Genomic DNA, 272674 nt, shown 5'->3' on the forward strand with positions numbered 1-272674 from the left:
GGGACGTGGTGGATTCAGTGGACGTGGTCGCGGCCGTGGCGATCGTGGTCGCGGCGGACGCGGTGGTCGGGGTGGTTTCAACAAGGGAGGACCTACATCGGACTCACCTGCTCCGTCGACATCGACGCCATCTGGTGAGAAGCCCGCCGCGGCTGGCGATGCTTGAGCATAACTGAGTCGGTGTAACGTGTTTCCTTGTTTCTTCTGTCTTGAAAAATTTTAACGCTTTTTTTTGCCGGCCATGTCTTCACATTCAACTTTTCTCCACCGTGTGTTCTGTTGAAGTCACGTCGGTCCCTCATATCCTAATTTTTATTCTTGTGATATTTTCCTTTCCCATTTCTTTGTTTTCTTCTGAGCGAGATGTACGTGAAACACTACACTTCATTTCCTTGTTCCTAGTAGACGCTCGTCACCCCCTAGGATTCTTTAGCCCGGGCTACCGGAAGGTTGTTGGTGCGGTTCAGTGCAGTGCAGGTTGAGATGAAGATGGTGCGATGATGAAAGGGAAAGAGACAAAAAGTGACGGATCAAAAGAAAAAAAATTCATAAACAAAGCGTCAACATCAACGCAAATTTTTGTATTTTAAATTTTTTTTCCTATCTTCCTGGACGCACCAATATCGATACCCTTGTAGCTTTATTGTTCCCTGGTGTTTAGTATTTTCTCATCTACTTGTAGCATCTATCTTAGGAGATTAGTTTGAACGTTTCAAATTTACATAGAAATTATAGATATTGTCAAGTCAGAGTAGAGAATGGAAGAATTAATTCAATATCAACATGGACAACTCCCTTGATGGTATTAACAGGAGGGAAAAATGCATCAGTCATGAACAAGCACAACCATCGTAACCCGTGAACTAAGAAGTATATAAAACTAGAGACCCCAGACCTCGGATATGATCATATCCAGCACAACGCAAATGCGCCTTATCCGAATTTTTTCTTTAAATAACCAGCCGTCCAGCCGGCAACTTACTGTACGCCTGTCAGGGGAAACAAAACACGCATGATCTGATCATCGGTGTACATTCTTTCCAAGCCGAGACCAGTAAAGAGTTGATAGACAAACTGTGCCTCCCGATTCGCCTTGTATGAAACCAAAAACCGAAGAGAAAAAGGAAATATAAAGTATGAAAAGACAAATATCTCACAAATACATGTCGTCGGATAATGTTGATCCCAAAATAAAAGTAGATGGTACATATACCAGAGCGAATGTGACTCAATTTTGCGAGTATAGTTCCCAGATCCTTTGCTTGTCATGACGTCAGTTACAGTGTTGTATCATAGATATGGGTATCAAAAATCTGCAGCACACGATTGCGCATTATAGTCAGATGGCGAGGATTATTATTTGACGCGACCCATGATATCCTCCACGTCCTTTTGGTTCACAACTACACCGCCCTCCGAACAGCGGGCCTTCGTACGCAGTTCGGAACAAAGGTTGTCAACGTCAATTTCGCCATTGCGGAACTTCTCCATAGACTGCAAGCGATCCCTATGGCAGATAAAGTCAGTATGCCATTGATAATCTATGAACCCACATTCAGGCCGGACATACCAAATCTTAGTGCACGACAACATCTGTGATTTGTCCTCCCCAGGCACCACCTCCTCATCCATCTTGTGGTCAATTTCAGCAATCAAATCTTTCTTCGGTGGCTGCTGGTTAGCCAGCTCATTGAAATTGTGAGATGGACTTCCCAGATCCGGCAAGGGGAAGGCATCGTCAAAGAAGGTACCGAAGTCCTGCGACAAAATTGCATCTTGGGGTTCACGCCAGTCTCCGAACAGCACTGGATCAAACTGACCCCCATTCTGCTGCGCCAGGAGGTCAAGTCCAGGTCCGGACGTTTGTTCGTAGTTGCTGTTGGGTTGGTTGGGGGTATTCGACACGCTCTCGCTTTTGCCTCTCACAGCTGGAACAGGGTTATTGATATTGCCGCACGCCATGCCGAGTTGAGCGCAGAAGGAGGCCTCACCATCAATGGTGCTATAGGTACAAGCATGATGATTTTGAACACTGTCATTAAGCTTTGTGGCAGGTGAATTTGATGTCGGCTCCGGCGATGTGCCATTCGAAGACAGTATCTGACTCTGGTGCGAGTCCGACGAGGACGACGGAGAACAAGAATTGGACGAATCATGTGACGATGCGGACTGTCTGATGTTGTACACCGATGGAACCTTAGGAGAGGGATTGTTGGAGACTCCGTTGGCGGCTTTGGCAGTTGACATTCCCCGGTTGTTTGATCCGTTGAGTGATTCCCGAGTCATAACACCTGGAACTTGGGAGTCGCTTGTCGCCGGAGAAGAACCATCCCTAGACTTGTTTTGATTTGACTTGGTCAATGGGCCATTAAAGATGTGTCCTCCGGGAAGGTCTCCGAATTTGGGGAAGTCAAACATAAAATCGTTGTTATTGAGGCCGTACAAATTCCGGGAATGAGCGCTCGGGATAGCGCTCATTGCAGAGATTCCACTGCCGGTAGTCAGCCATGAGAGACGCTTGCGGTACTCCCTGAGCTCCACCTGCAAACGCTCGACCTGAGCGCGCAGTAGTCCGTTCTCCTGGTTTGCATCGTCAGAGGCCTTCTGCAACTCATCCACTTTGGTCTCCAAGTCCTTCAAATGCCTCTCCTTGCGCTCACGGAATGCCCGCTGCGCTGCACGATTTTGCGCCTTGCGCTTCTAGAGAGCACGTTAGTAACACAAACCCCGATCAATCTACTCCACAGATTTCAATGCATACCGAAGTAGGCTCCGAAGTCAACGGCTTTCTACCTGGTTTTTTTGCTGCTTTGTCATCGCTTTCTCTGCGCTTCTTTCCCGACTCTTCGTTTTCGTTGTCCGACATATCCTTCCGTTTTTCGCCTACCTCATGTTCTTCAGACGGGAGACTTCCCGGCAGGTCACCAATTAGATTATCGGAGCCTGGAAAATCGAAGTCAAGCTCCGGATTGAAGTCTAAGAAAGGACTCTCATCATCTCCGTAACCCAGTCCACCAGAGCCAGGATGCGTCTTATTGAATCCTGGCGACATGGTAAAGCTGCCGGACGACATGTTCCCAGGAGTACTGTCTGGGTCTGTCTTCGCTTGGGATCTTTGCTTATCGTTCTGTTGTTGTTGAGGGGGTTGATTGGAGGAAAGCGCGGCAAGAAGAAGGTCTTGTTGATCGGGGGAGAGATAGAGACCTTGATGATAGAGAGTATTGAAATCGGCCATCGCGATTATCGTATCTTTCGAAGCAGAATAGATATGCGAAAATATACAGATGCCGGGGCCACTCGTATGCTGAGCTAAGACCTGCAATCAAACCCGAATCAAAACACTCGACTAGGCTGTTTGGACCGTTGTGATAGCAAGGCCGGGCTTCCCGCCCGTTCGTTCTATCGTATAAAGTCACCAGTAATGAGAAGATATCTGTGTGATGAATGATTCAAGATGAATAATCAAAGCGACAGTGATTGAAGAGACGTAGCGTCGAGAATTGGCGTTACAGCGATGGTGAGGAGAACGCGGCAAGTTTGCAAGGGTTCGGGGATATATCAACTGAGAGATACTTCCGACTACAATTTGAAATCGAAAGCAACTGGCTGAGATCCGGCAAAGGAAAGTGCAAGTGACTGGTGGGAAAAAAAAATTGGCGTAGTCGGAAGAGGTGTATACAGACACCGGGAAAGCAGCAGGATGGTCCGACAGTGGCTAAACCGCGATGCACAATAACTAGGAGCCCCAAGACACGTAGAGATGATCAAACAGAGGGTGAGGTGAAGAAAGATGCAGGTTGATCCAAAGGTAGGTTCAGGGCAAGGTGTGTGAAAGGAGGGGCTCGGAGGGAGGCGAATGAGGCTAGAAACGGAGCAGTAGGCGGAGCAGAAGTCTTGAGAATGAATCGAAATACGTCAGATCAATTGGTGCCTACTTCAGGTGGACAGGGAACCAATGGACGGGGGGGAAGCGAATGCTAGAGAAAAGACCAGGGAGGATGAAGAAAGAAGAGGACGAGTTGGCGTAAGAGGGGAAGAGATGAGCCGATGCATTGCAGTCATTCGATACGGTACAGCGATGACTAGCCTGAGGTACCACTCTTTTGGTCGCCGAAAGAGCGGCAGCCCCTTTAGCGTATGGTTATTGGTTGCCTAACCCCAGGGTTACTGATCGAAGCCAATCAGGGCGGCAGATCGTGGGCGCTAGTTCGGAACCAGAAAATCCCAGTTGCTGCTTAGAAATCAGGCCAGACCCTCTTTTTTCTTTTCGCCTTTTCTGCCACTTTCCATTCCCTCGTGTTTAAAGCCGTTTGGTTCCCGCCACTCAGCAGATCCCATCCCGAACGTCTTCTCCACATCGTGGCTTTACTATCGGATGTCTCGGTCGACTGATAAGATGGGCTCTTCTTGTTTTGTGGAGATATTATCCTCTTTTCTTTCTTTCCCCTTCGTGCTATGGCTCCTTGTCCAGCTTTCTTCCTGTTTTACCATCTCATTTGTCTTGTATGTTTTTCCACATATAAACAGTCCAGCAATGTCTGCGATTTTCCTCCTGGATAGAAGTCAGTGTGAAACATCCGTCCTTATCGCCAAATCCTCGCAGATGGGTCCAACTTGATCTACCAATTGGACCAAATCTCCTCCGAGTTCGGGTCTTGCGTGACTCATAAACAGTTTATTTTATGTAGATCGACAAAATGGGGAAATTTCAAAGAACACATTCCCTGTAAATCCAACATCTGCTACCATTCTTGGGCAATCGCTGCAATGATTTTGATAGGTGAAACACGGTAAGGACCTGGATCTTCTCAAGGTGCGCCACAAGTAACCCGTGAGCAACAGTGGCAACAGTATTTGACTCTGTTCCACAAGATGAATCTCCGTTAATCGGTCAATTCCTTGGAATCTCCGGGGTGACGTGATATTCAATTTCAACCCATCACTGTAAGATCGTCATCAGTTCCCCAATTGCCTTCTAACTATAATAAGTGTAGTTGGTAGATTCTTAAAGAAATTAAGCTAATGGGGGGAGATCCACTCCTATATCGACTGATGGTGAGGACAACTGGAGTGCATCCCACCTGCAGAAGGCACCCTCACGTGATGCACTAACCACAAGGGGAACGTGCACAGGTATCTTATCCCAACTTCTCTTTGGGTCTTATCTTTGCCATCTGCAAATAGTTTGAAGATCCAATATTGATCTCCTTGAATAGCACATTCTCTCTTTTTCCTTTTGTCTATCCAATATCAATTCACTGTTTTGTTTGATCTTGTTTGTCTCGCTTCCAAAGAGGTTTAATATTTCACGATGTCGGACGTGGCAGCTCTAGAGGCCGAGGTCAAGGAATTCAAGTTACAGGTATATCTGTCAAGTGGTTGTGGAACTTCGATCTCTAACTCAGTCGGTGCAGCTTGAAACCGTCCAATCGAGTTTGCAGGTAGATCCAGATAACACGGAACTTCAGAGTCTCAAAACTGAGCTGGAAGAACTTATTAACCTTACCGAAACCTCCATCGCCGAGCTCAAACCTCCCGCCCCGTCCACGTCGAAATCGGTAAAAGAGCAAGGACCCCGGGACAGCTACCCCACGTCTCATACAGGCTATCGAAAGCCAACAGTTGAGCAGACGGAAGAGTCCGCCCCACCGGCATCTTTCTCTATCAATGAGCATGTTCTTGCCCGTTGGACTTCGGGCGACAACTCCTTCTACCCCGCCCGCATTACCTCCATCACCGGTTCCTCCAGCAACCCTGTTTACCTGGTCTCCTTCAAGTCCTACGGCACTGTTGAATCATTAACTGCAAAAGACCTCAGGCCTATCTCTGGCAATGATTCTCGTAAACGCAAGGCTGATGGAAGCTCAGGCAATTCCGCATCCCAATCCCCAGCACCTCAGCTGCCAAACTCGAGCGTGATCTCTGCAGCTGCAGATATCAACCCCGCATTGGCGAATCAGGCGCGGAAAGAGCCAAGCAAGGTAGGCGATGGCCCAGCGCGCCCCGCAAAGGCGCCTCGGAAGGTCAAAGCCAACCGGGAGCTTGAGGAGGGTAAGATGAAGTGGAAGGATTTTGCCAGTAAGGGAAAGTTGGGACGGAAAGAGAGCATGTTCCGAACCGGAGACGGTGTCAGCGCCCGAGGTATGCTTGTCCTGACCTGGTGCCCGATAGACTATGGCTAATCTTTACATCGGCAGTGGGCTTTACGGGGTCTGGTCAAAAGATGCGCAAAGACCCCACCAGGACGCGACACGTGTATCAACAGGCCGAGGACGAAGGCTACTGATGACGTGGTTCTGGAGTTTTTGCAGGGATTTTCCATGATATGATGGGCTTGGTTTTTTCTCCTTATTGTTCATATGCTGTTTTTGCGCAAGCTATCTATTGTTCCCATTACTAACAGGCTGTTGGTGGCAGATAAGTCATCTCATGATTGTCGAGGCAAGGAGTAATCGTACATAGAACGCGGCTTCAAGATATTGGTGATTCTTTACCCCATGAGTCTCTGGCGTCCCTCCTGCACGCGATCATTTCTAATCCGCCATCCTGTTAGGTATTATGATACGTCTATCGGAAATTAGGTTCTGATTGCCCAGCGTACATATTTTCCTCGTAGTATTTAATCCGACGGGGCGACACATATTCTGGAGAATCAATGACTAGGCTCTTGCGTAAATATCACTGTATGAACTATAGTAGAGGACTCAAATGGTTGTTTATAGCGCCATGCCCATATTCCAATTAGGAAGACATCCTATACATTGACAATGGCATATACTCGTACCTTGCATATCTATTGTCTCTGATTCGTCTAGAGCTCATGGATTTATTGTCAAAAACATATTTTTAGTAGGACATCACTGTCTTCAATCAACAGATTCCAGCATTGGACAAATGATAATGCCATTCGGCATAAGTGTACTAGCAATCGTCTTGTGAATTGATACGAAAAGCTGTATTCAAGCATGATACAGTCTTTGCTTTGTGAATTGAAAAGTATTGAATATCAAGTTTGCATCAGAATGAACTAATGGCCGTGAATCGGTCTTTTGGTGTTAATATCCCCAGCGCCATGAAGGAATTATATTCATCCTCCGTACGGCCGAACGCAGGTCACGCTATACAAGAATAACATGTGTCTATGATTCTATGATTCTATCTCTCTAGGCATACATCAAGATGGTCAAAGAATGGCTATTCCAGTATAGCAGCTGTTGTCCCGAAACATCACGGTCTTCTTCCCACCACTCACTCGATATACACTTCCTCCCAAATCCGTCACATACACTTGCTTTTTCCCGTCCAGTTTAATCCCGATAGGCTCGTGGAATTGCCTAGCTAATATTTCCTTTTCACTTTGAAGCTTCCTTTTGTCGGCCTTCCCACGAACTTCCACCCGATTCAACGAACACCCAGTTGGATGTTCGCCACGATCCGTCCAGTATAGTAACTGATTCTCCACATCCAGTTCCAAGTCGATCGGTTCAGGCAATCCTTCCAACAAGAGCTCAATGTCCTGTCGCCTATCCACTGTCTGGCCCGCTGGGATATCAACGCCCGCTCGGAAAATCCGTCCCTGACCACTCTTGCTGGGCCCCTTCTGCGTCCAGTAAATGTAACCTCGATCCATGTCCAAGGTGATACCGACACACCAGCGCGTCATATCTTTCCTTTCCTCGGGCTTATCGAGAGAGCCGGTACGAACCAGAACTTCGTGCTCGGTTCCGTCAAAATTGACTCGATGCACGCCCATGCCCTCACGGTCACAGAAATACACCTTGTTATTGATATCATCAAGGACCAGTTGCTTCGGCGTATGCACCGTACCAGAGGGCAGGAGAGTCCGGACATCCGTTCCGTCAAGGTTTGCCGAGTGCACGGAGCCATCATGTGTGGCAGTCGAGCGACCCATATTCGTCCAGAAGATGCGAGATGCGGTCCGCGAGACGTCAATCCCATCCGGCAAGGACTGCCCTTCAATGATAGTGGTCGTCTTTCCCGTACCCGGATGGTACTTGAGAATCCGTCCGGCAGTTGGAACGAGCGAGATATCAGGATTGTTCGATCCCAGACCGACGTCGAGTAAATACAGAGCCTCTTCGTCCTTGGCAATACCATTTTCCTCAGGCGTGGGAGGATACAATCCACCCTTATCACTCTTGAGTCCCAGTCTCCCAGGCGAAATATATTTCTCGCGCAGCCAGTCGACAGTCGAGCGGCCGTCTATCCCCCTCTCTTGAATATAGTTATCCTCAATGAGCGCCACTGTGTCCAGACCAATCTGATCCATCAGTCGGCACGGAGGCAGACTAGACGGAAGCTGGAACATGTTCTCCCACAGGAGATCGATTTCTTCAGGGGAGCTGACATCTTCTGCAAGAATCAGCATGATCTCCCGTTTGATGGCAGCCCAGAGACGGTTGAAGATGAACCTAGCCCCAATCAGCAAAACATTTCACAGACCCTACGTACGTACTATGCAAAAGAAGAGAGGACAAGAACTTACCCAGTTGACTCCCGTCTCGCCGTCACGGGGACCATCCCACACTCTTTCAACACAACCGTCAACAGCGTGAACAACTTCTCGCTCGTTTCTCCATCCGTCATCAACTCCACCGTCCGGATAGCAGGCGGCATCGTGAAATGCATATTTAGTACCCTTTCCCTTCTCTCGGGCTTTACCTCGTCCAGCATCAGCCTCGATTTAAAAGAACTGCTGTTCGATGCAATGATGCAGTCGGCCGGTGCATTGCGGTCGACTTCTGCAAATGTGCTGATCTTCAAAGGCAGTTTCTCTGGTACGGCTTCCACAACGAGCCAGGCATCTGATACGGCAGCGGGGATTTCGGTGAAGGTCTTGTATGTACCAGCGGTACGTTGCGAAGGGGTGAGAGCTCTGAAGTCTTGGAGGTGGCTATCGATGTAGCTGGATGCGTCCGAGAGGGCCTTGGGGGAGGGATCGCGGATATGCACGTTGTATCCACCTGCGAGGAAGACGGAGGCAATGCGGCGACCCAAGACCCCGGCTCCAAGGACCACGACGGGACGTGACGATGGTTGGTGCATTATGTATATGCTTTGATGTGGATAATATGATCGTACGGAGTATAGATCGATATATGAGGGTATACTGAGTTATATTACCTCATATACAAAGCCCATTCTTTACCATCTCTAGCCCTTATATACTTTACCCACTATGCACAACAGAGCACTCAGATCCCGTATATGGATATATATGCCGTGCATGCCGATATCCGATATCCATTGTTGAGCCGGTACAGGTTCCCCTCGGGAACCCTCGGACTCGGTATGGAGATACTTCGGAACGGTGACGGAGCGGATACTTAACCCTATGGACCAAACTTTGGAGCCATTCTATGCACTTCATATCGGCATGGGCTGCTCATATTTCGGGGAACGGTAAGCGGATGCAGTAAGTGCTTTGAGATTTTATGGTGGCTGTGGGTAAGGAGCGACTTGTGCTAGTGTAGTGCCGTGAGTGGGTGTTTGGTGTATAACTACTGTTGCGGTTTTTGCGTTGGTGATCCAGAGGTGGATTTAGTGCTACTCCATGGAAGTTCGTTTTTCTCTGTTCCCTGGTGTCATGGTATAGTATACCAGATTGCCTAGTTTTGGTAGGATGAAACAATGAATTATCTACATGTAACTGTGTGGTGCTGATGCGAGGATTTCAAGTTCTGATTATGGTACCATACTGTGCATTCCACTAAGATTCATTAAACAATACTTGACATTGTGTATATCCAGTATACAGTACTTGTTGGGTTTAGTTACCCAGCATTGACCGAGTAAGGTGCCGTAGGAATAGATGAACCATAAATCCAACCCAAAATATATTCACTATCTACACTCTAGAACAAAAACACCTGGTCCCCAGCCTTAGCAACAGCGCCGGGCATTGCCCACCCCATCGCCTGCAAGGTCTTCTTCATCGCCGCCAACATCGGTGGCGGCCCACACAACAACACTCTATTGTCCAGCGCAGCAGGCGCCAAATGCTTCGCAATAACATCCCCATTCACAAACCCCCGGTAACCCTGCCACGTCTCCCCGGGATGGCTCAGCACATACTGCACCTGGAACTTCTCGGGATGACACCTCGCGAACTCATCCAGCTCCGTGCGCAACAGAATGTCCTCTTCCGTGTTATTCGCGTATACCAATGACACCTGCGTCTTGTCGGAGTCGTCTTCGCAGATGGCCCGAATGAGCTGGTACATTGGTGTAATGCCTGTTCCACCCGCGATCATCCCGATATGCTTCGCGTATTGTCGGGAATATTGCATTGCGCCCTTGGGCCCGCGGATCTCGATCGACTCACCTACTTTCATCTGCTCCAGGTGCTGGGTCATTGCTCCGTTGGGGTATACCTTGATGAGTAGCTCGATGCGACCCACGTCGCTGTTGTTTGATACGGGTGTGTACGACCTCGAGACGCTTTGTCCATTGATTATCGCTCGTAGGGCGATATGCTGACCCGTCGGCAGGCCGAGAATGTCGTCCGGGTTTGGCAATGCAAAGATGAATCGATATACATGTGGCGCGACTTCCGTTTTGCTGGTCAAGATGAATGATCGCCATTTTCGCGGATCCAAGACACTCGGTTTCTTGAGTGGTAGGTTGGTCCGGGGCAGCTTGATCATACGTGCTGTTTTGGCTGGTCGACGCGGTACGTGGTGGGTGAATTCTTGTTGCACGTCTAGCTTGGTTGAGATCCACGTGCCCAGGCCCAGGGTTAGAGAGAACTGGACTGCGCTGGCGATGCCCACGCCGGCCCAGAAGTGGGATCCGTCGTGGTCCGGGCCCTGACGGAGAGAGAGAGATGCGGTGAGGGAACGCAGAGCGTAGGCTATCTCGGTGGTGGTTATGCCGCGGTGGTAGGCTGTTATGGCGGCTTTGCCTACCAGACCGGTCATGGCGCATTTCATGATTGTTTGGATTATTGATGACCAGGAGGTGGATTTTTTGACGTTGACAGCCGCGGATTGGGAGACCTGCTCGTAGGCTGGACGGTAGATCTCGACGGATTCGGATTGTTCCTGGACTCGTGAGTATAGGGATAAACTATGGATAGAATGCGTATTTACCTCTGTCGGTAAGTCGCCTACATAGAAAGGCTCTAACTGTTCCCGGGCTTCGTCGGAGTGCCCGACTTCCTCGAAAGCCTCTGTGGCGTCGGTGCCAGCGACCTCAATAAGAACGGCGCCCCCACCGGGGTGGTCTTCAAGGTATTTGGTCACATCGTAGACTATGAGCAGTCAATATCATTCAGGCAGCATGATCGGAGAGACACACCCTTGTTGTGGAGGACAATCCAGATATCGTCTGGTTTACAGTGCATTTGGACCTGTTCAAGGGTGAAGAACGGCATTTTGATGATGAAGACAGCTTTACCCTCTGGAAGCGGACATGGACAACTTAGTCATTTATATCTTCGACTGTCTTCTGCGACTCCTGTGCCGTTCTATCCAGACGATGGTCCTCGGGCGACTTTCGTACGAACTTCGGACGAGGACTCCTCTGCAGCCGAAGATCAACATGGGGACGGTTATTCGGATGGGATGGCATCTTCACATTTGAATTCATTCAGGTATATATTAAGGTCACTTCCAGGTGAGTCTTCGATCTAGTCAGTCCGTTCGAGCATTGATGTTCGTCATGCAGTGTCAATTCCATCTCGTGGGCGACGACATCGCCACCGCGCAGTCGATAGAAGTAGACTCGCGCTGGAAGTTTGAAGACCTCCAGCGTGCTGTCGGGGGAGTTTTCCATGTCACTCTGCCAACCGGTAAGCTTTTCACCGACACTTCTTCCTTACCCAAAGTCCTAACATTGCAGGCATCTCCTTCCACACCTCCGAAAACGAAACGTTGTCGTCCGTCGCCGACATTCTCTCTGCTCCACCATCTCCCATCGGCCTCCGAATCGACGGCAATGCCGTACAAACCCCCCAGGGACCTCCAGGGCTGCCTCTGGTTGGCAGCTTCTACGAGATCTTCCCAGACCACCTGGGTAACCACTATCGACTCTTTCGCAAATACGGCCCAGTGATAAAAACCACCAACATGGGCAAAACTACCTACCTCACGGACGATCCACAGGTCGCCTCAGTCTGTTTCGCAGAATCAGCCTACATGACCAAGAAGATCAACGAGAGCCATCCCCTCTGGGGCGTCAAAGACAACACCGCCATCTTCATCGGCGACACCGAGACTGAAAACTGGCGCCTCGCCCACAAATACCTCCCACCAGCCATGGGCCCCAAAGCCGTACGACACTACACAGGCCTAATGCAAAACTGCGCAAGAAAGTCTCTACCCGTGTTCGACGAGTTGGATGCCCGCGACGAGTCCTGGAACGTCTACCAGTATATGGTCAAGCTGGCCTCGCAGACCATCGGGTCTTTCTCCCTCGGCAAAGACTTCGGCCACTTCGACTCAGTCGACAGCCCCCTCCACCCGATCGCCACGAACATCGCCAGCCTTCTCTCGCTCAATAAGAAGATCACCGCCCGCGGTGAATGGTACCGCCACCTCCCCTTTGGCGACCCGGCCCGTCTCCGTCAGGTCCAACACACCATCTACACATTGCTGCAGGAAGCCATTGACGAAGTCGCCGGCTCCGGCATTGCCGACGCTCCCATGAACGAAGCCGCGCTCAGCGCCTCCTGCGTCGTTGACTACCTCCTCCACGCGGTTGACGACAAAGGCGAGCACTTCCCACAGAGCCTCATCCTCGCAAACATGCTCATCGTCACGGGCGCCGGCTTCACCACCACCTCCGCGCTCCTCTCCTGGCTCCTCTACTGTCTGGTCACATACGAAGGCACGCAGGACCGCCTCTACGCCGAGCTTGTAGAGCACGGCATCGTCGGTCCCAATGGCGAACGCAACCAGACAACCTGGACCCCCGATCTCGCGCATAGCCTGCCGTACCTCGACAAGTTCGTCAAGGAGACGCAGCGCCTCCACAACGCCAGCTTCCAGCCGGGAAGAACCACCAAGACTGATGTCGTGCTTCCGGGCGGGTATCGTCTCCCGCCTGATAGCGTTATTGTCCCTGCGTTGTATGCTATCCATACGAATCCGAAGATCTGGCGGGACCCGTTCCGGTTTGATCCTGGCCGGTGGGATACGGAGGAGGTTAAGGGAAGGCATCGGTGCGCTTATGTTCCGTTTGCGACGGGGCCGAGGGGCTGTATCGGGTTTAACTTTGCGTTGTTGGAGGTCAAGATTTTGTTGGCGGAGTTGGTGAGTCGATATGAGTTTGTGAGGGACGGACTGGAGGCGATTGATTATGATCCCGAGTTTCAGTTGATTCGGCCGTTGAACTTTTATGTAAGGGCTAAGCGGAGGGCATAGATGGTAATGTATGACTGTTAGATTTGATAGAGTGTACACTAGATATAGAATAGATGTTTATGATTAGGGCTGGAATGTATGCTGCTGCTCCATTATAGAATAGAGGTTGAGTTAGAGCACAAATCTCTTACGGTAAAGAGTTATAGCTCTCACCTGGCTGTATGTCACACCGCGACCTCTCGATAAGTCTCTCGCAATGCTTTCAGGGCCCGAGAATACGGCCCAAAATACCGAACATTCGTATCAGCATCGCACCACTCAGAATCCTTCTCCTCTTTCTCTAGCACTGCGATTAGGCGCTGCACAAGCACGTCTGGGTTCCGCTGGTCCGCCATGGGTAGTGTCTCTAGCCCCTTGAGTGTAATTGCACAGCTAACCGCGTTATGCACAAACGCCCACGACCGACAAACGCTCGCCGAGAACCGATGAAGATCAAGAAAACTCTCGATCGCTTGCATCGCCTGGTTTACACAGTCCATCGCAGCACCATTGTAAAGGGAAGAATGAGGTTCCACCTCACTCATATATACTCGGCTCAGTCTGCAAATACCATATCCTAAATGGACTCCAAGGGCTAATCGTTCTAGATGAGCTTGGACTGAGGTGCACCGTGACTTGTCCGTGAGAAACGGGGCGGCGTCGTCCCAAACTTCTTCAAACTGTCGTTTATACCTGAGCGCGCTCTGCTGTGGGTCTTCGAGATTTCCAGCTGTCTCTTGTCGTGCTTTGTTAAGGAGGATGTTGCAAATAGTGAAAATGGATTCTTGGAATGAAAGGCCCTCGGTTTGCTGTCTATACGGGATGGGGCAACTCATTGTGATTGTACTTGGGGGACGGTCGTATGTAAATGAGAGGAATGTATCTTGCCAAACGATTGTCCACCTATCCTTTTCTTAGTTGTGCAGCCAGGGGTATATCGAGGGGGCATACCATAATCTGTTGCGCTGGAATTGCTCGGATTCTGGGAGAGACGGGGATGCCTCATGGAGACCAATACTCTGAGCTAATCGAATGGTTGAACCTGCCACAATCAATATATGTAGCTAGATGTCGAGGGCCATATGCATACCCATCAGTATCCATGCACTGTTGGTATCCAGATTATTGCGCAAACAATGCCCAATCAGTGCCATGGCCTGGATCTGATCCAGGTTGGTATGGTTGAAAAAGTTTGACATGCGAAGACATTGGAAGGATGAGCAAACTACGTTGTTAGTTTTATACTAGATTTTCCAAACGAAAGGCAGTATCAACATACTGAGGACCTTTGACCGCAAATCCCGCTCCTTGATCGGATCATCTGAAAACTGCACCCCACAAGCTAGCACAGCGAATAATAGCGCCAACCAAGACGAATCAGGTCCGAAATCTTCAGCTGTAGCTTCTTCAGATGCAGCTCGTTCGTCTAAAAATGCGAACAAAGCAGGGCCGAACTGGTCGATGGTCACCAGCGACGGGTAAAACGGGTAAACAATTGATTGGTAGACCTGCCAGTACCTACGGTAGTTAGTTAGTCTCGGGAAAGCAAATATCGAGAGTGTCTAGCTTCAGAACTAAATACTATCAAGTCAGAGATGCATACCGGATGATATCCGAATCGTCCGGCAACGTCTCACAGACGTTCTTGGCTGTTGCCTCCGCCCCCCAGAGATTAGTGAAAGGATATGCCCGTGGAACAAATTGGTCGATTAGTGCATCATGCAGCATCGCATCTCCGGTTGCCGACGCTCGACGACACCCCAGTGCAAGAGGGGTGTCTGAGTGGATTCCCAGATAGATAGTGGCGCCTGTAGCGTCTTCGACAAAGTAGCGTCCAGGCGATTTACTAGCTGGTTGGGTACGTAATTGGCCAGTATTGCGAGTTTCACTTACGGAGTGAGGACTGTGGGACGTCGCCGTAACAGTCGCGCGTAGGTCCGCCTTGAGCGAGGAGATTTGCTCCTCGATCTTCTCCAGCTTAGAGATGAGAAGGCTGGGGTCAGTTGAAGGCTGGGATTGCGCCTCTTCAATTGTACTATTTCTATCACAAAGTCAATAAGCTGCCGAAGATTGGCGAATAGAACATACAGAGCATCTAGATTTAGCTCACTCGGCCCTTGAACATCCCTCGGTGTAGGTTGTAGTGCTCTCGCCTCGCTGCCGGAAGTAGTCGGCACACGACATAACTCGCTATGGCCGCGCTTGATGCAATTGGAGCATGGTTCTCTTCCATCACAACGGACCTTACGGTGTCTGCAAGGGAAACAGGAGCGGATGCCGCGGGTCTTGCGTTTATTTTTGAGCAGTTCGCGGACGACGGCAGTGTCGTAAGGATAGGCGTTTTCCGCCATGCTGGGTGCACGACGTGATTTTACTTTATGGATGTTATCCCTCTATGATGTGTTGAATCTCTGTATATCCATTAAGCGATAGATGAGCAGCCGATGGAGAATTGAGCCTGCAGAACAGCAGCTGTAAAGTTCCTGAGCGTTGAAGTTCGTTCCAGTGGACGGAAACTTAAGTGAGCACGATGTATCGGTATTACCCGTCTGTGTCTGTATCACGCTAAACCGAGTTAAGATGATACCCATATGAAGTTCTCCCCATCTATCCATTCATTCTAAGGGATTCATCGATGATAAGTCACCCAGTGACAATAATAGGTCATCATCATGTAAATACTCAAGCAAAATTAGATCCTCAAGAGAGATCTTGTAGTAGTATCCCAGGCTCCTCTACCTTCAACCTGCCTGACTGGGTGAATAGACTGGACTAATATATCATTCGAACTAGTATATGATCAACTGGACGCGCCTCTTCCTACCAGTAGAAGTGAAGTTGCTATTTACCTGTCAGAACAGTAACTAAAAAGGCACTTACAAACCCAGCATTAGCATAGTTAATAGTCACTCACTCCGGCACCGCCACTGTGGCACCTCGTATCGCAAGTCATCTCAAAGGCGAGGCTTGAGCTTCCTGTATATTAAGTAACCTGCAAATCTAGCCCTAATTCCACATGTGATACAATCGCATCCCGACAAACAACCCTCAATAGGCCCTCTATCATATGCTGCACCATTGATTTGTTCTGTTCTCGCATATATCAATGGCCAACCCATCCTCTAAACGGAAGTTTCCCCTCTTCTAACCGACATGATCTCCGCGTCGAGTTCAAAACTCCGCAAGCCACCATGAAAATCATTCGTAATGGTCGGCCTCCGCCCATACAGATCCATCCAGACCACATGGGCTCCCATGGCTCCAACATCGAGATCATATCAAAAACAACTGAATTCCGCATGACTTGGCGATGATGGAATCGTTACAGCATGTACTAATTTCCCGTCCCCGTGCCAGCCCTACTTTTACCTCCAATGGTCCCGCCTTAGCATTCATTCAACTCATCAATTGTACAATTTTAGTAAAGAAATCATTTCAACCCAGAAACAAATACTAAAATTCCCTTAGAAAGTAAAAAAAAAAAAAAAAAAATGGCCTCACCCAAAACCAAACCCATCCCCATCCGCCTCCTAACCCACAACATCCGGACCATCCCCTGGTTCACCTTTCCCCCGGAGAAACCATGGAACATCCGCCGAAACCACATCGTCAACCAACTCGACTTCAACACAACCCACAACCCCGAGGCCATCATCTGTCTCCAGGAGGTCATGCACAGTCAGCTCACCGACATCCTGACTGGCCTGAACACCGCCCCCGACAGCGAGAGTGCGGAAGGCGAGGAGATCTGGAAACACGTGGGGAGCGGCCGCGACGGCGGCCAGAAGGGCGAGTACTCGCCCATCATTTACCGGGCTAGGGTCTGGGAGGTGGAATGGTCCACCACGCGCTGGCTGTCGGAGACGCCGGAGACGCCGTCCCGGGGGTGGGATGCGGCGTATAGGCGGATTGTGACGTATGCTGTTTTGCGGCATCGGGACACGGGGAGGAAGGTGCTGGCGATGAATACGCATCTGGATGACCGGGGGAAGGTGGCACGGTTCGAGAGTGCGAAGTTGATTCTGGAGTGGATGGAGGAGGTGCTGAAGAAGAAGGGCTCGGATCCTGTGGATGGCGTGGTCCTGTGTGGGGATTTCAATACGAATTCGAGGGAGAATAACGATGCGTTTGGGGTTCTCACTGCAGGTGCTATGGTCCATACAAGGGATTGTGTGGATGGGGAGAGGCGCTATGGCAATGTGAATTCTTGGACGGGCTTCAATGATACCCCCATTGATGATGCGCTTCTGGACTACGTCCTGGTGGGACCTCTCAAAGGTGGTCATGTCCCGTGGAATATCCGTGCGTATGGCATCCTCACCAATCGGTTTGATGATGGAATTTTCAATTCGGATCACAGGGCGGTTGCTGCGGATGTGGAGTTGGTCGGTTCTCCCAAGCGGCTTTGATGAGGATATGGTCATGATTGATGCATTGATTCACTGGACTTGTTGCTGCGTTACTACTTTTATCTGGGTTACCTAGTGATCGGCACGGATCATCCGTACTTAATAACTTTCACAATTTAGGGCTATTCACTGAACGTCATAGGTCCATTGTAGCAAAGAGGATTGCATAGATAAAATGACTGGTAGGGAGATAAAATGACGGAAAAGGAAGCCTTGTGGTGCAGTCACCCATCAAGATAATACAACAAAAACCTGGGTATGCTTTACTTTTGTAAAGTAAGTAAACAACGAAAGATATCAAACGAAAGAAATAAAAAAAAACCACAGTGCGGATTCGTCATCAGTAAAAAAAAAAAAAAAAAAAAAGTCGTTCAACAGTCATGCAAATCGCAAGGAGTCCCATCCCAGTCAAGCAATCAACCAGACGCCGCGCTCAAGGTAAAATCAATCCATCCCTAACATACGCCCAGTAAAGCAGTCAAACTCGATGTCGAGTCCCATCCTCCCGATACCCTTGAGGACCACCTTTTGACCGACCTTGTGCCCAACCCTCGTGTGATCGTGATTCCGCTGAAACGGCATACATACTCATACAGTACATGGCGCGCACAAAAATAATAGTACAGACGAAAGGATGCAAAGACAATGACCTAATATCAATCATCAAAGATAGAACGAGAAAGAAAACATCAAGGAACGTCAACGGCAAAACTCGGTCCAGACGGTGCTGAGCCAACTGCCCGACAGTCCGCCATCCGATGGCATGACCCCCGGCATTTGATCGTACTCGCATCCCTCCAGGAATGCCAGCACGTCTTCGCCACCCAGGCTAGTAGACCACGTGCTATTTGTGGTGAAGCTGTCCATGCCATCTACCGTCGCTGGAGGGGAGGCTGCCGGGTGCACTGAGCCAGGAGGCGGCAACAGCGGAAGACCATGCGATGGAGCGGCATTGATAGGGGGTAGAGACTGAGAGTATGGTGGTGGTGGCGGTTGCTGGCGGGGACCCAACCATGGGTTCAGGGGCTGAAGACGGCCAGACTGGGATGCAACTGTGCTGTATTGCGCCGACGTTGCGCCTGATGTTGTGGCGGGTGGAGCCCCGTAGGAACCGGCCGGTCCAATGGCCGGAAGCGTAGGAGATGAATTGTTATATAAGGATCCCTCGGGGTGATGCTGCAGCGATGGAAGCGAGAACGGAGATTGGGATTGCAACGACCGACCAGGAGGCAACGGGAGACTAGGGCGTCGCTCGCCATCGGGCCCAGGGAGCGGCATACCAGGACTATTAATGGGCACCCAGGACTCACGGCGTCCACCGGCGCCATCTAGCGAAACCTCCATAGATTCTCCTGGATCACTGCGAACAGCGTTGCTGCCAGCATCGCTGATGTTGGTCACCCGATCACTGACTCCAGCCGCGCCATCCTCATCGCCGCCGTTTTCTGGTAACTGGTCTTCGATAGAACCGAAGTCAAGGAACAACTTTTCGAGCATCTTAAATTCTTCAAGACCGCCACCTACTCCGCCCTCACGGACGGGCCGGATACCACTGGCTTGTATGTCCATAACCTCGGGGATCGTTTCCAGTTTACGGGAGTGCCGGCGGAAATCCTGTTTGACCTTGGAGAAATAACTATGGAGTCGGTTAAGTGTACGGAACCACCCACGCGCCATTTTAAGGCGTGTCCGCATCTCGCGGAGGATATCGAGAGCTTTCCGAGTCTGGCCTTGGCCTGGTTGATTGCCATCACCAGTCGGATTGGATTTTGAACCAAGGATCCCTTCTGGATCCATGTGTGGAAAGTGTGCTGCGTAGATACCAATGAAGGCAGCATTGTAGACAGCGAAGCCCACCAATGGGTTCTCGACGAGCACACCTCGGTCCTGGCAGGTTACGACCAAGTCCATCATCTGTCGGGCGGCACTAAAGAGCTCGCGAGCGCTCTCGCGCCAGAAACCATCGGGTGCGCCCACTTTTTCGCCAGGAAAGAGAGGCTCGTCTAGAGGACCAACGGGCTCTGCACAGCGTACAGGAAGAAATGGGATGTAGGCACGGTGAAGGACGAGGACTGAGAGAAAGTAGACCACATGCATCAGGGTGTAAGGGGAAAGATTGGTCTTGTACATGATATGAGTGTCCGTATTGCGCGTCGAGTATTGAAGGTTGCGGGACAGTCCATCCTGGAATTCACCCAAGATCGACCGAAGTTTAGAGAATTGTGAGTCAGGATGCCATGGGGGCAATTGTTCGGTTCTATGATCGTTAGTTAGCTTTATCTAAATGAGATAGAGGAATTACTAGCACACCTTCTTCCACCAGCACAAGACCACTTTGCAATACTGCCCCAGATGCGAATGATACGGATGACGCGACTCAACACGGCCTCTTCGGCACCAATTTCCCAGCGATCGATCTCATCCTCACTTGAGTCCTTTCTCCGAGAAATGGGGGACCAAGACTTTGGGTCAGGGGTGATGTTACTCGGAAGTTTGTCGTCACCGAAGCCCCCCAGACTCTGACGAATGCTAGGTATCTGGACACCCTGTGCGCCAAAGCTCTGCGGGCGGCGAACAACGGGCTCACTCAGGCGCGAGGTACGCACGCGCTCTCCAAAGGCGAATGCGTTGTCACTAGGAAGCTGAATGCCTAGTTCCTTAACCCGGATCATGCGCGGGCGATACTTGCCACTGCTCAAACACCGATCAAGGATAAAGCATGCCCAAAAGGTGCGTCGCTTGGTTTCTTGCGCAATCACATCGTCGGACGTTTGTTCCTTCAGCTCCATACCGCGTCGGGAAATACCAAAGAGTTCTGTTTCCGTTCTAAACGCGGAGGGTGATCTGGGGCCATCTCGTGAGAAGACATCATTCTCTAGTTCGTAGGGAAGACCCATCGCCTGGGACAGTCGGATGGCCATGCCCACATATAACCACGCACTCTTACCACGACACATGCCCCATTCGTGGAGCGCCAACATTAACAATGCTTGCACGCGGGTCAAGTCGGTTATGGCAAGGCTGGCACCGTCAACACCGGCCAGCCGGCTGCGCAGTGCTGTCGCATAGAACTCGGACGCGAGAGCTGGATTGGAAGGGCTTCCTTGTGATGCGGGAGAGTGGTAGGCAACGAGCTGGGGATGGAAACGAGCAGTGAGGGCAAGCACTCCGAGGGGAATCAAAGGACTTGGATCTGATTTTGCTGCTGGTGGACTCTGAGCGTTTTCTCGGGAATGTTCTTGATTTGTAGGAGCGGTCGATGATGAGGACGACTGAGGGCCGGAGAGCTGTCGAATGTGGCCCATAAAGGTAGCAGGGTGCAGGAAAGGTAAAATAGTCGCAAAATGGGACTGGAATAAGTCGAACACAGCTTCCCAGACCTTAACCGTCAATATGGACGAATCGAGCACATCGAGGGTTCCTTTGGCGGCATCCTTTGCTGCGGATGACGAGACCGCAACGGACTTGCGAGGCCGTTGCCTTTTCGGGCCATCCATGTCTCCATTGCGATCATCTCCATCTGCCAAAGCAGCGAGATCCCGCTTGGCAGCAGCTCCACCGACACCGATGGCTGGCGTAGGATATATACATTCTCGGCCGGACGATTCACAGGCGCGACAGGTGGTGTCGATGCCGGCATTGACACATTTAATCTTGCTGCGACGGCAGCGGGCGCAGGCGATGCTGGACCGCATTATGGGAAAGATTCGAGACGCGCGAGACGGGGTCTTCCGTCTCCCTCGTCGATCGGATAGAAATGAAGGGGGCGGATCAAAGGGAGGGAATCCAAGAAGGGGGAGGGACAATGCAGCCCCAACGGCTGCTGGCGACACGTTGTGGTGAGGCCTCCTCAGCGTTGTTTCCCGCGGTATTTCTCCGGTAATATTTCCCCGGGATTCCGAACCAGTGTCGTGATGCTTTGGGGAAAAGGGGTGACAGAAAGGGCCGACCTCCCTCGGCTGTAGTATTTGCGTTAGTACAACAGGCGCGGTCACGCAAAGTCCGAAAGGTTGACCGACCTTCAGCACCGTAGCGTTCTTTTTCCTTTTTTTTTTTCTTTCTTCCCTTGTCTCTCAAGTATGTTCCCGTGCGCAGCACCGGACCCCTTACAGACAGTTGGATAAGTGGTGGTAGCTAGCGTCCAAGTGACAAACAGGCGGAAGAGTAAAAATGAGGCGGAAGGGCAGGGAAGAGAGAGAGAGAGAGAGAGAGGAAATAAAAAAAGAACTAGGGTAATGTGCGACGTGGATAAAAGCACGCCCGCAAAGGTATGTGGAGTTTAGGTGACGGAGCAGGCAAAAAAGCACAGTAAATCCACCACAAGAAAGTCTCTCTCACACGCACACACTGCGGCAAGACGAGAGAAAAGCGGGAATAAGCGGAGTGTGGGGGAAACTCTCAGCCCAGGGTCGGGGCACCGGTCCGGCAAGGCGAAATGGCTGAGGAAATGGGGAAGGTCTTAACACCCGTCGGGTAGTGTGGGGGAGGAGCTAAGGGAGGGAAAGAATAAAAAAAAGAAAAAAAGAGAAAAAGGGTAATCAAAGGGGGAGACGGAGGGAAGACGAGGAATAAGAATGGTTCCTCTCGTTGTTCGCTCTCTCTTTTGTTCTCCTTCCGGCGGACGAGCATACTAACTAGGCATAAGACTAAGAGGAATCTCAGGCACATCCACTGGGGCAGGAATTGCGGAGGCCCGGCCAGCGTTAGTCCCCAGTGGGTCTAGTGTCGCTGGTGAGCAGCAAGTCGATGCAAGGACGCGACCGAGCCGCCGGAGAGTGGGAGGTGGAGCCCCAGTTTCCGAGAGCCGATGAATGTGATCATAGATGCTGAGAGACGAGTTGAGAGTGTGAGTGAATATTTCTTGAGGGGTATCATTCAAAATTCAAATCATACCATAATACTGACGTGAGTTATCCAATCCGGGAACAATTTCCATGTCCAACCGGACAAAACATACCAACGTAGACACGAGAGTAGACCACAGCAAGCAGCGTGGGGAGGCAAAAGGGAAAAAAAAAAAAAAAGAGTGGCCGAGAGTCGGGTAAATTACCATAATTTTACTGGGGTTCCGTCCGGAGAGGCTGCCGTCTGCTTGTCATGGCTCGTAATAATACGAAGTCCTTCGGGAACTACCAGTTGGCGGCCAGTAGACCCGACCCGATCGATAGGAAACTCTTATTACAGTGACTACTGCCTGACATCCACCTTCACGATTACTTAAAATCCACTAAGCCTAGTGGTCGAGTTATATGTGCAGTGTAATGAAATCATGAATCATGCAAAGAATCTACACTGGACCTAAACCTGGGCTTGTGTATTAAAAAATTGGAAGGTGCTCCCTCTATGGATTCCAATTTCATTTCCCTACCGGCCGACCGAAGAAGCCGGTTACCAGCAGCCGTGCGGAACGTCACTTGACACCGCAAATTTACTGCTCCAGCATTCAAGCTATTACATAACCATTTTTCCCTTCCCCGGCTTATTGTCGTCCAAAAAGGCAAAACGGTTATCCAGTTCTTGGGGCAACGCGCATCCACACACATTGCTAAAATAAATATCAATCATAACATTTATCCAGATCTGTCATCGCTCCTATTTTGTTAATTATTTCCCCCTTCGTCTACTTCCCCATAGCTGGGTCGCATCTATAATTCCGATCGGTTATTATCCGGGGTTGAGAAGAGGACAGCCAGAAATATCATGCCATCCACCGCTGTCTGACTGGGAGCTCGAACAACAAGCTCACGTTGAGCCCTATAAGTTCACACGGATCCCAAGCTTGACAGTACCCCAGCTGCATCCTTACTCCAAACTCTAAAAATAAGATCCCAAAATTGCAAAATGAGGGGAAACGGCAAATGAATCACACTCCTCAACTAACGAACCTCGGGTATCGACTCATGTTCATGGGATTTTATTTTCGTCCGTCGGGTATGGATTCAGCTGTAACTTCAGCCACGCAGGCTGACTTCTTTTTGATTTATTTATATTTTATTTTATTTTTTTAATCCTTAAGGCCCTTCCTGCATTGGGGCCTCCCCGCGGGGAGAGAAGCGAGATCCTAATGGACTGCTCATCCTTGTCTCGATACTGATTTGAGGACCAGACAGTATGCCAACGGAGATTGGCTGGCACTCACAGGGATAGAATCCCGATCGACACGGAAAACGCTGTCTGCACATGAGAGTTTGTCCATACAGAGAAGATCATGTTATATTATATCATGTGTTAGGTCATGTGTACGACGTTGATCCCAAATCTCATACGATATAGCATCACCTGTACAACTCATAACCCCCTTATTTTCTTTTTCTAGTTTGTTCGTTTTAGTTTCGTGTGGATTAATCCGTACGGAGTATCTTCAAGGAATGAATGAGATCTTTGTTTGCCCACGGGAGTCGTACAGTATGACCCCACGCTCTGGGAATGAATCGAACCCGACCCGACCAACATCGGAATTCCCAGACCGGCCCTCTGCGCAGTCCCATTTTAACCGGTCCCGTGTCGCTGCTCGGCCCCAGCCGCCATTCATGATTGGTCCCCAGTTACCACCCGAGGCTAGACAAGCGAACCGATCCCCGCAAATGGCCTCTTCGTTGATTCTTCGTTCATAATTAGGTTATGATTCGTTTAAGTAATAGTAGTTGGGCCGTGGGATAAATCGGGGATCCCCGGAGGAAACCCGATGTCAATGGAGGAAAAGGTGAGAAGGTGGTACGGGATGCCCTAAAAACACAAATCAAATAAAAAATAAAACGGGAAAAAAAAAAAAAGAACAGCAGCACCCTATTGAAGGGAGTATTATTTCCTACCTGCTATATAAGGAAATACTACCCGCAGCCAAGTTCTCCCGTGTCAGGTGCTCTGCAGATTTTGAAGCCTTACTCAAACTGTATCATCTGGAGATGTAACTACGGAGGTAGCAGGTACAAAGGACTTGTGTAAATCGACCCGGTCCTATACCTTGTACATCGTCCGAATTTGCTTCTTCTCTCCGGTAGGGAGTGCGACGACACGGTGCCAGTCACAGTAAGGAGATTGGATGACACGCTGTATCTCCAATGCTAGCCTGTTCGTACTACAGTAGTATGTCGCAGGTGCAGAGACTACTACTACCTCCCGAAGTACAGGGCACACGGGTGAGGTTGTACCCCCAACCTTTTGACTAACCTCACCCTTCATTATTACTCCGAGACTAAGGTTTCCCGAAAACAACCCCGTGATTCAAACATGGAAGCAATGAAATAATCGACCATAAAAGCAAGCGTAACGACCAGGATCCATCCTCCCACGCGAGATCTCCACTCCCTCACCCTGGGAACGGCATGGTCGGCCCCATCCTTTGATGTGCTCCGTCTGGACTCGGCCAGTGGCCGCACGGCTTAAGAATAGCCCCGTATATGACCGGTTTTCATTTGTCGCGACTGGCCGCCACGCCTCGTGTATCCATCTGTCCTCGGCCTAGCCCAGTGCCGTCTGGATCGAATCAAAAAGAAGATTTTCCGAAACGGAGGTCTATTACCTACATGGGATTAATCTAAGTTTTTAAACATTGGTATCGAACTTACTAACGGAACTAAGAAAATTTCCGGAGTCTGGGGTCCTGTCAGTACGTAGTTAGTACCTTTGGACCAACCGAACCTCTTTGGACGGATCACAGCGTCTTATTTTATCCAGTGTCTCGCTGCCCTTTACCCCGAAATCTTCATTGGATGGATACATACAACGCTTGGGGGGGTTATTTCTCATTCAGCTTTCAATTTTCCGGCGAACTGGCTAAATATCGGTGTGCGCGATCTACCAATGTGCTTCCCATCGGATCGCATACGGAGTGTTCCGTGCTCTAGATAGCTAGGGCTTACTCCATTTCTACGGAGCACTCAACTCCATAGTGCTCTATCCACGATCAGATTTAATAATATTACCATGAGACCAATCGGTCCGTGGCGCCGTGGCGCCACTCTGGGCGCTCCATCAGTAACATCCACTATCATAAACGGCGGTGCTCGAGTCTTTGAACGACTCTTTGAATAAAAAAAGTACGCCCGACGGGAAGGCATGCTTTGTGCTTTCTTTGTACGCCATGCCATGTGTCTACTTCTTCGGGTGCCAAATCCGGCCGTGTAGTCTTTATTTCCAAACACACAAAGACAAAAGGAAACCGTCAGACGGTACACCGCTGGACCTTGACCTGATTGCAGGTCGTTGCGAGTCTTCACGGGCCCTTGACCTTCGCCGGCCCGGGACAGGAGCTCGCCGACTCTAATGGTCAACGTGGACTCTTGGTGGTCCTGACGGGGGCCTGACACTTCAGCCCCAAAGCTAATTCATTTTATTTATTGGCGCCACAGGTACAGACCCCATGGGTCCCCTGAACAGCAGCCATTCACGTCGACCCTGCCCTTTGTCCAACCGAGCCCAGTGGCGTTATTGCGAGCCAGCGCTGGACGTGTGTACAGATTCGGGCAAACACTCCACCCCCATGTCGAGGGTCTATCAATCACGTGGAAGTTTCAATGACCAAGTAACCCACTCGCTGGAGGCCAATCGTCCATAGCAAGAGCCAGAATCCAGTATGGTTCACGAGAGAAATGAAACCAAGTCAAGCACTCGATGTAACTCGTCCACGTAGTCCAGTTATCGACGCTTGAGTCTTCTCCTGTGCTGTCACGGCCTGAAACTGCTCTGGAGCTCGGCAAACGCTTCCAATGCCATTGGATCCTTTCTGCCGATTTCATCCTCGGCTTAAACCCCGAGATCCGGGATCCTAGTCCAAGTGATATTCTCTTTCCTACGTAGTACACTCGCCAAGACCAATTGCCAAATGAGAAAATAGACAAGAGGCCAGGTATATCAGGCTGCCACAGGGCGATTCCATCCCCCAGATAGCGCACTTATACTAATGCGTCTCACTTGTGTATTGTTGGTGCACGCTCATTTCGCTTACCCCCCTACTCATCGTTCCGAGACCGTAACCTACTCTCCCTGTGCTCCGTACCTATATATACGAAATAGATGAGATTCCCTCCATCAGACAAACCCAATCATAAACCGCCAATTACAACCATAGAAACATGATCTAGCACCGATCTTCATTTATCTGGGGTGTTTTCCATTACCTAAAGATAGACCTCCCGTCCGAGTCCAGAATATTTACCCGACACCATCAGAATCCGGGGAAGGTAGTTTGCCCCGGCGAATACCGATAGCAAGTGAACGGCGGAACGGAGCTTCGTAAGCGCTAAACCCAACGGCCCCCATGTGTGAGGGCGGAAAGGTAGGAGGCGACCGAGGAGGGGGATATTTTTCCGATGCAGATTGCTTTTTAGCTCTGTAACTCTGCTGGGTAGCAGTTGGAGAAATGCAGATTTAGTGTTTTGTGGGGTAGGCAACACGTGTTGATGGGTTGGTATGATAGGCAGTTGCTGCCGAGGTATTTGGTAATAAATTGGCGCGTGTGGATTTCTTTCTTCTTTATACGAAGTACTACCTTACCCTGTCTTTGGAGAGGTGAGAAGAGATGTTCAGGAAGCTGCTGGGCAGGTGGAGGGTCTGTGTGTGTGTGTGTGTGTGTGGTGTGATGGGTATTCTCGGATGTTACTCTGTAGGTTTAGAGTCTTATGGACCGGGGGGGGAGTTGAGGTATCCACTATCGTATAACATTCTGTAGTGATTAAAAAGCGTATGGCAGAAACATAATCAACGTCGGGTCAATTCAAATTAGTGGTATCATCGTATATTGGATGGCGACATTAGAAGTCTTCGGATGTCTTCGTATCATGCTTTCATCTGTTCCTCAGTCTTGGTGGGATAGAACCTGCTCGTATTTAGCTTTGTATCATTCGGTTGTGAGGGTGGGTACCTACCAAGCTGCCACGGCAATGATTAAGTACATCATCATCAGGAGGACGCCCTCGAGCCAATGGGATTTACCGTCGGCAATGAGGTAGTTTACCTGGCTCTATTTAGTAACGTTATATTGGTGGCTAAGGAGGCTGTTGACGTACCAACAGAACGGCAACAAATAGCAGAATCACTTGGAATGCGTCAAAGTACAAAGTCTGCTAGAGTCAGTAACTGGCTATTGTCAGAATGCATTGAAGTAGCGTACCATGTCATTGTTGCCTAGACACAGAGTTAGCAACGTACAGCTTCACAAAACAATAGTCGAAGTTCACTTACCCATGCCCCATCCAATCACAATGATCAGCGGAAGCACCAGCAACGCGATTTGCATGCTGGACCCTACGGCCACGCCAATTGCCAAGTCCATCTTGTCCTTGCATGCCACCGTCACGGCCGTGGCATGTTCGGCAGCGTTACCCACAATTGGAAGGAGAATCAGTCCAACAAAGGTCTTGGAGACACCGCCACGGTCCGTAATCGCATTAATGGAATCAACCTGTACAGTCAGCTTGGCGTGACTGATGGCTTCTAGGGGTATACCATACCATATACTCAGCGCACAGTGCGACCAGGGCCGTCGAGATAGCCAAGGTTAGCACAGCTACCCAAATGCTTAGCTGAGGTTCTTCCTCTTCCTCGTCCGGGTCTTGCAGTTTCAATTGCTGTGCGTTCTGTCCCGCCAGGGTGGCAGTCATTTTGCCTATCTGCGCAATTCCCCGATGGGTGTCGCCGTCGTTCACTTTCCCACGTCTCTTCTCAACTTTGGGACTCGGGCTGTTGTACATCTCCGCGTGCGACCCCAACTGGAAAAAAAGATAGCATCCGTAAACGACCAGCATAATAATGCTGGTTCCTGTGATTTGTGAGACAACGATCCATGAGCTGCCCACGAACGTAACTTACCTCGTGAGAGCTCTGCGACACCACTGTTGCCCGCTGGAGTCGAATTAGCATTTAATATCCCACAGGGCTGCTCATTAACTTACCGCCTGACCAGTTGTGGAAGGCAGTGGGAATAATCAAGCATCCCACTGCCAACGCTAGAAGACTGGCTGCTGTTTGGGCAACGACCGGGTTGAAATGCTGCTCCAGGCGGTTGACACCTCCAAACAAGAAACACATCCCCATAACAAGGAGAAGGTTCGAGAGCATACTTCCAATTAGGGAAGTCTGTACGATCGTGACTTCATTGTCGACCAGTGCAATGATGGCCACAATTAGTTCGACGGCATTACTATTGTTTTGTTAGTCAAGATGAGAAAGAGAAGTGGCAGAAACTTAGTTAATGACTTACCCAAACTTGCGTTGAGTAGGCCACCGATTGTTTCGCCAGTGCTAGAGTCATTAGCTATCGTATACTTGAAAGAGTTCGTATATCATACCGCATGGCAATCTCTTCTGTCGCGTAACCCAACATCGCTGCAAGAGGACTACCCTGTGTTAGTTACATAATGTGAGGTCCGTTTCGAGATGGGGAGATACAGACATAATGGCAATAAAGTTCACCACGAACACAGCAACTGGATCAACATCGACATAATTCAATGCAACTCGAGCATAGTCAGCAGTGATATTAGTTGTCAGAGACATCTATACTTACTTCCAGCTGGAGCAGCAAGCAGAAGGATGTTGACCCAGGAATTGAAGAGGGTCGCTTTCAACTGTCCCATGGCGGTAAACTTCGGCTTCTCGTTGACATCTTTTGCCGAGTTCGAATCTGTGTCCCCATCTAGAGATTTATCCCCAAATCCGCTCGCGAAGGTCCTCCTCTTTCGAGGTCCTCCCAGCTGGTCTTCATCTAGCCCGGTTTGGGCTGATATGTTAATGGGTTCATTGCTGTGCATTGACGGCTCACGTCCCGCTCTATCAGGAGTAACCTGATCGGTCCCAGAGGACTCTGGTGGGAAACTATCCGAATGCTCTGGGCCTACCAAGCCGTCTGTCATATCCTTCCGCCGGCGACGCTCCTCGTCGAGGCGCACATCCCCTGCAGTGCGGATAGGAGTAAGTTTGCTCTCGAGCTGGATAGAATCCGTTCGGCGCGGCCGTTGGCGTCGAAATTTCTTGAAGGGGTTGTGAGTTGACGGCTCTCCATCATGGTCATACCATGCCAGGTTTCTGGCTTGACGTCGATATTTATCTGTATTCCGAAGCCATGTTAATTATGATCAAGAACCCGGAGTGAGGGAGTGAGAAGACATACGCATTGTTCGTATGAAGTTCTTGCCCGCTTATTATTGTGGAAAGACTAGTCAATATTTATATACTATATGAAGGTTAGAATGATAATTCGTGGGTATACTAATTATAGGCCATCGAGCCGCGTGGTGACAGGGGCGCCATGTCGAGGCACAGTCGCACAACCGCCGCAGCCAAAACACCATCAAGGCTAAGCATCAATGGGCAGCATTATGAAAAAACATACTAATGTGATGCTTGCCTGAGCGACGATATCATATAGAGGGGCCCGGTGTGGCTTGAGTTATGGGTCTGAAGAAGCTCAGCCTCAGTTGTGGCCACCAAGAAATCCAAGACCAGGACAAGACTTCTTGAGTACGACAAGCCTTCTCGGCAGAACAGCGATCGTGGTTTTGGTCTTGTGGATAAAAAAAGAGCGAATCGACTGATTCTGAAGGCAGGCGAGGGACATAAAAAAATTAAAAAGAAATAACGAATCTCAATTAAAATGATTGAACGATAATCAAGGGGGCTCCTCTTTCAGAACTCCAACAGTAGTTTCAAAGAATGCCAACGAGAGCAAAACATCACAAACAAAAAGGGTGAAAAAGAAAACAAGAAAAATTAAGACAGAGAGCCAAGACGACAAGAAAAATAAGAAAAACAAAATTAAGGGGAATTTCCCAAAGCTAGAGTGAAAACTATGATGGCCGACGTATATTGTCCCAGACAAGCAATAACTCATCTGTACACAGCCACACTGGGGGTGCGCATTTTCGGTAGTCATGGTAGATCGTCCTCTAATCTGGCGCGTGTCCTGCACTCTTTGGTGGGAATTCTGGGGCTGTCGTGCCAATGATCGGGCAGACATGCTCTCTGAAAAGTGGTCCGAACATGTCATTCGTTCTCCAACCTTATGACTACCGATTGCGCTGGTGTGATACCTCGCAAGGGATGATGCAGACAGACACGGGGGAGGACGCCAAGAGTGGTGGTTGTCTCCATACCAAGTTGAAGCTAGTATAAGACTTGGTTAGTGGCCGCGCGATCCAGAACCCAAATTTCTTGGATCACAAAAGTTCAAAGTTTTGTGTGCTGGAATCATTAAACCTAAGGGACCTCCAGTCTCACCGAGATTCAACCAAACCACTGCCATATTGTACTAGGTGGAAACAGATGAAGAATTTCCAAACCTGGGCAATACACTGAGTATGGAAAACTGATCGTGTTGGTGGGTACGAGTTAGCTTCTCAAAAAACAAACCTTCAAAGCTTTCAACCCCTGACCCATTCTGGTGCATTTAATGGTCACGGAAGCTTATCCTTCCTGCTACGACTGACAGACTAGCTTGTCTGTTGGGTAGTAGTAGACATTGTGTGGCTTGTGACGCGTTTGCTGCGCCGCATATCAGCCACAGTTGGGTGGTTTGGGCCAACACCAGCCATCATTGACCTTGGTATTTTCTTAGTTCCTAAGGGGACAGTCACAGAATCGAGGATAGAGTGTTGCCCTTGCTATACACAATGAAAAATGACAACAGCTTCGTCCGCTCTTAAAGAAACAAACCCTCCTTGTACTTGAGTTCAATGTTGGTCATAGGTTAATCAGGTAAGATGTTTCGAATACATACTTTTATTTGTTGTTGTTGAGTACTTGGACATATTCGCAACTCCTTGCTCTGGCTTCTTTCCCACTACTAGTACTGTCCACCGCGTGAGGGCGTGGCAAGCCCCCTCTTGAGTCTCCCTCTCATTTGCGGCGTGAGTTCTTTCAACTTTCGTGCCACCGCCTCATCCTTCGTTTTCCAAATGAAAATGTGTGCAGGACCAGGTTATATTCGTGCATGGCCATCGCCATGTAGCCCAGCGCGTCGCGCACATCCGTCTGGACCGCTCTGAAGCCGCATCCAGCAAATCGACTTGGCAAATCCGACAACCATGTCGATTGCAAGCGCGGGTCCTAGGCCTTGGAGTTGCTTAATATGGTCGTCAATGCTTCAGTGCTGACTTCAGGACGTGGCTTCTCCACGCGGAAGGAGGTCATTCAACACGAATATCAGAGGGCGAATATGCACATCATACTTGCCCTCTGCTTCTTTCAGAACGTTAGTTTTTGACATCCTAGTGCATGATATTCATGTTGGAAATAAGCCATTCTTGCGGAGGGTTGGCTTCCAATGAGATGTCGAAGCCGTTCCGTTACACTGGTAGTGAAAGGCGGCTAAGGTCCGTGAGGACGATAGTCTTGAAGATGGAAAAGTAAAGTGAGCCAAATAAACCCAATATCGGTTCCAACATCCGCGATCTTACAATTTGGTCCTGTGAAGGAATTGACGGGTGTAAAAGGTATCCGTAAAGCTTAAACCGATTGATCCTGTTTATTTCTGCAGTGCTTGGTATACGCCACGGAAGTTGTAGCGTCGCGTTCATCTACTGACTAGTTATCATCGATATACTTGCGGGTCATGATATACTGCCTTGTCGGCATAGTGACTAGTGTTAATAGGCCGGCAAGAACAATCTTGTTTCTTTTGTTGACCTTGTCGAGGCAACGCTACGGCAGTTATATATATATGAACGTTTGGACGCCAGCTATCCGCCCACTTCTTTTGGGGTCCCGTTAGGAATAAGTGACACAACGTATAGATGGACACGATGAGAGTTCTTAACTTCTACTCTTATGGCTCTAGCGTTGCTGTAGTTTCTTCCACTCGATAGTAGCACACCCTTTCTTCAATCTGGCTCAGACAGGCTTCTCTTCTACGGCCTAGTCGCAGCCCCGAATATGCGTTATCGTGACCATGGGATTTCATTCAGTCGTAACTTGGATTAAAATATATGCACTTAGTAAAGGCAATGTAGGTAGTTAGTCAATTCTCTTAGCCTACACTGCTCGGTCGCCAAATTACCATGTTATCACCAAATCCTCGGGACGGGGTAAGACGTGGAGGCATTGCTAACCAAATGCGCATTTGGCCACCGATTACGAGTCAATTAGTTGAAGTATCGTGCCAACGTACTACGAACAATCGGGCATGTCCACCTTGCGGGGAGGGCGGGTGAGAGGAGGAGGGCGTTATAAAAGAGAAAGTAGGTTGCGCAAGGGAAAAGAATTAGATTGGATCAATATAACTCACCTTGTAGGATTCGTAGCTTAGCTGAGCGTTGTAAAATTGTAATAAGAAGAATTCCCCAGCTACTTTCCGCTATAGTTGAAAGGCAGAATTCATTGCCCTTTAGACTGGAAACACTTATTACTATTGAATGTTGGATGGCCCCAGTAGCCGCCGCGCATAAAAAAAATTAGTTCTGACGGTAAAGATCAGTATCACATTGTGACGAACTAGGACTCAACGGAGGAACGGCTGAATTGGAACTCGGACTTATAGAGTAGGAGACATAAAATATAAATCTCTCAAAGGAGGCTTCCTCTCCTTTTCGCTTTCTCTCCTCCGTGACAGTTTTTCCTGCGTTCCATACCTTCATCCACAAAGATATGCAAATCATCACGAAACCGGAAGAGTCAATCGTTAAGTAGGAGCTATGCTCGTCGAAAAGTGACATATAATTTCCGTCTAGAAATGGTGAGAGGTTTAGTATGAGGTGGTATAGAAGACGACATAGTAAATAGTAAGAAAGATGGAAAATAGTTTAGCTTTTGCGATATACCCCTTCAGACATACATTATGTGTATATTATGTTTTGTGCACATTAATCATATAGTTAGCAATTTAACCCTTTAGGCACTTATAATATCGGTCGGTAATTCGTATATACCACGTGCATAGTTGTACTGCATATGCTGTGCTCTGTGGCAAGGTATAAGAAGATTGGGTAGGGCAGTCAGTTTCATGATTGCCATCGCCGTCATGATAAACCATGCCTCAACCTATTCTACGCACGGAGATTAGTAAGGGTTTAGACAGCTGTTTGCATCTGAATGACGGCAGAAAATACGAGGAGATATCAGGTTGCGAATGTCCCACCTCCTTGCTCAGAGGGCTGAGGTGTGATTTTTGACGTCACTCCAGTACTGGATTCGGTCCCTCACGAATGTATGCACAAAGTTATGGAGGGTTCTATCCTTTTATGCCCTTTTTCAATTATTATTTATTTTGTGTTTTTCCGAAATTTCCCTTTCTTCGGGCGCTGAGCTACTACGTAGCTGTATCCATATATTCATGGGGTAGACATTCTGGCTAACAAGTCTGAAAGACCAGGTTGTTGCATTCAAAGGAGAGGCCTTCATTTACATCAGACAAAGCAAATCTAAAATCTTTACTCCGTGCTAAGGATGCAATGCATGATGATTTTGGGCACTGATACTAACCTTTCTCAAATAATCATCAAGGTTAGTGAAAAATTTTCCCGCCACCAGTGTTTCACTCAGCTTCATTGGGTGGACCCCTTTCAGGGTCACGACCCTCGACATTGGAGAGTAAAACCCTGTCATGGAACCCTCAGGTGTCCAATGGTGTGTTCCTGGTAATCACAATGTATTGTTGGTGTTATCCGTGTTACCAACCTAATTAGGTACTGTACTGTATCATTCCCCCTGCGGCCCAGACCGACCGGAGCGTCAGAGAGGTTACCTCATCGGAAGGGAATCAATACATCCATGATTGACTTGGTATAAGAGTTTGACTACTAACTTCATCAATGTCTTGTGTTACACAAAGAAATCATCGTCCGGCCTGACCAAAGTAAAGTCCTCACAGTATGTCATGAGACGGCAAAAAAAAAAAAAAAGAGGCCAAGGGAGTTCGGCCCACCAGTCAAGAATCACAAGCAATTATTGGCAGGGAACAAGAAACAGAGCCAAGGTCGGGACCGGATGTAATACAGCGTAAGATTGGTGATACAGGGCCCAGAGAGCCACCGTGACCAATTAAGGGTCAGGCTCCAGCGGCTAGTTTCAGGGCCCACTTGTACTAGTTGGGCTACCGTGGAGGTAAAGGGTCTAGTCAATGGGCAAAGTAAAAGTATGTACCGAATCCCAGTGCCCCGAGGCCTCCGTTGGCGTTTATTCTTAGCATTCAGAGGCATGCATGAACGCGGTGGATGAATGACTACTACAGAATTTGTTCTCTTTGATCCACTGGTATTTGTGGCCTTGGTCACAGAAGTATGAAGAAGATACAGCGAGATGATGACATGGGATGGACACCAGTTGCCATGATTCATGCGGTGGGTTTTTGCTCAATATTTTGATGCTGATCATTATTGTTACGTCGTTGCCTGTGTATTACAACAAACAATGAACCAAACAGACCAAACAGGGCGATTGATTCTATTCTAAGTAAGACAGGCCAGACAGACTAACCTCAGGCTCCTCTCGGCCCCCCCCCCCTTTCCCACTCTCCTGCCCATTCTTCCTTTCTCGCCTCCTCGCCTCCTGCTATTTCTTGTTTCTTGTTCTTCCCTATCACTTCCTTCCCTCGTTACATACCTCTTTTGATTTTGATTTTATTTCCCGCAATTCCATTCCACGGCTTCGTGTGTCAGCCGTCAGTCACTCGTTGTAGTATATATACTCTTCTAGACCTTCTCAATCCACTCCCCGATTCGTTTTCCATTAATTCGACCTGATATCACTGGGCCCGCAGATCAAGTTGACCAATCCCTCGTTGTCTTCCACTGCAGATCATTAACTGTCGTCGTTGCGGCTGGTATACGTTTGAACGACTGTCAATAGACTCTCATCATGAAGGCCGCATTCGCCCTTGCCGGGGCTTCGCTCGTGGGCAGCGTCCTGGCGACCCTGCCTGCCATTGAGACGAAGGTACCGATTCAATGCTGTGGTTGTCGCGGTCGCATTCATCGCTGACTTGGGAAATTCTGCTTCAGGGTAACAAATTCTTCTATTCCAACAACGGCACTGAATTGTAAGTGGAAACTCCCATGCGCTCAAAGGATTGGTGAGATAGCGAAACTAACATGTCATTAGCTTCATCCGTGGTGTTGCCTATCAGCGTATGTTCCATGCCGGGGAAATCTCGGGTCAAGTCAATCGGACTGGGAACTAATGTTGATCTATAGAGGAATATTCTTCCAATGGCACCAGCAGCTCCAGCACAGGCTTCGGTAACGAATCCAACGGCGACTACACTGACCCTCTGTCCGACCCCAAGAAGTGCGAGCGTGATATCCCTTACCTGAAGCAACTGCGGACCAACGTCATCCGTACCTATGCCGTTGACCCCAAGGCCGACCACACTGAGTGCATGAAGATGCTTGACGACGCTGGCATCTACCTTATCACCGATTTGTCCTCCCCTTCGGAGTCAATCATCCGTAATGACCCTAAGTGGGACGTGGACTTGTACTCCCGCTACACCAGCGTTGTTGATGCCTTCGCCAACTACACCAATGTTATTGGCTTCTTTGCCGGTAACGAAGTCGCCAACGACAAGAACAACACCGACTCTATCGCATTCGTCAAGGCCGCTGTGCGTGACATGAAGAAGTACATCAAGGCCAAGAAGTACCGTGAATCCCTGCTCATCGGTTACGCCACCGATGACGACGCTAGCATCCGTGATGACCTGAAGAACTACCTTGTTTGCGGTGATAGCGACGCCATGATCGACATGTTCGGTTACAACATCTACGAATGGTGCGGCGATTCGTCCTTCGAGACCTCTGGTTACAAGGAGCGCACTGAGGAATTCAAGGATTTCCCTGTCCCAGCATTCTTCTCCGAGTATGGATGCAACAACCCTAAGCCTCGCAAGTTCACCGACACCCCTGTCCTGTACGGCCCCAAGATGAACAACGTCTGGAGCGGTGGTATCGTCTACATGTACTTCCAGGAGGCCAACGACTATGGATTGGTCAAGGTCGATGGTGACAGCGTCAAGCCTCGCGATGACTTCTCTAACCTCTCTGAACAAATCCAGAAGGCCACTGCCACTGGCGTCAACAGCGCTAGCTACACTGCCCCGTCTGCTGCTACGGCATCCTGCCCTGCGGTTGGCAAGGACTGGGAAGCTACCAGTGAGCTCCCTCCTTCTCCTAACCCGGATCTGTGCTCCTGCATGGTTGAGTCTTTGTCTTGTGCCGTTAAGGATTCCGTCAAGGAAGACGACTACGAGGACCTGTTCAACTACATCTGCGCCAAGGACGGAATGTGCGATGGAATCCACAAGGACGGCACCAAGGGCAAGTACGGAGCGTACAGTGTGTGCTCTCCCAAGCAGCAGCTCTCTTTCGTCATGAACCAGTGGTACGAGAAGAGCTCCAACAAGGACCAAGCCTGTGACTTCAACGGTTCCGGTAAAACCCAGAGCGCCTCCAAGAGCGATGGCCAGTGCTCTGAGTTGCTGAAGCAGGCCGGTACCGCTGGTACTGGCAGTGTCACCGCCTCTCCCACTGCTGGAAGTGCTGCCGCTGGTAGCACCTCTTCTTCCACTTCCACCTCCGACAGCGCTGCCGGTGCCGTGAGCCCAATGGCCGTCAAGGTTGGCAGCTGGCAGTTCGGAGCTTACGTCATGACTGCCTTTGTTGCCGGTGCTGGAATGCTCCTGCTGTAAAGTAGTAACATGTATATGGGCTCAAGAATGTTAGGAGAACATTGAAATGGGGCCTGGGGGGGGTTTTTGTTCGTTGGAGTGCATTCATCCATGTGATTTTTGGAATCTTAAGACGTACATACTTTAGCCAATCGCTCAATCGTTCATTCTTTCGAATATATATTATGTCAATTGCCTGTTTAATTAGTGTAGCTGTACTCCCATATATCATATGCTACGGAGGTATTTCGGTGCCAGCTGTAGATTGTATGTCGAGCCACGTCTGACGTCGGTTTGCTCTGCCGACTCGGTGTGGTACTCCGAGCTTCGACAGGTAGCGGTGTCCCTTGTCTCGGCCACACAAACGGCATGCCGAAACATAGCGGAAAATAATCCGGATCTATATATATTTATAGCTGTCAGCTGCCCAGTAACTCTGTTCTGTATTCGATCCATTCTTATTTGTTCTAATTGTGCTCTAAGTTTGTCCTAAGGTTGAAATTGTCGTGAGAATTTGCGTATACAGACCAACGGTTACGATCGAACCCTAATTCCATGGCCGGCCATGGGTGAACCCGACCTTGAATCTCAAACCCCCAAAACTATAGACGGGCTCACGGCAGAAAAGGAAGAGAAAGCCACCAAAGTCGAAAAGGGCTACGGTCTGCCCTTTTGGCGCAAATGTATCATTCTCTTCGTCGTCAGCTGGATGACACTTGCTGTTACCTTTTCGAGTACATCTCTTCTCCCTGCAACCCCCGAGATCGCCGAGGAGTTCAACACCACAACGGAGACGCTCAACATCACCAATGCCGGCGTTTTACTGGCCATGGGCTTCTCGTCGCTTATCTGGGGTCCCTTGAACAATTTAATAGGCAGAAGGATCTCGTATAATATCGCGATCTTCATGCTCTGTGTGTGTTCGGCGGCGACGGGGGCTGCTGTAGATATGAAGATGTTTACCGCGTTTCGAATATTGGGCGGTTTGACGGGAACGTCATTCATGGTGTCGGGCCAGACCATTCTGGCAGACATTTTCGAACCGGTACTTCCCCGCTACCTTTCCTGTGTACTATGGGGGGAATCATTGTCAGTCTAGTATTAACAATGCCTGATAGGTTGTCCGTGGCACCGCCGTGGGATTCTTTATGGCTGGATCTGTCTCCGGTCCTGCAATTGGCCCCTGTATCGGAGGCCTCATCGTCACTTTCTCCAGCTGGCGCAATATCTACTGGCTCCAAGTCGGCATGACAGGATTCGGCCTAGTTCTGTCCATCATCTTCGTTCCCGAAATCAAACAAGAATCTAAAGAGGATCCCGAAGAAAAAAGAGAAGAAGACCGTACTTTCAGCCCTGTGCCTCTTCAACCCCCTCCGAATCTTCAGACAATGGGCCTATCCCAACGTCTTCTTCTCCGTAAGCCTTGTCCACCACCCCCAGAACAGGACCAGACCTCATCAGCTAACACATCAAACCGCCCCTCCAAAAACAGGACCTCACCTGCGGCCTCCTCGCCACATTCCAATACTCCCTCCTCACCTCCGCTCGCTCAATCTTCAACCCCCGCTTCCACCTCACAACGGCCCTTATCTCCGGCCTCTTCTACCTCGCCCCAGGAGCAGGCTTCCTGATCGGCAGCATCACCGGCGGCAAACTCTCCGACCGCACCGTCCGCAAGTACATCACCCGTCGCGGCTTCCGATTACCCCAGGACCGCCTCAACTCTGGCCTCGTCACCCTGTTCGCCGTGCTTCCCGTTTCGGCGCTGATCTACGGCTGGACCCTGCAGGAGGAGAAAGGCGGGATGGCTGTGCCTATCCTGGCGGCATTTTTTGCTGGCTGGGGGCTTATGGGGAGTTTTAATACTTTGAACACCTATGTGGCTGGTGAGGCTTTTCTTCCTTCCTGTCTTTCCTTCGATCTATCCTGCCAAGCGTGCAAGGGGATTGAGTGGTTGCTAACGGTTGATATAGAGGCCTTGCCGCATAAGCGCTCCGAAGTTATTGCCGGGAAGTATATCATCCAGTATATCTTTTCGGCGGGGAGTAGTGCGCTTGTGGTGCCTATTATTAATGCGATTGGGGTTGGGTGGACTTTTACCATTTGTATGTTTTATCGTTCTCCGTCTTCTCTTCTCTTTTTATATCTATTTTCTTCCGGGGGGGGGGGGTTGAATATAAGACTGACTGGTTGTGCAGGTGTGATTTTTTCCATCATCGGTGGTCTGTTAACCATGGCTACCTCGCGATGGGGCCTTGATATGCAACAATGGGCGGAGCGGACTTTCCGCATTCACGATAGACCTGGATTTTGATTCGGGTTGACCTTATATTTACGATTATGGTTATGGTTCTGGATATAGTCATGGTTACGACATTGCCTTTTTTTTTTTGTTTTTTTTTTTAATATATAGACATTAGAGATGAGATAGATCTAAAAGATTAGAGATAAACTAATAGACTGATGATTTCTTTTTCCCTTTATAAGCCATGACATGTGTACAGATTCTCGTCGTTCATGAATGTATCTACGGGATGTAGCAATCCCAGATCAAAGTCCGATTGAGCCAGGAAGTCCTGCATCGTTGGTTCGAGGAACGCCATTGCTGTTGTGATTCCGCCTGCGGTCGTTGGGAAGGTCAGGTTGCCTGGGGGTACGGTGGGATTGCTACCTTGAGCATGGCTATACCCCGGGTTATTGCTGATCAGGTCGGCCTCCGCTGTTGTGAGTAAAGGGGGAACAGGGACGGTCGTGGCGGGGGTCACTGCGGACACCGTCGCGGGGAGGGTAGACGGGATCGTTGGGCCCGAGCCTGATGCGGTGGTGCTTGGTTGGCCGGCGATCGAAGTGGATCTGGGTTCTTTTGATTTACGTAGGTCGAGACACTGCTTCACCTGTTCTAGGTTGTGGTAGAACTCGGATGCCGCTAGGTTCCCGTTCTCGCTCATAGACCGGAGCACCTCCAGACCGGACTCGAATGCTCCCAGGTCGGATGGGCTGCCGATTGGAAGGAAGCTGGACATGGCGAGTACGAGCGCCGAGGAGAAGAGATAGTGTGCGTGGAAGTAGCCGAATACTGGGAGGGAGCCGTTGATCCATTTGGTCAGGATGAGGGTATGTGAGTGGCGGGCAGCGTGGATACAGGCTTCGCCGAGGGTTAGGACGGGCTGAGAGATACTTTCGTGGTTGGTGCTTGGGGAGTTGGCCTCGTTGAGTTTCATGAGAAGGTGTAGGAGCGTTGGCCGAGTGGTCAGTATGACGCACTGTTCTCGCTGGTTAGAAAAAAAAAAAAAAAAAAAGGCGATATGGGGACATGTAGAATAAGTAAGAACATACCTGGTTGAAAGAAAGATGTAGAGAGCTGATATGTTTCATATAGGCCCCCGGATCGTCGTCGTTAAGGCGAAGATGTTCCGGTAGCGTTTCCACCCAGTTTTTCAACGCCTTCAGCAGTTTCTGCACCCGTTGTAGAAATGTCTCGCTATATTTTCGTCGACTATATAGCTTTGCAATGGTCTCGCCCACGATTCGAGCAAGTTTGACATTAGCTGCCAGATATTCTGTATCTGTGAATTGTTCCTCATGCAGCTGTACTGGGCTGATATTGGAGGGCATGTCCAAGTGGATGTCATCGTCGGAGATCTGCGACGGATGGCCCATTTTAGATCCCCACATGCGATCGAAGATGTATATCGTCCACCATATCCGGATCCGGTGTTGACGCTCCACGGGGTCGATTAGCTGCGATTCAGGAATATTGTGGTTCAACCCAATCGACAGCCCCAGGCGCAAGGCGGTTCCTATTAACACCAGGGCCGAATGACGTCGGTTAAGGTAGTAAGAGAACAGGGACTGATTCCATCTTAGCCGGGTTTCCGCTTTCAGGAAAAGGGTTGCTTACCAGTAGCAATAGAGTCTCTAGGTGTGTGATACTTGTTCGTTCGGGCAAAACTTGCCCCAAGCTCAAGGCGCGCGCAAAATACGAGGTCCCCGGCACTCGGGACCCAGATGAGGGCTCGGCTCTCATTGAGTAAGCTTCCCCGAACGCGAACAGAGCAAAGAACTTGCATTGATTGATAGTGCAGTCGAAGTCGCCCGTTCGATATATCTCCTCGAGCTTCTCCAACGTCGATTTGCGAAGAACAAGATGATATATAGAGCCGACCTGACGTAAGGCGATCTTGACCAGCAATCGAGCCTGGTGAAAACTGGGCCATTGGACATTGGTAGCACTGGCCTCTGCGATCTGCTCTTCCTTGACATACTGCGTCCGAGGGATATGAGGCAAGGCATTGTTCCCCGTCAGAAATCGGCGAAAGCGGGTCGCAAATGCTGTACAGGCCGCTTCCCCTATGAAAAGTGGAGGTGTAGATGGATCGTAGCGGTGAAACCATGCACGGTCGCCGATCAAGGGATTGCGCACACTGGTATTGCTCTCGTCCGGCGCGTCTGCAGGTGGCACCGGCTCTGGCTCGGCATCATGGTCGGCTTCGGTCGCGTTGGCCGAGGAAGCTGACTGCTCTTTCAAGCGTTGGTTTTCCGATTCAAGAAAATTCAAATAACTTGGCATGTAAGCTGGGATGCCCAATGATGATGTCGTGTGCCCTTGAAGGTGCCAGCTGGTCATACCTTTCGCTCACTTTGACCTGTCGATCCCTTGGGGTGTACTGGCATTTGTCCGCACAGCCAACCTGCCGACATTTGGAGCACGGCTGGTCTCCAGAACATTTGATTTTATGGTCATGACAGCGTTGACAACTGTCGTTGGATTAAGGTGAGATTAGTTTCGATCGCCTCTTGGGCCAAAAGCCAGGGTGGCGGGTCACGTACGCGACAATCTTCCTTCGTTTGGACGGGCTACAGGCCTGATCGGTGGATCTGCTCCGTCTTCTGCGATTCATGGTATAGAATTGGCTGTGCTAGATAGACGAATAAGCACTTGCCTTATCTAACTATCCACCTGAGCTGTTGGCAAAACGTTGATCGGAGTTTGCTATTTTCGGCTGCATCGACCGTCGGTTGTCGGCATTCTTTTCCTTTCGCCGAAGTTAGTCGCGGTCCACTTCTGCGCCTGCAAACCCTATCAACTTCAACGGCTTGTTGTATGCATATTTATTTACACATCTACTGGCGCCACAGTACAATCTCGTCAAATTGGTTCTCTCCTCCCTGTTGTTCAATTTGAAATTCCAACAGACAATGATCTCACAGCTGCTGCCCGTTAAAAGAAATTCCAGGCGCTCACGGCGCCCATATCGAGCCCTTCAATGAACAAGTCAGTCCACGGCAAATCTACCCTGACATCAGGTAAATGTGGAGACACGCCCACAGGGTCTCCAAATGTCGCATCCCGATCCCGCGGTGAAAATATGTTCGTCTGCAGCCCAAACCACGATTGGAACTCATCGTCCACGGCAGAGATTGGTTGTTCGGTGTCATCGAACAAAGTTAAGATCGCGGCCCCCAGCCGCTCGATGATCGAAGAACACTTCTCTCCTACCGCACGGCCGTTTGAGATGCCGCGAAAGAGGGTCAGAAAGGTGGATATGTTTGTGCTGATCACGGGTTTTGTTAGGTCCTGGCGAAGAGCCGGGGATGCTCGAAGGGCGTACAGCATGGTCAACGCAGCTAAGAAGAGGGAGTGGATGGCCACAAAGGTGTATTTTATCTTGTTCCGCGCATAAAGCGAGCTATAGGAGCTGATGAGACCGATGGCTGCTTCGGTGCAGATGCGGAGGTCATCCGCGGAGAGGATTGGCGCGGTGCGAGATGGGCGGTATAATGACATGATTGCATGATTGAAAGCAATGTGGAACCACTCAAGGGACTGGAAAGTGGAATGGGTATGAGGGTATCTCGGGGCAGTGACGAGCCACATGTTCAATTCAGAATAGTAATATGATCGCAGCGCGTCTACCCCATCGCGTGCCGATGAGCTACGTACAGCGGGATGAAAGGCCTTGTAGATTTCGGCATTCATTCTGCGTAGTTTTATGATGTGGATAAATGTTGAGGTGTCTGTGACCTTGGGGATTGCCACGGATTCTGGGTCGGGAGGCTCAACTGTATCACGTAACTGATCATCGGATAGCTGGAGAGGCAAAGGAGTAGAAATATCTGTGTCTTGAATACCTAGCGGTCGTCCCATATTTACCGCAATGCTGCAGTCCATGACATACGCGCACCAGAACACCCGCTTGGACATCTCCGCGCGGAACAAGTCTAGACCCACAAGACTCTCGCGGCGATGCAAATCGATCCCAGTTGCTAGACGGAGGGCAAGCCCCGATGTGTACCATAAATTCACTGCCTGTGGCTCATTGTGGCCATACATGCAAAGGAGCAGCAGGCATTGTGCGCATTCAAAATCATCGATGCGCATAACGTAATGCAACTCCTGCACGGCGCGAGCAAAGAATTCCCGATGAATCAATCGGTTTTCTTGCTCGACCCAAGACTTCTCCGTCGCCGCAATCGCCAGGACCATGTACACAAAGAAATTGGATCCTGGGTCGGCCTCCAAATCAGTCATGAAAGGAGTAAGATATTTCGCTTCAAAGGTTGGCCGATGGAGCACGGGAAGGTAAGGCCATCGGCGCTCAAAGAAGATATTCACAAGCTCTATATAGGCGGCATTATTGAGAATACTCAGAGATATAGGCGGTTCCGTTGGCGCTGAATCATCCCCCCAGAGATTCCAGGCGCAACTCAATGTGCTCATATTTATGCCCTCAAGATTAGTACTTTTGGAGAAAGTTGGTCGGAGGATGCGACCTGAGTAAGAACAATTGACATTACGCCGTAGGTCTGAACCCCGAGGCAAAACAGTTTCAGAAGTCCCTATGGGATCGTGATAATCCAATGAAGAGTTGACCAATGTGCGGTCATCCAAGGCTCGAGGGTTGGCATCATCATGCAGATGGTCCTTATCCTTCTGTGCTAGCAACTCGTGCTGTTGGACTAGAGCTTCATAGCGACGCTCCAAGGACACCAGTTGTTCACGAAGCGACTGACATTCACAGTCGGCATCTCCTTGTCGGATTAAGAGTCTTTCAGAAGGTATACATGTTGCACCCGCCCCGGCGCACGGCCCGCATGTTGGAGTTTTACCATCACACTGGGGGTATGGTCATCAGCCGAACTTGAGGGATGCAGTTCAGCAAGACGAGAGAAATGCTTACTTTTTGTTTTCGCCGTCGACAGCGCTCACAGGCGGCAGCGCTCCGAGTGAGTCCACGACGATGCCGCCGAGGAACTGGGCTGGAAGATGGGGTTGTCATGGATTGTCGGGAGTTCATCTTTTCCCCCTGAGGAAAACCACTTTATTGGGCATGTTTTCGGTACTGGGCGCCTTCTCTCCACGTTCTGTTCCTGAGAGAAAATGCAATCGGGCTAATCGACCGTTTACATTTGGATACATGGCACGTGATCTCGACGGAGACTGCCCGTGCAGTCAGCCAATCAAATTTCGATCATTTAACAATCATTGCAAGTCTACTACTAGTACATGAGAAGAGTACTACGTCTTGGGGCAGGCTGCAGGTGCTACTATAGAAATGCATCCTGGCTCTTAAGATGCAAATCAAGCATGCTTTCTTTTGTCTACATGTCGTCTATATATCCACCAATCCCTTGTCCTGCAGTCTGTTTACATCGACTCATCCTTCCAATATATGCGTCCCTCAAAGAGACGGCGGGCTGTCCGGAAGACAGTGGCAGCTGAAAGCGCTCCAGTAGAATCAAAATCTGCTCCAACCAGTAGGTTGCCACTGGCATGTCCGATGGTGATACCCGCCTGATCCACAGGCTGTTTGCTAGCAACATCTGCCACGGTACTCCCCTGGACTCGAGCGGCAGACGCCAGAGCCAGAGCTACAGTGATTGGGATCGCCTTGTGAGGTTGCCCGACAGAGATCGACCGGGCGAGAATATCCACATCACGGGCAGTCTGTTTCTGTTGGATCGCTCGCCCATTTTCGGGCGGTGTTGACACTAGACAGATTTTGGGCACGCTCCCAGGAACGGTCTCTGGTGTTGATGCTAAGCCCATCTTCACTCCTGCTTGGCGACGGATTGAATCTAGACGTTCTAGCAGGTCTGGATGCACTTCTACCTCCTCGGGGGTTAGGTTTCCATCCACGCCAAGGTCACTGGCCCGGACAAAGGTACAGGGGTTGGCGACATCAATGCATGTTGCTGCTATCCCGTCGAATGTATCAACTACATTGCCTGTGGGAAGCAGTTTCCCGGTTCGAGACCCAGCTGGATTCAAGAAATCGAGTTGGATGCGTGCTGCTGTGCTTGCAACTCCATCAATGGCGAACGTACCGCTCGAGGCGGCCTCGCCATCAACAACGGGAAAAGTCGCACGAATGACTTTGCCCGTGTTAGTGTTATGGATTCGTACTGACGCATTGGACGCGTCAGAGGACACTTGGACAAGCTTAGAATCGACGGCAAAGGGACCGACTGCGCTGATCATGTTCCCACAGTTGCTTGAGTAATCAACATCTGGTGTCTTGACCCCCAGGGAAACGAAAGTGTAGTCGACGTCAGCCTCTGGATGTTGTGACTTGCCGACGATGCACACTTTGGAGAGACTAGAGATACCTCCACCAAGCCCATCAAGCTGACGACCGTAAGGGTCGGGACTGCCGATCACATCCAGAAAAATAGGATCCCAAGACTTTTTGTCACGAGGTAGATCTTCCTGTCGGAAAAAGACCGCCCTTGAGGTGCCTCCTCGATAGTAAGCTGCGGGAAGAGAGCGCTGTTTCTTCATTCGTAGCTGCTCAGTTTGTTGCTGGCATAGACTATAAGAATGAGAAAACCATCGTCTGAATGAAACCCCTGAGATGGACAAATGTCCTGGGAGACGCTGTGGAAAAGGTGTTGCCCGTGATAACATCCCGGTCCGGATAGGGTCAAGGTGCGGAAAGTGGGAAATAACAAATACGAGCCAACAAGGCGGGGAGTATTTTATGAGACTGCCTTTAATGCCTTTAGCAGTTCGACTTGAAGTTTCATATAAGGTGAACTCCTGTGGATGTCGGTTGACTTTCGGATAGATCCGATGCAGGGTCAGATGATCTCCACACTCTACGTGAACCATATTTGCCCTATTGAGTAGATCCCAGTGAGACGGGCCATCTGCAAGATAGATTATCATTAGGAGGTATGTCAAGGGTGTTATTGAACATGCCAGGAGTCAAGCATTGCTACTAGCCTTAGGTAGTTCTGTCATGCCAGATATTCACCTCGCATTTTAATGCCTCTGCCTAGCTACTCAGCCCAAGTTGCACTTGGGTTGCATACGGCCAATGCTAGATTCATCCAGAACCGGCTTTTTCTCTTCGGATGGTTCCGTTTCTCCAGTTGCAGCAGAATCTGGGGAATTTGACATCTGGGGTAATATCACGCTGTGGGGTCTCGGCACTTCAAATGAGCAACATAAAGGTGCAAGCATTCTCAGTCGGTCGGTTGCCATGCTCTACAATACCGAGTACGTGTGAGGCCTTGGGTGGACACGTTGCCCTTACTTCTTTGTCCTCGTGTACGGCCAATACTTCTACAATGATGGCTCGTTCTACTACCTCGCTTGCTAAGTACATTCATGCTATCCGTGACTCTCCACGGGAGATATATAACCATAACCTCGCAATTGTGGTCGTCTCATTTGCCCTCTGTGGCTGTGCGAAAGGTATGATTCTGGGCTAGGTCCTCACCGATTGTAATATGCCGGTATCTGACCGCTGGTTTACTCATAGGTTGGGACGAAGGATCGGCATCTGCTATTACACAGCTCAAGTCTTTCGAGCGCATGTATAATCTAAACAACAATACCATTTCCAATATTGTCTCCTTCGTCAATCTTGGAGCGGGAGTCGGTGCTTTGCTCTCCTTCTTACTGAATGACCGCATTGGTCGCAGATGGTCGATGCGACTTTACCAGTTGGTATACATCATTGGCTCCTTGATATCCTGTTTCTCCTACGGCAGTGTCGGCGTTCTCTACGCTGGCCGTCTGATTGCCGGCTTGGGAATTGGGGCATTGACTGTGGTAGGCCCTATGACAATTGCAGAGGTGGCGCCCAAGGCCACGAGAGGTCTCATGACTCTGCTATTTAATGTCTGCATGCTGTCTGGACAGGCGTTAGGTGTTTTCACGGTGTACGGATGCTCCATACACATATCACCGGCGAAGAACCTCCAGTATCAAGTCCCCTGGTTTACTCAGACCTTTGCTCCATCGATCAGTATCATCCTTTCCTTCTTTGCCGTGGAGTCCCCACGTTGGATCATTCTGAGCAATAAACGACAAAGCAGCCTTGCTGCCCTGCTGCGTCTTCGTGGCCTACCCGCAAACCATCCTTACGTGGACACTGAATACAGTGAAATGGTTCGCCAAGTAGAAGAAGAGGACGCCTCCCTTGGGCCAACCAGCTCTTTGAAGGTAGTCAAGGAAACATTTTTCATACGCAGCAATCTACGCCGCGTGCAGCTCTCCCTTGTGGCGTATATCCTCGCACAGATGTCTGGGGCCAATTCCGTGACTAACTATTTGCCGACAATTTTTGGTATGGTAGGTATCAAAGGGTCTGGAGTCAAGGTCTACAGCACGGGTCTCTATGCAATTACAAAGCTCATATTCTGCATGGCTGCCTCGCTATGCTTCGTTGATGTGCTGGGTCGGCGCAAGTCCCTCATGGCCGGTATTACCATTCAGATAATTTGCCACTCTTATTTGGCTGGCTATCTGAGCTTCTTCACCAAGGAGCCTTCGACTATGCCGAAAGGAGCTTCAGATGCAGCCATCGCCTTCATATACGTTCATGCCTTGGGATGGGCAATTGGACTTTACACGCTGCCTTATCTCTTTGGCGCCGAGTTGTGGCCTAGTCGGATTCGCTCTTTTGGGGGTGCTCTATCTCAATGTTTCCATTGGCTTTTCTATTTCGCCATCACAAAGGCAACGCCGTCTCTACTGACTGGTTTGCACACATGGGGCGCGTTTGTGTTGTTCGCCGGGTTCTGTCTCCTTGCATTCGTATACACCTTCTTCCTTGTTCCTGAGACTAGCGGCCTAAGTCTCGAAGAGATAAACAAGATCTTTGAGCGACCACTCTACCGACTAGGCCAGCCGTTGGCTCCTGAGAGACAGAATGATGAGGATGATGAGTAGGTGCCCAGTTTTTTTCTTTTTCTTTTTTCCCCTTTAAGCTGCTACACATTGCTAATATCAAACTGCAGCGAGAAGCAGAGTACCAGGTGCATCGAACGCGTATAGATTATAGCTAGAACCAGTTTCATGATCAGTGTCAGATTAGGTGGCATATCTTTAGTATCTAGTGTACTCAAATAGATATGAGACAATCACCGGTCATACACAAATAAAGACGCTTATTCAGTGAAGCCATGACCCGAATCATTCTGTGTTTCTGCTTCTACTGTAGTCAGCCTTCTTTCTCTTCTTCCATCTATTCCATTTAGATAGATGACGATCCGCCAAACCTAACTATACTGCTGATTATCAATGGCTATGATTGCCTTTCTAGTGTATCTTGCTCTGATTTACCATGTACTATGTGTGGATATGCCGAAAGTTTGCTTTTAATATTGTACTGGGTAAAAAACCCTTAAGTTTAGTATCGGTTTACAAATTCTTTCACCATATCTCCAAGCCCAACCATGCAGATAGTAGCCCAGCCAGCTACGCCGATTCGTGGCACAACACCTCGGAAGAGGCCCTGGACTCCTGAAGTGTGGACAATCTTCTTTAGAGTAGACATCATTGTTGGACGAGCTGCTCGGCCAGGTTCCTCTTTCATTGATTGCATTTCCACTCGAAGGACCTATTCACGTTTATCAGTATATCATGCCCAAACAAGATGGGATGCCAACTAACCTCAAAGGGCTGATTCCAGCAACTTAGAGCACCTCCAATCGTGGAGGCTAGGATCTTTTCACCAAAACCAAGCTTTTCCTCTTTGCCTTTCCCGCTCATCCAGCGAATCTGTTCCTCTGCAAATCGAGCAATCCCGATCCTCGATGACCAACCGGTGATCTGGCGTAATGCAACGGCGTTTACTCCCTTGTTCACCCCTCGTATCCCCTGTTCGCGGATAATCTTAAAGAATATCTCCAACGTCCCCGGCACCTTAGCACCGTTTACTGACATCTTCGTCCGTGTCATTTCTACAGTCTTCATACAGGTGGTCATCCCCATGGTCAGGTAGGCTTGTGCAACCCCACCTCCGATTCCTCCTAGGGCACCACAGACAGCAGGTGAAGCACCAAGCTTCATCTTAGCATGGTGTTCAATCTCAGTCGACGTGATAATGAGTATCGCCCCTTTAGTAGAGGCTTCCAGCCAAGCCTGTGGAGCCGTACTCTTGTTAGCACGCCTAGTCAAGGCTAGGATGAAAACTTATATCTTACCCAAGGTATCAAGCCTTGATAAAAGGCAAGCGGTCCCCCGCGGAGCCACGTCTTCTGTACGGCAGCCCTTAATGTGTCATGTCTGTTGGCAGCGAGCTAATGCGTTCAATGCTGTTAACGCTTTACTCCAGTCCGTGCCGTTGCGGGTTCTACATTTAACCCATTATATATCAGGTGCAACTCACATGTGTTTTTAAAACCTCCATCGGCTGACCAAGGGTGGTAACTATGCCTGCTGTTAGAAGACCAAGTATAATATCTCAACCGATAACACATACCCTGAAATATATTCATCAAGGCCCCAACCCCTAAGTTTCGGAGAGGGATCCTTCTCCTTTTCTCGCCCGCCTCTTCTAAAGGAAGAGCTACAGGGCTCTTGGGTAATGCTTTTTGCACATCCATTGTCAACTTGGTATGTTTTGTGGACACAGTCACGTCCAAATAATCCTGTTAAGGGGGAACCCGAGCACAGCTGAGAACCCTGTATATATGATCGCCCGTCTGTCTTGGAATTAGCTATTTTCAGCTTATTTCATTCTTCTACTTGCAATTGGACAGACTTATAGATAAATCAAAGTTCCTACTAGTGCTACTGTTTCTGTATCTCAATGTGGCGAGACAAGAGAAAAAAGATCGGAAGCATCCGATAGCAGCATTTTCTAAGCGATTGTCGGCAAAAACCATGTGCGCCCGAGGTATCTGTTAGTACGAGTGATTGCTGGGATTTACTTCGTGCTTAATATTCTCTTGTATATATTGACCAGCGATAAATGCAGATGCTGCCTCGGGCCAGTAGATCATCCAAGGTGTATCAGATCTCCCGCTGCACGATGGGCACCGTATCCTCCATAGCACAGACGGATGGTCCAGCGCATAGTTCTAGGTCTGTGAAAGACCACCAGACAAAGTAAGCGGTCGACGGAATATCAAAGAAAAATAAGGAACAGGGTCTGACAGTCCCAGAACACCTCTCTTACCAGCGGGCGCTTTCGACACCCATGTCCACGTCTTCGACCCCAAGCTGGGTCCATATGCCCCAGGTCGAGCATACACACCGGAAGATGCTCCTCTATCAAGTTTGATTGCTTTCAATGAACATCTAACACAAGACGGTCAGGTGGGGAATCTGGTCCTCGTACAGCCATCACCATACAAGACCGATTGCACGGTATTATTGAAATGCTTACGGGACTTACAAAGCCGTAACATCAATGGACGTGCTATTGTGGTTATTGATCTGGATAATGCGACGGATCGTGCCTTGCAGGAGATGCATCAGCTCGGTGCACGAGGGATACGCTTGAATTTCCAAGCGGACGGTCGTGAAGTCAACCTAACTGAGCTGGCGCATCTTCTATACAAAGCGGCCCGTCGCATTCAGCACCTTCCAGGTTGGATGGTTCAGCTGTACGTTCCTGTCTGGGTATGGGATGGTAAGTTCCAACGCTCGTGGATTGTCTCCGTGTGTCGATTTAGCCTATTTAAGAATAACGTGTGTCTAGCTCTATATGATTCTATCCTCGAGCTGCCTGTCCCCGTCATAGCTGACCATGTGGGAGGAGCATTGGGCCGGTCGAAGTTGCCGCCGGAATTCCAAGAATCGCCCTTATCGCAGCCTGGCTTTTCATCTCTTACATCCCTAGCGAAGCAAGGGCGTGTTATCGTGAAGATATCTGGCCTGTATCGTTGCTCCAGCGACTCCGTCTCTGCTTACAGTGACATGAAACCCATCATCGAGTCACTGGCCCGTGAGGTCCCAGATCAGTTGGTCTGGGGCAGTGACTGGCCACATACGGGAGACGGAGCGGCTCGCCTGAAGAATCCGGATATCGATATGAAAGAAGGGTTTCGTTCGATTGATAATCTTGGGATCTACGAAGTCTGAGGGGCTGGGTGGGTAGTGAACAAGCCTGGGAAAAGCTGATGAGTGATAATCCAGCTCGCTTCTATAAGTGAGATGTCCGTTAGTGATATAATATCCCTTTGAATTCTACTTATATTCGAAGTGCTGCTACTATGCGAAATTGCTTCAGGTACTACTAGGTTCCAAAGATTCTGCCAGAGTGAGTCTGGATGAATAGTAGGATTATAGTATTGGATAGACCCGGCTCTCATATTAACAGGAAGAATAAGTTCATAGGACACTTCTCAAATATAATGGGGCTTTAGAACCGCATACTCATCCTGGTATACCGAAGGCTGGGCTCCGCGGGGAATTGCTTGGTGCCCCGTTCGCTATTAGAGTTACGCCATAGATTGGGTATCCATAGCATGAAGAGACACCGATTACCGAGAAAAGCATAGAGCAAACCCTCCCTTTCTCGTTTATCACGATAAATGTGGACCCGGCTAATTGTTTGTTCACAGGTGTGGCGTGGGGGACTATGGGGTCGGAAGCACCCGACTCTATACTCGCGACGATGCATCCGAAACGACAGCAGCTTGCAAAACTTACTGGCTAATGAGAGCTCAAGAATAACTAAACACATAACACATAGCCTTGGTTAAATTTGCGAGATCTTCTCTATGTCCTGTGGGGTATTTTGAAGCTCCCTCTTTTTTTTTTTGAAAGAAAGGCGGGCGAGATGGTCTCCTTAGCAATGCGACCCAGGTTTTCCTCACAACATAGCTCGAGGCATTGGCTGAGGTCAAGGTCGCAGATTCATAGGTGGTTTGCCTCAGAGGCTTCACCTAGTACAGCGTCTTTGAGCCGATTTGAGCAACATCGGCATGTTGATTTGCAGAAGTTTACGCGCAAGGTCAACGAGATCCGCCATCGGTAGGTGCTATTCTTCCAGTTTGTCTCCACTCAAATGAGTGTCCGGAGTTCGAATGCATATTAACCACAGCCCAATGTAGTTTGGGACGACCTTTGACTTATGCAGAAAAGGTTCTCTATGCTTACCTAGATGACGCCTCAAACGACGAGAATATAGTACGGGGGAAAACACAGCTGAAATTGCGGCCCTTACGAATCGCCTGCCAAGATGCTACTGCTCAAATGGCTCTCATCCAGTTCATGTCTGCAGGGCTTGAATCTACCGCAGTTCCAACAACAGTACATTGTGATCATTTAATTGTTAGTCGGGATGGCGAGACTGAGGATCTTCCTCGGGCTCTCGAGGCCCACCAAGAGGTGTATGACTTCATGGAAAGTGCCTGCCAAAGATATAATATGGGCTTCTGGAAGCCTGGCGCAGGGATCATTCATCAGATTGTGCTCGAAAATTACGCTTTCCCCGGTGGTATCATGGTCGGGACTGATTCTCATACCCCAAATGCTGGAGGTATGGGTATGATTGCGATCGGAGTGGGTGGCGCCGATGCAGTGGACGTCATGGCTGGTTTACCGTTGGAATTAACAGCACCTCGTGTTCTTGGTGTTAAATTAACCGGAGAACTCACTGGATGGGCATCTCCCAAAGATGTGATCAATAAGCTTGCCAGTCTGATATCTGTCAAGGGAGGGACTGGATCCATTGTCGAATACTTCGGGCCAGGCACGAAGGGACTCTCGGCGACTGGAATGGCCACAATTTGTAACATGGGCGCCGAGACGGGTGCTACCACGTCTATCTTCCCTTACTCTCCCCAGATGGCAGCGTATCTTCGTGCAAACCGCAGACCGGACATGGCTCAGGCGGTCGAGTCGGTCTCCCATGAGCTGCGTGCTGACCATGGGGCAGAGTACGATCGTGTCATAGAGATTGACTTATCAACCTTGGAACCACAGATCAATGGACCCTTTACGCCAGATCTCGCCACCCCGCTGTCTAAGTTTCAGTCGGCTGTGAAGGGGAAGGAGTGGCCAATGCTCACGGCTGGCCTGATCGGATCGTGTACCAACTCCTCATTTGGAGACATGACACGCGCCGCTAGCGTGGCTCAACAAGCACTGGATGCTGGTCTCAAGCCAAAAGTACCTCTACTGGTGTCTCCCGGTAGTTTGCAGACTCGACGGACACTCGAAAACGCTGGGATTGTCGATGTCCTCGAAAAGGTTGGGGCGACGATGCTGACCAACGCCTGTGGTCCCTGCTGTGGCTCTTGGGACCGTACTGACATGCCAAAAGTATGTATATCTTGCCCTGATTTACGCTTCGTATATTGCGATCATCGCCTCCTGACAGGCGCTCACAGGGGACGCCCAACTCCATCATTACCTCGTACAATCGTAACTTTTCAGGCCGTCTAGATTCTAACCCAGCAACCCATGTGTTTCTTTCCTCCCCGGAGGTTGTCATGGGAAAGATATTCTCCAACGATCTTTCTTTCAACCCAAATGAGGACAGTCTGACGACTCCCTCAGGAGAGGAATTTCGCTTTACTCCTCCTGTTGGCCAGTCACTTCCCAGCCAGGGATATGAAGATTCAGATTCTGCCTACCTAGCCCCTCCTCCTGGCGATCGCAGTCATATACAGGTTCAGATTTCTCCCTCCTCTCAACGCCTGCAGAAGCTCGCCCCATTCAAGCCCTGGTCCGGAAATGATTTCGAGGACTGCCTCGTTCTCATCAAAACCAAGGGCAAGTGCACCACCGACCATATCACTCCCGCTGGCCCCTGGTTCCGTTTTCGGGGTCACCTTGAGAACATCTCCAACAATACCTTGATTGGGGCAGTCAACGCGGAAACTGAGCAGGTCAACCAGATCCGCAATCGCTTGACAGGTGAAGACGGTGGCGTGCCCGACACGGCCCGGGACTATCAAGCCAAAGGTCGCCCTTGGGTGGTGATTGCCGACCATAACTACGGGGAGGGATCCTCCCGTGAACACGCCGCTCTTCAGCCTCGGTACCTTGGAGGCGTTGCCATCATGCTAAAAGCTTTGCGCGTATCCATGAGGCCAATTTGAAAAAGCAAGGAATGTTGCCACTTACCTTCGCTGATGAGGCGGATTATGACCACATCTGTTCTTCGGATCTCGTCAGTATCAAGGGCCTGGCGACCCTGACTCCTGGCCAACCGCTCACACTCTTGGTAACTCCCACGGGATCCTCTAGTGAGCCCTGGCAGGCGGAGGTTTCTCATTCGTTTACCCAGGAGCAGATTGAGTACTTCAAGGCCGGCAGTGCACTTAATCTGATGTCCAAGCACCTTTCCTAGCGTATAGTTAGGGAGAAGGCTTTTACTCGTGTACCATAAACACTCAGGCAAAGGACCAGGGAATTTATTCCGGCTATGGGAAGACTCTTTTTTAGACTTGGCAGATCCGCCCGATAGATTAGACCTATATTTTCCTCGTCTTATAGATATATGCTAGCCCTAAGATATATAACTTCCAAGCTTACCAGGCGGCTCGAAATTAGACTTGCGCCAACCACTTTCTTATCTGATGAATGATAGATGCATTGTTGTATGCTGATTGGTATATCGTGAGATCCAACGGCGCTGGTCAACATGAAATCTACGGGTAACTTGGACAAGCTCTATCCTGACGAGCTATCGGTGCAATCGGCGCACATTGGAGGTGCTTTAGCCGCCTCTATGCTGCCATTCTAACCGGGGATAGTTTTGCCGTCGTGATCTTGTGCTCACTAGTATATATCAATATTTCGAACTTGCCCGCTCACAAGTTCATTTGAAAGGAGATGGGTCTTTCCGTATGGATGTGCCTATCTGGGTCTGAAGAGATGTTGGTACATGGCATAGTCTGGTTTCTCGATCAGATATGTCATTGTGTACCAGAGCTAGGTACTTCTCTGGTGCCACTTTAGAGTAGAGTGCCGTGAAGAACCAAGAGACGTTACAGTGGGTGAGAGTATTGGAGACCTTCTGTCTAGATGAGGGCCTTTCAATAACTGACTCTAATCTTAAGCTATGGTGAGGGTATCGCCTACCAATTGTACAAAAGCAAATGGTCTATGAAGCGACCATGGCGAGCTCACGGGCGACGGTCAAGTGCAAAGGCTAATAGTATTGAGACAATAACTTCGGTAGCTTGACGTTGACCAGCTGAAACTGCTACCCATTTTGCTAACCAATCCTTGTAATGTGCGCTCATCGCCTTTTCCACGAGCCTTAGTACCCTTGCAGCGTGTTATTTCAGGAGTTTCCCTCCTAGTACTCGTTCAGCTTCTTTTGGCGTGCCTATTAGTGTCATGAGAAGTCCAGAGGATGAAACCCTCCTTCCGAATGAGCATTTCTGTGGTCGCTTTATTTAACTGTATAAGGCAAACTCACGCCGGACAGCAGATAGATGTGAGATCGCACATTTTCTGTATCTTAGTCGCATTGATTTATTTGTAGGCGGTTTGCTTATTGAAAAATCCCCACGTAGGGAATGATCCCGCTAAGATGGCCTACCTCAACTCACTTCTGCATGAATATATGCCAGCCCAACGGGCCGTTGCAGTTGGTTCAAAGCCTAGCTGTTGAGCTATTTCAGGAAAGATAGGAAAGGTGATAACTAGAAACCTTCACCCTCCCCCAAGTGCTCGAACTCAATCCCCATTGCGAGCAACAAAGTAGAAAGCTCGTTTGAGCAATTACTATGTTCGGATCCAGTACAAATGGGCAGTCGCTGGTGGTACCCGGTTGTCGGTAATCGGGTCGGAGTTGGAATGGAAACGACAGCTTCTGCACCTTGGAGAAATGTACATAGTTTTGACTACTTGCAGCCCACTCTCACATGTGGTCAATCTACAAGCTGCGTTGGAGGGTGTGGACCGTTTATGCCAAAAACAAAAAAAAACTGGAGACAAGCGTGTATGGAGATCCTGGACGGGCCGTGCTTCCCTCGAGAGGTGGAACCTGCCGCGCGCGCTGTGAATCCTTCCAGGTTGTAAGGCTATGCCCCATTGGGAAAGATAGAGATTTCTCGAGCTTGAACGTCTTGTTTTGCTTCGATATGCACAACAGTCAAAAACGTATCTCGATTCTGATAAATGAAGAATCAGTGAATATTGCAGATGAAGATCGGAAAAGGGTTCATCCGGTTCGTAGGTATGAATGCTGGTGGTACCCCACAAGAGACTCGTCTCGGATATTTAATCCGCTGATCTTCAACCCGACCAGCAGAAGGGACTAACGAGGTGAGGTGGTGTGTCATGTTCAACCTGCTAGTCCGACCGAATATCCACCATGTCGCCCAGTCCCATCTCCCTTCGATAGCGTCTTGATTTATTGCGATTGATCCGCATATTACACGCCATGCAGGCCCCATTCGACAATCAAAATTGAGCCCTCTGTTGATTGTGATCAGTTCCGGATGCGGATGACAGATATAAGTTATAGGTTATTCCGTGAGCAGTCAGCGACTGACGACGTACACCCCCTACCATCCGTTATGTAGGGGGCTTTTGGTGGACGGCCGGCTGACAAGACTCTTTTGTAGCAACATGGGTAGATACTTCAGAAGCCGGGCTTTCCCTGGATATCTGTTGCTAAGAGCGTTGGTGGCCAGGGGCTAGCAAGTAGGACAAGGAGGAGATCTGGGAGTGGACATGGTGGATGCAGGTTAGTTCATGCAAATGTCAGTCCTGATGTGTGTACAAATTGTAGTTCCCTGCTTCTCGCAACGTCCGAAACGTATTGTTAGAGAGGCGAGGAACGAGTTTCCCACGCCCACTGGCCGTTCTGCAAGGCTGAGGAAAGCATTGTTCTTCTAACAACCTCCTGCGTCCAGGAACCTGCAAAGATGAGCAAGGCGGCCACTTGATTTGCAGGCAGCTTGCCTCCGAGACTACTACCATACGGTGTCGGGGTCAAGCGTGCCTGAAGGCACTCAGAGTGATAGCGACCGTAGGTGCTAGTAGGTACTACTACTAGTAGCTTAGTCGGTAAGTTGTAGAGGGGGGGGGGTCACCTGAGGAAAAACTATTGCTCCACTTTTCGAAATCAATTCCAAGTTCCAAGATTAAATTGATTCAATGCCCTTCGGAATATAATTCCTCGCCAATCAAAGGACTTTCCCAACACACAATCGCTGGGGGCAACTGCTGAACATGACCCATTTGTTCAAACATTCGGCCGAATTACAACCTAATTCGGGTTTATAATCTTTCCCATCCCCCCTGAGGTATGAAGAGAGCTTGCCGGTGTGAATTTGCTTGCACCGCTTTTCTTCTGCCATACCCTTCCTTCTCCACCCTCCCTCTCTCCAGTTTCTCTCCAACCCCCCTTTTTTGACAATGTAGTTGAGTTGTTTCTCAAAAATCTCAGCGTCGAGGACTAATCACCTCCTTCAACATACAATATGCTTTCCTCTTGAGATTTCTAAGATCTGTCACGATGTTCCTGGCATGAGTAAGCAAACGAAACATGACATTCAGAAACGCCTCGAGGACGGATCCGGGAATGGACCCGTAAATGTTACATCAAGCGTTTGACTGAGATACTGACATCGCCCGAGGAGGACGTGAGAGAATGAGTGCTGGAGGTAAGCAATAAGCAGCTATTCCATTGATCCCCATTACTAATGTCAATTTTCACTAGCCTCAGTCCTGAGCCTAACCTGGTGATGATGCATCGACTGACGATGGCATTTTCCCCATCGCGCACATCAACAAGGCATGGCTCTTCAAGGCTCTCTGTCTTGCCGCCTCAAGGCGTCGTCGGGCATCCCTAGGCATCAACGGTTGTATGTAGTTCCACGCCATAGTAGAATGACACGGGAAACTTTCCAGTGGTTCCTGCAACTCCTCAAATAAATGAACTTGTGACCACTGTCGATGAAAAGAGAACATGTCGAGTTCAAGGGGTTGTTGATATCTCTCAGGAAGTCACTTCTCTGGCAATGAACCTTCCTCTGGACTTAGGTGACCTCTGATAGACAGCGGTTCACCTTACGCCTAATCAGACCCCTGGGCTACCACCTTGATAGACAGGCACTAAAAGAGTCATCCTAAAGATGTGCCTTGAAGACTATTCATTCAGAAGAAGAAACCACAGAAATCGGGCATTGACCTACAAGACCTAGCCAAAGGAGGGTCCACCGCCGGAGCTTTCCTACATTTCATGGCCAAATCACCCGAGTATTCGGCTCTTGAGCCCAACGTCGTTCTATTTCCATATTTGCTAAGCTATAGCCATGCGCTCATTATGTTCCATGATCCTATTGCGTGAGTGAATACTTTTCTCCACCACCAGATCTAAGAAAAAATCACATGGCGAGAGCGACGCGCATATGCGGCAACATTGTTATGGGGCGCATCGTCCTTCAATTACTTCGTTCTCGTGGGTATTGGTGTCTGCTTGATGTACGGAGAAAGTCGTTATCGGAGGGCGTGAGTTATAAGCAAGAAACAATATTGTTCGCTTCTCTCACTCCATGCGGTGGCTTAAGGTTGAGCAGCGAGTGTATACAAAGCTGATATTGGGCCGATGGACTCTGACTGAACAGCACTCAAACAAACAAACATTCCGTGGACTAACTCCTGCGCCCTAGTTAATCGTGAGGTTCAGTGGGTGTCGAAGCTCCAATTGACAGCAGTGATGTGATACAGCTCTCTGGCGTGGCTTTAGAGCGTTTCCACGTTAAACGCCACACCATGATTCTAGAAGCTTCTCGTACTATCGTGCCGTTGTGCAGCTCTGCAATTGAGGGTGACATTGATGCTTCTTGCACCCTGAGAACGGCGTGAACAGGTCATTGCGAGTGACACGATAGGGTGATAGTGCTCATGCGCTAGTCTAAAGACCATCTCGGTTCATGACATAAACTCGGAGTCCGATGCTACCGAGTCATTGAACCAACCAAGTTATCGAGGGATATGCCTCTTTCTTTTCCGAGGCTATCTGGAACTTCTGGAACTTCTGGAACTTCTGCGACCATTCAGTCATTGAAGCTAGCATGCAATTATTGCCTCAGGGAAAAATCATTGGGTATAGTGAGAGCCTCCCGTGACCTCGCTGCCTTATATAATACGTGGTTCTGCCGTGAAATTTCATGTCTTCAGTTTAAAGAGCACCGGATCAAGAAAGGACCAGGGAAAAAAAGAAAAAAAAAAAAAAGGAAGCAGCATGAAGAATCCCAACCACAACAGGGTCGCAGATAGGCAGTAAAGAGGGGGTAAAAAAATTACTCATAACAAAGAGAGCAATTCAAGGGGGCAAAAACGCAAAACAGAAAAAAACACAGCAATAGCGGTGCCCAAAAATTTCCCTCTTTGCATTTTTGGATTATTAGGTACAATCGTACCCTTTGTCTTGAACCTCTGTGTTGTTTAATACAGGGTTGGTACTGGGAAGGTATGTCCACAAGTATTGATACCTTGGTTACAAACTCGGAAGCGAGCCGACTCCCGCGCCAGTGAACACGGCAGTGAGCTCCAGCCTACCACAAACCTTCCTGACACAGACTTGGGTCCCTCACTTTACCACCGCCAGTTTTTCATACTAGTAGGTATGTTTGTTCGTACGTTACCGTGGCTGACAGGAAACATCGCTGCTTCCCGTGTTTGTAAGCCACTTCTTGAGCCACTCTTAATGTTCAACACTTGCTCGGGCTTAGTGTGTTAACATCCAGGTTGTTCGCACTATCAGAGGGCCGGGACAAAGGGGGGTTGGCAAGATTTCCTGTGACAATGTCCGACCCCAACCGTCCTCCTCCCTTTCATTATCCGTCTTATACTTCTTCGTCCTCATCTGAGTATCCAGGAAATGAGGCTACTTTCAACGACTGGGCGGTGCCCCAGTATTCGCAGCCGTCCTATGCACCTTCTGTCAACTACGACATGGTAGCTGGCTTTGCGGAAACCCCCACAGGTGCTTCGTCTATGTTTTCTGGTGAGCGCGCTTTAAATTCCAAGGTAGCAATCCCCAGATCAGCAAACCCGAGCAACTGGACCAGCAGCGGACGGGTCAGCCGGGCATGCGAGAATTGTCGAGACCAGAAAGCCAAATGTAGCGGGCATCGCCCGACTTGTCAACGATGCCAAGAAGCCGGCACTCGTTGCTCGTACGGCGATCGGAAACGAGAAAAGATGGCTAAGTGCGTTGTGTGACGACTCGCGAAGATTAGTTTTAAATTTCTGACGGTGAGTAATAGGCAACTGAGTGATCTGACAAACCAAAAGCATATTTATGAAGCTCTATTGGAAGATGTTTGCTCGAAGGTGGATTCGCAAACTGCCCAACATATCGAGCAGGTTGTGAATGAGGTAGGTTCTTCTTTTTCCCTCTGTACTCCCCGAGTTTGCTCTTTAACCAATGATCCGTAGCAACGCGCCGGTAATGACCAGGCATTTGGTCGCAAGGCGTCAATCTCTCTATCCACTGTTAGAGAAGCTGATACTCCAACTGATCCGGACCCTGATCCAATTTCCTCCTTAGTGGCGCTGGATTACATCAACGAAGATTTCAACCGTGATGAGAAGATACAAGCAATGGGATTTGTCGGGGAACATTCCGAGATAACATGGCTTTATAGGTTGAGGCGAATGCTCGAGCGCTCCAGTCCTGTCACACCCAGTCCCGTCACGCCCAGTCCCAAGGAGAGTTGGGATCGCCAGTCAGTTGCTTCTGTGAGCTTTTTCCTCGATGATTCAGAAATCCCTGTCATAGATAATGTCGATCCCATGCAGCGGCCTTCACAAATGCTTGCTGACCAGCTCGTGGATAATTACTTCTCCATCATCCACCCTTTCTTTCCGATTATCGGCAAGGCGATCTTCTTGAGGCAGTACAAGTCTTTCTACTCAACTCCTTTCGTACGGCCTGGAAAAAGATGGCTAGCAATACTAAATCTAATCTTTGGTATTGCTGCGAGGTACTGTCACCAGATGCAGTCTGGCGCCCAAGATGCATCTGACGATGGGCCCTTATACTTCTCACGGGCATGGAAGCTCAGTATGAGTGACGTGGCTCTATTGGATCATCCAAATCTACAACAGGTGCAAGTGGAGGGTCTAACATCGTTCTATCTCTTGTCAGTGGGACAAGTCAATAGGTACGTCTGGTGTAGTCGTAACTCAAAGCTTAAATCTAATCTCCCTGTTCATTACGCAGGTCGTGGAGAATATGTGGTACCTCGATAAGATCCGCTGTTATTATGGGATTGAATTTACGCAATGAGAGCAGTATGGTTGTCCACACGTCTAAAGAGACTCGCTATCGCGTATGGTGGTCAATTTACATGCTCGATATCCAACTCTCTGTGATGACTGGCCGTCCACCTCACTGCAGCAGCGACTTCTGTACTACACCCCACCCAGTGCCATTCCAAGAGGAAGAATTTCTAGATGATAACGTCGCTCAAATTATCACGGATAATGAGAGCCGTAACATCTTTATGGAGGCGCTATCCTCAAGGAGCTCGACAAAATCCACCAACGAAGTTACAACTTCAGAAGGCTTCGGACCCCCAATGTCGTACCAGGGTAACCAATATGGGCAAGCTGCCTACAATGCTGTGGACTCGCTCACGCCGAATACCTCGCTTTATTTTCTTTGTCTCGTCGACCTGGGATTGATCATGCGAGAGTCCATTGACACATTATATGCTCCAGGAGCTGCTCGAAAGTCCTGGCGTGAAGTAGAGATAGCCATCTCCACACTGAACAGCAAAGTAGACGCGTGGCTCTCCCGGCTTCCGACAGCCTTCCACTTTACTCACGGCCACCAAGCGTTTGAGAGGCAGCGGTCATGTCTCGCCTTCCGTTTCTATAGTGCCAAGATCTTGATTACTCAGCCATGTCTTAGTCGTCTCACACGCAAGGCTCCAGGCGTTGAAATACCAGGAAATTTCTGCAATACAATGGCGGTTATGTGTGTTGACCTGGCGGGTCAAATGCTTGACCTCTTACCCGATTCGCCGGAACCTTCATGGGTCTACCGTGTCTCACCTTGGTGGTGTGTCCTGCACTTTCTCATGCAATCGACCGCCGTGCTCCTGACTGAGCTATTACTCCTTACAAAGGCAGGAACTGTCCAGCAAAGGACGGCTTGGGAAAAAGTTACCAAGGTGTCGCGCTGGTTAGCTGTGATGTCGACGAAAGACTTATCTTTTCGGCGGGCTCAACTCGTGTGTAGAGACCTACTTTCTCAGAATTCTTTGAAACCTGACATTGGAGTTTACGCGGACAATGACAAAAACTGACTGTTATGAAGGTCCCGAGATTTTCTACATTTAGAACGTTGGCGTACGCCTGGTTTGGGTCGCTATTGTGCCAGTGCAAGTGCCCACATTAGTGTACACCGCCAGTCAATTGTTGAATTGCCCCCTTTGTACCAAACACGACTACCCAACCGGGGGGGGGGTATTTCAAGCGAAACCATTGCCTTATCGGCCTAACGGATGCCGTTCCAGACTTGAAATCCGAAAGATCTCAAGTCTTCGACAACTTGCTACGGTCCACTATGGTTACACCTACTGTATTAGGACTGGCTTTCTGGTTTGGCAGATGTGGATTCGTTCATGGTCTACCCATCTCGGTGGTCTTTCGACCAGATATTACATACCTTATCAATTCTTTCCATCTCAATTCTTCAATCCTGATAATTTGTGCCGCCTTGTCCAAGTAACTTTCACCCCGGTGACTGGGGTAGACTGGACCCCCGCCACCTTGACTTAACCTGAACTGATCAAGCAATATCAATCATTAGATAAACTATACTACTGAATAAGTATTCTTCTGTTCCCTCCCCCTCTCCTTCTCTGGGCCTTTCTTTTCCTTGCCTTTTCTTCTTCCGTTTCTCTTTTTCTTTCACTTCCCCTATCTATCAGGTATTGGTCCTAAGAGTAAGCACAATAGGGATCTACCTATACATGAGTTAGGTGAAGTAAGACCTCCTTATTACCCTCCGCTCTTGCGACTGGGGAAAATCTTTCAGTAAGTGTTTCACTTGGCCTTACTAAGTGGGAAAGTAAGTCACCGACAATTGAGCCACTTGACGAGGATCGGGTCTCTTGAGTGAGTTAAATATGCAGAGTTCCACATCAGCTGATGATTTAAAGCAGATGTGCTCCACTAACTAGTTGTTCCCGCGCTTATATATTCTGGTGGACAGGGTACTTTAGTGTGAAAAGCACCGAGGGGCTCCCTGGTCAGGGTCGGTCGACGTGAAAAGTGGGGCTAATCTTTCCATAAGACACGCTGTCACTCGCTGGCGATCCGGCCCGTGGGAGCGGAAGGTTCCTTCTGGCCGGTACTCTCAGCGCCTTCTACTCTGTTAAGTACTACTACTACTACTGATCTACCCTCCCCTGACTTAACATTGGGTGACGGATCATACCGTACGGTCCACCCTCCAAGCAAATACCAGCCGTTCGGTGTCGGATCGTCAGAGTCTGAGACTCCTTTGCAGACATAATCACACGACCCATCTGGAGACATATCCAACCTGGCAGCTCAGCTGCCATACTGAAACAACGCAATTTATAAAATGGAACATATGCTAGGACCTCTCGTTCCAAGAATCCTTTTATCTTATTCGAGAGCTAGCCTACTACATCCATACCGTCGTGTCGAATATGCAGGCGGCTGGGTTCCTTATCGACAGTGGGGTGCCCGACCGTCTCAAGCTCCCAATGAACTATGGTTGGTACTTGACGGGTCTGGCACCACTCCGTAGTTACCGTCGATGAAGTAGATACATCCAGGCGTAATTCTGTGCCTATTTTCCGAGGTACGTACTACTTTGTATGCTGAGGGTACTTGCGTAGAAATTCGCTGTGTTCCATGGGTTCACACTGGGGACCCAGTCAGCTGGTTAGCTAGCTTGAAGTTTCAGTCCCACAGTATTCTGGTAATCCCGAAGAACCTTCTCACCAACTACGATTGTATACGGATAAATGCTCCACTTCAAAGTTGATTTGGCCGTGTCTGCTAAATTACTCCGTATGAGGGGCTATCTTAACGTATCGGCGATATCCGACCAAAATTTGGAAGCCCCTCGATCTAATGAGATAGTATGTGTGGGTTCGGTACAGGGTACAGCATACGCAGCCTGAACTTCCACTAGTGCCCGCCGTATTGAATGGCTGTACATAGTAGCTTTAGGGCCGAATCCCGACCGTTCGTTCAAACCCCGAGGCTGAGATTTTACGCCCGTCATGATCTATCTATCTTTTGGGCTATTGCTTGCGGGGTGATACAGGAGTGGGCTTGGGCCCATGGTTCGCTACCTAAAAGGGTAGGTAGTTACTGGAACTAGTATGCCCCAACAGTTCTGCAGCAGGCGTATCATCATATCAGCGTAGGGTTTTACGACGTCGATTTGTTGATCCTTACGGAGTACAGCACTAGAACACCCCACACATGTATGGGTGTATGTCATACGTACTACTAATTTACATCTCCATAAATTTGTCTCTGAGGCCAGCAACAAAGTTAGGGTTTAGCTCTTTAATGGCACGGCGGACATGCATATGACAACAAGGGGGAATCATAGAACAAGCAAGGAGGTAGTAGAACTCCGTATTGTATCGAGGTTCCACTTCTCTGGCGTGCTTTTCCATGAACACACTCAGGAATTCCTTGCGTATGTTACAGACCTGATACATACTAGGTAAGTATGTACATACTACATGAATCAGGCCGTGGTGAATATCATGCCTCAGGCGTACATACAGCACGTGATAACCAGTCTTTACCGCCTTCTTCTTCAAGACCATGTGGGGATTTGTTGGATAGGGAGCTGTAACTTGATAACCTCCGACTGAGTTGTTCAATCAATGCCGAGCCACCTATCAGGGACATCGCAGGACGACCCATATAACATGCGACGGTGAGAGGGAAAATGTCTCTACGGGGACCCATGAAGCACTCGCACCTGAGACAGGTGAGTGCTGCCAGTCTAGAGACTCTCTCCACCACTCGTTCCCTGGCACTATCTCAGACCGATGGTCAGAGTGATAAACCGTCGACTCCCGATGAAAGGACAATCCGGTTATCTTCTACTGGCTTGGATCGTCGCCAATGCTCGCTCTGGGTTCATGATGAGACTTTCTCCAAGGAGGAAATCCTGTTCAATCAGGCCGCCTTCATCGACATGGGCGTGGAAGTTGGCGATGTGATCGAGATATTGCCTGCTCGGTGCCCCGGAGATGGCACACATTCCGCTAAAACAGATCTCGGGTCGAGATCTTTGCGCGATAGCCACGTTGAATCGAGCTCCACGCTTCATTCAGACTCAATGTCCAAGTTTAAGACCCCGTTGCAAAGTCGGTGCCTCTTTGTGGTTAAACCTATGCCGCAAGAGATAAAGACACGAAATCCCAAGCTAGAGGTTTCGGTCACTACCAGTATCGCCAACATATTCGGGTTCAAGAACCGGACAACCGTCCATATCTCGATTGTAGACCGTGCTCAATGCGCCGCCTCTCATGTTGATATCTCCTTCCGTGACCAGTATATGGTCAGGTCTGACATGTGGAGGTTGGTCATGTCGGAGCTAGCAGAGAGGATCGTTTACAAAGGACAGAAAATCGTATTCACTGGTAGTATCAAGGCAACTGTAAAAAATATCTTTATTCGTGGCAAAAAGGTCCTCTCTGGTTTTTTCTCGCCCCAAACCATTCCAGTGTTCCGCAGCGAATCGGCGAAGTACGTCCTGTTCATCCAGATGTCAAGGGAAATGTGGGATTTCGATTCGGAAGGCACTGGCGACATTCTATTTAGCAGAGTTATCAATGGGTTTCTCCCTGAGTTGTTTAAACGGTGGGTCAATTCAGATGCAAGGCATCTGGTGACCATCGTATTATTCACGCGGGTTGAGTACGATGCATCGGCCATTGCTTCTTCCACTTTCAGTTCAGAGAACCTGACGAGCATGTTCGGCCCGAACCATGTTCCCACAAGGGACTTCTATCGGGTAGTGGTCAATGACATGGCGAGTGGTCATTGGACAACTATCTTGGATGAACTAAAGAAGGATTTCAGGACCTTTCTAAGGGACGTATCGATACTCAATGTACAGAATGCAGATACTCCAACAGTCAACGCAACTGGTGCACCCAAATCCCAGCCGGCAGCCATTGCAGGGCGGCCAAGCACCGCCCTCCGTGGGAACATACTCGAAGCTATCCATCTTGCATCTTCACACCTAGCATTCGACCATATTGACCGTGATATGGTTCATACAGGTACTTCAATCATAGTCATTACGCCCGGAAGTGGTGTTTTTGAAGTGTCATACGAATCGTTAGCCTCCACCACTGAAGCACTCACGAACCGCGGGATAGCCATTGATCTTGTCTGTCTTAGCCCTATGCCTCTTCACTCCGTGCCTCTGTTCAAGTATCGGGAGCCAGCTCAGAGGCCTACAACTGCCACATTCGGCGATATCCAGCATGGGAGTTACTCTCCTGAGATGCGCCATTCGTTTGCGAGCTTATCAAGTAAGACGCCGCACCTTTCCCCGAAGTCAGCTCTCCTGGATTCATTCACAGGGATGAGCTCTAAATCACATTGGTCAGGTCGGTCAAATGAATGGAATTATGGGATTCCCCACTGGCTTGATATATCATATTGGAACCCCGAAACCTACAGAGAGTCTCGACGTATCTTGAAAAAAGACCCCAATGCACCTATTCCATTCACTGTCACTAAGCAGTCCAAAGTCTTCGTTCCGCGGGTGCGGATGTATGAAATTCAAATGATGGGCGTGATGGAAAGTGAGCAATCAAATATATCAATCCCCTACCTCTCAGAAGGGCAGAGTATCTCTAGAGCCACCAGCTCCACCCTTGGTTCTAGCCCAGGTAGTCTTGTTCCCCCTAAGGCTACTTTCAGGCGCAGTTCTCCTTTTCGACATCAGCTAAGCGACAGTCTCCGACCCGAGCCGTTCCTTCATAACATAGCAAGCTCAAAGGATGCAATGCTTGCTATATCAAAGAAGACGCCAAAAACGGTGCTATCCTGGATGGACAATTATGACGAAAATGTATTCCAGCCTTTTAGAAAACGGCGACATCGCCGGAAGCCGTCCAAAATTAAAAGGCCTAGTGAACCAGAAGTGAACGCATCTAATGCACATGAAAGGATTTCTGCTAGATCTATATTGCATCTTAGGGAAAACGAGAGTACTCGTTCAGCATCGCGACAGGTCGACATCCCACTTCCAGCCCCTAAAAGCCCTGTGTCTACGAAAAGCGCGTCTCCCAAGAAACCAGCCTTAAAAAGCTCCTCCAAAGCAAGGTTGCCGCGTATATCGCGCACAATCAGTTTCGCTCTTCGTGGCCTAAGTTCCACCCCTCCTAGAGCTCAGGCGAGCACAGAAGTAAATGTTGAGCACGCCAGAGGCTTGCCAACATCAAATTCAAGGAAATTGTCGGGTGTTCTTGCAGACAATAAAAGCGTGGATTCTTTGAGTGCGTCAGATAGTGCATCGACCGTAATCGACCTGGCCCCGTCCCCAGAAACACCCCAAAAGCCAATCAAGAGCACGGCCATTACGCCATCAAGACCGATATCGATCAAAGTGCCCCCCAAACAGCCACTGCAAGACACAGAGCAGCAAGGGCGTCCAGCCATACCGGAGTCGGTCTCGACTACAACTACAGAGATTCCCCTAAACGAGGATACTCGCCTTACAGCTCAGCCAAGACGGCATGGGCCTAAATTCGAGGTAACCTTGAGTACTGGATCGCGCAATGGATCCTCGAAAAGTCCACAAAGTAAGGCGCTGGCTCCTTGGGTTCGCTCAATTAACCCCTGCAACACCCCAAGAGAAGTGTTGCGAGACACTAGCTGGTTTGGGCGCTGGCAGCATGCTTATCCAAGACCTCCTCACGTTGCAGTGGTCAAATGGAAGAGCCTGAAGTCCCCGGCTATTCTCCCGCTAACAACAGAAGAGTTCCCCACGCCAAGTGAACTTGCATCGGACTATTTGCAGACTCCATACCGTGTCTTCCCCAACGAAGACTCAGAAGGTATTGAGGCGCCTAAAACAAGAGGCTTGCTTCTCCGGGAAATGATTTCACTACGGCTTTCCCACGGGTTCCAGATCGTTGTTGGGAAAAATGTAGTTGAAGCTTCCGGACAATATTCCCTCCAGTCACCGAACGTATTCGACACTCACAGTTTGGAAAGGGCCGGGGCTACCGTCTTTTTGTCCAAAGGCAACTCGATCCATCGACTTATTTGTGTTGAGGGTGCGGAGATTGAAGTCACGCGATACACGCATCGAACTTCCTCGCTTTTAGCATCAGATCAGAAAAGAAAATTCACTCTGTATTCTCCGGCAATGAGAACTATTTTAAGTCCTGAATATGTGGTAAAGGATATAAAATTAGACTCGACGTACGAGGAATACAACTGGAACTACGCTGATAATTATGTGGCCGGCCACCGAGACTATTTGTTCAATCCAGCCCAACAACTCCACTTCTGGCGTGTGCGTTACGTCCTGATCCCGATGCGTTTGCACTTCAAATCTCGGCGCCTTCATGGATTCAATGAGGACAATGAAGAAGAAATTCATCTGCTTGGCATCAATCAGCTCACACATATATGGCAGCGTCACAAGTATATCCCTCCGGAGGAAAAGCGGTTCGAAAGCTCCAACAAAAAGAGGGACCAGAACCCCCTCAACATCATGTACCAGACACGGAATCCATCCGAGGTCATTGCGGCTGAATTAGACCGTATCATACTTGTGGATCCCGGGCTAGACTCATCCCCTGCACAGCTTCTTCCAGAGTCAGAACTACTCGAGCGCTCTGGTATCAGTCTATCATCATTGGCGCAGATAATCCAGGGTGAAAAGGGAGTTAGGATGATGGATCGAAGGTGGCACTGGCGGCTGCACTACAATTGTTTCATTGGTTTCGAATTTACGACTTGGCTGCTCCAAAACTTCCGCGACATTGACAGCCGGGAAGAGGCAGTCGAATTTGGTAATGAGTTGATGAAACACGGGCTCTTCCAGCACGTAGAAAAGCGGCACAACTTTCGGGATGGCAATTATTTCTACCAGATCTCCAGCGAGTATCGTGTCTCGCGACCTGAATCCCGCGGTAGCTGGTTCCCCCAAATACGACCGGATAAGTCAGTTCCTTCAACCCCAGCGGGTGAGGCCTCAAAAGGCTCACCTATAAGTGGACATACTCGCTCCGATAGCATGGAGGATATACAACCGCAGACTCCTAGTACGCCGTCAAAATTTAAGAATAAGGCTTCTATCACGTTGTCTAAGACTATGAAATACGACGTCGACCCTCGCAAACGCTCAAATCGCCCTGAGGTCATTGATCTTCATTATGATCGGCTGCATAATCCCGAGAATTGCTTCCACATAGAGCTCAGCTGGATGAATACCACTCCCAAACTCATTGAGGATACGGTGCTGTCATGGGCTTCGACGGCCGAGAAATTTGGATTGAAGCTCGTCCAAGTTCCCATTGCCGAAGCCTGCGCTATTGACAAAACCCAGCCATTCCGGAAGCCATACCGCATCCAACTCAAGGTTTCTCCCCCTAAGGGCCCCATTCCACTCCAGTGCAACTCAGAGTCATTCTCCCAGCCGGTTACATTGGACCATCAGTACTTCCATAAGGCCCTCTTGCGGAAGTTCGACTTTGTCCTTGACTTTGAGGCCAGGTCCTCTTATCCTGCGGATGTCGAAGTGTCATATTCCTGGGGCATGCCTGACTATCAATACCCTCAGTATATTCATCGATCTGGCAGTCTTCTAGCTCAGATCACTGGCGAAGGAGACTTTTTACTTCTTGCCAACCGGCTTGTCAGCACACGCAGTGCTGCCAGCCGTGACATGCCGAGACATGAGCGGTTAGATCGGCCTGATCAATATCGAGCACGTGCAGGGACCTACGATCCTGTGGACCGTATCTCTCCACGCCTTTCACCTATGGCTCGGCCTGTCCATGAGGTCCATAGCCCCCTGAGCCCTCAGGGACACGCGAGCATTGATTCCGCAAATCTGTACCGAGCCCCCGAACATATCCTTACTGGGTTTGCAGATTTCTGCAATGATCCGGCTAGACTCGAGCAATTCTACAGTGAGGCACAAGTGCGCGCGACTTCAACCAAAGTCGGCCCGGCGCCCACCACACTTACGGATGCGTCCATACCTTCTCTTGAACTACCCGCCAGTGTTGTCAGCCATCACATATCACCCCCACCTGGTCTAGCATCAAGATCCTCACAAAACATCGCTGCGCCATTGTCTGAGATGAGGCGTCTGTCGCGAGATGATAGTAATATGCCTAAAGGCAGTCCAAGAAGCGGCAGCTTGAGGCCACTTTCTCTAACATAGAGCGTTAGTCCTATACCCCGGCCCATGAAAGGCAGTTTCGGTCATGGAAATACAGTTATGAAGGTTGATGAAAAGTCCCCCTTGAGGATTTGGGAAAACTTGAATACATAATAGTTAGCTACGGATATGTGCAGACGTATTTAGCGCCTAGACATAATATATACTATTGTTCCATGCACTACTTGTCTTATAGCACCATACCGTGATGTACATCGGCTTGGTTGCCCCAGGCTCGAGGCTAGCACGTGTGACCTTCCTGTTACAATAAACACGCAAAGGATTTATTCGGTTTTCCACCCGCTCCGCCAAGAGAGGATGCACCAAGACTACTTCGTATGCTCGGTTCAATTCATTTACCCGGCCAGGCAGAATGAGGTTAATTAATACCCCCCAGCCCGTTTCGCAGCTAGTTTAGCGGTCCATTACGTCCCAGTATGATTGGCGCAATCAGTCTGAAGCACTATCAATCCCAAACCCCTCGAAGACAAGGTCCGATTCTATTTAGGCGACGGCCAGAGCTACCCCGCCTCAGTATGTCACCATCAGACGACTGGGGAGTGTCAATCGACTAAGCGGACGTGTTCTTATTAAAGCCAGATGTTCCCTTTCTCTGAAATGAAGAGCTCGAACGTCCTACAAGCAAATGCGCTAATACGAGATACCTCCACTGGGTTTAATACATCGAGCGGATTCTGTCTCTTTGCGCAGCGCGACTCGTTAATTACGCATTGGCCATTGACCAGTGGACTTTCTAGATTCAGCCGACAATTATTCGGTCCTAATCCCCCCTCAGAACCGCAAAAATGAAGTTCACCGAGGGGATGTGGCGCCTGCGCGTAAGTATACTTGCAATTACCTCCTAATCAATGTGGTTTAACGATCTCGCAGGAAGGCATTCGAATTGATTGGATGAACAATGTCGAGAGATTGCACATTAACAATGAGAAAGTCGACTTATTATTGAATAAATTCCAGAGGCACCGTGGTGACACGCTTAATTCAGGTTGGTTTCTTTCCGGGTTGATTTGGGTTGAACAAAAACTAACAAAAGTGTCGGAATTAGCCACCGTCACTGCAAGCGTAACGTCTCCTTTGGAAGGAATTATCGGCGTCAAACTTGTTCACTGGTAGGTTCATTCAAGTGCGGATTGTTTCAGAAACAAGCAGCATTGGCTCTTCCACTCCTCGCTCAGTCACTGACACGTCGCATCCAGGGCAGGACAAGTCGATAACGGCCCCCACTATCAGTTGAGCTCGTCAACTGGTCATACCAAGATTGACCATGAGAAGAGCGTGAAGCTGAACTACGGCAGTGGCCCCTTGAACTTGGCCATCAATACAGCACCCAACGAATTGGATTTCGTGTTCTCCGGCGCTAAAGGGAAGCTCACTGGTCACTCCTGGAGATCCATCGGTTATGTTGGCGATCAAACTACAGAGAAGTCTCGTTGGGACGATGGGATCTTCTTTGAGCGTCAGGGATATATGCTTGCTGCGTTAGATCTCGGGGTTGGCGAGAAACTATATGGCCTTGGAGAGAGGTTCGGTCCATTCGTCAAGAACGGGCAAAGTGTCGACATTTGGAACGAAGATGGAGGTACATCGTCTGAGTTGACATACAAGAACATCCCATTCTATATTAGCTCCAAAGGGTATGGGGTCTTTGTTAACAACCCTGGCAAAGTCAGCCTGGAGCTGCAGTCAGAGCGAACTACCCGAGCCAACATCTCGATTGCCGGTGAAGAGTTGGAATATTTTGTGGTTTATGGAAATACCCCCAAGGAGATCATCAGACGGTATACGGCCTTGACTGGCCGTCCTAGTCTGGTTCCATCCTGGAGTTACAATTTGTGGCTTACTACCAGTACGTAGACTCCCTTCTATTAACATTGGCCTCTAAACGCTGAACATCTTCATTTTAACAGGCTTCACCACAAACTACGACGAGCAAACCGTCACCGGCTTTCTCGATGGCTTCCGGGACCGGGATATCCCATTGGGCGTTTTCCACTTCGATTGCTTCTGGATGAAGTCCTATCAATGGTGCGATTTCGAGTTCGACTCCGATATGTTCCCTGACGCCGGAGGCTACCTTCAGCGACTCAAGGAGCGCGACCTCCGGATCAGTGTATGGATCAACCCATACGTTGGACAGGCATCGCCATTGTTTGAAGAGGGCAAAAAGAACGGTTACTTCATCAAGGTATGACCCCACTACGTTCACTCAAAATGGAGATATATTGAAAACGCATACTGACAAAGACACAGCGTACCGATGGCTCGGTCTGGCAATGGGACTACTGGCAAGCAGGTATGGCCGTTGTAGATTTCACAAATCCTGCCGCCTGCACATGGTTCTCGAACCACCTCAAACGCCTCATGGACATGGGCGTCGACTCGTTCAAAACCGACTTCGCCGAACGCATCCCCTATAGAAACGTCCAGTATCACGACGGATCCAACCCAACCCGCATGCACAACTACTACACCCTCCTCTTTAACAAAGTCGTCTACGAGACTATGACCGACCGTTACGGAAAGTCCAACAGCCTCCTCTTCGCTCGCAGCACCAGCCCTGGAGGCCAAATCTACCCTGTCCACTGGGGTGGCGACTGCGAAAGCACCTACGAAGCCATGGCCGAGTCCCTCCGTGGTGGTCTCAGTCTCATGCTCTCGGGCTACATCTTCTGGGCCTCAGACATCGGCGGCTTCGAGGGCACCCCGCCACCAGCCCTCTACAAACGCTGGGTCCAATTCGGACTCCTCTCCTCACACTCCCGTCTCCACGGATCCTCCTCCTTCCGAGTCCCCTGGATTTACGGTGAGGATTGCTCGGACGTCCTCCGTGACTGCGTAAAACGCAAGATCCTCCTCACCCCTTACCTCCTCGCTGAAGCCCTCACAGGCCATGACCAGGGTACCCCGCTCATGAGACCCATGTTTCTCGAGTTCCCGGATGATCTGAATACGTACCCGCTCGATACACAGTACATGTTCGGCAGTAATCTGCTCGTTGCTCCCGTTTTCACGGACGAGGGTACCGTCACTTTCTATGTGCCTCGAACTCCCGAGGATTCTCAAGGAAAGTGGATCTCATGGTTCGATCACAGCAAAACCTACGAGCCGGGCCAGTGGTACACAGAAACGCATGGATTCGATACTCTTCCAATCCTCATTAGGCCGGGCTCGGTCACTCCGATTAACCCGAAACTGAAGGCGCCACAAGATGATGCGCTGAATGGCCTCGAGGTGCTAGTTAATGGATCGCCGTCGGACGAAGTGGCGGTACAGGTCGTTGATCCAAGCAAGACTCATGAGGTGTTAAAGACTGTGAAGATTACCCTGAAAGACGGCGAGGTAGTTGCCGATGATGCCGAAGTGAAGGTGGTTCTGGTGAGACATTAGTCTCTATACTATAGACCTTTAGATTTATTATTGCCATGAACGTAGAATGTGCTCATTTTGACTAGTATGATATGCCAGTGCCTTGACAATATGTAGTCCCATGTTCAAAAGAAGCAAAGTCTATAGTATCATGGATAGGTAAGCCACTACTATCACCAAGCAGCCTTGTGTGTAATATAACAAGGCGCAAGGGACTTGGCCTGCGAAGGAGCCCGTTATCCAGAGTTTCCACCAAACAGATATATATATATATAAAGAAAAAGAATAATAGAAATAAACCGGAATAAATGATAGCCGGGATTCGCAGGTGTTCACCCACCCAATTACTGAATTGAACGTGACCAGAAATCAGGTGGCGGGCAATACATAATAATAAATGGGGTGAGTCGCTGGCCATAGAGAATCGTTCATCGTCTAGGGTTCTGTATCTCGGCCGATAATGCAATAGCATTCTTTCTACCAGCAATCCCGACAGAAGTTGGAAAGAAAGGCAGGAAGACCTTTAGAACAATGCGCGCTGAATAGACAATATGTTTATAATACTCAGTATAATATGATCAGGTGCCTGTTAGGCTAAATTCATCTTCCCCCATCCATCCACATCGATTCATTGAGCTGCTTTCCTCCGCACATCAAATGGCAAGATATATTCCTCTCGCAGGCCAAGAGGCCTTTGAGACAAACGGACGTTTACGTCTGATATACCTGGGTACTGAGCGCAACGTTGTCCGGGAGACACGGGTTAATGCGGATGGACAGACCATCACAGATAATATCATCGCCTGGTTTGAAATGATTGGCCCTCCTGAACTGGAGGGGGGGGGCATCATTGGTGATACAGGGTTATGGGTGATTTAGGTAGAGAGTTATATCAACTGGCTGAATCCGATTTGGCAGATCCTTAAGATCCGTGCTCTGATAGTGTATTGAATGAATTGAGACAGATCGAGACATGTTTTCAATAGATTCCTCTGGATGTGGCACAGTGAGGATAGGACATGTAGGATGGATCGCATCCAAGATGGTCTGGGAAAAGCTGTACAAGCAGCAATCTCTTGCTGACTTCAGTATGTATTAGGTTGAAAGTTGACGCAGAATAATCATAAAAGCTAGCTAGAAGACTTTCACAGCTTCACTCATGGCAATGGTGAATCATGAGTCGTAAATACAAGACTGGCAAGAAAAACAAACACAACACATGGGTATCATGATGTTCAGAAAACAATAACAAAGTTGGCCACAGACTAACTCCGGCTCTGATGTTGATGAACCAGGAAGCTCCGCCCGTGTTTGAAGTAAAGGAGAGATAAGTCTGTGAATATGGAAATTGCCGAAAGCAAAACACTAGCATCCATCTTATAACAGACCTAGGGATGTGAAGAATGTTTGAAAAGTAAGAAGAAAAAAAAGACTAGGCTAGAAGGAAAATCAGATAGAAAAGAGAAGAAAAAAGAATCACCAAGCCTCTTCAACGTCAAGAAGCCACCTGCGCACACCTTCTCTCAACGTATTGTCAGGTCCAGCTAATGAACGCTTGCGTTCCCTATCTGCCATAGCAAGCTCCCCGTCAACATCATCCCGACAATGCTCAGTGGTCACACTGCGAACAACTTCTTCAAGTGCCCCCAGGACGAGCTTGCGACATTCAGTGCGAGGAACCTCAAGAGAAGGAACCTGGGCCTCATCCCGATTCGCTGCGTCTGATGTGCCCTTATCATCGCCCCTGCGAGCCCGCGACGGAGACGGTGCCCGAGAGTGAGCCAAAGACGATGGGCCGCTTTGAGCAAGAACACGTTCAAGTGCATCAACCAGCGTGCCGTCCAGATCCATGACTGGTTCTTCGACGAAACGCTCCTCGAATTCGTCGGGCTCGTAACCTTCTATGGGAGAGATAGTAGATGTTTTGCTGGAAGACGAAATAGAACCTCCAGGGATGTGACGAGGGGTACCAGGCTGAGAAATGGGAGGTGGAGTAGGGCTTCGCCAAAAGACATTGTTGATAGCTTTCCGTCTGAGGCGCAGTCGCTTAACCGTGAAAGTTCTTGCGTCAGCGATTAGCGTCGTAGCCACATCTACCCATCTCTCCGACCCATCCGCTTCAGAGGAAAAAGCATGGCTTGGGGTAGGCTCAGCTTGCATTGCGCGTTTCACATCGGCTTCCAAGCTTGAATAAGGCCGTACTGCTTGAAGCAGAAAGTCTTCATGAAAGCTCCTCAGCCAGCCAGCAACATTGATATTAGGCCCATCGTTTTCTCTAGGCGCATAAGGGAAGCCTGAGCCACTGCTGTGCGTAGATGCTACGGCATCCACACTAGTTACTGAGGTCCGCGTCTTCTTCGGCGATGTCATGGTAGAGTCACCTGATGAAGAAAGCGAGACAAAGCCAGGCAACGGAAGGTCAACGTCGACAATTCCGTCATCGCCCCGTACGGATAATTTCAAAGAAGACTCTCTGTTATGACCAACCGGTAATGAAAGATCCGGCACATCTTCCTCGAGATGTTGAGTATTGGAGTGAGGGATGGAAATATTGCCACTTGTGGCTACTTTAGGCACTTCTTCAGGTATTTCAGTCGAAACCTCTTTTACCATTTGACTTAAGGTAGGAGGACCTCGTTTCGGCAGCGGTGTATATCCAGAGACAGAGCGCCTGCGGATCTCAACTGGCGAAACGGCTTCGCTGCTTCCGGCGGATGACTCCTGGCGTGAGCTCCATAATCCAGAGAACAGGCTACCCCATCGGCCAGTAGTTGAAGGTACACTACTGTTAGTACTCAACACCGAACTTTCACTCCTCTTCAAATTCTTCAGCAGGTTCTCAGATGCCAGGCTATCAACCCCTTCATGCATTGAGTGGTCCGGCCTATCCCGTTCTAACCGACTCTGTGAAGCAAAATGCGGGACAGGAACAGTGCTACCAGGGGTTGCAGTGGATGTTGTTGCGGTGCTGGTGTTCTTGCTGCGCGCATCCTTCGCGTGTATAGGGACCCCTAATGTTCTAATGGAACGTGCATCGGACCCTCTCCTGGTTGCTGCGAACTCCATTGGTACAGCGGTCTCGGTATCATCTGTTGAGCGGTGTGCGGTTTCACTTGATGACACGCTCACAGATCGCTGGTGTTGATCTCTATCAGCGAGATTCAAACGTTGTGCACGAGACCGTCTTTCGATGGCTCTGCGCAGAGACTCCTGCCGTAGGACGGGGACATTGGGCGGACTTTGTGAGACAGCACGCATTGAGGAAGAGGTGCCAGGTCGAATGGGTGACGGAAGAGGCTCAAAGCGCTGCTTGGGGGGAAGAAACGCAGAGAGCAAAAATATAAGCCGACGAGCAGTCATCTTGTCGGGGGAAATAATTACAGTACGGTTCGCTAGGATTGGATCAGAGTCCTGTTGTTGGGCCTTCTGCTGTATGTAGTGCCGGCGTCGCCACCATTCTGGGCCTAGTGCGTTGAGCCACTCTGTGTGATTCCCTAAGAACGCGGTAATGAGCACCAGGAAGAAGAAACTGTGGTCTTTGTCCCCAAGACTGCGAACAATCGAACGGCCTTCCTCGCGCCATACGCCCCACCGACTTTGTCCTGTTACCACATATGGAGTTTGAAGAGCGGTGCTGATACGGCGGGTACTGCGAATAGCCTCTTCCCGAAGCTTTGAATTCACCGCTAAGATGTTCGCGGGCAAGTGAATTATAGTTTGATTTGTTCGTTGCATATTCGGAGGTTTAGCTGGCTTCGGGTGTATTCCAGACGATGAATCCACCTTTTTCAGGAGGAATAAGATCTCTTTCCGCGAGAGTCTCTCCAGATGCGACAAGGTGCGGTTAACGACATCCCAGTGGTCCACTAGCAAATCAATTCTTTCGTCCAGGCTTGCTGGAGGGGAAGCAAGTGACAAACTGTCGTCTAAGAACCCAGTGCGCCAGCGGTAGTCTGAATCTAACGAGCACGACATCCCTGGCTTGGGCGAGTCAGAGCCTTGGCTGCTGAACCGAGAAACAGGACGACCGACATTGCGACCCAGAAGAGGGATTTGGATCGTGATCGCCACGGCGTACATTGGGGTTTTCTTCTCTTTGATCTTTTTGCGCTTAGTGAGGTCGGGGAACGGGAAGCCGGATTCTGGAAGTGATTCTTGATACAAGGAAGCAGCAAGGTCTTGTCTGTCTGGAGAGGTTTCACCCGCCTCCGGCAGATTGACGCTAAACATCCGCGTTACAAGAATGGTCACTTTTGACGGTGGTTTTCCGTCATTCCCGCGGTTCGAATTCACGAAGGCCGATGAACTCCCGGTAGTGTAGGCTCGAGTAAAAGAATTGCGGGAGGCGGGAGAGGCGCTCGCAGTCCTACCAGGCTCGTCATCGGCAGTAATAATGTGCATCTTGGTAGAGGATCCTCGATAGCTGAATGCACTGCTGCCAAAGATACAGTTCAATAGACCAGCATCGTTCGAATCCGTCGAATGACGCGAATAACCAGGATCGTGAGGGCCGCCAGCGGGTGATAACGTGGAGCTGCGACCACGGGCGCGCATAAAAGCACCAGACGACATTGGTGGAGATCTGCGGGCTTCTGCAGCAAAGGAAAGCGGACTTGGTTCCACTGTCGATGACTGAGACAAGTAGCCTCGTCGAGGTCCCCGGGTCAGATTCGAGACCGTACGAGCATGCCGTATGCCCGAGCTTTCAAATGCCTGAGGTTCCAGTCCAAGGCCATAGGTGGCAGGCTCCGAACTAGCACGAGTATCCAGTAGCACGCAAGCATCCCTATCTCCAAGCGCATTCTGAGCGATGATTACACGAAAGTCCTTAGTAGGATCCAAGTCAACCCCTCCCCGATCATCATAGGCACCGGCGGTAGAAGCATTCGGGGAATTGAAAGCCGTATGAAGAGGATAAGCGTGTGTATTCGAGCGACGGAGAAGGCTTGCATCAGGGAATAGAAGGCCAGAGGTATGCTCTTCCTCGGTGACGGACTCGAGTTGATGAGGATTTTTTGCAGAATAAGCCGCCGGGTTCAATGTGGAAGCTGCAGTACTTAGTAACCGGCCCAGCATGGTGACAGGCAAGGATCCGTATGCAGGGAAAGAAACAGAGAAGTCAGTCAAAGAGAAGAAGGGCCGTCCCCGCAAAGGACAATGTTGTTGACAATGATGAAAGTAGAAAACAGGCAACCAACAGCCAGACAGTTAAACTATCTTGAACTGCAGTTCCCCATGATTCAATCACACCAGAAAGCAATCATGATCGAATGAGCAGATCGACAAACATGCAATGGTTGAACAGAAGGCTGGTGTTACTTTGGGTGGGTAGAATGAAAGAATGAATGAAAGAAGAGGGTAGTGAAGTCACTTTGCAATGGAAGGAGGGGGGAAATTTGTTTGATTTGGCTAATGATAAGAAAAGGAAAGGGAGAGAAAAAAAAAGCAATTGAGGGGTAGCGTGGGATCAGAGGCAGGGAATTGGAGGGGGATGTGACAGGCTCCACCAGACACAAGAAAACACCCACGAGGGAGAAGAACAAGAGGGAAAGAAAAGAATGGGGAAAGGGAGAGAAAGAGAAGCTAAAGTGAGGGTAAATCGAGGATGAAAGGGCGGTGAGGGCACACATGATCCTCAGCCTCATCGCCGATCACGGGCATGGGGCATTCGTTGGCCCAACCCGTTACACTACACCTCATCCTGCATAAATGCGTCCCGCTTCCCTGCCATTTTCCTAATCTGGGGAGAGGGGGGGAAACAACGTCCAGACAGGCTTGCAGCCATCACGTACAGCGTAGAGAGGAGGGGCTGAGGTGAGATTATCTCCTTGGTTCGTTTCTGCATCTCATACTATGACCAAACTAAACCCCCCGACCAAGGCAAAATATGTCTGAACTGAATATCAATTCCACATTCTCTACAACACAGAGAGGAGGAAAGTAAAACGAAGGAAATTAATTTATGCTTATTCTATCCGAATCTAGTAGACTGTTTGCCCTAAATTTTGGTGATCTTCGCCTTAATCATACAACCAATCAACTCTTCTGTGTCTTCCGCTTCACTTTGTCCACCAACTTTTTCAGATCCTCTGATCCACCTTCAGTGGATTCGCTCTTCTTCTGCTTTTTTGTCTTCTTCTGATCGTTGCGGCTGACCTCTTCCTCGTCCGCACGGTCGTCCCGGTTCCTACGTCGCTTGCGTCCTTCGTCCAGCAATTGCTTCATACCAGATGTCGCCTTGAAGCGAGGGTTGGTAGGATCAATAGCAAATTCATGGCTCTCGAACAAACGAGCGAAACGCGGGTCGCTGACATCCATTTGGAAGTCGTCCACCACTTGTGCCGCCTGCTTGCCTTTGCCCTTACCCTTGCCCTTTTTACGGGCTTGTTTCTCTGCCTTTTCGATCTCATTCATGTCGAAGTGCTTGATGTTCTTGTTTTCATCATCCATCATCAACAGCTCGAGCTCGGCTCGCTTAGCGGCGGCTGCAGCTTCCTCCGCAGCACGCTCCTCCCGCTTCTTCCGTTTCTCCTCTTTGCGGCGAGCTGCAGCAGATTCCTTACCAGAGGGGTCGTCAAAGAATGGATCATTGAAGCCCAGATCTTCCTCCTGAGGTTTCTCTTCCGGCTCAGGTGCATCAACCTGTTCATCGGCCTCAGTGTCACCCTTCTTGGTCGCCTTCAACTTCTCCTTTCTCCGCTTCTTCCTCTCACGCTCCTTGCGAATATATTTCTCGATCGTAGTCTCGTCTTTCTCGGGTTCATTCTCAAAAATGCTGTCTTTGTTGGAGCCGCCGGCCAGGCCCGAGGTAAACGTGACTTCCATTTCGCCAACAGGGCCGTCGGACTTAGAGGAAGGTGCTGGCTCCGTACCCAGTCCTAAGAGAGCGCGCATACGCTGTCTCTCATCTTCTTTCTTTGAGATTTTCTTAGAACTTCCGCCGTCATCTTTTGTAGTATCCACAACTTCCACTCCGCCATCCTCATCCTCGTCCTCAGAGGAGCTATCACTGGCGAGATAAGCCTTCAAGTCATTCTCATCAATTTCTTTTCGGCTACCTCGGAACGCCCGTGCTTGAGCCTCCTTTCGTGATTTATCTTCCATGTCCCAGGTCAGCTTAACTTTGCTATGCTGCAGCGCATCGGTCACGAATTCATTAGGCTGATAACCATCTGGAATCCGTTTGCATTCGTCACGAGGCTTATCATCGGAAAAGTCGGTGTCGTCGGGGACGAAACGAAGGTCAAAGAAGTTTGCGCTCGACAGATACTCGGCGCCATCGACCAAATCGTAGACATGCTTCGCCACATCCTTGCTCGAGAAAGTCAAAATAGCATAGTAGTAGCGTAGTCGCTCCAATTGATACTTGCGTAATTCCGTAGAGTTGAACTCCTCGCCCTTGTCTTCTTTCAACATTGACTTTTTAATCTCCTCCTCTTCCTCATCTGAGTCGACATCTGAGTCGTCATCTTCGAAACCTTCAAAGTCGTCATCGTCTTTCGCAGTAAAAATCTCTCTTGGAGGGCCCTCCGTCTCCTCCCTCTCCATGCGCTCTTTTCCAAATTCACTCGGATAGACAGAAACCTTCAGTACCCGCCCACCAGCAGGAACAAAGCTAGAGAATACGGCCATCAAATCCTCTGCCCGTATATTATCCCAGTCCAGATTCACAACCGCAATCCGTTCCGTCACATCACCTGTGGGGACGCCGCTCTGTTGTTTATCCGGAAACTCAAGCTCCTCGCCCGGGCCAAATTCATCGTCCTCGTCCTCCTCTTCGTCAGAGCTCTCCTCTTCCGAGGACGAAGACGAAAAGCCCCCATCACGCGCAGGATCGTAAGTGCCACTAGCCTTATCCGCCTTCTTCAGCTCTTTAAGGACCTCATCGTCATCAGCCACGCTCATGTCTTCCTCGTCTTCCTCGTCCCCCTCAAGTCGGTAGAATCTCTCCAGTTGCTTCTTCGTATCATCGCGGGCGAGCTTCCGTCCGTATCGGTCGACTGCGGCATTCCGAGAAAAGTCTTTGTCGTGCAGCATGTGCGCGAAACGTTTGTCGAGTTTCACATGTGTCTGCCGTTTGCTAGGTAGACGGTAACGAGGATCTGTTTGGATATTGGCGAAACGAGGATCGGCTATTATACCCAGGCAGAATTGTTAGTTATGGCCGTTTCAGCGTAGAAGAGACGAGGAGCGCATACTGATGACAGAGTCGGCTTGTCTTTTGGCGCCGCCGCTCTTTTTGCTTTTCTTTTGGTCTGGCATTGTGATGGGACGTTATAAGGAAAGAACAAATAAAATATTTTATCAGGAGAATAAAAACACAGTCAAAGGCTGTTTGTTTGTAGCCTTGACTTTTTCTTGCGGTTGATAGAAAGTGATAAGGGTAATTTTCTTTTGCGGCGGCGGAACCAAAGATTCTTCGGCGGTCTTGGATGTGGTCCGTGCACACGCACATACTAGTACTACTCGTACTGGCTCTAGTATGGTAGATCTTAACTCAAAACAATCACGTTCGCCGAAACACAGCTATAGTTATAGTGGTATTTATTCATTTGACGTTATATATATTGTCATGACTCTCTAGAGCGATGCTTCCCAGCTCGCACAGTTTGATGATAGGTACAGCCAAATCATTTCAACAGCCAAAATACCTCCTCTCCATCCATCTTGGCTCTTGCTCCTCTTCAATCCGCCCTACGATGACTCTAACCTTCGGGTATACTGTCGAGAGACGCTTTAACCCGATCTTTCCTGCGGCACATGTCACAAAGACAATCTTGTGCTCTTCCACGCCATGGTCAACTAACACCCGAACAGCCATCAAGGCAGCTCCTCCGGTGGACATCTGGGGGTCAAGTAGCATAACTGTGGTATGCTTCTGGATGTTTTCAGGCAACTTCAAATAGTGTAGCTCTGGTACTTCATTTTGTGCATTGGTTTGAATGAGCACGCGGCCGGTAATGCAGTCGGGGATAGTGCGTTTCAACGCGGTCTCAAGGCAAGAGCCTCCTCGCAAAATTGCAACAGCAGATATTATACCTTCCGGATTCAAGCCCTGGTAGATAGTCTTCTGTGGTGTTTCTACTCCGGCTGGAACATACGAGGTACAGTCCAAGGCCCTGTTTCGGTTATACGTCAGTCATCCGTATCGATTCTGCCATGCCTTAATGGAGGGGATCAAGGGGTGATTGGGGATGTGGTTCTGTGTCGCGTGCGCAATTGACTCACTTCTCTATGAGCAAGGAAGCGAGTCGATCAAAGTAGAATACGAAGTCGACTTGCTCCGTTTTTGGGTCTTGAAGGATTGTGTTCATGCCAACAAACTGAGATGTCGAAGGCATTACCATGACGTTAGGCGACAGCTGCAGTTCCGACGCAATTTTGCGTAGTTGGTCTAGCTCTGCTCTATGCTTCTCAGACTTCTCATCGAGTTTCCGTTGAATGTGTTTCACAACCATGTCTAAAAAAAATTAGTATCGTCGTAGATAAGCCCATAGAAGTTACCTACCAATAGCTGTGATATTCTGAATGCCACGGGGAATGATAAGGTCTGAAGGTTGAGGTCAGAGAGAGTTTCTCGAGAGGTGGGCGTATTCGACTTACCCGATATAGACCGTTGTGGTTCAACAAATCTCGTATACGACGGCTTAACAAAAGTAAACCACTGCTTGATGATGCCTTCAATATCTCTTCCCCGCTCTTTAACGTCTCGCATGACTAACTCCTCTTGCGTTAGAGAAGGGCCGTTTTGAATGTCAGAGAGATTACCCACTTCTGCGTCCCAAGCAGATATCCATATCCGCCTCAACAAATATCTAGTAGAAGAAAAGTGAGCTTTCTGAGACACCGTTGACAAATTACAAAGGCATACCTTGACATCCAAAAGTTCCAGCACCCTCGGGTCATGTAATGCAAGGATACCCTCCAAAATAATCACATGGGGGGAGTAAAGCGTAGTTGTTTGCAGTTGGCGCTGATGGTCGGCAAACGAGTAAACGGGGATATCTGCCTTCTTTCTTTTATGGCATACTCGTTAGCCTTGGGCCGCATTTCCCTAGCTTGATGTGACAGTTTATGACAAGTGGGTCACTGTACCCTTGCTTTAGATCCTTCAAGGTCTGCACAAGGGCATCGAAATCGTAGGCATCTGGACAGTCGAAGTCAAATTCGTTATTGTGCGCTTTGGCGTGTTGCTCTGGTGTCAAGCTCTTGTAGAATGAATCCTATACAAGTAGCGTTAGAGGCACAGGCTCATTTGATATTGTATTAAACTCTAATGTTGAACAGAAGAAGTGTATTGTTACCATTACGAGAATCACAACCCACGGCAGGTTGAGTGACTTCACAATTTCCATTGCCACAGAAGTCTTGCCCGAGCCCGAGCTACCAGCGATACCGATGATACTCAAGTCCTCCCATGGTGGAGAGTACCGCTGCTCCGTGCCCGACGAGAATACGGGTGAGATCGACTCCATGATTAGGACCTCACCGAAAATTTAGGTTGCTGGCACGGAGTAGTGTAATACTTTCAGATCATACACATAAAATACTGAGAGTACCAAGCAAGCACCCAGCGTCGTTTTGGCGCTTGGGGACTGATAAGAAGAATAATCAGTTGTCGGTCACTCGCACCAATACCCTAAAAGGCTAAACGTCCTAGTCTGTTGGGTCTTAACCCTATTAGGCTTAGGGTGGTCCGTGACCTTCGCTTGCGGCTAACACTAGTCTTAGCTAGCTATCAACGTGACCTAAAACCCGCCGCTTCCCTCCTCTTTTTTTCTCCTCTTCTTTCTTCACTTCTCTTTCCTCCCAACATGCTCCATGGCTCCCGTCTGCGAAGCTCCCCATCTTCACAGGCGGCCAATCCAGCAACACTACAGCAATTGAGTGTTGCCATATCCCAGTACTTCTAAAACCATGGCTTCTGCTAATTACGTATGCCTCCCGACGTGTTGTGCGTGCGTGGTCGCTTGGTTTTAACGGAAGCAGATGTCTCCCACTTCCTCGACAACAACGCCAACATGGCACCAGTTTGAGCGGAAGGTCGATGAGGTCAAGCCATCCAAGACGTGAGTCTCCCATTGTTTTTTTTTTCCACCCTTTCCGACACCGTCGGTCCAAATGATGCACCTTGAATCAAGTTGGGAATCTCTCTGAAATCACTTGAGGAGAACATATTTAACTTGTCTTTCTGAAATGGTCGCCTTTGCTACATGCCTTTGGTCTATCGACTCGATCACAGATTTGACTAACATCTCGTCTGTAGTGACATTAACTATCTTGTGATGGACTACCTTATCACCAATGGATATCCGGCTGCTGCGAAGAAGTTCGCATTGGAGGCCAACATCCAACCCAGGGCAGATGTAGAGGCTATTCAAGAAAGAGTAGAAATTCGCACTGCCATTCACTCGGGGGATATCAAAGCTGCCATCGAAAAGATCAACGAGCTCAATCCACAGGTAAGAATTTTCTCGCTCCACTATCTCCACCTCCCATGGGCCTTTGCTATGATTAGACCAAGTTTCATGCACCACTCGTAAAACCTCTTTTGGGGTTTGACGAAAAACAAACATCTTCAGTCCTCAGTATGATCAGCATAACATTATTGTCATTGTTATTGTCACCACTCACGTTTCGAGAATTTGTGCTGACTTTACTGGCATAGATTTTGGATGAAAACCCACCCCTGCATTTTGCATTGCTACGCTTGCAACTTGTGGAGTTGATTCGCTCGTGCACATCTAAACCCGATGGAGATATCACTCCTGCCCTTGAGTTCGCGACATCGCAACTTGCACCCCGGGCACCCACAAACCCTCAGTTCTTGGAGGATCTTGAGAGGACGCTGGCGCTCCTCATCTTCCCCACTGAGAACCTTACACCTGCTCTAGCTCCTCTTCTACACCCTGACTTGCGTAAAGATATAGCCACTAGCGTGAACGAAGCCATTCTGCAGAATCAGGGCGCTCGTAAAGAAGCCCGATTGCGCAACCTTGTCAAGTTGCGTGCCTGGGCGGAACAAAAGGCCCGTGAGGCTAAGAAGGATGTCCCAGAAAAACTAGACTTGGGCCTCAACGATAATAACACCAAGGGTCATAACGGCGCCACTAACGATACTCTCATGGCCAATAACGGAGACGTTGATCCAATGATCTCCTGATAGATTTGGCCAGCGGGCTCGGCTAATCATACTGTAGTGCGATATCACGACCCTTTCTTATGACTGTTACCTCCGGCGTTGTCAGCGATAGCAAGGTGTTTGGCGCAGATACACATTGGCCAAGACAATTGCCTCTATATACTTTTGTAGCAACCTCATCTTAATACCACATCTTTATCCTTCGATTCCAGACTCACATGCTTGTCAGTATCAGTTCGATCTTTCTACTTGCATCCAACAACCTAGTCATGTAGTATGGAGGGAATGTGCGTGTCTATTGGCGTTGAACACGACTCATTCCACCCAGCCACGATGTGCGACAATGATACAATTTGTTTGTCGATGTCAGGCAGAGGTCGATTACTAGTAGCTCGGTATACTCTCAATACATGCAATGCACATCATTATGGCATTCTAAGTTTCCAAGTCAGAGGCAAAGCTTTTGGCTCTCAACAGCATTGGGCCATGGTGACTATAGGATCGTCGTCGAAGGAGCTTTAAAGTATCACAGGGTGAATACTACCCGCCTGTGTTCAATTTTCTTTTTCTTTCCCTTTTTCCTTCCCTCATATATTATCTCGTCGAAATGTTGTACTTCTAAGTGGCTACGGTGCAACAAGGAGATCCCTTTATATATATCTTACAGTGGTATGCGGGACGACATGAGAAACAGATACCGAGGCTATATATCTTAAATGAATTGGGATAAGATGAGCTTTAAGGAGTACACTGGCAAGATACACATGTGATATCATTACTTATACCACAATACGAGAAGAACTTTCTTTATGCTAAAATAGGTCCACAGATATTCCTGAAGAGATAAATACAGCAATATAATATCCTCGAAGTATAGGACAAAGCATACAAAGAGGATCCAGCCAATACCAGTGACCATCACGAAATGGTATCTATTGGAAATGTAAAGAGATCACGAAACAGGTATATCCTAAGCAAATTCCAAGAAACAAAAAAGAAGAACAGCCACCGTATAGTTTATAGCAGATACCGCCGCTAGGGCGGTTTACTGTAGCTAAAAAATCAGAAACTCATGAGGTCTGGGACAACAAGCGCATTAGTATCGGAATGTATCATAGCTCAAATATTCAGGAAAGGGAAATGGAAACTAACCTCTTCCAAACAAGGCTCTCTTAGCCCAGTCCATAGCAAGCATACAACGGGTACGCAGGCTGACACTCTCAGCAAAGTACACACTACGCCACAAATACATGGCGAGAACACCACCACTGAAGTTCATTCCTCCAAAGTCGAAGACAGCGGCGTTACTGATGTAGGCTAGACTACCAAGGTGCTTGTACTTAAACGCCTTGTAGACGGCTTCGTCGAGGTCCCCGTGATCGATTTCGTTGGCCCTCAGGCCGGGAAGCGCGGCAGCAATCTTGGTAAGTTTGCGACCTAGATACTCGCCTTGCTGGTTGGCCCGCTGGGCAGTGGCAGGCAGGGATGTGAGTTTATTGTCAATTTGGTGCAGAAGTTCAGAGAGTTCACCGAACTCGAGAGTGCCAGAATGATCTTTATCGTACTGTTCAAAGAGCCTGTCTAGCCGGCGAAGATGGTTGGATGCTTGAGGGAAACGCTTCTTGACCCTGTTGGCGACGTCTCTCCATTCGCGGAACGTAAGATGAAGCTTCTCTGGGTCCTTGCCTTTCTCCCAGGCGATTGTACGCAAGAAGGATACGATATGGTCGGCCACATTGTTCTGAACAGTGGAGCAGTCGCCAATAGCATACACATCACCCAGTGGGGCCCCGATGATACGGAGGTGTGAGTCAGTTTCCAAAGCGTGCTTGTTGTTCTGCGCATCAAGCTTGGCTGAGAGCTTCCGGCAAATTTCGGCTGGGGCTAGGGCAACGATCAGCTTTTAAATAAAGCATACAAGAAGGGCTTGGATCCACTTACCGACACCCGTCGACCACAAGCAGAAACCCATAGGGATTTCCTTCAGTACAGGTTTGCCATTCTCCATTTGGGTAAACACAACCTTGTCATCGCGAACTTCTTTCACTCGGGAATTAGTTAAGACATCAACATGATCACGAGCGAAACGAGCCTGCATGAGTTAATAAGGATAGACATGACCGTGCGCATGGGGACAAAATCGACTCACCTCAGCATACTTAGAAAGGGCTTCATCGTAAGTGTTCAGAATGTGAGTACGACTTTGGATGATGTGGACAGAGATCTCATTTCTCAAGATCTTGGGGAAGGAGTAGAGCAGGTCCTCATTGAGCAAATCAAACAGCTCAGCTGCAAATTCAACACCAGTTGGGCCGCCGCCACAAACGACGAAAGAAAGTAGACGTTTGCGTTCCTCGTCACTGGTCGTCGGTAGACAGGCCAATTCCATGTTATCCAACACCTGATTCTTGATCTGGCGAGCGTCATCGATTGTCTTTAGGAAGTGGCAGTTCTCAAGCCCTTTGACACCATGTGGATTCGTTGTACAGCCTGAATTACCAAGATGTTAGTGAACAAGTTGTTTGGTGGAAAAGGCCACCGGAACTCCACACATACCAACACCAATCACAAGTTTGTCGTACGGAACATAGAAGTTTTGCCTGTGCCCATTGGCATCGACCTGGGACACCTCAACTAATTTCTCGGAGAATTCAACGTCTACCGCCTCGCCTTTCAGGAAGTGACCATTGACTCGCTGAACGATCCGTCGAACTGGTTCAACGAGCGACCTTAAACCAAGAGTGCCGACAGTCGCAGAGGGCAACATAGGGGTGAACAAAAAATAGTTGGTAGGCGAAACGACCGTGACATGGTAGTCACCGGGATTCAGTTGTTTGAGAAGAGCGATACTGCCCCAACCTGTGCCTAGGATCACTAGTCTCGGTTTGTCCTTCTGTTCCGTCATGATCTCTGAGTCATAATCTCCAACAAGCACATCTGCAACAGGCAAGTTCTTAGGGCCACCACGCCGAGGATTCAGAGCCAATTCCGAGACCGGAATATCCTCAGCACTTGAGTGTTCACGGTACGTGGTCGCATCGTAGATAAAGAATGCTACCACTGCGGCACCGCTCATGACAATAAAGAATCCACAATAGGCAAAAGTCTTGACGAAGGCATTTCGGAGAGAGGATTTCCGTGGAGATTCAGTTGATTCCGGTGCTGTTGATTGGTGTCGGATCGAGTGGTGACTGTTGAAGAACGCACGCGACGCTAGACATTGCGGGACTGAATTTTGACGAAGGGGAAGAGCTCGAGATGTAGGAAGCCTAGTTGATCCCAAGGGGTTTGAGGAATATAGCCGACTCGATAAAAGCCCAATTCTCCTCAGCGCCGTTTGGTCCGGTCGACTCCGGAGCAACACCGCGCTCATGGCGTGCAGGGTGACGGTTGGTGGCTACAAATTGCTCAGCACAGGGGAAGCAGGAATTGTAAGACGGCCAGGTTAAGCGATTGAGATATAAGACGAATAGCGAGTGAACTAGAAATCGGTCAACAACAGAGAGGGGGGGAGAGAGAAATCTGGGGGAAGGCCCAAGGGGAAAATAATGAAAGACGGAAGCCAGAATAGTTTTGGGTGTTGTCGTTCACCGACGCTACGTCATGCTTTAGACTAAGCCTTTTTATTTAGGTCCTGGACCCGCTCGGATCCTTTGCCGGCTTGGTCTTTCGATCTGCTACCTAGTAGTAATTACAGGTCTGTTTACCTAACACAACGACCTCAAATTACGCGACAATTTGCGAACTACCTCGTCAGGGACATGAATCATGTATCATTCGGGAGAAGAATATACTAGAAAAAAAATATTACATGCAAGTTTTGCAGACAGCAACTAGTACCACCCAAGACTGCGATTTAGGTAGTACATTATAGTGGTAACAACGCATAATGATAACCTTTGACCTTATATGACGTGCGCCGCCACCATATGGATAACCACCCCAATAACATGGTAGAAGAGATCAGAAGGGAAAGATGGAATACAAAGACGCCCAGTCACGCCTTTCAAAAGAATAAGAAATATCATGTCACTGGGAATTAGAAAAACAAACCGTGTATTCCCCAACGCCAGCCCAATCCCATATGCGAGGTCTATGCAATAAACAACCAAAGTATAAGTGTTGACTACGCCGGGCAGCCAACAAAAGCACGCGATTCCTTCAGTTCCAATCAGATTCAGCATCAGACTCTGTGCTGGCTCTTTTCTTGTTTGATCCAGGCTTTCTACCCCGGGGCCTCTTTGTGGGGTTGTGCCCTGACATGGAGCTCTTTCGTTTCATAGGACGCGGCCCACTGGGATTTCCAAGAGCTGCTGGATCGTCCATATCAGTAACACCGTCGTCACCCTCCACATCCATGTCATCGTCGACTTTGAATTCATCGTCAATGGCAAGCAATGTCGCAAACTCTCGACACTTGCTAACCATGTTCTCCTCACTATCCAATGACATCATGTTACGATTGATGGCGTCCCAGCATTTATCGCCAGTCACGCCGTGCACCTTTGTGGCCGACTTGTTCAGTTCTTTAGATGCAGCTTTAGCCTCCTTGTTGCGAACGTGGGCAGTCACGCCGTAAACGCGGCGGAGGTACGTGCGAGCCTCCCAGAGCATCGAAAGCGCTGCAGCTGCTGTAGCCAACTGCCGCAGAACTTGTGGGTTGATCTGCTGCAGGGGCACCAGACGGGCTGGAGGGTCTGCGGTGGGGATAGCGACTTCATTCCCTTGCGGCAGTTCTAGCTTAGTGGAAAAGAGTTCCGTTTCAATGGCATGGGCTACAGCCGTCCCAGTAGAAGCCACAATTCGCTCCATACAGCCAATGGTCGGTACAAGCTCAGAAAGTTGAGCATACTCGAAGAAAGCGAGATTATGAGCCACAAAACGGGCTAGCAAAAGATGCTCTGGTAGATTTCCAGTGGTATCAAGCTTCTTAAGCTCGAAATTAACTTTTGCGCAGAGGTTTGAAAGAAATTTCTTTTGATAGCGGCTGTTACTGATTTTGATTATCTCAAACAGTGGTGCCAACTTGGCAACATATGGACGGTTCAGCGCACCGGTCGAATCTCCGACAACGTCGCGTTGGTAATAGAAAGCCTCCTGAACGGCTCGCATGTATTCTCTTTCAAACATAGATTCATACTGCTGATGGAGCATTTTATGTGTCTCAAACGCAACTTTAGCGATGGAGGGAACAGTGGAAGTCTCCAGTGACACTAATACACCTGCACACTCTTTTGGATGGACAAGCCCCTGACGGTTAATACTAGCGATCAATTCGATAGCAGTTAGAGCATAAGAGTCTTGTCGTGATTGTGCAACTCGAAGCATATTCTGAAGGAAATGCTGAGCAATCAATGCAGCTGCCCCATCATTATCGCTGGCCTTCAGCGAGCCGCCTAACCTCGTAGTACTTTCTTGGTCCAAAGCTTCGGCTGAGGGCAACACAGACTTTTCAGCTTTGCCTTCGTGCATTGCAAAGAAATCTGCAAATGCCCGCAAGACAATGTTCTGAAGACTCGGGTTTTCCTCCTTGAAAACCATGGACAATATCCGTCTCGATTCATCTCGACTGAATTGAGCAGGCCAGGACTGGCAGATAGACCCAAGGCTCTCTAGAGCCATTACTCTTAGCTCGAGTGGCTGTTTCGAAAGGGTAAATGGGATGATCGAATCGACCATTAAACCAGCTACTGACCCGCCGTTCCAAGACGGGAAAGCGTTTTTGAAATGTGGTTCATATTTTTCGAGATCACAATGTCGTCCGACACAACCCGCGATCCGGATATAACTTTTAGCTCGAGCTAGGATAGCCATGTTGGCATTGTCAGAAAGATCAATGTTCTTGTAGTGTTGTATTGGCTTGAGCACAGAAATGGTAAGCTTCACGAGCCTGTCAGTATTCTGCAGAACCCCGTTGATAGTCCAAAGACAGGCCATCACTTCATTCAGTTCTGAGCGAGCAAGTTTGGCAACGCTCTTGAACAGATCGTTTTGTACTTCTTTCAAGAGAGTGTTATGAGCAGAGGAAAGGTATGGTAGAACGCATCGATAAATCACAACCACAGATCGGAAGAGGAAGAGATCTTCCGCAGTGGCAAGATGTCCAATATAAGGGTGAAGAGTCTCTAACTGGTCGGGGCGGAATAGCTTCGCGTTTGCCTTTGCGAACACAGTTATCGTCTGCAGGAGAGCTTGCTGTGATTCTTTGCCTGCATCGCTATCCTCCACCAACTTTTCAAACATAGTTGAGACCATTGCCTTACATACTTTGAAGTTTGAAGACGAGGATTTAGAGCTGTCGGACAGAATTTTTCTGAGACATCCACCGAGTGTTTCGAGAGCTGTCTCGCTGCGCTGCACCAAGCTAACAAATAGTGTCACTCGTTCCCCCAAGCCAACCTTTAATTTAGGGCCATCTTGAGCCGAGTCAACAAGCTCGTAGAAAGGGGCCAACCAGATCTCCTCGAAAGTCTGACGCGCCAAAGTGGAGACACTCTCTTCAAGGTCTCCTGTTCGTTGGAGAAAGCTGTCCAGAATCGCTAGTTTAAGCTCAGTACGTGAGGTCTTGAGATATATGTCTTTAAGTAAACCAATGCACCGTTTCCTTACACCAGCGGTTGGATCAGCAGCACAAGTCAATATACTTCGACAGCCATCCTCTTCAAGTTTCGGCTTCAGGGAAATGCATTTCGCAATCAGAGAGAGCGCAGAGTCACGCACCATAGGGGATGCATCGGTGGCACATCGAAGAATAACACGCATCACTGATGTGTCCCTATCAAGAAGGCTCGGGTCCTTCTCAAGCATGTAGATAACGCTTTTCAGACTGCGACTGCGAACCTTGGCTTGGTCACTGGCAATAGAATTGAGTAGAACTTTCAAAATCGTATCGAAAGCTTTACAAAAGCTTGAGTTCAGAACGGTCATTATGTATGAGAATCTTCCATGTGCAGCAGATACATTGTTAAAATGCCTATTTAATGTATTAGGATCGAATCAGCGACAAGCACTTCACCCGGTCACTTACTTGTGGGTTTCCAGCCACAGTGGGTCAGAAAACAACTTTGCAAATAGATCGACAAGGTTTTCAGTCATATCATCATAAGTGACATCTTCTCTCTCGTCTGCATTATAATAGACTGAACAGAAAGACTTTGCCCACTGTGCCAGATAGTAACCCCGAGCACTAGTGAGCTGCCAATCGTCCAGGTGACGGACTTGAAGAAAATATTCCAGAGTCATCCGGTAGGGGCCTTCTGCGACAACGAGATCTTGAGGATGGATGGCCCGGCCAGAGTAATCTTCAAATAACTGTTTTAGATAGTCAGTCAGCTCACTGTCAGATTCTTCCATGGTTGGAAGTAAATGCTGGGCAGTCACAATAAGATCTGATATCGCAGATCCCATCCAGCCGAGGAGCTCAAGCGCCATGCTCTTCGCAGTAGCAGGACTCTTATCTAGGTCGGCAATACCAACCATATGAGAGGCCATTATGCGGAGAAGTAACTCTGCGGCAGGCCAGTCTGTTGATCCTAGGACGCCGATCAAATCCTCGGTAAACAAATCAAGGATGTTCCGGTACGGCTGGTCACCTGTTTTGGTGGATGTCATTGCTCGTTGAACAATAAACTTCACTATATACTGAGCACTGCGGACGGCATTATCGTAGAGGCGATTAACCTTGGTAGCTAATTGTTCCATAGTCAATTCGGACCCATCATCATCATCCTTCCTGTGTACATCATCCAGCTGTTCTTCCTCTGCTTCTTCGTCACCTGAAGGTGGAAGTTTAGATTTCGTTCTTGATGAACGTGACATCGGTACATCTAAAGCAGTTGTTTGAACCAGTTGCATGACCAATGCCGTTAGAAGCTGGATATTTTTGCCATCAGCGAGCTTGAACTGTCTTGCACTTTGCCGGGTTGACGGTAGCTTTTCCAGTGAAACTAAAATCTCATCCAAGATAAATGGGCGCTGAGCGGGGTATTTGGAGAATACTTTGGCAAGGACATCCATAGCTCCCCGTCGAACGGACTCATATTTCTGGAAACCCACTGCAGAATCCTTCTCCGTGTGAGAATTTTCTACAAATATAAGTTTGCAAGCAAAAAATTCAGCCGCTGTGACTGTCCCTTCAGACACATCTATCCGTGCAAGGAACTCGGCGAAAAGCGCAAGGGCCTTTTTGCTTTGCTGAATCAATCCCCCGATAACACGTTTCTGGGCAGAGAAGAACTCAAAATGATGGGCCTCTTTCCCACCGGGCCGAGCTTCTACAGCAGGGATGACACAGTGGTCGAATGTTTGATTGAGAACGTTTGGAATGGCTTCAATCAGGTCCTCAGGGCAAAGGTCCCGTTCCGTCTGAGAGCCCGACATAGTCAGTAATAGGGTACCTACTGCAAGAAGAGCATTTTGTATATCGTCTATCTTCTTCAGCCATTCTTGGGCTTCGGAGTCGTTGGATGGATCCTCTAATCTCAAATCAGGTGATTGTGCTGCGATGACGGGCTTTTCACAAAGCTTCTGAATCCTGTTCAAATAGTCCGATGGGATATCCTGAAGTCTATTGAATCCCACTACCTTCCTGATAGCCTTCTGGAGACGACTGTGGATATCCGAAGACAAAAGCGATCCGCTGATGTCAAGCGCCCGGGCGACCGAAAATACCGCATTAGAGTGCTCAGCCGTTGTAGCAGACGTCATGCCTGGTTCTAGTTGATCCTCAGCTTCGAATATCTCATGAAGTAAGTCCTGAAGCTTCACTAGAGCAGCGTCTGCCTCCTCTTTCTGGTCCTTGAGTCGGATTGCCGCAAGGTTATCGTCCCCATCAGTATTGAGCTTCCTCCGCTTTGAAATAACACGATTATCAGTATCGGGAGGTATCGGTTTGACTGGAATTACTACGGATAAGTTGCTCGACATATGATTCGGTTGATTGTAGGATGCAGGTGTCGACTTGATTGCCGCATAAGCTTTCGGATTCCAGGAACTAGCCTTTTGAGAACGTTTCTCACCCTCAGCTTGCGATGGCGTAGGATCTGTGACATGTAAGTCTAGCATCGAAGTGGTTGGAATAGTCTAAACTTACAGCGAAATGCTATATCTGTCGATTCCAACATCATCCTCGCGAATGAGCCCAGATTGCTGCTACTGGAAGTATGTTCGCTGGAAGTAGTGGGGAGGGAATGTTGATCATTACGGGAGGCTATAGGAATTTTGAATTTGCTGAGGGATTATGAGTTTTATGTCGTAATTGTGAGGTATGGGAGACGCTTACAACTCGGTTAACTGGTCACCATCCAGCAACTGTTGCAGATACTCTCGAGATGTCTCTAACCGGCTCGACTCATCGCGCCCAGATGAAACTTCGCCATTGAGTTGGGTCAAAGTAGTACGGCCGGATTGTAGGATATGGTTGATAGAGGTAGTATTAGGGGGTCGGCCAACATCAGGACGCAGTATGCAATCTACAAAGAATCGTGTATCAGCTAGCGGTTACCATGTCCCATTAGGTTCCATATCAAATCACCTAGACCAAATATCGGAGAACTGGACATGGGTGAGTACTGCAAAGCCTCTTCCACAGATAATGGCTTGTCCCGGCGCTGTGGTAGCCCACTAGAAGTGTGAGCCTGCGCTTGAGGATGGCCATTGATGACGACCTGAACGGCCGGATGCCAGTTGCGGTCCATGATGAACTGGGGTTTTCGTTAAGGGAGGATTGGAGTTGAGGACCCAGGCGATTTGAAAAGAAGGAAATGACATGCTCCTACTGGAGACATGGCTTTCAAGCAAAAGATTCAAATTCCATCCCCGTCCGATATCTTGTCTTCTTGAGATACTTCACGATAAAAACAATGTAATAATTATTATCATGCCAGGCACGGGTCTCTTGCCGCTACCGTTTCTGACCGCCCGGCACTAATCATGTATGTCCATTTCGAAGTGGCCCGTGCTCTGGGAATTCTTTCCGACAGCCAACCAGCCAAAGAAAAAAAAAGTAGTACTAACTAATTACTCCAGATACCTCTTCCAACTACAGGTTTACTCAAGTCACCACTTGACAAAATGTCTGCAATTGGGTCCTTGATCTTCTGCAATGACTGCGGAAATTTATTAGATGAGTCGTCTGGTGACCCTACGAAACTCATCGTCTGCAGCATCTGCGGAGCTCGTAATCGAGGTAAGTTAGTTTCATTCGGAGAAGTCTCTGCCTGGCTCATATTAACCTCACTTTCCTTTCAGACATTGTCCCTAAAACCATCGTCTCTGAATCCAAAGCGAGTGCTTTCCCTTCGACACTGAGGGCAAAACGATCGGCAGTCCAGAACTTGACAGCTGCAGATAAAAGGACAGAAGCTCTTACACAACATACTTGCGCGAGATGTGGCAGGAAAGAGATGTACTTCACAACCGTGCAATTGCGCAGTGCAGACGAAGGAAGTACGGTCTTTTACACTTGCGTTTGTGGTTACAAGTATGTGCCTCTACTTCCATTTGCCGTCGATAGTCATTCACGCATGATGCTAATATTCGATTTACAGGGAGACACAAAACAACTAAACATCAGAAAAGACTTCTATTTTGGGTTCACGGCTGTACATCTATGAAGCGAGTATCAATTAAGCCACTGTAATCTTTCTTAGTTTGCCGAAAATTTATCAAGCAGCAGATACAGCAGCCGGGGCTGCTGAATCCGGCACCAACGCATACTCCATCTCCCCGTTCTTCTCATACTCCGCCATATCTAGAGCCACAATAATGCTGTCTCTCACCACCTGCTCTGGGTCGTTCAGGAACTTCTTTAGGGTGGCCTCCACACCTTCAACATCACCCAGGCTACCAAGTGCCTCAGCAGCCTCGTGTCTTACCATACCCATTTCGTTCTGGTCGCTGAGTGTTTCTGTGAGACTAGGGACAGACGCCGGGTGGCAGAGCTGACCGAACACAAAGGCAACTTCATGGCGGAAGAGAGCAGACGGATCCTTGAGTCCTTTAGCCAATGCTTCAACAGCTTCGACAGCTGTAGGAAGATCGGGGGGCGAGGCAAGGTCGCGCAGGGCAAACATAGCGCGGTATCTTTGGAACAAAGGGAGCTTTGTGTCGAGCAATGTTTTTTCCAAGTCGGAAATGGAAGGCTGGCTGGATGCCATTGGGAGTGGTGGAGCTGGGTCAATCGAGGTAAAATCACTGCATTGAAGAAAAGAATACAATTAGAAGAATTTCCCCAAAAAAGGTTTGCGGAGATAGGGGCATTGAAACGGTTGTAGTACCTAGGCTTCAGTTTCTCACTCTTCCTCTCTTCCGAATTCTCCCAGAGAATTCTGTCAACGGCGATATCACATGTCTCTCTAATGACATCCTCTTCTTTCTCATCATCCCGCAAAGCTTTCAAGACATCCAGGCTGGTGTCAAACCCCAGAGCACCGAGACCCTCTGCGGCTTCATGGCGACACATTGCATCTTGTTCAGTGTTCTTAACCACTTCCAGCAAGTACGAGACTGCATCTGGATTACGAGTCTGACCCAAGCAGTATGCGAGCTCATGCTTCAGCAAAGCCGAGGACGATGTAAATCCCGCTGCGATGGCCTGGATCGCAGGCAGCGTCTTCTCGGTCGTCGGTTGCAAACAAGCAATGTACTTCAGGGAGAACAGGGCACGGAATCGGCGAGCAAGCGGCTCAGATTCATTGACAAGAACTTTGCGAAGAGTCAGGATGGTCTCATCCACTCCCTCAGGGTGGTCAACTGCAGTAGAAGCCATTATATATGTAGTCTGTGTGTTTTTGAGGTAGTCCGGGAGCAGAGGAAAGTATTAAATCACTGAGTGAGTATATGTAAATTTTCGATCTTATCTTCACCAGATAATAAATTTTAGGTGGGGTGGCGGGGTTGTCCGGCCGCAACTAGACCTGAAAAAAAAAAAGGGAAAGGTTACTTCGAGATCGTTTCTATCTTGACGCTTAGTACCGGAACTTGCAAGAGTTTCATTGTTTCCCGGAATTCTAAGCAAATACTTTTTGCAGCCTAGGGTTTGTAGATCATCGATATGGAACTTGAAAACTTACCCTAGCTTTGTATAGTTTCTAAGAGAAGACTACTATATAAATAATGTGTGCCCTTCCTTTGACTCGGTCATTATGGACTTGTAAACATACAACTTGAGATAATTATAGTCACAAGGGACTAAATTTTTTTAGTTCACGAGAATGATCATAGTTCACATGTTTGATATAGTTAAATGCCGCCTGTTGTAATGCTTACGAGGAGAGTGTAATTTGTACATAAGTATTTCGGACATTCTTGTAAGAGGCTTGCATTGGGTAAATCAATATAGTCTACCTTATGAGGCAGTTATATGCACACATACTACGACATTCGCAGATCTTCACGGAAGAACATAAAAAAAGAAACACCCAAAAATAACGAGGTGCTGAAGACTCGCTTGACGCTAACGAGCTTCCTTGCTATGTTTATAGGTAAAGCGAATGGCGTTCTTCAATCGAGCTAGTACGAAACGCCAGCAGCCATGAAATTCTTGGGCAGACCTGGCTAGATAGCTTTCTCGATCATTGGGAGCACTGACCGAAATCGACCCAGGAAGAATTATAAGTACGTGCTCCCCTGCCCAGTGAACCGTAATGCCTGGATCGTGGGGAACCAAGCTTTCGGTATATGGGCCTTGGAGGCATGGTAAAGAGTCATAGAACACCTGAAAAACAATTCCGAAAGAGTAAAAAATCCGGAGTTATGTACAAGATACACTTGATGTAATGGATTATTTGGTCCTGATGTGCTTGATCTTCTTCGGTTCGTGAACGAAGTTGTTCGCATAAGCTTTAGGAACGAATCTGCGCTCATTTGGCTCCTGAACAAAATACTCATAGCCTTGCTTCTGCGCGAACATAATGGCATCTTCCTTGGACTTGAAGTTCAGATGAGTACCCTGCATATTATCAGCAGACGATTGCCAGCCCATCAGAGGGTTTTCCCAGCGGTGGCCCTTCTGTAACACATCCCAATCCATTCTCCAGTTGTGCTGGTGCCAGGTACCAGATTGCGTGGCGGGCTTCGAGGGGCGGTAGATCCTGAATGACCTAAATTAGCGTTTGAAATGGGTGTTAGAAGTTTGCATCTATACCTGACAGTACGAGCCTGGAGATCAGTAGGAGCACCAGAAAGAACAGCAGCTGGGACGGTGTCACCGGGCTCGCTTCCATCCATGACACGCTTGGGCACTGGGGAGAATTTCCTACGTCTGTCAGCCAAAACGCTCCTGGCGTTATATAGAGTCCCTTACGAGGTGCCGTGATCAATTGTGGCCTCGTAATCCGGTTGGTGGCGAGCCATTGCCTCAGCAGGACCCTCCTGGCGGATTAATGAGCTGTCCTTGGGAGGCACAGCTGGGGCATCAGCAGGGCTGGTTTTCACGGAAGGGTCGCCTCGACCGGCGTTGGTGGAAAGGAAACGAGCATTGATAGGCGCAGCAAGCCTGCCAGCTCGGAAGCAGGCGAGATTTCCTGCTCTGAAAAGTGACATTATGGCAATTGTGTCCCTCGTTGGCTGGACAGAACAAGACGCTGAGGAAGTGCAATCGTCAAGTGAGGTATGCGGCAAGTTGCCAGTCGTTAAAGACGATTCCAAATCCGGTTAGCGCAGCATGAGGCTCCCTGCGTTAGGAACCGCTCATCCGACAACCCGCTTTCTGTTGGCACTTCCCTTCTCTCTGCCATTAGCCATCATCTCAGTCCACTTGCTCGTATCAAGGTAAGAGAGATGCCCATAGGATAGGACACTGTCTATCTTAATCTTTATTGGCGTGAATTTGAAAGCTTTCTAACCCGACTTAGTCACACAAGATGAGCTACATCACTCGCCGAGGTCTTTCGACCCTGATCCCTCCCAAGGTAAGAAGAACCCGCGAGGAGAACAGAACCGACGGAAATCTTTTGAACAATGGATACTGACTCGTCTCTAGATCGCTTCTCCTAATGTGAGATCCCCTTCCCCCACCGTCATGCTCCCCGACAGCCACTGAAGTCGCTCCGCTCGGGACAAATTCTTTTTTCAATGCGGCTCGGGGCACCGTAGCATACGGTTTCTCCCTCTCGTTACTGTATTATACTGACACTTAGAAAGGCGATTGGTGCTGCCAAGGATGCTGCCCGTATGGACCGCGTTGTGAACTTCTATGCCCGCCTTCCCCGTGGCTCGGCCCCTGAAGTTAAGCCTACTGGTCTCATTGGCCGCTACCAGGCTCGTTACTTCGGCAAGAACCCCTCTGCTGCTCGTAAGTAGACACTCTTGCTCCTAAAAGTTTACATGACATGCGCTGATAATCATATAGCCCTCGCTCACGCCATCGGTGGCATTCTCCTCCTCGGCTACAGCATGGAGTACTACTTCCACCTCCGTATGTTTTCCTTTCTATACCATACTATAGACCTCGAGAATCTAACACACTTCTAGGTCACCACAAGAACCACCCCCACTAAATTTTCTCGCTATGACTTGAGGGGGCGCGGAAGATTTGTGTATATACCGCTGACCTAGATTGAAGGCAATGTAGAACACATTCAAGCTTATTATGTTTCACAGATTCCTAGTTAGTAGTGACTCATCATTGTCTCCAGATCATTTAAATGGCGTCATACATAGGATGACTCAAATAACATTGAATAATATCTTGCGCTACTTCATGGAACGATCGTTAGTCATGCTATAAAATGGGATTAGTGACAGAAGTATAATAAACTAAGATTGAAAAGGAAGAAAGTAAATATAACCCGGAAGAAGAAGAAGGCAAAGAATATAAAAATAAAAAAAAATAACATATCCACTATTTCAATAGTTCACAATATCACTAGTACCTGTAATAAGAAAACAACGGCATACTAACGAAGTGAATGTGAGTGAACATCGGCCGCAACAGGTCCAGCCACAAAGGTTTGCTTTACGGAGTACTTCACTTGTACCACGCTAACCGAAAACAGCCACCCTTAGTCTCAACCTGAACCGCCCATCCGTCCATGACTGCTGCCATCACCCGATCACATCAACCTGAGAAGCACCACTTTACTGTTGAACCTCCCTTTGGGGAATAACTGGGCTGCTGGCTCTCACTCTTCCACTAGAATTTCCCACCCGCCCGACCTTGTTTCGCCGAGCTTTATCTCTTGTTCTCTACCTAGGACATTCTCCGCTGTCCACCTGGTCGTTTGGAGCTTTTCACGGCTCAGGCAGTTGAGCTAATAGTTCGACCGTGGCGATTCTCGATACCTGACAATAGGTACTTCTCAGACCGTTCCTTCAAGTTTAGCCATGAGTTCAACCTTATAGTCGCCACTTGTTTCAGTGTTTACAGTTTCAGAACGCTTGTCTAACAGATGTCGCAACCTGTTGGCCTCACAGACTCGAGAATTGTTATGGCAGAGCAGAGCAGCCACGATGTGGTAAATCAAACCCTGTCGGGCGGCGAGCCTTCGCCTTCCGACGTTCCTGCGAGCACCAACGACAAGAAACCTGCCGGAGGGGACGTGGGGGAGATCAAACATACCGCAACAACTACACATCTCGAAGCAATCACGAACGCCGAACAAGGCACACATGATACCAGTTTATCTGAGACGTACAGCGAAAAGAATGCTACTGGGAGGGATACGGACCAATCGACGACCGTGAGTCTTGGTTACCCGGGCATTATAAGGTCCCTACTGAATCAGACATAGGATAATTCAAGGCAAGGGCCTGGGCCAGTGGCGACAAGGGCGCTTGAATTAAATGGAGTAGCATCTGGTTCCGATATTGGAGAGGATACGGCTTCCCAAGGCGGCTCAGAATCCGACGCCAGTCGAACAGAGAGCAGACTTAACTCACGTGCAAGTTCAACAAAGAGGCCGACATCATTCAAGCCAGTCTCCTTCGCAAAGTTTTCAGTACCTAAAGCTCCAGGAACGCCTCCGACAGCTAAGATTGCTGAGAAAGGTATTTATCCTTACAAGGTGTCACGCCAAATCGAAGTCTAACCGGTCTTAGCTCCGTTGTCTTCAACTACCCCGCTGGGTGTACCGTTGCAAAGCTCACGACCACGCTTGGTCGCGAAAACCACTAGCAGTCTACGCGATTCATTATCGAAAACAGGGACGAGTGCGGCGAGGCTAGCTGGAAGTGGGCCTGACCCAAATCAAGTCTGGAATAAGAATCGACGTAAGACAGTATTGATTGACTCTCGAAGTCTCTGCTAACTTTGAATCGTGTCCAGCGATCCAGCAGACTCCACCGAAACACTTGACAGACGAAGAGCTTAAGCAGCAGTATGGGATCCACATGACGTCGCGTATTCAAGAGGATGGCGGTGGAACAGAAGCAAAGTGGGCCGATATTGATGATGATGAAGATGACTGGGCACCGGAAACAATTGAATGGACTGATGGAACGAAGACAAATCTGTCCCAAGTGGAACACACTGCAGCAACAAAGCAAGAGAACAAGCCGTCGATGGAACCCAAGAACGATTATCCGCCTCCACGCCCCGAGCAAGTTCCCGCTATTAAGGAGACTACCAAATTTGTCTCAAAGCCTACGACTTCGGTTGGACCGAACCCCACTGTTCTTAGGCTGGGAGCAAATGCGGAAAGACAGGCAAAGAGCGCAAGTATTTCTTCTAAAGGTACTAACGAGAAGTCGCCGTCACTATCTACAAGTCCGGCGCCACCCCCAGCCAAGTCACCATGGGCTCCTCTGCCCCCAGTTGAGAAAATGTCTCCTGTTATACCTCCTGTGCAAGTTCAACCTCAGGTACATACTTCGTCGAGAGAACCACCTCCGGTCGACCGTTATAGCGGTGTTACTCATCCGAAGGAGATAGCCGCGGACGATTTCAATCGGTCATGGAAAGACTCGCAATCTGGTACCCGTGAGCTATACAACTCCCGGTCGGGTCGTTATGAGCCAGTATCTGAAACCAGGAAAGGATCCTGGCGCACTGAACAGAGCTTTCGCACCCCATCCGTGTTGCAGCGGCCAGCGCCGGGCGAACAGGCAGGGCCTGCGGAGCCTTCGCCCGCGTTTCAGACACATAGGTCAAGTGGACAGGATGGCATTCATTGGACACGTCGGCGAACTTCATCTAATGTCAGCGGCGGAAGTGGCAGCTTTGCACGTCGGATGTCGATTGGCCGGACCGACGCAACCCAACGGTCATTTGAAACTAGAAGAGGGTCGCAGGCGAACGGTATGGTGGAGCCGCCGTTGCCAGGCTTGGTACCTCAACAAGAGACACCTTTGCGAGAGCCCTCTCCTTCTCGACGTGGCCCCGGTCATTCCTGGACTCCACGAGGTGCAGCCGGCGTACATGAAAGGGCTCCTGGTGCACCTGATGGCACGAGTCAGCCATATGTTGCTCATGCTGTTAACCAAGCTGCGACCCCGCAAGCGCCCCAGGAAGATCCAGTTGTCATGCAAGAACGTATTATGAAAGAAAAGCGAATGGAAGCTCGGCAGCGAAGAATAGAGCAAGAAGAAAAGGAGGAAGCTGCCAAACGTGAAAGGATCCGGCAAAAGCTCGAAGCCCTTGGTCCACCTCCCGAAAAACCCAAGCCACAGCGCAAGGACACTTTGGAAGGTAGTAGGCCTGACACTATTCCCTCACCCGGTGTTACTCACACGTCGTTGTCCCCTCCCAAACCCCCGGTTCCGGAACAACGGGAGAGCCAAAGCAATATGGAATGATGAAGGTTCATCATCCCGACACTGTGAGAAAGTTAGTGGAGAGGGAAAGAGCTGCCGAAAAGTCCTCACCAACGGCCAATGCTCGGCGCGCCCCTTCACCTCCCCGGGAATCTAAACCTGATACTACCGCGACGAATGGACTCCAACAGCCTGGTGACCCTCAAACACAAGCGCCTGAAAAACTGTCAGAGAACAAGCTCGATGAGCAATCAGCCCAGTGGAGGGGTGGCCTCAATGCCTCTAGTTCGTACCCACCATGGACTCCCAATGCCAAATTAGTTGGGACCTCTCCTTCCATGGCGAACCCTTGGAAACCTCTTAGCAGTGACAAAACTTTAGGTAATGGCATATTTGAACAGAGTCTTCCAGGGTTTCCGCCAGGAAGAGATGTTCCTCTGCGCAACCCTCTCGTTTTGGATCAGCCGCCTGTCGCTCCAGGATCACAGTCGTTCTCTACACCTTCGCGCTCGCCTCAAGAAAGTACTCCGATATCCCCCATAGCGTCCCCTAAAGCTAGACAAGCCCCATACGAGTCTTTAAACCCCATCGCCCGCCCTGGTCCTATCGGGCCTCCCAGTTCGCAACATCAATGGCAACATGACAACCGTGTCGCTGGGACCGTTGCTTGGAACAATTTCCATACAGTTGCTGCCAAGCGTGAAGCAGAAGAAAATGATAAACTTCGCAATGAGATGAACGCCGCACGCGAGGGGCCATCTTTACAAGTAACTTTCAACGAGACTTGGCGACAGGTACGGACTGGAGACCAAGCCGGGCAAAGACAGGTCGTTGGCATATCTAGAACAGCAGATACTAACGCACCGATTCCACCCAATCCTCTCCCAGGGTTGGATCATCCTGTTGGTCCTCTTCCATTTACAGAGCCCAATTCACGCCCTCTCGGCAGCGTTCCAGCTCGAAGTTCACGATTCTTCCCGCAGGCATCCGAGCACTACAAGAAGCCACCTTGTGCGGAAGGCGATTTTATTCGCAGCCCCTCACCACCTCCACCAGAAGAAATGTCAACCCATCCGGTGTTCACAGGCAATACCAGCAAACCTTTGGTACACCTGCCTGCACCAAGGCCCATTGTCAAACTTCCCCCGAAAGTCATCGCTCCTCCACAGCCTCCTCCCACCTTCGCATCTATGGCTGCTGCGCCGCCCCGCCCTCCTGTCTCTACTGCTACTTCATGGCAGGAGAAGATTAACACCCTATTTGGCAAGAAGACAGTGCCTGAGAGGAAGACCGCCTTGGCCGTGACGTCTGCGTCCAAAGAACCCCTGGACGTATTGCATATCGCCGCAGTTTCAGTCTCACTTCCCCAACATGGTGAGCAAGCAATTGGAGACGGCGAGATAACTGCTAAGCAGGTTGAAGAAACTGAAGAAATTTTTGAGGACCGTGAAGTAGGGTCTCTACCTGTTGTTCGAGTACCTACTAGGGCTCCCCCTGCAGCTTGGCAGGCGGCGCCGCCACCTTCGCAGTCGAGACTACGAGCTAAGCACCTGAAGCTAATGCAGGTTCATAGCGTTGAACCTTATTCATTTGGTTTCCATGATAAAGATGGCTCGGGAAATTTACGGGTTTCAATCCGTTTCCCAGGTACAATTATTGCGAAAACGGTGGCCCTCCCGAGGAAGGCAGGAAGCCAGAACCCCCGGCCGCGTCCAACTTCGAGCTATAAGCCTCGAAAGAGCACAAAGCCCCGCGAAGGATCTGTGGCTTCGAATTCCAAGAAATCATCTTCCCAACAAAGCAATGAAACAAGCTCCCCGCGGCACCAGTCGCGCAATGCTTCCTGGGGCCCACGTACATATAGCGGGTCTCGTTGAGCGCAGTGATAAAGTATCCTTGCGGAATAATGTCCCGTTCTTTGAGTTACGTTTCAACCTTGAATTGGCTTTTGCCAGGTTTCCGATATTCGTTGAGCGTCTTTTTTCGGTATTGATGAGCTACGCCTGTAGGGGATTGACGGGTCTGGTCTTGCCTTGAATTTCTAGTGCTCTTCTTAATGTCCTTATCTTTTCTAACCGTACATTTTTTTCCTCCTACCTTATCAACACTGGCCCCGAGTAACATCGCCATATTGAGTGGGATGGGAATTCCTTTCCTTCCGCATACAAAACGCCAGTCCTGTGACTTATCCCACTGTCCGTATGAGAGAAATTCAGATGTTTGAGTCTGTCATACTTTCTTCTCATTCCACTTCCCCTTAGCCACCTTTCTTTACTCCCTCGTGTCCCATGACCAGGCTCTGTGCGGTTTGACATGTACTGACTCCCGTTTTGCTCCTCCGCTTGTCTTCGATATCCTGTTTCGGGCTCTACTATACCTACCTATACATCTCATACAGGAGACTTTGGCACTTGAAGCAAAGCCCGTGTATTCCTTGCTCTCGTGGTTAGAAGCCAAGGACAGGCTAGGGACAGAAGTACGAAGCTCTGCCTTGAGACTCGATATGCATGTATCTAGCATCGTGCCAGGCTATTAAATTTTTCGTTTACATCTCTAGGAATTTTTTTCGGCATTGTAGACGGTATAAGATACGCTCTTTTGTTCATCGGCTCTTTTCTCGTTGCTTGATATAGAAAGAGGTATTCGAGCGAACTCCGCATATGGTTGATCGCTTAGGTAGATTTATAATATCATCTAGTCCTCGACATTATTAAATGACCTCCAATCCATACCAGCCATCTCCCCAAAAACAGACAGTGACCAAACCCACGCTAATGATATCATACAAATGCCCGACACCAGGGAGGTGAATTATGTACAAATTTAGGGCTAAAGAAAGAAAGAGAAAAAAGAAAAAAAGCTTCGTTATGTATAGATATTTTTCAATCGGGCTTTTTTGCGCCTCACCAATTCCATGTTCGGCTTGAAGCTGTGAAGACTGGAGGCTTCCATTGTAAACGAGCAGGGTCGATTTTGCGCGACCCTTTGATTTTCTCTTTCTCAAGACGCTTATTGTGTTGTTCAACGACTTGGTCCGTGAGGACAATAACCCAGTTTCCTTTCTGTAACAACTAGTTAGCTATTTCTTCCGAGCATACGGGGTGAAGGATAGGACCTAGTAACGTACGTGGTATCTAAGCATGTTGAACACAACCAGTGTCTCATGTACATCCTTCTCGGTCATCGATGTTAGCACAGCAAGCTCGTTCTCACTCATGGACTCTCGATCCGGCTCTATGAGTAATTCCACGAGTGTTTCTCGCCAGTATTGCCGGTAACTTAGCAAACCCAGGTCACTGAGGGGCTTTTCTGGAGAACCGAGCTTTCCTTCTCGCTTGCTGAGCTCATAGCTAAAGGAGATAAGCAGTCGTCCGTAGCCGAGACGCTGGTATTGTGGCAAAGTCAAGATGCAAGCAAGGTTATAGCCTTCTGCGGAATCTTTTTCTTTGGAGAAATAGCCCACCAGATGGCAACCGGTTTCATCTCGAGTGGCCATGCAGTAGAATAGGAAAGGGTCGACGTCGTAGTAAAGTGTTTTATGGTCAAGGAAGAGCTTGCTAAGAAGGCAAAGATTGCGGCACCAGGTGCGCTGGCGTCGACCGTCCACTTCAAAAAATGATATATGGTCATCACGGTAGATCTCGTTTCCAGGTGGGTGCACAAGGGTGCATTTCGCACGGTGACGCTCGAAAGCGCGTTTGTTGTCGAAATAACTCAAGCAAAATTCATCAATGTAGACCATATCGACATCTGAAAACGAGGCAGGATAAGGAGAGAAGTACCAGGGCTCAATATCAAACTTGCCCATTTGTAGACGATTCAGGTTACGCACGCGATGAATTTCCGTAGGATTTTGGGTCATACTCCCGCTTGTACGCAGCCGTTCGATTTCCTCTTCGCGTGACATTTTACCTTGCTCATGCTCCTCCTTGGTATCCGTGAAGCTGACGCCAATCATATCAACATCTTCGGATTCGGGCTTAGGGGTCACATCTGCAGAAATAGCTTCTGAATCTAGGACTGACAAATTTGCAGGCGTCTCATCACGGTTTTCCTTCCCGCCAGCCTTAGACGGACGCTGTGCTTTGCCAACATTGGTATTCTTGCCCGTCAAAAGATCTGGGGTTGCCGAAACCTCGCGGCTTCCAGCTCTTGCACGCTTCTGAGCATTCTTGCTTGGCACTTTGTTACCAGGACCTGCTTTCTTCTTCTCTGGTTTCTCAGGCTGTGGCCATTCAACCTCGTGGGATAAATCAATCCTTGCGGAATCAATCCACTCTATAATCGTGTCAGCATGATTTTGCAATATAGATATTGATGCCAAACTTACCGTCGAGACGCTTGTTGAAATCGACGTAATGGACACTGAAGTTTAATTAGTACTTTGGTGTAGATATATTTCATGCCTATCTGAAACGTACTAAAAGCTTGGGCCATCTTTGCGCTGTCTAATGGACAAAATCTCGGCTTTTCTCAATTCTCCATCCTACCAAGATACGTCAGTATATAGTTCAATATATGGTTTGATCACGTGATTATATAAAAATCGAAGGAGTTGAATAGCTACTAACCTTCTGAACCATAGCCTTAACACCGATCCTATCGTTCTGATTAGTTGATGCGACCGATTAAATAGATATCAAAGACACTATAACTAATATCTTCAGGTGTATTCAGCGACATACCGAACGGTGTTGAGGGTGGCGAACCCCTTCTCAACGGGGTCCGGTGTCGCGGTTGCCTCCCCATGGGAATCTCTGACGCCCATCGTGTCGGGGGAGTAATTTCTGATCGGTCTAACGGGTTTCTATAGATGGAAATACGATGGTGGAGGGAATATGCGATGCAGACGAAGGGGAACGATATTGGAGGGGATGGAGGATTGTCCGTTGCGATGCTCGGAAGAGACCGCCTTTCAGGCTGTTTGCCTTAGGTTCCCAATCCATGGTCATCTTGTTATCCGTTTTTGGTAGCTTTTACAACGCGACAGTGACAGTCACACTATAGTCCTCGTTCTCAGTTGAGCATGCAAACGCTGCCTTTACATTTCATTTCGTTTGTGTTGAGTATCCCCTTAGTAAATAGGCTTGCATCAACAATAGAGCTACCGCAAAAAAAGACAGTATGAAAGCACATTCCAGTAAAACCCGATAGACACGCCATGTATGAAGACTCGCAGCAAACGTGTAAGAAGGCATAATTGGATTACATTTTGAAGTACAGGATTCGGGTACTAACCTCTTAGTTTCAGCGTCAATGCCATCCGTTAACCATTCCCCCTGTCCCTGCAACGAGCTCATCAAGCTCCTCTTTTCGGGTCCGGTATACTTCTTGAGCTTCACGCTCTCTTCTCATGACAAAAGCCACATCGTCCCGCAGCTTCTCTAGCCTCGTGGAAATGGCCGCCTCCTCGGAAATCTGTAGGTTACGGAATGCATCTAGCTCATCCTTTGACGTCTCCAAAGCAGCGCTGGCTTCAAGTATCTTAGTCCGTAGCATCTTCGCCCGGTTTTGATATCCACCGTAATGTAGCGCAAGCTTCTTCTCAAGTTTGTTTCCTCTCTCGGCCGTGGCAAGAAGAGAGGCTTGCACATTGTCAAAAACACCAATCATACGTTGCTCTTGTTGGTAATCGTCCTCTCCGTCGTCGGCATAACTGGAGAGACCTGGAAGAGCCTTCGAATGTGCAGTTGTCCACTGAGCATCGAAGTCTTCTGTCCACTCTGGTTTCTTTTCACTAGAATTGGCTTCGGTGGCAATAGCAGTACGGGCTGCTTCTATCAACGCGTCATCAAACCGTTCCACTTTCCGTGATTTGCCCTCTACCTTAGCACTAGGAACGGGGAACTTTCGGGCATCGTGAGCAATCAGCAAAGCAGCCTCTTTGGAGATCATGCCGGCAATCGGATCCGTCACTTGCGACGCACGTTCAACCAGCACGTCTATATCTAGAACACTTGGACGGGGGAGTGATCGCTGATAGACTTGTGATTGACGCTTTAATTCAGCCTGGGCTGCCTTCTCTCGCGCCTCTCTTTCCCTCCTATCACGCTCTGCCATGTCCTCTTCCACATATTCCTCACTGGCGGTTGGCTCTGTAGACTCTGAAGGAAGTTCTTCCAGTTCCCATTCGGTTTCTTTTGGTTTTGGCAGCGCGGAAAGCTTGCTGCGGATGCTTTGGCGTATAAAATTCTCGTGCATCTTGATCTCCTTTGGAGTGCTCCCGACAAGCTGTCCCCCTTCCATCTGATTCAAGGAGAAATGGTCACGGGGGGTTCGCAGAGGAGTCGCCCCCGGGCCAACACCTCCTCGCATAGGTGTCGCACCGACACCACCATTCGCCTGTCGGAAAGGCGTAGCCATAGGGTTCGGTGTGACAATCTCCTGGCGCCGTGGTGCAATACCATCAAAACCAGTAGAAGATCCTCCCTCGTGCAAAGGTGTGTTCTCTCCTCCCAGCAATGACGATTGGGTTTCAGTAAGGGCTCTGATGTTCTTAATCTCATTGGCGATATGATCTTCCTCCGGCGCAGCGCGAGGGGTCCTGATCGGTGTCCCGCCAACAATTGCCGAATAATTTCCAAGCAAGCCTCGTGTCATTTCTTCATCCCCAGCCATTTTGCTGGCCTTATCACCTGCCATACCCATCTTGATGATATCCTCCATTTCACTTTCACTAACCTGAGGGCTTGGTAAGACAAGGGCTCTTCTTTTGCTACTCTGCTCCGCCTCGCGGATCTTCTGCATTTGACCAGCTCTTGCTGCTGCTGCCGAAGCAGCAGAGTTGCTGTTCTTATCATTTTTCCTCTTCTTGCGCTCCGCCTCCTCGTCTTGGTCTCCTTTGCGCTTGTTGGCAAGCTGTTGCTTACGGGGGTCGAACATTTCGCGCTGCCTCTCATTCCTAGCTTCTTCCTCCATTGTATCGTAGAAACCAGGGGCTGCCGGCTTTTCGAAAGGGATATCGGCATTGTAATCCATCTCACCCTTCTTTCGGGTGACAACCTTGATGTTGATACCAGCATTTTTGAGTTCACGACGCTTCTGAAGCACTGCAAGTCTCCGAGATTCTTCCAGTTGTCGTTCTCTAGCCTTTCGCTTTGCTTTCTTTCCTTGTGTGTTCGCCAAACGAGCTCTGGCTTCACTCAGCATCTCCTTCTCATCTTCGTCAAGGTCAATTGTATCTGGGCGAGCGGGCTTCGATTCAGGGTCGGGATCTAATTCGCCGGGGCTAGTTAAAGTTAGCGAGAAGAAACCCACAGCATAAGTATATATTAGCATACCGTAACCGTCTCACATCGTCCGCACTTGGTGCAGCGGTCTCCCCACCCTCGGGACCGCCTAGGCCAAGCTCATCGTTTTCACGAGCTTCCGCCTCGTCCAACAATTTCTGGTAGCGCTCGAGGCATTGAGTAGCTGTGCGTCCAACAATCGGTGCAATAGTACGCCACTGAGTGGGCATCAACTTGGCCAAATGCAGTAGTTTCTCATCCTCCTCCCTTGACCACTCGACCTTCCGGATGCCGGGATCCAACCACTCCACCCATCGAGCCTTGCATTGCTTTGGGGTTTTTCTAGCTAGCAGTGAGGATACTCGCGCCCACTGGTTGAGACCATACTTGGACACCTGTAGTATGGCAATTATTAGTGACCGTCCGGTCGCAACACGACATGCCTCCTTGTACTCGTCTCGCGCGCATATTAACTTACCGCCGCTCGAAGCACCTCATCTTCGATATTTGTCCTAAATAAATGTGAGCCTTTGGTCAATAAACATATTGCAAGTCGCAAGAGCTCTTACCAGACACCTCCTTTGACCACCGGCATGGCTGTTGAGTTTCAGCAGCCGTCTTCAGACCAATCAGGCCCGAGAAGTATCGGTATGCAAGATTAGAGATAATGGCTTGAACTGAGCCCCCAGGGCTAGTGGCTAGAGTAATCAGTGCCGATGATAAATTGACGCGGGCGAAAAGCACGTCGCTGAGAAGTCAGTCTTGAATAGCGTTCAACTCGCCCGCGATAGCCGCGAAGAGCTTTAACGCGGCAGACGCACTAGCATGTAATTTAATCGCCCCGCGATACTGCATTAGGTAAGCGGGTCCAGATTTTTGGTCGCAGATTATCTACTAGCGCTAAAGAAAAAAGGAAAAGAAAAAGACTCCCACCTTACAGTTCAATATTGCAATCTAGCTGGTAAGGTTTACAAAATGTCTCCTTCCACAGATGCCCCCAAACAATTTAGCCAACCTTCCCGTAAGGGCAAAAAGGCGTGGCGTAAGAATGTGGATGTGACGGAGGTCCAGGAAGGTCTCCGGTTGTTGAAAGATGAAGAGATCAAAGGGTAAATATGGCCTTAGTCTCTTTCCCTCAATGTCCCTAAAGCTGATTCCATATTACAGCGGTGTCCTAGCAGAGAAGCCGTCCGAAGAGCTATTCACCGTCGATACCACTGGTTCAACAGAAATTCGCAAAGCATTCGAGAAACAGCACAAGCCGCTGAAATCTGAAGAAATCATTGCTCAGCGGTCGGTCATCCCAGCGGTAGACACTCGCAAACGCAACAACTCCAAAGTGACAGACGGTGTTCTGGAACCGAAGACTAAGAAACACAAGAGCGACTGGGTTACCCGCAAGGATTGGCTACGCTTAAAGCAGGTCGCTAAAGAGGGAAAGCCCACCAAGAAGGTTGCGGGAGGTGAATTCTATGATCCTTGGGCGGATGCTGAAGACCCAACACCTGTGGAGGATCCGCAATTTGATTTCCTAGAGAAACCGAAGCCGAAGGTTGCGCCTGTAACGATAAAGGAAGCCCCGATTTCACTTGCTGCAAATGGAAAAGCGATCCCCGCTGTCCGCACACCGAACGCTGGCACAAGTTATAATCCAACCTTTGAGGACTGGGATAGTCTTCTACAGGAACAAGGAGCCAAGGAGGTAGAGGCAGAGAAAAAGCGCCTGGAGGACGAACGTAAAGAAGAAGAAAGACAGCGTCTGGTTGCCGAGGCCAAGGATGACGACGGCGAGGTTAAGTCGGACGATGAAAGTGCCTGGGAAGGGTTCGAAAGCGAGTACGAGACCCCAGATTGGCTGAAGAAGAAGCGTCCAGAGAGAAAGACGAAAGCGCAAAGAAACAAGATCAACCGACGTAAGGAGGCTGAGAGGCAAGCAAAATGGGAGGCTCAGATGAAGAAGAAGGAAGACCAGGTTGAGCAGGCAGAATCTATTGCTGAGAAAATGAAGCAGCAGGAGCTTGAGCGAGCTGAGTCTTCCGACTCTGAGGGAGAAGGTGATGATACTGTTTTGCGGCGAAAGCCCTTGGGTGGAAGGACATAGTATGTTTCCCCAGTCCTACTTGTATCTTATTCATTTACTGACCTCACACCAGCGCACCCGACCAAAAATTGGAGGTTGTTCTACCAGATGAACTGCAGGACTCGCTGCGCTTGCTTAAGCCAGAAGGAAATCTGCTCGATGACCGATTCCGGACGTTAATCGTTCAAGGAAAGTTGGAATCTCGAAAGCCGGTTTCACAACCCAAGAAGGCAAAGAGAAAGCTGACGGAGAAATGGGGTTACAAGGATTTCAAGGTTCCAGGCCTGTAAATAGATTCCCCTTGTGTTGTCATCGTGATTTCTTTTCACATAGGCTTCTATTGTATAATGAGGCGTTGTTGGATACAAAAAGTTCTTATGTTTTCTGATACCCTGCATCGGACAGTAAAGCTCCTTATATGGTATAAACTGAAGCTTTTATGTAGTTATTGAAATGGTCCATCTCCCTGTAATCCGTGTCACAAGGGGGTAAATAAAGGCCTACTCCGCGTAAGCTCAGCAGATGTACATTGTGGCCAGCTAAAAGCATAGAGGAACGGAAAGTGTTCGAGACCCCCGAGTGGGCCGTCCGAAATTTTAACTTTAGCGCAATTTATCGGTGGAAAGCTGCTCCTCCGCATCAAATATCTTTCTTGTCTCCTCACATCGCATATCCAGAATCAGAGCACAATGCAATAAGATCCACCCGGCCATTGGAATGGACGCCAGAAACCTTTCCAGCAATTGGAAGAAACTCCAGGAGACGCTGAAAAAGAATCCCGCCTCCAGCTCTACAAAACGCAAGATATCTGATCGGGAAGGCCAAAATGGTTTGTTAAAGAAGCGAAAAACGGAGACAGTCGAAGGGAAAACCAAACTTGAACAATCTCGTGTATCGAAAAAGAGGAAGAGGATGGCCGACAGCGCTGCTGATGGAGGCAAGGATGTCGTCCAGGAAACCGTTGTGAAATCCATCTCTCGGAAGAATTCTACTACCTCGATTGCGCCGCGACCTGAAGTGAAGATTGCAAAGGTCAATGAGGGCCGGTCACCGACGTCAGTATCTCTGCTGTCTTCCTGCCATATCTTATGTTTCAAGTCTTTGCTAATCCTGTGCTAGTGCTGAACTAGGTAAATATGTTGCGATGGACTGCGAGATGGTGGGAGTCGGCCCTAATCCCGACAACGACTCGGCTCTTGCGCGTGTCAGTATTGTCAACTTCAATGGCGAACAAGTGTATGACTCCTTTGTACGGCCGAAAGAAATGGTCACGGATTGGCGAACGCATGTGAGCGGCATACTCCCGAAGCATATGGTGGAGGCCCGGTCCCTTGAACAAGTTCAAAAAGATGTTGCCGAGATTATAGATGGGCGAATACTCGTTGGGCATGCCTTGCGGAATGACCTGGATGCACTTCTTCTAAGCCATCCCAAGCGCGACATTAGAGACACTAGCAAACACCCACCGTATCGGAAGATTGCTGGAGGCGGTTCTCCCCGTTTGAAAATGTTGGCTTCAGAATTTCTAGGTCTGGATATTCAGAGCGGCGCTCATTCTAGTGTGGAGGATGCAAAAGCTACAATGCTTTTATACCGGCGAGATAAAGATGAATTCGAGAAGGAACACCTGAAGAAATGGCCGGTACGAGTAGTGGTTGAGAAGGAGAATGGAGACGACCAGAAGAAAAAGAAGAAGAAGAAGAAGAAGACGCGCAAGAGGTGATTAAGTTATATCCAAGCTTGTCTATTATACCCAAATTCCATGGCGTTTGAAATCAACCAGTCCGACTACTTTGATCATAGATTTCCGGGTTGCATACTGTATCTCGAGCAGGCATATAGAATTTAAATCATTATATTACAGATATTTGGACTTTAACCTTTATCAGTGTTTTCTAAGATTGAGATCTAAAAGAACGCAATGCTCATATTGCCGATCCGTCGATGCTCTGAGGTCGGAAATTTCCGCTCTCTCAACGGCATTTAAATCACTTTACGCGACGCGTGCTCCAATTTATTCCCACACATCACTCAGCTCATAGAACAACATCCTGACCTGATAAGATACTAGCTAACTTCCTTTTATTCGGCTCAATTACTTTGTTTTTGCACTAGTCAATTGAAATTTACATCCAAACTCAACATGTTCGCTATACAACCCCCGCAACAGTCCTCTGGATCAGAAGACGCGAATAAAACAGAGAACGTTACTCCCAATATCCTTCCTTGTCGAATTCATCATGATGGTCCCGTTGGATCCCTGGGCCGCTATTGGAAGCCCGAATCCAATGGAAAAGGTCAGCGCTCCCAATAGTATTCAGGTCCCAAAATACTCATTGGCGCAGATTCAAATATACAGACTGCCTACTTCCGCGGCCGTAAGCTACGAGGCCGGCGTGTTCAGATTCCAAAGGGTTATGAAGGTGAGTAATCACTTATGACTATTGCAAATTCTGCAGACTTTAACAATCCAACCCAGGGGTTGTTGCGCTGCCAACAGAGCTTGTGATGCCATCAACCCAAAGCAACGCAAACTCTACGATAAGCGAGGAAGCAGAACAGGAAGAACCAGTCAAGATCCTAGAGAAAAAAGCTACTTTCAATGAATACGTGGTATGGGGTCATGAACTGACACCTGCGGCGGATGATTCCTTCGTCAAGGGGATTGAAGAGTGGCTGAAATTAGCCGAAGCGGTGCGTTAATACCTTCTTCTCTCTCTCTCTCTCTTGTTCAGTTTGTTTTGTGTGTGTTCGAGAACTGATCTTGAGTAGATTCATTGCCAGCCTAGTGACGAAAAGAAATCCTCATGAACTTGACCCCTGGTTTATCTGTAGACATCCTACGCGACGAAACCATCTTGGTACATAAGCGCTTCCCTGTTGAGCACGATTCATGTGTTCACAGGATACACTCCCCTAGGGAAATTGCAGCACGTCTGACAAGATGCGGCCGCACTTCGATATGTTGGTCAGCTGCCGTACATTGACATACTCATTTCATCACGGTGAACTATGGTGAATGATGTTCGATGCATCTATTAGTGGTGGAAAACCCGCGATATTGCTTATGAGGTCCATAAGGACTTCGTTTTGACTAGAAGTATATGCCTCCACCCAATTTTTACGCATATAAGCACACACCGGCGGCTGAGTTCCTTGCTTTGCTTCATTTTATTATGGCGTGCTGCCTAGGAGCTACATGCATTGTCCAAAGCGATTGTACTACTTTACCATATAGACAAATCATAAACTATGCTTCTTAAGATCAAAGCTTGCATTACCCGGTTCAATCCTAAGTATGCGCCCTTCTGCTTGAAGAGTTATATAAAGAAGTCAACAACAGTATCGATAACACCGATAAGAATTGACCGCCCAACCATTCTGCCGAGTACATAGTAAAGATACGGGGTAAATTTAGTCGAGGTCAACCTTCAACTTTTGGATACCCCACACAATAATGCAAGCCAGCAACGACACTAAAGTGGCGCCCGAGGCACTGATCTCAAAATTTGAGATTAGCAGGCTGCTCAGACAAGGTTTGAACCCCCTGAACTATTATACCAGGCGCTTCGCCCAAACCGCTGTCGTCAAGACCTTAGTAACTCAGAAAGTTATACCTAGACCAAAGTGGCCGTCGTATCGCTCTCCTGGGAACAATCGAAGGGAAACAAGGCATTCTTATAGCTGAACGAGCGGCCTTTGCTACCGAATCCCTCGAGGTATTGAGAGCGTTCCACTCAGCAATCACCCGTGTAAACAACCTGGGTGATAATGATATCTACCGCTGGTACCTGGCGTCATCAGGTGTTGACAGTGAGGGTCATCAATCCGCCGATCTCAAATTGAACCTGATCTGGCCATGCACCGAGCAGCATATCAAGAAGTACTCCGATCAGGTGCTACGCATGGTGACCGAAACACCTGAAATTTATCGGGACTATATCCGGCCGTATATGAGTGCCAAGCGGGAAGAGGGCCGATTGAACTGGGTATTTAACATCCTTGAGGGTCGAACAGAACAGGAAGATGTTATTCTTCGGGACCAGGGCCACGGTCCCGAGGATGGGTTCCTGATGCTTCCCGATCTTAATTGGGATCGGAAAACGATGGGCTCGTTGCATTTACTAGCTCTCGTCCAGCGGAGGGATATCTGGAGCTTACGTGATTTGAAAAAGAAACATATCCCTTGGTTGAAGTATCTGCGTCAGCGGTTGCTAGAGGGTACGGTGAATATGTATCCGGATTTAGACCAGGATCAGCTCAAACTTTATGTGCACTGTAAGTGGCCTCGTGTAGGCATCTTGAGGGGACAATAATTGACAGTCATCAGATCAACCAACATATTATCACTTCCACGTTCACATTGTTAATGTCATGCTGGAAGCTGGCGCTACGCAGGCTACGGGCAAAGCTTTTGGGCTGGAGAACCTTATTTCCCAGTTGGAGACTATCTCTGGCGACGAGGAAGCTAGTATGGCTGATGTCAGCTTGTCTTATTTCCTTGGAGAGGCCAGTGAGCTGTGGACCAATACTTACGAACCGTTGAAACGGGGGGTGAAGCCATTGCAGAACTAGGACAGCGATTAGTTATAGACAGGTAGACCATAGACGTGGCTATGAACGAGATGAACTTATGACAGAGGCCTACTCCTATGAAATTATCCGCATGACAATTTTACAAAGTTAACTATATTAACAAAAATTTGACTGCCTGGGCCCATATGGCCCTTACATTGACAGGGCCAAAGTAAAGCCATCACATGTCATTGATTGGAAGGCGGGAACCCCGATTAGTATATTTAACTGAGTTGACCCCGCAGATCAATTCCAACCCCTCACTAACATCATTTCACCGAACCCATCCCTCCACTTTGACCTCAGAACCGACTATTTCACACCAAACCCCCGTGTTAATATATTTAAGGAAAGCACCAATAAGCAAGATGACAGATCATGTCGATGCCCCAGAAACTAACAAGGCCTTCGTGCCCCTCGGTATACAATACCCCAATCCAAACCAGCGGAGAAGGGAAGAGGACACCAACTGACTCAATGGACGAAGAAAACAACCCAGAAGTGATGTCGCACTTAGTCCACCAACTCGGTCTCCCACCGACCCTAGGCTTCACAGACGTATACTCTATCGACGAGCCAGACCTCCTAGCCTTCGTCCCCCGTCCCTCGCACGCCCTCCTCCTCGTCTTCCCCGTCTCGAAAACCTATGAGTCATCCCGCGTATCCGAAGATAGCAAACTCACCGACTACACTGGATCCGGACCCTCGGAGCCGGTCATGTGGTTCAAACAGACGATCCGGAACGCTTGTGGGTTGATCGGATTGCTGCACGCGGTGTCCAATGGAGAGGCTCGGAAACAGGTTCTTCCTGGATCGGATCTGGATGGTCTTTTGCGGGAAGCGGAACCACTTGGTCCTGTTGACAGGGCGAACCTCTTATATGAGAGCAAGGCGCTGGAGAGTGCGCATGCCGATGCGGCGAAGTTGGGTGATACCACGGCGCCCCAGGCAGAGGATTCCGTTGACTTGCACTTTGTGGCGTTTGTGAAGGGAGTTGATGGAAGGTTGTGGGAGCTGGATGGGAGGAGGAAGGGCCCATTGGAAAGAGGAAAGTTGGAGGAGGACGAGGATGCATTGAGCGAGAAGGCGCTTAACTTGGGTGTTAGGAGGTTCTTGAAGACTGAGGCTCAGGGTGGTAACCCAGACTTGAGGTTCAGCTTGGTCAGCTTGGGACCTGTTTTTGATTAAGAGGCATGTTATGTTACTTTATCTTTTCGTTTGTGTATACATATTCGAATAGGTGTTTGGGAGTTTGCATATGCCGGGTTTGCTCAGGCCCTAGTGGCTCATGTGAAGATATTGGCCAGGTATCTACGGTGGATGTAGTATCAACGTATGTAATGATAGGAGTCACGGCTCTATAATATCTTATGTATAACAGAGATGTCAAGGAATGAGCTTCGGTATCTAAATATACATTATAAACCAATACAGATCAACTCAAGCTCATACCATTTCCGTGAACCCACCATTCCTCCGAGTTGAACTTCAGAGCTTCATCTCCACAGGCCCACCAACCGGCAGTCAAATTGCGTGCAAATACCTCCAAAGCGGAATAAGCCGTATGATATTCTGACCTAGGAGAAGGAGAAGGAGAAGCATCGGCAAAGAAAACCTTCTCAAAAACCTCCTTTAAATTCGGCTTCCGGGAATGCACGTCTGGAACACCGGCAATGAACCTCCTAGTGATGACACCATCCCCTCCTTTCTCCGGTGAATTAGCTTGTTGTTGGAAGTGTTTCCTCATTCCGATCACCAGAACTTCATAGGGTTTCCGCCAGAGGCCATCTAGCGGCGTGATAGGATCCCCCTTTGTAGTGGTCTTGACCCAAATCCATTCTTCGCAGACGGAAAGACCCGCGCCTTGGATAGCATCAAAGGCTATTTTCCGCGCTTTTGCAGAGTTGGTAATCCATATGGCTGCTATAGAGCTCTGGGCCTGTTTCTCGGTCGGCTTTGGGATCAATGTATGATCATTAGATGTGTCACAACGGAAGATGCGATGGCTGTCTTGCAAGTGCACCTTGAGTATATCTCGAATAAGCTGGGTCAGTAAATTACCCTCGAGGTAGTTCTGTGTATGGTAATGTCCGCTGCGTCGAACAGATCTATTCACCCATGGCGGATCCAGGAGGATTAGGTCGAATCTGTGGTCTCGAGGGAGACCCGGTATAGGGCCTCTGTATCTGTCGGGCTTTGTAGCTGGCTGTGATATAGGCAGTTTGCAAAGTAAGAAACTCGATAGGGTGGTATATAGAACGTATGATTATGGTGCTCGGTGCGCCTGGTCTCAGTCGAGTCGTTGTGTCTTTCCAATACGCAACCAGCTCTCACAGTTGCATGGTCAGAGGACGTATTTTTGACGACAAGATTGCACAGGCCAGACATGGAATCGAGCAAATTCAACCCAGGCGAGAGGATTAAAGGCGGATTGTCCAGCTCTAAGCTTGGAGACATACCTTGTAGCTTGGTTGACTTTCCGGGAACGGTTAAATTTGTGTAGTCCTTGACAGGGAATCGGCAGTCATCATTGCTACTAGACTCTTTACTTTTTCGACTTCTTTTCCCAAGAGACACGTTTCCTTCGGGACGACGAGCAGTGTACTCCCGTCCAAAGTCATGCGCTAAGGTCCTTCTTTCAAGGCACCACTCATCACCCTTGAGATCCTCCCGAATTTCATGCAACGCCTCTCTCACCAAAGGTGAAATGGTATCATGGATTTCTCGCTCCGTAACAGGAATCCTTTGCAAGACCTTTGCCCTTGCGGTATCCGTTTTTGGTTCTGTATATCCAGGGTAGGGGTCTCTTAGGGGTGTTGAAGATAGGAGATGCCTTGCACAGACGTGTTTGTGTGAGATGAGCTTTGAAGATTCTGATGATGGTTCTTGTTGGGTTAGGGGAAATTCCTGTGCGAGAGCAATGGATGTGGGAATGTCAAGAAGAAATACAGTGTTCTGGAAGTTTTGATAGAGAATTGAAGATCGAGTCATAACTGATTGCTGATTGTTTTGTGGTTTGGCAACTGCCACTGTTCTTGGGGAACATCGGAAGAGAAGTAGAAATGGGGATTGGAATTTACACGGATTATCCCAGGAAAATGTCTGACACCTCAAATATATATTCTCCACAGGATTAGGCACAGACAAGAAAAATGGCTAAACGCGTATAAGACTACAGCCACGACAGATAAAATATGAATATGTTGTCTATTTCAGAAAATGTGGATTCCTAACGAGATACAGGTACCGCTGGTCAAACAATTCACAAAAGCTTCGTATCGAGACTATCAAGGAAATTCGTCACATCACCAGCAGTCTAAACCCACTGCAAGATCGAGACCACAAGAAATACAGGACTTTGAGTGATAGAAAAACAAGAGTAAAAATAACAAGAACAACGACAATTCTCCCTGTATCCAACACAACCATGGTTGAAGAAACATGGCTTGAAACTCGGTGGTTCGCACCACTTGATGCTATATTGACAACTGTGACACCACCATGCTCTTTAAAGATGAGATAAAAATGAAATGAAAGAAAATAAAATTCAACAGCACTTTTGCCTCTGTCGTCTCTCCTTTCCCCCTCTTCCAAGACGATCCAGCGTCAGTCTAGGTGAGATAAGGGTCATTTCATACATATAACCATACTACTCTGTATCCGGAAAGTAGCGAAAGATGGAATGAAAAAAATGTTAACTTTATACATAAAGTTGAAACAAAATTGGATTAAAAGGTCATATGTGAACCTCAGCACTGATAACAGACGATGTTAGCTTCTGTACGGGGGGGCAATCACTGCTCACTTAGAGACCTGGAACCACTTACACGTCCACGTCGTCCCCCAGCGGACTGTCCTTGGGCAGGCTGCTGGAAATTAAATTGAGGAGGATACTGATACATCTGAGCCGTGTTCATAACAGGGCTAAATTGCTGGGGACCAAAGCCAGACTGGTTAAGCATAGAGCCTGGAGGGCTCATCTGCGTAGTTCCAGACAAGGGGGTAGCCTGAGCCTGCATGCCCCGAAGGTTGTCCACCGAAGGAGATCCGCCCGGATATCCAAAATTAGCGTTACCCAGATTCGGATAAATTCCAGCAGGTGAGACACCGCGAGATTGCGCAGCCAAATAAGCCTGGTACTGCGCCTGTTGGAGTGGCAACAAAGGATCTTGACCGAAGCTAGAACTATTTATTCCTGAGGCACCATTCAAAGAATTGATAGCACCTGCAGAGCCCAGACCATTCACCCCATTGATAGCATAGGGATCAAAAGATGCAACGTTCGACTGCTGATCGGCCCGGGCATTATCCAAGTTTTGTGAAAGCATAGCGGGAACGAACTGTCCATTGTACTGCCTGTCCACGGATGACTGAGAAGGATAATTCGAAGGTGCAGGCCGAGAGGCGGGACGCTGCTGTTGTTTCTCTGAGTTATCCCTTCCATGATTATCCCGGCCACCGCCACGGGATGAAAGGCCAACCTCATCCATCAGTCGCTTATATCCCTGGCTTGGTGTAGCTTTCAGCTTGGTGAGAACCTTCGACACGTTCTTCACAACCTCTGCACGCATGGATTCATCGAAAAATGGCGTTGTCAGAACCTTAAAGATCAAGGTCGCCCCCGATGTTTGATCGCTCAGAATCTTCTCCAAGACCTCATCACCAGGGCTGAAGAAAAGCGCCTTCAACACTATTTCACGGGCATCGGGCTCGTTGCGTTGGTTAATAACTTTAAGAACCGTTAGATAGGCAACTTTATGGGTGCAGAGATGCACCAAATGCGGCACAAGTCTTGGAGCAAGCACAGTTCGCCGGCGAGGGAAAGTGCAAGTGTCGAGGAACCATGTGAGCAACAGCGCACCGTTTGCATTTGTCGCGAGCTGCACGCTGTGAAGGGAGATTGCGGCCGCAAGCATGCGCTGCTGATCCTTGGTGGCGTGGTGACTTTCAAGGCAAGCTCTCATCGCGCGAGCTCCGAACCGTCCTTGGGCGACCTCCCACATACGACTCAGCATAGTCTCGAAAATGAAGTCATTAAACGAAGAGCCAAAGCGAAGACAACATTGTAAAACGTAGTTCCGTATTGATCAAGGAAAAGTGGGACGGTGTACGGGCGGAGTGCCTCCACAATCATGCTCTTCTGATTTGGACTCTGAGCGACGTCAATGATTTTCTGCGCAGCCCAGGTACCATTCTTGTGAACACCAATCTCAGCAAGGTGTGGTGCAATTTGAACAAGCATTTGCTCTTTGATCGGTTCAGAGCAGAACTCAAAAAGCTTTTGCACCACGGTGTTACCCAAATAGTCAGAGGCAAGCTCTGCAATCTCCGGTAGCATCGAGATCGCAGTCTCTTCGATTTCCTGGACCGAGCATGCGCCGTTATCAATTCTCTTGCGAATATCGCGAAGACGTGGGGCATCAAACATCCTGGCCTGGCTAGGCTCAGGGATTGGAGGGATCTCGTCTTCAAATGCCTGAAAAGTAATGGCCTGCTGGATACTGGCAGTTATATTGAGCGTGTCTTCATCACTAGCGCCAAATTCCTTGACGATCTGCACCATCTCTGGCTGGAGCTCATGAAGGGGAGGGATCTGCGGAACAGCGGCCCCTGCATCAGAGCTTTCCACGCCATCAGCAGCGCTGGACTTGGCGTTGGGATCAGGGGTGGGGGAGGACTGGATGCCGTTAACCCCAGGAGTCCCGGATGCAGAGGTGCCAGGGACTTTGGCATATCCAATCCGGACCGGGCCTGCGCCAGGGAAGATTTCCGTGCCATTGAGTATCGATTTGGCCTGGACGGCGCTTTCTACACGCTCGAAATTGACGAATCCACAGTTCTTGTGCGTCAGCACCCGGGTGGATTCGATTTTGCCGTATCTGCTAAAGATGGCTGCCAAAGAAGTGATTGTGGTGGAAACTGGAATGCTGCCAATCCATAAGGCACGTGTCGGACCATCCTGATTATTCTCATCAACCACATCACCTTGTCGCATGCCCAGATTAGGAGCACCACTTCCGCCCAGATGCATCATCTGCACAGCCTCTGACAATTCATCATACTCTCCACTCTCCGCAATATTCAAATCAGCAGCGCTAAAACTGTTCTCAAGGCGCGAAGGAGTGGCTAGATAGTTACGAATCGAGGACCGCTGAGGAGGAGCCTCTAAAATACCGGCAGTCCTAGCCCGCGGCCGGTTAACGGAAGCATGGTTAGCAAATGCTTGGACAGCCAAATTGTGTTGATGGATCTGAGCCTGGGTAGCAGCCAGCTGGGCAGCAGTTGCTGCGGCTGAGGGTGTAACAGTACCCGAGGGAATCTGCGAGTAACGGCTCTCGTACTCGAGGTCTTCATCGTCCGCATACTTTTCCTTGGCGTTCACAGAATATGACCGAAACCTATTGTTGTTTTTCATCATAGCTAATTCCGCCAACAACGGTGGCAGAGAAGACGCTTGCTGCTGTTGATGTTGCTGTTGTTGCTGTTGTTGGAGGAGCATGTCCACCGAGGGTCGCACAAGGCTGGCTCGTGCTTGTTGCGGGGTCTCAGCAAGACCCAGGTAGTCCAGCGTCTTAACATCGGTGTCCGTGAGTCCATCTCTTGAAAAGGACGAATGACTAGGAGAAGTAGGCCCTTCAGAGGACCGGATACTCGTGAGGGTGGTCGCCCGGTCGCGCCCGGTCGCCCAACTAGTAGAGAACAAGGATGGTCCAAACGGGCTAGACGAGCCGAGGAAGTTTGCCCTCTGTGGCATCGAACCAGCTCGGAGACGTGACAGAGAGCCTGTACCCCTAGCAGGAGCAACAGGAGCAACGGGAGCAACAGTCGCACCTGTGTCGATTCCTGAAACTCCAGAGGGGCGAAAAGGACTAGTCGACGGCGTGGGCCGAGAAGTTTGAGACATAAAAGATTGTTGAAGGCTTGCCTCATTTAGCGCACCAACCGGTGAAAATCTCGAGGGAACCGTGCCAGCTCTAGCTCTTCGTGCAGGGCTATTGATCGAACCGCTCGAAGTAGGCACCAGGTCAGGGAAACCCTCTTGGCTTGGGGACTCGGGGATGTTTTCGCGAAGCGGGGTAGAATGGCCACTGGTAGGGGGGCCCCAAATACTTGGGGAGACGCCTTCCTCCGCCTGGATTTCTCGAGCTCTAGCAAAGCGGAAAGAGTGAGTTAACGGTAATATTACGGGGAAGCAATCTCAGGATGGGTATGCTACCAACCTTTTCGAGTATAGGCGAGCTCCAAGGTCATGAGAGGGGGATCCAGCCCCTAGCCTCGCATTTCCAATTGACCCTGCAGCGCCATTTAAACCGCTTGGTCCAAATGGCGACTTGACGGCGGCGGCAGTGGACAAATCGCTTGGGGAGCTGCGCCCCGTAGATGTCCCAGACATCGGTTGAGTGGTGGGAATATAATTGAGGTTCATATGACCCTCAGGTCGTGAAACAGGCAGCATTATAGATTATTTCCCTCCGCCTTGGAAAAGGCAGGCACCAGAATTCCCAGATTATACCTTTCTTATGGATCGATAGATGATGTCGAAGGATGAAATCCGGTTCACTCGGAGACGTTCCCGAAAAGAACCATGTGTTGATCGTACAATTTTTCGGCAGCTAGAAAATACCTTGTGGAAGATAAGCACCAATTGACACCCCCGGAGATGTTCATGAACTCACTTCTAGATCTGAGCGCACTCCAGTTACCAGCGTTCAGTGTGCTGGATCGGTGTGTGAAAGGTGTTCGTAGCGGGGTCACCGGAGGACTTGGTCAAAATAATACGTAAGCTAGAACAGATGCAATTAACACCCAGAAAGCGGAAAGAGTCAATATCAATTCTGCGCAGAAATCTGTCTGTTATGCATCGACGCCGACCACCGATAGATGATGATAATCTTGGCTAGTATTCAGATCAAACTGCCACGATCCACCTAGTAATAAGATCTCCGTGATAATAATTATCGCTAGGCGACCAAGGCCCACCCGAAAAGGCCGTAAGGGACACGAGCAAGACGACTAGAATGAAGGATCGGGAGAGGGCAAAGGTGGAGGAAAGCAACGGTTTGCAGATGTGCGGATCGAAAGGGCCAAGTTGAGTTGAACGGGTGGCTGGAAAATAAACTGCGCGGCTTCCGGCCAGATGCGTCAAAAAAGATATAGTGACAGTAAAGAAAAGGACCGAAGAGTGCAAAACAAATAGAATAAAAGTGAATAATATTCTAATTGAAATAGGAGGGGAAACGAAGAAGAATTATTTTTTTGGGGGGAAGAAAGGAAAACAAGATCGTAAGAAAAATGGTGAGGATGGAAAATAAAGACGCAGGCAAAGTCGTGGTAAGCGTAAGGTACGGTCTCGAAGAGCTGATGGGAAGGGGAAAAGAGTGGGAAAGAGACTTCGACAGTGCGAAAGGGAAGGCGGTTGGTTCTTTTGCCGGATCCCGGGGCAAGGAAATGTCATATTACTGTTACTATGGTTGGTCACCGGTTTACCGCTAGGAAGATAGTATCCAAAAGGGAACCGGCATGACTACTAGACTTGACTAGAATGTCATTCATACTTTGCTTATAATAGTTTCTTTCTCTTCTAGCATCGAATTACAGCCTCTGAGAGTCTTGCTACCAAATGGGATATATCGATGCTACTCTCGTCAGGTATCCATTCTGTAATTCTCTTCGTCAAGCAGACGAACGAGTCTACGTCCCCAACGGCTCCATTGATCCCATCCATAGATCTTGCCGAACCAATTTTTGGAAAAGACGACAAAATAACGCATTCGTTGCAGTCTGTCATACTCCATGTCTCCCCTTTCCCTTTACAATTTTTTTTGTCTCAACTTTATCTTGGGGTGTCGTTTTAAGGAGCAACCATTTATGCCTTTGGACACAGTACCTGTGATTTCAAGAGTATTCTGTAAATCGATGGCTGCCAGATTACCTACATGCTTCGGAAATGTTTCAGACATAAATATTTGTCCGGTCATGTGGTGCCTGAGCTCCAAAACATTACCCTCACTGGGCTAACTATGGGAACAAAATCTCAAGTCCTCATTAGCTTAAATGAGGGCTTCCATTCATACCCCTGATGACTGGGGTTTTCCATGATGCCATAGTGGATATACATATTCTGACCATATAATGTGAACTCCATGATAAGATTCATAGGTTGAACCTTGCGAACTGTAACGATGTTAATTTTCAACCTTGGGAGGGCTGAGTAAAGTGTGAGCTAGTTTGTATTAGTCCCATCTGATTGACAGTCCTGAAACATGCTAAACCCCGCGTTCCACTGAACCGTCTCCTGTTTGGCATGGAGTCTTGCTTGCTGACATGATGCAGGTGGTATGGGTGCTGTAAGTACAGGTGATAAGAACCATCTATTGGTCCCCTGTGGCATGGGACAGTTTGTGAGAAGGGGAGTGATGAGTATTTAGTGGGTTCCTTGGAGACTAGTAGCTGATCTTTCACATCCCTGATACACGCCCACACACATATACTTTGTGACAAGTTCCCCCCCGGGTCCCCTCTCATTGTCACTAACCCACAAGTGAGTGTGAACCACAGTATGTGAAGCCAAAAAATATGAGCCAGTGACACAGCTGGGAAGATTCAGATAATTACTCCGTAGAATATCAATGAGGGCGAGCCCAGGATAGGGCGGCCGTTGTTGACATGGGCAGGGATCAGGAACAGCTGAAGCAGGAAATGTCCACGCCAAAATATATTGAAGTACGCCATGGATTTTTGCGTAGAATGTAAATTCCTACTGGCACCCTCAAGGAGCATTGGATAAAAGCAAAATGAAAGGGGATAAACCAAGGGGCGACAAAAAAAGGAACAACAGGACTGAGATTCGAACTCTGGCCCCCGAAGGGATTATATAACTATCCTGTAAGGAACTAGCGGTTAACCATTAGGCTATCTTGCCTCCTCATTGGTCAAATTTGTCAAACTTGTTAGCCAGTTTTGTCAAAGTTGACTATAGAAACAATTGAGCATAAGGTGCCTTCGCGCCGAAGCTTCTTTCAACTCCGATCCAGGCTTATCAGCGAGATCCTAGGATTCATATATTCTCTCATTTGCGCCAACCGACCCATGAACCCTTAAGCATCTCACCAAGGCGGTCCCCGCTTCTTTGAAGCAGATCTTTAGCCACACTGTACGTCGGTCCCCTACCGCACCTCATGGCACATTAGCCCATTGAGCTTACCCTCCTTCACTTTTAGTTACTTCACGCGCCTTTTTTCGTTTTCCTTTTTGGCGTTTGCAGCGCCCGCCCTCCCATAAGTTCGCAGACCCAACAAGCCTCCGACCTTTATGTTAACAAGCCCTGCGGATTATCTGAATCAAGTAGAACGAAACGCCACGCCGGATCCCGTCCCCCTCGTTCTGTCCGGACGTGTTTCCATGACCAGCTTTGATACAGTCCATCGCGCCCCCCACTTGATTCCTAAGCTACACAGAAAATGGCAGATGATAATGTCGGCCAATCTTCCGCAGAAGAGGAGATGCCAGTGGTATCCCTCATTCAAGGACGGTCAAAACGAAGCACAGCAGGACGCCACATGTCTGCCCTTCTCAATGCCGAAGCCGATGATGACCTTGCTCTTCTATTTGAGGAGGTTGATGATGATAACGAGTTCTCTGTCAATGCAGAAGAGGAAGGGGGCGAGGAAGACGATATGGGTTTAGACTCATCTTCGGACGAGGATGACCAAGGGCCCAATGCTCGGTCTGATGACTACGAAGGGGAAACGCAACTACAGAAGGAAGAGAAGGCAGAAAAGAAAAAAAGAAGGGCCCAGCAAGATCTTCGATTTAAAATAACCAGCAAGAAGGTTAAGATAGATCCAACCGCTGTGTCCGCAGTACCCGCACCCCCTCGACCAAAGAAGAAGTCGGAGCGTATCTCATGGATTCCTACGCTCGAGGAGGGACCGACGCGATCATCCTCACGTCGCCAAACTATGCAGAACAAGGAGCTCACACACGCACGACTTAAGGATAGTGAGGAGAAGCGAATTCGGCTCATAGCGACTATGGAGGAAGCAGCGAAAAGAAAGGCGCATTTGAAGCCCAAAGAGATGACACAGGCCGAGCGTCTTGCCGAAGCCGAAAGGGTTGAAAGGCAGAATAGCAAGAGTCTCAATCGATGGGAAGAGATGGAAAGGAGAAAAGCAGAAGAACGAAAAGCCAAAATCGAGGCCCTTCAAAACCGCCGTCTCGAAGGTCCTGTTATGTCTTACTGGAGTGGCGTAGCTACCTGGGTTGATGGTCGCTTGACACGCCTCGGTAAGGTCGACATTACACCGAAGGTTGAAAAGGAGGATAGTATGCGTAAGAAAAGTAAGAAGCCGGACAAGGAGGGAAAGTCTGCGACAGAGCAAAAGCCTGCAGATGTCTCTACTACCAGCTCTGCCACGACACAACCTGTACCCCCAGCTGTATCTGAAAGTGCTGCAGGACCAGTCACACCTGGTGGGGATAATACGCCAAAAGAGGCACAAGACCCTACACCAACCGAGAAAACGGAGCCTCTTCCCGTGCAGGGGAGTGATACGAAACTCAAGAGTACAACTGTTACTGCCACAGATGACTCTACAGTCTTGACACCTTCACTTGTTCGATCTCCTAAACTCGTGTCCGATGATACACAGACCACCGAACCAGCTGCAGATGCAGGGTCACAAACGGAAGGAACGGAACTACCCAAGAAGACACCCGAGGACAAAGCTATAGAAAAAGCTCCCGAAAGCGAACAAGAGTCAAAAAGTCGCGTCGAGTTGAAGCCCGAAGAAGCCCCGAAAGACCCAGTTCCAGGTCCAGAAGATGTACAGATGTCAGATGATGTCCCGACTTCGAATCTTGAGGCACCGGGGCAGGTAAATCAAGACCCAGAAGGCAACGACATCGCTATACCAAAGGAACCAGCTGCCGAATCCGCGACTCAGCCTGCGCCTGACACAGTTACAGCCCCTCAGGTTGTGCCGCCCCCTCCCCCTCCTGCTACTGTTGCTGCTGCCCCGGATATCCCTGCTGTGCCTGTGCTACCCAACAATCAAGAAGGAGAGATGCCTGCGGCGATGCAACAGGAACAGGTGGCTCCGGAGGTACAACTGGTTCAACCAGCTGCTGCAGGCGAGGAGGCGCCACAGTCCCAAATTCCACAGCATCCGTCAGTCATTGAACACGCTGGGAGATGTCTCACTGTGCTGGAGAATTTCGACGATAAGACTGCCCAGAGCCGTGAGTTCAGCATCTATTTCAATGCGAAGAAGCCGCCAAGGCTTGCCAGTATGTAGCGGGCCCGTTTTCTATACCTCTCGTTCCCCAAGTTTGCTAACATCCTGAATAGAGATCTCTTCGTCACTCTGCGTCATTACATCCCTTCCGTCGCGATATCGGGACCCCGAAACGGCTCTTCCTTTTGCGAATGCATACGCATACAATGAAATCCGAAATACTGTCGCTCAGAAGTACGCCTGGAGCACTATGCTCGGATGCTACGTGGGCCCCGCCGGTGTTGCTGCACGGGGAGTTCCCGACCGCTTTCTAGACCCGAAGGCTCCGCCGCCGGAAAAAGCGAGTGAGAAGAAGGACAGCAATGGTGATGGTGAGCCTGCTGATGAAAACAAGGATAAAGTAGGCGAGACAACAAAAGCTTCCCAGGATACTACCAACGCGTCTACTCCAGCCGCAGCAGCAGCTACTACACCCACGCCTACACCTGCACCTGCACCTACAGCAGCTACGGAAACTGGAGCGGGCGATCCTATGGAAGTTGATAAATCATAAACAAGCAACAGGAACCCGGGAGGCTGTGTTGCTTGGATACTTGTACTATATTGTGATACCCTAGATGGAATAATGAATTTCTACTACAATACTCTTGTCGAAGTACATACGTTGTTCAGTAAAGTTATAGTGATGGTCTGCTTTGCTCTACCAGGCCAGTTCCTTATATTGTTCAATGGGCCTGCCTCGTCTACATTGAGCTAGGTCTAAGGGCCAAGCTATTCTTGCCAGACAAGGCATTAAAAAAATGTGACCTAAGCGTCAAAAAACAACAAGACTGAGATGAGATCATGCCCCCGAAGGGATTGCATAACTATCCTTGCAATTTTAATCACTCTGCCGTCTTGCCGGAGGTTATACCAAAGCTTATCCTTAAAAAAGTTGATAAAAATGGGCTACTGAATGATCAATCCACACCTCATAGCCTTGTTCATTTGCCTCTCTATTGTTCTAGTGGAACTATACATCTTATACCTACTCTCATTTGATATACACTTATCTATGTGGCATCTGTCCTTATCCCGAATGTTACATACTGTCAATAAGTCCAGGAAACCAAAGCTTAGACTCTAGTACTATATGCTCCCCAAGCAGTCCCCTTGCCGCTGAAATGGTCTTCTATCCTCATGAAGCAAGTGTCCTTTGTTTAGATCTCGCTGGGCTAGTATCTTGGACACTCTTCCATTGTGGCAGTCGGTTACCACACCCTGCGTCTCTCTCTACTTGCGAATTACCCTGATATTGATATTGATAAACTAGTCCGATGCATACTTATTTGTGGCACATATATCACTTTTGGCAATGAGTGAGATAAGATTTCACAAGGGGATAGAATGAAGAGACACATTGCCGTTGTGACATGGTATGACAAGACCAACACATGTTATTAACCAGCACCTCACCAAGCAGGAATTTGGCATTAAATTTATCAGTAACGCTAAGGCCAGGGGTATATCGAAATATCAAATTAGATGTTTGGTGGCCCTCGACTTTGATCGTTGCATCGCGTCCTAAGTCCATGCGCTTCTGACCATCAAGAAGCGAAGTCAAGAGTCAATATGACTGCTCACAGCGATGGGGGAGAACAAATTTGGTAGAATGTTAATCCTAAGATGGTCCTATTTTCTGTGTTTAGTTCTATCTCGCCATACGTCCTCGACACAGCAATGGACAATAGTTGATATCCTTTGCTCGTCTGTCGATAGGTGGGAATGGCAATTGTTAGAAGATAAAGTTGAAATGAAGAATAAAAACATAAAGGCAGAGTTTGTCTTTGCAGACCGTAATGACAACCACCTAGTCTCGACGAAATTTCGCAGCCTGCTACTGAGATTGTGTCAAACCTACTAATGCACGTGCATGATGACGAGATATTCAAACCAGCTAAGGATCAACTGTGGTGTGTACCAGTTTAAGGGCTTTGGGCTTCTCCCTCTACACGCGATTAAACCTTGAACCATGTAATTCACACACTTCTCAAGTGTAGTATCGGGTTGTATCAGCCGTTGTTTCCTTTATTTACATTATTATTATCGAATGCTGCCATACGGAAGAACCTCGTACGAGCGAAATATCCAGAAATGAGGTGTCAGATCAAAGCTGCCTAGTAAGCTATCCTCGTTTACATACAGGGTCCTTGCTCGTCTAGGAACAGAAGGCGAATAAATGAAAAGTGAAGGAGTTTTCCCCATACAATCCCTCATCTGTTCCGGAATGGTTATAGTAGGGTTGACTCAGGTTATGCTTCGTTCGTGTAAGTTTATTTTAAGATTATGTGGAAAACAGAATTAATTCCGTGCTATTGCGATATTAAACTGCGGTATGATGACTGTGCCAGAAGGGCCGCATGCAGATGCAGAATGAACCCTGGGGAACACGTATAGTATGATTCAGCCTACCTGCAGATTCAAGAAGGATTGACTACGCAGTAGTAGTTAAGTGTCAGACTCTGTTGTTAGAATTTAGCACGAAAGAGCTTCGGTTGACAATCCCATGATTGTCCGAATCGAGTAATACGGCATGTGAACCCTCACTCGTGATGCTCCCCCGCCGCCATTCTGTATCAGGGGACCAACACTAGAGAGGTTGGTATTTGCTTTTTTCACCTCTCTTTCTTTCTTTCTTTCTTTCTTTCCTTCCCTCCAACATACCTTTCTTAGCGAATGTTTACTTTTGCTGAATGACTCAATGCGCGCATGGCCAAATCAGGTACCTGCAACATTTCTGCAACCACCCTCCAGCTGCAGGAAACACCGCATCGGCGGTTTTATTTCATTGTAGTGGTCTCCTGCCCCATGCGGCTACCTACAGTATGAACTAGTTCGGATTGGAATGAATAAGTCGCGCAGCGCAAAGTGAGGCTGCCGGAGACCAAGCTGAACAGTCGAGAATATTGTCATACTACACGCCAGACACTATGAAGATCAATCTTGAAGTGCGGACAAGAACGGACTTGGTTGATGAATAAATGACGGCTCACAGTGGGCTGTTTTGGAAACGCTGGTCTGGAATAGGGTCTAGAAGTCAATCTTGTTTTGGGAAACATTTTCGTAAGGCAGGAATGAAGACGATCCCTGGGACGGGGAGTGGGAATTCGTCTCCACTATTAATCGAAACCGATGTGATTGAATATCGAAGATGGATCGTCCGCAACAGCGGAACAATGTTGATTCGTCAACACGACAGTCCACAGCTGGATCCAGGACATGTCATATTATTATGCAGAGTCTAGGACCTAATGGGTTTCCTGTCTGAGTACTATGAGTTATTCGTATACGTTTCTTGTTCATCATCGACTTCGTCTTATTCCCCGCTATGCTGCCCCGCCTTTTATTGTGTTACTTTTCGATTGCTACGATTTACCCTTTTTGAGGACCGTTGAGGGGGGGAAGAGCCATTTATCGGAATAGTGGGTACAAGTGGGAATATACTGCTAGTCCTTTCTATTCCGTTTGGATATTGGAAAATCCAATAAAGTGTTGCCTATATGTTTGAAATGTCCAATAAGACGAAGATCCGTGTGCGATACGGAGAAATTGCCTCAAAAGTCAGGAGACATATGGTTCTTTTCTTTCACTCTCTCTTTTCCCCCTACCTAGTAGTTATAGCGTCATACGAAACGAGTGAAAGAAAAATAAAAGAGAAAAGGTACAAGAGAAGACAAGAGGTAAGAAATCGTCATAGCCCACCCTTCCTTGTTTGAACAGGGATGAATAGTTCGATATGCGAGTACCTGAGCGAAACCATGTGCCATATGGTGCAATCATTGGACCTGAAAGGCTGTTGATCCTAGCGCACGGGTTCTCAGATACTGCAGACACCGCTTACTGGAGTGTTCTGGATGCAGTCCACATGGAATGCATGTACGTAAAGCCAATGCCTTTTTTGCCTCAGCCTGTCTGACTTGGCTAGAACAGGTGGAGTGGGCCCGACTGAGCGTTGTTCATAGCTGAGGGTCAAGAGACAGACCTTTATCGCTATGGAATCATTCATGGATGCCCGAAGTCCAGAGTGGTAGCCCCGCGTCAAATACGCATCAAGGCCAAGCACCAGGCCATCCGAGCGCAAGTGACATGATTGGAGCTTGATGTCCTGCTTGATCCGATAAGCGTGCTTCGGTCGGTTAAATAAAAAAGAAGAATACCAGTATATCCCTATTGGAATGGTGAACAAAATGACGGTGACGGTTTAGTTGTGATGTAGCAAGAATGGGAGGGGAGGGGATTATCAAGCTTGTACATAGGCCATTTAATTCTTTTCCTGGTTTCATTTGGATCCAACCCTCCACTGGGTCATATAAAACTAGGCAGAAAGGACCACAGAATTGCATGGGCATACTTTACTACGTAGAGTGTCACTTTCCTCATACGTTCAACTTTTCAGGTTTCTTCTCCACCCAATTCAGAGACACTCCACCTATTTATAGGAGACCAGACGCAGTGGGCATTCCCCTTCCTCCTACCTACTATACATAGTACTGCAGTCTTGTGTCAATGAGTTAAGGTGGAACATCAGTGGTGAGGTAAGCAGTGGTTGTCGTTACATTTATGTTCGTTTTCATGGAATGATTGCGCGTTTGGATACCATGCCTCAGGCACGCCAGGCAGTCTAGACCTTTCCCCAAATGGCGTGACTCTTTCCTTTTCGCTGTGACGTGCTCGGGTCACGTCAGCTCCTCTCCGGGGTCCCCTTCCAATTTGTACTGAGCCTACTCCACTGTTTCAATGAATGGCAGATCGTTCCAATGGATCCCAATGATTCAGCGCTAATTCTGGCTTTTCTTCACAGGTGGAAACCCCAAATTCTAGAATTCCGCCGCTTCCCTTTTCCAATTATATCCATGTCTCTCTTTTTCTGGTCTCCTCTCGTGCTCTGGGTATTTGAACGGAGTACATAACCGCCATCGCCGGATATTGGGTCTTATTTTTATCTCTGATCCATACACACACACATCCGCATCACTACATACTTATTATACCCGTGGTCTACTATATCTACCTTCGGCATCCCTTTTTCATACCAGCCCTGTCGGTGCTAATCCCCCGAGTGATTTTCCTCGGCTGCAGCTTGACATATCTCGATTAATGCCGCATAGTCGTACTACAGGTCCTTAGTACTCCCAAAAAATTATCCATTTGCACGTGCCTTTCGCCAAAAACACTCGATCAAAAGAAAGAATAAAAAAACATTGCAGAGATACCGGAAACAAAACAAAAAGAAACCAAAAAGAAAAGGAAACAAAATTCCCAAGAAAAGAGATTCCGAGGTATGTTACCTATCGCTGTTACGACTTATCTATCTATTCGCTTTCATTCTTTTCCTTATCTCTCCCCACTCAGCGACCCATGATAACAACCATTAAGCCCCGTGTATTACCGTTTATTCGGGTTATGACCTATCTGACTAAGTAGTATTTAATGCGCCACTGCAGATACAAGTCCCAGGAAAGCTTATCGCAGATTATACGGACCGAAGTATTTTGGAGAAGATTTGCCTCATTGCTGACTGGGCTGGTCGCAATATTAATCGCTCAGATCTTGTCCTCCCTCAGCATTCCTCCTGATTGATTGACTCGCCATCGCACATCATTTTCCTGAAGAGAAAAAAAGGGAAATAAAAAAAGAAGAATAATTGGGGAAATAATACTTTAGCAATACAACGGCGGTCTGAGACAATTGTTCCAACGAGTTACTCAATCGCCCCTGCTAGCCGCAAATCCCTCATACTTTGTTGCCCTCAGGGGAGATTTAGTGCTCCACCGCTGGACCCGGCGTCCTTTGGCGCAAGGTTACCCATCATCGAACTATCCCAGATATATCTGTGGTCGATATTATATTTATACGCAAATCTCTCACCGCCATCCATGACTCAAGGCAACTTTTCTTTTCACCATCGACGCTCTCCTTCCGGTTCGTATGCCCCGAAGCTGAGAACAGCCCGGCCGGCACTACATCGGAAAGGCACATCCTTTGTGAATCACTCCATCTCGAAGCTGGGTGCAGGACACACCAGGCATAGTGAATCCGATAACGAGGGTCAGTTCGAGATGGCGGCCAGTTTTCTCAATTTTTGGTATGTCTAATTGATCTCTGATCGGTCGATGAACTCATGATTTCTTTTTCCTTGGCCTTCCCACCAGCTCTCCCCTTGCATTCTGGAAGCTTTGGCTTATCTGGAACCGAAGCTAACCCATTTCTGCAGTGCCATGTGCGAGAGACAGATTACCATACCGGACAATTCTCGCCTTTATTGTAGCGAAAGGTATGTTGCTCGCCTTATCATGACAGTATCATCTTCTACCCTGGCACAGCCCCCTTGTCTTCTGTTTATATCCCGAAGCACCCCCCTTTAACCTGTCTTCTCCAATTTACTCAAATGAACTTTCTACTCATACTTCTTCTTTAGTTGCCGTCGCAAGGACTCCCATAAGCCACTCTCAGCTTCCTTCACATCGAATCACACCATGTCATCTTCCTCCACTCCCCCATCCTCTCCTCCTATGTCTCCCCGAACCATTGTACCACCTATGACTCCCACCAAAGCTCCTATCACATCGACTTATGCCACCCGGATACAGGGTGAGTTCCACGACTCCAAGACGGATCAGGACCCGTCCGAATGGAAGCCGGTAATACCCATGGGTACCAATGGTTCAGCCTCGCTGCCTTCATCGGAAGCCTGGCAGTATCTGTCTCAATTTCACAGCGGCTCTGCGCCCGTGCCGATGCGCCGTCCCAGGGTCGAACACCGGAGCTCGGCCAGTTTGTTCACGCTGTTGGGTAGTACGGGTGTTCCTCCATCGCTGACGCATTCCCCATCTACCGCGGCGTCTTCTTTCAGCAGCAATGCTTCTGAGAGCTACCTGAACGAGCCGGCCCATCGCCCGCTGCCTCCCCGCCGCAAATCATACTTCTCGGGTAGTGCTAATGGCGCGAAGGGTGTTGAGCTAGTTGTTCCTCACATGGAGGTTCGTGTGGAGGACTCTACTGTCAACATGAATAGGGGATCCATTTTTCCAGCAAGCAGTGGGCTTTGGGGGGACCACAATGACAAGTGCCCCGCAACCGTCAGGATTTCGGGTACCGTGCCCCTCCACACACCTGTGCGCCCGCAGTAAGAAGCTCTGTGGGTTGCCGGATTGCTGCTGTCTTCAATGGGGCTTAAGTGACATCATTGTCACTGTGAGGCGCGTGGATCTGGTGTTACGGGACTAGTTGGATTATAGTTATCTGTCTTTTGGGTTTGAAACTTGCGTATGGTTTTCAAGGAGTGAGCGGATCTCCAAACAAGCGAGGGAATATGACGTTACGGACGATGGACATGGTAGTTCTATCTTTGCATTCAGAATTCAGCGAATCGCACCGAATAGATGTTAATAGCGCAGGCTCAGACAAGCACTTGGCTAATAGGTTACATAGATCGGATAAGGTATAGCAAAAATGGGTTTTCATGCGGTGTCCATGTGACGATGTGCCGATTGTAGCTCTAGGGCTGACCAGCATGTACTAAAATTTCCGCTTTGTTTTGGCATCATTGCATACACTTCGCCCAGTAGAAAAATTTTTTAAAAAAAATATGACAATAAGAGAGGGAGGCAAATAGACTATAATTAGACCCGCTAGGGTGATTCTTCGCAAATCATGCGCTCAATCTTGGGGTACTAAAAATAAAGGCCGAGCCTCGTCCCATTCAAGATCCATCTAGCGTACGCTATCAATGCCTCTTAGTATCGGCTGCTGGTCTGATAAGGCTTGGGCTGGGACCAATAAAGAGAGCCCTCTCAAGTATTGTTAGCAATGAGTTCTTTAGTACTCATTTTTGTATCCATGAACTTACTGTACATATACTTACCCTACGGAGCGCCTACACGTAGGTAGACTTATGTTAGGGCTACCAAGTCCTGACAAGCAGTACTACATACATTGCAGTATATGTACTGTACTACGTACCACACGAATGCAAGGGATTGGACTTTCAAATTAACATACATTCTCTCGACCCAACTGTACATTAGAACGCCGTATCGCATAGGGTACATGTAAGAGATGTCTCTCATGTACGATGGTCAGCGTATGTAAACCTCGAGTAACATTCAATATACCTTCTGGACAAACAGAGCAAGACTAGACATCCTCTAATCCTTGAATACCCCCCCAGCATGCCAAGTCTAACATGTAACAATATTCATAGTGATCATACCCTGAATGACAGTCCCTCGAAATCCCGACTCTGATATCATCAATTGCTCCAATAACCAGGAGAACAAAAAAAAGGGGTAACAAATTGTTGAAGCCCATTCAATCACACTATCATGCGGTCTCTTCCAAAACCAATTGAATCAATACCTGGTCACTGCTCCTCCTCCTCCTTTGGATGTTTCTCCTCATCTCCCCAGTTAATGTGATCCGCCCAGTCACCCGCATTGTCATCCGAAATACAGCAAGCGAAGCACTCCTTCACTGGTCGGAACTATATACAATGGCACTGATTAGCCTCTACGTCTACCATCTCCAGTAGGAGGGGGAAAAAGTGTATAGAAAATGACAGAGAGAAGTGGGGGCCGGGGGGAAGCCGTGTTCACATACAACTGGCACGGTAGGAGTCTCGCATCTCAATTCATGCACGCTCGTCACGCAAGCTCCTAGACAGACTGTGTTCCCCGTATCGATCCCATTGGATCTTTCGAGCATTTGGCCGCAGATCGCCGTGGCAAAGAGGCAGAGGGTGGAGATGTAACGCGCAGGGAGATGGCCGCGGAAATTCATATTGTGATTTATGATTGATTGATTGATCTGGGCAGATATTTTCTATTTCTTTCTTTGGTTGTTTTGTTGGGCATTCGCGCCTTCTTCCTCTTCTTCTTCTTCTTCTTCTTCGTCTCTGGGGTGAGTGTGGATAAGGTTGTATGTTCGACCAAGGCTTTATAGATATGGGAAGTAGGTATTGTACATGAGTGAGGATGTGTAGGATTCTTTAACTCCTGGCAGGTAAGTGCCATGCATGCTTTGAAAGACGCACGCATGTCCCATTTCAGGCGATATGCAAGGGGGGCCTTGCTAGGTTGACCTTGGATGGGGAGGGAATGGGGAGGAAGTGGACGAGAACATAGTTGTTTATGGGTTGATGGACTTTTCATTGGTGTGTCATCAACAGGGTTGGTGTGAGGAATGTTTGAGACAGCGCGTTAACGGGGTATGTGTCAGGAATTTTGGCGTGCATGGGGCATGTAGAAAACAAACAAACATGTTCTTTGGTTATTTTAATGGTTTTCTTTCGCTCTTCGGAGTCTTGAATAAAAGGACTATGATTTGGACCTGCCTACTCCTTGGAGGAATACGCCGTTGTATGTAGAGTTTACACGGTGGGTGACGATGTCTATTAATCTCTGCCTGCAGATTGAGGCATGTATGATTAGTATTTTCAGGCTGTAACAAATGTCTATTGAGGGATTCTAAGTAGGGATTGACAGGAATAAGGGGAACAATTGTTTATATAAACCGGGCCCAGTTTATTGGTTTAGATGGACTTGACATGAATCCAAGGGAGCCCCCCTTTCAAGGGCGTGTCATCGATTTTTGGCAGACGCGACGGTTATCTATGTGTAAGCAAGCCCACGCCTTGAGAGACTGCCACAGGGGACTTTATATTGGAAATAATATCGGTGGTCGGTTTAGTTCTGCCTTTTTATCGCTCCTTGCTTGCCAACCCCAGCATTTGATGTAGGGTTCTCTTATCTATACCGAACAGATTAGAGTTTACCAGGACAGGTACTGGTGTTTGTCCATAGTTGAACGTCCAGTTGGAAAAATATCGCGGCCCATGAGTTGCTTTGAAGCCGTTCCCTTTTGCTTTCCTATCTCTGCCAGATTCATATACCTTGAATTAACTTCAGCATCGTAACGGCAGATCGTATACCCCTTGGAAATATTGTTAGCCGTCTTGAAAATGAATGTATTTCATAACAGAGCCTCGTGTTTGGGTTGATAAATTAACCAGGTTACTTTTGGTGATTCAATTCTTCCCCGGGTTTACACCTCAACGAGTGCGATGTGTGATCTATGTAGGGAGACCTTGACGTAAATTTGTAACGCTATGTTCGACAGGTGTCAAATCTGACCGTAGCGTTCCCGTTGAGTGCCGAGGGAGTCGGGTAGTTAAGGCAGTTGCATTTAGTAAACATCACACCCACTGCAGTACGCTGAGTGCTTCCAAAGAGCCGCCTATTAATCACAGACGAAGACGAGAGAGTGATACTCTCTGTCATCCTTGAGAAGTGATGGCCATCGCAATCAAAACCAAGCAGTGGCAGATGCCGGCTGAATGCTACTCAGAAACTCCACTACGGCCGGATATAATTTCCAAGCGAGCGGATAGCTGACACCTTTCAGAACTGCTTGAAAGGATATGCTCCCGAACGAACTTTGGCATATAGATATGCTGCCATCATAACGTCGCTGGACAGTAGATGTAAGCAGGTATAACAGATGTCACCTGGGCTCTTGTAAGTCACAGACGGCAACCCACTGTTACCCTGCCCCATTCGATGCTTAAACCTTATATAAGAGCAGTACTGCACTTTTGGTCGACTATGATGAGTGTTGCGTTCATTGTCCCATGATGTTATATCAGCTGACTGCGGGGAAGAAAGGCGTCCTTTGAATGAATTGCAAAATCCCCCGAAAGCTGGATATCGAATACCCCATCTCGCCACTGATGCTGAAACTTCGTCACGTTTTCTATACCCAGGGGTCGTACTGCCCGGCCGCTGACTCCATGCTGCAGTTCTGCGGGCGCCAGCCACAGGAGTTGATAGTTATCAAATCAACTGATTAGGTTTCCCAGAATTTTGACCTGCGATAAGTTTTCAAGTAGGTGGTTTTGAGTTACATAACCCAAGGTTTCGCTGAATGAGCACCTGGACAAGCGTTAAGTGGAGTTCCAATAGGATTACTGGGATAATCTTTCCTTCCTAGGGAAGACTCCGATTCGTGCCAATCGGCACCGCGTTACTGGGTGCTTCTGTCCTGGTTTTTTCATGCGTACTTCCCTTTCCCTCCAAGCGGAGGGGGAAAGAAAAGTACCTTGTTCACAAACATCGCCACCTGCTTATTGTCCATGTGCCGGCATCTTGTGAGGCCGGCTTGCCGGTACTCTGCGGTGCGATTTGAGTCGGTGAGAACGCTACTCTTAACAAGGGTATGGTGACACAGAGGAACTCCACACCGGCATACAATTATCAGAAAGCCTATGCTGACCTTCTCACACTCCAAGCCCAGCGCGTGGTATCGTCATTATGATGACTAGCTTTAAAGTGGTTGAGACAGGTTTGTATTTATACGAGACCATCATGCGTTTTGGAAGTGAAACGTGGCGGTCACTGAATTTATGCAATCGTAGTCTCTGCGATCTGAAGCTTTGCAATTTTCTCGAAACAAGAAACGGGAAACATGTCGGGCAAGATACGAGGTGGCTCTTCTTTTCAACAAGGCTGCGTTGGGTTCGGACATGGCTCTGACTTTGGCTTCTCTGACGAGCAAGCTATATGGGATCCTTCAAGCGGAATGATGTTGGCCAGTATGGCACGATCTCGATGGTTTGTTTCCATGGAACGTGTGGGCTGTTCGTCATCGAGCAAGCAAAAGGGAGTGCTTGCAAATTCACGCCAAGGCATCACTAGGGGAGATAATGAAGAAAGAAGCACCATCTTCATGTAGAACCGTCTATCCTGTAGACGTTCAGGGCATCTGATTAGCTTGGACCATGTTTGACTGTTGCCTATCCGTGGTTACGACAAGTGGGTGACAGGAGGTCATGCGCGAGTTGTCGATCCCGGAAGTCTTTTCCTGACACTACCCTTACTATGCAACTCGAACATGATTCGGTGAATCAGAAGGAAAACACACAAACTGACCAAAAGGCAAATAAGGCGGGCTCAAGCTTTTAAGCCATAGATCCGTCATGATGTGCCGGGAGGTTAGCAAAAGGCTCCCGAAAATCGGTGGCGGAGACGAAAAACAAGTCATGAGATTGGCTGGCAGTTTTCTCCGAGGCCCCTATAGCCCCAACTAATCACCGGTTGAAGTTACTACTCCGTCTTTTCTCATTGTCTGCCCCAAGTGCTGCCGAGGGCATTCCAGACTACTGGCCCTGTTCTAACCTTTTATCCCGTCCTTCCTGGTAAGGGGTGCTGCGGAAGCTTGGAGTGGCATGCAGGGTGAGTTGGCCGTCAAACCGAAACAAATCGTTGGAGCACCCGCGTCTGTTCAACTGGATGGACCACAGGCAATGGCCGTATTTTTTAGCCACCTAAACAGAGAGGAGACCCAACTGGCCCTTATCGCCGTGCTGAGTTCTCGGAGGCTTATGGTGCTTCAAAGGTGTCGAGCAAACCACTTAAATGATGCTGTGGCGTGATTCAATCTGAAATATTTCTTTTTCCCTTCCACATTTTGGTTGCTTTTCCTTTGAGTTACCATTGCCTACCTTTATACCCATAAAGCCTTAGGAGTGGATAACGATTTTATCCTTGTCAACCACCTTGTGATACCTCTGGGACGTATAAGATTCGCTTGCGTCCACCAGCGACGTCTGCACGCCAGACGTACTGACATAACTGCAGCCACGACCCTCGCTTAAACACGTCCACCAACCAACCCTCGCCCCGTACACCACTATTTCGCTTCAAATTAAAGGCCATACCCTATCGCCTTCCCTTTCAGTCTGATTCTGTATTAGAGCTTGCCACGCCTTTGTATCAGCCGAGTGCCTGCCGAGTGAGCACTTAGTGATTTCCAATTTAGCAAGCAACCGCGACTGCGAACCGCATGGTATGATGAATAGTCGGAATATTCACAACTCGGAGCAGAGGTAATCGGCTTGCAGTATAGAGACTGTGATAGCACATATTTATGTGGTTAACCTCATATCGCAGTTCCAATAATCGAAATTCCAATAACGACAACTCGAACAACCACAGCTCGAACAATCACAACTCGAACAACCAAAGCAGTGATAGTTACGAAGTCTCTAGTTACGAGACTCCAAACACAGATCCCCTACTCCATACTAGCTATGCCGAGGATTCGGATTACTACAGAACCTTCCTCGAACAACTTCTGGATTTGGTTTGCAACGAGGATCAAGAGACGGTAGCCCGATTAGTCTCTATCATCCGTTCCGGTGCTTCCCAACGAGAGATCCTCGCGGTGATCTCTCAAATGCAGAATGGAAACAACCACTTCGGGGATAATGCGGGTGCCACGGGATCCTAATGGCCAAGACAAGCATGGTGAAAGCTAATATGCTGCAATGACTCTATACCTCGCTCGTCTCTGTCCTCACCATCTTGTGACGTCGTCGCCTTGGCCGTTGAGAACAAAAGGCTGCCTTAGATGAGTACACGGTGGTATGGTGCTGAAGTCAACATCCGAATAGCGTCATGCAGATAAACCAGAGGCGGATATGCCGCTTAGTTGACTTGTTTGCTTCTTCATTCCCTAGTCCCGTATTAGGTATCCAGTTGGAGGTAGAGATTGGCCCAAGTACTTCCCATTTCCTGATTCAGCTGACCGTTTGCCATGTTAAATTGGTAGTTTCCCTACTACTATGCGTATTGTTTCACCATTGTATAGTAGTCAGCCTAAAGTGGCTTCATTGCATTGAAATAATATGCCTGAACACGAATGGTTCCATCGTCCTGCTCTCTTCCATGGCTGGCCGTCTTGTGGGTGCATGACGCAGACATCGGTGGATATACTAACTAAGTGGACGTAGCCGCAGCATGCCAGCTACAAAGAGTGATTAACCCCACTCAGATTATGGTGTATATCTGCTGCCGAGTATCATATCCGAGTCAGATATGAGAGATTTTCTGCCAAGCCAAGAGGAAGTCCTCCATAGACAATCCAGAGCTAATCAAGCTTATTATGAGTTTGTTTTCGAAGGTCCCTTGGAATTCAGTTTCGGCACGAAGCTCCGAATCTCATTTGGCCCATCGTTCAAAAGTCGGGTGGCGGGTTGGACGACTGGTCATATAAAGGCATGTTCAAATGATGGCTGGTGTTATGTTATCATGATATCAACTGGTCATTGAACGTAAGAGGGGGCTTGATGTAGTTGTAGCAGCAACCTTAGGTGGCTAGAGGGATGACCATCGCTACTGTCGTCAATTCGCTGAGGTTTGTCGCTGGAAGGGGAAGGGACGCCACACCCGTATGAGGCTGATGGCTTGAGCAATATCAAAACAGTAGGTCCTTACCCTTGCACATTTACTTGCATCTACTGTTTTCCTTGTTGCCTTCTGTCCGACATGACAAGCAAGAACCACTACTGTCTAGTATCGGACGCTTCTGTAGTCTTTATCCCTTGGATGTGTAGAGTCACTCAAGCTTTGATCGATGCTTCATCCTGGAAAGAGATGGAGGCACTCAACCTAATACCGCTACTACGGCCAGAATCATGCTTGCACAGTTGGTGTGAGCCACGCAAGAGCGCATTGCAGCCATTTAGATGACAAGGTATTCCCCCCCCCTACGGCTTTCGAAAACAAATAACGAATATATCAACACGGGTTTGCCTCTGAGAGAGTATGTGACTGGCCGGGGCTTCAAGTTCCTCCCAGTCTTAGGCTGAAACGGAATCGAGGATCGTCATCACCCAAATTAAGCAATATATCTTTATCCAGTTGCAATCTGTCATCATGCTTTCCCTGGGCCTTCTTGTTATTCTTGATCAACAGACCGGCGGCGCAACTACTAATAATCCCACAAAGCACCATCATGGCTAGTGAGACCGCATATGCAACAGCGCATAGAGATACGTCATCCCTGTTGAAGATGTCGCTCTTCATAATGCCACCAATGTTTCCAAATCCGACTCGGGTGGCAAGATCAACAGCGCGCTTATAATGCCCACTGATGTTTGTTCGCCATCTGCACAATCAGCCATGGGTTGAACAATATAGCATCCTGCGGTCACGAAGAACACTGCCATGTAATGGAAATCCACATTCAAACCCCCAGATAGAGAGCCCTGGCACAATAATATGGTGCATCCAATGCCCACAGTGACGACACCGAACATCACAAAGGCGTAGCGATGTCATCGGAATCTGTAAGGAAAGATACCACTATATCCCAGCGAATTCACAATGGATGGCACGAATAGAGCTGTTGCGTATCCGGAAACTATGATACCCAGCTATATAATACTGCCCACATAGATCTTCTAATCAAGCACAATGTCTGCACGCAGCGGCAGTAAGTAGGTCCATTCTTGCTCCTTCACCGAGATCACGAGTATCGAGTTCTTTTAGAAGCTTTTTCTCTTCACTGCTCAGGAACTTCGCCTGCCCAGGCCAGTCTGAAGTGAGAAACTTGGCGAGCCGATACAATTGACAGAAGTCCCTCAATGATAAAGACCCAGTGCCATCCTTATGATAAAGAGCGTACGCTAAAAAAGCCGGCAACCCACAAGAGGGCGAATTGTTTTTTAACATCGTGCCGCTTATAATACATGAACATGAGATATGCAAAGACCCATAAAAAATGGCATGCAATCAGACCTGAGGTGTTTTCGACAATCACTTGGCACATGCATGCACTGCCTGACCAATTGATCGTTGGAGCTGAAGCACGACAGGCACGGCACGACCTACCTCAGAAGAAGTCAACATGCTAACCTATATCACGTCTAGATTAACTAAACACGAGCAATGCTGTTAAATTACGCCTCGTGCCTCCCGCCATAGACAGCGCCGTACTATATAGACTTTGTTGCATGTGCTTGTTTATCTTTCACTTACTACGACGCCTGCAAGGATCTTTCAGATAATGATAATGTATATATAATTGGAGTTCTAGACGGATCGGAGCAGACGATTGGCCTATATTGGCATCTTGTGCATATACCAGGAACGATGCTTTGAGTCAAGCTGTGATATTATTATTTCCCCACTGTGCGTTTGGGGAAGGGTTTTGCAGATATCGTACCCGTTCAGATGATTGCTGGTAAGGCCTGCAGCCTGCGTTGAATCACGGATCAAATTGTGTACCATTCCCTAAGAAGTGCAGATGGGCATTCGGAAAATATGAGGATGAGCAACACATGCTGGGCCTGCATAACCATCATCCTCGCATTTGCACTCGGCACCGTGTTCGCCAGTATATTCCAATGTTCACTAGTTCAATATACCTTCAGCAAATCCAACCCTGGATGAGCTGCATGTATATATCTGACCGCCTCCTGCCAGCGCGATGTTCAATCTTCTAGGTGATCTAGTCACCATCGTCCTTCCAGTCCCTATCGTTAGCAAATTATACCTTCCCGCAAAGTCCAAGATCGCTCTGTGTGCCATGCTTGCCGTGGGGATATTATAAGTACCACATATAGCTGTTGGCCAAAGTGTCTTCCTACCTCTCTCTCAAACATTATACAGTACTAAACCTCTATACCCCGCATCACAACCCTAGACATCGCAACCTCCTTACCACCTAGAAATAGCCTGGGATAGCATCGAGGTCTTCAATTTGAACCGGCATCGAATTAAGCCTGGGCATCATCTGCGCCTGTCCCTCACCTGGTCTTCATCTTCCAAGGTTTCGGTGTCTCTTCAATAGATTGAACAGAAGTTGAGCCTATAGGGTTACAATTCAGTTTCGCGAGAGTAAAGTGCTGTTGGTGCCGTCTCGGCGCCCAGGAAAAATGATTGGATGGAGTGTGCTCGATGGATTGGTGGTCGCTCCGGAGGAGATACTCTACTGGGTCAGAATCAGGGATAGAGGAAGGAAGGGGAGAATTGCATTGGCTCAGGCGAAGAGTGAGAGGGAATGATGCAGGTGGTTGTTCATGTTGAGGGAAGGAAAGGAGAGGGAATAGAGATTGATAAAATTGAGAGCTATAAGCGTTGAGTAGTAGTTATAATGCGTGTGATATGGTAGAATAACTAAGGTGGTGGCCATGGACTATGCGGAATTATGATAGTCTAGTGTTAATCACACAGTCTTACCTCTTGGCACCATCCAGTTATAATTATATAAAATCAACTGCTGGTGATCTTTATCCTCACCGAACTATTGCTCTCATTTCGAGTTGCTGGTACGGCCTTTACATCGCATCATAAGATTTCTTACCTAGGAACTACTGGATATCGAGTAAGTAGAGGAACTTCGGTCTGCATTGAGACGTTGGCATATCTATGGGAGTCATCTAATATATAGGATATTTTAAGGCGTGCAACGGCCAGTGAAGCGAGGATACAAGCTGCAGTCCCTGACAGTGTAACGGGCGCACAGCCAGGCGAGGAATCGCTCGAGACCGAGACCATATCCACCGTGAGGGGAGGTACCGTACCTTTAGCGAAGAAGTTAGTATTTGTTCTGTGAGGGTTTGCCTCGTGGAAGGGAACATACTTGCGCTGGTCAGTGTACCAGTAGTAGGGGGAGGGGTCCATGCCCTCATGTTTATAGGCGTTCATGAGCTCGTCCCAGTCGTCCATTCTCATACTGCCACCGACAATCTCACCGACACCGGGCATGAGGACATCGACACTCTCGGTGACACGGCGGTCTTCGGGGTCCTTCTTCATGTAGAAGGCCTTGATTTCAGCGGGGAAGTGGGTGAGGAAGATGGGCTGGTTGATGATGTCGGTCATCTTGCGCTCGGCGGCCTCAGCGATGTCATCGCCGAACTGGTGGGGCTTGCCTTCTTCGTTGGGGATTTCGTGCTCGATGAGCCATTGGATGGCATCAGAGTACTTCATGCGGCGGAAGGGACGGCTGGGGGGCTTGAAGTCGGGGTTGAGTTGCTTGATATGGGCTGCCGCCTCAGGTTCGGCCAGGATCAATTCAATAACACGGCAAATCATAGCCTCTAAATGGTCCAGGAGGTCGGTGAAAGTGATGAAGTCAAGCTCGGCTTCGATGTGAGTATACTCTGACAAGTGCCGACGAGTAAGGGACTTCTCGGCACGGAATGACGGGCAAACACAGAAGACATCACCCAAGGATGGGAGACAGGTTTCCAGGTACAGCTGGGAAGACTGAGTGAGATAGGCGTTCTCGCCGTAGTAGTCGAACTTAAACAGGGTACTGCCACCCTCCACCTGTGTTTGCACCATTGCAGGTGGGGTCACTTCCAGCATGCGGTTCTCCTCGAAAGATTTGCGGAATGCCCGAAGGGCTGCTGCTCGCACCTTCATGACAGCGGAAGCGGTCTCGCCACGTAGGACAAGATGACGGTTGTCGTAGAGAGTCTGGGGGTCCGCATCAGGGGCAACTCGTGTGGTGATGGCCTCCTTGTCACCTGCGGCACGACCAATTATAGTAAAGAAGTCTGCGTGAAGTTCACGGTTGTTGGGGGCATGCTGCTTAGGTGGGACGGCACGCATTTCACCATGGATGGACATGGAGGTTCCGAGGGTAAGAGTCATGATATCGTAGGTCTTGACCATGTCTCCCGTCAGGATACATTGGAGGTAGCCGTAGCCATCTGTCAAGGTAAGGAAAACGACATCCTTCTGGGCACGAAGGCGATGGACTCTGCCCAGCACGCGAACACGGGTACCAGGGCCCTCCGACTCCGGACTTCCAAGCTTGACAACGGCTGGGTCAGTCACATCAAGGCGGATTCTGACCGGCTTGGGGAGTGAGGAGTCCTCCTTGATAACGATCTTCTTCGCTTCCTCCAGGACGAGGCGGCGCTTCTCTGCCTCCTGCTTCTCACGAATGGCCAATTCCTGTTCCTTTGCGGCCTTCTTTTTCCGTTGCTCATAGAGGTTGGTGGCCTTCTTCATCGCCGACTTGGTGGCCGACTTCCACTCCAGCTTGTCGACATCCTTCTCAGCGGGCTCAGTTTGGGACTTGCGTGTCAGATATTGAAAACCCTCGCTAGGAGCGTGCTGCAAGAAAGCGTGCACGAGCGTCTTGTAGGGAGCGGATTCGGATCCGGTCGCGGTAGAGTCGTCCTTACCGACGTCTTCGTCAATGTAGATGGTAGTCATGGTCACCGGCTGTCTACCTGACTAGTTGTCCAAGGAATGAGTGTGGGTGAGGACCGTACTGCGGGGAGAATATCAAATTAGTTTTTATTTCGGCATGTGAGTCACACTACTATAGATAAGGTCGACCATGATAAGAAGCAGAAAACAAATTGGAGAGGAGAATAAAAGACTCACAGGTGTCAATTACTTAGTCTAGCCAATGAAGACTATGTAACAATTACCCCAAAGTGAGAAGTGAAGACGCCGAGTCGCACAGTGCTTGGGGAAAATCGCCTGGAGGGGTAAATTTCTGGACCCAATCTGAATGCGACCTGCCGCGGGAAAGTCTCCCCCACGTATGCCTGAGGCATAAATCATGCCTAATCTATCAGGCTTTTATTCGGATACATCAAGTACAAACCACAATTGTTGCTCAGCTTGATTTGCATTAACTAAGTTATCTACATGAGTCGTACTAATCGTGACTGATCTACAAAGCGCCGCCCAGAAGAGATATCCGTGTATCTGGCCAAACCGTACTCAAGTACTCCGTACTCCGTACATCAATAATACTTGATCTCCCCTTACCGGTTTAAAATACATGACAGGGCAATACAAGTTTTACTCCCATGAAACACAGGTGGATGTCCGTCAAAACTGACAAGGCATTTCCATAATCATTAAAAACAAGATAGACGTCTATTCGCCACTCTATCGTTTTTATCCAAGATATGAGCTATTGACGGCAGTGATCTAATTCCATAAGTGGTTAGTAAGGCTAGACATGTAAAGTTAGGCCCGAACAACAAATTGCCATCCGGGGAAATGCGGGCCGTGGTAAATATTCCTTAAACGATTGACTGATGGATTGAAAACGCCGGACAGATGATGAAACGGACTAGATAGATCGAAACTTAGACGTTGAGTGCAGATCAATAGTCCATTGTCTCCTTAATATCATGTGGCATCAAGATATGGTATCCACAAGAGTCACCACAAAGTAGTAAGTACGCAAGGAAGAACAAGAGATGTGGGTGCCAAGTCGCAATGGTTTCTGCAGGCGAGGCGGATCATTAGTTCTTCCATGTGGCAAGAGCCTCCTTTCTTCATCCAGGAAACCCCACTCAATCATCCAGATCCGTGATGGATGGAGATATGGGAGATGTTTCTACATACAGTACTACGGATTTCTCAGTACTTTCTCTCTGGTAATACAACTGGATCGGTAATTATGCACGGCAGTATTTCATTTAAGGAATCGATTGGACAGACACTACTCCGTATACAATTCAACGTCTGGACCGCATGTGGCTGATAACACTATCGTACTGCTAGCCATATGAGCGACACTGTTCTCTTCTTTTAGGCTGTGTCAGCCACAGCCTTGTGACAACCGCACGGATAGCCTTGAGGGATATTTGACGAAACATCAAAGACATTTCGCTTGGACACGATGATCTGGTATTATTGGCAGAGAGGATCTTTGTACAAGATGAATTGCAGCTTATGGTCTGACTAGCAGAATGACATGGAGATGGAGATTGTGGTTTTCCCCATCGGCTCTGGGGACGCTTTACTCAACCAGTCAGGTACGAATGTCAATCTTCACTCCACAGGGACATTAATTTCTATTATTATTCCAGCCTCTTGTCTGATGTTTGGTTCACTGTTCACTTTCCCCTTTTTACCCCTTCATCCACTCTTCAGCATTTTGCTGAGTCTTCTTTCTGGTTAATGCTGGTCTTACGTGAATTATTATTGAATCATACTTCTTTTTCTTCTCCACGTTCGTTACTACACACTAGTAATTTGCAGTGAATTTCTTTTTTCTTGGTTTTCATTTAATTTCCTTCCCATTGAGTCGAATGTCTTTTGAGTGCATTTTTGTTCTTTCCTGTTGTGGGTAAGATTCATTTTGCCAGGTGTACAGTGCATGCTGTATACACATTGGGGAGAAGAGGAAAAGCAAGAATAAAAAAAATAAGAAAAGAAAAAGAAACATAAAACAAAGAGAGAGAGAGAGAGAGACAGAGAGAGAGCAAGAGCAAGAAAGTGTGCGCTGTCACTCATATAGTCTCTTATCAAGCTCATCTCACGCTACGAACAGCCCCTTTTTTCGGGGGCCCGTAGTTTTTCCTCTCCTCCACTGTCTTTTCTCTCCTCCGCCTCTGCGAGACTATTAACAATTATTATTTTCTCTCATTCATTTCTCTTTGTCAGTTCCACTTTTCCCTTTTCAGCTTTCTGAGTGGATGTCCCCCATCGGTCCTTTTTTGGCCTTTCCCTTTGTCAACAACAATTCTTGGGTTCTGCAATTGGGGGTTCATCCTTATTCTTTCAATTAACTAGACCATATTCTTAATTACCATCTTCTGTGTTTTTCTATTTCCCTTTTGATTGCTTGATCAATTTCTCTTTTAATTTCGATTGACTACTTATTTATCGTATTATTATTTTTTTATTATCAAATCCCTTTCTTTTTTAGTTTTTTTTTTCTGCCCTCAAATCTTCAATTGACAAGTTGGTCTTGTTTACGGGGATTGTTCACCCGGAGCCCCTAAAACACCAACTAAGAGGTTTGTCACCGTTCCACCGAACATTGTCCAATGCACATTCCAATTGACCGCTGGACCTCTTTCTAGACACGTCTCAATTGGCCTACCCTTGTCCAGGCTTCTTTGCTGTTATTCTTTCTCCGTCCTCCTTTTCGTTTCGACTTCATTTGGCCATCTTTTCGGCCGCTATTTTCCTTCACTTATTCCCTTCCTCCTTTCTCCTTTCGGGGGTGATCTTCACGCCGGTTGGCTTTTTGCTCTCCCGACCATTCCTACCACGTCTTTGTAACTCGCACTTCCCTTTCCCCCCTGGCCGGTGATATCGATCATTTCACATTAGCCCCAATTTGCTTTGTCCCCTCTTAGCTAGGGGGCTATCGCGTCCGGACCGTTCGTGTTCCTCGCCATGCAAACCTCCGATGCCTCAAGCATTCCGAGTCGTTTGATCCCTTCCAAGTTTTCCCACCTCAACGCGGACGATACCGGTTTCTCCCACGGAGCGTACAACTCCAATAGCCTCCCTCTGCAGGGTCTGACGGATCGGAACGCTCGTCGAGCTAATATTCCTGCCATCAATACCGCCGCCAGTCAAAACAACATCGACACTATGGCAGCCTCGGGCACCGCGTTTGACATGAACTTCACTCCTCTGTTGCCATCCCAACTACTGCTCGGAAGCCCCTTCCAACCGGGAACCCCTTCGGCCTTTGCCTCGCCCCAGTTCACCAACTTCGGTGGTTTCTCTCAGGCCAATGCTTCGGTGCACGCGCAAAACCACCAGAATCCGCTGGGAAGCCCAACACAGGCTTCGCAGAATGCCAGTCTGTACTCGGGTATGATGTCTGCGGATAGCATGGGAAACTCCCAGTTGCTGGGGGGCCCTCAATCACCAGTTGGTGGTATGGGTGGCTTGGGTAATGTGGCGTACGGAAGTCCCGCCGCGTCGGTAACTCCGGGCCTTCTCTCGGGTACAAGTCGAACCGTGTATTTGGGCAATATTCCGGCGGAAACTTCTGCCGAAGAAATCTTAAATCATGTCCGTAGCGGGCAGATTGAATCGGTACGCTTGCTCCCCGACAAGAATTGCGCTTTCATCTCCTTCCTGGACAGCAACTCGGCAACGCACTTCCACTCAGATGCTATCTTGAAAAAGCTCGCCATCAAAGGCAATGACATCAAGGTTGGCTGGGGCAAACCCTCGCAGGTGCCCACTTCAGTGGCCCTGGCGGTGCAACAGTCGGGGGCGTCACGGAACGTGTACCTAGGCAACTTGCCGGAGGAGATGACAGAAGATGAGTTACGCGAAGAGCTTGGGAAGTTTGGCCCGATTGATACCGTGAAGATTGTGAAGGAAAAGGCAATTGGCTTTGTACATTTCCTGTCAATCAGCAACGCGATGAAAGCCGTCTCTCAATTGCCCCAAGAGGCTAAATGGCAGGCACCTAGGCGTGTCTTCTACGGTAAGGATCGGTGTGCATATGTCTCCAAAACACAGCAACAGAATGCAGCTCAGTTCCTGGGCATCGCGCCAGGATACGCGCACATCTTGAACTCGGCAGATCGGGACCTAATCACGAACGCACTCGCCCAACAGTCCGTTGCAGCTGCAGCCGTCGCTACATCCGCTGGTGGCGTTAACAACCTGGGCAACCGGACGATCTATCTGGGTAACATCCATCCAGAAACTACTATTGAAGAGATTTGTAACGTAGTTCGCGGTGGCCTTCTGCATCATATCCGTTACATCCCCGATAAGCATATCTGCTTCGTTACCTTCATTGACCCGACCTCGGCCGCCTCCTTCTATGCCTTGAGTAACCTCCAGGGTCTAATGATTCACAACCGTCGCTTGAAGATCGGCTGGGGCAAGCACTCTGGTCCCCTACCCCCAGCCATTGCTCTGGCTGTAAGCGGCGGTGCCTCGCGAAACGTCTATGTTGGCAACCTCGATGAGTCTTGGTCGGAGGAACGTCTTCGCCAAGACTTCTCTGAATACGGAGAGATCGAGCTGGTGAACACATTGCGCGAGAAAAGCTGTGCTTTCGTGAACTTTACCAATATTGCCAATGCCATCAAGGCAATTGAGGGGATGCGGAACAGGGAGGAGTACAAGCGGTTCAAGATTAACTTTGGCAAGGATCGTTGCGGCAACCCGCCTCGCCAGACGGGTAACGGTGGACAGCAAAATCGCAACGGTGGACTGGAAGGCCCGCAGTCGCCCTCACCGGCACTCAATGGCTTCCAGCAGAACCTGAGCCATTCTGGCTCAGGGTCCAGCCCAACCCGTTCAGCCCTCTCTCCTGCCCCAGGCTCGACAGGCTCTCAGAATGGCCAGCAGGGCCGGCACCCGCTGCAGACGGTTACATCGCCGTCTGGGATGTTGAACGTGGGGGCCAACAACCCGCTAACCATGTATCTTAACCAAATGTCCGCCCAGCAAGCTCAAGAACAAGAGAACCGCTTGAACGATTCTATCTCCCTCGCTGCTCTTCAGTCCCAGTCCCAGCCGGCCCCTCAGCAACAGCCCCTCTACAGCAGTACAACTACCAGCGAGCTCACTAACGGAAGCATCGAAGCACCGCTGCATCAACACAAGCCGTCTACCAACGGCTTTTTGAACGTCACTAATGGCTCTAGCGGCCCCGGGCATCACACTACTGCTAGCACCAGCAGCTTAAGCGTGCCACGCGCGCAGCACTCTCGTGCCGTCAGCTTGCCGTCCTTCTCTCAGGAGCCATTCGGTCCTATTTCGGGCCAGGCTGGACATAGCCGTGCAGGTGTAGCTCACCAACCGCAGAGTAGCTTCTCCAGCTTTACATCTGCCTTGGGCGGTCTCAACCATGCCGGGTTTGGACTGGCCATCCAGAACGAAAATTCGCTACCCGGCTGGGCTGAGGAAGAGATCGGAGCCAAATAATTTCATCTTAATATTTTGAAAGAATTTCCTCTTCCATTCTTGTGGGTGCATCATCTTTTTAACTATTAAACTCTTTTACTTTACGTTTTCTCTTCATCATGTTCATCTATTGTTTTGAAAACACCACCCGTTGATTACTTTCTTTGTATTGGTTTGATCGACAGTTTTTCTCTCTTTTCCTCCTTATCATTTTTTTTATTATTATTATTGTGCAAATTTCGTTCTCAGCCAACCCATCTTACACCCTTTAATTATCTTTTTTATACCATCCTTGTATTGCTAGCTGGGTATGATCCCCTTTCCCCTTCCATTCTTCTTTTGGTTGTTTCCATTTCGATTTCCAGTTGGCTACGAAGGCGGGTGAGATCTCGGCTATACCCTAGACTGGTTGGCTCTGGTCTGTTCTTTGATGTTTATTCTGCTCAGTTGCATATGCGATGCCATTTTGACGGAATTAATCCAGAGCAAACAGCTCCTTTTGCATATTGGATGACGGACAGGGGTTATATAGCTGTGCGGAGGTAATAGGTTCGGGATGGCGATGGCAGTAGCCATCGAGAAATATAGCATAAGAGAAGAAATATGAAAAGCAATGATCTACACTTGTCATTATCGCATCGTGTCCATGAGTAGTATCTCAAGTAGCTTTGGGTGTCTGTTGGCAAACGGTTGAATGCTGCCCATCCGAACCGAGTAAAGAGTCAACAATGGATCACGTGATCTTATACATGGCCGTGGTCACGCTAAGCCCCTTCTAGCCCAACCATGGAACTTGAAGAAATGTTGGAGATCATCCCAAACTGTCGTTGTCGCCATTTTCTCCTTCGCCATCAATGCTAATCTATACCAAGCAAAGCTAAGTTCTTATAAACTTTCAAAATGTCTTTACCTCCGGAACAGATCAGTATCAAACGCCGTCGAGAGGAGGAACCAGTGGATACGTTATGTAAGTAGCTTCCCTGATCCTTTGCTAGCTATCAAGCCTGTACCGATCAAACTAAGCCCCCGATCCCCCGCTTTGTATATCCGCATAGAAATGCCCCGTTTTGTAATGGCCACCAAAAGCTAATAGGAAATTACAGATATCCAGTCTGATCTACATCAGACGAAACGCCGTTTCACAGACTTCGTGTTCCAGCGAGTCCAGGTTAGTGCTAAGGATCTGAAAGGCGGCTCCCCGAGTGCTTCACCCATATCAGCGGCGCAGAGGTCAATTCTCACTCCGCGCTCTGTGAGTGCCTCTCTATCCCCAAATGTGCTGAACCGTGCTACCGGGGGGGTTCCCTTGGTCAGAGCCACATCCCCCGGGGCAGAACTTCGTGAAGAAAAACGTCTTGCGGCCCTTCGGAAGGAAGCCGAGGAGAAGGTGAAGAGGGCTTTGGATTCTTTACCGGGACCCGCTCAACGCGGCACTCACAATGAAAGCCCAAGTCGAGATTCCGTTGCTGAAACCCCCGCGGCTGGGGTGTCATCCACCTCAAGTGCGCGAAACAGTTCGGCATCTTCTCCATCACGGGCGCAGTCGCTGCGACGGTTCCAGATTTCGAGATCAAGTACGCCGATGAGTCCCCTCCGAAGCAGTGGTGGAGGGGTACAGAAACGTAAAGCAGACAAGGTTGCAGTGCTCGTGGAGAAGCTTCAGCGCAAACCGCATTCACGGCAGGCGTCTTTGGTGGCTGATGCGGCCGTGCGAGCGGATGATGTTGGCTCTCGTGACAGTTCCGATGTGGCTGATGAACAGCCTGTCCGTCTACGGAAGAGACCGGTGGTGAACCAAGCTGAAAGAAAATGGAGGGAGGAGCGTAAGGGGGCGATCTTGGCTGCCAAAAAGCATATCTCGCAGGTGCTCGAACAAGGGGCCCAAGCGCGCCACAGCAACTGGGAAGACGAGTCAGAGAGGCTGGCTCGGGACTTCGAGCAAATCGCATTGGAGCTCGAGGGGGAATTGGAATTGGAAACAGAGGTGTCGCCCGTGGAGACGAAACATAATCGTCAATCTGTTGCCGAGCGGACTCGTTCGGTGATGCCCAAGCCTCCATTGAAATATCCTCCTCGCACACCCAACAAGCTTCGAGCCGCGAGTTCTGCAGAACGCACGCAAGGGGCGGCGAGTCCTGAAGGATCCATCAAGCCTGCCACACCAGCACCGCACCATTTACCCTCCGCTGCAGGGCAGGATGATGATAGTGACGGGGAGTATGTCTACGATACATACATCAGGCGTCCTCTGCCGGATGGAGGACAGCTTATGAACCCACTAGCGGATTTGGAACTGAACCAAGACGAGTGGTTCCGTCAAAAGGGGATCGATACGAGTCGCCAGGACATCGGTGTGATCGTCATCACACCGGAGGATGAAGAATACTGGGAGCATTTTGCAGAAGAGGATGACGATGAAGATCAGTGGGACAGTGAAGACGGCGATTCCAACGGTAAGCAAGTCCGTCGCATAGATTCAACCCGAGATCCACGCTTCTCAAAAGCAAAGGAAAGGCAAAGAGAAATCTGACTAACAAATTACTATAGCTGAAAATAACCCTGCGAATGACTATCCAGACGAAGAACTTTCCTGGGACGACGAAGAGGACGATCCCAGAGCCGTCTACAGCAAGTATCGACGCCACCAGTCGGATGACGAAGAGTTCAACTTCGACGATTCATCCAGTGAGCGCTTTGGGTATGGTTACGGATACGGACTTGGACAACGGACGCACGTGGACTCTGATGACGAGAGCTGGTGATGAGCACAACGACGGATGGCTACATTGATTATTCTATTGGACCTGGGTGCTTGTTCTGCACGGTACTTTGGCAAAGAGAAACCTTCGGCAGGGGTGGGAGGCAACACACCATCCGACACCGTTTCCCTTGTCCTCCTGCCCATTTCCCTTCACTCACCGCAATTCTGCAGATGTAGACGAGGACAGATAGATGATGAGACCGAATCTGATTCTGCAGAGTAACCTTCATTTCTGCATGCGGACTTGATCACACAGCATGTGCAGTACAGTTCGTATGATTATTGCACCCTTCATGTCTCGGACGGGGGATCAACCCTGGTCCAGGCATGCATTAAATGCAACATCGTAAGGGTACTGGTACAAAGTACGAAATGAAATGAGGTCCAGATGGCCTTCTAGCTATGCTATATGTTCTCTCTCACTCTAGATGAAACTTCAATCCAAATCTACATATCTAGGCGATCTACGGAAAAGGGCCAGGATATTCGAATCGGAACCTCCACAGTAGATCATTTCCTTCACGAACAAGAAAAAGTAAAAACATAAAAAGAAGAAAGAAAAAAAAGAAAAGAAAAGAAAAGGTAGTCTACACGAGTAGACACCAACCCAATCTACACACTAAGAAACGTAGACCATCGACTAAGCCAACAAAAAGCCCATCTGCAGTCTCACCATGCAGACGAGGAAAGGTAAAACAAAACTAAATGCCAAGTGAGGGATATCCCTACCCAACTTAACCCTACAATCTCCGCATCCCTATAAGTCCAACATACCAAGCATCACATTCCAATGAACGTGAATTAGGTACCCAACCTATCCATGTCGATGTGCAAAAGTGGAGCATTTTTTCCATCACGGATGCATAGAAGGGCGATTTCTGGATTCGGCAAGAGGGGCGACTTGCACTGGTCTGCATGATTGGAGACGTGTTATCAGCGACCGAGTACTCTGTAGATCCTGACTATTTGCATGTATTCCAAATGATTGAATGGACGGGCGTCCTCGTCAAATGTATATTGAGTATTATGCAGCGGTCGCTGCAGAAGATTGGATATATACAGAGTACACTGTACAGGAGTTACATGTAGAGTTGAGATTAAGTAGGGGGGTTTCGGTTCGGGTTTCGTCAATGGACAACCATGGTATTTGCGATAAGCTATGTAGTGCGACAATATTGTCATGAATATTTCACGTCTTTCCATCATTTTTCATTTTTTGTTTTCCCCTGGAGCATTTGTTACAGGCAGGGAACAGCCAAGCAGGGAACAAATAGTCTCCTCCTTGCTCTCTGTTGTGCCTCTTCGCGGGTTGTAAGATGATATCATGTGTTACCTGTGATCCCTGGGAATGAGAGATGTAGGGGTTTCGAACTAGAGGTTCGTCTTCGCCTATTCGCTTACTTGCTGACATACTTGTCCTATGATATGATATTATTCTTTCCTACCTTTATTATTCTGCTGGGTTTTTTGATGTTGTGCTGCATACCTATTGGTGGTTTTTTTTTTGGTGTGTGTGCCATGCACTGTACTGTATGCTGTGGTGTTGGGTATTGATGCCATGTATGGTATTGTACGGTACGCTCTGACTACGTGATTAATCGAAGGATGTGTCTTGTCGGTTCAAAGAAGTAAATTCGGTCGAGATGAAGAATCTCATCCACTCCAATACAAATGACAGTCTCCATGGATTTCCTTTCAATCCAGAATAAAAACAATGGTGATTTGATGTATGCATGCTAAAAATCAGATGGCCCCCCAGTGAGAATCATAAACCGATGTAAATGAGAGAAAAGAACGCAGTAACGTGTCAGAATGATAGCCCTGTCGGTAAAAGAACATAAGGTTGAAAGAAGTAAATAAAGTAGATGAGAAACTTCAGAGGTATCTTGACGGCCGTAAAGAAGGGGATTTTTCAAAGGTGGGAGGAGGATCTGTAGAGAGTCGAGGAATGAAGGAGGTAGGAATTTTTGGGGGAAAGAAGAGGAGAAATTTTAATGTGATATGCGTCGACTGAGGACTTGTTCTTTGGTTTCTCGCATCCAAGGATACCACGCTCCCATCCATTCCACGACACCGAATCGTGGTGCGGCCGACTCAACTAGCCCTGACCCCTCTCGTAGGAACTCGCCATCGCGCATGCGTCTCTGCTCTCGCAGCGTTGGGCACTTCTTCTCCTTGATGAATCGGTAGAATTTGCATTGGATTCCTTGGAATCCGCGTCGTTGCCGGCTAGGGAATTGTCGGTTAAAGCTCTCGCGCACTTCCTTCCACTCTTGGCACAGATCCACGCGGTGATACCAAATGAAGTACATTTCCTCTTCCTCGTACTTAGGTCGAGGGGGCCGTCGCCGCTCTGGGGCATTGCTAGAACTGCTTGAGACCGAGTCGTACCGGTCCCGAGAGTACGCCCCTGGCGAGGACTCCGTCGACCGTGGTCGATATGGCAAGAACGCCTGGTCTTGCGAGGAGCCAGAACTTTCCCGGTAAGGATGGTGGTGGTGATGGTGGCTATCTGTGTATGGGTGATAGAAGTAGTGATGACTAGGACTGGGAGGGTAGATAGGTGAATACTGCGATCCTGGATGGGCGTAATGCAGTTGAGGAGAATTTTCAGACTCTGCTGACGGGTTCAGCAGGGCATCGATGGCCATGCGGCTTTTTCGTGATGATGGCATATAACTAGCAGGAGATTGCGAATGAAGATGTTCCATTGTGTTCTGTTGGGAAGGTGGTTTACGACCTTCGTGATCCAACTGCTTTAGTGTGGTGATCGATAGGGTAGTAGGTTGGATGGTAAGGGAAGCTTTTCTTCTAGAGCGAGTGCTCAAGTAGGCTTGGTCAAAGCAAGGTGCAAGGCGATAAACACAGCCGAAGGCACTTTTTCCACACTGGTCAGACGCAAATGCACAGCGGCAGTGGCAGATAGGGAGATGAGTAGTAGGCAAGACACGCCGAATAAAAAGAGCGGTGGTCTAGTTTGGCGACGAGCCAAGAATATTCCTCAGCCACTACAACAACGCTTCCAGAAGGAGTGTTGGTCTGAAGGATTTTATGTAAAAGTCCCAATTAGACGATGGAAGGCTGGAAAAGAAAAAAAAACCTTGGAATTTCCAACACCGCACGAGACACCGGGTTGGATTCTTAAATGAGAGCAATGGCCGCCAAGGGTTCCGTTAGTTGTGCTTAACCCATGCAGCGTACCGAATCCTTGGGACACGCCGGCCTGTAAGAGACCCCGAAGATGACTGCGCCCCCTGTCCAGTCGGGAGACAATCACTGCTACAGCGGGTACAGGATGATTCCGAAGTGATGCGTAGCGCCTGCAGTAGCAGGGTAGTGATTCAAGATGTTGGAGAAGGAGGAGTAATATGCGTTGGGGGGGTGGTGGGTGGTGTATGTCGGAGTGGTTTCCCTCCTGGTAATGCCTGTATGCCTTTTCCAAGTCCTTGACCTTAGTACCACGACAGTAACCTTGCAAGCATCTGCCTATAGAAGCAATTAAAGATTTGAAAAGGGGGGGTTAAAATATAGATAATAGAAAGGACAGCCGAAAATCGGCTTTTAACCATAAATAAAATAAAACAATGAAATAAGGTATGAGAAGAAAAGAAAAGAGTGAATAGGATGTCAAATAGAAATTCGATGAGGCGTAGGTATCCTCTTCTGTTCTATATGCAAGAAATATCGCATCAACATTGGTTGAGAATTCATAGAAACTTCGCCAATTTTCTTTTTCCTGTTAATCTTTAGGTCTCTGTGATATTTTTGGTTTTTCCACGAAAGAGAGAGAAGGGTATTCGGACACTGAATCGTGTACTGTGTATGAAGCAAGTGGAGATGTTGAAAGAAAGGGTCACGTTGGCAGACAACTTGCAGGATGTACGTGCAGGACAGCCACCGACCTTTGAACCGGGTATTTTATGTATTTCCAATTCTTTGATATACTTTTGCAGTTTCTTTCTCAAAAAAAAAATTTAAAAAAAAAAATATCGTTTGTTTCCAAAGATGGATCCACTAGTAGGAGGGGAAAAGAAACACAAGTCTAGTTCATGCAATCTGCGGCAAGGATATATCAGAACCAGAGGGTCTGAAGGAGCCGCAAGAGTCAAAGAACAATTGGTATTTCGGTTTGGCCCATCAGAGGTGACGATATCCTTCAACGGATGATCATTAAGGTGGAGGGTCGAACAGGCAATCGTCGGACCGGTAAAATTGACCAGTTCAAAGTCAATGGGGACCCAACTTTTGCCTTCGGTCGAATGACTATCAGGTAAAGATCCAACTGTTTAAACCAATGATACAATAGCCACGATGTGGTCTTTTGGCCACGCGGGGATTTCCCAGAAAGGGGTCCAAACAAGTGTGATATGAAAAATAATAATAATAATAATAATAAATAAATAAAATAAAAACAAAAAACCATGGAAACGAAATGAAATTATTAATCATAACAGGACAAAGACAAAGAACGTCTCTGGGGTACCTTAATCAGGAAATGCCGTTCTACTACTAGCACCTAGGTATAGATAGTCCTTTGGAACTGTTAGGGATTAACGAACCCCCTCCGAAAATGAAAAAAGGTACGATGAAGAAAGATTGTCCAAAACTCGGAATTACAAATCATCACAGAAGAATGCAAGATATAGCTGTAAGTACTTCTCTACCCGACAGCAGACCATTGTCGTAAGTATACATGACGACGTGCGATTGGACCAGAGGTCCATCCAGTAAGGAGACGTTTTTTTCTCTCAAGCAGTAATTACTACTAGGTACAGTGACCCATACTCCGTATCTAATCGGGGGTATATCCAAATAACCTCCGATAAATATGGGTCCAAGAATGGATTAAAGAAAGAAAAAAAATGTGTCAAAGGATTGCCTTCCAAGCATATGGGAGATTTCATTCGTTTCTAGATGAATGAAATAAATCTATGGAGGTGGATGTTCTCCATCAAGAGAGAGAATCATTTCGAATTCAGGAAAGAGCCTTGAGGTAGGTAAGTAACGAAAAATAATAAAATGGAATGGAATGAAGAATTTAAAAAGGCATTATTAAAAATAAATGAGAAAAACGTAAAATTGAAAAGAAAGAAATAAAACAGAAAAAGAAAATTGCACGTAATACACGCTATGCTGCAGCCCTGCCACTGCATAAGAAGAGTTCGGTTTCCCGGAGCTGATAGGCCCTTGCGGGAAGACCGAAACGAAGCATTTGCAGGGTTCAGTTCGGCCGCTGGCGGGAACATCAGACGACGCCCCTGCTCAAGGACATCCTCATCTAGAGCTGTGGAGCTGTGGGATACTAGTCCGATGGCCGCTCCGACACCTAAATTAAATCATTATCTCGCCTGGGGGTTCTTGAGGTCTCGACCGTGAGTATGGAAGGGAAGATATCTTCCCCCCGTCCGTGACTCGATATACAAAGTAATTTCAACGCCCAAATTAATTTTATCCAAAAAACAAAAGTCAATTTAGTAAAGTTTGACCTCGACTGCGAAGAGCACGCAATCTATCATTAACCGGTGGGATGTAAGGGAAGGTCAAACGTCGGACCCGCTGGCAACGATGAAGAGACACTCCTATTCCCACCAACCTCGACCTGATCCAATCACTCTCATCGGAGAAAGGGTCACTGCAGGAGCACTACGCCGCAGAGGCTAACACTACCCTGCTACTACTTACCTGCTACGTAGGTAGGTAGACAGGATGGGAAAACAGAATGGAAGGAGGGGGATGGGAAAGATTCGAAAGAGCAAAAAAAAAAAGAGAAAAGAAAAAACCAACAAGCGCTAGCCATAGAAAACCGCGTCTATTGGGCGCGGGAGGGCAAGTCAGCGACAGCCAACCTACGGTGGCTTGGTTAGTGAACCGTGGTACTGGGACGCATTCACGAATGGGAGTGAGGCTCTAACGCTGTCTAGCTCTTAATGGTCTCAGAACTTGCACAGGGCTTTTTCTGAAGGATATACGTGACAGCCAAACGGGAGACATGATGCAGTCTGTGGGTCTTTCTTGGCATATAACTGGGGCATGGGGGTGGCTAGCTCCATGGAATTTTTCTATTGGCTACCTCGGTCTATAATTCTTATGAGAATTTATGACTGTTGCGTTTTTTTCCCCCAATATCTCTCCTCTTTCCTAAAATCTTCATTTTCCCCTTTGGGACACCAATCCACCTCCCAACGCCTATCAACTACATGAGAAGTATGTACACCTAAACTACTACCTGCGTCTGTATCTACAGGTGCAAGAGTCATTCATTCACAACACGCAGTCCAGATACTAATCTGCAGAATCTGCCAACACATCTCTGCATTGCATTGTAAGTCGATCTCCTTCTTGTTATTGCCTGTGGGGATTGGCGTTATGACTTGATCTGGCTGGACGGAGGTTCTCCATGGTATCTCGCCGGCCCTTTTCCCTTTTCCCTGTCCTTTCCCATATGAATCTTGTGGACCTACCTAAATAGTCATATTCCATCTAACCCCCGTTTCGCTAATCCGACGAATACAATATCAAATTCTTTAACCAATGCCGCTGGATATGGGCTGATGGCCCCCAATTGCATGTACCCCCAAATCCTTCTTTTATGGTTCTAGGATAATAGAAACAACTCAATTAAATTAATGAATGTATGGGTGATCTGGAGTCATTTGTCAGTGCAGAAGACGAGCAGGATGAATCGTCAGGCCACTAGCGTTGTCGATTAACCTGTCAAAGTACACAATAAGCAAAGTAAATCCTGATGGAGTTGGCGTTTTGGGACTAAATTTGTGTTGGATACGTCATAGAGAACAGTGGTGTACTACTTAAGGCAGATTAGCAACAGCAGAAAATGCATCGGGTCTCGGCGACGAAGATCCGGAGGATGAGTGAGCATGGAGCAGATGGACACAACTGTACATAAATACGTAGTCGGTAATTTGGGTACCATGCCCGCTTCACATGACAGGTATTGAAGACCTTGCAGGAAGTATAGCGGACAAGTTATTAGCTACCTGTGAGCTGGGCTATCTTCCTTTCCTCCCTCTAGGTTGATTGTATGATCACTCTAGTATACCTTCTATCTAGGATCAGTATCACATCACTTGTCCAGATCTTAAATTCGGCATGAGATGAGGTGTGTGGGCGGCCACCTCGTATTGGTATGTAGCCAAGTGTCCTGCAAAACAGGCCAATCTCTGTACGGAACGAAACAAAGCAGACCCCCACACCAGGCCAGCCCTTCGCCAGAGTAGATTTTAACGAAGAAACACTAACGAAGTTTTTAACAAAAAAAAAAAAAAAAAAAAAAAAGAGAAAGAGGATGATTGACATATAATACTTCACCGACTACTCTGTACATAAACTCCATAATATGGTATTTGTCACACTGATACCTCCAATCCTATTGAAAGGAAAACCAACAGTCGATTATACTTACCATCATCAGTAGTAGTTTCTTCACAGTGAATATCCTTCAACGTTATGGAGTAGCCCATGGCAGCGTGATTGGGTTGTGCCCAGGAAGGAGGGGGAAAAGGAACGTCAGCTGTTCTCCTATTGATCTTTGGGCTGCATCGTCTGTCATCTGCGACACTTCCTTTTTCCCTCATCTTGGCATGATGACGACAAGCTAAACTGTGTTTCTATGTGGGACGGCAAAATTCATATTGAAGAATGACTATCGGGCTGTGGTTCTTGGGGTGGCCGAACAAAGGACGGACCGTACAGAAAATTGAAGATAGCAAGAAGTAACCTCGGCCAGAATTTCTCATTGGAAAGATACACTTAGTACCACTGGTAGACTATAGGGCACCGCTCTGGCTCCCAAGCAAGGATGAATTACCTACTGGGTTACTACGTCGGATGCTAGTATGGGGGGGGTGTGGAGGCAAAGGCCATGGTGTCAATAATAACACATCAAATCGAGATTGCGGCACAGTGAAGTTGCGCAAGTTTGAAACCAAGTTCATTATCCGCCGTATATGGGGCGATAGCTTCCTGCTCACATGCCGACATACAGGTACAGGTCCATATCGCTCTAACTAGAGAAGGGGCATCGTGCCACCAGAAATACTCTATCGGTACCTATCACCAGTGTTGGAAAAAGGTTCAGACTGGGTGGGCAGTGATGATGATGATGACGAAGAGCCATGACAATGATCGGCCACTTGCGTCTTCTGTAGCAGGACTCTGTAGATCCCCATCATGCGGGAAGCGTTATGGATTTCTTCATGCTTGTCCGCTTTATCTGTGCCCTCTTGTCCTAATCCTGGGCTAACGAGTAGTGTTCCAACTAACCAGGCGCTTAGTCTCCTCCATCGGCATCCACCCAAGCAAAGACAAAGCGATCCGTACCTTCATCCGCTCTGCCGCTCAAGGCCAATCCTTGACGTTCACAATCCCCTGCTAGGGCCGTCACTCCTAACCGGCCCCCTGTCCAATTCCCGTGCTAACTTGCTCTATCTTCCCTCATCACACGCGTACCCGCAGGCAGTTTCGGTCACGTGGGCATGTAACGCGGTTCAGAGTGACTCGATTAGGTTATAGTCCGAGTCTACGAAAGGACATCCTGGTGGTGATTGGCAACCAAGACCTCCTCCACGGTGGATACTTAATTGAAGGAAACAAAGACACCAGACAGGGGGTTGGATATCTAACCAGTCACTGACGTCGAGGCGGGTTGGACACTGACTCGTACGCTGTAGTTTTACACAGTCCAGACTCGACCAGCATATTACCATGGGACTTGTGTGTTCTGTAGCTGCCGGTTGGATTCGGCAGGGCTCTGTTTAGTCGCACCGCCCTTAAGCGGTGTGGCAATTGATGCGAGCCTAACAAAGAACATCTTCAGAAAGCGAGCCGGAATTTCTGGGGTAAAAGTAGAGAATCATCAAGTACGCATATGTCCTCAAATTCAACAGGCAAATGCTGGGGAAAGACAATCCGACATGAGCGGCACGCACACCATTCAAGTTGAGGCTCAAGTGAAACAGCTGTTCATTCGACATTGCCGCTGCACCTGGTGGCTCCATAGCGTGCGACAGTACTTTTCGCCATTCGCCCACCGGTCCAACTCCACCATCATAATAACCGACATGCAAGCGAGCTCAAGCGTGTAACCAGCCTAGAGCTACTCTACGAGTGGAATAATTCCAACGCGGATATGTCCTCCTATCTTACCATGTACAGCTGTTCTCCGCCCAAGACTTATTCGTCTACTAGTCAGGGTGTTACATCGTTCAACGTCCGGGATTCGAAGCCATTTGACACCGTCATACTAGTAGTCAACAATTAAGGAGTTGATTTCATTTGTACTATCCCCATTCTATCCCGTACCCTTCTTTGTTCTTTTTCTAGTTCTTGTTTCTTCTATATATATGTGTGTGTGTATATACTGAGTCACCTGTCGGCTTTTTCTTCTTTTGGCAAAAGGCATTCATTATACAAGTATTGAATTTAGTTGAGACAGACTATGTTTATATCAAGATCAATTTACTTGTTTGAGTCGTGGCTGAAGCCACCATATTAAGCAGATTCTTTCATTGCTCCAGAACATTATGAAACCGGTATAGTTAGTTAATGGCGAACTGTCAGGATCCGGTTGAGCCCCTTTGGGGATGGTCGAAAGTCAAACATAGTACTGTTAGTCAAATTGTTACTTCATACTTCCTCGACATATTCGAGAAATGAAATCAAACAAAAAAGGGGCACGAAAGGGAAGAGGAGAAGCTCGGGGATGAGCGGGATCTCCCCGTCCGTCCGTCAACTACTACTCCGTACTGCTGCAGTGCTGCTACCATTACTCCTGTAGGCACAAGATAGTCACAACGCACGGGAAATGATACTACTGCTGGTTCGTTACTATTGCCTATCAATCCGCTCTCCACTCATTTGAGATCGCCGTGCACTTGTGACGGCTCAACGGCGATGCAACCGCTGTTACTATGACACAGGTCTCACATGTTGCATTTCCGACTGCTGCCCCTCAGGGCATCCTCGTCTATCACCTTATTTGTCAGTAAGGGGATATGACAACAGATGAGCGCTGCAGGTAAAGATATGCGTTGTCTCTTCCTGGTAATCATATCCTGCAAGCGAGAGTTGTCGGTGAGCTCTTCGATGCAATGCCTTTAGCCGAGCTCAAGATACACCAAGTAACCTTACGTGCCATGAGATCGGAAGTCTGCAGTGCCCAATGAGGGATCCCCAGCTCATGTCGAAATTTTCATTGGCTGATGTATCGAATGTCATGTTGTACCGCACTCTAGATCAGATTATTTCTAGTAAAACTTTAACTGTGCCTTTTCTTTGTTCTATGTCAGTTCTTAAGTTACACATTACCCTGCATAGCCTGGAAAAGATTAGATAATATACAGCACACAAAACAAGAGAGGGGGTAAGAGCAAAAACAATGAGAACAAATAGTGTGAATGAAGGGATAAACCGGCACTTCTCAGCCTTTCAGGGATTATCTTCCAACTCCTTGCGATTGGGATCATATATGATTGGCGAAGGGCTGCTTGACATGGTGGCAATCGACATGATACTCGTCATTTCTTTGTGACATGACTCAGTCATAACGCATATCACCTCGGACTGGTCCTGGCGACGACATTTACAGGTGTCCCTAGCCGCCCAACTCTGTTGTATCACTATTTGCCTCAATACTGACCAACAATTCTTCATGTAAATATCACCTGGACCACAGTGCAACCTCCACAGAGTCTGTCTTCAGTCTCGTGCCAACTAATGACCATTTCGCATTATCCAACATCGGCTGATTTGCCAGACCATTTGTCCCCACTTGGGTGTGGAGGCTACTATTCTTCCTCGAGTTCGCGAGCTTCATTTAGTTTTAATGATCACTTTTGGCAGCGCCACCGTAAGAACAGCCTGCTAAAAGACGGCCATAAAACCGTCGAACGGAAGATCTACAAACACCACGAACCTATCCTTTGATTGCGATGAACGGCCAAACGGATCAGTTAGCTGATCCTTTACTTATTCTGCGCCACAGTATTAACGATCTGGCCCTTTTGCCCCCTTCTGTAGGGAGTACGGCCGGCCGAGTTCTAGGTGTCAAGCTTTCTATTATGACAGACAGTAGCCAAACTAACCACTGAACAATTAGGTTTTAAGCGGTCCGGCCGAATTAATTAATATTTATGTGATTCATGATATTTTTTTTTTCACCTCAAATGGCCTTTGTGCTATACTGCCCTTCGTACTCCGTCGCTAGATGCCAATTGAGTGTCTCTTTCCTAAAGGGACAAGGAGAAGGTGCGAACCGTGGTACCTGAAGCTTCAGCGGATTACTCAATCAGGTATATTGAGAATCTTTTAGTTGAACCAGTGTGGGTCACTCGACTCTTTTGGATTTTGGCCTACGCCGCATGCCGAATTTCCATGGTACGGAGTAGAAGGAAGTGGAAAAAGGAGCATGGTCATAGTCTCTATATTTGAATTTAATATGACCATGGTAAGTAGCTTCGAACCTTATCCCCTCCGGACCTATCGGATGGATTGCATCCAAACTATCGCATCATCTCATTCAATGATTGGCGATTCATTTAATATTAGCAAGCAATAAGGAGAAATAACTATTGGGAATACTAATAGTAGCTCTAGGCCACCATTTTTGACATTTTGCGTCAATACATGGTTTCTTTTTTGTTCGCCTCTGTACCTTTTGTATATCCAATGAGTCCTGTCAAGATGGAACCATCCATGTTGGTCAGGTTAAATTGCTTTTTGCTTTTTTTCCTGTCATTCCGTTTGTGACCCCTGCGCCCAACACGTGGGGCGAAGTCGCCTCAAAACTCAGTCATCATCTGTACCTTTTCCCGGTAGAAGTCTACCCGAATAGTACTACTAGACGCCAGCGGCTCACCTCCTGTCTCAAACAAAACAAGGACCTCTCGGAAAAGGAAACGCGGCCTCCTGCCTTACAGTTCGGGTGCATGTCAAAAGATGCAAGTTTCGATGCAACGCTGCACAGCATTCTCGATATCAGAAATAGAATTGGCTAACAATGATATTCATAATTTCCTATCATATAGATAGGATGCGTTGAGACCCCTAGCCACGTTGGATCCAATCAGTCTTCCTGACTTGATATTGATTGGCATCTAGTATACCTCGTTGGGGTGCGGCACAGTCTTTGTACATAAGGACGGCGCGCCGGTTGCTTCTGGCCCCTCTTTCAGGACCACAATATCTATTCTGCCTAGGGAATGAATTAATGAAAGTCCACTAGTGTCACTATTGTTCGCCTTTTTTCTGTTTTGAACTATTTCGCAGTCGTTTCTCTTGTTCAATGACTATGCCAGTCTAGTTTTTTGAAGGTTAGCTAGGGTTACTATTATTGTCGTGGTGATAAAAAAAATCCGAAAAAGTTTTGGAAAAGTAAAAATAACTGTTCAATAAAAAAAATGGGACATTTTACCGACAACCCCATGACAGAAGCTTTGACTTTGACGGCTCCCGTTCTCGCATGAATGGACAACCTAATACAAGGGTCGTACGGTACTGTAATGCGATATTTCAAATTCTGGAAGATTTGTTTTAAATAAACGAAAGATAAAAAAAAGAGTAAAACAAAAATTAAAAGTTCAGTGGGGTTAGGGGTAAAAAATCAAAACGAAAAAAAAAAAAAAAAAATTAAAAGAACTGGTGTCTTCAGACCGTTTCGATCGACAAGGCTCGGCAGAAAGAGAATGTGAGATTCGATTCTGCTGTCTCACTTACCTAAGTAATGTCACTTGATGTTTTACTTTAATTATCGAATAGATAGAAAGGATCTTCGTACTTTGTCACTGTACTTGCGTTATGGGGAAAGAGGAGGGGAAAGTGGGGGATTATCCTATGTTTACCTATATTGCTCGCACTTATTTCCTCGTGAGAGAAACTGAATTAGAAATGGGACGCGTACCCATGGAGCCGGCAAGGTTACCCTAAGGATACATGTACAGCGCCAACCCTGGACAGGTTACGACCTCAGCTGGACGGAACATGCTGAGAGTTGCCGACTAATGCCCAACTACGACACCCTCAACCAGACTGTCGGGTCCATGGTGGTATTCAACGCGAGAATCAGCCGGTGGGCGCATCACCAGAACTAATGTCCCTGCCGGTGGACTGGGACTGAGGCAATGAATGGGAGGGCTAAATAGAGAGTGCTAGACCATTTTAAGTCATTGCCTGTTTGGGAATTCCGGATCTTGATGTTCCTTCTTCTGCCTTGTATCGTTACTGCGTAGTTGTTTTTCTAGAAAATAATAAGATTGCATTCTACAGGGGGGTGAATTTCGGTAAGAACAGCGAGTATCTTTCCCTCGTGCCTCTCCTTTGTTATATGTATTTGTGTTTTGTATTATTCCTTTTTTACTCCGCACATTGATTTAATTTTTACTTATTTGTTTGGCCTTAGTAGAATATGATTGTTGGCGTTGGGTGAGTAATATTATGCTCTGATATCACTTCAGCCGTACCACTCATTCTGCTTGGAAAACTAAACTGGAACCCGCCTCGATATCCATGGATTTCCTCAAGAATTATGGGTTGATGTTCTACCATCAAATAGTACGAAGCGTTTTCCTTCTCGAACTCCACTACGTCAAACTCTTTGTTTCTTCACACCCATCGGCGATCTCCGTATCTAAATCCCATAGCAGTAATTTATTGAACATTGAAGTTGTATTCACGGATCACCATGGTCTCCACGGGACAAGGACAAATCTTGTGAGTTGTGTACGAGGGTGTTACCTCCGACTTCCATCCGTCATGATTGGAAATTTCTAGATTTCTTTTGGGTAACTCAGGTAGGCAAATGGATACTGATGATAGCAAAAAAATTAAAAAATTAAACTTCCACATGCTCGCCCCTCCTCGGGGTGGAGTTCAACACAAAAAGCTCAAGCCTTGGGCTTGGCGCGTTTTTACGATCTTCAAATGGTCTGTTCGTTTATTCTGACATGGTACTAATATGGTAGTGTCCATTTTGCATCGGAATTGGCCCCCACCACAACCATTTCGGTCGCCTTCCTTTTGCCTTCGTCCGTTTTACTCACAGAGGAGATGCTAGCCGAGATGGATCCATCTTCAGTTCCTGTCGAAACTTTAGACTTCCTCAACAGCCAACTCTGCAGACTCGAGCGATTTCCGTACAGGGAATGTGTGAAACGTAACTCGTATAGGTACCTACCTCCTCTGGCGTGGTGCTTAGTGTAGCATGTACAGGTACCTGGAGGCTCCATGAAGTTTACTTGACGATTTCTCCACGCTAACCAGGGTAGATCGGGAATTGCGGATGAATTCCCCGCTCCCACTCTCACCTTTGCTCCGTATGTCGGGGTTACTCGGACCTTCCGGCTTTTATTTTGTTCTCCCGTTTCGCCTCTGACGGGGCAAGTATCAAGCTCGAATTCTTGTATCTTGTTTGGGGCTTGGTTCACCGCGTATATGTGCGAGCTTGGAGTGGGTCGTTTGTCCATTCTAGACTGTGATTTTTGGATTTCTTTGTAGGAAACTGGGCATTATGCTATCATTATGAGATCAGGTTTAATCTCGGCCGGCGAGCTTTTTTAAGGCCGATCTTATTAATCTCGGCTTGTATTTTGTCATGGTCATGTCATGTTCTGTATGTTACTACCGTACATACATGAGCATACCCTGGAGGTATAGTAGTATGTACCTTAGGTACCAAGACGTTGTTGAATAGAGACATGCACATTCAAGGCTCCTGTGCCCTTTGGGGACGTACTGGAACCCTAGTGCGAGACAACATGAGATACACCAATTGCATCATCCCAACACCCCAATCACCAATGCTGGCCAAGCGCAAGCATATGATACATAGCAGAGATCTATATATGGACATGCATACATATCTTTCTGCAGCTCAACAAGCCACTAACTAACGAAGATCACACAATACTATTCATTCGATTTCCTCACGGAATATGCGAATCCTCCATTTCTCCACCCAACTCACCATCGTCGATGGAGGCATTCGACATGTTGATCTCTGAGGGATCGACTAAATCCTAACGCAAGTCTAGTGTCGTTTTCGTGGTATACAACCTATCTCGGGATAGTGTCTACGGATAGTGCTTTAGCCCCAACGGCTTTTTCGTCTCAGCTCTTTTTTCACTTGCCGAAATGAAGCTGAACTTGAACCTATTTTCATTTTTTTTATCCATATTTTTTTTACGTTTTCTTTTTTTTTTCCTGCATTAGGGTTGGGCAACTTGTACCTTAATGTGAATGTTTACACGTGCACATGTAGTCAGTATTATATGGAGATCATTCATCTATTGTATATTTCTGTTCAGTACTCCGTATGCTTTTTCTTTTTCTTCTTCTTCTTTTTTTTTTTTCTATTTTCTATTGTGTCGGGGGTTGGGCGGTTACCGCCGGCAGTCGGTCACTGCTACAGGTGTATTCGAGGTAGTATATGTTTTGCGATATTGAATCTCTGATGATGGTAGTATGTGGTTCACGTTATGTTGCCATCGTGGAGTATTGTCCTACGAGTAGTTTCTCCATTGTCTATTTTGCTCGTCAGCATAGAGTCTTAATATACTCTGATTCTCTCGATAAGAAATATTGCTCGCCCGACTGAAATAATAATATGCCCTACGCCTACGTCTCCGTGGCCATTGGATATAGTAGAATATTCGAGTAGCTGACATTCAGACTTGAGACGTAAGAACCTTGAGCCAGGTTTACCTCTAGCACGTAAGGGGAGCAGGGGTCGCACCGTTCATAGCAAGTTATGACCATAGATAGCTCAAGGGCCTATGTATCTATTATCTCCTATGATGATGATGATGATGCTTTTTTGCGGTCGACTATGTATTCTCCTCCAAAAGTAAATGTTTTGATGAGGCGTTGAGGTGGAAGCCTCCGTAACGGAGTACAAACAATTTATATAGATCCGCGTCCACGGTGAGGATCTCAAGCACGACTTTCTATGTTCGATATAACATTTCTTGCAGTACACGTTATTGGCCCAACATTCGAGCGGCTTAGGCTGTCGACAATGGGTGGATGAAGAGCCGAACGGTCAGAGTTCTGCGTTGGGCTTTACTGACTGACCGGCTTACATTAGTACATGACCATCGTGGATCAGGCTCAGGGTTTCCTGGTAGGGTAAATATTGTGGCAGGGAGCTGGCTAATGGTATGAAATAGCGGCGCCAAACTAACAGTATCATTGAATAGGGGTTTACATTATTGTCAAAAAAGTAGGAATCACCTCCAAGGTACTTACTGAATCCCCAGGGCGGACCATGATCATAGCCGGACACTATATGTAGACACCTTTTTTCTCAGTATGAGCTGCGGAGGAATGAAATCTCTTATTCTGTATGTTATTTGCAGATGAGCTAGAATACATGAAATCCGTCATTCAACTCGAAATTCCCTATGATTTTTTCTTATCTTTTATCAATTTGACCTTTTTTGGTTTTCCTAAATACCACATCCCCCGAACACATTGTGGGATGATCATGCCATGCCGCCTTCCATAGTTGCTATGTGATAGTCCTGTCCAGCCATGCCATAGATTAAAAGACTCAGTTGGTGTGATAGCCGGTAGCAAGTTCGCATCTAATTGGACAATCAGCCGCGGCTCAACATTAGATATGACAAGATACTTACGGATCAGCAGCATACTGAATGTTGCACTGTTCCCAGGACTCGTTGCGGATAAGCACGGCACGGAAGCGAACTGCATCATCGATGCTACAGAAACGGAATATGACGTTGCGTGCCTACATGGATTAATACCAAATACAACATCGTTTCTCGGTAATGAGTACTTACCTCGCCGGGAACGTAGTTGTCCAGGATCTTTTCAACCTTACGATGGTTGCCGGTAGCCAATTCAGAAAGCTGGCACATGGTAACATCAAGGTCAACGCCAACAGCACGGACAGCACGAGTGGCGCCTGTGGACAGGCTGAAAGACAGCTGAGAGCTGACAACGTCGACTTCTTTTCCCATTTCCACGAAGACAGTGACCTTTCTTTCTTTATCAAGATCGATACCGTTGGGGTACTTATTGTAGAAAGCTTTGCACGCTTCGTGTTCACAGAAGAGAACTTGGGCAGTGCCAGAAGGAGTCACAGAAATGCTCTCAATAGTACCGCCGTGAATCAAGGATAGGACCCTTGCAGGAGTCTTCCAGGTGGAGGGCAAGCCCCTGATGATAACTCGTCTGACGCGAGCAGCTTGAGGAAACGAGCCTGTTAGTAAAGATTGTCAGTGCAGGATGGAGATCATGGTCATACCGGGCTTGTCACGGATCTCCGGAGTACCCCAGGTCTCAAAGGTAGTCTGGTGCTCACGGCCCTCTTCTCTTTCGACAGACGCATGAGAAGTGTTGACGAAAGTGTCAGCCGAGACGAACTTGGGTGTGCTGGACTGTTCAGCGACCTCTAGAGGCACAGTCTGTCCAACAAAGCTGGTGAGCGTGCTGTCATTTCCCAGACCAGCAAAATCGGCATCGCTCTTCACCTGAGACTCGGCTGCAGGAAGGAGTGTGAGCAGTGTTTCAAATACATAGCATGTTCAGAGACTTACCAGGAGTATTGGGCTCGTTGGGAGTAGAGGTGAGCACAAAATCATCAGTAGAGGTAGGATTCTTGGCGACGTCATCATGAGACTTGGAGAGGCTGCTATGCTCACTGGACGCGTCTTCCGAAATAGCAACAATAGAGGATGCCTTCCTATACGCGTTTGGGTCGAGTTTCAAAGCCCTAGCAGCGGCCATAAACCCTGCCGTGTCATCGACATCGGCGATAGGATACATCTTTGTGGGAGGCTTTCCACCAGATGAAATGTGTGAGTCGTTAATATTAGAAGGGTAGGAGGATGGGAGTGAGGGAGAGGGACTTGGAGTGTGAAAGACAGGAGGGGTCTTGTAGCCTGCAGCAGATGACTGTTTTTGTGTTATCGATCCACACGTCAGCTCAGGCAAAAGGAAAACTAGTACCGTTACGTTGGGGTATGAGGTGGCGGTTGCTGGGGGAAGAAAGAGAAGGAAAGATGTAAGAGGGAAGGAGTGTGAGTGAGTGGTTCAGAGAGAGAAGGGGAGAGAAAAAGAAAACAAACCGTGGAGGGGCTATTTGCAGAGATCACAATCTCCTGATCCTCTGATGAGGGAGCGTGGCGGCTCTCATCTAAGGTAGGAGCAGCGTTTCTCTCCAAGAAGGACTCGAATACACTATGGATGACGCCGGTGACATTCGAGCTGAACTCAAACGGCCTTGCCATCATGATTTTGAGCTTAAGTGTATCTAAAATTTTGCACAGGACGCTGACCACAGGACTGAATTGGCGCAAGGTGTGATGGATATGTGATAAGAAATTGTACAGCATGATGATGATGCTATGTACGGTAAGGAGCAAAGGGGAAAGGCGCATATAACTAGTGCCTGTAACCTGGAAAGGGGCAATGACGAAGAAGAGGGGGGAAATGGGAGGACGGAGGCCGGGGGAGGTTTATAGGAGTAGTCCAAGGCAAGCATCTGCTACTGACCTGCAAACGATGGCATCAATCTGCAAATGTTTAAGCCACACGGTGAATGAAGAGATGACTGATAAATACTAGTAACTACCGAAGGTCTCCCCGTCAACATCGATCAATGACAATATCAAAGGAAGTAACGCAATATTTGTGATTTAACAAACACACGAATGGCTTTCAAGCTCACCTGTTGTGACAATCTAATTCAGCTTTACATCAGACATTCAATAAAACTTCAGGCTATTATGAGGGAAACTGCTGGATTCTAGTAGTTTCTGACCATTCGTTATGTACGTCTTTTGATATCATTAATGTGTTTCACAAGAATAGTTCGTCATTGTAACCCCATATTCCAGAAAGAGGATTTGCATGTCACTCTCTTCGACAGTGGATCATGTCGAAGGTTCACGTTGGTACCGGTATACTTTCGAACCCGTCCTGGCCCTCTTTGCGGTGTTCGACGATGACCTGGAGCCCTCGTCTTCCACAATAACCGTCATTCCCAGAAATTCGCGTAACTGACTGAAAAGATCCGCCTCCATCGGTTTTGCCATTCGGTACCCAGACCGTCTCCTCAACAGCCTGACCACGAACTTCTGATCGACGAGGGTTGAACCAAGGCATACCCACAAGATGGCTACCAATGCCATGGATCAAAGAGTAGAGTTTTTCAAACCGTCGAGTTGTCCGCAACCAAGACAGAGTGCGGCCGTCGTATGCCACGCGTACGAAGGGGTTCATGTAGATCCCGGTGTCCACGATCTCATCCCCGTTCGATGGCGGCCTTCCGAGGTCGGCATGGATGAGACAGCATTCAGAAGCTTCCCAGAACAAGTCAGGCGCAGAACGAAAACGAACAGGGAATTGTTCTCCTCCCATTTCAACCGCGGGCTTCGCACTGCCTTGAAAGAATCGTGCATCGAATGCCACCATTCCTCCCCAGCAACTGCGGACTCGCACCGCATCCTTTCCTGCTAACACATCCCGTCGACTCTGCCCTCCTCCAGCGGTTGTAAACCAAGGGAAAAACGGAAGGCCCATGCCATAGCCCTGCACATCGCGCGTTGCATATGTATCGTAGAACTTGAACGGGTTGGAAAAGTCAACAGCGCACGCTGCTCGGTATTGAGCGATACCGTCGTCATCCACATTAGTAGAGAACAAGAGATGAAGAGCATCGACAGGATCGAACAAAACGTCGTTGATGTATAGAAGTTTGTCGTATTGCGTTTTAGACTCCTCCAGCGGCCGTAAGGCTCGGTTACGGACCTCAGCCAAATAATCGATACGCTTAGTGCGCTTAGAGCCCCCGGGAATGGTCACCCTAGGCAGGGTGCTCAAGTCGAAATGCTCTTCAATTATAATAGACTTATTGCTTGCGACCTGATTTTCTAGGGCTCGTAGCGCACTCTCCCCCTCTGGTCCGCTGTTATTCTCGTAGATACTTAGGAAGACATTATCCTCTCCAAGCAAGTCGATAAGTTGAAGAACAGTAGAGCCCCATTGTCCTTGCGCTAACTTCCCGCCACGATCATATAAGCTAACAGCTATGAAAACCTTTTCATTGCCAGGGTTCCCTCGGCCAGAGGCGCTTGAATGTGAGACGGCCGATCGAAGTGCTGTATAATGGGGCGGAGGCCGGGTATACGAGGGCCGCAAGATTGCAGTGAGGATAAGAAGAGCAATAACGATACCGATGACGGCATGTAGGTAGAAACAGGCCCGACGAAACAGGATGCGCCGGAAACAGCTGGGTCGCGCCGAAGCCGAGATCAAGGGCCGCGAGGTTTTGAGACGACGGTATCCAGAGTAAGTCGAAGCAAAAAGCCGTGATAGGAAGGGCACCCGGCGCAAGAGTCGCCGGGGTCGAGGTGGAACTTGCGACTCAAAGTCGGCCTCGTCTAAGTTGAAGCTCCCCTGAGAGTCAACGGAGGAGCGAGTTTCCAGTTCATACTCATCGGGATGAAGTAGTCGGGAAGAAGACATGACGAACGATCGTCACATGAAGAATGGAATCATTCACCTAGCCCATATCTGTGGTAGTTGGGCCGAACAAGGACAGAATCACGCTTCTATGGCCAGGTATCAAAAGAAAACTTGACAGTCTAGGCTGAAGCTATTATCTTCCCAAACAGGATGGTTGGCTTATGTCAGCCAATCTGGACCGCCAAGACATTTGCTTAAATCGGTGGTGCGGAGAACAACCAATGGATCACATCATCGACAATTGACTTCGGCGTTCGTTCGGACCTCCCATCCACGAGATACGAATTTAGACAACGCCCCCCCCAAAAGATTGTTTCACTTATATCTATAGACGAAGAAAACATAAAAAAGGAAAAGCCCACATGTCACCGACATGTTCCGTATTCCCACTTCCTATTCCTGCCGAACGCGAGTACGTCGGAAACCCCACCGGCCATAGAGTCATGACTGTCATGATCAAGTACTGTCTTTACTGGGGGAATTGTGGAGCACCACTGTCTAGTGACGTATGCGGAGGTTTATATTCCCTCTTCCTCCTCTTTACCTTTCCCCTTGCTTCTCTTCTCATCTTCGAAAGTTTCATATTCGGGTAAACGTCTTCTGGGTCACGTTCCCATCATCTTTTCTTGTTACCCCCTGCACCTAAACGTTATTTGGGAGACAAAAAAAGAAAGTATCACAGCCACTATGTCAACATTTGCCTTTGCCAACTCTAGCGAAAAGGTCCCTGGTAGTGGGACCCTTCCTGCCGAATTCACAATAAAAGCCTCTCCGGGAACGGATGTATGGTCGAAACCTCCATCCACGGAACGATTCAACGCTCCGATCCTATACCAGAGCGTCCCATTGAACTCATTCAAGCGGGCTAGGGTTGCCTTCAATGCCTTCTGGAAAGACAAATACGACCAGGGTGGACTCATCCTTGTTTTGAACAGCGCAAATGGCCCTCGGAGATGGGTTAAGACGGGTATTGAGCTCACTCATGGTAGACCCCATTTGAGCACCGTTACGAAGGATAGATTTGCGGACTGGAGTTTACAACCGGTCCCATCAGGTGGTGGAGCAGCAACGCTGGAGATCGTTAGAGAGTCAGACAACAGTCTGTGGATCTACTTAGTTGAAGGCGTGCAGAAGAATCCTCTCCGTGAGGTCACCTGGTTTTTCGAGGAGCAGGACGTCCAAGACCTCTGGGTGGGACTATACGCGGCGAAGCCTTCTAACGAAGGTCAGGATCTGGTGGTCAATTTCGGCCATCTAATTGTTGACACGGTTTGATCTGGCGGGCAGATAGGCAAGCCTGGATATAACCATTATATTTATTAGACTCCGTGTGGAGGTAATTTGCTTATTGGACGATCAATTTGTCAACACTTGGGCATACTGGCAGTGCTATGGACATAGAAGCATGCTAGTGTGGCGATATATCTGCAACTGTTACCGTCAACTTGTACCAACGTACTAAGATCAATGATAGTGAGAATAGAGCATGCATTTATAGCCAAAGATACTTCTGTAAGTGAATTGATAGTTGTAGCAGAACAGTTCAAAATTTCTAGAGTCATTTCCAGAGACCCAAGTTACCCTCAAACTAGTCGAGCTGCGATTGATGCTGTGCTTCATATCTGATAGACAATCTTATATGCTGAGATTTTCCCATCCCTATATCTCTGGAAACCATCAGAAACAGCGTCCAATCCAGGAAGCACCTTTGTAACATTTGGCTTGATCGTGCCCTCCTCGAGCCACGGACCGAGTTTTTCAAACAGTTCGCTCGCTAGTTCGTGATCCTTTTCAGATGCCTATAGAAAGAAATTCAGTTTTGGCTATCACAGCAATGACTGCCGACTACCTACCGGCCAATGGAACTTTCCATATCTATGTTCCTTGAGAAATGCCGTCCACACCAGCACGTCTGTAATATGGACTTTCTCGGAGACATCCTCAGTATTTGCTTTGCCAGGTCGCACCGTGCAGATGTTGCTTTGATGACCACCGAACACTTGTGAAGCCGTCAGGGATGAACCTCGATCTCCAACAGTGTCAAAAACATGGTAGATTTTGGGGGCGGCTTTTCGAATCTCCTCCGCCACCTTCTCATCCTTATAATCGAAAACATATTTCGCACCATATGATCGCACTAGTTCTGCATTATGTGGACTGCAGGTAGTGATCACATCGAATCCATAGAGAGACGCGATTTGAATAGAATACAGACCGACACTGGCTGTTTCACACCAGATAACGTTAGAGGATCGGGAATCTCTGAAGTGATAATGGAAACCTTACTGCTACCTCCCCATACCAGCACACTTGTACCCTGTGCTTTGGCACGGTCGAGACTGAGACAATCTGGGGAGAATAATGCGAGCCACGCAGTGGCTGCCGCGAGGGGAACTGTACTAGCATCTTCACGAGAGAGAGTTCTAGGCACTTTAAAGGCAATTCGCTGGTCGGCCAAGCAGTACTCGCTGTATGCGCCAAGTCCCTTGGTCTCGCCTCCCCAGATCAATGCCGCTACGATGTCGCCTTTAGTTAGTCGCGTTACTCCCGCGCCAATTTGAACCACTTCCCCGACAAAATCACAGCCCAGCACGGTTCCGTCGCCGAAAGTATTGCTGTCAAAAGATTGAACTAGGGGTGGATCAGCCTATGCCTTACGTAGAATGGAGATAAAAGAGTAGGTGAAGTGAAGGGCTCCTACCATCTGTTGGGTTTTGAGCTACATGAGACACCTTAACGAGCACCTGTCCAGGGTCTGGTGACGGAATAGGAATTGGTTCTCTAACCAATTTCGGTGATTTGCCTTCGGATACGCGGACGACCAGAGATGAGCTGTATTGAGTGCTCATTATACAATTTGTTGCTGCGATGAATATGTAGAGCGTCGGATTAAGACTAGCAGGAATGGCTTTTCAATTTGGGTTGAATCGGTACACCTTGTTGAGGCGCACGGAGGGCCGAGGGTAAGCATGGTTGAAATACTTATGCAGCAGCACTGACACTTGAGATCTTTGGTAAATTATGCCCTGAAGACAGTTTGACCATTACATACAAGTGGAAGCGCCGCTAAGACTTGGTCATGAGAGTACTAGTATATTGAAGGCACTAGTAGTAGTGGAGGGGCAACCCCACAGATAACGTCAGGATCTATCTTGGTTGCTCCAACGATGTTTGAATTTGAGCATTTGATCCTGGGGATAAAGCTAAACAGTAGTAGTAGTTGACATAGCCCCACGGAACAATTGGTATATGTGGAGCCTCTTGGAGGCGGCTGGACTTAACCGATTTATGAATGGGAGTAACTGTAACCGCCAGTATCGTCTGGTGGACTTGATCTTAACATTGAGACAATGCCTGAATAACTCCAAGATATACTACAGTGCTTAGAAAGAAAGATAGTCATTAATTCTTTCCACTCTCCTCTACTATCATGTTAGAGCGACCAGTATGCTAGTGTAAAAAAAGGTCACGCTCAGGCTGGTTTGCACACCTCATCCTATTACATTTCTTGTTTTGCTCATTTTCCTATCGCCTTTGTGTTTGGGGCTAATCATGTATACATGTATATTCTAGCCTTCGTTGCCGCAGTCGTCGTAGGAAGTGTAGGAAGTGTAGGCGTACCTACTAGTTACTCTGTTTCTGCACTATATGATACCAGGAAAGGTTACTCACTACCAGCTTACGTTTCCTACTGCTACCAGGTGATGGAGCACGCCCCCAGTGTAAGAACTGCGAATCCCGTGGCCACACCTGCCAATGGGGCATCAAGGCCTCGTTCCACAACTCGTAGGTTATCACGTCAGGAAGCGGCTACCTTGACGGCCATTGAGAAGCGATGGCACAGTTTTTTACAATGTCTACAGCGGCCCATACAAGTACATGATCTTGTGATTTTAATTAGTATGTAGTTTAGCCAGCTGTTCAAAATAGGTTGATGCATAACATCTGTCTTTCGATGCGATCGACAAGCGCTGGAGATTATTGATGAGACCGACGATAGTATCCGGGATTATCACCGTCGTCAATAACACACCCTGGCGTTCACCCTCAACTCAAACTCGCAGTTGGGATAATGATGGAAATGTAGAGATTACTGGTGAGGTGCAGGATGAGAGAAACTGCTCTACATCTTCCCAGGATCACACGCTCCCCAGGCCTGAGTCAAACTATATTAGCCTGTCCGAAATCATCCGGCGTCATCATGGCGTTAATTCAAGGCTAACCGGCGGCATCTCTAGTGTTGAGGACCTTTTGTCTCAAAGACAGGAGCTTGAAGTCGCTGTACACCCCATCGTTGAAGATTCTGCTTCGTCTGCTTCGTTGGGTTCCAGGTAGTGTTACTCGTCGACAAATTCCGCAAACCCGACATATATCCTACTATTGCAAGCAGGGTTTATTACAACAACAGTGCAGGCCCGCATGGCTCAGACGGTAAGTACACGAAGCTGCTTGCTACTAAGTTTCTTCTCGCCCTCTTCAATACTATGTATACGAACGCTGGTGCACCTCCTAAGGGGAAGAGCCGTTTGCTCATTTGGAGGTACTAAGGGTGGTAGCTGACTATTTGTTTCAAGATCGACCCCATTTGGCACTCTTGAGAACTGATGGGAATATCCATTTCAAATGTATCACAATAAGCCGCGGCCCGTTTCGACTTCTCCAAGCCTTTTACTTCCCTTCCATCCCCCCACTTCCTTGTCGCCCTAAGCCTTGCTTGCCTAGCGGAGTATAAGGAGGATCACACCCTGGCTAGAGAGAAGAATAGTAACTGAAGATATAAAGGTAACACCAAGGTCAACTAGTGCGAATTGGGTCAACCAACTACAATCTTTATACATCGCAGGCACCGTTCTCGCAGGTTCCCAAAGTTGTTATACGCAGCAGTCAAGGTGGTCATATGTTTGGTCAGAGGTACGTCCTGGACTGTCCTCATTCAATTCCCCTGGCGACCAGAATAGTCACAGTGCATGTTCAGTGGAAGAGTTCGCCGCCGAGAAGATATTGCTTCTCAAGCACGTGGCTCGCATTGAGCGTGAAACGGGATGGAAGACTTCTGACCGTGCGGCCAACCTGAGAAAATCAAGGGGTTTCAAGTAAGAAATGATATCTTGCATTTACAAGATCTGTTGATATATGTTGGCTTGCTAGCCTGGATCTGATGTGGCGCACTACTTTTGCTAGTAAGGTATATGTACCTGCAGAGTCCAAGGTTGAAGTAAGATGCTGTGATCAGTCATTTGTTTAAATTGAAGGTCCAGCCACATGGTTCCACCAAAAACCCGGATATGTGGGACATCCAAGGATATACAACTGAGTTTTATTATGCAGGACGTACCAGAATTTCCATGTGCACTAAGGAGTAGCTCTACTTAAAATCAAGATATTGGGTATGTATGTAATAGCTTCTATCCAACCCAAATAATTGCCTAGCTAATTTTATAAGACTTCTCCGTACTCAGGCTAAAGACACTTTGAGTCTGCGCCCAGGCGAATACCTAGTAGCACTCAAACGTTTGCAGTAAGCTCACATGGTATACGAGCACTGATAACTGGTAGCTCTACTCACTCCATAGAACTTGTACACCATGGCTTGCTTGGATTATACCTGACTACTGTCAACTAAGTTCCACTGTTAGGCACGTAACTTACGTGGAAGCACAAACAATCTACCAACTAATTCAGCAAACCCACTGAGTTGTTCGGACGAGCTGAGTGGCTCTTTGGTATTTTTTTTTTTTTTTTTGCTTTTTCTTTTTTCTACTCCATTTTCTCTTTTCTTTTTGTCCTTTCTTTTATTTGTTTAACTCCCTCCCTCCCTACCTAGAGACCTCAAAATCCGTGTTGACTGGGTGGTCAAGACATTAGTTGTAGGAGTAAGTGGAGATTTTATTTTAACTTCGGCAGAAGGGAACGGAAAAAGAAAACAAGTTCCGTTCAGCTCGCGGTAGTCGCGGCTTCTGGTGGAAATCGGAACATAATTCAATACGTATCCTGACATGACAACGAGGATATTCCTGGTCTACCTCGAGTAGTTATTACTCAGACTGACTCATACCAAGAACCGGTTCTTCAGATGGAGGAGAAGTCGAAAGAGTGAGGGGGAGAAACACGAAAAGCAAAGGAGGGGTTTAAAAAATAAAAATAAAGATAAAAATAAATAAACAAAGAATAATACACAGGAGTAATAATAATAATTAAATAAATAAATAAAAGAGAGAGAGAGAGAAGGCAAAAGACATGACATGAGCTGTTTAGTTGGATGATCCTTTAGCGGTATGACCCGAATGTCATCTCCCCAATCATGAGACTGGGCCGTGTGGGTTTTTGGTCGTTCTCTGCTCTGAGAGATCATTATAATACGTCCAATATAGTTGAATAGGGGCTCCGTATAATATTGCTAACATTCCTAGTTCTTCTCGGCTGTTTTGACTCACTGGACCTAGTCATGCGAACTATTCCAGAAAGACCAATGAAGTCCGACTCAGTACTTCTCGAGTGCTGCAAGGGGGAGGAATGGTGGAGGAGCTTTCATTCCAGTGTGATACGTCAGCTGACTCTCTCTTCCGAGAGGAAGAGACGGCCCAAACACAGACAGAATGGTATTTTTATCTGTTTATATTCCTCCATCCAGGAAACCTTTCATGGGGAAATTAAATGTCACTGCAATCATTCATCCGACTGATGTCCCGATGTAGGGTAAGGAGCCAACCTATAGGAATCCGTAGCTTCCGTTCGGTCCGAACCAGGTGATCTTATCATATCTGATTCTCAAAAGTCTTATCCACCTGCGTAACATCCCTCATCCTGGTCGCTTTGCCACTTCCTCCCCACTTCACCATTTTCGGCTGCAATCCAGTTTTCTTCCCCTGATCAGTCTTGAACTTACTTTGATCCTCTGCGCTTGAGTACACAGACAGGGGACAACTGCGCGATACGCCTGTCCTATACTGCCCCGTGCGCTCACATGTATGACTGAGGGGTCAATGTGCGCTCGAGTCCGAGGGATAAGCTCTGCCACGACTCCGCCGTCTCGGGTGAGGCTTTCCAAGCTGATTCAATTATATCGAGTGGAATAATATAGGCATCACTCTACCAACCCTTCAGCACACCGGAAACCGCCCTACCATTTTGGGCCTCGGGCGTTCGGCCCATAGGCTAAACCTGTGGCCCATCCCACGTCGGCGTGCATAAGTCTTCCTTGTCGGTCGAGTCGATTGGTCTGAAGCACGCCGGGTTTAGAGTCCTGCTTAGAGCTCTGCCCCTTTGTACGATAGATCTGACGATCCGCGTGCCGTCATCCGTATCAGTTACCTAACGAACTTGCGAACCCAATACCCAACCTGACGTCTCACTTAAGTGTTCTTCAATTCGCTCCGGGGTTTTTGTTCTTCGATTTTCTTTTTCCAATAATCCTTCCCCTGTTACATTCTCCATTCATCCCTGAGATACCCTCATTTGATTAGTCGCGTGTTACATTTTCTGTGTCTGGCTGGTTCAGATCGTCCATATCTTCCTTCGTCAACTCAAGTATCTCGGCCTATACACCAAACCTTTCAAACTCGGTTACTTCGATTGTGAGACTTTCAGTGTCGTTCCAACTTTCGTGCCTTCACCGGACGTCACTACCGCTTCGGCAGTCGTATCCGATAAATGGACATTACCCGCGGTGCTGTTGTCAAAGATTCTTCATTGACGTTCTCGGCTCAGCCGCGATGCCCTTACTTGACGCCCACTCAGGTCCCTCATATGGCACACTCGATCAAATGGAGAGGCGCGATCAGCATGAAGGAGAGCAACTCCTTCCCGCGGGATATGAAAGCGACGACCACGGTAGTGAGATAACATCGGATGACTCGATGCAAGAAGGGGTTCGGAAGATTGAAGCTATCAACTTGACCTGGACAACAAAGTCTTTGGTTGTGGCTTATGTCAGGTATGCCTGACATGTACAGCATGGTTGTATTATTGATGAAAGTGGTCTGGGCGCACTGACTCGCTATAGTATCTTCCTTATGGCGTTTTGTACTTCTTTAGAGGGCCAGACCACCATGTCCCTCTCTGCTTATGCCACCAGCGCATTTAGCAAGCACTCATTGATTTCAACTGTTCTTGTTGTCCAGAATGTCGTCAATGGTGGGTAGTTTTCCATTATGCGGTCTGGTCTCCGTCAGCTGACAAGTATGCAGCTGTGATCAAGCCTCCCATGGCTAAGATAGCTGATGTCTTCGGTCGCTTCGAAGCGTTCTGTGTGTGCATTTTTGATATATGTTCTCGGCTATATACAAATGGCTGCTTCGACCAATGTCCAAACCTATGCATCGGCTCAGATATTCTATTCCGCCGGTTCGACGGGTTTGCAGATCCTCCAACAAGTGTTCATTGCGGACAGCAGTAGCCTTCTCAACAGGGCATTTCTTGCACTCTTGCCAGAGTTTCCATTTTTGGTTACAGTTTGGATTGGACCAGCAATAGCTGATGCAGTGATACACCACTCGTCATGGCGTTGGGGTTACGGGATGTGGTCAATCATTTTGCCTGCTTCATTTCTCCCTTTAGCGCTGACATTATTGTTGAACCAACGCAAGGCTAAAAGACTAAACCTCATTAAACAAAAACACATTCCTCGGGGTGGCTTCATTGCTGTCGTCCGCCGCACCTGGTACGATCTGGACATGTTTGGTTTGATACTTCTTTCGGCGGCAGTTACATTGATTTTGGTGCCTCTCACTCTTGCCGCCAATGCTAAAGACGGCTGGAAGAACGACAGTATCCTCGCAATGATTACGGTTGGTATAGTTTGTTTACTGGCGTTGCCACTGTGGGAGACTTCGAAAAGATTTGCCCCTAAACCACTTCTCTCCCTACATCTTCTTAGACAACGCACAGCACTCGCTGGCTGTGCTTTAGCTTTTTGGTACTTCAGTAGGTTACCCCCCGCTACAGCACTCGTGCGTTGCTCTTCTCCTAACATCATCCAGTGGCATTCTATTTTTCGGTTCAACCGTATCTTTACTCTTATCTTCAAGTGGTCCAAGGATATGATGTCGCTACGGCTGGCCGTGTGACGCAGACTTTTGCGTTTACGTCGACCATTGCTGCTTTCTCAGTGTCCTTATTGATCAAATACACACGACGCTATCGAATTTATGTGACCATCGGAAGCGGGATTTACATGATTGGTCTTCTTTTGATGATGCTTTACCGCAAAGAAGGCAGCTCATCAACACTGATTCTTGGGACACAGGTTGTGGTGGGTATGGGAGGCGGTCTCCTCAACGTGCCTGTCCAGCTGGGAGTTCAGGCATCTGCTAGCCATCAGGAGGTTGCGGCTGCTACGGCAATGTTTTTGACATCTATGGAGATGGGTGGTGCAGTTGGCGCTGCGATCTCGGGGGCCGTCTGGACGCACAACATTCCGCGGAAGTTGCGGCGTTACCTCCCTGATGAGAATAAGGGGGATGCTAAGGAGATATTTGGGAGATTGGACAAGGCCCTATCTTTCCCTATAGGATCCCCGGCTAGAATTGCCATTAATCGGTCTTATCAAGAGACCATGAATAAGCTGTTGGTGTTGGCGCTGATCGCGACGATACCGTTAATCCCCTTGAGTCTTTCGATGAAGAATTATAGGCTGGACAAAGTCAACTCCGAACCAGTGGACGGGCCTAACGGGGGCCATCTAGTTCCAGACAATGGACAAGGCCTATTGGAAGACGAATCCGAATCAGAAGGACACTCGAAACAACCGTGAAGTGGTCCCGAATACTTCCAGTCTCTCCAACGCCCTTCGATACGTGTTCAGGGAGACCTCTAATAAATTTGGCATATGGAACAGCCTACCATGATTGTTGCCTGCCATGTTGTACAGGGCATCCGAGCCCCTACATACTGCAACCGGAGGATACCAGTCTACGCGGATGTCCCATCCGGCCCGATCCCGAATCAAGCACTATATGACGTGTCCATACAAGGTTATGCGCATATGCGTCTGCCGCATCTCCGGCTAGAAGCGCCGGGGCACTGTTATATGTTATTGGATATGTGGGTCGACTAGCATTATGCTCCCTCATCCTGAGGGTAAGCGGATTTCAGTATATTAAGTCTCTATATGTTTTCCACAGAGCCGTACATATTTCGAGTCAGCGACTACCTAGAAGTCTCTTTAGGAGTTTATATAGATGTTATGAGATTATGACTAGACTTGGATGAAATATTGCAATGCACGTGCTTTCTTTTGATGTTTTTCTTTGTAAATCCCTCGCCAAACGGATGCGGGTGGCAGTATATCTATACTAGTAGTTCAAAGAGGGAGAGAGGGAGGGGAACAATAAGGTGATTTAGAGGGGACCTATGGATGGGGGCATCAAACAGCCATATTTCTGATACATGAAAGCAATTAGCAAAAGGTGATATCATCGAGTCATGTAATACAGTGCTTGAAGAATGGAGTAGGATCCCCTCATACGTGGTACCGTTCATTTACCTTAATGAACAGCGGTATGTGATGGTTACTAACTGGACTGGTGCATTTACCGCCAGTCGATGATTGGACTGTGACAGTGACACTGCCATGCCTAAGGTTTGAATCCCATTATACCTCGAGGTGGTTGTTCTCCTCTTCTTCCCACTTCTACCATCCCCTTCATTCCTGATAGAGTTGAGCCTGTAGTCCCTCGATTGGATCTCATCTTCTGGGACTTTAACCCTCCTCGGTGGTGGCGTGTTGCGTCCATCAGATCATTACGAAGTAGAAGTACTTCCTACCCTCCCAGGTTGTTTTGCCGCGGCCCCTCTATTTCTCCCCCTCCTTTCGCCGTTCCAAAATAAATTTCGTCTCTTTTTCTCGAGTTTTCCGAGAGCAGAGAATAGAGAAACTGGGAGGGGAAAAGGACTACAAAGTGCTCCAGCGATATCAAGGGCTTTCCCCGGAATTGATCCGTGCGATTTCTCCGTTGGTTTCCCCCCCTCAGGTATATAACTAGAAGGGGAAAAAGAAAAAAGAAAAAAAAAAGAAGGGAATTACAAGGTTTGTGAATCTACTGTTTATATTTCTCATCATTTGTCTCTTTAATTTTTGTGGTCATTTTGCTTTTCTTCTTGTCTTTTCCTTTTTATTTTATTTTATTGTATTATTTCTCGATTCATGTCCCCAGAATGATTTCTGCCTGTCTGGCGGTGCAGTCCCCAATGAAAACGTGCTAGTCGCAGTGTCTAGACAAATAGGCCGACGTGAGCTAACGGTGCGGGTTGCCCCATCCATGGCAGCTTTCTTTCTCTCTACCTAAAGGTACTCTCCGAACTAGTGCTACGGTCCTATCGTCCTCCACCTCTGCCTCCCACATTGGCTACGTCCACCAACCCTTCACCGTCGACATTCACCGCACACCAACCGCCGTAACTTCTGGCTGCTGCCATTCTCATCCAGCGCCTCCTGTAATCCCCCATCTCTCCCTTTTCTATATTCTCTCCCCACAACCATTCAGCAATCGGCTCCTCACACCTCTCCCTATTCTCTTCACCGCATCTTCATCCTTTCATTTCCTCGTCACCTCGGGTCTAGACACCCTTGGAAGATTATCTGCACAGTCACTTTGCAGAGCCTCAGGTAGTTCCAGGTATACAATATGGTTGTCGCCACTATCAAGTACGTTTACTGGCTCCTTTTTAACCACCATTCTCATTGCATCCCTCCCCCCTCCTCCGACTTGCCCCCCTTTCTGATGCCACACATCGGGTCCCTTCTTACCGAGATTGGTTCTATTATCAATCAGCGGTTTGCTAACCATGGTTATTGCTCTTCGTCAGGTGTGTTGTCGTCGGTGACGGTGCTGTGGGCAAAACATGTCTCCTGATTTCCTACACAACAAACAAGTTCCCTTCGGAATATGTTCCTACCGTTTTTGATAACTATGCTGTCACTGTCATGTAAGTGAACCCGATTGCTTCGAGCCGTGACAGGCGCAACGAGTTCCCTGGACAGTTCGCTCCTGTGATATGTTCCGACAGACAGTAGCCTTGATAACGCGTTGGACCCATCGACCCGATTTGTCAATCTCGCAATCAATTGACTAACCCGACGCCTCTATAGGATTGGCGATGAACCGTACACTCTGGGACTTTTCGATACTGCTGGTCAGGAGGATTATGACCGTCTTCGTCCCCTTTCATACCCCCAGACCGACGTTTTCTTGGTCTGCTTCTCCGTGACATCCCCCGCTTCCTTCGAGAACGTGCGCGAAAAATGGTTCCCGGAAGTTCACCACCATTGCCCTGGTGTCCCCTGCCTGATCGTGGGCACCCAGACTGATTTGCGCGACGATCCCGCTGTCCGCGAAAAGCTCTCCCGCCAGAAGATGCAGCCCATTCGTAAGGAAGATGGAGACCGGATGGCCAAGGAATTGGGCGCCGTGAAATATGTCGAATGCTCCGCTCTAACTCAATATAAACTCAAGGATGTTTTTGACGAGGTGAGTCGGGCTAACGCTGTTGACTCTGCTGCTTGCATTATATGCTGACGGAATGAACCAGGCAATTGTTGCCGCCCTCGAGCCTGCTCCTAAGAAGTCGAAGAAGTGCGTTTTGCTGTAACCGAACACACATCTTTCTAGAGCAGGGTTAGTTTGTTCCAACTGTTACCCAGGCCACATCGCTGATGCATACTAGCTACATCGCATATTTCGGGAAGATCGAGGTTTTGAAGCGCATAAAACCAAACTGTTATGGATATCAAGGGTCACAGCTCATGAGTCGATTGCCATCTGTTACCCAATCTCGAGACGATATTTCTAATGATTGCCATCCTCGTATTCTTTCGTTGCCCAATTATGGCATTCATTGATCCGATATACCCTGGGATATTTTGACCTCCCAACTCTGCCGCGGAGACTATCGACGAACCGAACCGCTTTACCTTCATCTTTCAGCCGGCTTGCCTTTGCCATATTCCCATTACCCTCTCCTCCTCCTTCCTTATTTTCTGTCCCTTCCTTCTCTTCCTTTGTCCATCTTCGATTCTCTATTACCACTCATCGTCTCTATTGGCGTTGGAAGTCGAGGCGTCTTGTTTTGGCTGGCTGATGGTATTGATCTGTTTCTTTATATTCGCGATTTGTTGTCACGTCCGCACCTTCTGTCACATTGCTGTGCCATTTTATCATTGTCATGTTACAGTCTTGAACTAGATAGCACAGATACATCAGTGACCACCAAGGCTTTGGTACTCACAGACCATGGCGTAATCAGGTCCAATGTAATGAAGATTGTCCTTATTTGTCGCACACTCCAGCCGCCAGTATCCACTAATGTCAGCTTGGAAAAGAGAACGTGGATGCTATCCAATTGGGATTTTACGATCGGTTCAATGCTTTGACATGTTATGACTGGCTCGTAAAATTGTTCGAGATCATTTCAACCATGTCCATGCAAGCTTTCATAAGACATGATGCTCTCCACCTACTGCCACCGATAACTTTCCAGACTACTGGTGCCTAGCTCAGCATATAGGTCTCTAGACAAGTTCTAGTCAATCCAAGCCGACTCTATTCCATCCGGTAACATGGTTGACTCCGTATCTGTCTAGAAACAATTTCTCGGTCAAGACCTGAAAGAGGTCAGAAAGCTCAGTCATTTACCCTGAGCTCGGAATGCGCTCATCGTCATCTGTCAGACGGTGGTGAATGGGGAGGGAATTTGTTTCTGGCTGAATATACAGAATTAAGGGGTATCAAGATGTAGCTGAGGAACATGTTGTGTTGTGGGGGTGAATCTGTAATTGCAATCATCAGTGAATGCGATATTCTTGTCTATATCTTGCTGACCCCTTTCCCTAGGTGATGACTACTTGTAATACTTGTAATGCTTAATAGGCACATGTGACAATTTCTCTAGTATGGTCGATCAGACATTTAGTATATTCTTTATTACTAACTACACCTGTTTGCACATCAAACATAACTCATTCATAGTGTCATAGTGTCTGGTTTACAGCTCGTCTTTGCCTTCGCTCTTCGCTTCTCCCTTATTGGAAGACGCCTCGATCTTCTCTTCCTTGCGTCCATACCATCCCCCCAATTCTTCGCCAGCACCCGCCTTGACCATGCTAGTGATGATCTCAAAGGCCACCTGGGCAGCCGCGAGAGCGGTGGTTTCTCCTTTATTGTCGTAGCTTGGCGACACCTCGACGATGTCCGCGCCGACAATGTTCAACTTCTCAATACCACGCAGGATCCGAATGAATTCACGGGTGGTCCAGCCGCCAGGCTCAGGGGTACCGGTTCCGGGGGCAGTCGCGGGGTCAAGCACGTCGATATCCACAGACAGATACACGGGTTGCTCCGAATCCAGACCAATGCGCTCGATGATCTTATCCACGACGCCCATGGGGCCTAGGTCGTCAATGTCGTCAGCATGGATGCGCATGAATCCCTGCTCGGGACCCGGGTTAGTGTAGTCGCTATCAGTGACACCCGTCAAACGGGTGCGCAGACCGGCATGAGCAGAGGTTGAGTTGCAAATGAGGCCCTCACGGCTCGCCTTGTGGAAGAAACTGCCGTGGTTAAACGCTGACTGTTCTGATGTCCAATATGCTGAGTAGCGAACGGGGTTCCAGGTGTCCAGGTGCGCATCGAAGTGCAGCACTGTGATGGGCTTCTGGTAGATCTGGTACAGGGCACGGAGAGCCGGTAGTGCAACACTGTGATCTCCTCCTAGGGTGACCAGCTTCGCCTTTCCGGCGGAGATACCCTTAGTGCCGTACTTTGAGTCGACAGGAGTAATGGGAGGTCGTGAGCCTAGCTCAAGGAAGGCTTCGTACATTTGACGCTCCGCTACGCCATTGTCGAAAGGAATAATAGGGATATCCCCACAGTCCTTGACGGTGGCCCACGAGCTGTAGGGATTGATGCCCGCACGGGTGTTGTAGGCTGTGCCGGCCATCTGGCGAGCACTGGCAGCGCGAATGGCACGGGGACCAAAACGAGCTCCTGGGGGCCAGGGTTACCCTCTGCGTTTAGTGGAGGCAAGTTGGATTGCATACCTGGTCTGTAACTGACAGCAGTATCGAAGGGGGCTCCGATGACGGCGATATCATATCGCTCATCTGGTTCGATTAAACATTTGACTGGGTTTAGGTGCGCAAAGCTAGCAATGCCAGAAAATGTCCACTGGGATTTCTCAGTCAGGTTTGCCACCGTATAAGGTAGAGCCACATGCGTACCTCTTGATCCCATTTCTTCAACAGCTCCTCACGCAAGTGCTCGGGAACCACTTCAGTGTCGTCGTGATGGGCGTGAGATAAGGCAGTGCCTGCCAGAGCCAGCAACCCCAAGGTATATTTCATTATGAATTGCAAGGTGTCACGGGCAAGACAAAATAGTTGAGGGGGTTACTTGAAAAGTACAGAGAAGAGGAATTTAATCTGGGGAAGGTTGTTTAGTAGTTATAGGCGCATAGATAGTATGGAGATTGTGAAAGCGTTATCGATAGGAACAACCACCGACCATTCATTCGGCGCCAAAAAGTGGGCTTTGGGGCCTCAGGCGCGCGGAGTATCGTGCGGACTTTCCCTTCTCGTCACTTTTCTTTTAGTTCCAACGTCCGTCGCTCGCTCTTCCTCTTTTCGTCCTCCGCATTTATATTGGTCCGATCTTCGATAGCTGCTTGATTCAGAGCTTGTAGAATCCAACCGAAGCCGATCATATTCGAATCTCGTCTTTAGAACCTCAGGATGCCATGCGGCGTGTTGTCGTGACGGGTTTAGGAGCTGTTACTCCCTTGGGAGTAGGTACGTTGTTCTATATCTTTGCTATACAGTTGTCCAAGTACACTGTTCTGCCCAGATTTCCTTTGGTCCGTGGTTATAAGCTTGTTCTTCTGTCGTGATTCTTCAGTGTTTACTTGAAAGTCTCGCTCGCATTAGTCTCCACTTCCGATATTCCGAAAGGGGAAAGTCTTGGATACCGGGTCCAATCGTCATGGACATTCCTAGTTAGGAAGTTGGATGGAGACCCCTACAGTCCACACGATGATTCCAATCCTCGGGCTTATTATACGCGGATCGCTAAAGTACAGTCACTCTAGGTATCCGTCGCACATGGAAACGTCTGTTGGATGGTCACTGCGGCATTGTTAATGTCAACCATCGCGATTCCAGATTTGCCGACTTACCATGTCAGATTGCCGCCCCAGTGCCGAATGGTAAGAGGCAGAACGGTGGCTGGACTGCCTCAGAATGGCTAAGTAAGGATGTATGTGCAGCGTCTCTTGTTTATCTATATTTGCAGGCTCTTCGAGAGAAGGGCAGATCTGATGCCATTAACAGGAAGAGCGTAAGATGGCGCGTTTCGCCCAGTATGCTTTGGCTGCTTCGGAAGAGGCTCTTGAAGATGCAGGTTGGAAGCCCACTTCGTTTGAGCAGAGGGAATCTACGGTAAACGTCTACAAGACATCATGTATCTCGAAAGTACTGATGGCCGTGTAGGGCATCTGTCTCGGATCCGGAATTGGCAACTTCGATGAGATCTACGACACAGTCGTGGCATATGAAAAAGGGGTATGTCGCAAACGAGTTTTGTATCGCCATTACATCTGTACTAACTCCTTCCAGGGCTACAGAAAGGTGTCTCCTTTATTTGTCCCGAAGCTCCTTATTAACCTCGGCGCTGGCCATATTTCCATGAAGTATGGATTGATGGTATGGCTAACCGTAGCCAGCGTCTTTACCACTGCTAATGGTTCGACAGGGTCCAAACCATGCGGCTACAACTGCATGCACTACTGGAGCACATTCCATCGGTGATGCTGCTCGCTTTATCGCATGCGGTGATGCGAACGTGATGTTAGCCGGCGGCGCTGAATCTTGCATCCATCCGCTAGCTGTTGGAGGCTTTGCCCGGGCACGAAGCCTTGCAACAAGCTATAATGATAATCCTGAAAAGGCGTCCAGGCCTTTCGATGCAGATCGCGAAGGGTTTGTGGTTGGTGAGGGCGCGGCAATAGTTATTTTAGAGGTATTGGTATCACATCTTATATTAATTCACAGTACTAACTTCTAGCTAGGAGCTAGAGCATGCAAAGGCAAGAGGCGCACGTATCTACGCCGAGTTAAGAGGCTATGGCTGTTCAGGTGATGCACATCATATAACAGCGCCCAAGGAAAACGGTGAAGGGGCATTCATGGCAATGAGAAAGGCTCTGAAGAATGCCGGTCTTTCACCATCCGTGGTTGACTACGTTAATGCACACGCCACTTCGACTGTAGTCGGAGATGCAGCAGAAAATGCCGCGATCAAGGCACTCCTTCTTGGCCCGGAAGGAAAGCGCAATGCAGGGGATATAAACATCAGCAGCACCAAAGGTGCTGTGGGTCACTTATTGGGTGGTGCTGGCGCCGTGGAGGCCCTGTTCACCATCCTTGCTATCAATGAGGTAAGTGTCACTATCTGTGCTATGAAATATTCTAATATGCTGTATCAGAACAAAATGCCTCCTACAATTAACCTGGAGCGTCTCGCCATCGGATTCGACTGCAACTACGCCCCAAATCAGACTCAAGAGCGCCAGATAGATGTGGCACTGACTAACAGTTTCGGCTTTGGAGGAACCAACAGTAGTCTCTGCTTTTCCAAACTATAGAGAGTACTCGGTGACATTCGATTGGATAGTTGCGAGCTATGTAACACAACACATACCTGTACACTAAAATAATAACCAGATCAGCCTGTGAAAGTTATAAGCAACTTACTCCCTGATGCTAGAGTAAACTTGCACTGGTTTTTAGAATCGACTGTGACACAGCCTCTCCAGGGGTCAGATTGTAGTCTAGTATGATTTGATATCAAGAATGGGCTTCATTGTCTTATTAGTGGCTGCAAGAACATCAATAACAATGAAGAAGTAGTCGAAGATTATTCTTTACTGAAATACGCGGTTACTAAACCAAAACTCTGTATAATCACTGTCCTCTTGAGTTATTATAATTTACATCGCCGAAAACTGGCCCTTATCCTGGCAACCCGCACGTGACATCTCAATGCGGAGCAGCCCCGGACTCACCTCGACCATATCACACGCACCTCAAACTTCATGACAAAGCAGCGCTCTGCCGTTCGATATCTTATTAAACCATTTCACTCGTTTACAGTCACTATATCTTTCTTTAGTACCAGAGTTGAGTCACTTTCTCCGTCGTTGGTTGGTTGGCCATGGCGACCAACGGTGAGACCAAAGGTAAGATACCACTAAACCCTCCTCGGGCCGAACTGGAGTGGTTACAACATCATATAGAATGAGTTATGCTGATATTGTGCTATGTAATGATAGCTCCGTCGTCCGGCAGCTTAGTTGATGCGTCCGGGTACAAGTTCTCCGAGACAGACACCAAGCTTGGCAAGATTAAGTTGAAGAAGTCGGTTAAGTTGGGCAAGAAGAAAGGTGATGGTATGTTACCCCCTTTCTACTTGGCTTTCATCTTAATTTGTGGGGTGTGGGAGCAGGAGCTGCGGATTATGTATTTGCTAATAGTTTGACGGTGTGAAGATGCGCCCGACTCCCCCGGTTCATCACCTATTCTCCCTGAGATCGACGAGAAGACTATGGTCGCTTTCCCTACGGGCAAACCACGAGAAGAGGATCACTTAGAAACTGTCATATGTAAGACTTGCAAGAGGCCGGTCCTCAAGCAGAATGCCGTGGAGCATATTCGGGGTTGTATTCGAGCGAAGCAGGAGAAGGCGAGGCGAAAGAAGGAGGCGCGTGATGCGGCTAACCGGGCTAAGGCGGGTGATAAGGATGGTGACGAGGATGCCGCGGGCGGCGATGGTGATGATTCCATGAAGGGCCAGAAGAGTGCTAAGAAGAGCGCCGTTAAGGGAATGGCGGAGGATGGAACGAAGAAGGGGAAGAAGCGCAAGACGGAGGGAGAAGACGATAAGGATAAGGAGCCTAAGAAGAAGAAGAAAAAGGAGGAGCCCAAGCCCAAGGTTCCGAAGCCGAAAGGGCCCGTCGATGTCGAGAAGCAGTGCGGTGTTACTCTACCGAATGGTGCTCAGTGTGCGAGGTCTTTGACTTGTAAGAGTCATTCCATGGGCGCGAAGCGAGCAGTCCCTGGTCGTTCATTGCCGTACGATATGTTGCTTCAGGCTTATCAGAAGAAGAATCAGGCTCGCCAGCAAAGTGAGTATTGCCCGTATAGCTGGAGGATACGTTTCCAAACAGAGCTGATCGGTCTTGCTTTTCAGAGGCGGCAATTGATGCCAATGCTCCTCTGCAGGACGATATGGATAACAATGGTCCTGTCGACTCGGATGAAGAGAAAGATGCTGTTATGGCAGCTATCACTCGCTCTCACCCGCAGCCCATCATCACTCATACTCTGATCTCGACTAAGAAAAAATATCAATATGTCCGCATTAAAGAGATGCTATCCCACGCTCTGGGCGGTGCGCGCGGTGGCGGACTCTTTTCAACCGGCGATAGCAATACCATCTCCAATGACGGAAACCTCTTCGCTCCTATGGACGACGTGGTCATGACATCTCCGGTCATTACCAGTGCAGATAACACAGCAGATGTGGACAGTACGACTCCAGCACCAGCTGCGAAGAAACTTTCAATATCGGCGAGCTCCTAGGTAAACATGCTTGTTGGCGTTTTGTGTTGATCTGAGGAGCAGCGATGAGTGATGATCCTTGCTTTCCACTATTTGGGTATGACTACCACATCGTGGAGTCTCAAACGGCGTTCAGGAAACCTACGGAATGGGTCTAATTCGGATTTTTTGTGATGATATGATACCCCGGAGTCCATTGCATGTACCGGCGAGGCTGAGTGTAAATTAGTCGGATGTTTTTATGTTTCGCTATATCTTGATAGACACTGTTCAAGAATTTAACCGTTTGTATATCGACGGTGTCTGAACATTTGTCAATAGTACTGGACCCATTTTGACTCAAAGATATCAAACACGGCTGTACATCTTGTAGATTGTCATATTACCAGGTACGCCCTATAGCTACCCCAAAAAAGGACTGCTTATGCCTGAGGCCACAACAAGCTATCTCCAACCGCGGCGGGATAAAGGCGGGTTTAGCTCCATGTGCGCCCACCGATCTTTTGAAGGCGGAACACATGCAGCTCGCCTTTCACAGCACCCCACCGTTGCTGCAACATTCAGGTCTATTGGGGAAGCTATAGCTTCTGCGCCTACGGGCGGAGGTCTTGATCTGCTCGCACTGAGCTGCAAACAGCTAGACATTTTCACCGATACGCTCCATCTGCGCCACGCACTCCCTAAATTCAGTCAAACCCTTTCGCGATGTCCAACTCTGTTCCCGATCTCGACGCTGTCGGGATCAAGGCAGATCCTGAGCTAGCCGACCAATTTCGCCGTGAAGTCGCGACTCTCCTCGGCCGCAACAACCTCAACTTTCCCGGCGCACAGCCCGTCAGTTTCTCCAGCAAGCATCTCCTCGAGCTCCAACGGCAAGACTACTATGTCTGCGAGAAAACAGATGGCATCCGCTGTCTGATGTACTTTGCCCGTGGCGACCCAGACTCAGAGACACCCGAAATCCACTACCTAATTGACCGCAAGAACGACTACCGCTACGTGCCGGGCTTGCATTTCCCGCTCCCCAATGATGAAAGTTTCCAGTCTTACCACGTCGACACCCTGGTTGACGGCGAGTTGGTGAATGATACATATGAAGATGGAACGCAACAGCTCAAATATCTCGTTTTCGACTGTCTGGTTCTGGACGGACAGAGCCTGATGCATCGCACGCTGGATAAGCGACTTGCGTATTTCAAGGAGAAGGTCCTCAAGCCATATAATGCTCTCTACCACCGCTTTCCCGAGGAGAAAAAACATCGCGTCTTCGCGGTCGAAGACAAATCTACCCAGTTCAGCTACGGTATCGAGATGATGTTCCGAGAGATCATTCCCAAGGTCAAGAAAATTCACGGTAATGACGGTCTCATCTTTACCTGTCGCAGTACACCCTACCGCATCGGGACGGACGAACACATTCTCAAATGGAAGCCTCCGGCCGAGAATACTATTGATTTCCGCATGCGCTTGGAGTTTCCTGTCCTGGAACCTGACACAGATGACGAGGCTGATGGCATTTCCGAGCCGTATACGGATTACGATGCTATGCCTATCTTTCATCTATTTGCGATGCTTAATTCCAACGAGTACCGGCACTTCGCGGAGATGTTTGTCACCCCATCCGAATGGGAAGAGCTTAAGACTCTGGGGCTGCCCCTCGATGATACCATCGTTGAATGTTTTAAGGATGAGCACAATCGCTGGCGCTATCATCGTCTCCGAGACGATAAGGCTGACGCGAATCATATCTCTACCGTTGAGAAGGTCCTTGAGAGCATCCAGGACCGTGTGACGGAGGAAGATCTCATCCAGGCTGCGCCGGCGATCAAGGCAGCATGGAAGAAGCGCCAGGCTCAGATGTCCTCGGAGGACGAAGAGCGGAAACGAAGGGCAAGACAGGCTCCGCCACATGCAAACGGAAACGGAGTAAAAAGGAAGTTCGAGGATTCATAGTTTCCTTCTGATTTTTTTTTAATGTTGAACAAACCTACTTGTTGAGTAGTATTTTACTTGGCTTCGGTTCGGGATTGCAAGGAGTCTGGCGTTGATCTCTGCTTCATGCATATGAACTGGAGAGGGGCTGTCTGTTGGCAAGTTTAAAATGGAGGCTGGCCTGGGGATTATCGTACAAGTGTACTTTCTATAATGCTATGCGCTCCTGCTATTCCAATGACTATTCGCTAGATGGGTTATATCGCACAATATCCAGCTTGATCTTGATAATTCATATGCGATAGAGCACACTCTCTGGTATCGACCAAGCTCCTTTTTCACGTAAAAGAATCCGAAGTCTGATACGTTCAAAGCTCAAAGTTTGATTTTCATTTGGGGCAACAGGTACATTGCTCAGGTATAAAAAACAGGACACAAAAATGTTACATCATATACTCTATCGTTTCTTGATGCTCACGTCAATGTTTCCAATCGCCCATACGGCAGCGAACACAGTCAGCAATCCAGTGGTAATGGTCACGGGCTTGCGCATTCCATCCCAGAAGGAATAATCATAGGTAACCTGTCAAATATTAGCATTCCATCTAGTGAAGCTTAATATAGCGTTGAATGCTTACCACCAACTGAGCATCACGAGCCTCATCGGACAAATTCTCCACCGTCAGGGTCAACGCAGTACGGCCCAATGTGTCCATGAAGGTCTTGTGGGGAGACACATGGGACTTGATCTGATCGGCGGGGGGGAGACCATTGTTGGAGGCAGTCTCAATCGTTTCGTACCGGACGTTACGGGCTCCCTCGGGAAGAATGACCCGAACAACTACTTTCTCATACTGCACACCTTCGGGCATCTTGGGTCCCTCGATGAAAGGAACCTTGAGAACATACGAATTGGCACCGGCCACCCGGCGAAGGAAGGTAGAGAGCTCGCTGTTCCAACCAATACGGAAGCTGTAGTTCCAGCCACCGAAGACGGGATACCGGGGGCGAAGTTCTAAAGATGCATCACGCTTGGGAGGCTTGCCAGGGCGATAGCGGCTCGTGGAGACATTACCGATGTCATCAATGAAGTAGGGGTCCACCGAGCCAGGCTTCAGCGGATACTTAAGTTCACGGATGGCGGAAGAAGGCAGTTGCTGGAAGTTAGTAAGTGTCCACTCAACGCGTGAGAATTGATTGACGAGGCTGGAGCCGTTGTTGCGAAGCCAGTAGCGCTCTTCTGTCGCCAAGTTTCCACCCCAGTGAGATACCTCCAAGTCTCTCTCCAGCAGCGAAGCTGCGATTACCGGCTTGGTAAACTCATAACGAATGGTAATCGGGTAGGCAGTACCGGGTGTGACCTCGGTCGTGTCATAAGGGCCATAAGTGTAAGTTGTGCCTTGACGCTCAGGATCCGAGCCTGACTTGAGGCCGGTGGTAGTGGTATAGTCAGGAATATTGGTGCTAGGAAGCTTCAGTTTCGTCTTTTGGGTCACGGTTGGGTAGGCTGAGTGGATATAGGCAGAAAACGAGTAAGTGAGGTACTGTTTATCAGCCTGGTTGATAGCGGCAGGGCGCGGGCTCAGGGAGGAGAGGAGGTAATAAGAAATTCCCAAGGTAACCTGCGACTTGGGCGCAAGAGGCTCGGGGAGGTCAATGGCAAAGTATTTGGTGTCACTGCTGGATGCGGGAAAAGCAATCCATAGATATTAACTTATATGCTGCAAATAGTGTAGCCAGATTAAGAAACCGTGGCTTCGTCATCACGATTGTAACCAGCCACTGGTAGCCACAATAGCGTACTCACCTGGGTGAATCGACAGACAATACATCCACTACGAAAGGTCCCTTCTCCGGCGCCTTTCTATCTCTCACTTCCAATCCTCCGACCTTGTCGAATATCTCCGATGGGAAGGCCAAGTAGTAGGTGCTCTGGGGCTCATTACCCACGTTCTCCACCACCACGTTGACAGTCTCCCGAGCATAACCTTTCTCCAGGTTGGTATTCCGGACCAAGTTTACATTCTTGAACGTCTGCGGAGGCTGGAAGGAGGAATGGGTCCTCGCGGAGGATTCGGCGCATACGAAGCTGCTGCTTGACAGGAGGAACCCGCAGAGCGCGGCAAATGCTGTAATCGGCCTCATTGTGACGATGGGCGGGCGTGCAACTGACCGCGCCTAGGACACAATGTCTCTCACCAGGAGATGGTCCTATTAAATAAGAAGGAATGAAAAGAAATGGGATGGATTGAACGGGGGGAAAGGGAAGGTAGCGCGGCGAGATTCGGCGTGATGCTGATGTGTCCCGATGCTCTGCTTAGATTCCGGTGACCGCTGCGGCCAAAGACGCTATCCTCTCTTATCGCCGATAAGTCCTACTCCTTCTCCTCCACATTTTCCAGCTACTTCGTTCTCCACTCTTCCTGTCAAGTTACCCTCACAGCATAGCGCCTACCTGATCACTATGCTTGCTTCGCGAGCTGCAGCTCGTCATTGCCGAAGGATAGCAAGGGTACCAGCATTGGCCCCTCCCGCACGACACCTTCATGGCTTCGCGCAAAGCAAGTTTCTTCAGGTCTCGGAGGAAGTTCGCGACGCCGTAGCCACAGGAAAGCCCGTGGTAGCTCTAGAGTCCACAATCTACACTCACGGTATACATCCGCACTTTTATTTTTATCCGTAAGTGGAGAATTGCTCGCTGATCTGCAAACAGGATTCCCGTATCCTGAGAGTGTTGCTCTTGCATCGTTGCTGGAAACCGTCGTACGGGCAAATGGCGGAGTTCCCGCTACAATTGGAATTTTGAATGGAGTGGCCAAGGTGGGCCTTAACGCCGAAGAGCTTATCGAGCTGGCCTCTACCGCAGAGAGCAAGTGTGCACTGAAGGTTTCCCGCAGAGATTTGGGTTATATATGCGGCCTGGTCGGTTAATTTGTGCGCCGCTATGAAGAACGTCTCTAATAATACTAGGGCTTGGCTGGGAAACGACTGCACGGTGGTACAACAGTTTCGGGCACAATGATCCTTGCCCATCTGGCTGGTATTAAGGTCTTCGGGACTGGGGGTCTTGGTGCGTCTCTGCACCGTCCTACGTCTCTTTCTAGAAGCTAATCAATCTTAGGTGGTGTCCACCGTGGTGGAGAGAATTCTATGGATATATCTGGTATGTTCTGCTGGCAAGCTCTAGCGGCCAACATCTAACCGCTTGGTAGCCGATCTCACCGAACTGGGACGTACCCCGGTTGCTGTTGTCAGCTCTGGATGCAAAAGCTTCCTGGACATCCCACGAACTCTGGAATATCTTGAAACCGAAGGTGTTTGTGTTGGGACGTTCGCGGATGGCCGTACGGGCCAGATAGATTTCCCTGCGTTCTTTACGCGTGACAGTGGCATCAAGAGTCCAAAGGTTATTCAAGATGAGGCTGAGGCAGCTGCCATAATATGTGAGTTGGCTGTGCATCTCGTGCTTAGTACTAGTGGCTGACGTTTCAATAGATGCGCAATCAAAACTCCCCGTTTCATCGGGAATGCATTTCGCCAACCCGGTGCCTGTGCAGCAGTCCATTCCCAAAAACGAAATGGATGATATTATTGAGGAAGCAATCCGCCTTGCTGAGGTGGAGGGCCATCAGGGCAGCGACAACACTCCATTCGTACTCTCTAAAATCAAGCAACTCAGTGGCGGCAAGAGTGTTACTGCCAATCGTGCTCTGGTTGAGGCGAATGTGCAGCGTGCAACTCGCGTCGCTGTAGAACTTTCAAAGCTGGAACAGTCCAATGGAACGCTTAATGAACGGTGAGTTACCCTGTGTTAGATGCGACTCGGAATGACCCTAATTTCGAGGTGTCTTCAGGCATATGCCAGCAATTTCCGAGGACGTCAAAGCTGACCAAGCAACTTCAGAGGCAGAGCTTAAGCTCAACCCAACTACTGAAGGACCTATTGAGGCATTGGACAAGGTAGACGTTCTCGTTGCTGGCTCTCTCGCGGTTGATCTTTCCTGTGACTATGCTCCTCCTGCGGGAGAAAAAGACATCAAACCTGTTTCTGATACTTCCAATCCAGCTACCATCACGCAGAGCCTTGGCGGCGTGGGTCACAATGTTGCCATTGCTACCAAGTATCTTGGCAGCTCCGTTCTTTTCTGTAGTGTCGTCGGGGACGATCTAAGTGGCCGTGCAGCCCTAACGGCTCTTCGAAAAGAGGGGCTATCCACTGCTGGCGTACAGGTGCTGCCCGCGTCAAACAGCGCCAGGACCGCACAGTATGTAGCTGTTAATAATGCGAAGAAAGACCTCGTTGTGGCCATGGCGGACATGGGCATTATGGAACTACCAGAGCAGAAGTTGGACTTCGGGGGCTTTTGGGAGACTCTGCTCTCCCGCACGAAGCCTCAATGGGTTGTCGTTGATTCGAACTGGAGCCCTGAAGTCCTTTCCAAGTGGGTCGCTGTAGCCAAGAAACATGGCGCACGGGTTGCGTTCGAGCCCGTATCCAATGCCAAAAGCTGCCGCCTGTTCAGCAAAAGCACCGAGGTAAATGCGGCAATTAGCCCGTCGGCATCTGTCCCCAACAATGCGATCAGCCTGGCGACCCCGAACCAGTTTGAACTCACTACCATGTACATGGCAGCACGTGACAGCGGGCTGTTTGACTCCGAGGGCTGGTGGCACATCATAGATGCGATGGGCATGTCGTCAGCAGGTGCTCGAGACCGACTCGTTGCAATGACATCAAACCAGCTTGTGGATCAAGGCATACCCCAGCAGAGTATCCAACTCCTTCCTTACATCCCCTGTCTCATTACCAAATTAGGGTCACAGGGTGTCCTCGTTACTCAACTTCTTCGCCCCGGTGACCCGCGTCTCACTTCGCCCGATTCTGCCCCTTATATCTTGTCGCGTGCTACACTGGTTGATGAGTTAGTTGGTGGTGTGTATATGAGATTGTTCCCACCCGCGGCCGTACTGGCCGACGAGGAGATTGTCAGTGTCAACGGAGCCGGAGATACGCTTTTGGGGGCGGTAATCTCGGGTCTCGCGAAGGGAGCAAAGACCGTAGAAGATGTCATTCCTTTTGCACAGGAGGCTAGCCTTAGGACGTTGAGGAGTCCGGGGGGTGTTAGCAGTGATATTGTCAGCTTAGTGCGCTCCTGAATCAATATAGAATCACTGTGGATGCGTATAAGTACTATTTGGGATGCACTATATAACGTGGATATAGTTACCACCTAATTGACCATGTTCCGCTCAAAACAAAGCCCTATCGACTCCCTCCCCTCCAACAACAGGAAGTCTCTCCACAATATCCCGTCCCTCTCTGTTCTTCCCAGTAGCCTTAAAACCGTCCGGCACCAAACTCGGGTCCAACAGTCCTATCTGCACCAACACGCTCGCCTGATCCCAATAGATGTTGTGCCGAGCGAGTTTCCCCGCAATGAAGCTAGCCGTCATGATAATCACAACGCGCACTTGTTTACCCGTAGGTGGCACACGGGGCAGCAGCCACGGGATCTCTTCTGTATGCGTGAACGTGAGCAGAAGCTCATCAACTATCCGGTCTGTGCCGGTCGTGCGAGACAAGAGACGAATACTCTGCGACGGTGGTCCAGTAGGGAAGAATTGCGAGGCGTAAAAATTAGTGATTTGAGCCGGGTGTTCTCCTAAAGATCCACACCATCAGCCACGGTCCTCCCAGTACGCAGATCACCAGACCACAGAGGAAAGGGGGGAAAAAAAAGAAAGAAAGAAAGAAAGAAAGAAATAAAAGAAAAGGACGGAAATGTCCGACGAAAAGGAAGTGAAAAGAAAGCACGTACCACCAATTAAGGTAGGAACACAATTGACTATCGCTACCTCATTCAACTCCACCGTCGGGTCGGATTTCTCCCCGTCACTACTATCGCCATTCCCGTTCAAGGGTATACCACCACCACTCCCTACCATCATGTTCACTGTATTGGCCGCATGATGCTCCACCACGTCTCGCCCCGCCTCCTGCCCATTGTAAAACAGATTCCGCCAGTACTCCTCCCACACTGTCTCCACGGCGGGTACCTGCCAGCTCCCTCCGGGCCAACCAAACCCGCGCTTCAGACAATCCAGCGCTCGACTCCAGGCTAGGCGCGAACTGATCACGTCGTGGGTTCTGGCTGTCAACTCCGCGAACCCGGGTTCCGATTCTGGGTAAAAGAAGAGGTGACATCTGTGGCGCTTTTTGCTTGGGTGGCTGTTGTAGTCGTCCCAGAGGGTAGTGGGTTGGTGGCCGGCAAGATGGACTTGAATGGGAAGGATGGAGAGAGTATCATAGCAGGAGGCAGTTGAAGAAGAAGTTGTGGAAGGGGGCACAATGCAGGGGTTGGTCGTTGTGTTGGGGCAGTCATCGAGGCTACTATGGGTATCTGTTCCAGAGATCTGGGGGTAGTATGTTACTAGGGCACAGAGGAGAGGGAAAGGGTTGGTAGCTGTTGTTGGGTGATGGTGGGATGTAAGGAGGAGGTAGGCCGGTTTATTGTATGCTTGGAATGGTTTTATTAGCTGCTAGTATTTGATCGTGGATTCAATGAATAACAAAAAAAAAAAAAAAAGACAACAACATCATAGGGTATCTTCGAGGCTTATGTACGTACCAACAATCGCATATCTCTCCCCCGGCTCGAGATCGTCCTCTCGCTCGTGAATCAAATTATCCAGGTCTTTCCTGTCTCTCTCGAAATCTCCGCTGGACCCTTGGAAAGGAATGTATTCGACGGTGAAACCCTCCGCTTCAAATCGACGGAGAATGTTCGCGTCGAAGTCTGCCGTGTCTGAAGTGACGTACAATCGGCGCAGGATAGGGTTGGCTTTCTTACGTCTATCGCTGCTGAGGCTAGGAGACTGAGAACCTTGGGGAGGTGGTCTGCTAGGGGTGCTGCTGCGACGACGACGATGAATGTGCTGTCGAAGTCGTTCCATTTTCGGGGTGACTTGGAGTTAGGGTTACAGGTCGGTGTATGAGTAGTAAGAAGGGGACCCTTCCTGCGAGTTACCGCAATACTACAAGGTCGGGACAATAGCAACTGCGATCGCAGCCTTTTTCAACGTGTAGATACGGGTGGACAACTACTTTAACACAACGAGTAACTAACAGGTCAGGCAACGTCTCTCACCAACGCTGGGCTGACGTCGACGAGTATTGGCAGAGTATTGGCAGTCTCCATCGTGGCTCCAGCCGAACCCAAGGATGCAACGCAAGGGGAACCGATGTTTCCGTTGCCAAGATAGGGCTGATCTTATTCACATTCAATGTTCATGCATCATTACGCTATGAATATGCGGATTTCCCAGTATGTTGAGGTCGAAAGTTTGTCTATCCACCACGCCACCAATGCCAGTCTATTCAAAATAATAAGAAAAACTATGTACTGATACAATCACCCCCTCATCAGATGGGAAAAAGAAAAAAAAAAAAAAAAAAAAAAGAGCAAGCTCTAAAAACTAGCCAACCATTTTCGTTGCTCCTGCACCGCTTCTGAACAATCCTGACCAGTAAGGTAGCCGACATATGCCTTTCGCAGGAGACTCTGGCGCGCAACCTCACAGTCAATCCGAATATCTTCAACCAAGGCTTCCAGCGACACGTAGTCGTATTCTGGGCGGATATACCCCAGAATCAAAAGGTTAAGCTTGGTGCCGTAGAAGTCGGGCAATTTGTTGAATTTGACTTGACCTGCCTCACCGTTCGCTGTCGGTGATGGCGATGAAAGAGGAGGCATGATATGGATTTCCTATGATCATCAGATCCATACATGATGTCATGTTGGTGAGACTCTAGGCAAGGGATAACATACCACGGATCGAGTGGTGTTCTTGTAGAAGGGATTGTATCCGATACTCAGCACAGCTGGAAGAATCGTCGCCTCCGATGTGAATCTGGACGGATCCAATGCGACTACTCCGTAGTACACCCCGACTTGAAGATCGGGATAGTCTGATAAGCCATCTGGGGGAATATTGGCCGTGGGGATTCCCAGCTGCCTTGGTGAGTTTCCTTGGCATTGAAAAGAAGATGTAGCTATCGAGAGGTGGCGATCGGTAGAGCATAGAATGAAACTACATGAACATACCTCTTTGCTTCCCCGCCCAAACCCTTTGATCACCGGCCCGGATAACTTGATCGGAAACGGAGGCTCTGGGCCACTGTCTAGCCCGGTAACGGGATCCCGAGGACCGTCTGGACGCATTCTCCGTTGATTAACTAGGAAAACAAGTCTATGGACTAACTCCAGCGTTTGCCTGGCGACGAGCAGCAATTGAAAGTGAGCAAAATGGTGGAATGTGGAAGAAGCCCGCGGTATCGATAAGGCGGCGATGCGGGGGTATCGGTTGTGACGGAATCGGTGCATACTGATTGGTGGCATTGGTATGGTATTACGACTAGGTACTACTAGTACTAGTGCTAATACTACTAGTACTACTACTAGTACTAACCTGTAATATCTTCACTATTTGATGCCTGAGGCGGACAGGCCGACACAGCTATGTTATCAAACGATGGAATCGTTATCAAACCCCTGTACTACTTCCTACATACATACCTCTACCTAAGTATGTGGGACATTGCAACTAATTGATTATCCTCCTGCCCCGCGATCATTTTGTTTCCGATCTCTCTCAGGACACCCTTCCTAATCTTTCCACTCCCCGTCACAGGATACTGTCCAACCCAGATGACATGGGCTGGGGCCTTGTGTCGACCCCAGACCTACCATATCCAGTTTTTCACGTCACCCAAAGAAGGCCTGTAACGCTGTGGGGGTTATTGAAGAAATGCAGTAACAATCTCGCCGTATTTATCATCCTTTTAAGTCCGACAATGGTAGCCTGGTCAATGTCAGGGTGCTCTATAAGCCTTTCTTCGATTTCCGTTGGATAAATATTTTCCCCTCCTACTTAACATTAGTCTATCTCCAATACTGACAATACTCAAGCAAGCTGACCCCGGATAATGATGTCTTTGACTCTTCCCTTAATGCGACAGTAGCCTTCTTCATCAACCGATACTTCGTCGCCCGTCTGGATCCATACCACGCCCTTCTCATCACGTACCAGAGCTTCGGCTGTCTTTTCCTCGTTCTTGTAGTATCCCTTCTGTAGAAGATACCCTGATATGCAAAGCTCGCCCCGAGATCCCCTAGGGAGTATGTAGTTCTGGCTGTCGACGATCTTGGCCCGGACGTGAGGGAGTGCTTTGCCCGTGGCTGCTGTCATGAAGCTTCCGGTGGAAGTTTCCGTCATTCCTAGGCCAAAGGTCAGTATAATTTGAAAAAATAAAAACTTAAAGGGCCCAGGTTATAGAAGCAAACCGTAAATGATTCTCACATCCATGAGACTGAAAGTCGCCTGTATTTCCTCCATTAGACTTGGTGCTACCTTCATCCCTCCTACCATACTGGCTCGGACAGTTTTAACTTTCGCCTTTCTTTGCTGGAGCTGCTGTAATATAGCCACGAACGTAATTGGAACACCATGCAATCCGGCACATCCATGGCGTACCAAAGCATCCACCACGGCAGAGGTGTCAAATCTCGAGTGAGAAAAACAATCGTAGCGCCACACGCAAGTGAGCATATTAGACCACAGACGAGACCGAAGGCATGAAACAAAGGTGGCGGGCAACAGACGATATCATCAGGGCTTAGATTCAGACGGGCACCGCACATGCGTCCATTATTGATGATACCACTGCTTGGTCAATGAAACCAAACCGCTTCAACATGCCAACTTGGAGACCTTACAAATGGCTAAGTATAGCAGCTTTGGGGACCCCGGCTGTTCCGCTGGTGAACTGGACATAAGCGGTATCATGACAATGTACCGAGTGCTGCGCGTGTTGTAGGTCTTGCAGTGACACCGAGTTCCCTAAGCGTAGAATATCATCCCAGGTGAGTAACTCAATAGTATCAATATAATTTATTCAGATCAAGACAGTCTGCTTTAGGCCAGGGACTGGGTGGGTCTGTATATGTTGGATGAGAGACCTAGTTGATTTGAAGTTCACCATGTCCCCTATGAAGAGCAAAGAAGCCTCTATTTTAATTAACAATGGAACATCGTGTTGCCATGAGCTCAACTTACCTGTATGTCTGACGGCCCGATCGCACTCCACGGGTATCTTTAGACCCAAATAACTCAGATTATTGGTCCATAAGTTCTTTCAATGTGAGATGACGGAGGGGGCGGCTCTCTAGGTCCTTGGATCATAGATAAAGAAAGGGGTGCCATCTTTGTAGATCAAGATTACAGATTGACTTCAAGTGTAGTTATGGAGTGGAACTGCCTGATCTAGTCAAGCATTTGAAGCCCCTGTGTAGTAGTAAAGCAGTCAAACTGCAATTATGATTGTTTTGCTGGGCCGCACAAGCAACGCTTTACTAAATGGATTTGCCAGGGGGGCTGAAACCCTGCTGCTAATTCGCCTTCCGAAACAGTGTGTAGGTGTGTGGAGTGGGAATGGCCAATTTCTTCAATGCTATGCTTAATGCAGCGGCACATCTACATTCATTCCTTGTATCCAAGTTAATTCACCTTCCTTTGATGGTGGTGAGACTGTCAGTCTCCTTGTTTCACTATAGATACGCTCTCCAGTAATCAGGGGCTAGGGTCGCCTACTTCGCTCGTTCAAGAATATACCACCCTTAATATGTGCAGCCACATATATACAATAGAAAAATCAGAAACAGAGGAGCCCTATAAACAGCTCCTTGGGAATCATACAAACACTTATGTACCAGTGCCAGGATACAAGGGCATAACAATAGAGCCAAGAGAAGCAACAAGACAACAGAGAATACAACATTTTTTGATCCTCCCAGAAGTTGACCGTACATGTGGATTATAGTATCAATCCTTGCATTACCCATAATACAATAAATAAAATCAAATGCATGGCAAAAACTATTGATGGGTCAGTGTCCTCCTATCAGGGGAAACAGAAGAAGGGTTGCTCACATTCATCACAATAAGCATAGGAATGTCAAATACGTCTCGTTTTACTGTCCAGCAGTATGCGCATTCAACTTTGCCGTCTTTAAAGCCCAGCTGGTTCATTCCCGCCTCGCTGGCGATCCCTCCTTTGCGCAGATGGCTGTTCCACCGCTGATTGTCATCTGGCTGATTCTCCATGTCCTCCTTCGTTTTGTATTTCAACAGTTTGCATGTCGTCATGACACTACCACGTGAGTCCCCAAAGGCGAGTCGGGCGAAATCTTCGTAGAATTCCACCACGCTGTCGTCATCAAGCAGCTCAGCCAAGAACACTGGCTGCGGGCGACCAGGAGTGCTTTCCACTACGGAGCCTCGTGGAGTAAAGCTCCGTGATGATGTTCCCGAGCCTGGAACAGAGCCACCTGTATTGACATTCAGGTTGGGCTCCTTACCTAAGAGGACGTCTTTCTTCCACCCGGTAAGGATGCTAAATTCCTTTCCTACAGCCGCAATTTCCCCCGTGCGTCGACAAACGATGGTCGGGGTGCCACACGCATTGATAAAGTCTTCGTATTCGAATAAAGTCCGCTGGAAACATTTCTCCATGAATATTAGGTCGTCCCGGTTCAGAGTCTTGGTCGTCGCAATGAAAGACGGGCGGATCGACGCCAGTGCCTTGGCGATCTGCAAAGTCTTCTGTGGCGAAAAGCGTCGCTGAATGAACGCGGTCAGATTATGGAAACGATTGGTGTAGGCATACGGCTCCTTAACGTTCTCATATATGGATGAGGGGTTCCGTTGGCGTCGTCTAACCCCGACCTGCAAGTTTTGGTGTTTTAAACTCGGTGTCGTGATCGTAGGTCGTGGTCCGTTCGCAGAGAGGCCATTTGCCTTTGCTGTCACAGCACTATTGAACGTATGGTCGTCAAAGCCTGATGTCATTTGAGGACTGGTCGTTGCATTGGGGCTAGCAAAGCTGCCAGGGCCGCTTTCGATCGCAAACGCATGTGGTGCATCTGCTTTAGTCAAGTGTCCGGGTATTACACTTCCTTGGCCGGACTGTGGGTAAACACCCCCAACATTAACATGAGTTTGGCCCGTGGGTTGCCCACTGGACCATTCGTTCAGAAGAGGGTCGCCAAAAATGAACGGCTGCTGACCTCCAGGGCTCTCGCCAAAAGTTGCAGCGCCAGTGATCGGCGTGCCGGAGAATTGAGCCGAGCCACTACGTCCCATCGAGCCTCGCTGGGTAGCGGAATCACTGGGTGAGTCACCAGCTCCAGTAGCCATATGCCCAAGCATGCCAAACTCCAACGCGCCATAGCGATTCTCAAAGTTCATACTGGACAGGTCAAAGTTAAAAAGGGCCGGGTCACTGGGGTCAAAGAAGGGCCCGGCAAATGGGTTTTGGCCTGGGTTTGTCGTGCCGGACACGCCGGTGCTGGGCGGCTGCTGACCAACTTGTGATGAAAGGCTGTTGTTTCGAGCGGCTGGGTTAGTTTTCAAGGTAAAGGTCGGTGAAACAGGGGACTGGGAGGTGAAAGAATTTTGGTTTATAGTATTTTCCTGATAGACACTATAGGAGTTCGACTGCGGCGTGGGGTAGAAATTGGGACTGGAGTTCGGCTGGGTAGTGGCATTAACTGCATTGGCGCCATTTCTAGACAAGGGCAAGTTATTCCGCATCGTGTTATTATAGAAATTCCCGCCAATTCCAGGCATCAACGCTCCATCTGGCGCATCATGAAGATATTTGGCTTTTTTGCGAACCCCATCGTGACACGCATCTTGGAGACCACGTTTGATACACCTTTGACACGGCCTTTCGTCACCTATGCGCAACTCAGTATTAGTATTGACTCGGCCCTCAAACTACTAATCACATGCAGGAATACATCGGTTAGGCCTCTCTGTGCCGCGCATGAGAGCTATGGCAAATGAGAGGAAGGAGGGAGAGGGATGAAAACCATGCGAACAAAACTGAAAAGAGGTCATTCTAGCATACCGCAAGTCAGATGCGCCCGTTGACAAGCAAAGCAAGCCCTCCGTGCTTTCTTCCGTCGCGGTCTTGATGGATCCTTCGGGTTCGGTTTCTGACCAGTTTCCGCAGGTGCATTGCCATCACCATTGCTCTTGTTCTTGGGCTGCTCTGGCTGTTCCCCGACACCTCCGGCCTCCAGTTCAGCTCCTCTGCGATCGGCTGGGGGCGCTGAGGTGTTATCCTGTGCATCCACCGTCATTGTGACATGAAATATCGAAGGCAAGTTGTGCGACCCTTAAAGCCTAGTGCGCGTGCTATTCCGCGGTGTAGCCGATGACAGAAAGGTCTGACCTTGAAAGCCGAAGCGACAACCACCGCTTGCCACACCTATGCTATTCTAAATAAGATCGCGTCGTCGCGCCGCGAGCCAGCGCGCCGGTAGGTATCCAGATTGCCGGCTCGGTATTAATGAAAGTTGTTCCTAATCCGGGAGTAATAGAAAAGCCCTTTTTTGGCGATCTGGGCGCATAGATCCTCGATCTAACGGTTCGTAGAGGCTCGAGAGAAACGGGGCGACGGCGGACCGGTAACTGGGAGCGGAGGACCTTGCGTGCTCGGTTATTGTGGATCAGAACGCAACTCTGAAGTGTTCCACTAATCAACCCGGATCGATAATTAGACAATGAGTCCACGATACAAGTTAGTTTGAATTTCACCCTTTTCGCTTGTACAACTATCACAATCAATCAAGCGTTTAAGTCTTTTTAATTGAGGTAGCGCGGGTGGAGCGAAAGTTTTCTCGGGGCTGCGGGGGGAAGCTCTAGAGCGTCGCCGAGATAGGATTCCGGGGGGTGTATTAACGAAAGAAATAATGCGGGAAATGGCCTGAGATAAGTGGCGTATTAAAATGGGAAAAGACAAGGAGGGGAGAGTTCAACGGTGAGGGGAGAGAGAAAGATGCAAAGATGTTAAGTCTGTGGAAACGCGGGGAAAGATAGGTAGTTAGTAAGGCTAACTTAAGTAGTGGTTGAAAATTTAAAGGGAAAAAAAATTCAAAATAAAGATTAGAAAAAGGATGGACAGGAACTTCTACTTAGTAAAAAAAGAAAAGGGAAAAAAAAAAAAAAAAAAAGAATAGGCGGAAAAGCCACCAACACGAGCAGGTAAAGAGTCGCGTGTCCAGTCTGGACAAATCGAAGACAAGGCGTGTTTCCCTGGTTGAGTCTTTTTAGATGTCGAAAATAACTCCAATCTACAATCATCAGAGGAAGAATCATCACCCTTCATTGAGTTCCTTTGACGATCTGAATTAACTCCCCACGCGAGGTTTCGTTTGATTTCCCATGTTCTGTTTTTCAACCTTCCTTACAACGGAAAAGAAAATGACGGGGGAAAAAAAATAATAATAAAATTTAAATTGGTAATTTTGGTGTCAGCTTACAGGAATAAATAAGTGAGAGTTTTTAGTCTCGCAAAACGAGGGGAAAAAAATGAGAGTCAGAAAGAGGAGCCTAATGATTGTGTTTATCATTCATCAACGTGTGCTATTAGTCTACTACTAGCCGTAGTATCTGCCATGCCCATGCATATATGCAGAACTTAGCAGGATCGGTACTGAAGGAGGTATACAATGACAGCTTCTTTCCCTTGAAGATCTCTCACATGATAGTAAGTTGAGCCCATACATCCTTACAAGGTAGAAGAAGCTCGTGAAAATAATGAAAATGTTAATACCAGCTATCGGTAATTGCGCGGTATTTAGAGATCCCACGTGTTGGTAGTCTTAATTACCGAGTACTAGTCCATACACCATGTTTCTCCTCTAGTCCGAACTACTAGTATTGCTATGGACATACCACTAACTAAACTATGGCGAATTCACACGAAACCCTCATCATCGCAAGGCAACGACTAATTTTAACCTAACCAGGTAACCAAAAGCCCTCGTAAGGATTGCCAGCCAACAAAATGCGCTGAATACTTTCAGTATGAGCCATTTTTACCTACATCCCCCGGGTCTTTCCGGCATGTTCCCCTAGTCATTCGTCCGTCGTTCCCCGACATCCAAACCCAGTATTTGCCTCGGTTCCTGAGTAACCCTAACAGTACTTACTCCGGAGTACTTCTCCTAGGCAAGTAGCAATGCCTCGACCGATCAATTCGGTGAAAATGGTTGACAGCTGAAATAAATTGGTCCTCTCGAGGTGATCTGCCATGTCCTACCCTCATTGTAGGGCCTCGTGCTTTCCCCGTGTTCCGTTACGATTTGATTGGACTGTCATCATTCGGTCTACGGGTGGCACTGGCTCTAGAAGGGTTCAAGGGGTTTCAATTACGCTACCTAGCAAGCTGGACATTTCGACATATGTTTGTTGGTCGGCCCGCACTCGTTCCCGTCATATAAGCTGTACGGGATTGCAGGTATATGTTTTATCCCCTGCAGAGTGGCCGCATCAGGTCTACTCGAGAAGCACGAGGCTTCCATCTATACTTTACAAAACCATCATCTATTACATTTTTCTATGCGCGTACACAACGTGTGTATGTATGTATGTACATACATACATGTACTCCGTACATGCTTGAATCCATTGCCCATCTAAGCAATAGTCGTCCCACTTCCCGCTGTACTATAAGCAAGCCGATTCACCAAATTCTTACCATATTAGTCCGGGCCCTAGGGACTCGACGTCCAGGGTAAATGAACTCATCCCGGGGCCGAGATAAGAGACACAGATCCTTCATCCGGACCGAGAAGAAGTGGATATCTATCGGGCAGCAAATCGGCTCTTTTGCCGAATGCGACTACCGTACCGGAAAAAGATATACCTGCCGTCCCGATTACCGTTAGCTCTCAATTAACCATTGCTTGACCAGATCTACAGCTGCATCAAAATGCTCATGGATCCCAGTACCGGCAGGAAATTTGCCCAGAGGTCAAGGGAAACCCCTAAAGCCAAGGGCGTTGGATATACCATGCCATTGTAGCTGCAGCGTTGGTATGCAAGGGCCACCAATTCCAAGCTATATAGCAGACAACACGATGTAGGCAAGCAATGAATTTGATGACAAAAGTTTGGGGGACTTACGGGAATGGCGCCATAACAAGCGTCAGAAAAGCGAGCAGCGAAGAAGCCCAGTGGTATCCCAGGTTTTTGTACACTAAGTCCATTTGTCAGTACCTAGCGGTCTAAAGTCGGTGCGTCTAACAATAGCAGCAATGCAGGAAGCTCCGTGACATTGATGACAGTGTGGTTTCTTAGAATAAGCTAAATCGTATAGTGGAGTGTGTTATCAGGTTATAGTGCTTCTGGTCCGTTTTTGCCTGGACCCTTTGGTGTGTAACGAACAGACATAAGGGCTATGCAACATGGTATTGGGGGGGGGGGGATTGAAAAAAAAAGAGGAAAAAAAAGATCACTTACTTTGGATTCCAAAAAGGGGGAAAACACCACCGAACGTTGAGCGAGCGAAGCTGTTCGCTGCTAAGGAACTTGCAGCAAAGACTGGATACGCATCCACCAAGAACGTAAAAATGCCCGAGTATACAAGAATGGTCCTATCCAAGACAGAATTCATTAGCATTTATGATCTACGTGGCCAGGGTTGCAGCAGGAATCAAAACTTCAGGGAAGCTATATTGCCAGCCTTGTGTTAAACTCACCCGGCTCCAAAGAATGCGCTGCCAATTATGGGTACAATCCAATGCACATAAGGATAAATTGTCCAAGCAAATATAAACAACCCTATGGTAACAAGAGGACCACCGAGAATCGCTGCACCGTGTGATTAGCAGTTCTGGTTCACCTGAAAGATACTGGGCAAGAGCATACGCACCTGGAGGTAGTCGCCACTCTGGTTGAAAGTCTTCTGTTGTTCCCTCCGTGTTCTTGTGTTTCTCTTCCAAGCGTTGGTAGACGCGACGCCAGAAGGGATCAGATACAATAGCAAAAATCATTCCCACAAACAGGCCGAGGAAGCAAAGACCGCGCTGCCACAGTTCAAGGCCATACACGTTGCCAAATACCAGCTGGAAAGCACCAAAAAATAGATATATTATACCCAGTAAGATAGCTGAGAACACACAGAGGCACAAGCACATAGGTTCCAGTGTCAGGAGAAGCACTGGCCTGTAGATCGAGCGTAAGACGGTTCGTGCCACCGAGCGATTTAATCTTTCAATCGGTGCTTTCCACCGGTCATCCCCTGTCTCTTTGCGAAGTTTCTCTGCCTTTTGCCGCAAAATTCTAGTGGGATTAGTGTTAAGAAACGAGTGTCTAGAAAATAAGCTTTGGCAATTTCACTTACACAGGGTGATAAGTTTCCGGGACGAAGAGAACGATTGAAATCAGCAATATGCCTGTCCAGATAAGAAGCACATAGAAGGTCCAGCGCCTGAGAACATGTCGTACAAGCGTCAGCCACAGTTATTTCCAGATAGACGGCTAGGTAGATATACCATGTGGTGAATTGATTTATGAACCCACCAACCCTGAGTCTTGTCAATCATCGCAACGCAAACCCAACTGACAACTGTTCAGCAATCGGGGCTAGTAGCAAAACTCACAATGGTCCGACTTCAGGTCCAACAAAAGGTGATGCCGTGTACAGCATCATAGGCGCGCTTAGTTCATGGCGAGCAAATAAATCTCCTACCGTACCACCTGCAACGCTGAGAAATGCGCTCCCAGCGATACCATTAAAAAAGCGGCACACGATCATAGTCTCAATATTCTTAGCCACAGCGCAAGGAATGAGCCAGATCAAGAATAAGGTGAATGAGGTAATATAGATGTATCTTCGGCCATAAAACTAAGGAGAATTAGCTAGGGTGGTGATGTTTGGTGTTGGGTATGCAGACCTCTGATAGGGGTCCCAGAAAAAGCGGGCCAATACCTAGGATGAGTAGAGGTCAGAACCTATACATAAAAGCCAAGCAAATTCCTGATGGCTGTGAGACCTACCAAGGCCCCATATAAAGAACGATAGCCCGAGCGTTGCGATTAATCGAGAACACTTGAATTCATCCATTATCTGGTCGTAGGTAGCGGTATACATTGACGAGGTGCAAGTCCTTTCGACAAGGCATCAGCACAGCGAAAGCAACGATACAACACCCACTACTCACACGCAAAGAGAGCCCAGCGAGCAAATGATAACAATCAACCACCGTCTCATGGTATTGAAGTTCCGAGGGTTCATCGGGTCATTCTCGTCCCAGCTAACAATAAAGGTAGACGATTCATCTGCCTCGCCCCCATCATCACCAAGAGCAATTTCTGCGGCTTCTTCATCCGCGGTATGGCAGCTGTATCCATCATTCAAAGACCAGCTGCGTTCGATGGGACGTGAGCTGGTGGAGTGCAACTTCTGCATCCGCTCTTCGTCGGCTGGGGGGTTTTGGATTGGCGCAAATGTGCCGCTCATATATTCATCTGATCTCACCTTCTCCAACTCATCTGCCTCGCTTCTTTCCTCGCTTGTGGAGCGCCTGGTTGAGTCCGCATCGGCACTCTGAACTTGCCTGAGGGGCGATACCGCCCGCTGTGACGCAGTCATGATCGAGCAGTGAGGTAGAGCCCTACTCTCTTGTAGTTTTTCGCTAATGCTATCGGAGATTTTGAAAATATGAAAGCTATGTCTCGACTGTGTAGCAAATGATAGCCCCAAATACTAAAGTATCTCAATGACGATAGCTTGAAATAAATGAATGCTGGCAATAATCACTCTGGTGAGGGCAAAGTCGAGTCACACCCCCTAAGCATACTTGCTTTTGAAGACCTCTGGGGAGATTGACCGAAAAATGGGGTTCGGGGAGGAACCGAGGGTTTCAATAAATATCCAGTGTCTGATAATCGAGCGAGCAAGATAAAGCCTGCAAAGTCAAGCAATTATTAGTCACATTGAGGAGGATTGTGCTAACTACATAAACCGGTTAGTCTGGTTCTTGCTGATCAATCTGGATTGAATCTTTTTAATAGCCACTGGCACTAGTCTAGTCGGCTTTTTCCTCGGCCGATTGCCACAGCATTATCAGTGGAGACGGATCACACAGCTATACTACATATATCCTTTTTCGTCGTTGCAGGGGTAGATCGTATGTATGAACTGTTAAACGGCAACTTGATCTTTCCCAGTTTTTTCTTTGCTCCTAAATTCCCCTTTTCATTTTATTTTCATATCAGAGTCATCTGGCTCTATCTCAACATGTTCCCCCAGGACGTTGGATATCATTTAAGTTTTGATAGAGAACTACTGCGTATGTACATACATCAAGTGCGGGAAATTCCCCGGGCCACATGTGTCCCACCCCCACGTGAACACAGCTGTTACAAGTCTCGTAATGGATCATACAAAGTTCAATTGTTCGCTTCTATACCTAGACCTATGTGAAGAAAGAAATTAGAAAACCCCCCTTTAAGTATCGTCCCTAGAAGCTCGCCCACAACAATAAGAAAGGCCAACTTTCTAGCGTTGGAACGAGGACCCAAACAGTCATTCAATAGCTACCTTTTCAACCCAAACAGACAACTCCATGACACCAGTGTTTCATTACATGAATAATTTCCCGCATCCAGATAACAAGCCCTCATGGGAACCCGGCCAAAAAATAAAAAAAAGTTAAAGGAGAGCAGTAAAAAGAAGAGGGTAGAAGCAACGATGAGTAATAATTGGCCACTCGAACACAACGTCCTGTACAGAAATACACCTGACACCTCCATAGGCCCAGATCTCTGCAGTTGGTGCATCGCTCTAAGCTGCCACCTGGGAAGGTTGAGTGCCTACTTCCCCATTGGCGCTCTCTTCAGCCCATGAACCCCAGAGAGCACGCTTGCCACGGATTTTGAGAGGGCCACCAACGGTATCAGGGCGTTGTTCAACCTGGACGGCGTCCTTTGTGGCCAAAACCAAAACCTCAAAAAACATCTTCGTCGCATCCGCCTTGGACGCCTTGCGTTCGGGTAGAAGATCCTGGAACTTCACACTCCTCTTCTGTTCCACTGCAGATTCACCTAGACAGTCGCGGAGAATGTGAACAGCATGCTTGGTACCAACGGAAACAGGGCCACTGTCCGCAGGTTGGATAGTGTCATCGAGCTCTTCCAGGGAATGATTCATTCCCTCATCGTCACTCACATGCAAACCTTGATCGTCGTCGTCGCCGGGGAATTCGATATCAGACCGCTGATGAAGCGTTGAGTCAAGACCAACACCTTCATCGATCGGTACGATGGCATCTTCTTCGCCAAATTCCAAAGCAGGGGCAGTAGCTGTCTCGATTTCCATGTCTGCAATTCCGCTATCACGCTTCCTCTTGAGCTCACCAGCCTTCTTAATAGCATCGAAGGAGAGCAAGTCACGAAGTTCTGGAGCCCACCCACGTCCGCGACCTCCTCCTAGCACATTCGTCACAAAGTCGCCATTCTTTTGCATGTCCATGAGAGTGAGCAAAACAGGATCACGAGGCAGGAAGGACGTCGGCTTCAAGATAGTAGAGCGATCCGCTTGCAAACCCTTTATAATATGGGCCTTGTAATCAGTTTCCTTGTCAAGCTCCACGGTCATAACCTTTCGTCGCTTCGTGCGCTGCGAGTGTCGGGCAGTCACATCATCCTCTGCCTCTCCCTCTACCTCATCCTGATCTTCACCTTGCTCTTGTTGGAGTCTTTCCATGTCTGCGTCTGGCATCTCTGAGAGGACGCTCATGGAGTCGCGATCGAGCCTGCGCTCTTCGGCTTCGAATGCCAGTTCTCCATCATCACCAAGATCCATGGCTGTATCATCCGCCTGCAGAAGAGAGTCTTGTGGGCCCTCGTTGGCCAGGTCCATCTTGTCTAAGGGAGAATCATCCTCGCCAAGGTCCAAAGGCAGATCAACATCGTTGAACTTGCCAGCATCGCTAAAAAGATCCTCTTCAACGGGACGAGGTGCGGGCGCATCTCGACCAACTTCCATACTGAAGTCATGGCCCAAGGGTGTATCATCCTCTCCCAAGTCAAGGTCAACCAAAGTATGGTCTTCAAGGCGCGCGGCTCCTGTGACACAGAGCGCCGAAGACTACTGTCTGGGAAGAGCTGGCTCCCAAAGTCCATTGATGTTCCTGGGCGCTTCCCCTCCGGCTCAAAACTGAGCGGCTGGGGTAAGAGCAAAGAAGAATCCAGGTTCATGAAAAGGTCCGACTCTGTAAGCACATCTGGCAAAGTAATACCTCCTGGGGCAACAACAGTGGTTGTCAAGTCATTGTTATTAGTCAAGCGGAAAGCCTAGGCGTTATTGCTTTAGTGTCATGTGTGGAAACAGCATCATTCACCCAAACATACCATTTTGATTTTCATGAGAGCCTCATTGCAGTCATCCAATAGGTAGCGTGCCTTTCGGCTATAGATCCGGACCACACCCAACAACAACTGACCGCTCAATCGCAAAGCCATTGGAGCTTGTCCTTGGTCGACAATAGCACTGACACTGCTCTCGATATCCGACTGTAGAATATGCGATTTGGAAAGCTTGCGCTCCAAGTTAGCCGATAACCAAACGCGGGCCAGCGGCCCGGTTTTTGACAGGAGGGTCTCCGAATAGAACATGGTGTCACGACGTTGTGTATCAAGCGATATTAGAAATGGTTATTCCAAGGGGTATAAGCCCGCCTAATGCGGGGTGGTTCGCGAGAAGTCCCTAGCAACCCAAATGCGATGACGCGCTGTATCCAGAAAACAAAAAGATCGGCAACTGATGCTTCCTCCCCCTAAGGCCTAAAGGGGTTATAAACCCGTAGACAGCAAGATAGATCCTATATCTGACGATATGGATTATCGCAATGTAAAGAAATCCACCGAGTCCGAAGGTTAAAGAGGGGTGCAGGAAAGGAGGGGTGGTTGGGTGGATTGCGATTACTCTGGTGTGGTTTTCGCAAGGGAAAGGAAACAAGAGAAAGAGAGGAAGGGCGCGTCTGACGGGCGGGTTGATGGGCAGCCTCCACTGGCAACGGGTTGCGGCGGGCAGCACTGGGATAATACGCGATGCTGATTGGGTGTTTAGTTGCGTGGCTGGGGTCACGTGGGATTAGGTCACTTGCTGGTTAGACATATTGTCAATACGGTGCAAACATTCTGTCTATTTGTATTTTATGGTTTGATTGGCAGTCAATCAGCCTCGCCTTAACTCCCTACGGAGTAAGGTTCATCCATTAGAGAAAGGAATAAACCAAGGATGTCTTGAAAGATTTCAACAAAAAAATTCTCCCCGACTGGGAGTCGAACCCAGGTCTCCCGCGCTTGTTCCTCATAAGGGATGACAAGCGGAAATCATGACCGTTAGACCATCGAGGAATGATTGATAAGTCTTACGAGCAAAAGATTTAAATCTTATTTACAAAAGCTGCCTTTTAACCTCTCGGATATCATGAGCGGTGAACAAAAGCAGTATATTCTCAACCAAGTTGTCTAGACGATTTTATAGACAATGATGACTAGGTCCTGTCTCTCCTTCAATAGCTAAAGGACCGCGTAGGATCCACAGATTTAGGGTGATCGAGTCACTTCAAGGTTGCAGTATCAATCCAAAGAGCTTACGTGTGGGCGACTTTTGGAGGCAGTCACATAGCATACCTAGGTACTACTAGTACTGCTGAGTAGTAGTACATAGGCTATGGTGCACCCACGCTAAAGCGCGTGACCGCCAAGAGTAACCCCTTCGCTAGGAACAATGACAATCGCCTGCATACAACATGTTCTCTCCGCAATTAAGGATGACAGTTGGTTTTTAATTTAACATCCAAACATTGATCGACGCGGCCCTCCCCTAAGAGCGTCGTCTTTGGTGGGACTTGGAGGTCTAGCCTTGTCTCTTCTTCAACCGGCTGCACGGTCCTTGTCTGGTTTCCACTTAGTCCCCCCATATTATTCGATACACCTGCGGCCGAAATCGCGTCCGAGAACGTGGCTTCTACGTAACTTTTTTATCTTTGCCTTCGCAAAATCTTGTCCACCTCGACATTCTCCTTGATCCCGACGGGATGATAAGCATTGTGAGCCCGATCTAGCAGGACGTCTTTGGACAGAAAAAGTATGAGAGATGTCAAGGTCCGCAACGCCTGCGCTACCTTTGCATAATGCTCAGGCCCCCGACTTGAGGCCTCCGTCGTCTACGCCGACAGGTGTACCCTCCAACACGTCTACTTCAGTAAGTCTCGCTGTAAGGCAGATATAGTTGATACGCGCTGCGCTCGCACTTTCAATTAGCTTCCTTTGGGTGTCCGGCCGCTAATTTTTTTTAACTTCATTAACTAGACATCCACGTCGACTTACTCTCTATTAGACCCACAGGAAACCTCTGAGCGCTTACAGACATCCCTTACCCACGGACTCACTCCTGCAGAAGCTGAGATTCGTTTAATACAAAATGGACCCAACGAACTGCCGCACGAAGACCCCGAGCCTCTGTGGCTCCGGTTTCTCAAACAATTCCGGGAGACATTAATTCTACTGCTTCTGGCATCAGCGGCAGTCTCTTTTTTATGGGCAATCTTGATGATGCGGTAAGCATCACGCTCGCGGTAACCATCGTTGTCACCGTCGGATTTATTCAGGAGTATCGATCGGAAAAATCCTTGGAGGCCTTGAGCCGCCTGGTGCCACATCACGCGCATTTGATACGCGACGTTCCTCTCTCAAATACCCCTCCTATCGGAAACTCGATCCCTGCAGCTACCAGTGGAGAGTTCGAGCTGCAAGATCTCCGAAGCAAGAGCCCGGGCTCAGTTTCTGCCGCTGTCAAGGCTTCCACTACTGTTCCAGCGAATGAGCTAGTACCTGGTGACCTGGTTTTATTTACAGTTGGAGACCGTATTCCGGCGGACATACGCATTACCGCAGCCACTGATTTGACCATCGATGAATCAAACCTGACTGGTGAGAATGAGCCGGTTGCTAAATCGCCTGACGCAATTCGGGGCCCGAAGGCTCTAGCCACACACTCGCCCAAGATTGTCACTCCCCCCCGATCTCCATTCTACGACGCCCCAGCCAGTGGCGCTGTGGGCGCTGATATCCGCTTGAATGAGCAACACAACATCGCATTTATGGGAACTTTGGTTCGGTCGGGGTATGGACAGGGTATTGTCATAGGAACAGGTGCGAAGACTGAATTTGGCAGTATTTCAGCTTCTTTGCAGGAGATTGAGAGTCCACGCACACCGCTTCAATTGTCAATGGACCGTCTTGGTCAAGAATTAAGCTATATCTCCTTTGGCGTCATTGGGTTGATTGTAGTGATAGGTTTGATACAAGGCCGAAAGCTCCTTGATATGTTCACAATTGGTGTCTCGCTTGCAGTCGCTGCGATTCCAGAAGGTCTTCCCATTATTGTGACAGTTACTCTTGCTTTGGGCGTGCTGCGCATGGCCAAGAGGGGGGCTATCATGCGAAGACTTCCCAGCGTCGAGACTCTCGGCTCTGTGAATGTTGTATGCAGTGATAAAACGGGGACACTAACGCTCAACCATATGACAGTCACGAAGATGTGGCATTTTGACTGTCCGGAGCCATTCGAGGTGCACAACGATATAAGTTCACTAACGCCTGGGCCTGCAGCTCGGACCGTTCTTCGTGTCGGTAATATCGCTAATAACGCTAGACTTTCGCGCGTGCATGCAAATTCACCTGCCAGCGCATCTTCTGCTGCAGTGTTGTCTTCCACCGATGATAGGGCTCCGGGAACCATTAGAGTAGGTGGGTTGGTCGCAACCCACCGATGTTGCCATCCTGGATTTGTTGGACACTTTCGGGGAGGATGATGTGCGCGACCGCATCAGCGCCCGCGTCGCCGAGACTCCCTTCAGCTCTGAGCGCAAGTGGATGGGTGTAATTATTGGCAATGGCACTGGCGAGTCAAGTAACACGGCATACATTAAAGGTGCCCTTGAGCAAGTTTTAAAGCGTTGCGATACGTATCTTACAAAAGATGGACGCGAAGTTATACTGGATGAGCCCCGACGTCAAACAGTAAGGCAGGCTGCTGAGCATATGGCATCAGAGGGTCTCAGGGTGCTCGCTTTCGCCAGTGGAGCAGTGCGAGATACATCAAAAGGGCGACCTTTTGGCAGCAGGACAGGCACTCCTGTTTCCAGAGCTACCCCGGGCGAAGATGATGACCGATATACCGGGCTGGTCTTTGCAGGACTTGTGGGGATGAACGACCCTCCCCGCAAGGATGTTCACAAATCCATAAGACGCCTTATGGCTGGAGGAGTACGCATCATCATGATCACAGGAGATGCTGATACCACGGCAGTTGCTATTGCAAAGAAACTGGGAATGCCAATCAGTGATATAGCCGGTTCGCGACCTGTCATCACTGGTGAGGAGATCGATCGTATGAGTACCGCGGAGTTGGCGCAGGCCATATCGTCAACTTCCATTTTCGCCCGCACGAGCCCTGACCACAAGATGAAGATTGTACGTGCCTTGCAATCCCGAGGAGATGTGGTGGCCATGACGGGTGATGGTGTGAATGATGCACCAGCCCTCAAGAAAGCAGATATTGGTATCTCGATGGGTAAATTGGGCACAGACGTTGCCAAGGAGGCGGCAGATATGATCTTGACGGACGATGATTTCTCCACAATCCTGCGAGCCATTGAACAGGGCAAAGGGATCTTCTACAATATCCAGAACTTCATTACGTTCCAGCTAAGCACCAGCGTTGCTGCATTGAGTCTTGTACTGTTGAGCACTACTCTTGGCTTCAAAAATCCGCTGAATCCGATGCAGATCCTATGGATCAGTAAGTTAATGTCAACTGTGAGCACTGGATAGCTGATATAGTAGCTGACATTCATCAAAAGATATTCTTATGGATGGCCCTCCTGCACAGTCCTTGGGTGTAGAGCCCGTTGATCCGTCAATCATGGGACGACCCCCACGACCCAGAACGGCCCGGGTACTCACGAAGCCTCTCATTCAACGGGTGCTTACTTCCGCATTTATGATTATGCTGGGCACGCTTGCCATTTACGTCTACGAAATGGGCGATGTCGACGATGAGCTGAACCCAGGCAAACGCTCGCGCGTTGTAACAGCCCACGACACAACCATGACATTCACCTGCTTTGTGCTCTTCGACATGTTCAACGCCTTGACTTGCCGCAGCGAGGGCAAGTCGGTGCTTCGTGGAGAGATCTCCCTATTCGGGAACAAGATGTTCAATTATGCCGTACTCGGATCACTTGCCGGACAGGCCTGTGTGATTTATCTGCCTTTCCTGCAGCGAGTCTTCCAGACGGAGCCGCTCAACCTGGCACATTTGTTCAAACTATTGTGTATTTCGAGCTCAGTCTTTTGGGTAGACGAGGCCCGGAAATATTACCAATCGGTGAAGCGGCGGCAGGCCGTTGGGGTGGGATACAGCGTAAATGTTTAATTAAGGCCGGGTTGATATACGCTTTGCACTGGTTGTACAGAGGATGCATTATAGAGAATTATTATTCTTGGGCGACAACTGAAAAGAGCTTATATTGTACGGAATAACATTGTGTTTGTCGATGACGTTGTTAGATGAACGAGAGATATATACAAACAAACACAGTACCAAGGAGGATTAAAAAAATATATGTTAAAAACATAAATTGACCGACGCAGGGATCGAACCTGCAATCTCTTGATTCGTAGTCAAGCGCCTTGCCATTGGGCCAGCCGGCCAGCTGCTAGAGTTATATACTCTACTTTCTTATACAATATAGCACATATGTATTTCTCATTGGTAAACACCCTCTTTTACCTCCGTAGCCTATGATCAAGTCCATCATCAATGTTTTAGCCGGCAGAAGAACACTGTACGTATAAATAGTAATCAATATCTTGGAGCCTACAGTCGGGTGTATAGTGAGCTCTTAATCCTATCGTATTGCGCTCTGTACCCGACCCGGCACAGTCGCCCTGTGGCGCATATATATATTCCCAGTAAGTGTGAGCACAATGGTAAAGGTGATGATGCAAGACAATGCATAAGCTATACTATATCATAGACCCCACACCCGAGTCTCGGACACTGGATGACGATAAATGTTAAATCTGGATATGCTAAGATGAAAGTTTCCACGGAACCCCCTGGCTTCTTACAGGGACACTGCAATATACAGGTAGCTAGTGCATATATCCCTCAGGCAAAGCGCTTCCTTAGCTGCATTGTAACTTCGACACACGGGTCATGCAAGGGGTGGAACAAAATAGCCACTCCGTAGCTATCTCTAGTTCCCACGGGCATCCATAGGGCAAATCACTGACTACAGGTGAAATACAGGTGCATCCTATCGAGACTGCATAGTGGGACACACTAAGCCTAGCCTGCAGAAAGGGGTATAAGCAGCTGATACAACTTGGAAATAGTAATGACTATGCCATTGCCCGTTCTGATCATATGCATGTAATATATGTAGTCCATATAGTGTAGCCCCACCGTTCTCAACTATTTTCTGGCCTGCTAACCCCCACGGGGTACACCGGATTTTTAAGCGACAACTATCCGAACACGGGCCCCAGTAGTATGAATTTAAGTGCTGAAGAGAGACTCATGAGCGAGTTCGTGAGAACGATGGGCAGATAGAGTGTTTGGTTTGGCCGTTAGTCACTGGAAAATGGGGTAGTTAGTGCTAATTATTTAAGCTACCTAGATAGTGGGAAAGCTAAGGCTAGCTGACCGGAGCCCACAGGGTGATAGACCTATCACCGGATTTAGATTGAGCTGGGAGGCTGAACCCCACACACATAAGCAAACGCGCCGCAATATCGGTATTCGTTGCTGCCACGAAGGGAGCGAGTAGACCTTGGGAATACACTAATGTATATACATACCATCTCTCCATCATATATAGTGACAAATCTCTTTAATTCAAGACTTGCAGACATAACATAACATAAACAGAAAGTTAGCTAAGAAGCCCTACAAAGTATTTACTAGTAAGGAAAAATCCGAGCCCGGTGGACTTCTTTTCCCGAGGACCATTGGGGAGACACCTCCCATGTCTCCTCCCACTGCCAAGCCTCAGATAGATAACGATTCCTCCGGAAGTTCTTATCGGTTCGGGATGGTAGTGCTTAGTCGGCGAAGCATCGCTCCTGAAATTCCCGAGTGAATTCGGGTGATTGAGGGAGCCTGTCGAGGAACCGACCGAACGGTCATTGGCCGAAAGTGGACGTTATCAGTACGGTGGAGACTGAAGAGCCAAGACTAGGCCGGAACCGGATGCAGAGGCCCCACATGGCGGGAGGGTGGCGTCCAGGGCCTTATCGGGACCTCATAGCCAATCATTCGGGAGATAACTATGAGTTGAGAGAAATGGGGATGATAAGGGCCACTGTTTTTTTTTTTTTTTTATTTTTTTTTTTTGCCTTTCCTGAGGCTCCGCTCATGACTGGCGGATGGATCCCTTCGTCAGATACCAACCAGAGGATTGGGCGTCAAGGCATTCCAGGACGAATGGATATAACCCAGACCCTTAAAGGCCTGGTCTTTATCAGTGATAACTGGAGGTACGGAGAAAGACAGAATCGGATAGATAGATATATGCAGCATTTCGTAGTGTACAGACCATCCGGTCTACAAGTATAAATAAATCACCCAGAGCCCATTCATTTTCTGAGCAGGAGTTTGGAATTGCTCCGCCTCTCTCCGGAGTGTTCAGCTCCGCATCGCTTGGTTTCATCTCAGCATCATCACATCTACGTCGCAATGCCTATTTCGGTCTCGGCCAAACTCTATAGAGGACCAATGCCAAGTCCCCCGATAGAGACTCACTGAGAAGTTTAGGCTGAAGAGGGGAACTCCATTGATCAGGAGATGCAGCTCATCTTGGATGCGATATGAGCTGTGGATCATGATAAAAGAAGTTGTCAGCGACCCTGACGATTTACCCGTGGGGGAGGAAGAGAAAGGACATTAAGATGCCACTCCGTACTTCTACTAGTACTACGACGTACCACCTAGGGTACCAAAGGAACTAATCAACTAACTAGTAGTTAGCCGGTACTATGTTTATACATTTCGCCACGTTTTACCAGGAGGGCAAATAAGAGAGAAGAAAAAAAGAGAGACAGCCCCATTTGCCACCGAGAGATCAACGGTTCATGAAGTGATGTTGAGTTTGTATCAGAAGATGCAATGGAACAAGGTGAAGATGGACAGCTTTAAAAAAGAAAGAAAGAAAAGGGATTGAAACGAGACTGGTGCTTAAGGTCTGATTCTCAAACTCATGAAAGGGGACGATTTGATTGGACATTTTTGAGGATCCGTTGATGACTGTAAGCTTGAGTTTATTTTATTCCATTCGATTTCTCACATCTTGTTATCTCTGACTATTTGGCATTTTTATTTTTATTTTATTATTATTTTTTTTCCCACCCAATTTATCGTTTACCTTGCTTTTTCCCTTTATCCGCGCCTCCCTCGCTAGGTTGCTCGATGATCCTTTTTCTTTCTTTCTTTTCTTTCTCTTTTCTTTTGTCCTGTCCTATCTCTTCTGATTGACCGCGTTCTCATATAAACACTACGATCTATCTACATCCTCCAACTTATCAACGCCGTCTCAACAGAGTTTCCAACAAAGTCTTATGTAAATGACTGACTGATGGATTGATTGGGCATAACTAATAAAAGGTCCATTTTCTTTTTCCAACTGTCCCCACTTACCCTTGGCCTTGGAATCCGTGCCGATCAATTATCGCGCCCTAGTGTTGACCTGCTCACTGTAGGCCTGGACTTATCTTTCATTTGACTCGTTCAGATTTGCAAACGCAAATTCGTTCCGTCCACTTGCCGACCCACCGGCCGTATCTTTTCCAGAACTCTCGGCCTGCTTTTATATACTACAACATCTCCGCCCCCGTGGCGGTTTTTTTCTCCACACACATACACAACCTGGCGGAGTTCCTCTCTCTCTTTTCCATTCTGTCCTGCATTCCTCCCGAGAGAGAAGGGTGAGACACTCGACTGACGGACACAACAAAAGAGCCCCCCTGCTTCTTCCCTCGTCCTCACACAACCGAAGCTTTTTAGTATTACTGTCTCTTTCCCATCACCACCAACCATCCGCCGTCTTTCAGCTCCCAGGCGGTGGTGCTGCTACGAGAAATAATAGGCACCGCGTGCCTGAACCCGAGATTTCATACAGAACTGCAAATACTTTGTATATAACATGTCGGACATCAAGGCGCCTTTCGCCCCTGACTATGCGTCTTACAACTGGACTGGAGCCCCATCTAACTATGACTCGCTGGCGACCAATGAGCTGGGTGGCGACTCCAGTATGTTCTAAACAACGACTATCCGGCTTTTTTCTTGTTCGTTGAGACTAACTATCTTGCCAGGGGTGGAGAATGTAAACAAGTGGTTTCAATCCGGTGATCAAGCGTACATTATCGTGGCTTCGGCCATGGTCATGGTCATGATTCCCGGTCTCGGTTTCCTCTATTCCGGTCTTGCTCGCCGTAAATCAGCCCTGAGTATGATTTGGGCCTGCATGGCTTCTTTCTCTGTCGTCACGTTCCAGTGGTATTTCTGGGGCTATTCGCTTGCATTCTCGCCTACGGCCACCAACGGATACATCGGGAATCTTCGTAACTTCGGCTTGATGAAGACGTTGGCCGATCCAAGTCCCGGTTCCGTTCTTGTGCCCAATCTCCTCTATGCCTTTTATCAGGTTGGTTTCTGGGCCTACACACATAGGTGAAGATGACTAACTTCGAGTGTTTATTAGATGCAATTCTGTGGTGTCACTGCTGCGATTATCATGGGAGCTGTTGCCGAACGTGGACGCTTGCTCCCGGCTATGGTGTTTGTGTTCGTCTGGGCTACAATTGTGTACTGTCCCTTGGCTTGCTGGGTGTGGAATGTGAATGGCTGGGCAATGAACTATGGTGTGTTGGATTACGCTGGTGGTGGTCCAGTCGAGATTGGCTCCGGTTTTTCCGCACTCGCCTATTCAATGGTGCTTGGCCGTCGCCAGGAGCGTATGATGTTGAACTTCCGCCCTCACAATGTTTCTCTCATTCTCCTCGGAACCGTTTTCTTGTGGTTTGGATGGCTTGGATTCAATGGTGGTTCAGCCTTTGGAGCTAATCTTCGTGCCACCATGGCGTGCTGGAATACCAACCTGACTGCGGCTTTTGGGGCCATTAGCTGGGTACTTCTCGATTGGCGCTTAGCGAGGAAATGGTCTATGGTTGGTTGGTGTTCTGGTACCATCTCCGGTCTGGTTGCAGCTACCCCGGCATCAGGCTTCATTACCCCTTGGGCTAGTGTGATTCTGGGTATAGTCACTGGTATTGTTTGCAACTACTCTACAAAGGGTAAGTTCCGTTTGTGATGCTTCAACCAAACAACAATAAACTGACTGGATCTATAGTGAAATACTGGATTCGTATCGACGATTCCATGGATGTGTTAGCCGAGCACGGTATCGCGGGTATTGTCGGTCTTATCTTCAACGCGCTTTTCGCCGACGATGCGATCGTAGGGCTGGACGGAGTCAATACTGGTAGCCGAATGGGTGGATGGCTGATCCACAACTACAAGCAGCTCTACATTCAAATCGCTTTCATTGTCGCCTCAGCCGCCTATTCTTTCGTCGTATCTGCCATCATTGCCTACGCCATCAACGCAATCCCCGGCCTGAAGCTGCGCGCTTCTGAGGAAGCCGAATTGCTCGGTATGGACGACGACCAGCTGGGCGAGTTCGCCTATGACTACGTCGAAGTCCGTCGTGACTATCTTGCATGGACCCCTCAGAAACATGACCAGCTCGAAGATGGCCACCATATCCCCGCTGCCGCTCGATACGGCATTGGGGAACACAGTGAAATGATGCTTGATGGCCATACTCCCATTGGCATTGACAGTCGCGGTTGCAGCGAAGGCGACTCCGGCATCCAGGAAATCAAGATTGCACCGGCGCCTGCGCCAGCAATGGCACCTGCCCCACGTCAAGTTGCCGAACGACATCCCGCTCATGAGGGATCAATACCGCCTAGTGTCGAGGACGATGAGAAAGCACAATAATGTGCCAAGACTCTGGATCTGTTCCATTCTATGATTTTGTGTTTTCCGTGATATCCAGCGTGCGTTTCTTTGCTTTAACCATTCTGGCTGAGCCAGAATTCTCTCTTGTATTTGATACCTGTGGTTTGGGGTTGGTTGGAACTGGCGTTTAGGGTTGATATGAGCGTGTGACTCCATCTGTATATAATTAGAGCTTGCTTGGGGAATTTTTATCTTTCCGGATACCACATGCATAAATTTGTCAGTAAAATGTTATTTAATGACATTAATTATCTATCTATTCAACCCTTAAATTAAGTTAGTACGTCGATCGACAATCTTTATCTCTTACCCGTGATAAGCCCCTAACCCTAATCTAATGGGTTGACTGTCTGTTCATGAACAACCGTCCAGTACTACTACTGCTGTTGAACATAGCTGCCCAATTATTCACTCTATTGCTTCTTTGGAAAGCGTGTCCGGTTTGGTCTAGCAGACAAAGAAATGATGAACAAAGAAGTAGGTGAATAGGGAAGCCTAGATGGGGTTTTCGGCAGAGATAATCCTTGGATGGTTCGATAGCATTCTTCCTTATATTTTTTCAACTACTATGCATCAATATATGATAATGTAGCAGAATACCAGAAGATATAAGAAAAGGAAGAGGGAAAAAGAAGAACAAATATTTTCTTGCTCCATAACAGTGTGAAAGTTATTTGTGGTGCTTAAACATGTTTGAGAAATATACAATATTAATATACTCGTTGGTAAAGTGACGCCAGTTAGCTTACCACTAAACTAGTATTGAGTGCCCTGTCGTCTCACCATTCCTCGAATCCTTGCCTGTTCTTCTCGGGTCAGCTTCTCGACTACTTCGGCTGTCTCGCCTCCACGTAATATATCCTCCCATTCGTCGTCATCCATGCCCATTATTAACGTCATTTGCATGCAGCGAGCAAATGCCTCCCGGTGGCGGTATCTTCCTGGTGCCCCGTGCGTGCCGCCGACATCCACTGCTGCGCTAGCAATTCCCGAGATGTCTCGTTCGAGTCGTGTGGCGCCTAGTGCGTTGACACGACCTTGATACGACCAGAGTCGCTTCTCCAAAAGTCGGGAGAGATAAGCCACCGTGATAGTTAATAGGCGGTCAAAGGCAGACGCGGTAAGTATACGAGATATTGGGACAAGGAGTTCAGCCCAACTAACCGCAAAACGCGGACGGACAAGTTCCGCACGGCTGGCTTTATCATCCGCATCCTCGTCGCGGTCGTACTCATGGTACGAAGTGCTGGTGGGGTCATTGTCATCTCCGGGTTGATAATCAATATCTCGGAATGCGTCTGCTAAAATGGGCCGCAGACGATGCTTGATGACGTTGTTGAACACGACTTGAATGCCATCGGACAGAAGGTCGTTGACCTTAGACTCAAAAGTTGATGATAGGGCTTGCAACGTCTGCGCTGCGAGCTTGGCATCTGCAGTCATAGGAAAGAGGGAATGTAATTGGTCCGTCTCTTCAGTGTGCCCGTCGGGACCAGTTATAGTCTTCCTGGTTTCGGTATGCGTCTGGACGATGCGTCGGATGTAATCAACGGCTACATCCAGATTATTGACCAAGACTAGAAAAGAGACTATGAGATGCTCTGGAGGTTGAGCTCCTTGTACTGATGCTCTCGGATAGCATTCGTCCCGCATTTTCCGTTGTGTCATTCCAATGAAATCTGACCCTAGCACTCGAGACAGAGTCGGCACTACATTAGTAACTACCGTGATTTGCGACGTTGCAAGTGATTGCTGTAGGACCTTGTTGACTATGTACATGATGTCATCGACGGCCGAGGTGATATATGGCGGGTCAGCCTTCAGTGGCCTCTGCGGGTTTAATGTCAGACCAGTGGGCTGTTCATCCAGCTGGAATGCCTTCTCAACTGTCCGACGGAAGAAGAAGGTGGTCATGGCGTTAAATGGAGAAATAAGTCGGTCATTGACCTTTTTCGATAACGTGGATTGCTGCAGGAATTGAGGCGGCGTATACAACTTGTCGCCTTCACCCGGAGTCTATGAACATTAGCTGGCAAAAACTATGAAGGCTTACTTATGACCCACATTGCATGTTTCCGCCAAGAATCGGCAATATAGTGACCAACGGCCTAGCATAACTGCCATCTCATTCAGTATTCCGTCGATCTCTTTCATGTCAACACCCTCATCCTCAGCCGTTGAAGCCCCATCCCGATTTGCAGGGGAGTTCGACCGCGGTGTGGCACTGCGCTGAGGGGGTAGAAAGCTTTGTACTAGGAAAGTAAACGCATATGATTTGATGTCAGTCAGCTTGCGGTCTACATGTCTCTCATCACCCCAGGTATCGAGAATAATACCGCCTTGGACGTCTGCCTCAAGCTGTAGTCGCTCAATAACTCGGTTCATCTTTCTCGGACCGTAATGTCGCTCCACGAGTCCCCCATGTCCATCAACAATTTGAGCGATATGTTCAAACAATTTGGTCAGAACATTTGCGTAGAAGAAGCCATCCTTGCTTTGAGTTCCTGCCCCAGCATTGAGGTTGGATCGCGCTCGTGACGCCACACCCTGGCATACGTAACGCCCGTAAACGTCAAGGCCAACATCCGAGCGGCCGATAAGAGGAAATAGCTTGAAAAACCGCGTGATCTTGGCACCGTTGTTCTCCTTGACGGCCCTGTCGAATTCGCGCAAAAACAAGCCACAGAGGGATTCAGCAGCATTATCCAAGGTTACATTTGGCGGGTCCGGAACTTCCGCCGTAGGTACCATCTCAGCCGCGAAAGCTCCATGAACAACTTCTGGTGGGACTTTGGATGCCCGACTCAGATAACTGGCTGCTGTTTCCCAATCCTGTGGGGCACCCATGGAACCCGCGACTCCCAGCACACAGGCCTTAAGTTCAGAAACCTGTTCCACCACTTCTAAAGTAGATTTTACCCGAGATTGTTCCAAATCCAGGCGGCGGACTGCGCTTGAGATTCTCTCTGCGGTGGCCGCGGCCTCTGAGAGCATGCCATGGCTGATGGATCGAGTGGTGGTTGTTTGGGAGCCGAGATGCGCACGGAGCAAATCCAATCGACCTAGTTCACGTGAAAAATCCTTCTGAGAGGCGACGAGGGCATCTAGTCGGGCTGTGACTGACGTCTCCTGTTCGTGAAGGTGCGATAAAGTAGCCTTAATTTCTGCGAGAGAGCTGGCATTGAAGATGTCGGACGAGGAGCCCGCATGAGGTTTGCTAGAGTCTAGAGAAGGAGGCGTGGCCACCGCATGTCCATTGACCTCGCCGACATTAGCTTCAGGCATTGTCCACTACGACAGTTGTGAGCGAGCGATTGACCAAAGGGAACAGGGGAATTGGGAGTGAAATGGGGGTTAACCTGGCATGTTGTTGAAATGATGGGAGAGGAAGGCGGTGAATGAAAGGAGCTTGGTTGCATTAAGACCAAACAGTCAAAGTCAGTGAAAGGTTCTTCATGCCTCAGGCATAAATAGAGAAGACCCGATCGGGTAAACCGTCGATTCGACGTCATTCATGATTATTTCCCCATACAATTTTCTTTCCGCCAGGTTAAATGGAAATCATCAACCTTGGCCATTAGTGATTTCACAAAGCCCCGGCTTTACTCAGCCTCTTCTGACTTGTCCACTTCTCTACAGAATTTCTTCGTCACCATTGGGCGCCATCGCAGACCTCGACATCAACCCGCCAGGCCCAAATCCGGCCGATTGCCTCGCACCATGGGCAACGAACCATCGACCTTGGTAGATGAAGATACCCCTCCGTCCGCGCTAGAAGCTCGGACCCTTGAGGCGGTTGCTAAATATATCAAAGCAAAGGATGACTGCCAAATTGTGGTGATGGTATCCCTCCCCGAATTTTCCCTTCCCCCCACTATTCCGACTGACAAGGTCTACTATAGGTGGGCGCTGGGATTAGCACCTCGGCGGGCATTCCCGATTTTCGTTCCCCAGAAACGGGAATCTATGCTAATCTGGCCCATCTTGACCTGACGGATCCTGAAGATGTGTTTGACATTAGCTTTTTCAGGGAGAATCCGCGGCCATTCTACGCATTGGCGCGGGAGCTGGCCCCCGGCCGATATCGACCCACTATTGCGCACTCCTTTGTCAAATTGCTCTACGACAAGGGTCTTTTGATGAAGCATTTCACACAGAATATTGACTGTCTCGAGCGCCTGGCAGGTGTGCCTGGAGAAATGATCGTTGAGGCACATGGAAGCTTTGCAAACCAGCACTGCATCGACTGCAAGGCTGAATATCCCGAACAACTGATGAAGCGGTCCATTAATGAGGGTGAGGTACCTCGGTGCTCCCAATGCAATGGGCTTGTGAAACCGGATATTGTTTTCTTCGGCGAAGCATTACCGGAGGAATTCTTCCTTAACCGGACGCTTCCAGAGCAGGCGGACCTTTGCATTGTAATGGGCACTAGTCTCTCCGTGCAGCCTTTCGCTAGCCTACCAGCATTTTGTCGGGATGGGGCACCCCGCGTGCTCATTAACATGGAGCGCGTTGGTGGAATGGGCTCTCGACCGGACGACGTCCTTCTTCTAGGTGACTGTGATGCTGGGGTGAGGAAATTCGCCCGAGCGTTGGGATGGGAACAGGAACTGGAATTGCTCTGGGAGAGTACGAATCCAGGGAAGGAAGCCCGAAATACGGAAGTGACTCCTTCGCAGACAAGAGATGAGCGTCTGCGAGATGAAATAGAGCGCCTTACCAAAGAGGTTGACCGCACTTTAGGTATCTCGGATGCCTACCAACAACGAGTGCGGCAGAATCTAGACCAGCATAGTAATGGCTTAGAGAAGAAGGCTCTAACCGAGGAGCGGCGACGGAGTTACGAAGGCCTGGCACATGTATTTCCCCATTTAGCGCGAGAGAAGAAGAAGCCATCTGCCATTTAGACGTAGAATCATATGACCATATGCATTGGTGGCTCGAGTGGGATGGCGTTGTGGTAATATTTATTTATTTTGTGGCTTGGGGGTTTAAACTTTCTGACGGGTCCTTTTTGTTTTGATTTGATCTTGTAGTTTTCTACCTTTTCCTGAGAAAAGAAAAAAAGGATAAAGGAAGGAAAGAAGAGAGAGAGAGAGAGAGAGAGAGAGAGAGAGAGATTCATTGACCCGTGGTTCCTTTATTATTCATGTCATTGTTATTATTATTGCCATTACTATCATTATTATTATTTTTAGGGTGAAAATGAAGGGAATTAATTTAACAGAGGTATTAAATTGGACTTATTTTCTCTACTATGAGAACATGTTCTTCGTACCCAATAACCTCTTGTAGCCCTAACCTGTCAAATGATACGTCACGGAATTGGACTTCACCGATCTTTGGAGGTGAAATGCGGAGAGTTTGAATACCCGCGGGGTATCTACCATGGTGCAGGACGTTGTGTGGCATTGGGTTTCTCCCTTTACACCATGAATGAGAAGGTCAACGCGAATAAAAAGGGGACCGGGGGGTTAGAATAAAACTAAATTTATCTTAGTCAAATTGGAGAGAAACAATACCCAAACAAGGACCGGTGAGTTGATGGCCCGGCCGTGATTTCATCTCTTGCGGGGCTCTGGTCTTAAATTTTCTTGGTGATGCGTATTTTAGGGTCAACTGCTGCCCCACGCCCAGCGCTGATATCATTCAACTCTTTAACCTTCCCGAACAACTCCCTCTCTCACTTCTCTCCCCCATTAACCTTCCATTTATCTCGCGCTTCCCTTTTACCAACCACATTTTATTAGCTTCCCCTTGATCTCTCAACGAACATCATCACAATGGTCGGAATTGGCCCCAAACGTCCCCCATCCCGCAAGGGTGAGTTTGTTATCAGCAATGCCCCGCCACGGGTTTACCGATTCGGCTTCTAATCGGCATCCCGTCTATAGGATCGATGCATGAGCTCCCCCAGAACTTGTTGGAACAGATTAAGCAATTCGAGGACGTTTTTACCGTTGACGGCGCCAAACTTAAGCAGATTGCGGACCATTTTGTGAAGGAGCTCGAAAAGGGTGGGTTTCAACTGGTCCGTTCGGCTGATGGAGGTTGAAGGCTGATCGATAGCGGATTAGGTCTAAGCGTCGAGGGGGGTAACATTGTAAGTTCTTATCTGGATATTTCACCTTACCCTTCATAACTCAAAGACTAACTCATTTCTGCAGCCCATGAATGTGACTTGGGTCATGGGATTCCCTGATGGCGACGAGCAGGGAACCTTCCTCGCTTTGGACATGGGTGGCACCAACCTGCGTGTTTGTGAGATCACCTTGACAGAAGAGAAGGGTGCTTTCGACATAACCCAGTCCAAGTACCGTATGCCGGAGGAGTTGAAGACGGGTACCGCGGAGGAGCTGTGGGAATACATCGCCGACTGTTTGCAGCAGTTCATTGAATCCCACCACGAGAATGAGAAATTATCTAAACTGCCATTGGGCTTCACCTTCTCCTATCCTGCCACACAGGAATACATTGATCATGGTGTTCTCCAGCGGTGGACCAAGGGATTCGACATTGACGGAGTAGAGGGCCATGATGTTGTGCCCCCATTGGAGGCAATTCTCAAGAAAAGAGTACGTTTCTAGAAATTGAGCCAGAACTGGAAGACTAACTCTAGTCCAGGGCCTTCCTATTAAGGTTGCTGCTTTGATTAATGACACTACTGGCACCCTGATCGCTTCTTCTTACACCGACTCAGACATGAAGATTGGCTGTATTTTCGGCACTGGTGTCAACGCCGCCTATATGGAAAACTGCGGCTCGGTTCCCAAGCTTGCACACAAGAATCTGCCCCCAGACATGCCTGTGGCCATCAACTGCGAGTACGGTGCTTTTGACAATGAGCACGTTGTTCTGCCCCTCACCAAGTACGACATCATCATCGACCGCGACTCTCCTCGCCCAGGACAGCAAGCTTTCGAGAAGATGACTGCAGGTCTTTATCTGGGAGAGATATTCCGTCTGGCTCTCCTGGATCTGTTGGAGACGAGGCCTGGTCTGATTTTCCAGGGTCAAGACACCTCCCAGCTCCGGAAACCTTATCTGCTGGACGCGTCCTTCCTTGCAGCCATTGAGGAGGATCCGTACGAGAACTTGCAGGAAACCGAGGAGCTGATGGAACGCAAGCTGAACATCAAGGCCACCCAGCAGGAGCTGGAAATGATCCGTCGCTTGGCGGAGTTGATCGGCACTCGTGCAGCTCGCCTGTCGGCATGTGGTGTGGCCGCCATCTGCAAGAAGAAGAACATTGAGTCTTGCCATGTAGGCGCAGATGGCTCTGTCTTTACGAAATATCCCCACTTCAAGGCCCGTGGAGCACAGGCTCTGCGCGAGATCTTGGACTGGGCACCTAATGAGAAGGACAAGGTGGTCATCATGGCTGCTGAAGACGGCTCTGGTGTTGGAGCAGCTCTTATTGCTGCATTGACTTTGAAGCGGGTCAAGGCAGGCATCAGCTGCGGTATCCGGGATATGGCTGATATGCAGAGTCTGATCTAATATGTGAGTGTTGTCGACTTGATCTAACTTCGGGCGTTAATCATTGAAGATGCATCTTCACTTTCTTGTTCTTATTTCTTTTTTCTCTCCGAGGGGATGTCATATAAACACGAGGACATGACTCGGTTTACAACATAGACCGATGGGGGTTTTATACGGGAAAGGCGAGTATAATAAAAAAGGCAAAAGATAGCTATTTGATTATACACATTTGCATATGGGAATTAACTTACGTTCAACAAACTACGGTTCTGGGACGAAAACAGTCTTGTGCTTGGACATCGAATCCATCAAACTTAGCTGGAATACTTCCAAGACTCAGCAAGAATCTAGCCACGCTTGAGTTAGCGTTGGGATTCACATATTGGGCGCTAAGACGTGCAATAGCGTCCGCTATTAGCACGGAGGCATTTCCACTAGAAACGGCCAGTGGTCCTGCTCACCATCAGGATAGTATAACGCCCTTGAACAGCTGCAATGCCCCCCCTCAAATATGCCTTGGTTTACTCGGTTACCCTACCTGGAAAACATTTTGGCATCTGGGGCTCAGTGGTTGGGTCAAGATTGAATTGAATGACTAAATCACTCTCATCTGGCATCGCCCCATTGTAACGAGAGAAGCTAGCAGTACTTCTGATCATAATACTAGTCAATTTATGTCCAGGAGGCAGCAGAGTCTCCCAGTGTCACGAAATGACACTAGCAGCTTTTATACTAGGATTAATTCAACCCTTACCACCTACCATGGGCAAAGAGAAATCTTTATGAAAACTCTAGTAATAGCTAAGCTGCACCCACTACCGCTACCTCTTCTATCGTTATTACCTACTATCACCGTTACGTCCACATCCACTGTCCCTTTCCGCTGCATCCATGACTCCTACTGCGACTCCTCTCAGTCTCCCTGTCGGTGGCACCCATACTACAATAACAGCGGGCCACACCACGGACCGCAGTAAGAACTTCAGTACCCACCATTAGAGCTCTTGTAAAACCCAGCAGAGTAGTAGTAGCCCATTCACAGCGTGGGGCCCAGTGTGAGCTTCATTCTAATTTTGCCCCCTCTTCCATAATGATTAGTTCGAGGACTAATGGAAGGCCGCCGGTTGAATTAACTTTACGCAAGTATACACAGCGCTACAGTGGTGGGCAATGCAGGCTAACTATACACGGGATTGTAGGAGGGAGCGTTGACTTCTGAAGCAGATTGGCCCTGGTGCTGTATTCTATTACACCCTCATCGATGAATAGTTAAAGACAACGGGTCTAGAGGGCAACCAGGTATAGATGGTCGGGCGACTGAGACAGACAAAACTATATTTTGAACTTAAAGAGCAATGACAAAGAAACCTAATGGACTAAATTCGTTATCCAAATGTATTCCATTTACAGATATACATGATGCACGATCTTCTGCCTCACTCATCATTGCGCCTATCCCCGGATTTCCCAAAGCCTAATGCGCCCCTGCTCGTTGCCGACGGCCAACTGTCCTGAATTGGGCGAGATAGCGACCGAGGAAATACGCCCAAGAGGGGTGTTAGACGTGGGCCAGTTACGGTATACAGTGCAGGATGGAAGATGAACTGTAATGGTTAGGATGCGTTAACTTACTAAAAACGGAAGGGAGGGAAGCAAAATAAGCTTGACATACCTATTCTCAGGGCATCGCGCTTCCAGCGACTAGCCATTACAAAGAACTGACCATCTGGAGCAAACACCAGGTGGCTGATCGGCGTCGTCAGCTGGTCAAGCGCACGTACGGGTTCAGGGTTGCGTGGAATAGCTGGAGTGTTATTATCTGCCGAAGAAGATTGTGCTGCATATGCTGCAGCCCATTCACGACGATCATAGACGTTAACCACCCCACTAGAGCTACCGATTGCAATCCAACGGTCGCCTCCCAACTGTGTCCGTCCGGAACGTCCCCCAAGAGCAAGGACTGTCGTGCCTACCGCACCGGCATCCATCCAGCGGGCCACCACTTGATTCAAACTTCCATCCCATTCGGATACTTCACCGTTCTTACTGACGACTGTCATGCCTTCACCATCACCCCACCAGGCAAAGTCCGCAACGCCTCCTTGACCATCCACGCGAACTTGTGCAATCCATTGCGCCGTACCCGAATTTAGAACGTTGATGAGACCACCGCCCTTACGCGACGTGCCGACAAGCCCCACGTACCGTCCGCAAGGAGAGAGCTTAAATCTTTCCATGGACTTCTGTTCCTCTTTTCTGTCGGCGGAGCCATTTACCTTGTCAACCTTTCCTGTGTCAAGGTCCCATATATGGAAGTACCGCCGACGACCGGAAGCAAATATCTTGTTACCGATTGGGGGAGCGAAAGCAGATGTGTGAATAGGTGTACGGCGAATATGAAATGACGTAAGAAGAGGGTTAGGGGCGGCCGCGGAGGGTGCGATATGATGTAAGAATAGAGTGGCCGCAGGTCCCGAGGACAATAGCAATGGATAATGGGGATGGAAAGAAAGCGAATCGACCGATGACTAGAAGGCAGGATTAGCTATTTCCATCGTCCGACAGTTGGACAAACATCACACTTACTGGCTGATCCCCCCCGACATCCTTCAGTCTTTGAATGTCGATAACCTCCTGTCTTAGCTTTCTCTTTCCACCTGGACCTGCATCCTCGAGCTTGGTAAGGTCAGTGGCACCTTGAAGTAGCTTGGCCAAAGGCTGCGCATATGCCTGCTCTTCATCATCTGTATCCATGGCGTCCGCGTGTTCAGAGTCAGAATCGCCACGGCTCTGTTGTTGTCCCGGAATCGCCCATTCCGGTGTAGGATGCAGCTGCTGATAATGGCGGCGAAGTCGTCGAATATACTCATTGCCACTAATCACGTCCTCAGACTCGGCGACACGTAGCTTTCTCAACCTCTGCTGGCTGGCTAGGGAGATGGCTAGGAGTTCATCGTCGCTATCATGCCATACAGCCGGGGTTTCCAGATCTTCTTCCTCAGCTTCGGAAGGTGTTTCCGGGGATTCGGCAAGGTCAGTGGAAACGGGCCCAGCTCCAGAATCAAGGAAAAAAAGCTACAAAGGAAACATATTAGCGCGACCAACGATTTGACAGTTTTTCCTTGTTTCTTTTACAAGAGAGAAAGGAGGAAAGGGGTGATAGACATACATCAGCATCAGCAATGCCATCAAGTCCTTGATCTTCACCACTATTCTCCCCATGATCTGCGTCAGAGCCTTCATCGTCGCTTTCTTGCGATAAAGCCATGAGGCTGCGATCCTTTTGGTTCTTTAACGCGCCTTGAAAACCCTCATCGTCGCCAAATAGCAGCTTTTCCAATTTCTTCTCCGCTTCGTCTTTTTCAGGAATATCATCAGAGCTGTCGCTCATGTTGTTGTTCATTTCCACGTCGCTGTCTTCTTGAGTAGCCCTAGCATTCTCGAACGGCGAACGTGAAGTCGGCTTGAATTTCTGGCGGGCTTTTTGCTTGACATTGATTTTAGGCATTATGTAACTCGCTTGATCTTTTGGGATTTACAAAGATGTATAGGGCCTATTACAAGGTAGGATGAATAAAAAAAGGGATTTCAATGGAAAGAACAGAAAGCAAGAAGCAGAATCGAAGAGTAAGTTGGTGCCGACAATGGTGGAGTTTCGACAATAATTTTCTTCATTCATCCGGCAGAAGTGGGCGGTGGGTTCTGCGGTAAGAAAAGGTGCCTTAGGGTATTGCGGTCTTCAGGCAAGGACGTTTGACATCTACGGCAAGTAACGAACGGGCATGAATAGATACTTAGACCGAACATAGAAGCCTATAGCTTATGAAAACCTACCAACTCAGCGCGAATTTCCCTAGACTTTTTTTTTTATTTTTTTTTTTTTTAAAGAAAAAAAACAGGCAATATGGACAAAGGAGAAGAGGGAAAAAAATAAAACAAATCACAATCACTTATACCAATGGAACCGAACCATCTACCACCATGACAACTACCGATCATTAACGCCGACTTAAACACCCGTTCATAGCATAGGCTAGTCATGATCACTTTGTTGTGTTTCAAACTCTGCCGATGACAACGTCTGATCATTTTCAATATATCCCGCGCGAGCTCTAGCAGATGTTGATGATGCAGAACTATGCTCCAGTTCGCTTGTTGGATGGTACTCAGCAGAGTCATATAGGCGCCCGACATCCTTCTGGGGAGGGCTCACGAATACTTTCCTGGTGCCCTTCCCAGCAGAGTCATCTTCTGATTCTGATGCGACTTCCTCTTCCAGCCCGGCCAACAAGGCATGATGGTGATCGTGCCTGTCATCCAGTACATCATCAACCTCACTCTCTTCTAGCATTTCATGCGACGGCTTCTTGATGAATATATCGATGATGTAATATTGAATCGCATTCATGATTACCGGGAAAAGCAACATCACAAAGATGATTTGAACGGCTGTGTTACCCTCGGTCCATCGCAAAGCCCAGTCGCCCACCTGGACGATAAACGGCAACAATTGAATAAGGAAGAAGACGCATATCTTCATTCCTAAAAGTCCCACAAAGTATATCATAGATTGTTTGAACCACCAAGTTGCTCGTGGCGGACGACCGTAGTGCCCGGACTTGATAGAGTCTGGGGGATCTGCAAGAGGTGTGTAAAGAGCCAGGCGGTTCAAAATGTGGAGGATGAAAATGAGAATCGGTATCCCGAGAGTAGTCTGCGACTAGTATTAGCCAACCACCAAGGAGATACAGATATACAAAACCGAGGAACTCACATCAATGCCTAGGTTCAGTATGTAGAAAGAGCATGGGTTTGGTTTATACTCGCTCGTAATTTCTAACTGACCGGCCGAGAACATGGACATGAGCAGATTCGCCAGATGTAGCATAGCTGATCCAAAGACCTGCTTAGAAACATCGAACGCCCACACTTTTAAAGGTCGTTGTGGTCTTTCCCTCCATCTCTTATAGACAAGGGATAAAAGTGCTAACGCTCCGAGGGCGACTTGCACCAGAAGAGAGAAAGGACCTAACAGCCTGCATTCTCCAGTGTCACCACTATCTCCGCTTGGATCTGGGCCAGCCAGAGAAAAAGGGATAGTTTGAGAAGTCGGAGTCGGCATTGGTGTGACGAGAGTGCTAGAAACAAAGTCCAAGTCGCCAGCTGAAACGCTGCTGATGAAACCTGTAATAGTAATCGCCATACTGGCTACCGAAGTAAACGTTGAGACAGGCATGGCCGGCCTATCTCTATCTTTAACGAGAAATACGTTGAGTAAAATCACTGGAATGAGGGCTAATAAGTTTGAGGAGGCTCAAAATAAGGCGGCTAGTGTGAGTGATACGAAGTCCTTCGCTCATGTAAAAGAAGGCTCCCTATGCAATGGGGGAAGCCTGTTTAACGCACATACATACGAGTATCGCTGTGAAACCAGGTGTACTTGACATGTGTGAACGTCAACCGCAGGACAAGTGCTCCTTTACCAGCAAGGAGCCTGAGCCAGCCAGGTGGGTTTTTACAGTTATCTGAGAATGGGGAACAGAAACATCGCGGGAGAAGCGGCGGTGCCAGGACGAGACACCGCCCCCGCCCGTAAGCGGAGCTGTCCACTAGTTCCCAACTTTTGGGTTAGTCAAAGGCAACTAAACTGCTAGTATTTTCGGATTGAGGAGACTCACTAGACCCTTGATGGATAGGCTCATAGTTAATCTGTTTCGCATTGATCCCTTCAATACTCTACAAAGCGGCTAGCAGACAAACTCCTTCATACAAGTTTCCGACTATTATTTATGATACTTATTTGCCTGCCTTCTAAACCCCTAGTAAATTTGTGATTATATCTAATAGGTTGTGAATTGAGGTGGATATGTGGGTCTATCTTTGATGAATGATCCCAATATATATTCAATGGAGAAACCATTATTATCTTAGATAGCGTCTCCCGGATAAGGGAAGTATCGAGAATGCTCCATTTCCGTTGTGTCTTTCATCTAAATGCGAACCCACCGGAGCAAGGAATGACACGGCTGCGATATCCCAGATCTCATCCATTCAACCAAACCATGTCTTAGATCATGAGCCTCTCAACCTTGTCCTTGATAGTCCGGATCTGTCCCATGAGATCGCTAGCCTCGTTGGTGGTGATGCTAGCCGCGATCACCGGACGAGAGACACCGGTCGCCCGGCCCAGAGCAAGCTTGCTGGGCACGAAGACATACGGGGTATTCTTGTCTTCACAGAGAAGGGGGATGTGCAAAAGGATAGCGAGAGGATTGGTGTCTGCAGCGAGGATGACGATTTCAGAAGTACCACGATTGAGAGTCTTGGTTGCTTCGTTTGCTCCCTTCTTCAGCTGGCGGTAGTGAGAAGCCTGCTGTACAAGGTCCAGAAGGTTCTGGGTGAGGCTCTCATCAGCCAGGGGCCAAGCTACAAAGGAATAGAGACATTAGCTCATGATTGGAAAGCGCTCAACTGAGGACGAGTCCAGATACAACAGAGAGCAAATCTCGTACTCACCGGCATTAGGTTCTCCAGACATGATTTCGTAAAGGGTACTGGCTTCGCACGGAGGAGTGGCTCACGCAAAGGATCACTGCCGTCTTGCAGATTTGTATGCTCGAAGAGATTGTTTGAGAGAGCGCTGTTCGGTTGAGAAAATCTTGACAAAAATGACTGGTGGGGCGGTACAAGGACTAACCTCCTTGGGAAATACTAATGCCTTAATTAACGGGCAGAAACAGCCCCAGCTCTCCAAGAATTGCATAGTCAACTTTTTTTTTTTGCAGGCTTTTGTTCTCTTCTATCTTCTCTCATGATCCCGATTGATGACTTGATTCACGTTGCAACTCCAATAGGAAGACAAATCTCTCCCAACGTGTTTCATGCAATGATAATAGATCACGGACCAAGTTTGACTTGTGCATAGTGTGAAAGGTAATGCCTTGTACAAAGTATTGGGGTAATGGCTATTATCACCTTTGATACTACTAGTACAGGTACCGGAGTGTCCCCATGGTGGTGACACCTTGACAAGAACTCCAACCATGATATGATTTAGTACTAGCCACATGCCCTACCATCAGGACTGACGAATTAGGTGTGGGTACATACCCGTATTTACAGTTGCCCAACTGTCCAAGCCTCCCTAAGGACCTCTAGACTAACTGAAATAAGCTTACGGGGATCTGTCAGGGGAGCCTTCTGCCCGACCATGCAGGGTCGCATGATCTTCAGAGTAGATCTACGCTCTATGCGGTAAACATCACATGTAACGGCCAGTTGATTCGGAAATCCGCTTCTTTTGTAAACACTAGGCATTAGGCATGTAGATCGCCTCATCTAGTGGTCCCAAGGTTTCATTGTGTGTACTGTTTATAAGGGTGGACAATAAGCTGGTCTCATAGGTTAACCGCGACAGCCGACAGTGGCCGGCGATCGAGAGCGATTATATTGATAGTAGCTAATAACCAGCCGGAATGGTGGAATTGACCCAGCCTGAAAGATCCCATTCTGTATCGTTTCCCTGGTCAATAGCCAGAGAGTGTCATTCAACCCGTCGGCCACCCTCATACTAGTATCCATGAATAAGAGTCACGAAACCCATAAGACTAAAACGCCAGAAACCCCACAACCAACCCATGATAATACGCAGCCAGATGCCTGCAAAGGGTACACAGAGAAAAGCAAGAAAAAGAATCGTAACGTCATTCTATACCGTGCTGCTGTTTAAGACGTTCCAAATTTTCTTGCCTTTCCGCCAAGTCCTCTTTCGACTTGAGCATTTTCTCTGGCTGGTGGTATAGTACTAGGGGTAGAGGGTCAGCCAAGCTTCACCTCGATTAAATAGAGTAGTCCAATCCAATACGTACCGACGAGGTATCTGTTCTGGAAATTGAATCCATTGAGCTTATCGCATGCCTGTTTGGCGTCGTGAACGTCTTCGTATACTACAAATGCGGTGCCCTTCGAGTTGTTCGCAATACCCTGACGTATTTGTCTAGAGACAGAAGATTAGTCTACAGACGAATGATGGGAAAATTTTTATGCTTCCTTTGCGACTAGCATACCTGATAGGTCCGAACTTGCCAAAAAGGTCGAATAGTTGCTCAGCAGTTACGTTGTAGCTATAAAAACAGCCTCTTTATTAGCATTTTACCCTCAAACCAGGCATATATCCTTATCTCGAATTCATCAAAGACGCTAGACATGCAACGCTCGGCTCTGGTAGACTAGTTTATCACGACGGATGAACATACTTGAGGTTCTTGACAAAGAGAATCCTGTCCGCTGTCAGTACATTGAATGAGCTTAACAGCCCACAAATGAGGCTCCGAACGCGTAGATGATAGCTACGCTATCCGGCAGATCCAAATTAACGCAGGAGGGGCAGATTTGTTCGTGATAACTTACCGATTGGCTTCGGGGGCGAGCTTCCGGCTCATTCTCGGGTGGGACAGTGATGGTCCGAAAATTTGGTAGGGCGATTGATTGTGTCGAGTAGATACCCAACGGGACTGGGATCGTTCTTTTAGAAGGAAAGAAGAAGAATAGGAAGAAGAGAGAATCACTGAACCGTGATGACCACGAGGTCGGAAACGGGGGATGCCTTTCCTGATTAGGACTAGGGCCCCGGAGGAGCCTCACTTTGTTGGTTCCTCATGAAGACAAGCATTACCAGAAACACTACGGATCTACACTTCTAAAAGACGAGTACTAGGTAGCAGTAGCGATTGGCAAAAGGGGTGTAGAATAAAACTACGCGGGAGAGACCCCATGTAAACTTCTTGGTGTATAAGTGGTAGACACAACCCACCTAACCAGCTAATGATCTACTGCGATCTAATACTGTTTGGCCGCAAACGATAGGCAGATATGAGGATGACCTGAAGGCTGAGGCAGACTTACAGCGCCGCGCCCGCTTTGCCTTCACTCGCGCTCTCCTCGGCCTCCCGTCGCCGCAATACACATCTTCTCCATCCCACAACTCATTCCATCAATTAATTTCACTGCGCGCTATCCAATCGTTTAGTTTCCCTTAATCTCTTAGAGCTCTTCTGTTCCTGCAGTGTCTTTCTTAATTTTGGCCGCACCCGCGGTGCGTCCTCGGTGCTGCATCCTCCCGCCGCTCTCGACTAGTCGGCAGACTGAACTTCCCCCCTCAACCTCCTAGTGTTCCGCCGTGCGACTCTCCGTCAACCTCTTTTCTTACTCAACGCTGATCATCTCAACCCGCCTCGGATATCATTACATTATCCAGCGCGCGCCGTTCGCTTCGCCAGGAATGACTCTCCATTTGCCTGCGGTGGCCTCTCTATAGCCCGTGTGGTCGTTATATCCCCGCTTTGCCCGCTTGCCGCAAAATACCTTGTCACCTCCGGTCTTACCTCTGCGCCGTTTCCCCTTTGATTCTATATCTCAGACCCAATATGATTACTACTACATCATTTTTAAATCACTCTGGCAGTCGACCGCCACGCTATCGCACTCCCTCCCCTCCGCGACGCGCCGTTGAGCCAATTTCTCCCTGCACAACCGGCGATACTCGAGCTTCGTGGGTCGACCGCGGCGCACCTAGAGTTGCGAACTTCGATCGCAACCAGTTCACACATAATCACAGTCGATATGCTGCCGCGGATAGCGTGTCTCATCAGAGATCCAGCCATGGGAGGTCAAGTTCGACAATCGACACCCTTGCGACGATTGCCCTCGCGACGAGTCCTACTTTTGCACCTCTATCCTACCGCCCTCCATCGCGGAATTCCACATCGACCATGTCACTTTTCCCTCCAGAGCCGGTAGACTTCGCAGAACGCCCGGCTAAACGCCCGCGGTCGGAAAAAGATTCTTCTCCCTCCCTTCAGCATCGTACGGGCGCATTACCAGGTTTAAAACCGCCATCGGCTTTCGACAGCATGAAAACAGATGCGGAGCTATTGTTGAACTTTGCGAGGCCGTCCAATTTCCATCATACCGCCCCTTCCTCGAAACGAGCGAGCATAGACGAGTCATATCGTCAATATGGAAATGAAGCAAAACGTCATGTTAAGGATGGTTTTGGGGCTTCGTATATGGACTTAGGCGAAGATAAATCGGCTTACAATACCTCGGGACACAGTAATTTTCCGCCGTCCAGGATGAGATCTCAATCTGACGGTTCGGCTGCTATTTCTCGGCCCGCCATACATAGTACGCGACCGAACACAAGTTCCTCCAGCCTTCAGCCAATTATATGGCAGGAGGAAGGAGATAGTGTAGAAAGCAATTGGCCATCTTCTACAAATACAGTGACCAACAATTTTCAATATGATGCGCAGGGCCCCGGCACCATTGAGCCTCAAATATCGCGAAGCTCTAAGGTGGAAGACGACACAGAGCCTGAGGAGTCTGGCCAGGCAAGTTGTGCTGCTTGTAATCTCGTCCGAATACCGATGGACACTGGCGAACAAGGTGATGTCACATGGATCAGCTGTGATGGCTGCAAACGCTGGTTCCACATTGTCTGCGCGGGCTTTAAAACTGACCGCGAAATTCGGACGGTTGACAAGTTTATTTGTCGTGGGTGTCGACCAGTTCACGGACAGACTACTTTTGTTCGCAAGTCCTCCCGTGCCCGTACTGCTATCGATTATGCTGGTCTCAACCAGGGACTTGTTAAGACTGCTACGGAGACGATGGAGCACCACTATATTGAACCTATCCGAGAAGGCAAAATTCGCTTTCTACCAGAGAGCTTTCCACGCATGCGCCCAGAGCTAGTCACAGCTGAATATTTCGAGCGAGGGAATGGCATGACAGAGCCAATCGTAATACCAGCCCATCTAAACACGCGGGGTCCCGTTTCGACCAGCAGCCCTGACTATGATGCACTCGTCCAAGAAGCTTCTACCCAGGAAATGTTCGACGAGCTCTTGGAACAAACACATGAAGAATGTCAAGGTGTTGAGACTGTGATTGACTGTGGCCAAGATCAATTAGACATGGTCATTCCCCAGGGTCTTACAGTCAGAGCGGTTGCAGAGCTATATGGGCCTGAAGAAAGGGTAGAGGTGATAGACGTTAAATCACAACAAGGCGAAGACAAAAGGTGGACGATGCAGAGGTGGGCCGACTATTATGAAAATGCGGGATCTAAGATCGTTCGAAACGTCATCAGCCTGGAGGTGTCGCAGAGTAGATTGGGCAAATTGATTCGTCGACCGAAGATCGTGCGTGATCTTGATTTGCAAGATTCGGTTTGGCCGGAAGATTTAAAGGCAGTTGGGGATTATCCCAAAGTCCAGTTCTACTGTCTTATGTCCGTTGCTGACTGCTATACGGATTTCCACATCGATTTCGGCGGCTCGTCAGTATACTATCACATTCTGAAGGGCAAGAAGACATTCTTCTTCATACCGCCTAAGGATAAACACTTAAAAAAATACGAAGAGTGGTGTAATTCACCTGCCCAAGACTCTACCTTCCTTGGGGACCAAACTAAGGAATGTTACCGGGTTGATCTTTCTGAAGGGGACACAATGTTAATTCCCTCCGGCTGGATTCATGCCGTATGGACTCCTAAGGACAGCCTAGTTATCGGAGGCAATTTCCTGACAAGACTGAACTATGGGATGCAGATCAAAATTGCCAAGATTGAAAAGGATACAAAGGTTCCAAGGAAATTCCGATACCCGTTCTTTCAGAAAATCCAATGGTATGCAGCTCTGAAGTATCTTGAAGAGGACCCTATTCCTCAAAGCGTATTGGATGCCTTCGCGCAGGACGAGAATTATCGTTTCCATCGAGACTACCCCATCTACTACGAATTTGGAGAACGGACAAACACAACGCCTTTCGGATCACCATATCATAATTCGCGCTTCTACTCGCAAGCAGAGTTAGAGGGGCTACCAGATCTTGCAAAGTATCTTCTTCGGACCGCTTTGATTGCTGGCTCTTACCTTGTTGAAGGGGTGACGGCGGACAGTAGGAATGCAATCAAGCGATCAATCCCGAAAGGTGTTGGCGATCCGATTGACACTGTTAGAAAATTCGGAATCTGGGTCGCTTGGAAGCGTGGGAATGAAAAGGCCGCTCAATGGACACGACCTGGTGTCGTTGAACGCAATGCCAAACTCAGTCTCACAGAAAAAAAATCAGCTGGTCGACCTAGTCGCCGTTCAGAACGCAATATGGACAACCAGCGCATGTACGCAGAGAGACAAGCTGTGCAAAGACCTCTAGAGCAATCTCGTGAGACATCCAATGCGGTTTCTGGTAGTAGTGCTTCGGTACCACCGAGCATCGTTGTTCCTACACCTCTCGTCTCTTCCAATAGCGGGGTGAAAGAAGAAAATGTTTCCAGGCCTCGAAACATTCATCGGGGGTCCGGACTAGGTCCGAAGCGGGTTGCCTGTGATGCTTGTCGCAAGCGAAGGATCCGATGCCATCATAAGGATGAACAAAGTGACCCAACGCCAACAAAACAAATGTCGGTTGGTGTCTTTGCCGGAAGCCAATCATCCCTGGCACATGATGCCGCATCCGCACTCAGCTCTTTGGCAGCAATTGCATCTGAAGCAGGCCTTCAAGATGGAAATGGTGGGTTGGACCGATTTGAAACTGCTGGAAAGTACGGACCGACTGTCATGGGTACACCGCATACAGTGACCAACAAACTAAATGACATCAGCCCTGATGGAATCAACGCAGGGAAGAAAGGACGTAGCAAGGCTTGTGATGATTGTCGAAAGAGCAAGGTATGTCGCTGCACAACCGCCGTTGTACATTTTACTTATTAACTGGTTGTGTATAGCGGCGATGTATCCACGATGAGTATGGGCGAATCGATCCTGTCAAAGCTCAAGAACGGTCGAAACCACGAGCTGCAGCTTCTGCCAAAAGACCCCGACTCAACGAGGAAAGCTTTAATCCCACAACGAAGAGACCGAAGCAAGAAAGCACCTCTCCCCTGACAAAGTCGGCCCATCTCAACCGAGAAGGTGGCACAATAGATGCGCAGGGAGCTCGACCCTCTACTCAATTATACAAGGCAGGCGACTTTGAGGCTATTCCACAGCCGGAGATATCTCGTGCGGATCAAGGCTTTTCGCAACATCCAGGTATGGTAGTTGCAGAAAAGGAAGCGCCTGTGGTGCGAAATTCATATGCATCACCGCCTACATTTCAGACAGATGATGTCGTTGCTAAAGAGATCAACTCAGCCTCTGTGCCTCAGCCGGCGGTTTCACTTGTGTCTCCGCCAACTTCCTTGGCAGATGAGACTGATGTCCTCCAAGACCATGCCGATGCCGAGGGAGAGCATTCCGTAATCCTTCAGACACCGACATCTAATGCTCGTCACTCTTCTCGTCAACCGCGTCATGTAAATCGATATATGCCTGAGGTTCATGTTGTCAAGCCGTCGAAGTCATCTGCACACACACCAAATGCACGTCGCCCATCATTTGGCGCTTCAAGCACTGGCACACATAGGACTACTCCTGGTCCATCGTCGGGTTCGAGGAAGTCGTTGTCACGTCCGTCATCATCACATGCAAAGACGCCAACTGCCGATAAGAAAATTGACCGTCATGCTACGTTGACCTCCCCTGGCCAGACTGGCAAGTATATGAAGCGTGAGCGAGCGACTGGTGCAAACGGTGAGCCAGATGCTGAGAGCATGCGCTTAATCCGTGAGCTTCAAGAACAGGAATTTGGCCTACGAAAGCGATCCACGAGAGCGTAAGCCAGGCGACCGACCTGCAATTTTTTGATATATGTCATGCTCTCTCTATGACGGGTTATGAAATTCTTTTCCCTTTTCCTCTGCTTTTCTTCTCTTTTTATTTTTGTTTTCTCTTGTCTAGACCACCTCAATCGGGCAACCACTGAAGTTGATATGAATCTGAAAGAATTACACTCGGGTGATTTCACGACTTGCTGCCGGGAAACTTGGGAAGGGAGTTTTGAAAGGGTGGGAGTCCGGGCCTCGTTGGGGCTTTATGCTTTGTGTGATTTGATTCGGCGTTTCGAAGTCGCCAGGCTGTGACGTTCGCTTGGGGTTTTATCTTATTGCATCAGACATTATTTTTGAGCATTTATTTCCTATCTGGCTTCTTTCCTTTTAGCTTTCCAGTCTGTTCAATTTGGCGTTTTGAGTGGGTCGCTGGGGATTCCTGATCAAACCGTTCCTCACATACCTTTGCTTTGTTTCGGTCAAATCCTTCCTACTGTATTTTCTTTTCCTACTAGTTCCTTGGGTGTTCTTTCAATGAAGTCTTGCTAGCGTCGTCAATCGTTCAGCTGCTCATGCCGTCTTATTTATTTCCTCTTACTTTTACTGTTTCATTCCGTCTCTATACCGATCTTCTCTGTTCTGGTATTGCTTGCCATAGCTCTCTGAATATCCCATCTATTCTTCCGATAACGGATATATTATTACCATGATCCATACCTTTTCAAACGAAATAGGCCTCCATGTATGCTTTCCCAGATTTTGTTGTTAAAAACGTTCTAAATATCCGTTACGTCCGACCAGTGGTTAACATGGATTCCCGCGTCTTCAGAATCTGGACCCTAGACTCCACGAAATGGAATATCCGTTGACCACTTGATGATGACCCCAGTGCTGGCAAGTCCACATGTGACATGCAGAAAACGTCCGTAACAAGCTAAGTGGCCATGTATCAATCGAATGTGCTGTAGACGATTAGAACCGACCGATAGAACGTCAATTTTGGGACTGCATTTAATGTCTACGCTGAGTGATTGAACAATAGTAATCGTTGATTCATCGACTCTGTTATCTATCCAGTCCCATCCCACTTTCACTTTCACCCTGTGCAAGAAATCCAGATATTGCGACCATCGGTAACTCCATCCAGCGGAGAACTCCTACCAAGCTCCATAGTATGTAGTAGTTGTATATTCATCATCCATCGTGAATCATGCGCTTCAAACTCTTAACATCAAGTCAAGGGTCTATACAGTCGGGTATATGGAAACAGACGGTGTATATCCTATGATATAGAATCGAATCACCAAAGAAACGAAAGAAAAAGCAGTGAACAAAAGCTTTCAGGGTTTTTTAACCCAAGAAACCCTTCATCAGCGGCTCCCTGGGTCGGTACTAAGCCATCGCTTGGCCCTTGTATGCTCCCCGATATAGTTCTTGATCACGCAAGGTCCCTCATCAGGCCCTTGACACACTTTGCGACGAGCTAGATGTTTGAATCGAGGACCAAGGGGCCCATTCACATAATGATATTGCCCTGCGAAGCGGTATTGTCGATTATCTCCCAACGGATAGAACTTGTCACCCCAATGGCCATTGTAATAAAACCATTCTGTGGGTGAATCTGGGTTGAAAGTGGATGCAAGCAAAGTATCATTGTTATGATCGTAGGTGTATGAATGGGAGTTTAAGAGAGGATCCCAAAGCGGGCCGCGATCTGTCTGATCGTGAAGGAGACCCCATGGCAAAATATAGTCGTGGATACCGGGAGTCGCGTACATGGCATGGGTTCCCAGCGCCGAGTAGATGACTGGCTGATGATCCCGGTCAGTGGCGGTGGTACATGTATGTTCTCAAATAACTTTGACTTACTCGGTCCCCAATCTTTTCGACAGCCTCGTAACTATATGCTTCGCCTGCACTATGGGCACTGAAAAAGAGTGCTTTGGGCTTACCATGGTGGAATCGCACGAGACAGTGTTCCCAGTCGCCGACATGGTTCCCAAATCGCACATTCAGAACTACATTCCCTAGGTTGAAGCTGTAGAAATAGAACCAAAAAGCATCAATGATGCCGTTACCTTTGTCCATAACGATCAGCACAGCTGGCGCATTGCTGTGACCCCCAGATCGCTCCATACGGACGGGCTCCCCACCATACCGTTTCCGAAGTTCGTCCCGAACCCACTCGTCTTCTAGATCTAAATAACCGGGCTTATTCGGAGTCATATTGCCTTCTCTGTCCTGCACAGTTTGGCTTGCATCGCACCACTTAGCTCTCTCTTCTGGGGTGTCGCCTGGGATATCTCCATCAACTCGACCGTCCCAATCCGCCCAGGACTGTGCTACATCTCCATCCTCAGGAGGGTCGGGTATGTTTTTCTCTCCCTCCAACCAGGACGGACGATCCTCAACGTTGTCATTACTCGTCAAAAATATGTAGCGCCCTTCTTGAAATTGATTTAATTGGTTAAGATCCTGTAGGTTCGGATGATCATCTTGTGACCGGACGGGTGTATAATTCAGCATTGGGGTTGTGTGATAGAGGTGCTCAGCGATATCACCAGGCCAGAACTGTTCGCCTGAAAATAAGTGGACGAGAGGCGCATATCGAAAAACGTAGTCTGGAATTTCTCGATGAGACCGTTCGGACTCGTCCCACGTGGTGTCCGAAAGATTGCCCCCGTTTGACCAAGACGCCCTCCAGGAAGTAGAATTAGACTCCCCTGGTGAAAGTGTCTCAGAGACAAGCTTGTGCTGGCCGAAACGGGGGCGGACCGCGCGGTAATGCGCGGTACCACAGAGCCCTAGCCACCGGCAGGCTTTCTGATCAAACCACGAATGCGAGGAAGCAATCCAGCGTGCCTCGTCTTTATCTTCAGCAGACCAGATGAAAGCCGAGGGATTGACAGTCCGGATCAAGCTATTGATTGAAATGTATGTGATTAGCGACGAAAGGATGACAATTGCGGCGGTAGCTCTTTGTACCATCTGCTGGCGAAAGTTGGGTGGAGCTGTGAGGTCGGAATGATTAAAATGTGACGAACTGCGGAAAGCAAACCCGACCTCGTTAGGATGACTAGCAACGGGCACTGCAGAGCGTAGAAAAGTGGTGGCACTGGTGGTGCTGACAGACGCTCTAACCGCAATAGCACCGCTACTAGACTCAGATAAGACTGTGGCACTCAAGACAGGGTCCTCGGAGGTAAGTGAAGAAAGTAAAGGATAAAGCACATGAGACCACGCCGTGGCAGGACTACAGAAGACCAGAGACAAGATATGGCAGCAATAAAGCCAGGCAGCCAGACCTGGAGACGGAGATGGAGGAGAGAGAGACACTATAAGGGAGGCGCGCAGGCATTATTGCTCCGTCAGCAGCGGTCGAGAACAGCATTAAGAACGATAGCATGGCCACCGAGAGCAGTAAAAGACTAGATGGAAAGATTGACACTAAGGTAGTTGGACGACAGGTATGACTGAATTGTCCACTAAGAGAGACAGGTCGGGAATGACGGAAGGGGATTAGATAATGGATGATCATAGCATGGAAGGTGACGGATGCATCTTCCAGATCAGCAGCACTCCTACTAGTAGCTCCCTTGCTTCCGCGCACTGCCGAATCAATCAGGAAACGCAGGACGGAAGGGACGGAAGCAGATGGCAATACGGAGTATGTTAAAATGTTTAGTCGTGTAAGCTACTACTTACTTGGCATAGTCTCAGTAGAGATCTCAATATGAATGGAGAGAGCAGCAGCAGTAACAGGACAGCTGAAGTAAGGCTGAACCGGGAGGAAGTGGAAGAGGAGGCAAGAAAGGAGCAGTAAATTCGAGGTGGAGATGATGAGGTCATCACCAAAGGTTGATTAGTTATGTCTTTCAAGGAAGGTAAACAAGGGATCCAGGGTGGATGAGATTAAGTAGTGCTAGTACCAAATACTGCGTACGTCCCAGTAGTAAACAGAGGAGTGTGTGAAGATGTCAGGCAGATGGTGATGTATAGTTTAGTTATTATTAGCAGTCGATGCCTCAATCAGTAGGACCTATCTTTTGAAAAACTAATTTTTATTTTATTTTCCTCCAAAGAATATATTCATTGTTGACTTGATTCAAGGATTCAATTGTAACACAGTCACCGCCTGTTTGATTGACTACTAGGCTAGACTAAAAAGAGGCTTAACTGAAGTTAGCCTGAAGTTGAACCTAACAACAACTCATAAGGCGGGCCGATCTTCCCGCGGACCCCGTGGATTCAGTTTCTTACCTACTACTAACTACTTCTAATTCGCAACCCCTCCGCGTTTCACCAATCACCAATCACCTCTACTACTTCCCATTGTAATTTTGGATGGGTACTATCTTTTGTACCGAATAATCCATTGGGTCTGGAAGGATTATCTAATCTCGCCATGTGTTCTCATACGGAGCCTACATTGGTCCTGGACCCCGCCATGCTAATGGACTCAACATTATCGGACGAGGAGGGTTCCGATTATGAGTACGAATACGATGAGAATGAGCTAGAGGTACGTTTTGATTCGGGGTATCCTATTGCGATCATCACTCTGCATCTCTCTCACGCACCCTAATTTGTGTCCAGCTGACTGGAAGTCGCTCATAGACCTCGTATCTTAATATCGACCTCACCTCCTCTCATGGTCCCATCCGACCCTCTCGACGACGGGCAGACCTTGCGACGGAGTCTTCATCAGCTGCGGCTACTTCAGGTCGATCATCTGTCTCCATCCACCCTTTCCGAAACGATGAGAATGAGTCGGCTCTAGCAAGCACAGAGTCTGATAGTAGCCCTGCAGACGGGTTCCAAATCCTAGGCCTTCATACCCACAATCCCGTCGTCTCATACCAGAATCAAATATTCAGCTGCTCCTGGGCCGATCAAATTGGCACCGAATTACACTTCACGCGGCCTGAGCCGGAACCTCAACTTGGACCAGGGCCAGAACCCGAAGCGACAGCTACCCGAGTTGTTCCGTTAAAGCTTGATAAAGCCTTCAGCCTCATCGCCGCTAATAGTGTCAAGATTCTAGGCCGCAGGGCGAACCTTATCTCCAGTACAGGCCCCGTTCAGCACTTGCTCTACTCGGGTGATGCACTAGACGTGACGGGAGGGACAACCCGCAGAGTCGGGCTTCAAACAAACCAGGCTCTGTTTTTAGAGCGATTGAGGAGCGTCAAGCAAGCCAGAGGGGAGATAGACACTGTACGCACCGTTTTCAGTCTGAAACGAGCTCAGAATCTCGAAGAGCGCTTGCGCGGTTGGGCGCGGACAGAAGAGCAATTGGCCGAGATTCAGCAACTTAACGATGCCGCGCTCCAAGGAAATTCCGATGCCATAGCAGAATTAGAGAATATCTACAATCAACTTGGTGCTCGGGATCCTGCGTCATTCGAAGACTCGTTTCAACAGCGTTGAGAATGCTCCAATGTGGACATCTTATGAACCTCAAAAACCCTGCCAATGGGGTCACCACTAGTGAATATCGTACGTAACGTTACGTATGCTCGCCGAACCAGCAATCTAAAACAAGCAATATGCGGGGGTTTAGCATGCCCCATGAGATATACACCCCCGGCCGATGACGAGCATGAACTGATCGATTGATTTGGCGCTTAGGTCACTTCGGCCTTGGCATGAAGTCGTTGAACTACTAGGTTCCGGGTCTTTCGTAACAACCTTAGTGACCCCTTTTACTCCCTTCACTAACCAGTTTGTTGTTGGTGTCGCGCCATGATAGCCAATGTGCATAGTGCAGCGTGGCATCCGATTCACGATAAGAGAGCACCCTATATCTAGCGAATACTATGCGTGGTATACTAGGCCCGAGACCGCCGATTGAGATGGCTATACGATGTGCTTCATAGTGGCTTGCCAGATATGCCGCTGAAATACACAACCATGTTGTTCTCAGAATTTCAGGATGAGAAGCACCTGAACTTCTTTCCAGGGATAATGGTCAGGCCACTCTCATAATGTAGTCTTTGTCGTATGCCATGCTAAAGTTGGGGTGGAAAGATAGCGAGAAAAATAATAATAAGATAAAATATATACAGATCCTGCTTTTCTAGTTCCGTATCTAAAGAAACCTATTACTCAGGAGAATTTGAGCAAGTTCTGCAAATCAAATTATTCGCGCTAAGTGGGATATGATGTAAGTTAGAGTTGTGACCCCATCGTAAATATTACAACAAAACGGGTATCCCAAGTGAGATCCAAATATCTTCAGACTAGACACGTTTACCATCTATCGAACCCAGAAGGCAAGTACGTTCCTTAATCCCGCGGGTGAGGGAGGTTGTGGCGGAGGAGCTTGCAGATCCTAGCGAGTGAGGCTGGGGCTCGAAACGGACAGACTTAGGGATCTAAGTCGCTGCCTTGAAAGCGCGCGAGATATCCTGCACAAGAGCTGACGGGGTGAGGGCAGTTAGTTGGCTGCGGGGGTGGGAGATAGGAGATATCATTGTGTTGTTTGGTAAAGTATGTATGATCATGTCCGCAGCTGTATCTCGGCAATGGGTGTGGGCTGTTTGGTGGATGATCGTTGGTGAGATAAGCTCCTCGAAAAAGGTCAACGGAGGTATAAGCTTTGATCTATCTTCAATGAGTGAGTCCTGTACAAGGCCCGGATTCCTGCAGAATGAAGATGTAAGCCTCCAGATAGACCAATTTAGGGAGCAGCTAGAAGTCCATAAACTATTAGTACACTGGCATATAGAACAAGAGCTACCCTGGTGCAGAAGTATCATGACAGGTAGGTGGTAATGAGAGTTAGGCTGACGGTCATCGAACTGGAGGCAATTGCATTGTGACAAAATGGGGAATAAGCTACTAAGAATTGAGTGATAGGCAGAGAGTTAAAGCAAGAGTAGGTTGCTAGGTCAAGACAAAAACGGAGATCAAAAACATGGTGAGTTGGACAAAGGGCTCAGAAGAAAACAAACTAGTTCCTCGAAATAAAATAGTCGTTTATGTCTACTAGTTTACCTCGGGGATTCATTATCACCTCGTAGAGGACATATACACATAAAGGGTCAAAATAACGATACTAATCAAGAAAACAATATATTTGATAGCCTCTCTATATAGTCACTCCTTTTATATCGGTTTAGTTAGCCCATCTCTGTGCCTGTTGAGGGTCGTCATATCTTAAAGCCCAGAAAAAAGAAACAGAAACAAACCACCCAACCATGTCTTATTCCGGTGCCAGTGGCTGGGTATTCAGAGCGTCTTTAGTGGGCATTCTTGCCATGACGACGGGATGGAAGGGCGAGGACTAGGGAAATAAGGCGAATAAGGTGCAGATCATTGTGGACTTAGCTGAGCCATGCTTCTGGTGCCTGATAAAGAAACATTGGGATTGGGACATACGTATGCATGGGGTAGAGATTGTGGAGGGCATGAAGAGGGAAATGAAAAAATGGAGTGGAGGGATCACTACTGTGTATAGACATTCAGCCCAGTTGATTCAATACCTGGGGATCTGATGGGCTGTAGGTAGGCTTTTAGTCTACCAATCTTTCATGCAACAGTTGAAGGTGCAACTGCTTATCCGGAGAGATTCCAGAATACCAGGCCCTATATTTACGTATTTCTTTTATGTTTATAAGCTCCATGTAAACAACGGTAACTTTATTTCGCAATATTGGGAAACGACATAGCACGGCGATCTAACGGAATTCCGGGGCCATGGTCGCATTTTATAACTCTCGATGCAGGAAAACCCCGGCGATTCTCCCGAGTAAGTTACCAGACTGTTAGAGACGGCGAAGACCCTTCAGGAAGAGAAAACAACTGCTTCCAGATATATACTCATTCGTGCTCCCTAGTTAGACCTTGTCATGATTAGGTCCGGAAGTACCTACTTGTCTAACTTCTTGAGCAAATACTCACCCTCCATTATATCCTCTTTATCCATTAGCACTTTGAACCATGGACTCCTATCCTTTAGTTTCGTTTCACCGACATGACAGCACATGCAGTTATAGAATGGATGACTGCGTACTTGACTAGCTGTAGGCAATTTTTCTGCGCTTGCCGGCACGATGCATTACACCGTAGGAATGGGGATAGTAGGGTATAGGGGTACAAAATAAAGGAAAAAAGGGAGCGTGGGGGACAGAAATCCTAAAGGTATATTGAAAATGAACCTTTATGCACAACCAGATTCATAGTAAGCGAATGTTTTGATCCACAAGTGTGTTCAAATGCATTTTATTCACATGTGTTATTTATGGTGGTGTTCTACAGTCCTCAGTACTGGTTTGTAGTTGTAAGTTCCATAAATTAGATTTGGTGGTGTCTGCGTTTACTCATAGTTCACCTGTATAAATTGAATAACTGCCAAGCCTAAATAGCAACATATGATGACAGCTTGGAAGTATCTTAGCATTCAGGAATTGAGTCTAGGGAGTAAATCATATGATTCCCTGCCCCATCTCTCCTTGCTTTTGCTTTCTCTGTTTCCACCCTAAGGAGAGTAATACTTTCCAATCGAAATCATAGAGTCATTCCTTAATACTTGCCAAGACTGCTCCGTAGTAGAAAGTATACTGACTGCACTTACCCCTACAACACATATCACTATGCTGTTAGAGATAGCCATGTCCAGATATCCGCTGACCCTGAGTTAGCTAGCAGCGGCTCTTGTTGCTTAAGAGTACGCTATCTTCTACTATTGTACTCACTTGCTAACCAATTACTTTATCTGCTTATAGCACAAGCGCTCCTGGTCGGGCTAGAGGTAGAAAGCCTATCCATGACTCAAGCTGCACCATTAACGTTAGATCTGATTGAGCATCGTTCAATCAGCATCCTTCCGAAGATATTTTCAAAGTAATCAAAGGATGCATCTCACAGCTGCGCGTGTCCCAAGCACACGTTACCAGACAGAACTGTATAGTTCTATCAGAATGGCACTGATCATGATGGATGTATTCGGTAGCAGGATAACCACATGAAAGTTTTACACTACGGCATAAGGCAAAATGCAATCCATTCCTAGCATTCAGTGGTATTTTGTCTTTGGTGTATCCAGGTTTAGGCCAATCCTTAGCCTGATTTTCTTATCTCTGATAGTTTTTATGCTATATCAAAACCTATCAAGGACTGTCTTTCATATACAGCATTTGACTCGAAGGTTCTTCGTAGTGGTTTCATTGGTCCTTTAATCACCGGGTAATCTGTTCAATTCCAGAAAAAAGGGAAAGAAAAAGTGACCTAGACATAGCGTAGCCTCCAGGACATCCTTGTACCCATATCCCTAGAACAGATATCCGAACTTGTCAGATTGCACCATCCCAAGCGGTCCCCAGCAGTACCGGCGTCTTGAGTTAAGAGATATTTCTATACACGCCCGTCCAGGCCATGTGTAATGATTCTGGCTTAACACGAGTTCGCCGATGTTGATAAGCAGTTCCTGTTCTTTGCAAATGCCGGTGAAACAGCCATTGTTAACGATATGTATGAGCATTTGGTTGTCTGCTAATCGCTAATCATTAGTTCATTCACTTACCTTGCAATCAATTCAAAGACTTCTACTTTGAGTGGCTGATCACGTCATCGAATAAACAATTTTTCTAGGCCGTCCAGAATTTTACCGATTCGGTCGCGTCGTGGCACTATGTTGGAGAAGTAAGAAAGAATTTGTTGGAGATTACTCCGTGCCTCGTAGGCTCATACTGCCCCTTGAACAGTGGAGGTAAGTGGAGACCCAGGCAGAAGAGTCCAGACATCGTACTAGTTGGAGACACTGAACCGCAACGGGCGAGAGCCTAAACCAACCCCGCCTTCATACCCAGCTGTGGCTTAACAATGTCTGTGGGCGAGATTTCCATGGGGTAATAGCATGGGGTAGAATTGAGCCATTTTAATAATGAGAACAGGACCTTGGAGGCTACACCGAGTATGGTGAAGTGGGATTGGACTGAGCGGATTCACCCCGCAAATCACTAGTACTGGATAGGCCATTGATCCAGGTACGGATCACGGTTGGGATCGACTAACCCCGCAGTATCGTGAAAAACTCTGACCTGTGACTTCATCTTACTTTTCTTTGCCGCCGAAGATTCTGAGAGGTCCCATGATTCGATCCCACCCTATAGCATTTTTCTTCCTATTCTGCTTACATTTTAATACATTCAGCATATAATGTTCTGATTATATGTTATGATAAAGTACCAATCAATCAATCTTCTTTCTTCTATTCAAACTCCCATATGCTTTTGCCTTCTGCAAAAAGATTTCACAATTCCATACAAGTATAGGTAAACAGCCACCGAGCACATCGTTCAACCAACACCTGCCTAGCAATCTTATCGGTTACGAAATTGCGGCATTTTCTGAATCAGTTATTACGCAGGAGAATCATGCAGAACCGATTGCATGCAACAGTCGTTGATGATGATTTGCAGGTCACTAGCCACCATGACACACCAAAATGCCCTTTCAAGACGGACAGCCCTACTAAGTGGAGAGCTACGCACAAAGTGATAAAACCCGCCAGACCTGGGGCCAAGGCGTCTTTTTGTCAGCTGACTAACAGACCCGTATATGTTTTAATCAGCTGAAAATTATCTGGTACTCGCTACATAGGTGTTACTGTAGATGGGTCCTAATTGTGCAGTTGTCCTTATTGTCAGGCAATTCTTTTCTTTGTTGAAGCACAGCTAGTAGTAGTGTCTAAGGCAGGTGTTGGCCGAGCCACACTGGGGACGTCAGATTGAGGCAATTTTGTCCAATTTTAGCCTCAGGGAGCCAATCACGTCTTTCAGATGCGGTATTTTCTCTTCTTGCCTCATTCGCACTACGGCGGCACTATCCCTGAATTGGAATCAGAGCCCCCCAAAACTTGGCAAAAACTTTGGTACAATTGAATACTGGTACCAGCAAAAATGAGAGATTTAAAAAATTAGGAAAGAGATTAGAGGACTACTAAGAAAGACGAAGGATAATGAGATATATACCAGAATACATAGAGACGTATATTTAAAGGGATGGTAGTCAGAAGGTGTAAAACTAGGATTCTTCTTAGTTGGAGCAACGTGGAGGATACTGTACATGCAGAACTACACAGTACTGTGTAATCTAATGACCACACCGCACTAAAGCCATCAATCAACCTGATCCACATGTACGGAGTAAGATCCACTCCAATACAAGGATGGACATCGGATCAACAATTCGAGACTCTTATCCACTCTTTCCCAGACAGGACTGCCCCGGACCGGTCCCCGTGCCTGGCCGATCGCATAGCGCCGGGTATGATCTCAGCAATGTTCAAGGACTTATAAGGACTTGGAGCCCGCTGCTGTTCCTGTGAGTTTTCGATTATACATAGGATCATATAAGAGATATCTCTCTCTCCTCTCCCCATATTCATACCGTCTTTTGATATCTCCATACCCCAGTTGTTGACAGTCCCAGCCCGGTGACGTGTCGATTGCATGGCTTGTACCAAGAAGTAGAGTGACCTCTCACTTCTCGTTCTTTTTCGCGATTCTCTGATAACATTCTATACTGAAGGGCTGTTCTCGCTTTTGTCTTCAACCAATCAGGTCCAAGGTAGTAGAGAAAAAAAAATTAAAAAGAATCAAACAAGGAGGATCCCCCTCTCGTCGTTTTGAGGTATGTACGTCTGTTTCGGGCGTGATCCACTTCTTTGCTATCACTGCCAGTCCCTGAACCTTGCCCAGCCGTTCTTATCTCTACCCAAAACCCCGCCGATCTTCTCTCCAGTTAGCTTTCTTTTCAATATCGTGCGCCACAGCTCTTCTCTCGCCCTATGACTAACTCTCCTCACTACAAATTTACCAGCGCGCCGTACTCCTTTTTCGTCTCAATTAAACCTCGCCTGAAGTACTCTATTTAAATACCATGGTGTCTTCTACTGCATCTTCATCCCCACAGCCGGACGGGTACCTCAATGGAGCCAACACCCTACCCGTGCGCCCAGGCCCCAAGCTCTACGGCAGCAATGATGGCGCTCAGTCTGGCGCTGGAACTCCCATTGGATTCCAGAGACATCCTCACAACAAGTTCCTTGAGAATGTAGCCGGATCGAATGTGCGCCAACCGTCACCTCAACCCACTCACCTGGCTTCCCCGGCGGTGGCATGCACCGAATCTTGTCAGAGGAGGACCCAGGCTATATTGCCGCCAAGTTCGAAGGGAAAGAGAAGCAGATGGAACAGGGTAAGTCTTGCTCGCTTTTTACCCCTCTCTTTATGACATTGGAGTTCTCTTCTTTTATCTGACTCCATTTTAAGTTATGGACCAGCTGGAGAGCAAAGGCTTTATTCCCACGGAATTCGTCGCTGGAGAAGCCGAATGGTTTTACAATCAACTTGGGATTGATGATACATATTTCCAAACCGAGACTGTTGATGCTATCGTTACGCAGATCCTTTCTCTCTATGCGGCCAAGGTTGCAGCGTACGCTCGTGATGATAAAAAACTCGAGATCCGTTTAGATAAGGAAGCTGAGGATCATGCGGTCTACATCGACACAAGCAAGCCCGGCATCACGTCGGTCGATGGCCCCCGGTATGAGCAAAGAATCGAAAAGAAATATGTAAATTGCTCCACACCTGGCAACAGCTATCGGGTCGAGACATTCCGTTCGCCAACCTCAATTCCCGGGGACGATGGCCAACAGCTCCGGTGCTACTTTGTTTACAAGTGCCAGTTCGTCAACCCTAACCCGGGTCCGAACGAAACGAACATCGATATAATCGGCGAAAAGAGATTCTTGCAAAAGGCAACGGAGAACACGAAGGCCATCTATCAAGAGATTATCACGAATGCCGTTAATCGATCTGGTCCTGTCATTGAGATGTTTGAGATCGAGAAGAGCCGCGAAAAAAGACTGGTCATCGCTTATCGTCAGGGCTCTGCTATGGGTCTATTCAGTGCGCTCTCTGATCTATACCATTACTACCGTCTGACAAGCTCTCGTAAATACCTGGAGAACTTTTCTAACGGCATCACGGTCATATCTCTCTACCTTCGCCCTCTGAAAGATGCTGAAATTGCCGCCAAGTATCCCCCTATTGAGGCAGCCGTTCACCAGATCATCAAAGAGGTCTCTCTACTCTACTGCATCCCCCAGAATAGATTCCAACATCACTTTGCGGTCGGTCGTCTTAGCTTGCAGGAGACCATCTATGCCCATTGTGCTTGGGTCTTCGTCCAACAGTTCCTAAATCGCTTGGGCTCTGAGTACACCTCTCTGACCGATGTTCTGGACTCCAATAATAGTGTCCACGCAGAGCTGTTAGCCAAGATCAAGAAGAGGTTGCGTACCGAGACTTTCACATCCGACTATATCTCGGAGATAGTTAACAAGTACCCGGAACTCATCCACAAGCTCTACCTGGATTTTGCCAACACTCACTACGTTCAAACCCGTGGTCCTGCCGAGGATGATTTTCTTCCAACCCTGAGCTATTTGCGCCTCCAGGTTGACGAAGTCCTCGATGGTGCGAAGCTGAAACAACTCATCTCAAGTACTGTGGCCAATGAACACGACGAGATGGTCATGAGCGCCTTCCGCGTGTTCAACGCCGCCATCTTAAAGACCAACTTCTTCACTCCTACAAAGGTGGCCCTTAGTTTCCGACTCAACCCAGATTTCCTTCCGGAGCACGAGTACCCTCAGCGTCTCTACGGCATGTTCCTAGTTATTAGCTCAGAGTTCCGAGGTTTCCATCTACGATTCCGTGATATTGCTCGTGGTGGCATTCGTATCGTCAAGAGCAGGAACAAAGAAGCCTACAGCATTAACGCTCGCGCACTGTTCGATGAGAATTATAATCTAGCCAACACCCAACAGCGCAAGAATAAAGACATCCCCGAAGGTGGTGCAAAGGGTGTGATACTTTTAGACGTAAGCCATCAGGACAAAGCAGCTGTCGCTTTTGAGAAATACATTGACAGCATTCTCGATCTCCTGCTGCCTCCTGTCAGTCCAGGCATCAAAGACCCTATTGTCGACTTGCATGGAAAAGATGAGATCCTTTTTATGGGACCCGATGAGAACACGGCCGAGTTGGTGGACTGGGCTACCGAGCATGCAAGAAATCGTGGAGCTCCCTGGTGGAAGTCATTCTTTACAGGCAAGAGTCCCAAGTTGGGTGGTATCCCGCATGATACTTACGGTATGACGACCTTGTCTGTCCGCCAATATGTTCTTGGGATCTACAGGAAGTTGAAAATCGACCCATCCACCGTTCGTAAGCTGCAAACCGGTGGCCCCGACGGTGACCTGGGATCAAATGAGATTCTTCTGGCCAACGAGAAATACACCGCTATCGTTGATGGTTCCGGTGTTATTGTCGATCCAAATGGTCTGGACCATGAGGAGCTGGTCCGGCTTGCCAAGAAGCGCGTGACTATCTCCGAATATAACTTGTCGAAACTCTCACCGGAGGGCTACCGCGTTCTGGTGGATGAGAGCAACGTAAAATTGCCGAATGGCGAGTTCATCCACAACGGGATGATCTTCCGCAATACTTTCCATTTGCGCCGAGAACTACCTTACGATGTCTTTGTCCCTTGTGGTGGACGACCGGAGTCCATTGATCTTTCCACGGTTGCAAAGCTTATCCACAACGGCAAATCCAGCATCCCCTACATTGTCGAGGGTGCTAACTTATTCATCACACAAGACAGTAAACTCCGGCTCGAAAGGTCCGGTTGTATACTGTTCAAGGATGCATCGGCAAATAAGGGTGGTGTGACTTCGTCGTCACTAGAGGTCCTTGCGTCGTTGTCCTTCAACGACGAGGAGTTCGTCGAAAACATGTGTGTTCGTGAAGATGGCAGTGTTCCCACATTCTACCAGGATTATGTCAAACAGGTCCAGGAGGTCATCAAGCAGAATGCTACTCTTGAGTTCGAGGCCATCTGGCGTGAACATGAGCAAACTGGCCTTCTCCGCAGCGTCCTTAGTGATCGCCTCAGTCTGGCTATTACCAAGCTTGATGAGGAGCTACAAAAGACTGAGTTGTGGGACAATGTTGAACTCCGCCGCTCGGTTCTTGATGACGCTTTGCCCAAGCTCCTTTTGAACAAGATTGGCCTCGATACAATCCTGCAACGGGTGAGTTCCAACCTTCAGCGTCAGTATCAATTGTGAAACTAACGATACACGTAGGTTCCTGAGAACTACCTCCGAGCCATCTTTGGCAGCTACCTCGCAAGTCGGTTTGTGTACGAGTATGGCAGCAACCCTAGCCAGTTCTCCTTCTTTGACTTGTATGTGCATCGGTTTCACTAGCCCCAAGCCACTAGTCCATTTTACTAACCATAACAATAGCATGACCAAGCGACTTTCCAAGGCTATGGCGTAACATGCTTTAGAAAGACGACGTGATGTTCCTCATTATGATATTGCATCTTCCGGGTTTATACATGACTGCACATACCCAGTGCTACAGAAATTAATCATGGCAAATTATGCCCATCACATACACGGGATACAAAAAAGAGTCACGAGTAATGAAGAGTTAGTGGGTTCCTTCTGCCTCAAATTTAGATCTAAATATCGTAAAATATTATACAGTGTTCCCACAATCAAGAGCGCCTTCAGGAAACATTTTTTTTTTATTGGCTACAATGACATAGATAAAATTCTCCACTGTTCCAGGGCCATTCTCTCTTAGTATTTGATAGGCACCAAGGGTTGTGGCCCGAAATAGTCATGACAATGTTGCTTAGAAAGGATGGATCAGTTTGGTTGTTGCCCCCCTGGCGTATCTGATAGCCTATAAACCTCAGAGATACTAATGTTTAAAAAAAGCGGGAAAATTTTCGGCACCTTACAATAGGTAAACCCGTCAATTGAAATACAGGTATCGTAGCAGCCTAGTGTAGTCTACAGTACATGATTTTAGTAGTGAGTGCTGGAAATGTATCATGTATTGGAATCACCACTGTGAGATGATAGTGAGCTCTTGCTAGGCATGGAGGTGCCCGTTAGATGCAGTCCGCCTTCTCTCCCATCCTTTTGCGCTTCATACAGCCTCTTTTCACAGACCATGCTTAACACTCGGATGGGCTTCCGGTAGGAGCGGCGAACGGTGGTTCGATTCCCCGATTCAAGCGCCCCGGGGGTAAAGCAGCCCCTTCCGGTTCTGAGCCGGCGGTATCATGTACTTAGGAGTGCCCTTGGGGCTTAGAACAAAATCAAAAACACCTTTCGTCTGAAGACTCAGATGGGCTCGATTGAGCGATGAGAATAGTTTTTAACTTCACGTGTAGGAGGTTTGACGTTTACAGATTATGATATGTATAGGTAGCACACCAGTAGAGGGTGCCAGTGCAACATCTGCCAATACATCCCTCCTGCTGTTAGGGGAAATCAAGTCCAAGGTTTCATAATCCTACTAACACAGTATATGACATATACGCCCCAAATTAGACGACGACTTCATAGCCGGTGATATTAAACTTTGGCCCTTCTTCTTCCTCTGTGCGGTCGATCTCACTGAGTTGCGCCCATAGTTCTGGGTATTTCACCTTGGCCCATTTCTCCACCTCGTCTTTCCAGTATTGATATGGAACTGCGTTGTAGAGAAGACCAATACTGGAAATTACGTCAGCCGTGGTATCAGCTGCGAAGGTAGACACCAAAACTTACGAGTTATAATTCGGTAGGTACCCTGTTTCACTGTGCATCTTGTCTATAGCCTCTATAGCAAGGTCAAATTCACATTGCGCAGCGAGAGATTCAACAAAGGTCATGTACAGCCGGCGGTCCACTTCAATTTCGAGAAGTTTGACCTTCTCCATCATCTTCATTGCCTCCTGTATGCCATTGTGGTGCTTTCCGCATAATTTGAAGAATATTGCAACTGTCTTATGCGTGGGACCTTCGTCTGACTGGAGGATTTGACGGAACACCTCCATACTTTTCTCAGGCATGTCGCAGGCTGCGTAAGCGAGCATTAGCCCATTTAGCAACTTGGTGTTGAGATCAACCTCAACGTCTAATTTCAGCATGTTATGAACAAGCACCAGATGCTCTGCATCACGCGTTCGAGCTATCCACCGGAAGCATTTGGTATAGGTGTCTGGCTTTGGGCGCCGAGCAAAGTCTTCCGCCTGCCGCATATGCCCGAACACTAGGTAGGCTAGATCACTCCGGTTTCTTTTATAAAATGCTGTCATGATATCGGTTCGCGTGCCTACGCTTGCTTCGGGAAATGCCAGCTGCAGTAACCCATACACCTCCCATGCATCTGCGCCATCTTGGTTAAGGTCCAAAATATAGTCGGTGAGCGCTTTACGTATCTTTGATCTTCCCTCGTCATCATATAATGCCAGACGCGGTCGAAGGAGTTCCGACACCCCATCCCAGTCACGACGGTAGAGCAACATATGCGTTAGTGCCGCGAGCGTCTCAGGCTCTAATCGAACACTATTCTCAAACAACGGGTCAAGCAAGGATGAAACCTGATCAAATACGGCATCCCCTTGACCTGATAAACAAAGCATTGTTATCAACTTGTTCATCAACGAATAATTCTCAAAAGCCTTGTCGTTGATGTCATGCAAGCCCTGAACATGGCCGAGAGTTTTTTCCACGTCGCCGGCTTGTATATAAGATTCGAGTTCCAATAAATGCGACTGGGAGTTGGGCTGTAGACCCCAACGCGGGATCAGAGCAGCATACTCAGCAGTCAATTGAGGATTGTTGGTAAAATTGGCATATGCCATCAAGTTGTTCACACATCCGATCGTGAGCGATGCTTTGGCTTCTGGACTATTTTGGATTAGAACCCTGACCTTTTCAGCGATTGCAGACGCATCTCGTCCATGGGCTGCTTCCCAAAGCAACGTGATACTCATGGTCTCTGTGATTGGTCTTTGCGAAAGGGCTTTAAAGATAGGTTCGGCCCACGCCGTTTCTGAACGCAGGATTGCATATTTGATAACGGCTTCTTTTGTAGCTAGAGTAGGCTCCCAGCCATCAAACAAAGGGCACTCGTACATTATCTTGACTGCAGCCGGGAGATCTTGTCCAATGAGGACCTTGAGTAACTCTTCGTGGGAGGCAGGGTCAAACTTTATGCCAAAATCGTGAAGGCTCTCAGTTGTCCGTCTGAGGAGACGTTTATCTTCATTGATTGCAAATCCTTTCATGACTGTAAGCCAAGGGGAGGGATTGGTCTTGCAAAGCCTGTTCCAGAACTTCTCAACGACATGTCTTGCTCCTTCCGGATTTCCATTCAAAGCCTGAATAGTAATATAGGCAATAAGCGCGGGTCGACCTATGTGGTTGGGGCCAAACCCGTGGTCCGCACAAAGCTCCAGAAAAACGTATCGGGCTAACCTTTGGATTACCTCGCGGGATTCTGGCAGGCATTTTGCTTGGGACAGAACGAATAACACATTCTCCAGGTTCTCGGTAGAAAAGATCAATTTCCAATCTTCGGGCTCCAGATCGCCCTCGTTATTTCGCAAGTGCTTCCAAGTAACGACGAGCAAACGGGCTTGAAAGCCCGTAATGACCCCGGGAATGTCCGCTCGTGCAGCAAAGAAATCCTGAACGGCCTTCGCAAGAACACTAATCGCAGGCCCCCTGCTTTTGTCACGCATCGCCCTCATCAGATCGCTCATTGATTTTAGGCCAGCCTCCGATGGTAGAGTCGCAGGTTGGGGAGTGGTGGACGGTCCCATGTTGAATGCGAAAAACCTACGTCGTTGGAGGTGATGGATATTGGTGACGACTGGCCCCTGGGATCGGTACGTTCGGAGAGTATGTAGTAGTCGATGACGGCATTGTGAGGAACGCAGCGGCTCGTTGTTCAGAATAGCTCGAAAAACTCTTCTAGTGAGGTGAGATTGCATCTTGGTAGTATAGAATGAAGCTATAAAGAGAAATGTTAATGCAATGGACCTGTCCCTTTTGAAACGGGAACCTTATCACTGGATATTATGCGAAATTGACCAAACCAGTATGTATCATGCTTCAGGAGTACCGAAGTATCGAAAAGGAATATACAATGTGTAACAGAGAGCATTACAAAGTATTAGAAGAAGAATGTGAGACGGACTTTGGAGTTGCCGCGGAGGTTTGTTTCCCTGCGGCTCTTGGCGCGGAAAAGATATTAAATCCAACGAGTTATAATTCATGCGCTCCACTCTGCCCCGAGCCCAACTCATCCACCTTCGAATGCTTGCAAGCTGTTATTGACGCTCCTCAGTTGCTTTGATAGAATCGAGGTCGTCGGTCGGTTCTCAAATATGGCTGTTCATCTCTTGTCTTGGTCATCTCCATTGCGCACCTTTGGGTCGACCATGAACTCCATGGTTGCAAGCCGGTGGAATTCGACTCTCGCAACAGATGGCGCTGCTTATCAGCGTGCTGCCAGCGCTAATCAAAGTACGTGAATATCAAAACGCTGTGACCACCTATGTTTCCTGCAGAATCAAGTACTTCTCTATACATTACTTCCTCGACCAGCACTGACTGTCCCGAAAATAGGACCAAGAGTATTCAGCCGCCGTCGTGTACCGAACCGCCAAAAGTTCATCGAAGACCAAAAGACCCAAGGAGAGAGTCGAATCTTAGAGAAATACCAAACTCGTGATTGGCGAGCAGGCGATATTTACACACCTCATGACCTCAGCGCTGCCGAGATGAAGAAGTGGAGGAAGCGCTACAGCCCAGCCACAGATGCTTTTGATTCTTTGAACATGAACCCGCTAGACTTATACAAGGTATGTACGGTTATGACTTAACTGATTATTTCTTCGATGGCTCGGACTCCCAGTGATTCTTAACTTATTTTGCGTTAATGCAGAACTTCTCGATCATGTCTGAATACATCACCCCAATGGGGCGTATAAAGCATAGAAATA

General features: G+C 48.4%; 82 protein-coding genes across 82 annotated transcripts in view; 39 read left to right on the plus strand and 43 right to left on the minus strand.

Moving 5' to 3' along the window:
* Positions 1-1356: 1356 nt before the first annotated feature.
* On the minus strand, positions 1357-3235 carry yap1 (putative bZIP transcription factor AP-1/Yap1; the record flags this gene model as incomplete). Its single annotated transcript, XM_022532399.1, has 3 exons — positions 1357-1507; positions 1571-2700; positions 2762-3235. 3 exons carry the CDS (start codon positions 3233-3235, stop codon positions 1357-1359), a joined length of 1755 nt encoding a protein of 584 aa, XP_022390038.1.
* A 2076-nt stretch (positions 3236-5311) lies between these two features.
* On the plus strand, positions 5312-6286 carry ABOM_005271 (uncharacterized protein; the record flags this gene model as incomplete). The annotated part of the gene is made up of 3 exons (XM_022532400.1): positions 5312-5362; positions 5415-6141; positions 6198-6286. The coding sequence occupies 3 exons, from the start codon at positions 5312-5314 to the stop codon at positions 6284-6286; spliced, it is 867 nt and encodes a 288-aa protein (XP_022390037.1).
* An 897-nt stretch (positions 6287-7183) lies between these two features.
* On the minus strand, positions 7184-9066 carry ABOM_005272 (putative 3-hydroxyacyl-CoA dehyrogenase; the record flags this gene model as incomplete). The annotated part of the gene is made up of 2 exons (XM_022532401.1): positions 7184-8432; positions 8507-9066. The coding sequence occupies 2 exons, from the start codon at positions 9064-9066 to the stop codon at positions 7184-7186; spliced, it is 1809 nt and encodes a 602-aa protein (XP_022390036.1).
* An 809-nt stretch (positions 9067-9875) lies between these two features.
* ABOM_005273 (putative cytochrome B5) lies at positions 9876-11395 on the minus strand (the record flags this gene model as incomplete). The annotated part of the gene is made up of 2 exons (XM_022532402.1): positions 9876-11272; positions 11320-11395. 2 exons carry the CDS (start codon positions 11393-11395, stop codon positions 9876-9878), a joined length of 1473 nt encoding a protein of 490 aa, XP_022390035.1.
* Positions 11396-11682: 287 nt separating this feature from the next.
* On the plus strand, positions 11683-13385 carry ABOM_005274 (cytochrome P450; the record flags this gene model as incomplete). Its single annotated transcript, XM_022532403.1, has 2 exons — positions 11683-11812; positions 11863-13385. 2 exons carry the CDS (start codon positions 11683-11685, stop codon positions 13383-13385), a joined length of 1653 nt encoding a protein of 550 aa, XP_022390034.1.
* A 164-nt stretch (positions 13386-13549) lies between these two features.
* On the minus strand, positions 13550-15715 carry ABOM_005275 (Zn(II)2Cys6 transcription factor; the record flags this gene model as incomplete). The annotated part of the gene is made up of 6 exons (XM_022532404.1): positions 13550-14267; positions 14316-14406; positions 14455-14589; positions 14644-14882; positions 14968-15405; positions 15453-15715. The coding sequence occupies 6 exons, from the start codon at positions 15713-15715 to the stop codon at positions 13550-13552; spliced, it is 1884 nt and encodes a 627-aa protein (XP_022390033.1).
* Positions 15716-16855: 1140 nt separating this feature from the next.
* ABOM_005276 (endonuclease/exonuclease/phosphatase family protein) lies at positions 16856-17773 on the plus strand (the record flags this gene model as incomplete). Its single annotated transcript, XM_022532405.1, has 1 exon — positions 16856-17773. The coding sequence occupies one exon, from the start codon at positions 16856-16858 to the stop codon at positions 17771-17773; it is 918 nt and encodes a 305-aa protein (XP_022390032.1).
* Positions 17774-18472: 699 nt separating this feature from the next.
* ABOM_005277 (putative C6 transcription factor) lies at positions 18473-21468 on the minus strand (the record flags this gene model as incomplete). Its single annotated transcript, XM_022532406.1, has 2 exons — positions 18473-20030; positions 20084-21468. The coding sequence occupies 2 exons, from the start codon at positions 21466-21468 to the stop codon at positions 18473-18475; spliced, it is 2943 nt and encodes a 980-aa protein (XP_022390031.1).
* A 6082-nt stretch (positions 21469-27550) lies between these two features.
* ABOM_005278 (hydrogen/calcium exchanger domain-containing protein) lies at positions 27551-31013 on the minus strand (the record flags this gene model as incomplete). The annotated part of the gene is made up of 13 exons (XM_022532407.1): positions 27551-27590; positions 27640-27728; positions 27781-27834; positions 27885-27898; positions 27956-28175; positions 28225-28532; positions 28583-28615; positions 28666-28913; positions 28974-29014; positions 29062-29109; positions 29162-29229; positions 29280-29819; positions 30989-31013. The coding sequence occupies 13 exons, from the start codon at positions 31011-31013 to the stop codon at positions 27551-27553; spliced, it is 1728 nt and encodes a 575-aa protein (XP_022390030.1).
* A 4547-nt stretch (positions 31014-35560) lies between these two features.
* ABOM_005279 (glycoside hydrolase family 72 protein) lies at positions 35561-37388 on the plus strand (the record flags this gene model as incomplete). Its single annotated transcript, XM_022532408.1, has 4 exons — positions 35561-35638; positions 35704-35741; positions 35804-35829; positions 35896-37388. The coding sequence occupies 4 exons, from the start codon at positions 35561-35563 to the stop codon at positions 37386-37388; spliced, it is 1635 nt and encodes a 544-aa protein (XP_022390029.1).
* Positions 37389-37932: 544 nt separating this feature from the next.
* Positions 37933-39681, plus strand: ABOM_005280 (putative MFS transporter; the record flags this gene model as incomplete). The annotated part of the gene is made up of 5 exons (XM_022532409.1): positions 37933-38412; positions 38486-38722; positions 38860-39253; positions 39341-39472; positions 39566-39681. 5 exons carry the CDS (start codon positions 37933-37935, stop codon positions 39679-39681), a joined length of 1359 nt encoding a protein of 452 aa, XP_022389980.1.
* A 166-nt stretch (positions 39682-39847) lies between these two features.
* ABOM_005281 (transcription factor domain-containing protein) lies at positions 39848-41937 on the minus strand (the record flags this gene model as incomplete). Its single annotated transcript, XM_022532410.1, has 3 exons — positions 39848-40630; positions 40704-41219; positions 41269-41937. 3 exons carry the CDS (start codon positions 41935-41937, stop codon positions 39848-39850), a joined length of 1968 nt encoding a protein of 655 aa, XP_022389981.1.
* A 651-nt stretch (positions 41938-42588) lies between these two features.
* Positions 42589-44665, minus strand: ABOM_005282 (uncharacterized protein; the record flags this gene model as incomplete). The annotated part of the gene is made up of 2 exons (XM_022532411.1): positions 42589-44484; positions 44549-44665. 2 exons carry the CDS (start codon positions 44663-44665, stop codon positions 42589-42591), a joined length of 2013 nt encoding a protein of 670 aa, XP_022389978.1.
* A 350-nt stretch (positions 44666-45015) lies between these two features.
* Positions 45016-46149, minus strand: ABOM_005283 (2-methylaconitate cis-trans isomerase PrpF family protein; the record flags this gene model as incomplete). Its single annotated transcript, XM_022532412.1, has 1 exon — positions 45016-46149. One exon carries the CDS (start codon positions 46147-46149, stop codon positions 45016-45018), a length of 1134 nt encoding a protein of 377 aa, XP_022389979.1.
* Positions 46150-46940: 791 nt separating this feature from the next.
* On the plus strand, positions 46941-48654 carry ABOM_005284 (MFS quinate transporter; the record flags this gene model as incomplete). The annotated part of the gene is made up of 3 exons (XM_022532413.1): positions 46941-47067; positions 47135-48545; positions 48618-48654. 3 exons carry the CDS (start codon positions 46941-46943, stop codon positions 48652-48654), a joined length of 1575 nt encoding a protein of 524 aa, XP_022389984.1.
* Positions 48655-49009: 355 nt separating this feature from the next.
* On the minus strand, positions 49010-50207 carry ABOM_005285 (DNA replication protein YHM2; the record flags this gene model as incomplete). Its single annotated transcript, XM_022532414.1, has 5 exons — positions 49010-49219; positions 49273-49743; positions 49806-49901; positions 49991-50031; positions 50084-50207. 5 exons carry the CDS (start codon positions 50205-50207, stop codon positions 49010-49012), a joined length of 942 nt encoding a protein of 313 aa, XP_022389985.1.
* Positions 50208-50635: 428 nt separating this feature from the next.
* ABOM_005286 (uncharacterized protein) lies at positions 50636-51690 on the plus strand (the record flags this gene model as incomplete). The annotated part of the gene is made up of 3 exons (XM_022532415.1): positions 50636-50712; positions 50769-51238; positions 51308-51690. The coding sequence occupies 3 exons, from the start codon at positions 50636-50638 to the stop codon at positions 51688-51690; spliced, it is 930 nt and encodes a 309-aa protein (XP_022389982.1).
* Positions 51691-52405: 715 nt separating this feature from the next.
* Positions 52406-54910, plus strand: ABOM_005287 (putative aconitase; the record flags this gene model as incomplete). The annotated part of the gene is made up of 4 exons (XM_022532416.1): positions 52406-52584; positions 52665-53877; positions 53946-54638; positions 54698-54910. The coding sequence occupies 4 exons, from the start codon at positions 52406-52408 to the stop codon at positions 54908-54910; spliced, it is 2298 nt and encodes a 765-aa protein (XP_022389983.1).
* Positions 54911-60330: 5420 nt separating this feature from the next.
* Positions 60331-62843, plus strand: ABOM_005288 (putative C6 transcription factor; the record flags this gene model as incomplete). Its single annotated transcript, XM_022532417.1, has 4 exons — positions 60331-60737; positions 60795-60906; positions 60967-61694; positions 61754-62843. The coding sequence occupies 4 exons, from the start codon at positions 60331-60333 to the stop codon at positions 62841-62843; spliced, it is 2337 nt and encodes a 778-aa protein (XP_022390046.1).
* A 2642-nt stretch (positions 62844-65485) lies between these two features.
* Positions 65486-70963, plus strand: iml1 (GTPase-activating protein IML1; the record flags this gene model as incomplete). Its single annotated transcript, XM_022532418.1, has 1 exon — positions 65486-70963. The coding sequence occupies one exon, from the start codon at positions 65486-65488 to the stop codon at positions 70961-70963; it is 5478 nt and encodes a 1825-aa protein (XP_022389986.1).
* Positions 70964-71766: 803 nt separating this feature from the next.
* ABOM_005290 (putative sugar hydrolase) lies at positions 71767-74368 on the plus strand (the record flags this gene model as incomplete). Its single annotated transcript, XM_022532419.1, has 6 exons — positions 71767-71799; positions 71852-71966; positions 72027-72090; positions 72178-72827; positions 72889-73166; positions 73232-74368. 6 exons carry the CDS (start codon positions 71767-71769, stop codon positions 74366-74368), a joined length of 2277 nt encoding a protein of 758 aa, XP_022390040.1.
* A 1455-nt stretch (positions 74369-75823) lies between these two features.
* On the minus strand, positions 75824-79423 carry ABOM_005291 (uncharacterized protein; the record flags this gene model as incomplete). Its single annotated transcript, XM_022532420.1, has 1 exon — positions 75824-79423. One exon carries the CDS (start codon positions 79421-79423, stop codon positions 75824-75826), a length of 3600 nt encoding a protein of 1199 aa, XP_022390039.1.
* A 960-nt stretch (positions 79424-80383) lies between these two features.
* Positions 80384-82609, minus strand: ABOM_005292 (pre-rRNA-processing protein ESF1; the record flags this gene model as incomplete). Its single annotated transcript, XM_022532421.1, has 2 exons — positions 80384-82479; positions 82546-82609. 2 exons carry the CDS (start codon positions 82607-82609, stop codon positions 80384-80386), a joined length of 2160 nt encoding a protein of 719 aa, XP_022390016.1.
* A 373-nt stretch (positions 82610-82982) lies between these two features.
* On the minus strand, positions 82983-84822 carry ABOM_005293 (uridine kinase family protein; the record flags this gene model as incomplete). The annotated part of the gene is made up of 8 exons (XM_022532422.1): positions 82983-83466; positions 83576-83807; positions 83856-83897; positions 83951-84064; positions 84120-84162; positions 84219-84363; positions 84443-84570; positions 84652-84822. 8 exons carry the CDS (start codon positions 84820-84822, stop codon positions 82983-82985), a joined length of 1359 nt encoding a protein of 452 aa, XP_022390015.1.
* Positions 84823-85264: 442 nt separating this feature from the next.
* ABOM_005294 (uncharacterized protein) lies at positions 85265-86510 on the plus strand (the record flags this gene model as incomplete). The annotated part of the gene is made up of 4 exons (XM_022532423.1): positions 85265-85282; positions 85337-85416; positions 85614-85809; positions 86016-86510. The coding sequence occupies 4 exons, from the start codon at positions 85265-85267 to the stop codon at positions 86508-86510; spliced, it is 789 nt and encodes a 262-aa protein (XP_022390012.1).
* Positions 86511-87551: 1041 nt separating this feature from the next.
* On the minus strand, positions 87552-89862 carry ABOM_005295 (putative NADH-ubiquinone oxidoreductase 64 kDa subunit; the record flags this gene model as incomplete). Its single annotated transcript, XM_022532424.1, has 5 exons — positions 87552-87568; positions 87642-88373; positions 88431-88581; positions 88639-88979; positions 89046-89862. 5 exons carry the CDS (start codon positions 89860-89862, stop codon positions 87552-87554), a joined length of 2058 nt encoding a protein of 685 aa, XP_022390011.1.
* Positions 89863-90650: 788 nt separating this feature from the next.
* Positions 90651-96184, minus strand: ABOM_005296 (putative sister chromatid cohesion protein Mis4; the record flags this gene model as incomplete). The annotated part of the gene is made up of 5 exons (XM_022532425.1): positions 90651-93462; positions 93517-95530; positions 95581-95717; positions 95770-95959; positions 96022-96184. The coding sequence occupies 5 exons, from the start codon at positions 96182-96184 to the stop codon at positions 90651-90653; spliced, it is 5316 nt and encodes a 1771-aa protein (XP_022390014.1).
* Positions 96185-96515: 331 nt separating this feature from the next.
* On the plus strand, positions 96516-97055 carry ABOM_005297 (DNA-directed RNA polymerase I core subunit RPA12; the record flags this gene model as incomplete). Its single annotated transcript, XM_022532426.1, has 3 exons — positions 96516-96675; positions 96738-96969; positions 97037-97055. Coding segments are annotated over 3 exons (411 nt in total), but the record flags the coding sequence as incomplete, so codon positions are not given.
* A 98-nt stretch (positions 97056-97153) lies between these two features.
* ABOM_005298 (deoxyhypusine monooxygenase) lies at positions 97154-98256 on the minus strand (the record flags this gene model as incomplete). Its single annotated transcript, XM_022532427.1, has 2 exons — positions 97154-97682; positions 97766-98256. The coding sequence occupies 2 exons, from the start codon at positions 98254-98256 to the stop codon at positions 97154-97156; spliced, it is 1020 nt and encodes a 339-aa protein (XP_022390010.1).
* Positions 98257-99270: 1014 nt separating this feature from the next.
* On the minus strand, positions 99271-100031 carry ABOM_005299 (ETC complex I subunit; the record flags this gene model as incomplete). Its single annotated transcript, XM_022532428.1, has 3 exons — positions 99271-99580; positions 99634-99744; positions 99793-100031. The coding sequence occupies 3 exons, from the start codon at positions 100029-100031 to the stop codon at positions 99271-99273; spliced, it is 660 nt and encodes a 219-aa protein (XP_022390009.1).
* A 320-nt stretch (positions 100032-100351) lies between these two features.
* On the plus strand, positions 100352-100987 carry ABOM_005300 (F1F0 ATP synthase subunit f; the record flags this gene model as incomplete). The annotated part of the gene is made up of 5 exons (XM_022532429.1): positions 100352-100399; positions 100471-100485; positions 100632-100782; positions 100840-100905; positions 100962-100987. The coding sequence occupies 5 exons, from the start codon at positions 100352-100354 to the stop codon at positions 100985-100987; spliced, it is 306 nt and encodes a 101-aa protein (XP_022389962.1).
* An 891-nt stretch (positions 100988-101878) lies between these two features.
* Positions 101879-106057, plus strand: ABOM_005301 (uncharacterized protein; the record flags this gene model as incomplete). The annotated part of the gene is made up of 5 exons (XM_022532430.1): positions 101879-102169; positions 102221-102476; positions 102528-102698; positions 102754-104183; positions 104255-106057. 5 exons carry the CDS (start codon positions 101879-101881, stop codon positions 106055-106057), a joined length of 3951 nt encoding a protein of 1316 aa, XP_022389961.1.
* A 1026-nt stretch (positions 106058-107083) lies between these two features.
* Positions 107084-108948, minus strand: ABOM_005302 (NuA4 histone acetyltransferase complex catalytic subunit ESA1; the record flags this gene model as incomplete). The annotated part of the gene is made up of 6 exons (XM_022532431.1): positions 107084-107242; positions 107308-108458; positions 108511-108545; positions 108602-108666; positions 108752-108779; positions 108866-108948. The coding sequence occupies 6 exons, from the start codon at positions 108946-108948 to the stop codon at positions 107084-107086; spliced, it is 1521 nt and encodes a 506-aa protein (XP_022389960.1).
* A 485-nt stretch (positions 108949-109433) lies between these two features.
* cef1 (putative cell division control protein (Cdc5)) lies at positions 109434-112004 on the minus strand (the record flags this gene model as incomplete). Its single annotated transcript, XM_022532432.1, has 4 exons — positions 109434-111408; positions 111461-111804; positions 111888-111921; positions 111979-112004. The coding sequence occupies 4 exons, from the start codon at positions 112002-112004 to the stop codon at positions 109434-109436; spliced, it is 2379 nt and encodes a 792-aa protein (XP_022389959.1).
* Positions 112005-112384: 380 nt separating this feature from the next.
* Positions 112385-115212, plus strand: ABOM_005304 (uncharacterized protein; the record flags this gene model as incomplete). The annotated part of the gene is made up of 5 exons (XM_022532433.1): positions 112385-112518; positions 112577-113509; positions 113563-113775; positions 114167-114544; positions 114609-115212. The coding sequence occupies 5 exons, from the start codon at positions 112385-112387 to the stop codon at positions 115210-115212; spliced, it is 2262 nt and encodes a 753-aa protein (XP_022389966.1).
* A 420-nt stretch (positions 115213-115632) lies between these two features.
* On the plus strand, positions 115633-116300 carry ABOM_005305 (ribonuclease H2 subunit C; the record flags this gene model as incomplete). The annotated part of the gene is made up of 4 exons (XM_022532434.1): positions 115633-115786; positions 115835-115912; positions 115969-116183; positions 116262-116300. The coding sequence occupies 4 exons, from the start codon at positions 115633-115635 to the stop codon at positions 116298-116300; spliced, it is 486 nt and encodes a 161-aa protein (XP_022389965.1).
* A 646-nt stretch (positions 116301-116946) lies between these two features.
* On the plus strand, positions 116947-118064 carry ABOM_005306 (putative mRNA decapping hydrolase; the record flags this gene model as incomplete). The annotated part of the gene is made up of 3 exons (XM_022532435.1): positions 116947-117025; positions 117111-117767; positions 117820-118064. The coding sequence occupies 3 exons, from the start codon at positions 116947-116949 to the stop codon at positions 118062-118064; spliced, it is 981 nt and encodes a 326-aa protein (XP_022389964.1).
* Positions 118065-118432: 368 nt separating this feature from the next.
* Positions 118433-119252, plus strand: ABOM_005307 (ubiquitin carboxyl-terminal hydrolase; the record flags this gene model as incomplete). Its single annotated transcript, XM_022532436.1, has 2 exons — positions 118433-118484; positions 118552-119252. 2 exons carry the CDS (start codon positions 118433-118435, stop codon positions 119250-119252), a joined length of 753 nt encoding a protein of 250 aa, XP_022389963.1.
* A 247-nt stretch (positions 119253-119499) lies between these two features.
* ABOM_005308 (MT-A70 family) lies at positions 119500-121055 on the minus strand (the record flags this gene model as incomplete). The annotated part of the gene is made up of 2 exons (XM_022532437.1): positions 119500-120270; positions 120399-121055. 2 exons carry the CDS (start codon positions 121053-121055, stop codon positions 119500-119502), a joined length of 1428 nt encoding a protein of 475 aa, XP_022389988.1.
* Positions 121056-121858: 803 nt separating this feature from the next.
* On the minus strand, positions 121859-123028 carry ABOM_005309 (RNA binding protein Jsn1; the record flags this gene model as incomplete). The annotated part of the gene is made up of 1 exon (XM_022532438.1): positions 121859-123028. One exon carries the CDS (start codon positions 123026-123028, stop codon positions 121859-121861), a length of 1170 nt encoding a protein of 389 aa, XP_022389987.1.
* Positions 123029-123072: 44 nt separating this feature from the next.
* Positions 123073-125520, minus strand: ABOM_005310 (RNA binding protein Jsn1; the record flags this gene model as incomplete). The annotated part of the gene is made up of 2 exons (XM_022532439.1): positions 123073-125212; positions 125285-125520. The coding sequence occupies 2 exons, from the start codon at positions 125518-125520 to the stop codon at positions 123073-123075; spliced, it is 2376 nt and encodes a 791-aa protein (XP_022389989.1).
* Positions 125521-128524: 3004 nt separating this feature from the next.
* ABOM_005311 (putative signal transducer) lies at positions 128525-130853 on the plus strand (the record flags this gene model as incomplete). The annotated part of the gene is made up of 2 exons (XM_022532440.1): positions 128525-130352; positions 130414-130853. The coding sequence occupies 2 exons, from the start codon at positions 128525-128527 to the stop codon at positions 130851-130853; spliced, it is 2268 nt and encodes a 755-aa protein (XP_022389990.1).
* A 5962-nt stretch (positions 130854-136815) lies between these two features.
* Positions 136816-137469, plus strand: ABOM_005312 (uncharacterized protein; the record flags this gene model as incomplete). The annotated part of the gene is made up of 1 exon (XM_022532441.1): positions 136816-137469. One exon carries the CDS (start codon positions 136816-136818, stop codon positions 137467-137469), a length of 654 nt encoding a protein of 217 aa, XP_022389991.1.
* Positions 137470-138701: 1232 nt separating this feature from the next.
* ABOM_005313 (uncharacterized protein) lies at positions 138702-139117 on the minus strand (the record flags this gene model as incomplete). The annotated part of the gene is made up of 2 exons (XM_022532442.1): positions 138702-138821; positions 138938-139117. 2 exons carry the CDS (start codon positions 139115-139117, stop codon positions 138702-138704), a joined length of 300 nt encoding a protein of 99 aa, XP_022389992.1.
* Positions 139118-143184: 4067 nt separating this feature from the next.
* Positions 143185-143623, plus strand: ABOM_005314 (uncharacterized protein; the record flags this gene model as incomplete). Its single annotated transcript, XM_022532443.1, has 2 exons — positions 143185-143219; positions 143284-143623. 2 exons carry the CDS (start codon positions 143185-143187, stop codon positions 143621-143623), a joined length of 375 nt encoding a protein of 124 aa, XP_022389993.1.
* A 3951-nt stretch (positions 143624-147574) lies between these two features.
* ABOM_005315 (asparagine--tRNA ligase DED81) lies at positions 147575-149349 on the minus strand (the record flags this gene model as incomplete). Its single annotated transcript, XM_022532444.1, has 2 exons — positions 147575-147701; positions 147761-149349. 2 exons carry the CDS (start codon positions 149347-149349, stop codon positions 147575-147577), a joined length of 1716 nt encoding a protein of 571 aa, XP_022389994.1.
* A 2940-nt stretch (positions 149350-152289) lies between these two features.
* Positions 152290-154800, plus strand: ABOM_005316 (putative differentiation regulator (Nrd1); the record flags this gene model as incomplete). Its single annotated transcript, XM_022532445.1, has 1 exon — positions 152290-154800. One exon carries the CDS (start codon positions 152290-152292, stop codon positions 154798-154800), a length of 2511 nt encoding a protein of 836 aa, XP_022389995.1.
* An 879-nt stretch (positions 154801-155679) lies between these two features.
* ABOM_005317 (Iwr1 domain-containing protein) lies at positions 155680-157541 on the plus strand (the record flags this gene model as incomplete). Its single annotated transcript, XM_022532446.1, has 3 exons — positions 155680-155746; positions 155883-157232; positions 157327-157541. The coding sequence occupies 3 exons, from the start codon at positions 155680-155682 to the stop codon at positions 157539-157541; spliced, it is 1632 nt and encodes a 543-aa protein (XP_022389996.1).
* Positions 157542-159531: 1990 nt separating this feature from the next.
* ABOM_005318 (uncharacterized protein) lies at positions 159532-160251 on the minus strand (the record flags this gene model as incomplete). Its single annotated transcript, XM_022532447.1, has 1 exon — positions 159532-160251. One exon carries the CDS (start codon positions 160249-160251, stop codon positions 159532-159534), a length of 720 nt encoding a protein of 239 aa, XP_022389997.1.
* Positions 160252-174101: 13850 nt separating this feature from the next.
* ABOM_005319 (uncharacterized protein) lies at positions 174102-175908 on the minus strand (the record flags this gene model as incomplete). The annotated part of the gene is made up of 6 exons (XM_022532448.1): positions 174102-174135; positions 174187-174299; positions 174352-174758; positions 174819-175055; positions 175111-175468; positions 175642-175908. The coding sequence occupies 6 exons, from the start codon at positions 175906-175908 to the stop codon at positions 174102-174104; spliced, it is 1416 nt and encodes a 471-aa protein (XP_022389998.1).
* Positions 175909-176461: 553 nt separating this feature from the next.
* ABOM_005320 (glycosyltransferase family 69 protein) lies at positions 176462-178042 on the minus strand (the record flags this gene model as incomplete). Its single annotated transcript, XM_022532449.1, has 1 exon — positions 176462-178042. One exon carries the CDS (start codon positions 178040-178042, stop codon positions 176462-176464), a length of 1581 nt encoding a protein of 526 aa, XP_022390028.1.
* Positions 178043-178729: 687 nt separating this feature from the next.
* On the plus strand, positions 178730-179317 carry ABOM_005321 (uncharacterized protein; the record flags this gene model as incomplete). The annotated part of the gene is made up of 1 exon (XM_022532450.1): positions 178730-179317. One exon carries the CDS (start codon positions 178730-178732, stop codon positions 179315-179317), a length of 588 nt encoding a protein of 195 aa, XP_022390027.1.
* A 341-nt stretch (positions 179318-179658) lies between these two features.
* On the minus strand, positions 179659-180891 carry ABOM_005322 (zinc-binding alcohol dehydrogenase family protein; the record flags this gene model as incomplete). The annotated part of the gene is made up of 4 exons (XM_022532451.1): positions 179659-179841; positions 179896-180266; positions 180329-180673; positions 180744-180891. The coding sequence occupies 4 exons, from the start codon at positions 180889-180891 to the stop codon at positions 179659-179661; spliced, it is 1047 nt and encodes a 348-aa protein (XP_022389970.1).
* A 4863-nt stretch (positions 180892-185754) lies between these two features.
* Positions 185755-187793, plus strand: mirC (siderochrome-iron transporter MirC; the record flags this gene model as incomplete). The annotated part of the gene is made up of 5 exons (XM_022532452.1): positions 185755-185975; positions 186045-186175; positions 186229-186290; positions 186370-186964; positions 187021-187793. 5 exons carry the CDS (start codon positions 185755-185757, stop codon positions 187791-187793), a joined length of 1782 nt encoding a protein of 593 aa, XP_022389969.1.
* Positions 187794-189666: 1873 nt separating this feature from the next.
* cdc42 (Rho family GTPase CDC42) lies at positions 189667-190630 on the plus strand (the record flags this gene model as incomplete). Its single annotated transcript, XM_022532453.1, has 4 exons — positions 189667-189686; positions 189848-189967; positions 190131-190509; positions 190571-190630. 4 exons carry the CDS (start codon positions 189667-189669, stop codon positions 190628-190630), a joined length of 579 nt encoding a protein of 192 aa, XP_022390024.1.
* A 1392-nt stretch (positions 190631-192022) lies between these two features.
* Positions 192023-193379, minus strand: ABOM_005325 (agmatinase; the record flags this gene model as incomplete). Its single annotated transcript, XM_022532454.1, has 3 exons — positions 192023-193023; positions 193077-193203; positions 193257-193379. The coding sequence occupies 3 exons, from the start codon at positions 193377-193379 to the stop codon at positions 192023-192025; spliced, it is 1251 nt and encodes a 416-aa protein (XP_022389968.1).
* Positions 193380-193771: 392 nt separating this feature from the next.
* ABOM_005326 (putative beta-ketoacyl synthase (Cem1)) lies at positions 193772-195673 on the plus strand (the record flags this gene model as incomplete). Its single annotated transcript, XM_022532455.1, has 8 exons — positions 193772-193823; positions 194120-194286; positions 194361-194468; positions 194520-194591; positions 194646-194732; positions 194782-195048; positions 195098-195466; positions 195515-195673. 8 exons carry the CDS (start codon positions 193772-193774, stop codon positions 195671-195673), a joined length of 1281 nt encoding a protein of 426 aa, XP_022390026.1.
* Positions 195674-196242: 569 nt separating this feature from the next.
* On the plus strand, positions 196243-197669 carry ABOM_005327 (deubiquitination module subunit SGF73; the record flags this gene model as incomplete). The annotated part of the gene is made up of 4 exons (XM_022532456.1): positions 196243-196267; positions 196361-196477; positions 196577-197212; positions 197278-197669. 4 exons carry the CDS (start codon positions 196243-196245, stop codon positions 197667-197669), a joined length of 1170 nt encoding a protein of 389 aa, XP_022390025.1.
* Positions 197670-198353: 684 nt separating this feature from the next.
* On the plus strand, positions 198354-199601 carry ABOM_005328 (mRNA guanylyltransferase; the record flags this gene model as incomplete). Its single annotated transcript, XM_022532457.1, has 1 exon — positions 198354-199601. The coding sequence occupies one exon, from the start codon at positions 198354-198356 to the stop codon at positions 199599-199601; it is 1248 nt and encodes a 415-aa protein (XP_022389972.1).
* Positions 199602-200037: 436 nt separating this feature from the next.
* Positions 200038-201725, minus strand: ABOM_005329 (dolichyl-diphosphooligosaccharide--protein glycotransferase subunit OST1; the record flags this gene model as incomplete). Its single annotated transcript, XM_022532458.1, has 3 exons — positions 200038-200163; positions 200219-201260; positions 201388-201725. 3 exons carry the CDS (start codon positions 201723-201725, stop codon positions 200038-200040), a joined length of 1506 nt encoding a protein of 501 aa, XP_022389971.1.
* Positions 201726-202044: 319 nt separating this feature from the next.
* On the plus strand, positions 202045-204737 carry ABOM_005330 (pseudouridine-5'-phosphate glycosidase/carbohydrate kinase family protein; the record flags this gene model as incomplete). The annotated part of the gene is made up of 7 exons (XM_022532459.1): positions 202045-202231; positions 202294-202502; positions 202551-202650; positions 202702-202743; positions 202793-203023; positions 203076-203376; positions 203435-204737. 7 exons carry the CDS (start codon positions 202045-202047, stop codon positions 204735-204737), a joined length of 2373 nt encoding a protein of 790 aa, XP_022390003.1.
* Positions 204738-204830: 93 nt separating this feature from the next.
* On the minus strand, positions 204831-206534 carry ABOM_005331 (dienelactone hydrolase; the record flags this gene model as incomplete). The annotated part of the gene is made up of 3 exons (XM_022532460.1): positions 204831-205243; positions 205400-206098; positions 206210-206534. 3 exons carry the CDS (start codon positions 206532-206534, stop codon positions 204831-204833), a joined length of 1437 nt encoding a protein of 478 aa, XP_022390004.1.
* A 515-nt stretch (positions 206535-207049) lies between these two features.
* Positions 207050-207802, minus strand: fmn1 (riboflavin kinase; the record flags this gene model as incomplete). Its single annotated transcript, XM_022532461.1, has 3 exons — positions 207050-207346; positions 207410-207592; positions 207686-207802. The coding sequence occupies 3 exons, from the start codon at positions 207800-207802 to the stop codon at positions 207050-207052; spliced, it is 597 nt and encodes a 198-aa protein (XP_022390001.1).
* A 742-nt stretch (positions 207803-208544) lies between these two features.
* Positions 208545-209009, minus strand: ABOM_005333 (uncharacterized protein; the record flags this gene model as incomplete). The annotated part of the gene is made up of 2 exons (XM_022532462.1): positions 208545-208858; positions 208925-209009. The coding sequence occupies 2 exons, from the start codon at positions 209007-209009 to the stop codon at positions 208545-208547; spliced, it is 399 nt and encodes a 132-aa protein (XP_022390002.1).
* A 1488-nt stretch (positions 209010-210497) lies between these two features.
* Positions 210498-212785, minus strand: ABOM_005334 (Zn(II)2Cys6 transcription factor domain-containing protein; the record flags this gene model as incomplete). Its single annotated transcript, XM_022532463.1, has 3 exons — positions 210498-210515; positions 210570-212377; positions 212551-212785. The coding sequence occupies 3 exons, from the start codon at positions 212783-212785 to the stop codon at positions 210498-210500; spliced, it is 2061 nt and encodes a 686-aa protein (XP_022390007.1).
* Positions 212786-215294: 2509 nt separating this feature from the next.
* Positions 215295-218085, minus strand: ABOM_005335 (MFS transporter; the record flags this gene model as incomplete). The annotated part of the gene is made up of 10 exons (XM_022532464.1): positions 215295-215355; positions 215616-215688; positions 215952-216085; positions 216191-216302; positions 216364-216773; positions 216835-216921; positions 217094-217338; positions 217388-217422; positions 217491-217600; positions 217655-218085. The coding sequence occupies 10 exons, from the start codon at positions 218083-218085 to the stop codon at positions 215295-215297; spliced, it is 1698 nt and encodes a 565-aa protein (XP_022390008.1).
* A 1194-nt stretch (positions 218086-219279) lies between these two features.
* On the minus strand, positions 219280-221111 carry ABOM_005336 (kleisin alpha; the record flags this gene model as incomplete). Its single annotated transcript, XM_022532465.1, has 3 exons — positions 219280-220514; positions 220589-220790; positions 220848-221111. 3 exons carry the CDS (start codon positions 221109-221111, stop codon positions 219280-219282), a joined length of 1701 nt encoding a protein of 566 aa, XP_022390005.1.
* Positions 221112-222600: 1489 nt separating this feature from the next.
* pmr1 (Ca(2+)/Mn(2+)-transporting P-type ATPase PMR1) lies at positions 222601-225945 on the plus strand (the record flags this gene model as incomplete). The annotated part of the gene is made up of 5 exons (XM_022532466.1): positions 222601-222708; positions 222816-222967; positions 223027-224251; positions 224316-225309; positions 225371-225945. The coding sequence occupies 5 exons, from the start codon at positions 222601-222603 to the stop codon at positions 225943-225945; spliced, it is 3054 nt and encodes a 1017-aa protein (XP_022390006.1).
* A 3769-nt stretch (positions 225946-229714) lies between these two features.
* Positions 229715-231576, plus strand: ABOM_005338 (ammonium transporter; the record flags this gene model as incomplete). The annotated part of the gene is made up of 4 exons (XM_022532467.1): positions 229715-229823; positions 229887-230218; positions 230276-230867; positions 230924-231576. 4 exons carry the CDS (start codon positions 229715-229717, stop codon positions 231574-231576), a joined length of 1686 nt encoding a protein of 561 aa, XP_022389999.1.
* Positions 231577-232353: 777 nt separating this feature from the next.
* On the minus strand, positions 232354-234882 carry ABOM_005339 (Golgi transport complex subunit COG4; the record flags this gene model as incomplete). The annotated part of the gene is made up of 2 exons (XM_022532468.1): positions 232354-233613; positions 233662-234882. 2 exons carry the CDS (start codon positions 234880-234882, stop codon positions 232354-232356), a joined length of 2481 nt encoding a protein of 826 aa, XP_022390000.1.
* A 435-nt stretch (positions 234883-235317) lies between these two features.
* On the plus strand, positions 235318-236507 carry ABOM_005340 (SIR2 family NAD-dependent protein deacylase; the record flags this gene model as incomplete). Its single annotated transcript, XM_022532469.1, has 2 exons — positions 235318-235440; positions 235500-236507. 2 exons carry the CDS (start codon positions 235318-235320, stop codon positions 236505-236507), a joined length of 1131 nt encoding a protein of 376 aa, XP_022389977.1.
* Positions 236508-237383: 876 nt separating this feature from the next.
* Positions 237384-239100, plus strand: ABOM_005341 (putative hexokinase Kxk; the record flags this gene model as incomplete). Its single annotated transcript, XM_022532470.1, has 5 exons — positions 237384-237423; positions 237495-237617; positions 237678-237703; positions 237768-238175; positions 238225-239100. 5 exons carry the CDS (start codon positions 237384-237386, stop codon positions 239098-239100), a joined length of 1473 nt encoding a protein of 490 aa, XP_022390045.1.
* Positions 239101-240534: 1434 nt separating this feature from the next.
* ABOM_005342 (WD40 repeat domain-containing protein) lies at positions 240535-242590 on the minus strand (the record flags this gene model as incomplete). The annotated part of the gene is made up of 4 exons (XM_022532471.1): positions 240535-240686; positions 240755-241610; positions 241669-242157; positions 242252-242590. The coding sequence occupies 4 exons, from the start codon at positions 242588-242590 to the stop codon at positions 240535-240537; spliced, it is 1836 nt and encodes a 611-aa protein (XP_022390044.1).
* A 525-nt stretch (positions 242591-243115) lies between these two features.
* Positions 243116-244318, minus strand: ABOM_005343 (STIMATE family protein; the record flags this gene model as incomplete). Its single annotated transcript, XM_022532472.1, has 2 exons — positions 243116-243796; positions 243857-244318. The coding sequence occupies 2 exons, from the start codon at positions 244316-244318 to the stop codon at positions 243116-243118; spliced, it is 1143 nt and encodes a 380-aa protein (XP_022390043.1).
* An 831-nt stretch (positions 244319-245149) lies between these two features.
* ABOM_005344 (SNU13 family protein) lies at positions 245150-245620 on the minus strand (the record flags this gene model as incomplete). The annotated part of the gene is made up of 2 exons (XM_022532473.1): positions 245150-245508; positions 245599-245620. The coding sequence occupies 2 exons, from the start codon at positions 245618-245620 to the stop codon at positions 245150-245152; spliced, it is 381 nt and encodes a 126-aa protein (XP_022389976.1).
* Positions 245621-246785: 1165 nt separating this feature from the next.
* Positions 246786-247523, minus strand: ABOM_005345 (putative pre-mRNA branch site protein p14; the record flags this gene model as incomplete). The annotated part of the gene is made up of 5 exons (XM_022532474.1): positions 246786-246886; positions 246951-247078; positions 247149-247205; positions 247338-247361; positions 247492-247523. 5 exons carry the CDS (start codon positions 247521-247523, stop codon positions 246786-246788), a joined length of 342 nt encoding a protein of 113 aa, XP_022389975.1.
* A 984-nt stretch (positions 247524-248507) lies between these two features.
* Positions 248508-252805, plus strand: jhd1 ([Histone H3]-lysine-36 demethylase; the record flags this gene model as incomplete). Its single annotated transcript, XM_022532475.1, has 2 exons — positions 248508-251816; positions 251873-252805. 2 exons carry the CDS (start codon positions 248508-248510, stop codon positions 252803-252805), a joined length of 4242 nt encoding a protein of 1413 aa, XP_022390042.1.
* Positions 252806-254166: 1361 nt separating this feature from the next.
* ABOM_005347 (uncharacterized protein) lies at positions 254167-256154 on the minus strand (the record flags this gene model as incomplete). The annotated part of the gene is made up of 3 exons (XM_022532476.1): positions 254167-254607; positions 254666-256049; positions 256102-256154. 3 exons carry the CDS (start codon positions 256152-256154, stop codon positions 254167-254169), a joined length of 1878 nt encoding a protein of 625 aa, XP_022390041.1.
* Positions 256155-257201: 1047 nt separating this feature from the next.
* On the plus strand, positions 257202-258226 carry ABOM_005348 (TFIIIC subunit 6 family protein; the record flags this gene model as incomplete). The annotated part of the gene is made up of 2 exons (XM_022532477.1): positions 257202-257318; positions 257414-258226. 2 exons carry the CDS (start codon positions 257202-257204, stop codon positions 258224-258226), a joined length of 930 nt encoding a protein of 309 aa, XP_022389974.1.
* A 6456-nt stretch (positions 258227-264682) lies between these two features.
* On the plus strand, positions 264683-268158 carry ABOM_005349 (glutamate dehydrogenase (NAD(+)); the record flags this gene model as incomplete). The annotated part of the gene is made up of 4 exons (XM_022532478.1): positions 264683-265004; positions 265075-267908; positions 267963-268063; positions 268125-268158. The coding sequence occupies 4 exons, from the start codon at positions 264683-264685 to the stop codon at positions 268156-268158; spliced, it is 3291 nt and encodes a 1096-aa protein (XP_022389973.1).
* A 1066-nt stretch (positions 268159-269224) lies between these two features.
* Positions 269225-271660, minus strand: ABOM_005350 (putative mitochondrial respiratory complex I chaperone (Cia84); the record flags this gene model as incomplete). Its single annotated transcript, XM_022532479.1, has 2 exons — positions 269225-269393; positions 269448-271660. 2 exons carry the CDS (start codon positions 271658-271660, stop codon positions 269225-269227), a joined length of 2382 nt encoding a protein of 793 aa, XP_022390022.1.
* Positions 271661-272110: 450 nt separating this feature from the next.
* Positions 272111-272674, plus strand: part of ABOM_005351 (actin cortical patch component) — a gene marked incomplete at both ends in the record, with an annotated part of 3100 nt that continues 2536 nt past the window's right edge. Inside the window, 3 exons of the mRNA XM_022532480.1 lie at positions 272111-272195; positions 272298-272533; positions 272617-272674. The exon at positions 272617-272674 is cut by the window's right edge and continues 125 nt beyond it. Coding sequence (XP_022390048.1) covers positions 272111-272195; positions 272298-272533; positions 272617-272674 — 379 coding nt within the window. The remainder of the gene's footprint in view (positions 272196-272297; positions 272534-272616) is intronic.

The sequence above is a fragment of the Aspergillus bombycis genome (genome assembly GCF_001792695.1).
Source record: "Aspergillus bombycis strain NRRL26010 chromosome Unknown contig00033, whole genome shotgun sequence".
Lineage (NCBI taxonomy): Eukaryota > Fungi > Ascomycota > Eurotiomycetes > Eurotiales > Aspergillaceae > Aspergillus > Aspergillus bombycis.